The sequence below is a fragment of the Sciurus carolinensis genome, chromosome 6 (assembly GCF_902686445.1).
Source record: "Sciurus carolinensis chromosome 6, mSciCar1.2, whole genome shotgun sequence".
Classification (NCBI taxonomy): Eukaryota; Metazoa; Chordata; class Mammalia; order Rodentia; family Sciuridae; genus Sciurus; species Sciurus carolinensis.
The window spans coordinates 64,017,940-64,261,732 of record NC_062218.1 but is presented as its reverse complement, the minus strand read 5'-3'; the positions used below and the strand labels follow the sequence as shown (position 1 = coordinate 64,261,732).

The following is a 243,793-nucleotide window of genomic DNA, read 5'->3' as shown; positions in this document are numbered from 1 at the left end:
AGATATGGTGAAATGGCTTATGATAGCCATAGTAATTCTAAGCTATACATAGCAGGGGTAAAATGCCCAAAATATAATCAGTTCTTTAGATAAAGTCATGCTAAACATAGCTTTGAACAAAAAATATAAAGAATTAGATGTTAATGTCAGTGTTTTCAGAAAAAGATACAGCAATGAGTATAGAAGCATTATTATGTTATTATAGATGATTTACAGAAACAACTAACCTAACAATATAAATCCCTTTAAAATGCAAACCCTACATCATGTCAACATGAATTACAGAATAAGATATTTTTCTAGTAAATTGTGAAAATCGAAATTCATTTTTAGATAACACTCAGAAAATAAAAAGCACTATTCCTATTTTAATTCAGCATGTATTTCTCAAAATCACATACACCATGAACATGAGTTTAGATAATACTTTTACATCTTCTTTAGCTAACCAAGTGAAAAACCCAATACACATATAGGTATTTTGATCAGTACATAAAATAGCAATTTTAGAAAACAACACAATTAAAGCAATATAGTACTGGTACAGAGGCACCCATTTAACTCATAACGAAAAATGTGGGCCACAAATTAGTTTTCCATTTTGCATCTAACTTCTAGATAATCTGTATATTTTGACCTTACAGTGGTCAAAATATTTAGTATTAAAGTAAAGCTCATGTTCTACTACCTATAAAGGTCTAATGCAGGGCTGGGGTTGTGGCTCAGTGGTAGAGTGCTTGCCTAGCATGTATGAGGCACTGGATTCAATTCTCAGCACCATGTATTAATAAATAAAATAAAGTTACATTGACAACTAAAAAACAAAGGTCTAATGCAACAGGAAAAAAATGGCATTTTATGCTACTAACAATTTTTAACTAAATCTTTTGTATTATTCTGTTTAGCACATGAAAGATTATATACAGATTTTTAAAAGTCAAAAGTGAAATTTCTATATACATTAAACCTATAATTTCTGCCTTTGAATTGCTAATATAGTGTTTAAATTATGCAAACAAACATCCAGTAAACAGTATTTTATTTTATGACACTCTGCGTTAATACAATAAATATACAAAACTTCCAAACCACTTAAAACATGCAACATTAGAGGGACAGATGAAGGGCATTTATACAGAACCATGACAGTCACCATGATGGCAGCGCAGTATTACTACCTGACAAAATATACACACGTCCCTAGACAAAGAGTCCAAGTTCCAAACTACAAGTCACTGAGCAATGATTTTTCCAGTGTTTAAACTTTAGTTTGAAATAAAACAGCCATGATTTAATATTGCAAACTGAAAAATGACCTGGGTGCCTACTATGTGAAGACCATTTTAGGACTGGGATACTTGGCGATTTTTAGCATTAAATATAAAACACTAATAAATGCCAATCTTTTGCTGAGTGAAAATGGAATTGTTTACTGATTATTAACAGAATCTTGAATATAAGAATTTAAAGCTGTTTCATACCTGATCAAACTGTAGGCACTGCCATCATCTTAATGCAGTGTTTTCAAAACCATAATTTTCTCTCTTGAACGTGTATTAACCCCAAAAGTGGCTTTAAAATAGGATTTCCTCCACTTACTCACAAAATGATATTGTGGGTTATAATTATTCTTTGTCATTTAATAATGCTACCTGGGGATTTACATAAGAGAAACATTCCAATTCAGAAGGGAAGCATAACTATTTTCCAAAATTATCTGACAACTTTTATTTGTAGTTCAGAGACAAACAAATATGGACTTGGGATATAAGCTAATGGTGGCTCTAAGTGCTCTTGTATTCTGTGGTTAGTGTTTTGAACATCTGTAAAATCCACCCTCAATAAAAGCACACTGATGAAACATTTTCACTAAGATTATAGGCTCTAAAAAAATAGAACTGCTGAGTTGGCTGAAAATGTAGGTGAAGATTATCATTGATCAGAAATACTTATAAAAACAGCTTTAAATTCATACTCTGAATCTCATTTTCTTCAGAATAGAAGAAATATCTTCCAACTATATTATTACTCAATAAAGTACCAAATAAATCAAATGTAAACACCATCTGGATGTATCTGCATTACCTAGTATCACACAGAGTTTCTTCATAAATAGTAAGAACTTGGCATCCCATCCCCAGCAGGAAATTACTTTAATTCCAGATTTAGGAAAAGAATAAAAGTGATTTAACCATATATGCTTTTTTTTTAAAAAAAAGGGGGAATTTTCTATCTCAAATAACATAGTCCAATAGACCATCCTTACTTAAAATCAAGTTGAATAAATCATTACCTGTCATTCTAGAATCTAAAATTAGCTGAAGACTTTCAAAACACAGTAGCATCACTTACAAATGCTTTTGATTCATTTAATCTGTATTAAAAATGATTCAAAGTTTGAACCCATGTAATACCATAAGAATGAAGTTCTATGCTGCATAGTAACAATTTAAATGTGATTATGCTCACAATTAATGCATTGACTGTATTTGTATTACTTGTTTGGTGCAATGTTTTGTTTTTTTTCTATTGCTGAAATTTTTAAATGAATTCAGTCTGTCTCAAAAAGTGAAAGACTTAGGTGATTTAGGGATTCAAGTATATTAGAAATGCTAGGGTCTTTTTATTTTTAATGCCACTAGAAATAAGAGGCTAAAAGAAAAATCCCTTAAATACTGTATGTTCTTTTTAGACGAGGGTTAGGCTAGCCTTTTAATACCTCTGTCAAAAATCATACACACACACACACCCACACACACACACCCCAAAAATAAGCTGCCAAACACAATCTCAGTCCAATTAAAAAGAGTAGCCACAAGAATGTACTAAAGTCTCCATACAGTAAAACTTTACTATATGAACACTGAAAATTAAAAGATAAAATAAAAGGAATTATTGTCACTACATTCTATTGCATTAACTACCTTCTTTTTTGGATAATGCACTGCATAGTATTTTAAAGTCTCATATTGTATCCCAATAAATTTTTATGTAAAAGAAGCTATTACAGAAAATCATTTCTAGTATTCCATAAACAACCTTTGCTTCTACAACTATAAGCAGTACAGAACCCAAAATACTAATTCTTTTAATTTAAGAAACATAGTACCCATGCAAGATAAGAGACTGTTATCAAAATATCAACTACTCTCAAAAAATAAAATAAAAGGAAGATAAAATATACATTATCTACCACAAAGCACACAGGCTCTTCACTGGTGACTGAAACTAGTAACGAGCAAGCCAATTTAAAAATCCATAAGTCTCTGCTGGCCTGCTTCTTTCAATATAAATAGGGGAAAAAGAACAAAACATTGCTTTACTATACTGAGGTGTAATCCTTATCTCTAAAGATTCTTGAAAGAACTACAATTAGTGCTAAGTGCTTTTTTCATCGTAAGTACCATATTAATTTCAGTGTGTCACCACTGAAATAATTTGCTGAACATCATCCCCCAAAAAATATGGAGAATATTTATTTAGCATGTAATATTTTTTTTTCTGCAAGGGGCATTGAAATATTAAGAAACTATTAGGTAAAGTAATAAGACAAGGACATTTTTCTGAGTTTAGCCCATGCACGTGTGAACGGGAGCTATCCATGCTGTGTGTATTGTGTGTTTCCAACATAAAAATATTTGTAAATACAGTAGCTGGAGAGAAAAGTACAGTCAAAAGGTAACAGTGTATTGTGGGAGGTTCTCTAAATCTGGTTACCCTTGAAGGCATTCTGAGCTGCGCTCGTTGCTGCGGTGGAAGCTGCGTTTGCAGCTGCGGTCTGGACAGTTTTGTTGGACATCACACCTGTTGCAAACTCTTGTTGGGCCTTCTCAAAACTAGCACCTGTTGTGCGATACAGTCCATGTACCTACGGAGGCACAAAAAAGTGGAGAAGATGAGCAGCAATCTACACATTTCCAGCAGCCTTAAATTAATCTCAATGTTATTCAGAGATAAAGGACTAGATTCTAGTCAGGATTCCTAAGGTTGGGAACAATGCTGGCATGAATATTTAAATTTTTTCCTAAAACAGGATTTTCAATTTTTTCCCCAAGCAGAAGGCATGATGATGCCAATTTGAACCAAAAATAATTTAAAGAACAATTTCTTAACCAAGAATAAAAGCTATGTTTTCCTTTGTACTGGGTTAATTAAGATATTAACAACATCGGAACAGAATGGTTTCAACATAACAAGAGACAATCTGACCTTAATTTACTACCCCAGATGATGTTAAGAGAACAATACCTTATCTATTCCTGTTTTGGTCACATACACAGCACTATTATAATCTAATGAGACCATTTTATCATTTAGTGAACAAAGCACTATAAACACACTGATGCTATCCACTCTGTATCACTGAACATTTTGTGTATGGTCAAGTCCTAAAGGATTTATGAAGAAACGCTCTGGGGAATTGTCTGTCCATACTGATCCATTACTAAAATCTTGGAGTTTATTTTCATGAGCAGGGTTCAAAACTTTCCTATAATAATATGTTTTAAGCTGCATGATCAAACTACAAAGCCCATCAGTACATATCATGAACCACTTAACACAAATCTGAAAAAGAAACTAATAAAGTAAATTTAAAAAAGCATTCATTATATGCCTAAAATCTCTGGGGGTGAGCAATAAGTGAACCAGTAATTAAACTGCACTGTGACTGGACCTAAATTAGAAGGCTCCCCAAAATGCAGTCAAAGCAGGTTTTAGGGAAGGGCTAAGTACACCCAAGTGGATGCAGAATAAGAAAAAGTAGAATAAGTCCAAGACAGCTCAAGTCAACCACAGATACCAGGAAGTAGTTTCAAGAATTTAGAGCTCAGAGAGGATAGGTTGATTTGGGGGAAGGAAAATGATAAATTCTAAATATTCATTCATTCCACAAGTGTCTACTGAATGCCTACTTTAGGCCTACTACAGCAGGCGAGTGAAGATTAGGTTTGGAGCTCAGGAGAGGAATGGACTAAGGATATGAACTTAGAAACCACTGGCATATATTATGAACTGAAGATCTGTGTTCTCTCTTTCTGAATTCTTATACTGAAATCCCAATCCCCAATAGGATGGTAGCAGAAGGTAGTAGGTGTTTTGGGTGATGATTAGGTCATGAAGGTAAAGCCCTCATGAATGGATTAGTGCTCTATAAAAAAGACCCTGAGAATTCTCCTGTCCCTCCACCACATAAAGACACGGAAGAGGGTGATTTACGAACCAGGAAGCAGGCCTCAACCAGGCACTGAATCTCCTCTACTGTACTTTGATCTTATATTTCCCAGCCTCCAGAAAAGTGAGAATTTTTTTTTTTTTTTTTGTTGGAGTAGCCCGAAGGAACTAAGGAACCATATAAATGGTAGCTGAAATCTTGGTCTCCATGAAACTGTCTTTAGAGAACACAAAGTAGAAAGAAAAGAAAGTCAAATACAGAAACCTATTAAGATTTAAAAAACATCCAAAAAGTATTTAAAACACATCAAAAACAAGGAGGAATGACTAGAAGAGAAATGGAAATAACAGCCAGGTTCTTCTTATTACTACCAAGGGAAGAAACCATGCTAAAGAATGTAAATCTGTCTGGGTAAAAGATAAAAATACATAGATAGTCAGGCATGGTGGCACATGCCTATAATCCCAGAGACTCAGGAGGCTCAGGCAGGAGGATCACAAGTTCAAAGCCAGACTCAGCAACTTAGCAAGGCGCTAAGCAACTTAGCAAGACCCTGACTCAAAATAAAAAATATAAAGGGCTGGGGATGTGACTCAATGATAAAGTGCCTCTGGGTTCAATCCCCAGTACAAAAACACAAAAGCAAAAACAAAAGCACCAAGTACTTGTGATACAGTGGTGAAAGTGAATGCCATGTTATTATGGATCGAAGTATCAAACAGTCAGGGAGAGAAAGAGAGTACCAACAAATACATATACACTGGTAAAGGCTACAATGCCTTTTTTCTAGTACTTTAGCACTATCCTAAGTTTAGAAGGAATTACTTGCATTTCCTTTTCAAACCAAGTTTTCCATGGAAATTAAAGATACAGATAAATTACTACTCCTATGTGGGAGAAACAGATCACAGTGGATCCTAGAAAACACATGTATTAAAGAAATTTAATAAACCTTGTTGACATCTAAACCCAATCACACTGTAATATAAGTACAAGTCCACTGGCCTCTTACCCTCTTTCCCCAAGTCTGTGAACATGTAACAAATAAATGTTACTTCTAATTTGCTTTGCCATTATTTCCTTTCTCAAACTTGTATTAAATCAATCAGCTGATGTTATGTGTTCACAGGCATCAGATTTTAATTACTTAAAATGTAACCCATAGTCTGGCAGAGCAGAGAGGGAAAAGAAAGGTAGTAACACCACATACTTCTCAAGAGTCTATATCCATATAGACCCAGAGAGCCACCTAGAGGAAAAGGCCACATATGTGTTGTGTATAATGCTCAAATCCATTATACTCATGTAAAAAGGTGATTTCTTCATTCCAGGGCCAGTCGTGACCATCAACACCTGAAAAGGCTTATTTCCCTCCTATGTTTCAGATGGATATATAGGGACGATTCACATTCCTTAGGAAATCAGGGACAAAGCCTTAACATTACAGGACTTTAATTTTCATTTCATTTCATTTCATTTTCAGTACACGGGATTGAATCCTGGAACTCTCCTACTGAGCTATACCCCCAGCACTTTTTAGTTTTTATTTTGAGGCAGGGTCTTGCTAAGTTGCCCAGGTGGGCCTTGAACTTATACCCCTTCGGCTCAGCCTCCTGAGTCACTGGGATTACAGGTATACACCACCATGCCTGGCTAAAGGACTGTAATTTTTTAAAAATGAGGTTGTCTCAGCGGTACACACCTGTAATCCCAGCAACTTGTGGGGCTGAGCAGAAAGACCACAAGTTTGAGTCCAGTCTTAGCCACTTAGGGAGAATCTGTCTCAAACTAAAAAACAAACAGAGTAAGGATGTAGCTCAGTGGTAAAGTGCCCCTGGGTTCAAGTTCAATAACAAAAAATAAAACAAACAACCTAAATACTTGTAATCTTTTCTATTTATGAGAAATGTATTGACCTAAATATTTAGTTCTTTAACCATCACAGGAAGGAAACTAGATTTGGTATCTACTAATTCTAATTTCTAGCTGACTGGTCAGCATTTGAAATTTTACCTTTACATCCCATAAAACAATAATATGTGTTGTCCTATCTGCTCCTCAGAGTTTACCTATGGATCAAATCAGAATATATATATAAATAGGTTAACTAATATAGATTAATTCTTTAAAATATTTTTAGTCATTGATGAACCTTTATTCATTCATTTATTTATATGTGGTGTTGAGAATCAAACCCAGTGCTTCACACATGCTAGGCAAACACTCTACCACTGAGCCACAACCCCAGCCCCATAAATTAATTTTAAACTATCTGCAAAAGCATCACAGTCAAATGTAGATGCACGCACAGAAGAGAATCCTGTTTCTGTTCATGCACCTGTGTGCTCAATGTGGCTGTGTATGGCAACAAAAATCTGTACACTGCACAAAGTACAGAACTAGGGCCTTATGTGAAATAACCCAAACATATGTCTCCATTAAATGTCATTTTCAAGAAATGCCATTTAGCCAGGCGCAGTGGTACACACTTGTAATCCCAGTGACTCAGGAAGCTCATGAGTTCAAAGTCAGCCTCAGCAGTTTAGTGAGGCCCTAAGCAACTCAGAGAGACCCTGTCTGTAAATAAAATACAAAAAAGCACTGGGGATGTGGCTCAGTGGTTGAGTGCCCCAGGTTCAAGCCCTAGTACAAAAAATAAAAAATCACATTTCTATTAATATAAGATTCCTGTCATATCAAAGTTATTTTAACTTTTATAAAAGTTAGGAAAATAAAGTGAGCTTTTAAAATATTTTTTTCATTCTTGTTTTGAGTTTTTAAAAAGTACATGGATCTCTAAGTGTAAATTTTTTCAATTAAACATTTTCTAGAAACCCTCTCTGGACTCTCCTGCCCATAGACACGAGTCAGATATTCTTTTGATAACTCGGTTTCACCTGGTTGAAGCCCCACTTCTCCTTTGAGATCTCAGGACTGCTGCTCCTCCGCTGTGCCTGAGCTACCGTGCTCTCCCTTCTGTGAGCACTTCCAATCCTATGTGCATCTTAGGGAAGGTACACTATGTGTCTTATACTCACATATTTTTAGTTATCTGAGGGAAAAGGGTTATTTTTTATTTGCTGTTACACCCCCTATAAGACACAGCATGGTAACTTGCAGCATAAGCCACTGATTGACCTCACTATTAAAAATAAAATTTATCAAACAGGGGCGATACAGCTCTAACAGACTACCTGTGTTATAAGGTAAAATGCTTAGTTTGCAGTTACCTCAGAAGCTAAATGTTCTAAAAGTAAACATACTTTTTCCTACTAGGAAAAGCAGAAAATAACAAGTGTTGACAAGGATGTAGAAAAACTGCTGACTGGAATATAAAATGGGATAGGCACTGCAGAAAAGAGTTTGGAGGTTCTTCAAACACCTGAACAGAACATGTTACCACCATGTAATAATTCCACTTCTAGGTATATACCCAAAAGAAGTGAAAGCAAGGACTCAAACAGATCCTTCTATATCAACTTTTATAAGTTGCATTATTCATAGATGCCAATGGTAGGAAAACCCAAGTATCTGGGCTGGGATGTGGCTCAGTGGTAGAGCATTTGACTAGCATTGGAAAGGCCCTTTGATCCCAAGCACCACCAAATAAAAAAATGTATCCCACAGATGAATAAACAATGTGGTGTATATACATTTAATGGAATAATATTCAATATGCAATTATTCAAAGTTACAACATGGATTAACCTTGAAAACATTATACTAAATGAAATACATTAAGTACAAAAAACTATATGATTCCATTTATATGAAATATCTAGAACGGACAATTCACAGAGGCAGGAAATATATTAGAGATTATAAGGAGCTGAAAAGAGGGAGGACAGAATAATTGCTAATGATTGCAGTTTCCATTTGGAGTAATGAAAAATATGCAAATAGTGGTGATAGTTGTACAATAATGCAATTGCCATTGAATTGTACTCTTAAAAGGATTCAAGTGGCAATTTTTTTTCTTTCTTTTTAGATATACATGACAGTAGAGTGTATTTTGACATATTATAAATACATGGAGTATAACTTATTCTAATTAGGATCCCATTCTTGTGGTCATACATGTGGAGTTATACTGGCCACGTATTCATATATGAGCAAAGGAAAGCTATGTCCCATTCATTCTACTGTCTCACCCATCCCCATCCTCTATCCCTTCCCTTCAGTCTCTTTTGTCTAATCCAATAAATTTCTATTCTTCCTCTCCCCACCCTCCCTTGTTGGGGGTTAACATCCACATACCAGGGCGAACATTCAGGTTTTGGTGTTTTGGAATTGGCTTATTTCACTTAGCATGTTAGTCTCCAGTTCCATCCATTTACTGGTAAATGCCATAATTTCATTCTTCTTTATGGCTGAGTAATATTCCTCTGTGTGTGTGTGTGTGTGTGTGTGTGTGTGTGTGTGTGTGTATATTTTAATAATCCATTCATCTGTAGAAGGGTGCGTGCCTAGGTTGGTTCCATAACTTGGCTATTGTGAATTGAGCTGCTATAAACACTGACGTGATTACATCACTGTACTATGCTGATTTTAAGTCCTTTGGGTATAAACCAAGGAGTATAACTGGTTCAAATGGTGGTTCCATTCCAAGTTTTCTGAGGAATCTCCATACTACTCTTCAGAGTGGTTGCACCCATTTGCAGTCCCACCAGCAATGTATGAGTGTGCCTTTTCCCCCACATCCTTGCCAACACTTATTGTTACTTGAATTCTTGATAATTGCCACTCTAACTAGAGTGAGATGGAACCTCAGTGTAGTTTTAATTTGTGTTTCTCTAATTGCTAGAGATATTGAACATCAAATGGCAATTTTATGTTATATATATTTTTCCATGATTTTTAAAATGTAATATATCAAAACCACTGAACTGCACACTTTAAATGTGTGAATTGCATGATATGTGATTTATGTTTCAATAGAGTTGTTTAAAATGTATACCTAAAGATGATGTAGATGAAAGTATCATGTGACAGCATATAAATACTCAGTAAAATGTCAAATTTGAAGACGTCTAAGTAAAGATAATGTATAGATAGTAACATATTAACTTAGAGTCCATATCAACTATTTACTCAAAAAGATAAGAAAATAAAAGTTATGTGCTGGGATGTTGCTCAGGGGTAGAGTACTTGCCTAGCATATTTGAGGTTCTGGGTTCTATCACCAGCATAGCAAAATAAAAAGTTGGGGAGTTTAAGGTGAACATAGTAAGGACACCAACTGAGGATAGTATGAAAACAAAGTGCTCAGGAGGGCCATTTTATTTTCTATGAATTCAAAAAGTATTATTCTACCTACTCTGTGTCCTCTGCATGAAAATAAATATCTGGATTAGCATTTTAATGGGCAATGTGAATCATCTGGAATTGATTCCTAATCAGGAAAGGCTATAATGCTGCATCATTCTGAGAGAGAGAGAGGGAGAAAGAGAGAGAGAGAGAGAGAAAGGGAGAGAGAAGAATAGCATTCTGCATGTGACTCTAGAAAAACAGTAAAATTATTAGCTTTCTATCACAGGTCCAGAATAAACTAAAAGAAGTTGGGTGAGGACGAGCTTCTAGCACAATGCTTTCAAAGAAAGTAACAGGCCCTTTTAATCTAAGAAGACTGTCATTCTATATATAACAGAATATCTTCACAGAGCATTTACCTATGTAAAACACCAATTTTAATGAGTGAGTCTTTATTGTCATTATTCTGGATCATATGCCTAATTCCATACTCCTACACATATTAAAAGAAAATCTGCCGAATAGACATTTAAGTAAATGAAAAAGAACAAATTTAAAGCACTTAAACAAATCTGATTGTTAGAGAAGTGAAATAATATTTACCTAAAATTCTTTGCAATGCAAAAAAATCATTAAAAACTTTTATTAATGTGGACATGAAAATTCATAAATGTTTTAAAATTTCATGGGAAAGAAAATCAAAGTCATATTCCAAAAGAATACAAATTATTTTGTATCTATTAATCACTCCCATGTTTCTTTTACTAGTTAAAAGAAATTTTTTTGATTCCCCTGATAGTCTCCCGTGATGCATTTATTTATTGTTGGTGGACCCATTTACACTATCTTCTCCTTTGGCCCCAAACCATTATCCAATTCTTTCTAATAGTTTACTATAGAAATCGGGCCTTTAAAAAAAAGACTATTTAGAAATAATCTAAGAGAAAAACAGAAGAAATCTATTTGTGCAAAATAAGGGTTGAACTGTTTCCTTATCTATGAAGATGTTCAAGAGGCTTATATTCTTTCAGTACTTGAAATTTGAATTATAAGATGACACTGGGGAAGAAATACAGAGATGTTAGGCCCTCTATGTAACAATGATAACCTATTCCAATTATGCAAAACTTAGAATAACAACAAAATTCTCAATATTGCTTTCCTTTCCATTAAAAAAAACATATACAGAGCATATTTAGTTGGGGCTGGAGAAAGAAATAGGCTTATAAAACCCAAGAATTCCAGAACCAAAATAGTGTGCACAGGTAACTTTTCGAGGGCATTAACTATTCATGAAGAAAATGACCCCTAGTGGTTATAAACTATGCTACATGCCCCCATACGATTTTTGATTGTTATTAAATAGCCAATTTTGAGCAATTATGGAAGACAAAAGAAGAAATCAATTGTTTTTCTTGGATCTCAATTTCTATCATAGTAAGAGAAATGGCTGTCATTAAAATACTAAAGCTGCCTCAGATGATACTTAGCTTATATTATTCCCATTTCTTGTTCTTCATAAATTGAACAGAAAATCATCTCATCTAAACTCCTTGTTTCACAGGTAAAGAATATGAGATCCAGGGAAGCTCAAACATTGGTACAGCACCAACAGACAGTGCACATATAGAAAGAGGTAGCTGGTAACTTCTTTAACTCTGAGGTTAAAAAAAAATCCACCAAAATATCAGAGTGTGTAACATAATTCCCATATCAACATTTTTATTTGAGAAAGTCATATTTTTGAATGCCTGGCATATGAATATAAGCACAGCTCTACAACTACCCCTTCCGTGGTTTGAATCCTGAGAAATGGTGTGCCTGGAAAGTGGGGGAGAGGGGAACCCCAGGATAGAGTTCGGAGCACTGCACTCAGTAGATGTGACACAGCAGCTGCGGCGAGAACACTTCCTCCATGCTGACTCTGCGGATCATCTGTGCTACATCTTTCCCCTGCCACCTCTGCTAGTTGAAATTCTCTCCACACATCCCAGAGCAGACCCCTGTTGGCCGACATCCCCCTGTGGCCCTCTTCTCGCTCCATGCACTCTTGCTAGGCTTCACTTACCTGAGAAGCTGATACTTTCCAGTCCAGAAATCCAGTCTAAAGTTTTTTTTCCTTTGCTCCTTACTTTATATCCCAAAGCCTACCAAATACTTAGACTTGAATGTCACACAGTATTTTACACTCCCCATATAAAAAGCTGAAACCACCTTGATGTTCAAACCTGTTCTTATACCCTCTCTTCCTGAATGGCCCATCATCTAAAAACCTGGGGGTCATCCTTGAGTCTTCCTTTGTCCACTTTAACAAACAATCATTACCTGCTCACTTTCTATTGACTATATTTATTTCAGTTCAGCGTCATTACTAACTAGCTGCCTAGCTGTCTCCCAGCCTTGGTTTTTCCAAGTACTACAATCCTGCTCCCCAAATCCCAAATCTATTTCAGAATAATCCTTCTAAAACTCAAATCAGACCACCCTCGGTTACTCTCCTCCCTAGAACTCTTGTGTGGTTCACCACTACTTTTTGGAGACAATGCAAACTTCTTAACAAGGTTTCCTAGTATATAAGACTCTACAGAACAGAACAGCACTTCCATCTTCAACCTCAACCCCCCACCCTCCACCAACACCCCACATTCCTCCTTGCCTCAAGCCATGCATCATGTAAAACTTCCTTTCTGAGATACTTATACGTCCTTTGATTTGCCATGTTATATCCTGTGACTAGATATGAACTAGTATGCTCACTGTCTGGTACCTACTTACCCTCTTATCTTTAGTCCTTTACTTAGATAATTACAATCATGGATGGTCACCATCGTACCTCAGCTGAGACAATACTTAAACAGACTGCAGAGCTGGGTGCAGTGGCACATGCCTGTAATCAGGAGGCTGAGGCAGGAGGATGGCTTGCACCCAAGAGTTCAAGGCCAGCCTGGGTAGTACACTGAGATCTCATTTCAAACAACAGCAACAAAAAAATGGACTTAATTACTTAAGCAGACCTCCAAAATTTGGCTCGGTGCTCCTCTGCTCCCTCTCCTACATATGTGATGGCCATTAAATCACCGGATGGTGGTGCCATTCGTTTGTTTCTCTTCCCGGACTCACCTAACCAACTTTGTTTCTCTTCCCGGGATCACCTAACCAACCCTCACAATTAAGGAAGTCGACTACTTGCAATAACTCCCTTCATTCTGTTCTGTTTCTTGGATGGAACACTGACCAAGCAGCCTACTAAACAAAAGAAAATCCTAAACCAGAACCTGAATATAAAAGAGTAAAGCATGAGTCAAGAAGATCAAAAAGGAAAATTAATGGTAACTGTGGAGACACTGTGCTACACAATTTACATTCATTATTTCATTTCATCCTCACAAGAACCCTATAAAAGTAGTTATTCCACCTTCTTCTTTCATTCAATAAATATTTGAATGCCTGTCACATGCTAATCACTGCCTGTCATTGTTTCAGGTGTAAGGAATACAAGCTGAAAGCATAGAGACCAAGTCACTGTTTTCCGGCAGCTTGCAGTGCAAGTGAGGACACTGAACCTGAGTGGCTGTAAACTCCGGTCTCAGGTCACACAGCTGCTAAATGAAGGTATCTGAATTTCAGCCTGAGCTGTGTGGTTCCAAAGCAAAGCTCTTGCTCTCCTCCTTTAATTCCAATGCTAAAAGACAGGTTCTCCCTGGAGGGGTTTATCAACTGGGTACCCAGAATACAAGCTTTACGGGGCATTAAAAACTGGCTGATGTTCAGATCCCAGAGTGAGCAATACACAGAAAAGTTTCCCCAAGAAAATGGAGACTTGTGTTATCCCTAAGACAGGAGTAATGAGTAAGATTCTGCGGAGCAAGCATAACCTGAGCTGGGTCTCAAAAGAACACTAGCGAGTCTTTGAAGAGCAGAGAGGATGAAGTATTAGTTAAGAAGTAAGCTGAATGGCAATGGGGAGGAAGGGGAGTATGGATGGATCTGAGGAACGTGAACAGTACAGTTTGACTAGAGAAGAAAATGTGGATCCAGGAGTTGTGAAACATCGCCACCACCACAATCCCATTCCCAACCCTGAGTCCACATCAAAAATCCACAGAATGCTGGCTAATACAATAACTACATATAAAACGGACTGAAAGAAGCGGGCAGAGTGTGAGTGACCTATAAAAAATGTTCTGAAGGTATCCAAGAAAGTGACCAAAAAAATAAATAAATAAATAAAAATAAAAAAGGTAATGGAAGCATTGACAGAAGCAGTCACAGCACTATACAAAATCATAAAAAAAAAAATGCTTTGGTAGGTACTCAATAAATAATTTCTTTTTTAAAAAAGAACTTCATTGAGATAAAATTGTACTGTACAATTCACCCTTTTAAAATGTGCAACTTCAAGAAATAAAAGCAAGAATCAATAACTGGGATAGATTCAAACTAAAAAGCTTTCTCTCAGCAAAGGAAACTATCAGCAATGCGAAGAGAGAGCCTACAGAGTGGGAGAATATCTTTGCCACTCATACTTCAGATAGAGCACTAATTTCCAGAATATATAAAGAACTCAAAAAACTCTACACCAAGAATACAAATAACCCAACCAACAAATGGGCTAAGGAAATGAACACACACTTCACAGAAGCAGCTCTACAAGCAATCAACAAACATATGAAAAAATGTTCACCATCTTTAGTAATAAGAGAAATGCAAATCAAAACTACCCTAAGATTCCATCTCACCCCAATTAGAATGGCGATTATCAAGAATACAAGCAACAACAGGTGTTGGCGAGGATGTGGGGAAAAGGTACACTCATACATTGCTGGTGGGGCTGCAAATTAGTGCAGCCATTCTGGAAAGCAGTGTGAAGCTTCCTTAGAAAACTTGGAATGGAACCACCATTTGACCCAGCTGTCTCACTCCTTGGCCTATACCCAAAGGACTTAAAATCAGCATACTACAGATACAGCCCACATCAATGTTCATAGCTGCTCAATTCACAATAGCCAGATTGTGGAACCAACCTGGATGTCCTTCAATTGATGAGTGGATAAAAAAACTGTGATATATATATATATATATATATACACCATGGAATATTACTCAGCCATAAAGAATAATAAAATTATGGCATTTGCAGGTAAATGGATGAAATTGGAGAATATCATGCTAAGTGAGATAAGCCAATCTCAAAAAACCAAAGGACAAATGATCTCGCTGATAAGCGGATGATGACACAGAATGGGGGGTGGGAGGGGAGCAAGACTGGAGGAAGGAGGAACTCTATAGAGGGAAAAGAGGGTGGGAGGGGTAGGGGGGAAGGAAAAAAATAACAGAATGAATCAAACATCATTACCTTATGTAAATGTATGATTACGCAAATGGTATGCTGTTACTCCATGTACAAACAGAAACAACATGTATCCCATTTGTTTACAATAAAAATAAATCAAAATTTAAAAAAATAAAATAAAATAAAATAAAATAAAATGTGCAACTTGGCTGGGTGTGGTGGTGCATACCTGTAATCCCAGTGGCTAGGGAGGCAGAGGCAGGAGGATCATGAGTTCAAAGCCAGTCTCATCAACTTGGTGAGGCCCTAAGCAACTCAGTGAGACCCTGTCTCTAAATAAATATTAAAAAGGGCTGGGGATGTGGCTCAGTGATGGAGTGCCTCTGGTTTCAATCCCTAGTACCCAACCCCAAAATGTACAACTCAACAGTTTTAGTATATTCATAAAGTTGTGACTATAATACACAACTTAATTTTAGAACATTTTCATCACCCCAAGAAATTCCATAACCATTAGAAGTCACACCCTACCCACAGGCAACCAACCACTGATCTACTTTCTGTCTCTGTGGACTTAACTATTTAAGCATTTTATTTAAAGAGAATCACACAATATGTGATCTTAATAAATATTTCTTGAAGATGAATCAGAACATCTGGAAGGAGAGCCAGTGCTGAGAAGAAAGGGAAGCATTTATGATGCATCACTGTGAGAAGATGACACCAGTCAGCGGAAGATAAAAAGGAGCAGCTGAGATGCAGAAGGATTATCTCCTCCAAGCCCAAGATTTTAGGTCCTCCGGGTAGAAAGGACACAGAAACAATGATGGAGTATGAAAAAGAGTTTACAGCACAAAGTGCAGACAGCTGGCTGCATCTAAGACCTTTATTTATAAGTGGGATAAAGAAACAGGGGAGAAAGAGCAGCAGCAGTAGAATACAAATACAAATGCCTAGGAAGAGGGGCCCCCTGTGGTACAGAAAGCTGTAGTGGTCAAGGAGAAGCAAACATGAAAGGGGGGTGCTATAGGATTTAGTAACTTTAGCAAGCTGAGTTGCAATGTTCTATGTGTTTAATGCAGAAAGTAAAAGCGGAGGAAAAAAAGTCTCAAAATATTTACAGGAAGAACAGCCCAGGCTTCATAAGGGTTTGAGAAGGAGAAAAGTCAAATGCATAAGTAAAGTATTTCAAGAGTGCAAAGTAGTGTTAAATATATGACAGAATTGCTTTTATATGCATTACTATTTATTCTCAAGATACTAGACAGTAAAAATTTACCAAAAAAAATGTAAGAACTTTTTATTTAAAGTAAGACCCACCAAATAGTCCCTATCATTTTTAAACAAAGGTGTTAATTCCAGGGTCTCTATATCATGCTTGAACACATGGGGAATATCAAATATATATCCAATGAAACTTTAAATAAACAAAGAAAAATACTGACTTATCTTGTACCCTATAATGATTGTTTTTTAAGACAGTAAAAACAAACTTGGGAATTCTATAGGAAGAAGTATAGTTAAGATAATTAGGCAGTTATTAAAACAAAATTCATATCATAACCCAGCTTTTAGACTATCACCAGCTCATCTGATACTCTTAAATAATTTAGTATCTTTAAATTTTAAATATGGATAAAATACACATGCCACACAATTTTACTTCTACCTATTAAGAAGGCAAATAGGCTTCATCTTCAAAACAGAAATTAGAGTATGTAAAAGATCAAAATTTTTAAAATTTGGTTGACTCTCCAATTCATAAAAGCAGTCTTCAGCTAACAGGTCTTAAAAATGGAGGTTGAGTATCCTTATTCTAAATGCTTGGAAGCAAGAGTGCTTCAGATTTCAGAATACCTGCAAATACATAATGAGGTATCCCGGGGATAAAGCCAGGTTTATACATGAACTTTATTTATTTTTCATACATATCCTAAACCTGAGGGTATAGCCTGAGGGCAAATTTATACAATATTTATAATGTGTCTGCATTCAACAACAACCTGTCATGTGAGGTCAGGTGTGGAATTTTCTACTTGGGGCATTGTGAAAATGGTCAAAAGTTTCAAATTTTGAAGCATTTTAGATTTTGGATTAGGGATGTACAATCTGTATCCTTTTTTTATCTGGAAGATGCAAACATGACACAATTTTCTAAAATATGTTCTATGCATAACTTTTCATTGTAAAAGGTACTTCTCAGCAGCAAACTTGCACAAGAACAACAAAACAGCTTGAGGTTACACTGAATAGCAAAACGGGAGAAGGAAAACTCCCCATCAGGCTCACTAGAAAAATGACAGCCCGAAAGCCCCACTTACTTTTTTGAACATGACAAGTGAGATGACTGCTGATGCTGTGAAGAGAGCTGCTATGACTATCATCATGATTCCAACAGGAATGTTCTGGTTGAGACCAGTAAGGGATGAAATCCAACCACTACAAAATGACAAAAAGAAAGGTGTAGTTAGGCAAATAAGTTCATGCAGACATCTTTAATATAATAACTGACCTACGTTCAGCACTTATGAGGCAAGCAATGTTTAAATTCTTTATATGTATTAGCTCATTTAATTCTGACAAGATCACAATCTCATAAGAGAGGTGCTATTTTTACGCTCTATTTTGCAGATGAGAAACTGGGTCACAGAGATGCTCAGTGCCCAAGTTCACAGAGCTAATAAATAGCATAGTCTGAACTCAAAAGCAGATGAAACCCCTGAGCCTCAAGTGTTTACTACCACATTATTGCATTGTTTAAGCTTATGAGTTCATTGCCATTTTTAGATGCTCATTTTAAATTCTGCCAAATTATGGAAGGAAATATTTGCAAACCACATATTCAACACAGGATTAGCTTCGAGAATATAAAAATAACTTTAAAAGTTCAACAATACAAAAAAAATTATTTAGAAAATAGGCAAAACGCATGATGAGACAATTCACTAAGAGGACATAAAGATGGTAAATAAACAAATGAAAAGCTGTTCACTTTCATTAGTCATTAGGGTAATGCAAATTCAAACCACAATGAGATATCACGACACATCTATCAGGACAGCTAACATAGAAGATAGTGGCAACACCAAATGATGTGGAGGCTGAATCACTCATAACTGTTGGTGGGATTTTAAAAGAGTACAGCCATTCTGGAAAACAGTTTGTCACTTTCTTTAAAAAACAAACAAACAAAAAAGCACATGCAACTTTTCTACGACCCAACTGATTATACTCTCATCCCAGAGGAAAGAAAACTTACGTTCACACAAAAAACTGCTCATGAATGCTCACAGCAGCTTTATTGATAATAGCTTCAAACTGGAAACAATCCAGATGTTCCTCAACTGGTGAATGGTTAAACAACTGTGGTACATCCATACCATGGAATACCACTCAAGAACAAAAAGCAAGAAACTACTGATACACATAACAACTTGGATGACTCTCCAGAGGATTATGCTGGGTGTAAAAGCCAAGAGTTGTATACTGTATGATTCCCTTTAAATAACAATAAAATGACAGAATAACCAAAATGACAAACAGATTAGTGGTTGCTAGGGGTTAAGGAAGGATTGAGAACAGGACCGCTATGAGTGTGGCTATAAAAAAGTATTACATGCACATTTTATTAACAAGATAGAATGTGCTGTTTTATAAAATGGGAACATAATTTTCAGAGAGAGTGGTTTGTCCAAAGGCTATGTGTCTTGGGGAATTTTAAAATTGTGTTCCTTGCCATTTATCTTATTTGTTTGCTTCGGCTAATCTGACTTTTCTGTGTAAACCACATTAGGATACGAAAAATTATAAACAAACGTTAGATTAACAACTTAAAACTAATAAAGTAAATAAACTTACCAATTGCCCCAATTATGAAATCCTGCAGCCTGGAGTACATGCACAGCAAACTGACAAATATAGACGAAGAAGAATACAAAGAATCTGAAAGAACTGTCACTCCTTTGAAAAAGAGAGAGGGAAGGAGAGGAAAAAGAGGGGAAAGGTCATTTTTCTCATGAATTTTACATTCACATGCAGACTGGCATGCAAACCTTACAAAAAAGTGGCGACTACCGTAGGCTTAAAATTAAAATAGAAATATTATAATTTATTTGACCCTTTCATGTAAATATTCAATATTATTCCAATCTCATTGTCCTCTCAATTTCTAACTGCACCACAATCCATCTTGACAAATCTGCTTTTCTTTGTTTTTATTTGTTCTAGTTAGTTCTACATGACAGTAGAATGCATTTTGACACATCATACATAAATGGAGTATAACTTCCCATTCTTCTGCTTGTACATGATGTAGGTCATTAAGGTTGTGTAATCACATATGCACACAGGGTAATAATGTCCAATTCATTCTACTATCCTTCCTGCCCTCATATCCCCTCCCCTCCCTTAACTCACCTCTGTTTAAAGTACCTCTATTCTTCTTTAGCCCCCCTTATTCAACTTTCCTTTTTTAAATACACTTCACAGAATTACACTATACAATAAACTACAAATATTTAAAATATACAATTTAATAAATATTGAAATGTATTCACTATATACATGTTGAAGTATGTACATGCCTGGACTTTCCCCTATCAATACTATGAGCATATCCTGTTTTCTGTACCCCTGGATAATTCCTCCCTTTTTCTCTTCCCTACTTTACCAACAACTTTCTGTCATCATATTTGATCTATTTCAGAGCTTTATATACAGGGGATGGTAGAGTATAACCCTCTTTCTGGTCTGGATTCTTTCACTCAGCACTATTAGAATTAAGATTCAACCATGCTGTGGCATGTATCAGAAATTCATATCTTTTCATTGCTGAATAATGTTCCATTGCATAGATATGCGTCCATTTATCCATTCACTATTGATGAACATTTAGGTTGTTTAGTTTTGTTTAACTATTAAAGTTACGACAAACACTACTATATAAGACTTCACATGAACATATGTTTCCGTTCTCTTAGGTAAGTACCAACAGGTGGAAAGGTGGAAATACAGAAGTGTTTGTTAAATTTTTAAAAAACTGCAAAACTGTTTTATAAAGGGGTTGTTCCATTTTACATTCCCACAGGCAGGGTAAGAGTATTCCAGCTCCTCCACATCTTACTAACACTTGATAATGTCAGTCTTTGTAATGCTAGCTATCCCAATATATGTATAGTAGTATCTTATTTGTTTTTTTAAACTTTTTTTTATTTGTCGATGGAACTTTATTTTATTTATTTATATGTGGTGCTGAGAATCAAACCCAGTACCTCACACATTCAAGACAAGCGCTCTCCCACTGAGCTACAATCCCAGACCCCTTATTTGGTTTTAATTTTTATTTTCCTAATGAGTAACGTTGTTAAGTATCTTTGCATGTCATCCATAGATCTTCTTTGGTGAGTTATTTATTAAAATCTCTTTTTCTGATGTTTTAAATGTATTTTTCCCCTTATCCTTGAGTTTTTAGAGTTTTTCTAATATAGATTCTAGATATACAAATTCTTTACTAAATATATGATTGGCAGATATTTTCTCTCCAGCCTATGATTTGTCTTTTCAATTTATGTATATGTATGTATGTAAATATGTGTTTTTAAAGGGAAGAGCATCTTAAGAACACCTTTTGAAAAGAAGTTTTGCCTTTTCTGAATTTCACTTTACCTATTCATTATTTTATAGATCTTGCTTTTCTTATTATATCTAAAGAATCTGTGCCAAAGCTAAGGAAATAATTGTTCTCTTCTAGAAGATTGAATTTTTCAGCTTTACATTTTAGTCTATACTGTTTCAAATTAATTTTTAAAAAATATAACACAAGGTATGAATTAAAATTCTTTTTTTAATTTAATTTTATTGGTACCAGAAATTGAACCCAGGGGTGCTTAACCACTAAGCCACATCCCCAGTCCTTGTTATAAAATCTTTCATTTTGAGACAGGTCTCACTAAGTTGGTTAGGGCCTTGCTAAATTGCAGTGGCTGGTTTTGAACTTGGATCCTCCTGCCTCACTCAGCCTCCAGAGCCTCTGGGATTATAGGCATTCACCACTGCGCTCAGCAAGCATCATTTCTTAACTATGACTTCTCGGTACTGCTTTGGTGTTTTTATCTTTCTCAAAAATCATTCGTCTATGGGTGGATCTATGTTCATTTCTGGACACTCTATTCTGGGCCATTGTTCTCTTTGGCTACCTTTATGTCAACATTATACTATTTTGATTACTGAAGCATTCCAAGCTTCAAAGTCTTCAAATTAGGGACTGTTAATCAACTTTATTGTTCCTTTTCAGTTGTTCTATTTTAAGACTTACATGTTTTACATTTGCCTTTTAGAATCACCATGCCTTATTTCCTGAAAAGAGCCTGCTAGAATCTGTTTATATTTTCTACATAAATGATCATGAATCTATGAATAAAGATAGTTCTTCCTTTCTAACCTGGATACCTTTCTTTTTTCTTTTCCTTGCCTGATTATGCTGGCCAGAACTTGCAATACAATATTGAATAGAAGTGGTGACTGAATGAATGTCTGTTACGGTTTGGATACGTGACATCCCCCAAAAGCTCAGGTGTGAAACAATGCAAGAACAGTCAGACATAAAGTGAGTGGGTTATGAGGGTCTTAACCTAGTCCTTTGATGGATTAACTGGGTGGTAACAGGAGGCCGGCAGGGTGTGGCTGGAGGAGGTAGCTCACTGGGGGTGTGCTGTTGGAGTTCATGTTTTATTCCTGGTGAGCAGAGTTCTCTGCTTCCTGTCGCCATGTCCTCAGCTGCTTTCCTCCTCCATGTCCTTCCACTATGGTGTTCTGCTTCTCCTCAGGCCCAGAGCTATGGACTGAGACCTCTTAAACTGTGAGCCAAATAAACTTTTCCTCCTCTATGTTGTCCTTGTCAGGGTTTTTGGTCACAATTCTGACTAAAACAATGTCCTTATTGTTCCTGATCCAAGGCAGTTTTTATAGATGCCTTTATTGGGTTGAGAAAGTCCCTTTCTATTCCAAGTTGGCTCAAGAAAGGATGTTGTATTTAACCTAAAAGGATGTTGGATTTTGCCCTATGCATCAAGATAGACATATGTTTTTTAAACCATGTGACATGATGAATTGTGGCTACTTAATTTTCTAATGTTAAACCAACTTTAAATTCTTGGAAGAAGCTTCACCCACTTGATCATCACATAGTATCCTTTTAATACACTGTGGTTTGTCAGTTTGGCAACATTTTCAATTATCCTTAAGTTTTCCTATTTCTGTTCATCACAGTGATTATTCCTGGCCCTCCATGTTTCACTTAATTTCAGCATTAACTGTTCATCAAAGAGGAAAACAGAGGTCACTGGAATAAATTCCCACACCTTCCTACATCACAGATAAGGTCCTTCCTGCTTCTCTGTGAAAAGGCACTGTCTGTCCCCGCAAAGCTAACACTAGCGTAAGAAACCTTTAGCCTGTCCTCTCAGTGCCTCCCGAGAGCTCCACTTCACCAGTTACTTATTGTCTGCCCTGAAGAGTCTTTGCCTCTTCCACCGGGTTCTTCCCTTCAGAGCATATACACAAAGTTTTTTCAAAGAGCCCTCCTTTAACTCAGTCTTCCCCCAAAACTTCCACCTCTATCTTCCTCCTTCCCTTTAGTGACAAAAGTCTTGAAGGAACAATATACCAATGATTTCCTCAAACTTTCTCCTCTCATTGGTTTTTTAATCCTCTGTAACCTGGCTTCTCTACACATATTCCACCAGAAACACTTCAAAGTCATGAGACATCCATGAATTTCCAAATCAAATTTCTCAGTCTCTACTTTGTTACGCTTTCAACACTGAAAATCCTCACTCTTAGCCCCTGGCTTGTGTAATTTTACTCACTTCTATTTCTGTCGCTTCTCTGATCTAGACTGTGTCTCAGTTTTTTGTTGTTGTTGTTGTTGTTTTGTTTTTCTGTACCCATCTCCTCTATGTCCAACTGTGTTGACAGGAAAGCACCTGAAGCGATTCTTATATCTTCTAATGTTTGGGAATTATCTATCACAGGATAAAGTCCAAATAATGTGACAGTATATATACCTCTTCATAAAACATACCTACAGTCTCTGCTCCAGCTCCTCTTACCAGAAGGACAAGTCTTGCTACCTCAGTACCTTTATTTAAATACTCTGCCTGGAATGGCCAACACAGTTCTCTTTTCTGCCTGGCAGACATGCACCCGCCCTTTCAGATGACCCACACCCAAGGATGGGACAATCAGGCTTCGCTCTCTAAAGGGAATAAAGCCCAAATTTAGAATTTGAAATTCTTCTGTTCCTTCTCCCCAACCTATTTATTAATCATTTATTTCATAGCATGAACTCCATACATATATATTTTATTCTTTGGGTTAAAATCAGATACTATCATTATTTATCTGTTGTTCAAATTGTTCCAGCTTAAGCCTTTTAAAATCTGTTTAGTATTTGATGATCTGTACTCATTTTGAGTCTTCCCTGTTCATGAGCCACTATTTGAAGGTACAAAAGACTAATGTTTAATGGTTTGATAATAATGTTTTCTACTTTAGTCATTTAAATCAAATGGTCATTGATAATAATTCTATCAGTAATATGTTACAGCAAAGTTAGTATTAATTAATGATATATAGATTAGGAAAATTGCCAATGAAAACAATAAACCACAAAAACTACAAATAGAAACTCCATGTGTGTCTCATCTCTCTGGGCTCACTAAGTAATCAAAATATCACTAACTTAGTAATCAATTTTTTTTTTTTACTGTTTTGAAGAAGTCACTTTTGAAACATTCCTATTTCCCTAATCATTAGCAGAACATAAGAATACAACTTAATATTTTCTTATTTCTTGTTAAATATTTTACTTTTATTATTTGTGTATCAAGACACCAGAAGAACAATATTATATGGTTCTCTGATTAATCTCTAAAGGCTTCATAATTATTTCAGTTACCCAAGAGGGATCTTTTACTTCCAAATTCACAGATAAATTTTAGAAGTTGAAACTATTTCATTATAACTTTTAGTTAAGAAATTTTTTGAAGGGTACCAAGTATGTTTTTTAAAAAGTTAAGCAGTACTACTAAAAAATTACTTCTAAAATATTGTTTCCAAATACAAATGGCTTCCCTTTTTCTTTTGTATGTACAGTGAGTACACATGAATGTATAGGTAGCATGTAAAACTGATAAATTGGAAACCTCAAAAAATTTTGAACCCCATTTTGTCTACTTTTATTGTTTAAGAAGGCTATATAGGTTTCTTTTTCTTTTTCCCTCTGTGATACTGGAGATCAAACCCAGGGCCTCCCCAAATTATATCCCCCACCCATAAATAACTTTCTCAATAGTGTATTTACCTTATTTGTCTAACAAACTTTCTGTTTCTAACAATGTGACAATAAAATTCATTCCATTGCACAGTGATCATATGAATATTTATTTTTAAATACTTCAAAGTTCTCTAAAAAAAATACAAAACTGTATTCCAACACTTAACTATATGGACTCATTTTTAAGAAAGAGTAAAATCTTCCTGTACCTGATATGTCCAAATTATTGCAAAGGCAAAAATCAGTCAACTTTTTCAAACTTTGAAAAAGTTGCCTTGGTTTTCTAACTAGACAAGCAATCATTGAAAATATGATTAATTATATCAAAGTGATACTTAAAAAGTGAATTTGATGCCTATGAAAATTTATTATAAACCTGAGTTAGTCACACTGCTATAAAGCATACTAACTATAATTCCCAATATACTGAACTCTGTACAAAGTGTAGATTAACGAGCTAAAGCGATAGTACCATCACAGGAGGGTAAAGTTCATTCAAGATGCTTAGGGGAAAGGCAGGTAAAGATGAGGAACTCTGTAGACCCCCAGGAGTCTGACCTGAACTAGGATCAGAAAAGGACCAGAAGAAAAATCATAATTGGGGGTAGAAGGACTACAACTGGCCTTCATCACCAAAAGTAGTGGGTTTGCAGACAGGAAGAGATTAGGAAGCCAATCTCTGGGCTATTATTTAAACAATCCAGCTTGTACTTGGCAAAATTTTTTGCCCTGGGGATGCAACTCAGGCCCTTGCACATGCCAGGTAAGTGCTCTACCACCGAGCTACTTAACCATTTCAAACCACAGGGGGGAAAAGTAAAACCATAGTTAGAACAACAATATAAGTTAATTAAATTTAGTTGCTTTAAATTGTAATCTGCCTCAGTTTATAATGAAGTATTTGTGGCATCATGAATATTCATTCTTAATAAATCCACCTAGTAATATATTTCCTGATCCGAATGAATGAATGAATGAATGAATAAAAGCTTCCCACTACTTACATCCTGGCTTTTTCAGATCAAAGTCTACTAGAAAACTGAATTTTAAATAAACCAGTGGTTTGGGATTTAATGTGTTCTGCAAAGTTGAAGCATAGGCTTACAGAATATTTCTTCCCTAAGTTATCACAATAAGTCTCAGAAAATAGATTTATATGATCTCTACAAGATCATATAAATTTCATAAGCCAATCAGTATCAGAGAGATTAATTGTAACTACAGTTTGGGGGAGCAGGGAGGGACAAAGTATTTCATGATTTTAAAAGAATTAATAGAAACTCTATACATTAACTATTTTAAGGGAGCATAAGCTAACAAAAATACTATCACCTTTGCCTTTGGCAACTCAACACAGTGGTTAAGAGAATCCAGTTTCAGTGAGTGATATTGGGTTTGAATCCAACCCACTTAAAACTGTAACTTCAGGCAAAATGCTAAGCCTAAGGTGTTTTCATTTACAAATGGAATGATAGTAGAACCTAATTTTGTTCCCCAAAAATGATACATGTAAGGATGCATAGCACATAGGAAAAAACTACTAGTTGTTCCTTGTTAGTACCACTAAACACACTAATAAAATTCTGCACCGAAATAAACTGTTTTGCTCCCAGATGTGAGATTAGGTCGCTGATAAGATCTTGAAGGTTTATGGAACATGGACAACTTAATCGCTACTACTAGAACCAAGTAACATATGAAATCTTTGATGATGCAAAGGCATTAGAATAAAAATAAACCTAGGAAGTACAGCTGCTTTACTTGTTTTAGGGGCTTGGAATCTTGGAATCCAAGATTCTCTAAATCAGCTCCACTTTCCCTCTAATAACTGTTGAAATCGGTTCTTTCTCTAGAAGAGGGATTCCAAAAACAGACTTGAAAAGGTAGTACCATGAGCCCCGTCAAATCATGCAAAAAATTTGCCAATTTTTTTTCAAGGAAGAGAATTCAAAGATTTACAGTGGAGTCTATGGCTTTAAAACTATAAGAACCACTCACTACCTCAGCCCAGATAAAAACAGGATGGAAAAGATCCTGAACTCTGTCTTCTTCCCATCTGTGTTCTGCCAAAAGCAGGGAGACCTAATAAAATTTTCAACCTGGACAATCCTGAACCTAGACCACAACCTGGGCTCAAACTCTGGATCCTCTATACTTGACTATTTTAAAAAGCAGCTAACATGTTTTGATCATTATGTGCCACAGACCATGATAAACAAAGCATCATCCCGTGAGTCCTTAAAACACCCCATGAGGTAGGGACTAGTACTGATTCCATTTTACTCCAGGTAAAGAGATTAAATAATCCAAAAACATAGCTGTTAAACAAAAACAGTGAGACTTGTCTGCATATCTACAGCTAATGTTTTTAACCATGTGGTAAAATTATCTCTAAGATACTATTTCAATTCCATCTTCTATAAGAAATTTAATTATCAATAGAACATCACTAACTAAAATAAATTAACCCCATATGCTCAATGTAGTGTTTCTTATATAAAGGGATATGATAAAAGTTCTTTTCATTGCAATGATTTCATTTATTGAAAATTATCTTTTAAAGTCACAGAAGACACAATAGACAAAACAATATTTTGCAGCTAATGGGGGGGAAAAGACTAACTGGGCATGACGGCACACACCTGCAGTCCTAGCAACTCTGGAAGCTGAGGCAGGAGGATCACAAGTTGGAAACCAGCCTCAGTAACTTAGTAGACCCTGTTTTAAAAAATAAAAAGGGCTGGGGCTGGGGTTGTGGCTCAGTGGTAGAGCGCTTGCCGGGCATGTGTAAGGCACTGGGTTCAATCCTCGGCACCACATATAAATAAATAAATGAAATAAAGGTCCATCGACAACTAAATGAAATATTGTTTTAATTTATTAAAATAAATTAATAAAAATAAAACGGGCTGGGGATGTAGCTTAGTATCAGAGCACCATCCCCACCCTCCCCTAGGGTTCAATCCCCAGTATCACTAAATAAATAAAACTAAAACAAACACTGAAATTCCACAAAACTAGTACTTGATTGGTCAAAAATTTTCTTGAGACAACTAAAATCTCATGATTGTTTTACCATTCAATGTAGAATGCATAAACCAGTGCATAACCATTTTTAATTACCTTTGAACAACAAAACTAATAATTTAAAGGAAAACGGAAGTCAATATTGATTAGATTCTGGGTCAAAATTAAACTATTTTCAGGATGTTAAACAGGCTATGTTCTTTTAACCAGAAAACTCAAACATTTTTATACCAATATGCCATCTATTTCAATAAAGAACACTAAACAGACTTTGGGTTTTGACACATCTAGAATATTAAATCAGGAAGCTATTCAACATGTCTTTCTTTTTCTTATGTCACAAAGGACAGCTTAATATCAATTCTCTTACTTTATCATCCTATTACACTTACACTACAAGTTCCAATTTAATCATCTGCGTTGCAATATCCCTAAAGTCTTCCTGTGTTAATGTATCCTCAAATTCTAAATAAACTATCTTAAACTTACTGTGGGTGGAATTAGTAAATATGTCTCACTTCTTAAAGTAAAATGTCCTAGAGAAAAACAATATACCTCCTGGAATATTGCCCAAAACAAGTAACTTTCATTGAATAAACTAAAACTTGAACTTTATTACCAATATCAATGCATCTTGAATGACTAGAAGGATCATAATCCTCTATTTATGTTATGTTCATCTAAATCAACTTTACATCCATCTCAGACTAAACTGAAGAAAAAAATGGACAAAACCCTCCTGGTATCCTCTTCTAACCATATGCAATATATAGTTTCTTCTTGTTTACTGTTTCAAAAACTAAACATAACCTGCTTTCATTGTGTTAGCAGCTGAATGACATGCTAGTAGACAAAAGAGAAATAATCCTAAAGTCATCTATACCCATTATATAATACAATATAAATACATAAGCATATTAATATATTTTGATTTAATATGAACTATATAGTATTTTAATATAAATGTTACTTGAATTTTACATACATAAAATAGTATTTCATGTAGCTCTGTTCTACCCCTAAACTAGTCTTAGCTATACCTACATGTTTTTTTCATAACTACTTTCACTGTTTTAGTGTAATACTACTGCTTATTCATAGTTGCTTTTAACATCAGACATGTGCAAAATGACTAGCCAGCAGAACACACAAAATCTAGAATTGACTCATCAAAAAAATTTTTCTGATTTCATGTACCTAACATTATTTTTATACTTACTGAAAAATCTCAAATATTGTAACAGTTCTACTAGCATCTCCTTCTGCATCTCAGCTAGTCTTTAAGAGGGAAATATCTGACGGTACTGATTTACTCTGAAGTGTAAATGATCCCAGACAGCACAGTAAAATGTCTTCACAAACAGGTTTTATGTTTAAAAAGAATAGTGCATGGAAGAAACATTTTTTAAAAAATTATAGATAAAGGTGGGGGACAGGGAGGGAGGAGGGAAGTGCTGGGGAGTGATACTGACCAAATTTTATTGTTATATTTTGTGCATGAATGAATATGTAAACAACAAATCACATGATTATGTATAACTATAATGCATCAATAAAAAATGTGGGAAAAAATAAGATCAAAAAATTAAAAATGGTGAAAAGAAAACCAAAATGCTTTTAAAATCAAAAAAAAAAAAAGAAGGGCCGGGTCACCACACTCCAGAGACATGGCCTTTAAAACTGAAGCTGAGGGCTGGGGATATAGCTCAGTTGGTAGAGTGCTTGCCTCGAAAGCACAAGGCCCTGGGTTCAGTCTCCAGCACCGCAAAAACAACAACAATAAAGCTGAGGCTGAACCAGAACAAGAACCTCCTTCTCTTCTCAACCCCCTTTCTAACCAGGCTGACAACTTAGAAGGTTACAAGCAGCAGCAGATACTCCTTGAGGAAGAGAGGAAATGTAAAATGAGACCCACAGGCACAAAGGGAAGACCAAGTTAATGGAGCAGACATTAAAAAAAAAAGTAAAAGAAAAAAAAAAAGTCTCTGGAGAACCAGGCCTCACCTTAAACATAAATAACACAAAAGGACTCTGAAGTCTGTGGAGTACTGAGGGCAACCAAACACCCAAACTCAGCTCAGTTCCTGACTGTACTACTGCTTGAAACCTATCCACCCACCCACACCCATTAACTAGAAGCCCAGCCCAACAGAAAAGGCACAGCCTTTTCCAAGCACAACTCCTATTTATCTCAGTCTGTTGTTTTCAATATACGTTCAGCTTTCAACAAGAAATCATCAGGCATAAAAAGAAACAAGGGAAAAATATTTTCAAGAGACAAAACAATCAAGAAAAATAGACTCACACATAACTCAGAAGTTGGCCCTATCAGACAAGGAATTTAAAATAAGTATAATTAAAAGGTTCAAAATGCAAACCAAAAAAGGGAGCAACATGCATGGGGGTGGATCTCAATATAAGCTAAAGGCAATAAACAAAAGGAGATGGTAGAAATGAAAAATGCCATAATAGCAAGGAGAACATCTGTGAAAAGCTCATCAGTACACTCAACACAGCTAAAGGTGGCAAGAATCGGTGAATTTGAAAATAGAAATCACACAAACTGAAATGTAAAGATAAAAAAGGGGGGACAGAGAATTCAAGTATTGTAGGGTAATATCAAACAGTCTGATATATATGCAAAAAATTATAGAAAGATAATATCTGAAGAGACAACGACTGAGAATTTTCCAAAATTAAGCAATGATTCCAAATTTAAGATCTAAGAACCTTAGAGAACACTAAGAATGAACACCAAAACACACACATACACATGACACACACCACATTCACTGTAGAAAATCATATTCAAAAAGTCCAACATTAGAAATAAGGAAAAGATTGTGAAGGCAGCCAGAGATGATATAACATGCTACATGCAGAAAAACTAAGATAATTATAGCAGACTTCTCACCAGGTAGAACACATCAAAATGGTGTGTTTAAAGTATTGAAAGAATGAAAAACAACTCAAAAAATAACCCTGAAAACTAAGAATTTGAGTATTCATTGATAATACCATTCAAAAATGATGAAAAATAAACTTTTTCAGACAAAAAAAAAAAAAAAAAACCTCAGAATATTACCAGTATTATCAGAAGGCCTGTACTATAAGAAATATTAAAGGAAATTCTTCTAGCAAAACAATTATATAATAAAAAAAAGACTATATACTCACACAAATGAAAAGTTGTTGAAATGGCATTAATAAAGGTCAATGTAAAATTCATTTTTCCTTATTTTTAATTCTTCTAGAAACAATGACTGATTAAAGCAAAAGCAGTAGCAATGTACTATGTTTCTTGGAATATACAAAAATACAGAACAAAATTACATGAAGGATTTGGGGAAGAAGCAAAATCATCTTGTTGGGAGGTACTCGACAGTATGCATGAAAGGAAATACTACTATATGAATACAGACCATGATTAAAGATGTATATTATAAAAAAGAGGGCATCAAAGGAAAAAAAAGATCTGAACAGGCATATATAATGAAGAAATTCAGAAGAACACAGAATCATTAACAACTTACTGATCCAAAGGAAGGCAAAAGGATAGAAAAGAATGAATAGTTGTTTCTTTCAAATATAAAACAGTTTATTAAAGGGCAGATTTTAATCCAATCTGATTGTTAATTATATTAAATAAAATGGCATAAACACACTGCAGATAAGTAAAAATGCACCTAATATCCTAACCTACCAAACTTCACAGCTTAGCAACACAATACACTGTATTGGCTATTTACCCTCACAATCACATACACGCTGACTAGGAGTTATGGTCCTTTGATCTGCCCAGTATCACAAAAGAATATCGCACCACATTTCACTAGTTCAGAAAAGATCGAAATTCAAAATACACTTTCTCCTAAATGCATATCACTTTCACATCATCGAAAAGTAAAAACAAAAACAAAAAAATCTCAAGTCAAACCACTTAAGTCTGGGGCTATCTGTAACCAATGAGACTGCCAACTTGGAGGCAAAAGCAAGACCCAAATATGCTAATCCAAAGGAGTTACTTTCTAGTAGAGACCTTGATGGGTTAAAAGTAAAAGGACAGAACAAGTTAAACTATGCAAAGATGAATCAAAAGAAAGCTGGCATTACTGTAGCAATATCAGATAAAGTAGATTCCGGAAAAAAGCATTATCACCAGGAATAAAGAGGTACATTACATAACCAACAGCAGAATATGCATTCTTTCTCGTGTATGCAGAAGGTTTAGTTTCAGAGTTTTAAAATTCCTAGCCCTGCTGTATCTATATGGCTTCTTTTATCTGCTTCTGCATTCAATCTGTTATATTATTGTTTTGGTTGAGAATAAAGAAAACATCTTTCCAAAGAAAAATAGTTAGAAAAGGGGAGTCTTAAGCTCCCTGAAGGAAAGACCCCCCAAAGGTCCTTAGATCACACTTAGAAAAACTTTTATAAAATAACCTACATACAAAGTTAACAGATCATTTTTCTTCTCTACATTGTCAACACTGCGCTGGCACAAAACTTTGTAGTGAACACTGACTACTTTGGCTAAATAATTATTCGAGAAGTAAACATCACTAGTAAATCTTCTAACGTTAAATCTTAGAGAAAAACCTGGGTCCACTGCAAAATAAACAAACAAAAAGCAACCATAAATGTAATAAAGTACGAATCCACACATAGCTCTCAACTTGTAATGGTTAAAACCCAGCTCTGGATGATCTCCTCAAAAGACTGTAAAGAACTGGGTTGGGTGGCAATCCCAGGAACTCTGGAGGCTGAGGCAGGAGGATTGCAAGTTCAAAGCCAGTCTTGGGCCCTAAGCAACTTAGAGAGACAGTGTCTCAAAATAAAAAATAAAAAGGGTGGGGGATGTGGCTCAGTGGTTAAGCACACCAAAAAAAGGCTGTAAAGTTAAACAATATAAAGTACTGAACGTGACTTATAGTGACTTACAGACTCTAAAACACTATATATTCATATACACACATAGGAGAATATAAGCACTAGGTTCTTCTTGTGGGGGTAAAAAGAACATTATTTTTCCTTAGAAAGAGTTTTAGATTTCATTTTGAAATCCAAAAAGAAAAAATATCTTTTCATCCATATAGGGAATGAAGAGTAAATTATAAGATACCATTTTAATTTTCATTAAACTCATTCCAAAGACTGTCTAATTTAGACTGAAGAATGAAACTTTCTATTCCAAAACTCTGAATATGTTTTATGTTTATAATAAAAATCAATTAAGTACTTTTATGGAAAAAATTAAATTGATTTTTTGGTTTGAACTGTTTTTCAAGATAAAATGTCATAATCATTCATTTATATTTAGCTTCTAATTTCCATTAGAAATGCCAAATATTCCCATTGGTATGAAGTATGTTTTAAAGAAACCAAAAATGCTTTCTGCTGCTCAGAGACAGCCTGTCTTAAGAAGTATACCTGGATCTCCACTGAAACATACTAGGTTTAACATACTAGTTTACTTCTACTTCCTCTCAAAGTACCACAATGATAACAGTAAGTAATTGTGTTTTTCTTTCTTTCTTCTTTCTTCTTTTTTTTTTTTTTTTTTTTTTGGTGGGGTGTTGTGGGGGGCAAAATTCTCATTTGAAATACATTATAGTCATTTTGGGCTGCTCCAATGAAATACCAGAAAGACTATGTACCTTATAAACAGCAGAATTTCATTTGTGTACTTCTGGAAGCTAGAATGTCCAAGATCAAGTCTCCAGCATATATAGTGTCTGCGAGGAGCTGCTTCTTCATAGACAGTTCTAATTTGAAGGTGTGTGTCCCCTCAAGTACTTAGGTTTATCCTCTCCCTACCAAGGTGAGGTACTAAGGTAGGTCCTCGGGCAGGTGATGAGTTCATGAAGCTGGAGCGTTCATCAGCGGAATTAGTGCCTTTATGAACAAGGCCCCACAGTGGAGCTGTCCACTTTTGCCACTTGAGAACACAGCAAGAAGCTCCCTTCCATTAGGCATGTCCTCAGCAGACACTGAATCTCTTGGTGTCTTGATCTGCTACACTGTAAAAAATAAGTGTCTGTGGCTTATAAACCACTCAGTCTCATATAATTTGTTATAGCAGCTTCATCAAATTAAGGCAGTGAACCATCTGTCTGTGCCCTCACTGGGTGAGATGAGAGGTCCTTTGGGGGCTATTATTTACACAAAGGACAATAATTCCATTCATGTGGCTCCACACACATGACCTAATAACCTCCAGGGCCTCACTTCATATCATCACCTTGGGGGTTCAGATTTCAGCAAAGAGTTTTGAGAGAAAAAACATTCAGACCATAGTAAAAAGTGATGCCCTTTCTTTGCTAAGGGTATCACAAAAATGCCTAATGCACAGGCCTCAGTGCATCTTTCCCTGTACTTCCTGCATCCTTGAGGAGAAAGTCTATCTTCATATCTGATGGAGTGGATGGTAGACAAGTGCCCTGGGGTTTAGGACTCAGTGTGACAGCTGAGTGTTTATCAGCCCAAACTGGGAAGAATTTTAGGATTGTGGCTCAGGGATTAAGATCCGGCTCCCAAGGGGGTGACAGAAATGGCCAATAGAGGAGGTAAGTGAATCCATCTCACCTCTGGTCTTGGGATAACTGCCAAGTCAGGATGGCACAGGGACATGGAATCACATGTCGTGTTTTTTAGTTAAAAAAACCACAGCAACACTTAGCATACATGAGTCATTGGCTTCCACCCCAGGGCTACCAAAACAAAATTTTTTTTAAAGAAACAAGAAACTAAACGACCATAAGGACAAAAGGGAAGATGATAACAACAGAATTTTGTAAACTGCAAAGGAGCTGAATTTATAACAAAAACTGAAACTCAAGTCAGCAATGGAGGAAATGAAGAACTAAACTTGAATATCCTAACCTTAGAAACTCCCTAAACCTTAGAACAGTTCAAAAACTATAGACACACAAGTTATTTTGCGAGGCAAAGGCAGGCATGGGTAAAGACAGGAGGACTAGCTGAAAAACTAAGAAGCGGTCTGACGTCCAGATCCTTCTCTCTACCCTCCTGTAAGAAGACTGGTTGTGTGCTTTCTGGATAAATTGAACCAAAGGGATTCTGAAACAGCACCAGAACTAGCCATGAACAAGCATATCAAAAACAGAAAATAAATGAACATTCATACTCTGAATATTTAGATGATTCCCAGTCTTCTGCCTTGATATTAACCTCCAAAAAAACCAGCAGTTAAATTAATTTCACATGGGGGAGTAGAAAACATCAATCTGAAATATTTGTTTCTGAGGAAAATAAACCACTCCAACATGCAAGACCTAGTCACACAGGGATCATACTGATGAAGCAATCCCATAATATTACCCCATTTACTGAAGGCCAGTTGAAGGTCTTACCTACATGCAAAGAACCTCTGATTTGCTTCTCAGTATATATGTATGTGTGTGCAATCTCAGACCATATTTCAATAATAGATCTTTTATAAAATTGTGTGTGTAGTATTTGAAAGAGTCAATTCTACACAGCAGTTTTGAAAAACAGAAGTCTTCTAGCTCTCCTTACAGCTCTTTCATCCCAACTGCCATTCCCCAGAAATAACCACATTTAAATTTTAATTGATGATTAAATCTCTGAGTAGCATACTTATACTTCTTGATTTTTCATTTGAACATTAACTTACTATTATTGACTTACTATTGCAGAAAATAAGAGCTTGGCTTTCATTTACATTCTTCCCCACTTCTACTCTATCATGCACAAGGACACTTGCTGTTTTCCTCATCTTCCCAAAAGTTACATTGGTATAGTTTTAGTTAGATTAACAGCACTGCTTACTTATTATGACTCTGTCTTATTATTCACAGCTGAGATATGAAGGACCCTACATAACCAGGTTTCCTATTCTGCATAACCATTTGAAGTTCTCCACATTTGGCAATTGTCTTTTGTTGATATTTTTGTATATACCTATCAATAACTAACCAATAAATAATTTGTGTAAATAACTAACTAATAATAATTTGTGTAAATGTCTTCTTAACACATTCAAAATAATTTGGAATTCTACCAATTTCATCTTCCTGAAGTTGTTTCTCTTAAAACCTTCTGACATGCTCAGATCTGAACTGCTGGAATCCTAGACTGGCTGCCCACTTGCCATCTCAAGACCTCCGTCAACATTATCCTGAGAATGAAGGGGACCACTCTCTTTGGTTAGAACTCCTATTTCTGGATCCCGTATTTTCCTATTTCTTGGTTTATTCCCTCTTTTTGGTGGAAGATGAGCTCATCTTCTACTCTAGTAGCTTCCTAAGAAATGATACAGGAAAGATAAACTTTTTGAAATCTACAATATCTTTACCATTACACTTAATTTTGATAGTTTGAGCATCAAATTCTAGGTTAGAATTTGTATTTCTTTTGGATTGAAAGCACTGCTCCATTGTGTTCCAGCTTTCAGTTGTTACTATTAAAAAGACTGATGTCATTCTGATGCTTAGATACTAAATTCAGGAAATTTCCAATTAAATAGGAAAAAAAAAATGGAAAATACCAGAAAAATAGGAACATTCGATTTCCCAAGAGTTCCAATATCTTATTAGTAGTAGTTTAATAAAAAAAAGTAGAAAGAAACCAAAAAGTAATAATCAAAGAAATGATACAATTAATTTTCCCAGAGCTTATGGACCTAAGTCCACAGACTGCTCCAATTTCCTACACATCACCTGATCATCTTGACAGACTCAGAAAGCATCTGGAAAAATCCAACATCATTCACTATAAAAATTTTCAACAAACTAGAAACAGAAGAGCATCTACAAAAAAAATCTCCATCTAACATCATAGTTCATGGTGAATTTCCCCCTTAATATCAGGAAAAAGATATGGATATCACACTTTTCGCTTCTTTTCTACTATTCTAAAAATTGTAGCCAGTTTATAAAGCAAAAGGAAGAAAAAAGAAAAGTAGATTAATTAAAGATAAGTAGATTAATCTACTTTAACTTAATTAAAGTAAATTAATTAAAGAAATAAAAAAAATTTATACACAGATGACATTACCTATACATAAAGAATCCTAAGGAATCTGAGCATGTATGTGCATGCACAAAGACAACTAAAATTAATTGAGTTTAGCAAAATGGAAGAAACAAGATTAATATACCAAAGACAAATTTTATTTCTTATTACTAACAACAAACAATCCAAAGAAGAAATTAAGAAAATAATTACACCCAAAATAACATTAAAAAGATAAAGAACTGAGGAATAAACTTAATAAATGATATGTAAAATTTCAATTGAAGCTGAAGAAGACTGTTAAGGAAAATCAAAAATATCTAAATAAATGAAGACATCCATATTCATGGATTATAAAGTCATTGTTAAGTATCTATTCTTGTCAAACTGACCTACAAATTTAACTTAATCACTATCAAAATCACAGCAGGATATTTTTTAAAGAAATAAACAGGCTGATTTTAAAATTTAAACAACATGCAAAGGAACTTGAAGAGCCAAAACAATTATAGAAACAAAGAAAGGTGGAAGACAGGCTTACCATGAAGCAACATTAATCAAGAAGGGGCTATTTGTATAAATATAAGCATATTGTTTAACTGATGAAAATGGTATCCAAAAATACATCCTTATATTTATGGTTAATAGATATTCAACAAAGGTATACAAATGAATCAATGAGGAAAAGCCATAAACAGACCCATACATATATGGGGGCAAGTGTTTTTTCAATAAAATTACAAAAGTAACTTATTAAGATTATCTCTTTAACACACAGCGTTAGGATATATGAATATCCATAACAGAGAGATGAATTTAGACCCTTACACAATGTAAACACAAATTAACCCTTATAAGCAATAAACAAAAATTCAAAATGTATAACAGACCTAAATATAAGAGATAAAACTATAAACATCCAGAAGTAAATCATAGCAGGGCATAGTGGTACACACCTGTAATCTCAGCTACCCACAAAGCTGAGGCAGGAGGATTGCCTGACCCCAGCAGTCTGAGGCCAGCCTGAACAACAAAGCAAGACCCCAAGCCAAGGAAGCTATTCTTAGTCATGACACTAACAGAACCAGAAATTTTGTTTAAAAAAGATAAGTCGTACTATATTAAAATTGAACATTTTAATGTTTTATAGGGCATCACTAAGAAGCCAAAGACTGAGAGAAAATATATGTAAATCATAAAAAGGGCTTGTATCCAAAATATATAACTCTTGTTACAAAATATATAACAATACAAAATTAAAAGTAAAAAATCAATAACCTAACTAAAAAATGAACAAGAAACAGATATTTTACCAGAGATGATACACATATGGCTAATAAGCATGTACAAAGGTACTCAACATCATAAGTAACTAGGGATATGCAAATTAGAACCACAAAGAGAGACTACCACACCCCCACTAGAATGTAATTAAAAAAGACAAAAGACAAAATGTGTTAGTGAGAGTGTAGAGAAATTGAAATCTTCAGACATTTCCAGTAAGAATATAAAATAGTATAGAGCTAGAGATTAAAATGGCAACTCAAATCTTGAGTTGCAACTTAGCTTTTGTCTGCTAGAAGATAAGCAAGGCAGCAGGTGAACCCTCTCTGAAACAAATGAACATCATCAGAAGCCTCTACGAGTTTTTACTCACAGTTTCCAGATCTAATGAAGATTTGGTAAGTATGCTAAAAGGCAGCAACATATGATTGAAAACAAAGACAGTACAGATAGGCAGTACAGACAGACCCACAGAGAGATCCAGATACTGAAGTGTATATACAAAGAAATTTTTTGCCTACAAGAGATAAAAAAGCAATATTAAAAGAAATAATGTCAATCATTTTCCAAACAGTTTAAAAAACATTAATTCACAAATTAAAGAATCTCCACAAACTCCAAGAAGTAGGAATACAAAGAAAATCACTGAAAACCCCAAGCATAAAATCTTTATAATATCCTAAAGTGAAAGACATTTCCTTTAAAGAGTAATTCTAAGACTTACAACTGACTTCTCAACTGAAACAATGAAAGGTGGAAAACAATGAATAGCATCCTTAGAGTGCTATAAGGAATTCACTACAACAAAGAGTTTATATCATTAAACTTAAAAAATGAGCATGAAATGACAAAGTTTCCATCAAACAAAAACTGATAGAATTCAATGCCAACAGATCTGTAACAAAATAAATAAAAGAAACAGATGAAAGAATATAAAAATAGAATAAAATTTTATTAACCTAAAAGAAACTGAATATAAAAGATAAGTTTTATAGTAAAGAGTAAATATGATAAATAGATTTAAATCCATGTGTATATATGTAATTACATTAAATATAGTACAAAATCTTCAATTAAAAGACTAGATTATCACACTAGAATTATTAAAGTTCATTTTTATTTAGCAATACAATGAACATCTCATTATAAATTATACTTCCTCTTTGCTCAGACTGGAGCACAAGAGCACAATGGATTAAAAGAAGCAAAATATAATGCACAGCAACTGCAATCCACTTCTCAAAAAGAAATGATAAAAAGTAGAAAATTCCAGCTACCATTTGTTGATCAAAACCTTTTGCATATATTATCCCTAATCCTCTTATCAACTCTGCAGATATTATCCCATTTACACTAATAAATTGAGGTTCTAAAAGATTTTATACATTTGACCATAACAACATAGAACACAGATTTTGAAGTGGGGAAGCCAGGATTCTATATCTTTCTCAGTCTGCTTCCAGAAGTTATACTTTTTCAACAATAATACCCTCTCATTAATAACCACCAAATATGTTGAAGTATTTACATAATGATTAGTGATTTGTGAAAAACAAAACTATGATTTTTTTGAAAAATTTTAAAAATTTTTAGTTGTAGATGGACACACTACCTTTATTTTATTTATTTATGTGGTGCTGAGGATCAAACCTAGCACCTCATGCTTGCGAGGCAAATGCTTCTACCACTGAGCTACAACCCCAGCCCACAAAACTATAATTTTTTAAAATACACAAGTGACAAAATACAATGGCATGTTTAATTCATAATTAGTAAACTTAGCTTTTAAAAGAATACACTTGAAACTTCTGTCTATAATTCTCATTCAGATTTATGCAATGGGATTACCTTATGGAGGACAAAGTCCTTGAGTATATCAGTAAAAGGAAAGGCTGAATTTATACACTGATAAGGTACGCTAATGATATAAAGTACTTTAATTCAACTTCCTCCAAAAATTTTTTTCAGTTCTACTCTGCCCAGTGAAACCCAGATAATATTTTCATGATATACTCTAAAAGGCTGAGCTGCACCTAACAATATAGCCTAGGGATTGATAATGCCATAATTAAAAATATTCCATAAAACATTTTAATTTTAACTGACAAAGGAAAAAAAGGTAACACATGACTTCAAGTAATAAAGGCAAATGGTTGTCTTTTAGAGTTTATTTTGGCTACATAATTATAGAAGGTTTATCATCCAAAGTCTCTAATCTCAGATCATTAAAGAAAATTCTCATAAAGATATTCCTCCTTCCACCCACCAGCATCATTATAAACAATACACTGGTAACATGGAGGTAAGCAACCTTAGATGTTGAAAAAAAAAAAGGCTTTATAATACAGACTTACATAACAAAGAAAAAAGCAGCAATAACATTCTTCCCAGATGGTACAAGGAGTAAATAGGTTCTTATCATTCTTCTCCAACCCTCAGCTAGGGAGGAACTTCTCCCCATTTCTTGTCAACCAGTCTCCCATATTCCAATATATTCAATGGATATGTTCAAAGATTCTTTCTTCTTTTCCCTTCCCTTTATTTCTAACCAATAATTTACTTTCCTGTTGTTTGGTACCTTTATTTCTCCAAATTCCTTAATGTTCTCCTTCTTTCTTTCTTTTCTACCCGCCCCCCACTCTCCTGCATCACTTTAGACACCTAGGCTACATCTGGGTTAGGTTTCTCTCTTTCTCCCTCTCTCCTCTGTCTTTTAATATAGGGTCTTGGCTATGTTGCCCAGGCTGGCCTTGAACTCCTGGGCTCAAGGAATCTGCCCACGTTAGCCTCCTGAGTAACTGGAACTACAGGAGTGAGCCACTGCTCCTAGTTCCATTTTATTTTTTTCTCCCAGTCCTTGGGACTAAACCCAGGGCTTTGTGCATGCCAGGCAAGCATTCGACCACTGAGTTTCATTCCAGCCCTTTTATTTATTTTATTTTGACACAGGTTCTCGCCAAGTTGCTCAGTCTGGCCTTGAACTCCCAATTTTCCTGCTTCAGTCTCCCAAGTCCAATGTTTACTTCTTAAAGACAAAAATTCTACTCCACAGAAAAATAATGGTTTCATGGTCAAGTCACAAAGCACACCAAGCACTTAAGTAGTCCAAGAAATTCTGAAATAAAGGAACTTGTTCAATTTATTAACCAGCTACTCTCAAACCTATTAAACTAATAAACTCCTTTTCCCCCAACCTATTAATATCCCATAGAACATATACTTAGGAAATTTTAATCCTAACCATTGCAAAATACGCTATACAAAATATTATACTTCATCTTATAGCCTAAAGCTTATAAAATGTCACTGCCTTTGGAAAAACCAAAACAAATTTACACAGAAAATAATTACCAAGTTGCTGGGTGAAAACACCATATCACATGTATATTACCTTATCTATGTTCATTTAAAAATTAAGACTGTAATCACCAATTGTAATTTTGTGATTACAGAGACATGGGGGAAGGAGGGTGAAAAACAAATTTTCTTCAAGTCAACTAAACAATATGGAATAGAATATTTTACATATATTAAGATCTGAAACAGTTTATTTTTCCTTCATCAATTTTCATATTTGGTCTTTTTTTGCAAGGGGGATAAAATAATGAAATTTTATTAACTTTATGATTCAATGAATATAAAAGCATACCATGTTAGACCTTTCAGAAGGTTATAAAATAATTAAAAATCTTAATGGAAATATGTCAGTTCTCCCTTTAAGGTATACTACAAATTATTTACTTTACAGGTTTTAAAGAGCATATTTCAAAGTGCACAACATTTTACCTGAAAGCTCCGTAAAGTGGTCTGTACCAACAGACAAATGAACAAGGAGTAAAAAGCAAGAACCACAGGATACTCAATCCAAAATCAACCCCTCTTGCAGAATCAACAAAAAACCAAGCCAAGCATCCGAAGATATTTAGAAACAGTGTTACAGCGTGGACTGTGGAATCAGAAAACAAAATAGAAAAGAAATGTTTACATTCAATTTATTAATTCATTCAACAAAAATTGTAAATGAAAAAAAAAAAAAACTTCCTAAAAGCAAATGTATTCTATCCCATGTTTCCATTTACTATTTTTCAAAACACTGTTTCATACACGCTTGATTTAAAAACAGAGTACACACAGGGAAGTGAGTCCTAATATATGCACTGTTGAAAAAATTCTGTTGGCCTATCCTATTAGGACAGGAAATTACACTTCTAACCAAAAAAGCACCACATAAGGGTTTCCTCTGAAGCAATCACGTGGTGTGCCTCTGGATCCAAGGCCCAAGAATGAAAAGTGGTGCCTGCTGAGGAAAAAGCCAGGACTCAGGAGGAGAGAGATCCTGTACTCACAACTGTATTTTTAGATAATGGAGCTACAGACTAAAAAGTGTTCTAAAAATAAAAACAGAGTAGAAATTTCCAGGGACATCATAATTGATCTATAAGGATTATTAATTCATCTTCAGAGAGTTGTCCATTTTTTTAAGTCCTAAAAAAAACCTTTTATAGTAAAGGATTAAGGTTATTAAATACCCCACCCCAGGACCCCAATCTGCACACACAACATGATGCATTTTTGGCTGCTAAGGCAGGCCTTTCCCTTGGTTAATACACACAGACCTTGGCAAGCTCTTCCAATGCTGTTAATAAAGACTTTCTCTAACAGATTAAAAACAAAAAAATCTGAATAACATCTCACTGCACTATGATCCCAAGAACCATATTTGCCCATTACAATTAATAATTTTTTAAAGCATTCTTTAGCCAGGCATGGGGATGCTTGCCTAGTGACTTAGGAGACTGGGGCGGAGGGATCACAAATTCTAGGCTGGCATCAGCAACTTATGGAGAACTTGTCTCAAAATAAAAAATAAGCTTGGTCTGGTGGTGCATGCCTGTAATCCCAAGGTCTCAGCAGACTGAGGCAGGAGGATTGAAATTTCAAGGACAGCTTCAGCAATTTAGGAAGGCCCTTAGCAACTTAGTAAGATCCTGTCTCAAAACAAATAATTTTTTTGAAAAGGGATAGGAATATAGCTCAGTGGTAAGAAGTTCCTAGGTTTAATTCCCAGAACCAAAATTTATTTATTGAAGGATTCTTTAAAAATTTATTCACAGGTTGAATTATAGAAATAAATTCTCATGAAAACTAAAATACTATAAAATTTAAATTATCAATAAAAATATGCCAAATTATGACTTGAATAAAAATTAACAAATGAAAACCTTATTAAACCTAATAATAAAACAATATACATTAAAAATAAATTTTAAGATCTTTATGAAAAAAATCAGTAATTAATGCAACAGGATAAAACCACACATCCCAGGATGCTCTAGATTTGCTCTCATCTAATCACTAGATACATAAAACCCTCAAGTGAAAGAACTCCAGAAGAACAGTGAAGACCCCTAGGTTATACCCATTTGATATTAAGACAAGCACTTAACCTTTGTGAGCTTTAGTTTCTCAGTTAAAGAAATGGCATGAGCTCTTCCAGTTTCAAAATTTCATTCCCTGCTATCACACAAATGAAACTCTTACCAAGTACTCTATTCCCATTAGATTTTTAATTCTCATGAAAGTTAACTTACCAATAAATTTATTAAAAATTCTTTTCCTCAGAATAAAGGTAGTTATAAGGGTTTAAAAATAGAATTCAAAATTCTGTGAAATATTAAATTATTATTCTGTAGTATTAAATAATGTCTAGCCACCTAAAAAAGTTTCAAATGTTAAGAATATTCTAATTTTCAATCTTTACAAGAATAATTTTTAAAAGTTTATCTGCTAATCCATTTAAAGAAAATATATGTATATGCATGTTTTAAAGACTACTAAAATTCTTCAGTATAGATAAAATATCAATTTATTTTTGTGTGATTTACAGAAAATTTTTTGTAAACATTTTCCTAGTGACCAACAACCATGATCAATACGTCATTTACTTGTATCCCAGTAAAGACTAAAATGTCTATTTACTGAATGATCTGTCCACTTTTACAGAGATCAGAAAATATATAAGACAGGCAATGTAATGTGAAAAGCATGATCTATGTTGTTAATTTCAATCCAGTTTAAGGGAGCAATAAATCTATGCTGATTGACTCACAAATGTAGGTAGAACATTAAAGAAATCTTTAGGCTGCTTTGTTTATATGATTTGTAAGTTGAATAACTCTCTTTTACTTAAAATTTAACTTGCTTTATTAGGCAGTCCAATCTAGTATTAGTGGACCTAAATTTGCAACTATCACAATATTCTTCTTGGTAAATTCTGAATTACAGTATAGACATCTAACATAGTATATTACCTTCTTTGCTACATGGTCTTGAATATAGCTGGCCTGTTTTTTCCCTTTTCTTTGTTTAATTAAAAAAAAAAAAAAAAAAAAAAACACTTAAAAGGGTTAAGATTAATTTCATGGAGTTTTTTTTTTTTTTTTTTTTTTTTTTGCGGTGCTGGGGATTCAACCCAGGGCCTTGTGCTTGACAGGCAATCACTCTACCAACTGAGCTATATATCCCCAGGCCCATGATATTTCTTTTTTTGGGGCGGGGGGAAATACTACTGGAGATCCAAACCAGGGCTTCACACATGCTAGGCAAGCACTCTGCTGAAATACATCCTCATTCCTTTTATTTATTTTGAGATAGGGTCTCACCAAGTTGCCCAATCTGGACTTGACCTTGCTATTCTCCTCCCCAGCCTCAGGGGTAGCTGGGATTATAGGCATAAGCCTCACCATACTCAGCTCAGTGATATTGCTAGTTGATTTAGTTCATGTACAGGGTAAATTACTTGCCTAGGTCAGGTACCTTTGAAGACCTATCTTAATCATACTCATTTTGGGGGGGTTGGGGGGTAAACAAGGATTGAACTCAGGGGCACTCAACCACTGAGCCACATCCCCAGCCCTATTTTTTATTTTATTGAGAGACGGGGTCTCACTGGGTTGCTTGGCGACTCACTTTTGTTGAGGCTGGCTTTGAACTCACAATCTTCCTCTCTCAGCCTCCTGCGCCGCTGGGATTACAAGTATATGCCACCACAATATTTATTTTTAAATGTATATTATTTCTTTATTTTAGTACTTGCAAGTGATATAACATGGAAATCTAGACTCTGGGCACCAGTCTGACTATCCAACTCCAGCATTACTTGTGTAATGTTGGACAAGTGACTCAAATTCTCTAAGCTTAATTTCCCTACTTGAAAAAACAAATAACAGGCTGGGGGAATAGCTTGGTCGGTAGAGTGCTTGCCTTGCAAGCACAGGGCCCTGGGTTTGATCCCCAGCACCAGGAAACAAACAAACAAAAAATAACATAGTGCCTGCCTTACAATGTGGTTAGGACTTAAGAAGATAATGTATATAAGAGATTAGTACTATAATTGGCACAAAGCAAATCCACAAATGTTAGTTCTCTTTATAATTATTATTATTACAGTAGAAGCATTAGTCAACCCCCAAATCAATAATAGATACTTCTTGAAAATAACTTCCTGAAACAGCCTAAATTCTATAAAATTTAGGCATAGTATTAAGCTGGCATTAAACATTATTTTGTTCCAAGTAATGCATCTTCAAAACAGACTCCCACCTGGAACTTTTGAGTCCTCTCAAATACCGGTTAACAACAGATCTACCAACTGAACAGAATTGAGGGAAACTATACTCAATTACATTATTTATGAGAGACTCAGAACATTTTATATTTGAAGACAAAACACATCTATCAGCATTGAAACCATCAGTACTGGTAGTCAACTATTCAGCTAAAATTAACCATCTTCCCCACTCAATCTCTAGTCATTAAATACCTAGTATAATTTTCTTCAGACTTCTATCAACCTTCACCAAAAAAAAAAAAAAAAAAAAAAAAAAAAAAAAAAATCTTTTTGTTAAGTCAAAGAGCTTACAAAAGCTAGGCCAATTTCTGGCCATTAGAAAAAAAATACAGGCATAAGATATAAATGCAGCTATAATATAGATATATATATATTGATAAATAAAATGAGTTGATTAGCATGTGTATATATGTATATGAAAAACACACCTTTAATTTTAAAAAACATAATAGCAATATTGGCGATTCAGCAAAAGATATTAGAGAAAGAACAAAATGTCAACAAGAAACTAAGAATTAAAAAAGGATTATCCGAAGGAACTGCTTATCATATTCCAAAATGACTTCACCTATATGAAGAGTGCAACCTAAAAAGAATTTGAAGATTATCTAATCTATTAGGATGCAAAAAAGTCTCACTAATCATGAAATAAAACACAAATTTCCTTCTTTAAAGATGTACCCATCACCCCAATGTTATGCAGGTGAGAAGTCACAACTGCTAGCTTCCCTACTGACATAATGACATCAAGTGAGGTTGAGACTACTGTTGCAATAAAAATGAAACAGAGAGTAGTGGGAAGTCTGTGTAATCCAGCAAAACTGTTCACAGCTTGACACTTTATTTTAGTATTCCATGAGTTGTAATTACACTCGAGCAATGTGAGCTTCGGAGCCTTAAATGTCTGCTTACTGTTCTATCAATAATGAATGAACTGGATTGCTTAAGTACTTCAAGAATAAAGCAGTCACACCACTTGAAAATGAAAAGTAAACTGTTCAGAGCTATTTTTTAAATTATGTTTTATAATATTACAGTATTTTATGTCCCTTTGAAAAAGTTGCCATCATGCCTACTTTTAAAGAATTTAAATTGTCTTCCTCTGCATAAAAATATTATGCATAATTTTTCAAAGCAAATCATGTCTATGATTCTTTCCATGAAGGAAAAAGGAGTATTACAAATCCATCCATGTGCTAGAGAAGGTAACCTTTCCTCAGAAGCCAGTTCTCAGTTTAATAGGTTATCCTCAGCCAAGTGCTCATATTGCCACATACAGTATAATTTTTAAGTATATAAATATGATATTTTACTCTGAAAATTATGATTGTTAAGATCTATCTACAGAAAAAGACCAGTCTACTATCTATCCTCAATGTATCAATTCTGATATGATAGATTTTAATAACAAAAATATTAACTTTAAACAAATTAAAAAATTGGTTTTATACTCACACATCCACAAGTAGTACATAAGTTTTACTGTCTTTTGAAATTCTACAGGAATGTCTACAGAAAAATCCTGATAGAAACAAGGTCCCACAGGAAAATTATCAGGAAGAGGTGGCCAATTATTTTTTCTGCCTGTAAATTGAAAACAGAAAGTTACTTATATCAAATATGTTCCATTCTTATTTGTTTCAAAATAAAGAAACCTATTAACATATATTTTCAAATGTAAAACTACCTTTACATTCCTACAACTTTGAAAGCCAAGCTTTATATTTCTAAAATTTTTTTCAGAATATCATTTTTGAAAATAATAGATGGTAAAATAATTTTTCAGTGTCACATCATATCATGTTTAGCATGTACCATTTATGCTCAGGAGAAACCAGACACAAAAAAAGAACACAGATATATACACGGTGACCTGCCCTAAAATCTGGCTATCATGCATGGGAAGGCCAGCCAGTTTTGACTTCAGTTTCATCCTTAGCATCTTAAATCTTTCATTATAATTGTGCTAAAATTCCTAACCCTTGTGGAGAAGAAAGATCAGCTTCTGAATCTTAAGTTATCTACAGTTAACTATAAGAAATTAATATCAAAGAATCAAATTTGGAAATCTCACTCTGGATAAAATAACACCACCCAAAATACATATGTGAGAAAACCACAAAAGAGTGAGAAACATGAAAAATCACAAGAAAGAAGTGGGAAAATTATACCACCTTCAAAAACCTAGATAAAACAAATTGAACTATGAGGAGAGAAATGTGTCTATATAAAGAAATTAGATTAAAAATAAGATTTGAGAAATGGCAGGGGAAAAAATTAAAAAGCAGGAAGTCAAACATAAAAGTAGAAGGTAAAATAATCAACAAAAGACCACTCTCCAATTTTAAATAGTATATCCCATAACTTTTCAAAAAAATTAATTCATAAAGACATCCGTAGACCAGAAACATTTTCATAGTGGGAAAAAAACATGACCTATTTCTGATTTTCCCCAAGGTGTTCCCTGAGTTACAGTTATTATACTATTTGAGTTTCATACATTCAGACATTTCTCATAACAGACTATACTATCTGAGAAGCAGCAGAGAATGACAGTGAAGATCAGAGACTTGGGAACCACAAGTGCCTCACCATTTACTGGCTAGGCCGGTTTAGGCACCTTAACCTCTTGAAGTCTTAGTTTCTTCATCTGTGTAAAATGAGACAACCGTGCTGCTTCGCAGAATTGTACTGAGGATTAAAACATGAACCTAATAGATGAAAAAGTACTAACATACTGCAAATCTCTTTACCTCTTACTCTTTGTTACTTACTACCCTTACTAAAACCTCTCTCAGAAATAATTTTATAGACAGTGCTAAGAAAATAGGATGAATTTTAGTTAAAGTTATTTTAGAAACATTAATCCCATTAAACCTTTCATTTCTCCTTCTATCGATGCCATCTCTGATGTTGCAAGTTAGAAGATGGCCCAGATCTACAACATTGTGAGATAAGGAAGAAATAATTCTGTTCATTACTGTTGTCCTAGTCTTGGTTATTCCATTCCCATCCCAGGCATCCTAACAATGACTTTCCCCAGCTCCCTATCCCTCCTTGTCCAGAGACTGCTAGCTTTCCCTAAGACACTCCCTTCAAATGATTTTGGTAGTCACAGTCTGAAGAGATGTCACAGCAAATTTATTTCTTTGGCATCATATAAATACCCTGGGTTTCCTGGGGTCGCTAGAAACATATTTTGACAAAGATGGTGTACTTGTGAGAATTGGAGCAGATAATTTGAAACTAGTTTGAATATGTCAGGTAAGAATTAAATGTGGGGCACACTCAAATGTACTTACAAGGTTCAATAGACCCAGAGAGCCCAAGAGCAGAATCAAAGACTCCTGGGCTGAGAATGAACCAAAGGTATCAGATTTGCATTCTTTCTCTGTGATGAGGCCAACTTTGTTCTAATCTATCAAAAGACTTTGCAAATTAGCTAAGATCAGAGAGCTACAGAGTATCAAGTTGGCAAATCTGCTGTGTCTGATCTCCTTGCTAGAATAGGAAAATAGGGCAGGATCTTATCCACAAACCAAATGACCTAGAGCTGAGATAGACATTTTTATTTCAAACTTCTCTGCATACTACCATGTTGACTGAGGTTTTGCATTTCTCGTTCTCGACGATCTAATTCTGCAGCTTTTCTTTCTAATTCTTCTTGGCGCTTAAGAAGTTCAGCTTGAGCCAAGGCATGTTCCTAAACAAAAATTATCAATATGTGAATAGATTATCAGAAGTATAAGATATTCTAACATTTACAGGCTAGCTCCTTCTCTCTACCATCATAGAAATCTAATTCAACCAAGTACAGCGGCACACGCCTATAGTCCCAGCTCTTCAGGAGATTGAGGCAGGAGGACTCCAAACTCGAGGCCAGCCTTGGCAACTTAGGGAAACCCTGTCTCAAAAAATAAAAAGGCTGGAAAAGTATCTCAGAGGTAAAGTGCCCCCAGATTCACTATAAAAGAAAAAAAAAAACTAATTCAAATGTGCTTCCAAAATACAATCATAATCTTTAATAAAAGATTACATGGCTGGGGAGATAGCTCAGCTGGTAGAGTGCTTGCCTTGCAAGCACAAGGCCCTGAGTTCGATCCCCAGCACCGCAAAAATAAATAAATAAATAAATAAATAAATAAATAAATAAATAAATAAATAAATAAATAAAAGATTACAGTTTTAGAAAATACTATGGGGATCTGTGGCCCATTCTGTTCTTTGGGTTATAAAAATCCTCTTTGGGAATGTTGAGTCCATAGGACAGGAAAAAACCCTCTAGAAAGAGTAGTCACTCTTCAAGTAATCTGAAAAATGAAATTAAGGTGACCTTTGTGCTTAAATGAAAGTGAGAACAGAGGCAAAGGGGAACAACTAAAGAAATCTGACAAACAGAAGAAAAAACAAAGCAATTGATTTGGCTCTGATAAACTAGGTTAAATGACATTTAAGGTTCATAGTAATGTAGAAATATTTTATAATATCTTAAATATCATAAGACACTGAGGTGAAAGAACAATATGCTTAACAAGTCTGTCACCTCCATCTGCTTGTGGGTGATGCCTGGCAACTTATTCACCTCCATATTTCTAGGACTTTTGCTATCTTCCATCTCCTCCAGATGGCCCCTGCTAAGCCATTATAACTCTCCGTCTCAATAATATCTATTATACTATCATTGTTACCACAATGGCAACAATTATTTATATTTTTAGTTGTAGAGGACACAATACCTTTATTTTCCTTATTTATTTATATGTGGTGCTGGGGATTGAACCCAGTGCCTCACACGTGCTAGGCAAGCACCCACCACTGAGCTACAACCCCAGCCCAGCAACCATTTTAATGTATTAAAAATTGAGACCAAAGGCAAGAAAAATTTCACTATACAAATTGTGCACCAAGATGATATGTTAATAATCCCTAGTAATGGAATAAAGCAAATGCTGGAAGCTGAGCAAGAGGGAGTACTTACAGTGACAAGATGGCTAATCCAGTCTCAAAAGAATTAAAGTAAATGAGAGGGGGGAGGGGGCAGGGGTATGAAAGACGGTGGAATGAGACAGACATCGTTACCCTATGTACATGTATAATTACATAAATGGTATGAATCTACATTGTGCACAACCATAGAAACGAAATGATGTTCCCCATGTATGTACATTGAATCAAAATGCAGTCTGTAAAAATAAAAAAAAAATAAAAAAATAAGAAGTCAACAGTACAAAAAGTTTACTTTGCTCCGAAACAAATGTTATTGATACTATAATTTCTACTGTAAATTCACACAGCTATCATAAACTAACCTTTGCAATCTGTGTATAAGCTGGATGTTCCTCTGTTGGTTTCATTATTGCTGGCTGTGTGTTGGGTACATTAGGCATCTTCACACTGCCTGGTGGAGGCTAGGAAGATTGAGAAAAGGACAAATCATATAAGACAGAGATCCAACTTAAACTTCCTTCAAAAGTTATAATACTAATAGAAAAGCAAAACCCAAGACCTGCCTCTCTTTGGCCCCTGTCCTCTCAGCCTTGAGTGTATAGCAAAGACCTGCTTAAGTTCTCCATCTTCTCAAACTCATTCATTTCTCAATTCTACAATTTTCCTGCTACATTTAACACTGCACCACACATGCTCTCCTCCAGGATACCACATGATAAAAAAATCTTTCAAGGATTTCTTTATAGTAAAACACAGACAGCCTCAAACTAAAGAATAATACTGAGTGCAGGGTAAGGTGGTGAATACCTGTGGTCCCAGCTACTCAGGAGGCTGAGGCAAGATCACTTTAGCCCAGGAGTTTGGGGTCTGCCTGGGTTAACATAGATCCCATCTCTTTAAGAAATGATACTGAGGTTTGCAGTCAACTCTTTCCTTTTCAGAAAGCTACCTGCCAGTGTCTTGGAAAGTTTATAGGCGACATCTTGATAGAACTGCCCTAAGACCCCTTGAGAAGAATAAGGGGGAAAGCACAGGGAATCAAAAAATAAATGCTGAACCCCCACTTTGCCAACAAAGATGAGCTACATTTGAAAGCAGCTACAAGACCAAAAAGTACACAGATATCTATGACCCATGGGGAATTATCAAATTATGGTATATACCTGAAGTATAGAGATTGGGAAATAAATTAATAAATTATATTATATATATAATAAATTGGGAAACTATTGAATTATTATATATGTAGTACAGACATTGAGAAGAATAAGAGCTATAGAAGAATGACTTTTTAAATACTAAATGAAACAGGGCAAACTACAGAGAAGTATGCACATGATCTTTTTAAAAATAAACACAGATTTATACATAATCAGAAAATATCTGGAAGACCCAACAAACAATTATCAGAGATGTTCACTTCTTGTTTTATTATACTTCTCTAGTGTTTTTCTCTCTCAACATGCACCTCATGTACTTTTTTAAAATATATTTTTTAGTTGTCAATGGACCTTTATTTTTTATTTATATGGGATGCTGAGATTCCAACCCAGTGCCTCACACATGTTAGGCAAGTGCTGTACCACTGAGCTACAACCCCAGGCCCTGTATACTACTTTTTAAAGTTAAAAAAAAAAAAAAAACAAAAAAAAAAAACCCACATTTTAAAAGAACTTTTTAGAATGACCATAGGAAAAGAAAGGAGGACAGAAATATGAGAAGGCAGGACACCGAAAGGGAGAAGAAGGGAGGGAGAGAGAACAACAGGCAGGCAGGAGCGACAGAAGTTCAAAGGTCAGCACTATTAAAAATGACAACACCATTAATGTAACAGGATTTTCCCCCAACTCAGCAAAGAGCAGCCCTGAAAGCAAGTCAGACATAACCACAGTATGACTGATTCTAAAATACAAATGGAAAATAAAGACTAAGAACAGATCAAACAATTCTGAGGAAAAATAAGATAGGGAGACCTGTGATATCAAGGCTTACTACAAGACTACAGTAATCAAGAATGTGGTACAGATACAATATACCAACACACAAAACAGGCACAAAAACAAACCCATACAAATCTAGAAACTTGATACCCAACGGAGGTAACACTACTAAATAGTGGAGGAATAATGTTATTAATCAATACATAGTGCTGGGATAACTAAAAACTCACATAGAAAAATAAAACCTAGATTTCTTACTTCATACTATATACAAAAATAAATCCAATGTACCTTAGTGACCTAAAAGTAAAACAGTAAAACTTATACACGTTTAGGAGAAAAAAGGTGAATATTTTTATAAACTCCAGGGTAAAAGCTTCTTGAATGTGAACTCTAGAAGTTTTGTGTTTTGTTTATGGTATATCCCAAATGCCTCAAACAGAGCCCAGAGTACAGTAGATGCTCAATAATTACTCATCATTAATAAGACTAGCCAGGTACAGTGATACACTCTTGTTACTGCAGTGACTTGAGAAACTGAAGCAGGAGGATTGCAAGTTCAAGGTCAGCCCATGTGACTCAGCAAGACTCTGTCTCAAAATAAAAAATAAAAAAGAACTTGGGATATATGATAAAGCACCCCTGAAGTTCCATCCCCAGTACAAAAACAAGTAATCAGAAAACTAGAAAACACACAAACTATAAAGGACTGACAAATTCAATTATTTTGAAATTTAACAAGATCAAAAGGAAATCACAAACTAGGAAAAAATAGTTATAATAACTCTAATGTAAAATTGCTACCCAGAATATATAAAAATCCATACAAATACAAACTAATACAAAAATGGACAGAAGATCTGAACAGGTAATACAAAGAAAACAGGAGTAACCAATAAACATGAAAAGATGTCCAACCTTACTAGTATTCAAGAAGTACAAAGGGCAGGGATATGGGCTCAGTGGTTAGAGCTCTTGCCTAGCATGTGCCATGCCCTGGATTCAATCCCCAGCACCACACCAAAAAAAAAAAAAAAAAAGCAAGACAATGATATATTATTTCAAAATCATGAGATAGAAAATTGTAAATTCTAACAATACCAAAATCTGGAATATATAGTATATCCACAATGATGGTAATATATGAAAATTACATTAAAGCATTGACCAAGATAAACTCAAGTCAGTGGAAATAGAAAGGACTATCAAATAAACGGTATTGGGACAGTTCTTTAAATTGGGTGGGGGTTGTGAAATTCCTGTATCTCAGTAAAATGAATTCCAAATGGATTAAAAATCCAATGTTAAAAAAAAAAACAGTAGGAGTAGGCAAATTACATAGACTATTATAAACATTTCAAAGAGATGAAGGAAGAGAAATCACAATGAAAAGCTGGTTTTTCTTTAAACTTTTTAGCTGTAGATGGACACAATACCTTTATTTATTTTATTTTTTAAAATTTTTATGGGGTGCTGAGGATCCAACCCAGTGCTTCACACATGCTAGGCAAACACTCTACCACTGATCCACAACTCCAGCCCCATGAAAAGGTAAATGACTACATGAAAGTTTAGTACTTTGATGACACAAAGTATTTCACAACCAAGATTGAAGGGCAAAATCTAAATAATAAGCAATAAATACAACAGATAAAAAAATTAATAAGGAATAGATAAATATGTTATTGGAGGGAAATGCATTTTTAGAAACACCTTAACATGTAGATTATTAAATACAAAAAGAAAGTAAACATAAAATGCAACCTCATTAGTAATCTAAGGAGTGCAAATTTAACCTGATTACTTTTAAAATTATTCCTATAGAAGTACCACTACATTTTGGAAAAGATGTAATAAAATGAATATTCTGCTGAATGGATAGAAGTATAAACAAGCACATATAAAAATCCTGAAGCACAATTTGGCATTATATATCAAGAGCCCCAGAAATATTTATACCCATGTCCCATGAATAGCCAGTTTTTAAAAATATCTCAAGGAGATAATTGAAGATATTCACAAATAGGAGTATGCCGGCAATGCTAACTATAGCTTTATTTATAAAAGGAGAGTTAGAAACAATCCAAAAGCCCGACAATAGGGAAATTGTCCCATAAATTATGATTCAGTCATAGGGGAGTATATTATACAGCTACTTAAAAGCTCTAAAGGCAAACTGGGTATGTAGTTCAGTGGTAGATTGCTTGCCCAGCATGCACAAAGCCCTGGGTTCCATGCCTAGGACCACAAAAAGAAAATGTTCTGAAAGAATATTCAATAAAATGGGGAAGCTTGGGCAAATAATAAGTAATAAAAGCAAGTTATATATAAATAACTTTATATATAGCTAAATATATACTATAATTCCAACATTTAAAAATACAAAAGTAGATAAAAATATTAATAATGATTATTTCTTAATAGTGAGATTAATTGCTTTTTGTATTTTAATCTCCTTTATAATATTGCTACCAAAAGAATCATAAATTGTTTCAGCTGCCTGTTCTCCCCATCCCAATATCTCATATTAATAGACAAAAAAAGTTGAAGGTAATCAGTTCTCACTGTTCTCCAATTAGATAAAGCATGATCCTAAAGTCCTGCCCACGTGATTTAATAAGCAATGAAACACTGACTAAATAAAGTGCCTGATAAAGTCAATTTTGCAGCTTACCTCAGGGAAAACAGAGGAAATTACCCAAGAACTCACCCAGCAGAAACCTTACTGTTAGTGCTTTACTGTTTTAAATAACAAATGAGGTATTAAGTGAAATAAATCAGATAAGGAAGAAGGTGGGGTGTTTTAGTCAGCTTTTTTGGCTGCTGTGACAAAATGACCTGACCAGCACAACTGTAAGGTAGGAAAGGTTTATTTGAGGGCTCAGGGTTTTAGAGGTCTTAGTTCATAGAAGGCTGGCTCCATTCCTCAGGGCTCCAGGTGAAGCAGGACATCATTGTGGAAGAGCACAGCAGAGGGGAGCAGCTGAATCATCAGGAAGCAGAGAGGCTCCACTGCCAGATAAAAATATATATAACCTCATAGCCACGCCCAATTCCCACCTCCTCTAGCCACAGCCACACCCACCCTGCCTCCAGTTACCACTCAGTCAATCGCATCAGGGATTAGCTCACTGATTAGGCTAAGACTCTCAAAACCCAATCATTTCTCCTCTGAACTTTCTTACATTGTCTCACATGTGAGCTTTTGGGGGACACTTCACATCCAAACCATAGCAGTGAGGTTAGAGTTAGTAATTTGAGGGACTGGGGATATAGTTCAGTTGGTAGAGTGCTTGGTTCAATCCCCAGCATGGCAAAAAAAAGAAAAGAAAAAGAGTCATGAATTTGACACATTTGAAGTTATAACTGCTTGCAGGATAGCAATACTGAAGAACAAATCTCTAATAGTATTGATATTAATCAAACAGCTATTATTTTCATAATTTCTTTACACTTGTAGACATTAGCTAAATCTCTGTCCAGTCGAGACCCAGTATTTCCTTCAGCTACAACACACTTGATTAGCCACCTCAAACCAAGTTACAACTCTAGAGGAAGACTCTTGCCATAATTATTAAAGATGATGATAGCTCCCAATTCTTTTCCAAGGTTTCACTTCTGCACATGCGAGAATAAATGAATGAATAAAACAAACTAATTAAGCATGCCATTTCTGGCAACATGACAGACCACACATTTATAGAGACCCACAGTATATAATGTCTAAAAATAATGAATCAAATTTTATTTTAAAAATATTTTAAGTACATGAGTAAACCAACAAGAAATCCGCGGAGAACAGAAAGTAGGAGAAACTGTAAATCCAAGAAAGAAGGGCCTTGAAAGCACACCATTAAATAAATCACAAGGGTTTTAATAAGCTGGAGATGAAGAATGGGAGCTGATGGAAAGTAGAGACTTCAAGGTGCTTAAAAAAAAAACAATCCATCAATGACCAAGTCCAGGAACTGCTGACTCCACCCCCAAGCCTCACCTTGACTGATATATGACCTCAGCAGGGTGGCAATACCCCTAGGGTTTGCCATATCAAGTGCAAACCCAGGTACCACGGAGAGCAAAGATCTTGTGTACAGAAATCCTGAGATCATGTGCAACAGCTGACAGTGCACCTGAATGAGCCCACTCTTTTTGTCTATATAGTCCTCAGCAAGTAGTCCCAGGACCATACCCCATGTGCTATGCCCCTTGTGCTACAGCACAAGTCCCAAGCCCCAATAAAGCCTTGTTCAGATGGTACTGCTTGCATCTTTGTGATTTCTATCTCAAATTGAGCAAAAGAACTCTTGACAGTGGAATGAATCAGACATAACTTTTCTATGTACATATAATGAATACACCATAGTGAATCTCAACATCATGTACATCCACAAGACTGGGATCCTAATTAGGATAAAATATACTTGATGTTAGTATAAATATGTCAAAACAGACTCTACTATCATGTATAACTAAAAAGAACAAATTAAAACAATTTTTTAAAAACTACTGAATGAGCCAGTAACATTAAGAGCTGAAAGCTAGTAACACCAAAATGAGCTGCTAACATAAAAAAGAGCTGTGCTTTGCCTTTTGGTGATTTTTGTCCAGAACTGAGGGGAAAAAAATACTGATTGATATCAGTAAAAGATAAATCTGAGATTCTGCATAAAGCCAGAACTTCCTAATAAGCATTATTCTCATGAATGAGGGAGAAAAAAGCAAATGGTGAGAATATTTGTATCCCTTGTCTTTGAATTTGAATAATGAAGGAGAAGGAACAAAAGGGAATCTTTCCTAAGAATTCCTAATCATAAACCTACCAACTTGCATATTTGGGGCCAGAATTTCCACTATCCACATATTCCAAGCTTAAATTTTCATTACAAAGAATCCTGGTTTGTAAGAACCTTATGTACCTTGTAAAGGTAGAGGAACATATTTTAAAACCAGACTTTATCTCTTTTCTGGATAGAACCATAGAAGGTATAAAAAAGAAGAAAAATAAGATATCTGCTATACTAGAAACTCTATTGAAATGGCAAAGAAATTTTCGCAGAGCTGAAGATAAAACACCTGAGAATGAAGTGTGCCCGTGCTCTTGGAAAGGTGAGGAAGAAGCAAGAGTATCTATGAAAAAGCTACACACTACCACAAGAAATATAGGCAGATGTACAGAACTGAGATTCTAGTAGCTAGGATGTCAAGAAAAGATGGCAACTTCTGTGTACCTGAAGAACCCAAACTGGCATATATCTTCAGGATCAGCATATCAATAGTGTGAGCCCAAATGTTCATGGGTGTTCCAGCTTTTTCACCTTCACCAGATCTTCAATGGTACCTTTGTTAAGATCAACCAAACTTCAATTAGCATGCTGAAGATTGTGGAACCATATGTTGCATGGGAATACCACAACCTGAAGTCAGGAAATGAACTAACCTACAAGTGTGGTCGTGGCAAAATCAATAAGAAGCTATTGCCTTGACTGTACGACAAGTTAGCCGCACTTTGATCGCTCGATCTCTTGGCAAACATGGCATCATATGAATGAAGGATCCGATTCATAAGATTTATACTGTTGGAAAATGCTTCTAAAAAGCAAACAACTTCCTGTGACCCTTCAAACTGTCTTCTCCATGAGGTGGGATGAAGAAAAAACAACCATTTTATAGAAGGTGGAGATGCTACCAACGGAAATGACCAGGTCAACCGACTTATTAGAAGGATGAACTAAGGTATCTTGCATGGTATTTTTATAATCTAGTCATCAACCAGCAGTAACTACCCTCAAATTTAAAAAATAAACCAAAACATTATAGTAAAAATAAGAACAGGTTTCAAAGAATTCTTGTAAAGTCTAAGTAACTTTGACTCACAATTTAAACATACAAGAAACAAGCCACTTTGAGAAAGGGCCAATAGATGTTAACGAATTACAAAATAAGACCAGAATATACAGGAATTATCAAATATAAAATAGGTATGTTTAATAAATAAAAGATGGTAATAAAAGTTTGACTAAGCAACGAGATTCTCAAAATGATCCAATTTCAAATGAACAAATGGAACTTCTAAAAACAAAAACTATAATTAAAAGCATAAATTTAGTAAATAAGTTATACTGCAAACTATATAAAGATGAAGAGATAATAATGGGGAAAGATTTCAAGAAAACTACACAGAAAGCAGCATGAAGAAATTAAAAACTGGGAAATATCAGAACTTATGAGACAGGATCACAGAGTAACAGTATCTAGCCTACAATTCAGAATTCCAGAGGAAGGAAGAGAGAGAGAGAATGCAGAACCAATGTGCAAACAGGTTGTGAGGGCACTAATTCTCAGATTGAAAACTTCACACCCAAAGAAGATTTTTTTAAATGTAATACCAAAACACATCACAGTGAAATAACAAACCCTAAAAACAAGTGATCTTAAAATGGTAAGAGAAAAAAGAACATTTCACACATAGGAATATCAGTAAGACCAAGAGCTGGCTGCTCAATAGCTACGATGGAAGTCCAAGTAGAACATGTTAAACTAGAGAGGATAACTACTAACAGAGAACTCTAAATTCAGTCAGATGAACTTTTGAGAATTCTCGGGGCTCATGAACATGACACCTCAGTGTATAGCACCATGACGTGCTCAGTGTTCTGAACTAAAGGAAACTGGCCTCAGAAGCAAGGTCTCTGATCTCCCATCCTCCTCCTCCTCCAAACCAAGCTACAAAACCTAGATAGATCATTGTGTCCCTTTTCCACCCTCACACCAACAGGGTCCTGCCCCATACCCAGGAGGAAGGAAAGCTACACAGAGGGACCAAGAAGAACCTGAAGAGATAGGCCTCACTGAGTTTCCGGGTCTACCACCACTACTTCAAATCCCTTTGTCCAATCACAGTTCCACAAGACTGTCTATTCTTCCTCAAACTTAAGCACAAAAAGTTTCCCTAGGTCTTTGAGTCTTCATTTCTGAAGGATCCATAGTACACAAAACTTTGATTAAGTAAATCTGTAGAGCTTTTCTCTTCTCAACCTGTCTTTTATTTCAGGGGTGTCAGTCATGACAATTATGATGCAAGATGAACAAAATCACATCCTCCCCCTCAACAGAACCAAGGTGACAATAAGAATTATTAAACCCTCAGTGAAGGAACTTCTACTTTAGGAATAGGGAGGCAATTTTACTATAAGGAAAAATTGAGATGCAGGATGGAAGACCTCTCTGTCTCACTGGACACTGAATATCATCCTCATTTTATATTCATTAAAACTCCAGATATCAAAACAGACCTATCATTAGGAGGAAAGAGGACACTCTAGTACAACTGGATGTACCAGAATAAGAGAAGCCCTTCTCCTAACAAGCCTGGAGCCATGTTTGTCACTACTCTATCAATAGCCAGACAAACCTGTACTGAGAAAAGTAAATGGCACAGAGATAGAAACAAAGAACGAAACTGGGACAGATCAGGAAAAGGGTAGGAGAGCTGATTCTGGATGCAGAATGAAAAGCAGTCTGAAAGAGTAAAGCTGTATGTCCATCTCCCTTGGTGAATAAAATTTCACAAATTAGGATGAATTTGTATTTTAAAACATCTCTGGTAAAGTTAAGGGGTTATAATTCTTTATATTTTAATATGAATTACATTTATATGTTCTGTGCGGCTATACAGAATTCAACTAGGACCAATAGATAAAAATTACACAAAATATGTCTCAATAAAATTAAGAACTTTATAACGGTCACAGTTATACAATAGTGAGTGGACTGTTCTATAATGTAGCAAACTCTCTGCATTGGAAATTCCAAGATGTTTTATTTAAAAAAAAAAAAAAAAGGCTGAAAATTCAGGATCCCTTAAAGACATGGAAAGTCCATAATTGGTCTTTGTCATACATGAACAAACATAGGTATTCCTTTCTGGTTTTCTACCATATTCTGAACACATACAAGAAAACTTCTTGCATATACCTGCTTTTAATCCTAAGCATATCAGGGTCTACAGGAATGCTTCTTATATATTCATGGATCTCCTATACCAGAAACCCCATGCATTTACTGAAAATGCAGACTCTGGGTCCCACTGCAGAGAACTTTAGGGGTTGAAAAGAAGGAATTTGCATTTTTAATTAGTCAATGATTTTTTTAATTTTTAAAAAAAATTTTGTTTGTTCTTTTTAGCTATATATGGCAGTAGAATGTATTTTGACATATCATACATACATGGAGTATAACTTCCCATTTTCGTGTAGCCAACATGTTTAACAGCTCCCCCAAGTTATTCTTAGGCAACAAAGTGTCGAGAAGTTCCCCCTAAAATAGAGACTATAAACTGTTGTATTATTTTACCTAAAGAAACTATAAAAAGAATTCTGAAACCTATAGATTTTACTCTTTTACAATCTCTGAACTGTGGCTATGCTTAACACAGTTTCCCTTGGTTTTAAGGGTGATGACAATTATATATACTAATCTCAGAATCAGGACAAATAAAATGATTTTATTAGAATACGTAACCATTCTAAAACAAGGTTTTTAAAGAATAGAATAATTATTTGGAGGAGGTGTGCATAATAGGAAAACAAGAAGGGAAACACTGAATGGGAGATTCCTAGTAGAAAAAGACAAAGAAACACAAGCATAGGGCTGGAGTGTCACTCAGTGGCAGAGCGCTTGGTTAGCACATATGAGGCACTGAGTTTGATTCTCAGCACCACGTTAAAAAAAAATAAAGGTATTATGTCCATCTACAACTAAAAAAAGAAAAAGAAACACAAGCATGAGCACACACATTCATCTCTATGTCCATCGAGTATTCATAACTCATGATCAACTACAGTGGGCTACAAACAGATGCAGGAATGTGGGACATGTTAACAAATGAAAAGGCGAACACCCCTACTCTCATGGAGCTTATGTTCAGGTAGCAGAAATAAACAATTGGCATAATAAACAAATATATTGTATAGCATCTCAGAAATAACAAAAAATAATGGTAAATGCATCGTGAGTGCAAGCTGATTGGGGATAATTTTACAAAGGTGGTTGGGGACTATTTGAGCAGAGGCTTTAGGGAGATGAGGAAGAAAGTCTTGCGGATATTGGGAAAGACTGTTGTAACCAGAAGGAACACCAATACAAAGTCAGCCCACAACCAGGCACCTATGAGAAAGACCACTATGTCGGACAGGAAACACGCAAGCGAGAGGGTGTAAGGGATGAAGAGCAAAGAGATATCAGGGACCAGGTTAGAGACTATCGTATAGACTCATGGTTTACTCTAAGAAGAAAAATTAAAAGTTAGTAAAGGGGACTTTCAATTTCTAGTTCTACATATAATGAGTTTGTAATTTGTCACCCCAATTCAACAAGCAAAAAGGTGAACAAATTGAAAAATCAGCAACTCTTCTTGGATCCTTAAGGGAGGTGAGAACATGGGGCAAACTGCTGCAGCAAGATTGGAAAAACAGACAAGTGAATACAGGGAGAATGGTTTACCAGAGCAAAAACTCTAAGGAAACTGCAGGACGAAACAGAACTGGGGTAGGAAAGTCTGAACTGTAATTCATGAATTGCTGGAGGCTCAGTGGGGACGGCTCTTTGGTTGACCCAATCATAGGAGGACCCTCTACACACACTTTTGTTCTCACAGAAAAATTAGAAAAATCCCCTTGTACCTATCACAAGGGAAAGAGTAAAGTAAGGGTTCTGAAAAATACTAGAGCACTCTAGTGTTCTTAACAAACACCATCCTCAGAAGATACACTGTAACAAATGTGCTGGGGTTTTATTGGAGCCTAACTGACCTGGGGGAGTCTTCCCCTACTCCAACCATCCTGGCCCCTTTAAGGAGAAGAAGTAAAGACACTTTGAAGTTCATAGAACAGAGGCATAGACTCAATAAAAGACAGACCTAATCACAGGACTACAGAACCCTTCCCAACACCTTACCACCACATAACTGAAGATCTATTTACAGCAGTTCCTTTCATCTGGTACCTCATGTCTAGCTATCAGGAAAAAAATTATAAGGCATATGAAAAGACAATTTGAAGGAACATGGACATAAGTTGAAGAAACATCAGACCAGACAAAGCAGAGATGTTGAATTATTAGAACAGGAATTAAAGTAAATATGATTAATGTGCTAAGGGCTGTAAGAGATAAAATAGATACCATATGAGAATAGATGGATAATGTAAGCAAGGACATGGAAAACATAAGCAAGAACTAAAGAGGAAGGCCAGGATGAAAACCACTGTAGCAGAAATAAAGAATATCTTTGATGGACTTATTAGTAGACTGGATACAGATGAGGAGAGAATCCCTGAGGTTAAGGATATAACAATAGAAACTTCCCAAAGTGGAAAGCAAAAAAAAAAAAAAAAAAAAAAACAAAAGAAAAACAAAGATGATCTAAAGACTGTGGGACAAATGCAAAAAGTATAATATACAATGAGAATACCAGAAAGAGAATAAATATACAAAGGATGGGAAGAAATATCTGAAAAAAAATAATAATGACAGAATGTCTTCAAGTTAATGTCAGATATGAAACTACACATCCAGGAAGCTCAAAGAACAGAAGCAGAATAAATGCCAAGAAAAACTACACTGAGGCAGAAACTACAGAAAACAAAGTTAAAGAAAAACTCCAAAAGTCAGAAGGAACAAACACCTTACTCATAGAGTAACAGAGATAAGAATTGTACTTGACTTCTAAGAAACTAAGTAAGCAAGAAGAGATTGGAACAGAAAGCTTAAAGAAAAGGGTGGTGGGGGACCCCGCCAGCCTAGAATTCTATACTCTGTGAAATTAAGCTTCAAAACTGAAGGATATAAAGACTTTTCAAATGTACAAAAATTGAGGGAATTAACTGCTGATAGATCTGCCTTGCAAGAACTGTTAAAGCAGTTCTTTGGAGAAAAGAAAAATGACATAGATCAGAAACTTAGATATATGTAAAGATAGTAGAGCATCTGAGAAGGACGAGATGAAGGTAAAATAAAAATTTTCATACTTAATTGATCTAAGAGAAAAAAGTTGGTTCAAAATAATAGCAACAAAGTATTTGATTAGGTATTCTTATGTATGCATATGTAAAAATTGAAATGAATTACAGCAATGAGAAAGGGTAGGAGGGAAGAAATGGGTCATTTTGTTTCATTAGCTATTCATGAAGTGGTAGGCAGTTATCTGTATGTGGGTTTGGATTTGTTGCAAATGTATATTGCAAACTCTAGGACAACCAAAGTAAAAAAAAAAAAAAAAAAAAAAACCTAGAATGAGGAAAGTTTAAAAAAAAAACAATATGTATAACTGAAAGAAGGGAGAGAAAACAGAATCTCATAGTATGCTTAATCTAAAACACCAAGAATAGAAGGCAAAAAAAGGAACAAAAAACAAGGACAAGCAGAAAGTAACAAATATAGTAGATATTAATTCAACTACATAAATAATTACTTTGAACATCAGTAATCTACATGCACCAATTAAAACACGGAACTTTTCAGAATAGATCAAAAACACAACACCCATTTTTTCCCATCTTACAAGATGTAGAGTGAAAAAGCTGAAAATCTGGATACTAAAGAGAAGAAACCTCAAGCCAAGAAGGTCAATGCCAGTGGTAAAGTTAAAAAGGGTGACCTCCAGGCTAAAATGACAAGAATGGGAAGCTGCACTGCAGCTGAAACCTTGTCTTTAGAGGAATTGCCAGATATTCCCAATGTGCTAAGTATTCCAGAAAGGACATCTACAAAAGGAAGCACTCAACTGCTTAAATCCAGAAAAAGGAGAAATTTCTCTGTCACAAAACCTGTTGGTGGTGACAAGGATGGCAATACCTAGGTGATGAAGCTTTGCAAAATGCCTTCATATTAGCCTTCTGAAGATGTGCCTCCAAAGCTGTTGGGCCAAAGCCAAAACCCCTCAGTCAGCACACGAGAAAACTAGAAGATCACATCACTCCAGGTGCATCCTGCTGGGACCACAGAGACAGGACAGTGGTTTTCCTGAGCAGTTGAGTTGTGAATTGCTACTTGTAACTGGACTTCCCTCTCTCAATTGAATTCCTCTGCATAGAATACAACAGAAATTTGTCATTGCCACCTCCACAAAAAACGACAACAGTAACATGTAAATACCAAAACGCTTCACCGATGCTTACTTCAAGAAGCAGCATTTACAGAAGCTGAGATGCCAGGAAGGTGAGGTCTTTGAACACAGAGAAAGAGAAATATGAGCTTTATAGCAGTGCAAGGTTAATCAGAAAGCTGAAGACTCACAAATTTTACCAAAAATCAAAGCTACTCTTTGGCTCTAAAGCTATATGTTTTCACTCTAACAAATAAAATTTATACTCACAAATTGGAGTTTTAAATTTCCTACCAAGAACTGGATTAAACGATTGGCACACTTAAAAACAAAAGCAAGACCCAATCATAATGTTGTCTATAACAAACTCACTTTAAATACAAATACATAAATTAAAAGTTGATGAAGATGGTGGCTCATGCCTCTAATTCCAGTGACTCAGGAGGCTTAGACAGAAAGATTAGAAGTTCAAAGCCAGCCTAAGCCAGGTAAGGAGGCCCTATCTCAAACCAAAAAGGGATGAGGATGCAGCTCAATATTAGAATACTTTCCTAACATGCATGACATCCTGGGTTCAATCCCAGGTACCAACAAAAAAAATTTTTAAGTAGATAGAGAAAAATATACCATGCCAACACTAATCAAAAGAGTAGCTACATCAGTTTCAGAAAGAGCAGATCTCAAAGTAAAGAAAGTTATCAAAGATAAAAAAGGATATTACATAATGATAAATAGGTCAATTCTCCAATGAGACATAACAATCCTTAACATATATGTACCTAAATACAGAACATCAAGTTATAGGAAGCAATACTAACAGAACTAGCAAGGAGAATTAAATAAATCCACTAATGTGGTTGGAGACTTCGATATCCTAATCAGAAATGGAGAGAACCATCAACCAAAAAATCATTAGGGGGCTGGGGAGATAGCTCAGTTGGTAGAGTGCTTGCCTTGCAAGCACAAGGCCCTGGGTTCAATCCCCAGCACCACAAAAAAAAAAAAAAAATCATTAGGAACATACATGAACTCAATACTATCCATCAGCTGAATATAACTGATATCTATCAATTACTTCACCAAACAACAGTAGATTGCCCAAACTCACATGAAACACTAACCAAGGTAAACCACATTTTGTGACATAAAACATACCTTTACAAAGTAAAAGAAATCATGCAATGTCTGTTCTCAGATCACAAGTCAATTAAACTAGAAATCAATAACAGAAAGATAGCTAGAAAATCCTACAAAACATGGAGATTAAACAACACGCTTCTAAACAACACATGGGTAAAAAGGAATCTGAAGAAAAATTTTTAAATATTTTGAACCAAATGAAAGTAAAAACACAACTTATCAAAATGTGTCAGACACAATGATACAATACTTAGAGGGAAATATACAGTGCTGAATTCCTATACCAGTAAAAAAGGAAGATCTAAAATCAATAATATAAGTTCCCATCTTAGGAAACCTCAAAAGAAGAATAAATTAAACATAAAGTTAACAAAAGAAAAAAAGAGCAGAAATTCATGAAACTGAAAATACGAAATCAATAGAAAATCAAAACCTGACTCTTTAAAAAGATCAATAAAATTAAAAATCTTCTAGGTAAACTAAATAAGAATAAGAGAGGACACAAACCACTAGAATTAGAAATGAAAGAAAGAATATCATTAAGGTCCATCGGACAATCAAAGGATAATCAGAGAATAGTATGAACAACTCTATGCCCACAAATTTGATAACTTAGAAGAAATGGACCAATTCCCTGAAAGACACAATAAAAGAATTAGACAATCTGAATAGGCTCCTACCTAAGAGACTGAATAAACAATAAGCTTCAAAAGAGAAAACAACAAGCCCAGCCAGGTTCCCTGGCAAATTCTACCGATATGCTATAGTTTGGAACTGGAGTGTCGCCCAAAGGCCTAGGAGGCTTGATTGCCAGTTGTGCTTTCCCAAAGGCCTCTGTGTCAAAGGTGATGGAGCCTTTAGGAGGTGGGTCCAAGTGTAAGAAAGTTGGGATCATACCTTGAAGGAGATATTGGGACCCTGGACCCTCCTCTCCTCTCTGCTCCCTGACCACCATAAGGTAAACAGACTCCTTCACAATGCACTCTCCCCCTGCACCCCCACCCCGTGATATACTGCTTAAGGAACAGAGTCAAGTGACCATGAACTGAAATCTCTCAATCTCTGGCCCAAAACAAACCTTTTCTTTGTTGATCTTAGATATTTTGTCAAAGTGATAGAAATCTAACAAAAGACAGGACTCATTTTGAGTCCAGCATTACACAAACGTCAAATCAGACAGATACTATAAGACAAACTATAGAGTAATATCTCTAACATAACTGGAAAAGTCCCCAACAAAAAATTAGCAGCTTGTCCACCAATGTATTAAAAGAATTATACATACAATCAAGTGAGATTTATCCTAGGGATGCAACATTAACTCAACATTCAAAACCAATCAATATAATTCATTCAATCAAGAGGACAAAAATGAAAAAAATCATACAATAGCAACAACAGATGCAGAAAAAGCATTTTGGAAAATCTAAGACTCATTCATAATAAAAACTCTCAGCAAACTAAGAATATAAAAGAACTTCTTCGCCTTGATACAGAACATCTAAAAAAATAAAACAAAAACATTGCTAACCTCACTTAACAGTGAGGAAGTAGAAACTTTTCTGCTAAATTCAGGAAGGCAAGGATGTCTCCTCCCACCACTGCTTTCCAACACTATACTGGAATGCCTACCCAATTAATTATAAATAGAAAGAAAAATACATAAAAAGTTATAAAGATTAGGAAGAAACAAAGAAAAACATCCTTTCTTCACAGATTAACAAGACCATCTATGTAGAAAATCCAAAGGTTATAAACAAAAAAACTCATGGAACCAATAAGTGATTAAACCGGTAGTGTACTAGCAGAATCTGAAATTAAATACATAATACTATTTATATCAGCATCCCCCAAAATGAAATATTTGGATACAAATTCAACAAAATATCTGCAAGTACTGTATGAGGAAAACTACAAAACTCTGACAAAAGAAATCAAGAAGAACTAAGTAAGAGATGTTCCATGTTCATAGATAGAAAGAGTCAATGCTGCCTAAATGTCAGTTCTTCCTTGATCTATAGATTCAATTCAATCCCAATCCAAATTCCACCAAATTATTTTGTAGACATCAATGAACTGATGCTGAAATTTTTATGGAGAGCCCAAAGACTCAGTATAATCAACACAATCTTGAAACAGAAGAACAAATTTGGAGGACTGATGCTATTTGAGTTCAGGATTTATTATGAAGTTACAGTCATCCAGACAATATGGCATTGACAAAAGAAGAAATAGATCAATGTAAAAAAACAGTTTAGAAACAGAACTACATATGGGCAACTGATCTTTGACAAAAGAGCAAAGCACTATGATAGAACAAAGTCTGCAACAAATAATGCTGAACACACACCTACACACATACACAAATCTAGATATAAACCTTCAATCCTTCATAAAAATTAACTAAAATAGTTGGGGCTGGAGTTGTGGTCAGTGGTAGAGCACTTTTCTGGCATGTGTGAGGCCCTGGGTTCAATACTCCCCAACACATATAAATAAATAAAATAAAAAATCCATTAACTACTAAAAAGTATTTTTAAAAATTTAACTCAAAATAGGTCATAGACCTACAAGGAAATTGCAAAGCTACACAACTCCTAGAAGATAACACAAATGAAAACTTCAGTGACCTGTGGCATAGCACCTACATTTTAAGTATAATAGCAATGGCATGATTCACAAAAGAGATAATAAGCTGGGCTTCATTAAAATTTTGAAAACCTTTGTTCTGCAAAAGACAAGGTCAAGTGAATGAGAACACAAGTCAAACTGGAAAAATAACATTTGCAAAAGACCCATCTGACAAAGAACTATTACTCAAAATTCATAAAGAACTCTTAAAAATCAACTCTAAGAAAGCAAATAATCCAATTAATAAATGAGCAAAAGACCCAAACAGATACCTCATCAAGAGGAGACATATTAGAAGGCAAGAAAGCAAATAAAAAGTTGTTTTACATTACATGCCATCAGAAAAATACAAATTAAAACAGTACCATTCCACTATATACATTTTAGAATGGCCAAAATCCAAAACAATGACATCACTAAATGTTGGCGAGAATGTGGAGCAAAAGGAACTCTCATTCATTTCTGACTGAAATGGAAAATGACACCCACTTTGGAAGATACTTTGGCAGATTCTTACAAAACTAAACAAAGGCGACATCAGCAAGATGGCCAACTAGAAGCTCCTTGGGAAGAAGAAAAGCAATAAATAAACAACTACATTTCAACCACAATAATTAAAGGAGAGAACTGAAGAATAGCAAAGAAGTAGCAGAAATCCTGTAGAGTGCAGAAACTCAAAATGACCACAAAGAGAAGGGAAGAAAACACCTGTTTCCACTCTCCATTCACCCCATCAGGATCAGCATGAGAGTAGGATGGACTTCTTCCTGTGAGGAAAAGGTAAGAGGACTCCATCAGCCCAATCACCACTGTAGACTCACATAGTCTCATACTATTGGAGATTCCTGCAGTCCTCAGGTTTTGAACCCAGTTGAGGGCTCTCCCTGGAGTCCACAGGCTGACCTACTCCCACAAAAGGGGCTAACACTATTCCCACCACTCCAGTACTCACTCCATAGCCCATGCTGCTATTGCTCTGCATCATCTCGGAAACAGAGCCACTGCTAGAGTACATCTCACTTCAGGGGTGAGCAGCCATTGTAACTATCCATTCATGAGGCTCAGCTGCCACAGGTGCCATCCCAGTGCAGTACTGCTATTACAATCTACCTCTTAAGGCCAAGGTACTATACAGTCACTCCGTTTCTCTCATCAAAGTCATTGGTGCAACTACTTTTACAGCCAAGCTGAAGCAATGCCTTGTCCTCCCAACCAAGGTTATGCCTTGCACACTGGAGTACTTGTATCTCTACTGATATGGTGTCCCATCCACAGGAATCCAGAGGCTCTGCTAATTGTTACAGCTGCAAAGACCGGGGCCAAAAAGACATAGTACCTTGCATCCAAGGAAATCAGAGCCTTGGTTAAGCTATGCCATGCTGCCCACCAGACTAATCATACCAATCTACCTACCTAGAATTGAACTAGCCCTCCAAAGTCGAAACTGCTGAGGCACTCCAGCTTTACAAGCCTGGAGTAATCACTCTGTTGCTCCCTGTACTCCAATGTCCAAGCCACAGCAACATCTTGCATTCTGGGTCCCTGCTGCTGCTAAACCTAGCCTCACAAGCCTGAATTACTGTCCAACCATGGTGAGCCATGTCCTACCACCCCGGGGCCCAGAATCACCATGTGTGGCACCTTATCCCCTGGATCCCAAGTTGGCACTGTGACCTATTAGATCTAGGTCCCAAATTGCAACTCTGCCCTGTTTCCCAAGGCCTGAGAGTCTAGAGCACCTCTTCTTCCCTAGATCCATGGCAGTGCTAGGCCCTGCCCCTCATAGGTCAGAATCATAGCTATATCCTAGACCCTGGTCCAAGTTGCTGGAATAGCCTCAGAGCAACTGATTCTGACTTAGTGGAAGAACTGCTCTACTTTTGCCTTGGAGAATGAACCCATACCTCAAGTCACCAGTGCTACAACAGTTTTTCAAGACTCTGAGGTCAGAAACGCAACTCCACATCTGCTCTAAGGACCTTTGCTCTGGATCCCAGTGCCTCTGTAGCTGCCTATGAACCATGTCACACCCAACGCCAAGAGACAGTCCCTCAACTAAAAGTTCCACCAAGTAGCCACCATCACTGCCACAAACTTCTGGAGCAAAGACCACTAAGTAACCCATGGTAATTATTCACACTGATCACAACTGAAGAAACTGCACAGAGACTACACTACTGCTCCTACATGGAACCAGAGCCACTGCATTCTGACCAGCCAGCACTCTCAGGCCCCATATGCAGGTGAAAATCTTCCCCTACAAAAGCAACTCTGTATAGTCTGGAAGAGATGGCTGCCCCACCAATGCACAGATATCAATGCAGGAAGACAAGAAACATGAACAAGAAATGAAACATGACATTACCAAAGGAACACAAGAATTCTTCAATAATTGACCCCAAAGAAACAGAAATGGATGAACTGCATGAAAAGCAATTCAAAATGATGAGATTAAGGAAAATCAGCCAGAAACAAAAGAATATGGAAAGACTATTCAACAAAATCAGAAAAACAATTCAGAATCTCAATGAGAAATTCAACAAAGCTAGCTATCATAATAAACAAAAATTTTAGAGCTAAAGAATTCTATGAAATAAAAAATAAATTGAAAGCTTGACTAACTGTAGATCAAGCAGAAGAATTGACAAATTTGAAGAAAGGTCTTTTTGAAATGATGCAGAGGGAAAAAAGAATCAAGAAGAGTAAAGATAGCCTATAGGAAATAGGTATCATGATTACACAAATTTTCACATTCTAGGATCTCCTTGAAGGTAAAGTGTTTAAAAAAAATTACTTAATAAAATATTTGCTGAAAAGTTTCCAAGTTTTGAGAAAATTATGGACATCAGATCCATGAAGCTCAAATATGCCTAAATAGATCTAACTTAAAGATGTCCTCTTTAAGGCACATTATAATCAAACTGCCTAAAGTCAAAGACAAAGAGTGAATTTAAAAAGCAGCAAGAGAAAAGCATCAAGTTACATACAGGAAAATGTATGTTAGAGTATCAGCAAATTTCTTCTTGCAGGCCAAGAGAAAATAGGATGATACATTTCAAGAGCTAAAAGAAAGAAATGCTAGCCAAAAATATCCAGCAAAGCTGTCCTTCTGAAATGAAGAAGAAATAAAGTCTTTCACAAACATAATCTGAGGGAGTTCATTACCACCACACCTGCCTAGGAAAAGTTTAAGGGACTTCTTTAAATGAAAGGGCAATAATTACTATAATGAACATATAAGAAAGTATAAAACTCTGGTAGTGATAAAGACACAATCAAATTCACAATACTTCAAAATTGTTGGTAATCTGTAAATCACATGTATCTCTAGAATGAAGGTTAAAACTCAAAATGGTCAAATATGATTAAAGTTACAATAAGGTAAAGAGTATACAACATAAAAATGCAAATTGTGACATCAAAAACATTAATTGTGAAAGGGAAAGGTAAACGTCTAGAGTTTTTGTATGCCATCAGTTTAAAATGATAGATAAGACATTTTTATGCAAGTCTCACAGAAACCACCAAACAAAAAATTATAGCAGACATTTAAACAGTAAAGAAAAATGAATCAAAGCTTAGCACTGTAAAAAATTTGAAAAAAAAAACAGACAAGAGAGGAAAAAAGGAACAGAGCTACAAAACAACCAGAAAGCAAACAACAAAATGATAATATCAAGTCCCTACCTATCAATAATAACCTTCGGTGTAAATGTATTACATTCTCCAGTCAAGAGACACACAGTGGCTAAACAGATCTTAAAAAAAAAAAAAAAAAAAAAAGATGTGTATAAGAAACTCACTTAATCCATTAAGTTCCAAGTTTTCAATTCTGCAAATATTTACTTGAAATTGACACAGGTGCATTAATATATGTTGGAAATCATCATAATCTAGAGATTATGCATATAACTATATTAATATATAAATTTTAATGCACATTAAAATTAAAACTATATTAATTATATCATATTTACCATAATTATATTCTTATTATTATACAGTTATATATTATATAATTATATTATATACTACATTTCCACATCTGAGACAATGGGACAAAATGGGTTAAGCTTTAAGGACCACAGGCTGAAAGTGAAAGAAATGAATAAGATATTCCATGCAAATGAAAACCATGCAAGGATAACCAAAAGAACAAGAGTGACTATACTTATACCTGATAAAACAGACTTCAACTAAAAAACTGTCAAAGAGACAAAGAAGGTGTTAAGGTTTGGATATGAGATGTCTCTCAAAAGCTCCTGTTAATGCAGAGAAATTCAGAGGTAAATGATTAGATTATGAAAGTCATAACCTGAGTCCATCCTAGTTTGGCCTGACTGGATGGTAACTGTAGGCAGGTGGGGCATGGCTAGAAGAGGTGGGTTACTGGGGGTATTCCCTGGAAGGGTATATATTCCCTGTGGCCCCCTCCTCCCTTCCTCTCTATTTCCTGACCCCACAATGAGCTGAGCAGTTTTCCTCCACTGGGCTTTTAACCCATGATGTGCTGCCTCACCTTGGACACAGAGCAAGGGAGTCAGTTGATCACCTATGGACTGAGTCCTCTGAAATTATGGGCCCCAAATGAACTTTTCCTCCTCTAAGTTGTTCTTCTAAGCTTTTTGGTCACAGTGATGCAAAAGCTAACTAAAATAGGAGGTCGGGCATGATGGGGTATGCCTGTAATCCCAGTTACTAGGGAGAGTGAGGCAGGAGATTTCAAGTTCAAGACTAGACTGGGCAACTGAGTGAAGCCCTGTCTCAAAATAAAATATAAAAGAGGCCGGGGTGTAACTCAGTGCTTTCCTATCATGTGCAAGGCCCTGGGTTCAATCTCTAGCCCTACCCCCGCCCACACACACATACAGAAAAGAAAGAGACAAAGAAGGCTACTATTTAATGATAAGGAGATTGATTCATCAAAAAAATAACTATTGTAAATATGTACACAACCAACATAGGAGCACCTAAACATACAAACCAAACACAATTGAACATGAAGGGAGATATAGCAATACAGGTAGGGAGACAGGTGTGGTGGTGCATGCCTGTGGCCCCATCTACTTGGGAGGCTGAGGTGGGAGAATTGGAAGTTTAAAACCAGCCTGAGCAATTTAGTGAGATCCTGTCTTAAAATAATTTTTTAAAAAGGACTGAGGGGGATATAGCTCAGTTAGTAGAGTGCTTGCCTTGCATGTACAGGTCCTGGGTTCAATCCCCAGCACCTTCAAAAACAACAACAACAACAACAAAGGGTCGAGGATGTAGTTCAGTGGTAGAGTACCACTGAGTTCAATCCCCAGTACCACAAGAGAGAGAAAGAGAGACAGACACAGGGACTTTGACTTTCACTTAAAACAATAGATAGAGCAGACAGAAAATTAATGTGGAAAACTGAACTTGAATTGTACTCTTGATCAAATATACCTAACAGAAATAAATAGAACTTTCCATCCAATAGCAATAGGATACATTTTTTTTCCAGTGCCCTTAGAACTTTTTCCAGTATAAACCATATGTTAAATCATAAGTCTTAAAAATTTTTTAAAAACTGCAATCATATCTAGCATCATGTGAGAACACAATGTTATGAAACTGGAAATCAAGTTTCCAAGATTAAGTAGGAATCTTGGAAAATTCACAAATGTGGAAATACAACATTTTTCTGAACAACCATGGTTCAAGAAGAAATCAAAAAGGAGATTTAACAATATCTTGAGAAAAATGATAATAGAGACACAACACACCAAAGATCATGAATGTACCAAAAACAATTTTAAGAGGGAAGTTTATAGAAATAAATGCCTACACAAAGAAAGAAGGAATATCCCAAATATACAGTTTAATCTGAAAGAGCAAAAAAGGACCAAAGTAAGCCCACAATTAGCAAAAGGAAATAAAAATCAAAATGTAACTAAAACAAATACAAAATATAAATATCACATAAATAATTAAACTAAGAAAATCATCAACCTAGGGAAAGGAGAGATACTGAAGTAATTAAAATAAAAAATGAAAGCAAATAAATGATCGCAAATGACTCAAAAATAAAAAAGGATCATAGGAACTGTAAAGAACAATAATATTACAACAAACTTGGAGGAAATGGGTAAATTCCTAGAAAAATATGACCTACAAAGATTGAGTCAGTCTACATCATATACAACCAGAGAAATGGAAAGTTGTACTCCATTTGTGTACAATGAATCACAATGCATTCTGCTGCCATGTATAACTAAACAGAACAAATAATAAAAATGTGCACATAAGTTCAGAGAAAGCACTAAAAGCAATAATAAATAAATAAAGTGTTTAAATGCACACTGTCATGACATAGTGCTGCAGTCATCCCACTTGTAGAGGATCCTAACCTGCTCTCTTAGCCACTTGGCCATTGCTTTGGTGAACACCTGATAACTCTTAAAACAACCCTATGAGATAGGTTACTTCTATTATCCTTACTTTAGAGCTGAGGCACAGAGGTGTTAAGTAATTTGCCCAAGGGCCCACAACCAGTAAGGACAGTTTTACCAGTTAGAGAACGAGTATAGATCCCTTGATGTATTTGGAGAGTTGCCATAACAAAGAAAGAGAAAATATCTTTTCTGCCCACAGCTTCCTTCTCATGATTTGTGTTCATGTTTGGTAGGTTATTCAGGATCTCAAACCAAATCCCAATCTCAGAAATGCTGTTGTTGGTTAGGGACAGACTCTGGAGTAACCAGCTGGGAGGAGATCTTAATTTTGAGTAATCATATTGGGAATTAAAAAGTCTCATCAAAATAGTGCACCTCCTGTTTGAGGTCCATCTTTCTGGTTGTTCAATCCCTGTTTTCACAACTAATACAGAAAAATAAACTACAGAAAATACACACTTTCCCCTTTATCTGAAACTTAAAGATTTTATTCACACAGTGGTTAAGAAAACCCTTCTCAAATCCCAAAGATGAAGGATACAGTATTAGCCCAGAAAATTCTTTGATTACCAAGTGATGGTAGGTGTAAATTTTTAGTGATGACTAGGTTACCTCTGTGCCCTTGTTGGAATTTCAAAATAAACAAATGCTGTATTTTAGTTTCTGATTGGAAGGAAAAAATAAGATTGAGTTAAGAAGAAACAGAAAACCTGAAAGGAACAATAATATAGAGACTGAAGAAATCATCAAAACCTCCCAATAAAAAGAAGTCCAGAACCAAATGGCTTCAGAGTTGAATTCTACCAAACATTCAAATAAGTTGTACCAATATATCTTAAACTTTTCCTAAAAAAAAAAAAAAAAAGGATGAGATGGAATAATTTAAAAAACATTTTATGAGACTAACATCACTTTGAAACCTAAGACAAAGACATCACAAGAAAACAAAACTACAGGGCAATGTCTGTGATTAAAACTGATGCAAAAATCCTCAGTAAAATACTAGCTAATTGAATTCAACAACCCATATAAAATGATTACACAACATGAACAAGTGGAATTTATCCTTAGTCCACAAGACTGATTTTAAATTCACAAAACAATATGATACATCATATTAACAAAATAAATGATGAAAACCACATGACCATCTTGATATAGAAAAAACATTTGACAAAGCCTAATACATTTTCTTGGCAAAAACTCTCAACGGCTCAGGTACAGAAGGGAAATTCCTCATTATTATTAAGGACACAGCTGATATTATAATCAATGGGGGGAAACTGAAAGTTTTTCCATTAAAATCCAGTACAAGACAAGGATGTTCTCTCTTGCCACTTCTATTTAATACACAACTTCAAGTACTGGCAAGAGCGATAAGATAAGAAAAATAAATAAAACACATCCAAATCATAAATGAAGAAATAAAATTATCTCTATTTGCAGATAATACCCTACACATAAAAATGGCTCCAAAGAGTCCATAAAATTCCTACTAGAATTAATAAATGAATGCAGTAAAGTCACAGTACATAACATCAACATACTAAGTGAGTTTCATTTTTACACACAAGCAACCTAACTAAAAACTAAATCAAGAAAACAGTTTCATGTATGATAACATCAAAAAATAAAATACCTAGGAATAAATTTAATCAAAGGATAAAAGATCTGTACTATAGTTTGAATTTTCAGTGTTCCCCAAAGGGGCATTTATTTAAGGAATGTTCCTCAGGGAGGTACTATTGGGAAGTAGTGAAACCTTCAAGATGTGAGGTTTAGTAGGAAGTCTTTAGGTTATCAGGTGTGTGTTCTTGAAGGAGTTTATGGAACCCTAGTTTCTTTCCCCTTTGCCCCAACCCCCTGCCTTCCAGTCACAAAGTGAGTAGTTTTGCTCTACCACAAGCTCCCAACATAATGTCTCGCCACAGGCCCAAAGCAATGAAACCAACCAATCATGAACTGGAACCTCCAAAACTGTGAGCAAAATAAACCTTGTCTCTGTATAAGTTGATTATCTCAGGTATTAGTTATAGCGATGAAAAGCTAATATATAATCTCTACACTGAAAATTATAAAACATTGATAAAAGAAATTGAAGACAACACAAATAAATTGGAAGATATCCCACGTTCATGGATGAAAATAATTAATATTGTTAAAATGTCCACACTCCCCAAAGTATATACAGGTTCAATGCAATCCCTACAAAATCCTAATGATATTCTCCCCAGAAATAAAAAAAAAAATTCCTAAAATTCACATGAAATTATGAGAATTCCCCAAATAGTCAAAACATTATGAGAAAGAAAAAGTCAGAGGCATCGCACTTCCTGACTTAAAGTTATATTATAAGGCTATAGTAATCAAAACAGAGTGTACTAGTATAAAAACAGACTCTCAGACCATTGGAACAGAACAGACAGCAAAAGTTAAGAAATAAACCCAAATACATATAGTCAACTGATTTTTCATGAGTGCACCAAGAAGACAATAGGGAAAAGAGAGTCTCTTCAATAAATGGTGCTGGGAAAACTGATTTCCACATGCAAGAGAATGAAATTAGATTCTGATCATACACCATATACAAAACTCAACTCAAATGGACAAAACACTTAATATAAGAACAGAAACTATAAAACACCTAAAAGATAACATAATGGAAAGCTCCTAGATGTTGGCCTTGGTGATGATATTTTTGTATATCACATCAAAAGTTCAGGCCACAAAAGCAAAACAACAACAACAACAACAAAAAGTATATCAAACTGAAAATCTTCTGTACAACAAAGTCAACAATCAATAAAATGGAACAGCAGCCTACACACTGGGGAAAAATATTTTCAAATCGCCTACCTGATAAGAGGTAAATTTACAATTTAGAAAGAAGACATACAACTCAGTGGAAAAATGAATAATGCAATTTTAAAGTAGCAAAAGACCTGAATAAACATTTCTTCAAAGATGACAAAAAATAACCAATTGTACTGGAAAGATATTCAACATCATTCATCATAAGGCAAATGAAAATAAACCACTCTAAAAATACCCCTTGACACCTTTAGAATGGCTATTATCAAACAGTCAGACAATAATAAATGTTAACAAGCATAGTTTAGGTGGAGTGTTAAGAATCATCTCTTATTGAAATATCTATCAGGAGAAAGAACTGGGAAACATGCAAGTAAACTCCTTAGAAGAGGTTGGCAGCCATAGTGAGCAGAAAAAGATTTTTAGGGAAGAAGAGAGATAATGGGCTGGAAAAGGAAATGAGGTTCAGAAAAAGGCGTTGTTACAAAGTCATAGTAATAAAAACAGTATAGTACTGGCACAGACATACAGATCAATGGAACAGAATTGAGAGTCCAGAAATAAATGCTTACATTTATGGTCAATTGACTTTCAACAAGACTGTCAAGAAAATTCAATAGGAAAGAATAATCTTTTCAACAGAATGGTTTTGGAACAAATGGATATCAAATAAAATGAATTAAGTTGGACATCTACCCCATCATACAACCATACAGATACAAAATTTAACTGAAATGAATCATAGACTTAAATCTAAGCACTAAAATATATAACTCTTCAAAGAAAACAGGAGTAAGTAAATTTCATGACCTTGGATTGGCAATGTTTTTCTTAGCTATGATACCAAAAAATACAAGCACCTAGTGGTTAGAGATATAACTCAGGGGTAGAACACTAGCCCAGTATATGTGAAGCCCTGGATGTGATTCCCAGGCACGTGAGCGCACACACACACACACACACACACACACACACACACACATATACCTACAAGTGCCTAAAAAAACAAACAAGTTGAACATCAAAATTTAAAAATTTGATGCCTCAAAGAAAACTGTCTAGAAAAATGGGGGAAAACTTCCAACAGAATGGAAGAAAATATTGAAAATTCCACATTTGATAAGAGACTGTGCCCAGAATATATGACAAAATTCAACACTAAAGACAATTCAACCAATTTAAAATGGGCAAATGATCTGAATAAATGTTTTTCCAAAGAATATATACAAATGGTCAATAAGCAAGTGAAAAAAAAAGGTTCATTATCATTTAGCCATCAGGGAAATATAAATCAAAAGCTCAAGGAAATACCATCTACTAGGATGTCATAATCAAAGTCAGGCAGTAACAAGTATTGGCAAGTATTCAAAATAATTAGAGTCCTCAGATGCTTTTGATGGGGATATAAAATGGAGCAGCTACTTTGGAAGACAATTTGGCAGCTCTTTAAAAATTTGAAACAGAGTTTACCGTATGACCCCGCAAATCTACTCCCAGGTATACATATCCAAGAAAGTGAAAACATAGATCCATGCAAAAACTAGTACACAAAAGTTCTTAGCCACCAAAACAAAGAAACAACAGTTCCTATCAACTGATGAATGGGTAAATAAAATGAAATATATAAAAAAGAACAAAAAAAAGGCCAAGAAAGGTGGCACGCATCTATAATCCTAGTGCCTTGGGAGGCTAAGGCAGAAGGATTGCAAGTTCAAGGCCAGCCCCAGCAATTTAGCAAGGGCTCTAAACAACTTAGTAAGACCCTGTCTCAAAATGAAAAATAAAAAGGGCTGGATGCAGCTCAGTGATAAAGTACCCCTGGGTTCAATCACCAGTACAAAAAAAAAAAAAAAAAAAAAAGGAACCAAAAGAAATGAAATACAGACACTTGCCACAATATCATTGAGCCCTAAAAATATCATGCTAATTGAAAGACACTAGTCACAAAAGGTTACATATTATATGATTCCAATTATATGAAATGTCCAGAATAAGCAAATCTGTGTGGACAGGAAATAAATGAATAATTACCTGGGACTGCAGAGAAAGGGTAATATGCAGTTTCCTTTAGGATGGAGGGGACAAAAATATGGATAAATAAAATGTGATGATGGCTGCACAGGACTATACTAAAAACATTGCACTGTACACTTCAAATGAGTATACGATATATTAATTATATTTCAATCATGCCACTAAAACAATTTGTGATTTTTTTTCAACAATAGAGAACAGTAACATGTTTTATGGTGATATAAGGATATAACTGAAAGTGAAAAACCCAATGATGTAGGATAGAGACAATTTAGCAAAGTTCTTGAGACAAGAGTGAACAGGATCTAATGCAAAGAAGCAGATAGTCATCTATACATAAGGGACAGCCTAGGGATACAGATGCCAGTAGGCAGGTGGATAGAGTTGGGGGAGGTCTGCAGGTATTCTCTACTGATTGTTTATTCTCAGTGAAATAGGAACCCAAAGTAATCAACGGGGAGGGAGGATAGGGGAAGAGCTTTTGAAAATAAGAAGAGAGGAAGAGGAGGGTGAACAATTAAATGGACAAAGATATTCAGTATAATTCAGAGTTGGTTGGTCATGAACTGAAAGTGAGACCATTCAGCAGGTTGTGTGTGTGCCCCCAGCCATAGTTAGCCGTCAGAGCCAGAGCAGGGTGTGGACAGAGTTGTGTTTAACAAGCGCTTGGGTTTCACTGAAGGGATTATGGCAAAGCAAGGGGGAAGGGCAACAGCAGGAGAGCAGAGGATACATGCAGGGCAGTGACTCTAATGAAGAAATGTGGAATTTAAGCCGAGAGGACAGAACAAGAGATGGATAAAGAGCAGTGACCAAACGGTAGGATCAACCCCCCAAGAGGTGTTGGAGAACTTGAAGATGTGTTTAAAATTGAGAAACAAGAGGAAGGGCTATGAAGGAAGTAGGCAGTGGTCATACATGCATGAAATGGAGATTATAGGGGAGGAATGAGCCATTGGGACAACGGGGAAAAGCAAAAATCAACAAGAGGTCAAGGAATGAGACCGCAGGATGTTGGAAAGATCATCACCAATAACTCAAAATAGGAACAGGGTTAGGAAGAATCATGGTGAACCCAGAGCTACATTTTAAAATAAATAAACTAAAAAACAGAACAAGGGCTAGTAAATACAGGGATTAACAGATGACAGCCACAATGAGAGATATAATATGAGATTCAAATATTGGGATTTTTTTTTTTTACACAGAAGGAGTAATGTCTGAAAACAGAAAGAGAAACAAAAAGGCTATCTGCCCGCTTTTGTGCCTGGCAGTCTGAGACCTGTGAGAGAAAAAGCAGCTACTTTTGAGAAGTTGCAAAAGAAGCAATACACTATGCTCTGAAAGTCTGTGACACCCAAGATTCATATATTAAATCCTAATCCTCAATACAATAATTTTCAGAGATGAGACTTTCAGAAGGTGATCAGGTCACAAGAGGAAAGCTCACACGAATAGGATTAGTGGCCTATAAAAGAGTCCCAAGGGATCCTGTTTATCTCTTCTACTCAATGAGAACTTAGTAAGAAAGAGCCATGTATGAACCCAGAAGTGGGTCCTCACCACATATCATATCTGCCAGCACCCTGATCTTAAGATTTCCCAGCCTCTAGAACTATAAATAATAAACTTCTATTATTTATAAATTTGGCAGTATAAGTTACTTTCTTATAGCAGCCCAAATGACTAAGACACAGTATCTTCATAGAAGGAACAGTTAGTTTCCACAGAGCAAAAGACAAAACACTCAAGAGTATAAGGACATAGAGGATTTGAAAATTTTTGGAAAATTTTGGAAAAATTTGAGAATTAAGGAAAAATAAAAGGGAACAGGATATGATATATATATATAGAACACTCTAAGGATTAAAAATCAGGAGATGATGGGGCTGGGGTTGTAGTTCAGTGGTAGAGCTCTTGTCTAGCACATGTGAGGCACTGGGTTAGATCATCAATACCACATATAAATAAATAAAATAAAGGTATCGTGTCCATTCACAAGTAAAAATTTTTTAAAAAAAATTAAATCAGGAGATGAAAAGTACTTGGCTGTCTGAGGTTCTTATTGAGATTAACATAATAAGATAAATCCTAATAAATTTAGGACAGATGAATGTTGAATGTAGAGAAGAGTAGGTTTCACTTCACCCTTTTAAATGGGGGTGAAAAGATACAGAGAAACAGTTCTAACGTGGCATTTTATTCTCAGTGTGGTGTAAGACCCTATAATAAACCCTAATGTTTCTCTCCTCTTGGTGTTCACATCTTTGTAATAATACCCTTTCTGTGGGTGCATTAACCAACAGAACATGGTAAAAGTGATGGAATGTCACACCCATGGTTTGATGATATATGACTCCATCTTGGCAGACGAGAGCAAGAGACTCTGAAGGCTTGACGAAATGAGAGGTCATGTTTACAGACACCTGTGCGTGACGAGAAACTATGCCGCCTCTAGGAACTGCCCCAGGAACCTATGATCTGTGGGTAGCCTCCAACTGGTGTCATCAAAGAGCTGGGGCTCTCAGTCATGCAACCACAAGGATATAAATTCTGCCATTAACCTGAATGAACTTGGAAGCAGATCCCACCCCAGTGAGATCTCCAGATGAGAATGCATCAGGGATGACACCTTGATCATAGTCTTTTGAGACCCTAAGTAAAGGACCTAGTTATGTTGTGCCCGGACCCCTGACCCATATAAACTGAAATTAACTTGTGTTCTTTTAAGCAGTTAACTTTGTGGTGACTTGTTATACAACAATAGGAAATGAATACATCCAGTATGCAGTGTTCATTGAACCTGCTGAAGGGGGTGAGGACAGCCTGAGGAAACCAGGCATTAGGATCACACAGTGTTTCTGGACTCCATTCACTGACCAGTAGAAGGCCTAGTGGGGGAGGGGAGGGGGATACTCAAGAAGGTTGTGGACTTGTAAGTAGATGGCTTTGGCTACAGCAAATGGCACATGAGAGGATAAGACTAAATAGATAGTCTGGAGGGAGTAAACTGGGACCCTCCCTTCAATTCTTCTACAAGCCTAAAACCATTCTAAAAGGTTGCCAGGCATAGTGGCGCATGCCTGTAATTCCAGGGGCTCACACCTGTGATCCCAGTGGTTCAGGAGGCTGAGGCAGGAAGATCACGAGTTCAAAGTCAGCCTCAGCAAAAGGCAAGGTGCTAACCAACTCAGTGAGACCCTGTCTCTAAATAAAATACAAAATAGGCTGGGGATGTGGCTCAGTGGTTGAATGTCCCTGAGTTCAATCCCCAGTACCCCCTAAAAAAAATCTGTAGAAAAGTTAAAAGACAGGTTGAGGTCAAACTCTGCATGGTCCCACACACTAAAATACTAAGTAGGCAACACACAGTCATTTCTAAGGCAGGTTAATGACCTATTTTGACCTCTGCTTTAAAAAAACAATTCTAGTCATTCAACAGAAAAAAAAAAAAAGGGCGGGGGGGCGGTGTTGTGAAAGAAGAGAAAGACTGGACATAGTTAACTAGAAAGGCCATTGTATTGTTTCACATGAGTGCCTGAATTAGGACAGTTTGGGAGAAATGAAAACAACGGACAGGTAATATCTCTTGGAGGTGTAAGTGACAGGATGTGGCAACTGATTAGATATAGGAAAAGGGCTATTTGAGCCAAAGAGGATTCAGGTATTTGCAGTCAATGACACTAGGAGAATAGAAGGCAACAGTATCATTAAATGAAGACTGGAAAGAAAGATTGGTTCCAGAAGGGACAGGTAATGACCTCCAAGAATAATGAAATCGTGAGTACAGAGAGGAAAGGAAATGCACAGCAAGAGAAATAGAAACAGGTATTAAAGTGTAGAGCATGCTTCTGCAGTATTAAAAATAGGTAAGCTACCATTCAATTATATAGTCAATCACTAGAGCTAAATGCTTTATCCTCCATTTTCAAAAGAGACTGATATGAGAGATTATTTAACTCAATATTTTACTCTCTGCCTCCATTGTAATACATGAAAAAAAAATTCTAAAGAAATTAGATGGTTTGCCTGAAGTTACCAACTCATTAGTGGTAAAGTCTAGGTTAAATTCTGGTGTTCTAATGCTCAATCTATTTAATGTCCAGAGGCTGTTCTCTCTTACATAATCTGATTTTAATGTCAGAGGTGACTACCTAGTTAGATCAGAGGTGACTACCTGGACATATCCCTTCATACTATCAGTACTGAGAATTTTCTTCTTGTGGTTCTTTCTGCCAGAAGGTTCAGATCTTGCTGCTATGTGAAAGAAATCATACCTGGCAGCAACTAGCAGAACAGAAAAGGAACCAGGCATACCATTTCTAAACAGTGGAAGCCTGACAGTAAACCAGGGCCAAGAAATGTCTCAGGATTTTTTTTTTTAATTATTACTATTATTATTGGTTCTGGGGATTAAACCCAAAGGGTTTTGTTTTTGTTTTGTTTTGTTTTGTTTTACCACTGAGCTATATCCCCAACCCCTTTAATTTTTAGATTTTAAGACAGGGTTTCCCTAAGTTGCTGAGGCCTCCCTAAATTTCTGAAGCCTGCCTCAAATTTGTGATCCTCCTGCCTCAGCCTCCCAAGCCACCAGGATTACAGGCATGTACCACCATGTCCAGCCCTAAGGTTTTATATCAAAAGTGCTGCACTTGCCCCACATATAAGTGTCCTTATTCCTATCCTTCAATACTCACCAGAAGAAATCCCATCAAAAGCCATGAATGCCATTGACAGTGGCTGAAACTAGTGAGGATCAAGCTGCAATAGGTATTTAAATTAAGGCTGGGGATGTAGCTTAGTGCTAGAGCACTTGCATGTGCAAGGCCCTGGGTTTCGATCCCCAGTACCACAAAGCAAACAAATAATCTAATTAAACAGGAAAATGGTTCCCAGAAATATACATCAATTCTCAAGGAGATAATTCCTCTGGTAATTGATGCATTCAATTTTAGAGGGTAGACCCGGGAAACTACTCACCACATACAACATAATCTCAGTAGGGAAATGTATTTTAAATTCAAATGAAAGAATTATTTCATATCTTGAGACTCCTCTGCATTTATATAGCACATCTTGACTCAGACTAGCCTTATTTCAAGTGCTCAAAAGTGTTCCATGACACTGCTAACAGGCTGACTTCGCCTATATTCTAAGGTGTCCTATGACAACTCCTTTCTCTGAAATTATAATATAGAGTGAATTAATATGTAAATCATAAAATTACTCAAATTTTTTATTCTATAGTCTTTCTTAAATACCTTAAAGTTTTCTTTCAAACAGAAAATTAACTATAAAAGGCAATCTAATTTTTTAATTAATTAATTTTTAATTGATGAGTAGAAAGTGTATATTTGTGGTTGTATACCGTACATTTTGATACATGTGTAACTTTCCTTAAATTTTTAAATTTTTTTAATTAGTTATACATGACAGTAGTATGCACTTTGATACATCATATGTAATGGAGTATAATTTCTAATTTTCCTGGCTATACATGATGTAGAATCCCACTGGCTGTATAGTTATATACATACATAGGGTAATTATATCCAATTCATTCTACTATTCTTTCCCTCCCCATACCCCTGTTTTTTTAAAAAAGAAAACAAGAACAGGTGAGGAACTTTCTCCTCTTAGCCAGATTATACCTTCAGACATTCTGCTAGAGGATCTTCCCTATTGACTTCAAGTAACTAAACACATTCTTATGCAAAAATTTTTCACTAACATCTTTCTAAAACAAATATGAATATCACCAACCAACTAAAACAGTATTTGGACTGAGGTCTAACATATCACTTAAATCATTATCCGTGTTCCATCTGTTTCAGAGAATAGGAACAGCCACAAAAGTGGACTAATTTCTGAAATCACATTATTCAGGAAACAAAGGAATGTCTAAATTGTTTATTATTTCAACTGTATCTTTCATAAGTAAAAAGGGGAATAGAAAATGCACCAAATTATTCCATAACAATAATTATCCTGATCCTGAGATAGTACCACTGCTCATCACACCCAAGAGAAGTGTTTCATTATAAGCTGACTTCTCATTATTGCCCATCTCCCTACTCAAGACTATCCTCTTTCAGAAAACCTTTCCATGAATGCAGACGTAGCATTTAGAACCATGATTTACATTCTTGTTTCATTTGTCTGGATATATCTTCTTTGTGTCTATATGTAATTTTTAAATGCCATTTAGATGAGAAATTTTTATCTTCTACTACTTAGGCATCTTTTGCTGAATATAGCACTAGCAAAATGTAAAAGGCAAAAGCTTTACAGAAAACAAAGATAAGTTAATAACTCAGTTCTGCCACTTGCTAACTAGATATCTTGTGTCTCAGATTCTTTAAAAATAAAAATTTAAAATGCCCATTTTGAATGTTGTGACATTTCAATTCAGTATATAGGTAAAGTACATGGCATAAAGACAACTTGATAAAAAATACTACTACTATTGATAAGAATCATCTAAAGCTATTATATAAAAAATTAAACTTATTTCTTGCTATTAAAGTCTTTCAAACAAGTATATGAAAATCTCTTTTCATTTTTTATCAGCAAACTTTAAAAACAGTCTTGTTTTCAACTCCACTCCCCAGAAACCATATCAGAAGAACTTCAGGTAGTAGAATACAAGATGCTAGCTCTTCTTTCTCTCTCTTTCAGCAATTTACTGACAAATTATAATTCCACACATCCATAGCACTAATTTACTATAAGGTTTATCATATCGACCCATAATTTTTATGTCAAAACTAGTTTAAGTACTGGGCATTTCACATGTTCAACCTGTAACCTCCATGCTCAGTGAGCATTCAGTGATCCCAGCCTGGGACACCATTGCTACGCAGAACCAAGGACTGCCAAACAAGGGCTTTGAAATAAAGTGAAATTTAAAAGTTCATGTTAGTGCTTTTACTTTTAAGCTCCCCACCCAAGACACTTCTGACAGCCAAGTGTGGGGGGCTTCTCACACACACACACACACACACACACACACACACCAATTCTTCAGCACTTGGGTCACCAACCAAGTGTCCCACAATTCAGTTCAAATCTGACACTATCAGGACTAGCACAGATCCCCCTAGTTAAGGGCTCAGTACAAGGCAGTCCTCACTTCAGACCAGCGTAAGTTTCAGGTTGCCACCTGTACTTCACACCAACTGGGTAAGTTAAGGGTTTCCATGACCCCATCCTCAAGTTTGATCTTTTTTTAGAACTCACAGAACTCAGGAAAACAATTTACTTACTACCACCAGTTTGTTATAAAAGATACATTCAGAATCAGCCCAATGGAAGAGCTGAAAAGGCAAAGTATAGAGGGGAAGGAGGCCCAGAGTTTCCGAGTCCTTTCCTGCCCTGCCACCCTCCATTGATGTTTTCATTACATAGGCATGATTGACTAAATTATTGTCCACTAGAGAGTAATTCGATCTCCAGTCTCTCCCCTCTCCTCCCTTAAAAGGCAGGCTTAAAGTTCAAACCCTCTAGTCATGCTTGGAATTTCTGGGAAACAGCACCCATCCAGAAGCTATCTAGGGACCCAAACCTCCAGTCTTCTCATTAGCATATCAAAAACACTTATCACTCTGGAGGTTACAAGACTTTTTGGAAACATATGCCAGGAACTAGGGACAAAGATAAAATATTTATTTCTTACTCTCACCATTTTGCATAAATCTTCTCTTTACACTAAGGAGTTAATACAATGCATCTTGAAGAAATTTCTAAGCAAAAAATCTATATAATCTTTTGGAATTATTTGTTAGATTATGAAAAACATGTACAGAAAGAGGTGATCATCACCTAAGGATCATCATATTGACATTTAACTCTAAGCATACAAGTGAAGAAATTCAACACCTTTCAGAGGATGACTAGCATTTCAAAAGCCAGCAACAGTTGAAACTAGGGACCACTGAGAGTGATGTCTAAGATAAAGACACAAAAATAGAAGACAAAATTATTTGCCAGAGAAATTTTGAAAAGAATTCTCAATAGAATCTACCTCAATAGTTCTCAAATCTGGTTCACGATAAAACCATAAATACAGCATAAAAAAATATGCTCCAACTCTAAGAGCTTAAGACCCTAACAGGTAATCTAAGAATGCTCTTTAAGATTTTTTTCATAACCCAACATCTTACAAATCAAGACTATTTTGTGGGGAAGAATATGCTTTCCTAGACCAAGTAAAGTTCCAGAGGTTCTGGTCTACCACAGTCAGAAGGCTCATACTCTTCAGAATACCCTAACTCAAATGAAAATCATACAAACATTGTATATAGTTACATATATAATTTCCATTGTAACAAAGTATCACTCCACATTACCATGAAGACAATGTATATACAAAGAAACACTTTCTTACCTCCCCTTATGTCAAGTACTATAGAGAGTAATTCACTAGGACCAATATGGAAATTTTCAATTTTCAATTACTATTGACAGTCCTACTTGTTTAGAAAAATATATATCCTGACTTGCTAAATTCTAAACAAAAAATCCTGACTTGCTAAATTCTAAATAAAATATTAACTTCTTATTTTATATGTTTTACCAACTAACTAAAAAATAAAACCTAATTAAAATATAATTCCTACTTAATTTTCATTTAAACATTTAAAAATAGTCCAATTAAGAATAATCTTACTGTTCTAGAATCCGAGAATGGATTATATTCGTCAAGTCCTGGTGGAACATTTCTTGTCACCTGTGTAACTGATGGATCCTAGAATAAAATTTGAAGGAGAAAAAAAAAATTACTTATCCTTCAAGCTATAATTATATAATTTTTACATTTACATAACATTTGCTTTATCTGTACTTTTGATCACTCAACAAAGTGGAAAATAAAGATTATCAGATGCACTCAGTCCCATTTCGACAAAGTTGAAATTTAAATCCACAGATCTCACACTCTCAAAGAAAAACAAACAAAAAATGAGTTAGATGCAAATCAGCTGCTAGTTATTCTATAAAGATTGAAAGTAGACCGCCTCCTAATAGCTGTGGGGAGCTGACTGCAGGAGAGCATCTGAACAAATTTTGAGTAAAACCACCATTCTTTTTTGGTTTTGAGTAAAAACACCACAAAGAGTTCATGCTCTCCATTTCTGTAACATCTTCCTTCAGTTATCCCATCTGCAGATTTCAGTACCTTATTACAAATCAACATCATATACAGCAACATCTAGAGCACTCAAGATTAAGTACTTCTTGTTATTCTAAGCCAATATCTCTACTTGACTGTAGTTTATTTTTCCATGTGATCCTAGATGGTCTCCTAGGTATATTACCACATCGTACCAGCTTTCAAATCTTTTTACATTGGGCTTTCATAAAAATAGCTAATCACAAAATCCTAGACACATATTTTATCTCTTTTGATTATGAATATGAAAAATATAATGAACATCAATAAAATCAACTACATAATTCATGAGAAAATCATTTTACAAACTGTGATACTTGCCTTCCTGTCTCTAGTCTCAAACTGTAGCATGTATAAAGATCAAAGAAAATGCAGACTACTGCCTCCCACCCAAGTTTCTGATTCAGTAGGTCTAGGGTGGGGCCTGAATATCTGTACTTCTGACAAGTTCCTAGGTGATACTGTTCCTGCTAATCTGGAAACAACTACTCTCTACCAATACTGTACTTTCTCCAACTCATTTTCTTCAACAAAATCTTCAACGTTATCTTTGAGAAATGTAAAGCTAGCCATTGCCAACCTTTCACCTACGAACCACCCACCACCCAACATCCACCCACTAATCATCTGCCATTAGCCTGCAGATTGCCTGCAGACTGCCAGCAGATTGCCTGCTACCCACTGTTGCCTGGAAGTTCACTGTCACAGTACCCACAGGTGAGGTACTGGAAGCCTCAGAGACACTTTAAGTATACAGGGTAGAATCTGTACTGCCTCAGCTCTATACCGCTAGATGAGAAGACACACAAACAACACAAAAAAACAAGGGAACAAAGTGCCTCAAACAAACCAAGATGTTCCAACAAAAGAATCTATAGACAACACAGTAGAAGAAATATCAGAGAAGGAGTTTAGAAAATACATAGTTAGATTGATCTTCAAAATAAAGGATGGTATTGGAGAGAAAATACAGTAAATGAAAGGTCACTTCAATAAAGAGACAGAGATTATAAAAAAGAACAAAGCAGAAATCCTTAAAATGAAGGAAACAAAAAACCAAATTAAAAATTCAATTGAAAGTATCACCACACACTATAACACTTGGAAGACAGAACCTTAGACATATAAGACAAAATATGTACTCTTGAAAATAAAGTTGACCACACACAGAAGATGGTAAGAAACCATGAACAGAACCTCCAAGAATTATGGGATAACATGAAAAGACCAAATTTAAGATTCATTGGAACAGATGAAGGTGTGGAGATACAAACCAAAGGAATGCATAACCTTTTCAATGACATAATATCAGAAAACTTTCCAAATCTAAAGAATGAGATAGAAGATCAACTACAAGAGGCTTATAGGACTCCAAATGTACAAAATTACAGCAGACCCACACCAAGGCACATTATAATGAGAATGACTAACATACAGAATAAGGATAGAATTTTAAAGGTTGTGAGAGAAAAAAACAAATTACATATAGAGGGAAACCAATTTGGATCTCAGCTGATTTCTCAACCAAGATCCTCAATGCCAGGAGGTCCTGAAATAATATTTATCAAGCTCTGAAAGAAAATGGATGTCATCCGAGAACTTTATACCCAGCAAAATTAAGTTTCAGATTTAAGATGAAATAAATAAAAGTTAAAAGAATTCACAACTAGAAAGCCTGCACTACAGAACATTCTCAGCAAAATGAAAAAAAAAAAAAAATCAAAACAATCAAAACCAGCAAAGGAAGGAACTACACTAAAGGAAATTTCAATCAAAAGAGAAACTATGTCAAGTTAAAAACCAAAAGTAAACTAAAATGATGGGGAATATAAATCATATCTCAATAATAACCCTGGGGCTGGGGAGATAGCTCAGCTGGTAAAGTGCTTGTCTCGCAAGCACAAGGCCCTGAGTTTGATCCCCAGTACCGCAAAAAAAAAAAAAAAAAAAAATAATAATAATAATAATAATAACCCTGAATGTTAATGACCAAAACTCATCAATCAAAGGACATAAACTGGCAAACTGGCAGATCAGATTTTTTAAAAATACTCAACAATATGCTGTCTTCAAGAGACTCACCTCCTAGGAAAAGATATCCACAGACTGAAGGTGAAAGGTTGGGGGAAAACATATCACTCACATGGACTATGTAAACAAGCAGGGGTTTCCATCCTCATATCAGACAAAGTGGACGTCAAACAAAAATTAGTCAGAAGGGATAAAGAAGGACATTTCATACTGCTTAAGGAAATCACACAAAAAGAAGATATAACAATTGTAAATATATATATACCCCAAACCATGAAGCATCTACATAAATCAAACAAAACCTTCTCAATTTCAAGAATCAACTATACCACAATACAATAATACTGGGTGATTTTAACACACTTCTTTCACCACTGGATAGATATTTCAAACAAAAACTAAACAAAAAACTACAGAATTAAATAATATAATGATTTAGACTTAATGGACATATATAGAGTATTTCATCCATCACTGAGTGAATACACTTTCTTCTTGGCAGCACATGGATCTTTCTCTAAAATAGACCTTATATTATGCCACAAAGTAACTCTCAGCAAATACAAAAAAAATATATATATATAAATATATATACATATATATATAAATACTACCCTGCATTCTATCAGAATATAATGAAATGAAACTAGAAATCAAAGATAAAATAAAAAGTAGAAGCTACTCTAACACCTGGAGACTAAATAGCATGCTGTTGAATGATGAATGGATATAAGAAGAAATCAAGGAGGAAATAAAAAAATACTTAGAGGTAAATGAGAACACTAATACAACATATCAAAATCTCTGGGATGCTATGAAGGCAGGGCTAAGAGGAAAGTTCATTGCATTAAGCGCATACATTAAAAGAATAAAAGGTCAATAAATAAATGACCTAACATTACATCTCAAAGCCCTAGAAAAAGAAGAACAAATCAACACCAAAAGCAGCAGAAGACAGGAAATGATTAAAATCAGAGCTGAAATTGAAGAAATTGAAACAATTCAAAAAATTGACAAAACAAAAAGTTGGTTCTTAGAAAAAATAAATAAAATTGATAAACCCCTAGTCATGCCAATGGAGAAAAAAGGGAAAAACTCAAATTACTAAAATACATGATGAAAAAGGAAATAACACAACAGACACAACTGAAATACAGAAGATAATTAGAAACTATTTTGAAAATTTGTACTCCAATACTATAGAAAACCTTGAAGATATCAACAGATTTGTAGAGACATTTGACCTACCCAAACTGAATCAGGAGGACATACATGATTTAAACAGATCAATTACAAGTAATGGAATAGAAAACACCATCAAAAGCCTACCAACCAAGAAAGCACAGAACCAGACAGATTCTTAGCTGAGTTCTACAAGACCTTCAAAAAAGAATGAACACCAATACTCCTCAAATTATTCCATGAAACAGAAAAGGAGGGAACCCTTCCAAACTTATTCTATGAGACTATTACCACCCTGATGCCAAACCCAGACAAAGACACATCAAAGAAAGAAAACCTCAGACCATTAGTTCTCATGAATACAAATGCAAAAATTCTCAATAAAATTCTGGCAAATTGCACACAAAAACAAATTTAAAAGATAGTGTACCATAATCAAGTGGGGTTCATCCCTGGAATGCAAGACTGGTTCAACATAGGGAAATCAATAAATGAAGACAAGAATCATATGATTATCTCAATAGACGCAGAAAAACATTTGACAAAATACAGCACCCCTTCATGTTCAAAACACTAGAAAAACAAGGGATAGTAGGAACATACCTCAACATTATAAAAGCTATCTATGCTAAGCCCACAGCCAACATCATTCCAAATGGAGAAAAATTGAAAGCTTTCCCTCTAAGAACTGGAAGAAGACAGGGATGCCCTTTTTCACTACTTCTATTCAACATCACCTTGAGACTCTAGCCAGAGCAGTCAAACACATGAAAGAAATTAAAAGGATACAAATAGGAAAAGAAGAACTCAAACTATCACTATTTGCTGACAACATGATTCTATATTTCGAAGATGCAAAAAACTCCACTAGGAAGCTTTTAGAACTCATAAATGAATTCAGCAAAGTAGCAGGATATAAAATAAATACCCATAAATCAAATGCATTTCTATACAAAGCAACGAATCCACTGCAAGAGAAATTAGGAAAACTACCCCATTCACAATAGCCTCAAAAAAATAAAATACTGGGGAATCAATCTAACAAAAGAGGTGAAAGACCTCTATAATGCTACAGAACACTAGAGAAAGAAATTGAAGACCTTAGAAGATGGAAAGCTCTCCCACGCTCTTGGCAGAATTAATATTGTTGAAATGGCCATACCACCAAAAATGTTATACAGATTCAATGCAATTCCTATTAAAATCCCAAAAACATTCTTCAGACAAATAGAGAAAGCAATCATGAAATTCATTTGGAAAAATAAGAGACCCAGATTAGCCAAAGCAATCCATAGCAAGAAGAGTGAAGCAGGAGGCATCACAATACCAGAACTTAAACAATAGTACAGAGCAATAGTAACAAAAAGGGCATGATGTTAGCACCAAAATAGACTGGTAGACCAATGGTACAGAATAGAGGACACAGAGACAAATCCACATAAATACAATTATCTCATACTAGACAAAGGTGCCAAAAACAATGGAGAAATGATGGCCTCTTCAACAAATGGTGCTGGCAAAACTGGAAATCCATAAGCAGCAAAATGAAATTGAACCTCTATCTCTCACTCTGCACAAAACTCAATTCGAAATGGATCAAAGACTTAGGCACTAGAACAGAGACTCTGTGCCTAGTGAAAGACAAAGTAGGCCCAAACTTCGTCATGTTGGCTTAGGACCTGACTCCCTTAACAAGACTCCTAAAATGCAAGAAGTAAAATTAAGAATCAATAAATGGTATGGATTCAAACTAAAAAGCTTCTTCTCAGCAAAGAAAATAATCAATAACCTGAAGAGAGAACCTACAGAATGGGAAAAAAAATCTTTATCATACACACCTCAGATAGGGCACAAAACTTCAAGATATATAAAGAACTCAAAAAACACCAAAAAAACAAATAACCCAATCAATAAACAGACACTTCACAGAAGAAAAAATCAACAAACATATGAAAAAATGTTCATTATCTCTTTCAATTAGAGAAATACCAATCAAAACTACTCTATGATATCATCTCACTCCAGTCAGAATGGCAATTATCAAGAATACAAGAAATAATAAGTGTTGGCAGGGATGTGGGGGAAAAGGTACACTTATACATTGTTGGTGGGACTGAAGATTGGTGCAAATACTAATGGAAAGCAGTATGGAGATTCCTCAGAAAACTTGGAAATGGAGCCCCATTTGACCCAGCTAACACACTTCTTGGCCTACAGTGACACAGCCACATCAATGTTTATAGCAGCTCAATTCACAATAGCTAGATTGTGGAAACAATCTAGATGCCCTTCAACAGATGAACAGATAAAGAAAACGTGGTACATATACACAATGGAATATTATTCAGTCTTAAAGAAGAATGAAATCATGGCATTTACAGGTAAATGGATGGAAATGGAGAATATCATGCTAAGTGAAATAAGCCAATCCCAAAAAACCAAAGGCCAAATGTGTTCTCTGATAAGCAGATGCTGGTCCATAATGGAGGGTGGGTAGGGAAGAATGAAGGAATTTTGGATTGTGCAGAGGGGAGTGAGGGAAGGGGTAGTGGTAGGGATGGGAAGGTCTGTAGAACGAGACAGATACTATTACCCTGTATACATGTATGAAAAAAATTTTTAAATATTTATCACTGTCAAAAAAAAGATAATGAAAAAAATTTTCAATACCACATATTGCTTACTAAGATTACTCTGAAATGGCCAAATTTTTCCTGTACCCAAATGAAATTGATGTATACTTACCAAAAAATTTTTTTAAAAAAAGAATGCTTGGAAGAATGTGATCTTTTTTTAAAATTATTTATTTTGATTCATTGTAAACAAATGGAGTACAACTTGTTTCTCTGGTTGTACATGAAGTAGAGTCATACCATTTGTGTAATCATACATGTACATAGGGATTACATACATGTACATAGGGATTAAGGTTTGTCTCAGAATGTGATCTATCTTAAGAAAGTTTTCTATTGATATCTTAAAAAAAATGATTACTTGAAAATATAAATTCCAGACTATATATAAAAGTCAGCTATTAACTCCTTTCTAAAGGGCTCAAATCAAAATTTTATAGTATGTGATTTTATTTTTTGCTATATTTGTTGAATATATTTGTTGAGTTTTTGTTCTATATCCTTTATTTCAATAGCCAATATAGAAAATGACTTCTGTTGTTTCTTTGTATAAACTCACTATATTTGGTTATTTATTTTTAAATAAACCTTGACTTTGAAAAAAAGTCAACTAAAATTCTCACAGCTACATTTTACATTTTGAGAGCTATTTTCTGGATGAATTTAGTTGGAGAAAATCTGATATATGACCATGATAATACTTATTCTTTTATCTTCTGACACTTACAAATAATACCATAATAGTGTATTTTTACTTTAAAACTTTTTTCTTGGTTCAATGTGAAAAGGGGCAAACTATTAAAATGACACCTGGCACATCTTTTTCTGACCACTAAAGGGAAGGGCAGGAAGAAGGTGCCAGCAGCTCTGGGAGTCCCAGGGCTGGAAGGTACAGGAAGCCTCCTGTCCTAACCTGAGCATTTCTTACTTTTCCTGTGTACTTCCCTGTAAAAAATCCAGTGTCAATAGAACCCAAAGATAAGAGCGATTCCACATGGCTGCACTGTGCTTTTATGTAAGCAACATCCCTGAGATTTCACATCTCCTCTCCCCAAATCCCAAGTGCTCATCTTCAAGACCTTCAGTCAAGGAGGGGCTATTGGGTGGTGAGGCACCCAGCCCCTGCTGCAGGCAGGCCCACCCCTGCCACTGGCCCAGCCCTCAATTCCCTGCATATTGGGATTATGGAGATGAAGCCACAGAACACTCTGGAGTCTCCTGATGCCCTGCCAGAGGTGTCTTCTCCAACAGTTGCAACCCACCCTCCCCACACACTTCAGAGAGGGCCTGAAGACCAAGAAAAGTTTTCCTTATGGTCACAGCGACCAGCTCAAAGTGAATCAAGTCTACACTTGCTCAAGGGGAGCATCTCTGTCTATACTCCGTCCAGGGGAGCAAGACCCCATCTACACTGGCATAAGGCAAGTGAGTCCCCATCTACCCTGGCTCAAGGTGAGTGGGTGTATACAGTGAGCAGTAGAGGGAGGCGCAGTGGTCCAGGCCTTGGAGAGGACGGCTGCTGGGCTCCAGTCCTTTCCCTGAGGCCTCTCTCTTAAAAAATATTTAAATTTTTTTTAAAAACCTGCCTTTTTAAAATCTTTGAACATCAATTTTATTATACAATTTGTGAAAAGAAAAAAAAGGGGGGAAATTAAGAATAAATGTCTCCCAAAGCATGGGAGAAAGGACCAAGAGCAGGACGGGGGACTTGTCCCAGGGCAGTTTCTCCTGCGTTCCGCAGGCGGGGGCAGCAGAGGAGTCTCGTGGTGGATGCCGAGGCGCCACTGCCGGGAATCCGTGCGGAGAACCCACGCCATGGGCACACGCGCGCCCACAGCGTGAAGCCAGCGTCCGCACAGCTCAGGGTCTTCTGGCTGGCTGTGGGTTCTGTCGTCTGGGACGGGTACTTCCAGTAGACAGTAGCCGACGGAAGCATGGTAGGCAGCAGAGTTGCCGGTTGCATTTGGCGATCCTCCTCCTCACCCTCTTCCAACCCTGGCTGCTGTCTCGGGGTTGCCTGGTGGGGGTACCTGGGGGGGAGCGGCTGGGCACAGGGTCATGCTGGGAGGCTAGGCTGGGAGGGGGATGGCAGGCAGGCTGGCACTTCAGCAGCCTTCGGCTGGTACTGCTAGGCCTCCCGGGGCTGCTGCTGCTCACAGGGCAAGGAAGGGCAGGCTCACTGGAGCGCTTGTCGGGCACACCCTGGGAGGATCGCCAGGGCCAGGGCAACACTGGGACCTTACTTGGATCGCACAGGCCTCCCCCTGGGTTCTGTGGCTCTTGAGTAGGACTTAGGTCACCATCGTGTTCTTGAATTTGCAACTTGCCACAGACACCCAGGTATTGCAGTGGTTGTAACCCATGTTGATCATTGTCTTCAAACTTGTGAGATCCGGGAGTTTGGGGAGCGCCTTACTAGGAGGACTGGGTGAAGCGTCCTTGTCCCAGGTCAGCCATGGGTGCCCCATTACCTGGTCTATGGTGGGCCTCTGTATGGGGTCCACCATGAGTATCTCATGGAAGAAGCTCTATGTGCCCTGCGAGACATGCTGGGGAATGTTCCCTGCTTGATCAGCTTCTTCACCTCCCTATTTCAGCTGCTTGCTGAAAATGGACATCTCCCTGTGAGCATAGCATAGAGGAGGTCTCCTTGGCTCCAGAGTCTGCCAGTGGGGTGGGGGCTCCTATTCCTTCCCACAGGCGATTTCAGGAGCAATGTAGATGAGAGTGCCCCAGTACCTCTTCAGCTTCTTCCCAGCTGTGAGTCTGGTGCTCACTGGCTGTCCACCATGTTCTCCAGTTTCAGGTCAAGGTGAACGATCCCCTTTCAGTGGCAGTACTGCACAGCTGGCAAGATCTGCCTGAACAGTCTGAACAGGGCCTCCTCCTCCTTCTGCATGCCATCAGTTTCTGGGATGAGGCCCCATAGCTGTCCCTTGCCTGCATGCTCCATGATAAGGTGGATATAGTCAATGGTCTCAATGACCTGGAAGAGGGGGATCACATTTGGGTGGTCCAAGATCACCATATCTGGTTCAGATAGGAAGAAGAAGTTTGAGGCTACTTTTACCAAGAGCTTCACCCCAACTTCTGTCCCAGTGAGAAGATGGCGGGCAAGTTTCAACTGGGTGAAACCCATGACCCAATGTCATGCAGAACCATATAATGGTCCCCAAAGGCAGATTCATAGCAATAGCTCTGCCCCTGTAGCTCTACACTGCTCTCACTACTCTCATAGCTCATCCTAACAGGAACAAAGATGCTAGCTGCTAGCCACTAGCCAAAAAAAAAAAAAAAAAAAAAAAAAAAATCAAAACTCCAAAAAACAAAAGGGAAAAAAAAAACACCCAATATCCAAAGACCTACCACCAGCCATCAACCAGCAACCACCAAACACCACCAAACGCACTAACTATCTGGGAGTCTGATAGGTCACCACCAAGAGCTTCTTGTACTCATGGACAAAAAAAAAAAAAAAAAAAAAAAAAACCAGCTGTGGCCATTCACTTATATACTCACAGTTTGAAATTCCCTCAAAATGGCTCCTTGGGAGGTCAGAGCAAGAAATGATCCAGTCAAACCTGGGCATAACCCCCAGTAGTTATCTTATTTTGGGGCCTCCAGGACCTTTCCCACTTTCACAAGAATAAGACTTAAAATCAGCATACTACAGTGACACAGCCACATCAATGTTTACAGCAGCTCAATTCAAAATAGCTAGATTGTGGCACCAACCTAGACGCCCTTCAACAGATGAATAGATAAATTGTGGAATACACACACACACACACACACACACACACACACAAAATGGAATATTACTCAGCCATAAAGAAGAATAAAATTATGGCATTTGCAGGTTAACAGATGGAACTGGAGAGCTAAGTGGAATAAGCCAATCCAACAACAACAACAAAAAAGGCTGAATGTTTTCTCTGATAAGTGGATGCTGATACATAAGGGGACGGTAAGGGAAGAATGAACAAATGTTGGATTGTATAGAGGGAAATGAGGGGAGGGGAGGGGAGGAAGAGAAGGAAAGATGGTAGAATGAGACAAACATCATTACCCCGTCCATGTACATGTATGATTACATGAATGATGTGACTCTACATCATGTACAAGAGAAATGAAAAGTCATACTCCATGTGTGTACAATGAATCAAAATGCATTCTGCTGTCATGTATAACTAAATAGAACAAACAATTTAAAAAAAGAATAAGAGGACTCTGGAAGGTTTTTTGCTTTAGTGAGTTATGGAAACTGATGTTTACTTGATTAGAAATAAAATTTGTAGGATTAAAAAAACTGTAAAGCTAATCTTATTACTCCTCTTCCTGCAATCCCTTTCCTCTATCCTTCATCCATTTTGGGTTTTTAGAAGCTCTCCACTAACTGTGAGATAAAATATAAATCCCTCAAAATGAAAGACAAGGCTTCTGATCATCTAGCCTCACCCTTGCCTACTTTTCCAGCCTCATTAACTACCTCATAATCACCCTCACCTTGGCATATCCTTATCCCTATCAGATTAGCAAAATATCCAAGTCTGACATACTCTTGACAAAGCTGTAAGGAAACAGGAATCTCAAGCACTGCTAAGAGGAAAATAACTGTTAGAATCTCTACAGAGGAAGAGTTGGCAACATATAGCATTTATCCTTTAAACCACAATCTCACTTCTAGTAATCTATCCAAAGATATGCTGGCAAAATATTGTTTATAATAGCAAAAAGGATAGAAGCAACCTAAATGTGTATCAGTAGGGGAGTACATCTGCATGATAAAATAGTACTAGTACACAGCTGTGTGTTATATAGTTGTAAAATTGTATAAGGTGATATAAAAATTGCTATGTAATGAATGAAAAAAGATAAACAACAGTGTAAATAAGATCTTATCTTGTGTGTAAGAAAGAGGGTAAAGTGAATGTATTTATTATACTTTTTAAAAAAGAAAGATTACATCCAGAACTAGCAACAAATTATCTATGCAAGAGGAAGAGGGGAAGGAAACAGCAAAGAGAGGAAAGATTTGGAAGCTAGACTTCTCTGAACATGCCTGTTTTACAGCTCTTACTTTGGAACTACAAAAATATTTTTCATTATTACAGAACAAAAATAATTCAAAAAGAAAAAAGGGAAGAGGCAGAATTTGGGTCAGAAAGATACTATTATTCTGTAGATATGAGGTATCCCCCAAAAGTTCATGTGTGAGACAATGCAAGAATTTTCAGAGGTGAAATAATAGGGTATAGAACCTTAACCTAATCAGTGGATTAATTCACTGATATGGATTAACGGGGATGCAACTGTTGGAAGGTGGGATGTGACTGGAGGAGGTAGGTCACTGTGGGCATGATTTGGAGTTTATATTCTGTCCCTGGTGAGTGGCGCTCTCTCTGGGCTTCCAGATTGCCATGGCTGAGCTGCTTTCCTCCTCCATCCCCTTCCGCCATGCTGCCTTATGTTGGGCCAGAGCTATGGAATCATCTGACTATGGACTCAACCTCTGAAACGTTGAGCCAAAATTAACTTTTCCTCCTCTAACTGTTCTTGTCAGGTCTTCTGGTCACAGCAGTGCAAAAGCTGTCTAAAACAGATAATATGCAGCTTAACCATCGATATTGCTCTCTCAATGCCACAGAAATATAATGGGGCCCAACTCTCATTTTTCAAATACATGTACCCAGTTATCTCAAGTGTCCAAATTTACCTTTAATTCTAAAAAATAAAAAATAAAAAAAGGTAAAAGTTAGTACCCAAAAGACCCAAAATGAAATCATTCTTCATATGTTCTACTTTCAATGACTGTAACCAAACTGTACTTGTTTCTTTCTATATTAATCCAGGCTGAAAGGTAACTGGCAATTTGACAAAATCATTGTCTCAAGTGAACCGAGTTTATTTCTAATCCACTTGGAATCTCTCCTAATGCAGTATTAGATGACAAAGCAGTAGAGTCTATACAGGATATGCCAAGTTTGAGGATAGATTTAGGAAGGTACAGAACTAATATCTTTGAATTATCACACAGTTAATGTTTCAAGTTTGTTTCAATAAGTGTGAATAGTGTTGAAAAAGCCATAGCCTCTAAACTGGAAGGAGTCAATAGAACTGAAGAAGACTTAAATAATAATGAGTGATCTTTTTAACACCTATTTAGTATCCAATATTTACTAAAAGTATTTCTAATCCTTGTTGTGATCCTTCCTAGTTGATTATATAGTTTCATTTTCAGAGAAAGAAGCTGTGATCTTAAACAAGGTCAGGAAAACTTTCTTAAGGTCAATATGTCTCAGACAAAATACGAAACGAGGACTTTCTAATGCCTATATACATTTTTTCTACTGCATAAATAGAGTTCGCCACAATAACAACTTCAACAAGAAAAGACTATGGTTGAACAGATTATAAATGATTTCCTTTGGCAAGAAAATATTCCTTCTCCTCAACATAATCAAAATGAAATTATTTCAAATGATAAATTGATTTCTTCTAGGGCAGTGGTTCTCAAACTTCAGCATGCATTGGAATCACCTGGAGGACTTGAACTTCAGATTGGTGAGCCTCACTCTGAATGTACCTTTTAGTAAATTCAGAAGGTCTGGGATAGTGGCTGAGAATTTGCATTTCTACCAAGGAACTATTCTGAAATAGTCTTATTTTATTGGCTTGCAGGAACCAACTAAGCTCCTGTAATTTATTAACTTTTAAATAACAACCAAAGACATTCTGCATATACATTAAAGCTGTATCATTACTTCATTAGTTAAGTCAAAGCTAGTCTGCCAACACTTAAGTAATACCACTTAACATTGCCATCATAGTTCATTTAAAACCAGATGCATTATGAAAATGAGTATTTTTTCAAATAGGAAGAAAAATAAAAATTTTCCATCTAACATTGTTATGATTTGGATGTGAGATGTCCCCCAAAAGCTCACGTGTGAGACAATGCAGGAAGGTTCAGAGGAGAAACAATTGGGTTGTAAGAGTCTTAACCTAATCAGTGAATTAATCCCTGGTGGGATTAACTGAAGTGGTAGGGTGTGGCTGGAGGAGGTGGGAACTGGGGCATGGCTATGGGGTATATATTTTGCATCCGGCAAGTGGAGTCTCTCTGCTTCCTGATCGCATTATAAGAGCTGCTTTCCTCTGCCACCCTCTCCTGCCATGATGTTCAGCTTTACCTCAAGCCCCAAGGAATGGAGCTGGCCTTCTATGGACTAAGACCTCTGAAACCTCAAATAAAACTCTCCTCCTCTACAATTGTGCTGGTAGGACCATTTAGTCACAGTAATGAAAAAGCTGACTAAAAAAAGCATAATTAGCTTTTAAAAAAATCTTTAATCTCAATTCCTCAAACCCATCAGGGTCGTGTATTTTCACTGTATTATAAATGATCTCCTATACCATGCACTAAATTAGACATTTCTCAGTGTAACATATAACCTGAAAGATTCTAACCTGGCAGAGGGTACTTTTGCCTTCAGTCAGAAATGAGGAGATTGATTAACCACATGAATTTGTTTATTGAACCAAACTCAGGCTCCTGCTTATTTCTCTCTGTACATATACCATCTTTGAGTTAGGCAGCAGTTAGTACCATAAAAGCCTACACAGATTGTACACAGCCATATATCATCTATTCACTTATTATAATCTCTCTTAGCATATAATGTTTAGATTTCAAGGTTAGTATGAAAAACCTTGTAAGTCTTGGGTACTTTTTCTGTAGTAGAAAAAACACTAGTGGAGTTTCTAGTTTCTGATTCCTCCACTAGTGTTCTTTCTACTACAGAAAAAGTACCCAAGACTTACAAGGTTTTTCACTAACAGAGACTAGTGACCTTAGGCAAGTCACCTAAATTCTAATCTCACTTTTCTCATCTTTAAAACACATAATTTGATAATCACCCTGGTGAGCTGCAGCTCTGATATGTTGTGCTACAGACTATCATATTTGGAACGTTAACTGCCTGCATTCAAATCTCAGTTCCAATACCAAGATGTAAATTTTGAAAAAGCACTTCATATTTCACTGAACATCAGTTTTTTTAATCAGTAAAATGGATCACATGGCTGATGAGGCACTACATGTAAAGTGCTTAATACAGTTACTGTGCATGGAAAATACTTAATAACTGGGGCTGCTCTCATTATTACCACTTTAACTGAGAATTTAATAAAGAATAACACATATACGAACCAGCCAAAAACAATATCCACACTCATCTTCTAAGGAAAACATCTCAGAAGCAGTTCTTTGTTCAACTTTTTTGTCTTGTAACCCTAAAACCCCAGCTACAGATGAAAGGATGAGGAATTGACCTATGTACAGTCTTTAGAACTGAACATGAGGATGACTGACAGGCCCCAACAGAAGTTGGGACTAGAAGAAGAGAAGATTCTAGATTGGATAATGTCTAACCAATTCAATTAGATCTTATTTCTTGAGGAGACTGAATATGAGACATAAAGATTGCTAATTACTAACTAGAAGCTGACACCGCCAGTCATGGTAGAGAGACAGAAAGAAGTCATAAAAAGGTGATCAGAAAAGGAGCAGAGAACAGCAGGTACAGCATGAGAAGGGAACAGCGATTAGCAGAGCTGCCAATGAGTCACCAGAGCAAAGTCAGGGCCAATAAATTCAGTGACTGTTCTGCTGTTCCACTTGGTGAGGAATGGCAGTGTGAAAGCAGTTTCCACAAAGTCCGACAGCTCTTCAGAAGGACCTCAGAATGGAGGAGATAGGAGGAAATGTGAAAGGGGCAAAAGAGGAAAAGCAGGGTGGCAGAGATCAATCTTCACTTGAATTAGTGAAGCTCGACTTTTATGTTTTATAAATACTGATTTCATTTGAAAATGGCTTCCACTGCTTGGCAGGGAGGTGGTAAAGTGGGAAGAAAGTTGGGACTGAGCAAACACCCTGTAAACTCCCAGAGACACTTTCATTACACTTAGAGATGGACTGTGTTGGGCTTCTTTCCTTCCCCAGGAATCTTTACAATATACTTTCACCTCTTAAGGTATGTCTCCAAGCCTTAAAATCAGAACAGATGGAACCAATACTCTGTCATTTTGTATCTCATTAAAAAGCCATGCACAGGGCTGGGGTTGTGGCTCAGTGGTAGAGCACTTGCATAGCACATGTGAGGTTCTGGGTTCAATCCTCAGCACCACATAAAAATAAATTTTTTAGCAAAGGTATTGTATCCATCTACAACTAAAAATATATTTAAAAAAATATGTACAGAGTTTGCTGCCATCCTATATTTAAATTAAACCTGAGATAGATTTTAATAAGTATGAACATTTACTGATCCTAGTATACATACTGATCCCCAACATACTTATTGATTCACAACTGCTATTGATCACTGCTTAATTGAACTCTAGTTTCACCTTATTTTTATTCCCCTTCCAATTTTAAAGAGTACAAATATAACTTGAATCTTTATCCTTTATTTTGTTGATGTTAGATATTCCCTGCAGTTTAGGACTGGGGATGTAGCTCAGTGGTAGAGTGCTTGACTAGATATGCTCTGCAGTTCAAAAATTTATGCCACCCTGACAAAGCATATCTGCAAAATAACAAGAACAACAACAACAAATTCTCTTTGTATCTAAGTTTCATTTCTTGCCACCTTTTCTTAGGATTACCCTATCAAATGTCCTTTTATCTCATATGTTCAACTGCTTTAACAGAATACAACATCTCTATATTTCCAGTCTTCATCACTTTGAAAGATACACAAAGCAAAAAAACAAACAAACAAACAAACAAAAAAAAAAACATTACTTCAACCAAGTCACCCTCAGGCTACTATCAGCCACCTTTCTCACTTCCTTTCAGTCCACTTCTCCATTTCCCCCTCCTTCACCCTGGATCAAGCTGCCAGTATTTCTCACTTATAAACTGCAACAGACTTCTTATAAGTTTCTTCCCATGCTTGGACCCCTTCCCAGTCTATTTTTCATAATGAGCTCAAATGAGTCTTTCAAGATATAAGCCTATTCATGTCATACCTATGGATTTAATTAATGTTAAGTAGATATATTTTAGGCCTTTGAAAATTTAAAAATAATTGAGAATGGACAATGAACAATTGGTGAAATCATTTATGGGATGGAGATTGCAAAGATGGGTAAAGTCACATCATTTATATAAATGACATCTAAGGAATGTAGACAAACTTTAGATTGGAATAATTATTAATGTACTTTAATCACACATACTTTAGAGCTATTATATTTGATAAAAGAAAAATTTAAAGATATCCTAAAATTAATTATTTAATTACAAAGGCTGGAGGGTGAAGGGGGGGGGAAATCAATCAGTTAACAGTAATAGACCAAAGCAAAAATTTTTTAAAAATCTATTCCACATTCCTGAATGTCATTGAAACTCAATGGACATTCAAACCCCAGGCTGCTGAACCACCAGGCATCATCAAATCCTGTTTACAACCCCCAACCAATTCAGAAGCAACAAATACTTCTTATAGACCATTCTCCTATCTGAAAACGTTCCCCGTTTTGCATTATCCTGCCCTCTTATCTATTGCCAATGCTGTTCAATATAAATAATTTATGCTTTCCTTCTCCAAATTTTCATTATGAAAATCTTCCTGGCTTATGGGTCCAGTGGATATATTTCCAACTGCTATCTAACCTTTTTCCTTGCTAATGGTAGCTTCAGGAACTTGTCGTAGGATCAGTCCTTTTCTGGCTACCATCTTTCATTTCAGAGATCCCTCGGGCTCAATAATTTTGTTTTAACATAATATGTTTTATTCATCTAGACCTGTGCTAAACAACATGGTGGTCACTAGTTCTTAAAAGGTAACTAGTGCAATTGAGATATGCTGAAAATATAAAACATATCAGATTTTCTATTTCAAAGATTTAGCACTTATTAAAATGATCCCATGTAATAGTTCTGGTCCAAGTTCTGTCATTCCTGAGTAAACAGAAATATTACCCTGTGTCTGAATTTCTCTAACCATAAATGAGGGGTGAACCACCATAACACACATGCCACCTGCCTTAGATGCTGCATTTCCAGGGAACAGAGGCTACAAAATAAGCAATGCCTCTTTGTCCTTCAAGACAGCTTAGGCAGCACCTTCTCAGGAAGTTTTTCTCCTGCAATATGAAAAATGTGCTACTTTTTTCTTGACCATAAAAGCATTTATCATGCATTATGTTCCCAACTAAAGGGCGGATTCATTGACAACTAAAGGGCTTTCTCATCTTTGTACCTCTAGTGACTGTCAGAATCTGACTTTAGGAGCTCCACATATATTTGCTAAATGAATAACCTGATGGGTCCCACTGCGATGGTAACAAACTCCTGGAGACAACTGAACGTGGTCCTTTTTAATCTCTAGTGCAGTCACAATGATTACACAAAATTTTAAACAATTATGAAGACTTAAACTGGCAACTATCCACTTTAAGTATAATGATTTGTAAAAACTGAGAACATGCTTTGCTTGCATTGCCAGAATACAACATTAAGCCCATTCAAATCACATTAATGATGTAAGCAAAACAACAAAATTTGATGGTTTATTAGCAAATGTTAAGAGATCACTGAAGTAAAGAGGTCTTGCCTTTCAAATTTCACATTCTATGTTTCAGCACCATATCTGAGCTACATGAACTACATAAAGAAAGGATAATGTGTCTAAAGCCAGGCACAGTGGTACATACTTGTAGTCCTAGATACTCTGGAGGCTGTGGCAGGAGGATCACTTGACCCTACGAGTTTGAGGCCAGCCTGGGCAACACAACAAGACCATGTTGCAAACAAAAAGGAGGAAGAAGAAAAAATGAAAATATGTCTAAAGATAAAGTGGTGGCAAAAAAAATAATACTTCTTACAGAAACCAGTAAATGGGCAAAGTCTAGACACTTAGATATTATCAAAATGTCTTATATCTGTAGTAAATTCTTAAGAAATATTTTAAGAATAAATTAACTTTAAATACTTCTAACCACATAAAGAAATTAACTCAAAATGAATCAAAATCCTAACGTTTATTTTACAACCATAAAATACTTAGAAGAAAATATAGACATAAATCTTCATTACACTGGGTTAGGCAAGTTTCTTAGATATGGCATCAAAAGTACAAGCAACAAAAGAAAAAGGAGATCACTGGATTTCATCAAAATCAAAAGTTTTCATGCTGCAAATAATATCCCCAAAAAAGTAAAAGTACAATTCACAGAACTGAAGAAAATGTTTGTAAATCATGTGTCTAAGTGACTTGTATCTAGAATAAAGAACTGTTAACACAGTTTTCAAAAGGCAACACACTTTTAAAATGGGCAAAGGGTCTGAACAGACATTCTTTAAGAAAATAGAAAAATGGCCAGTAAGCACATGAAAAGATGCTCAAAATCATTAGCCATCAGGAAAGTATAAATCAAAACTGTAATGAAATATCACTTTATACCTAATCAGATGGCTTTAATAGGAAAGATGATGTTGGAAAGGATATGAAAAAAAAATAGAATTCTCATACTCTGCTGATGGTCATGTAACATGGTGGTAAAAACCATTTTGGAAAATAATGTGACAGTTACCATGTGACCTACCAATTCCTCTGCCAAATATGTATCAGAGAATGAAGGCATATGTCTACACAAAAACTTGTACAAAAATATTCACAGCAGCATTAACAATCCCCAAAGTGGAAACACAGATGTATGTTGCCTAGTGAGTAGACAAATAAAATTCAGTATTTCCACACAATGAAATTTATTTAGCAATGAAAAGAAATGAAGTCCTGCCACAATATGAATGAATCTTGAACAGATTATGTTAAGTGAAAGAAATCAGCCTAAAAGAGTATATATTGTGTGATTCCACTGGTAAGAAATGTCCAGAAAGCATACCAATGGTTGCCTAGGCCTAGAGGGATTGGGGGAAAATGTGGCTAAAGGGTATGGGAATTGTTTTGGGGGTAAAGAAAATATTCTCAAATTTATAGTAGCATTGATAGCACAACTGTAAATATATTTAAAACCACTGAAGTATATCCTCTAGATGGATGAACTGTATGGTTTATGAATTGTATCTTAGACAATCGGATGTAATATTTCTTGGAAGAAATATTGCCAAATAGCTATAAATCCATAAGTGTTCAAAATCTAAATACCAGATCACTCACTGCCTTCATTAACCAAATAGGTATGCTCCTTGGGAAGATGTCAGGAGCGAAGGGGGTGGAGGATCAGCAATCAGGGCCATACTGACACCACAGAGTAGAGGCTTTACCTTAGCATTCTCTTACGCAGAATCACCAAAATTTCTTCTGAAATTTGAGTAATTGGTTAGCTAATAGAGTTAGACGTCCCAATAATAATGCAGTGAAATCTACAGACATAAAAAGAAAAGGTTGGTCATGTAGAACAGGAAAATACTGGGTCATGTGTGTGTCACCTTTAATGGTCAGTATGCTTTGACAGGTAAAGAGACACTGAATTGATATCCTAAAAGTGGGAGAACAGCAGAGCCCTCCCACACAATATATATACTTTATGTTCAGTAAGCTGTCAAGAGATTTCTGCACCAGAAAAACTTGTTGCATCATACAAAAAGCCCATTTATCTTGCCTTTTAAGACATTTAAGTAGTGGAATACTGCACACATACCCCAAGTCCTCTGGGCCTAGGTGACCATCAGTATACTTTCTGGATGGTTCATATCAATGGAATCATGAAATATGTAGTGAAAGACTGGCTTTTTTCATTTAGCATAATGTTTTAAAGGTACCACTAAAAATGCAAAAGACATGAACAAAAGAAAAGTCATGAACAAATTTTAAAAGATCTTAACAGTTCACCTGTACTATAGGCACTCTACTTTTAAATTACATTTAAAAGTTTACTTACTAAGACAGTAAGTTCAAGTGCAAATGTTCATAATATGTTTTTCTATAAACTACTACTAAATGGTGACTAAGTTTTCAAGGTCAGTACTTAGAATTGTAGTACCACCCAACCCAAGCATTCTCTACAACAATGTACCCATGGTGGTGGTGGGGGGGGGGGGGACCATTCATTGTAAACCCAGGGATTTATCTTCTTCGAGCCTCTAACTTAAAAAATAATCACAGCTTCAAACACTATCAATTCAAATATAAAAGGAACACTGAATGATCTTTTAAAAAATCTCTAACATTAAGCAATGATGTGCAGAACTCTCCAACATTTCAGTGAAACCTGTATCACAAGGTGATTTGTCAAAAGATAAAATAAAATTAGTTATTCTCAGTTCAAGTTGTGATACATAATAGCTTTCTAAACTCCCTGAGCTTTGTAAGACAACTAGTAATTTGTATGGCTTGTTTTTGTTACTATTTCTGTTAATACCAAAAAGTTTAAAAGTTAATAAAAATTAGAGTCTGCCTTAGAAAATAAAGGCAATTTAAGTATGAAATAAAAAATAATCACATGTTACAACCAGAGAATTTTGCACTATTATTTATTTTCTTTTTCTGTTATTTTAAGAGACTCCCTTCCCCCCTACCCCAACATTTCTTATAGTTCTTTGGAATCAAGACAAATAACAAGTAAATACTAGAAATAGCAAAGGTACCAAATTAAGTAATTTGCCTAAGTAGCCTGGTTCCAGAGCTTACCTTCTTACCTACTAACTCCCTCTTCCAGAGAACAAATCTCATTTACACCTTTCTCTAATTCCCCATAACACTGGGCTAAGAACACAGAAATATTTGCTTGCAATGTGTACAGCTCACAGAACATTTTCTTATGAACTCAACTCTAAGTGGTTGTTAACCTATCCTGAGATTCAAATCTAAATATTACCATTAAAAATCAAACAAAAAGCATTTATTACACTTCTTTTATGCTTAGGGAATATGTAGCATGTTTATAATGCTTACAAATAAGCAATTCACTAAAATTTATGACTCAGATACCAACAGTTAGGTATATATAAAACCACAGGACTGACCCGTCAACCTAAAACAAACATCAACATGTCTACAAAAAAGTATCAAAAGTTCTAGAAAAAAAATGTCAAGCAATGGTAAAATTACATCTCGCATACTATCCCTTGGCCATATTCCTGATGCTTTTTTTCCCATCACTACCACTTTCCTCATATTCTAAATTACCATGTGAAGATTTTAATCACCATTAGAGGGTTTGCACAGGTAAAATGGCTGCAAAGTACACAGCTCCATCACTAATTATTTCTTTTGGAGAAAGTGGGAACTTTTAGTGCTTCCCATGTATATGTTCCACAACATACATTGTTTTCTGTGTTTGACGAGCAAAAACCTTGGTAGCCTGACATAGTGGACTGGAGGTGACTGATAGGAGAAGAAAACACAATTCATATATTTGAAAGCAAAAATGATTGAGAATATTCAGCAAGGTTTTTGTTTGTTGGTTTGTTTTGTTTTTGTGGTGTTGGGGACTGAACCCAGAGCTTCATGCTCTGATGCTGATTTACACCTCCAGTCCACTATCAGTCAAGTTAGAATTACCAGTATAAAACTATCGCAGATTCTTTATTTCTAGTTTTCTCTCTCCAATAGTCAATGCTTGATCTCACAAATACTCAAAATGTACAACACTTTGTGATATCCACTTGTTCTTTGATTTATGAGTTTGAGGTTCTGATCTTTTTGCTGACATATAAAAATATATTCTGTAATTTACCTGTATTTTGTAAAAATGAACAGAGTGTTTCTTTTTAAGGAAGTATTTAATAAAAAGGTTAAGTATCAAGTTAACATCGATAAGTTATTTACAATTACATTCTAAAATCAAGTGTAAGACATATTACATTAAGTTTTTTTTAAGTATTAATGTTTACAATGATTTAAAAGTGGTTGCAACACTAACTCTGGCAATGTCAGAGTCAGATAAATTAACATATACTCTGGTAATACCAAAATATCTAGTGAGTAATAAAAATTTCTTACAACTCAATTTTTAAAAAGCTAAATAGACCATTCTAAAACTACGCAAAAGTTCTCAATAGATATATTACTAAAGACATGAAAAGATCTTCAATATCATTAGCCATCAAGGAAATGAAAATCAGTATAATAAGATTCTACTCCACACTGACCTGGACAGTTAGAAAAACCAAATAACAATAAGATGTTGGCAAGGATGCAGAGAAATCTGCAACCTCATTCACTGCTAATGGGAATATATAATGCTGTAGTCACTTTGGAAAAGGGTCTCACTGTTCCTCAAATGATTAACCAGAGAATTACCATATGAACCATCAATTACATGTCAAGCATATGACCAAGAAACTTTGAAACAGGTACACAAATATCTATAGCAGCATTATTCATAACAGCCCCCCAAAATGAGAATAACCCCCCAAGTGTCCAGCAACTGATAAACTTTTTCCACCCTGTTCTGGAGACAGAACCAAGGCCTTACGTATGCTAAGCACAAGTTCTACCACTGAGCTATACCCTCAGCCTAACATTACCAACTCTAAAGAACCCAAAGGAAGCTAGCTGAAAATGCTACCTGGCTGCAAAGAAGGGTCATTAATTATAGGGAGAATAAAGGACCTCTCACATTATGAAGTCAAAAGCAGAAGAAAAATAACAGATGAGGGAACCATTTCTAGGTAACAGAACTGGGTCATAACCAAGGAACCTCACTGCCCCCAAAGTAGGGGACACTAACAATATGTGCCTGGCTAGACTTCACAACTTCTCTGGATCATCATTTGCTAAATGCCTTCCACTCCTCTATTTTAAGGGAAGTGTCTATAGAGGTTATCCTGTACCTGTATCACCATTCTATAGGGGGGGTCTACCTTTTCCGTTCATAGGTTTCTATCAATTTGTGCACAGCACTCCCTTCAAGAAGTGGCACCTAATCCTCCCCTTCCCTTTTTAAAATCTGAGATGACCTTGTGCTTTTTTTGACTAACAAAATGTAGAAGTGACATATGACTCAAGAAGACTTGTCAGCTCTTGTCCTCTTGGAACACTACTACCACTATGTAAAAAGCCCAGGCTATTCCCAGTGAAGAGGCCACATGAAAGAGAATCAATCTGCCCCACTGATGCCTCCAGATAATAAGTAGACACTTGAGGACATCTTAAACTATCCAGTGAAGCTGTCAGATGACTGAAGCCACTGGACTGACTCTAGGCAAAAGCATTTAAAACCTAATTGAAAAAAAAAAAAAAAATTCCAGCTAAAGTCTAGCTTAAATAACAAAATCATGAACCAATAACTTCTTTTAAATTAAACCAGATTTGAAACTTGTAAACCAACAGATAACTTACATGGTGATAAATAAAATAATCATGCATCTTAAAATGGGCAGCCTCTTAATTCTAATGCTCCCGATCTTCTGACTCAAAATTTTAAATGGATACAGAAGGAGCAACATCAACTTCATGTAAATGTCACTATATATGTAATAAAATAAAATGGATAATATCCTTGATGTTATAAAATAAAAACAAGTGGAGTTATAGTCTCAGTGTTATGTCCCCCAAAATTCATATGTTGAAAGCTAAACACCAAGGTGACAACATTAGAAGTGATTAAGCTTCCTAGAATGGCATTAATGCTCTTAAAAAGAAGTCTTAGAGAGCTGCCTTCCCCTTCTGCTATGTGAGGACACAAAGAAGGAACCATTTATGAAAATCAGGTCCATATCAACACTGAATCTACTGGCATCTGGATCTTGTACTTCCAGAACTGAGAACAATAAATTTCTGCTATTTATAAATTGCCTAGTATAAGGATTTTTATTATAGCAGCCTGAGCAGATTAAGACAAATGACTAGCAACCTTGAATTATGGGTCACTTTTTAATGGCAAGGTTTAAAATTTTTAACTTCAATTAAATTCTTAAAATGCCACTAAAATTACTATAACCTAAGACATAACATAATGAGAACAGTAAATTGCAGGCCATTTTTAAAAGACATCCTTAGGGGATATGTTCTAAGACACTGCAGATACCTGAAATAGAGTCATATATATGCAAACAAACCTATGATAATGTTTAATTTATAAATTAGGCACAGTAAAAAATTAATAACAATAACTAAAAAATAGAACAATCATACTATAAAAATCTTATTTAAAATTTATGAATTATTTAGTTCTGGAATTTTTTCTTTTAATATTTTCTAAAAGTGGTTGACCATGAATAACTGAAATAGGATAAGGGGGAATACTCTATTCAAAAAGTAGAATTACTTATTGAGGCCAAAACAAAATGGACATTGTGGACTGGGGTTGTAGCTCACTGGTAGAGTGCTTGCCTAGCATGTGTAAGGCACTTGGTTCGATTCTCTGCACCATGTATAAATAAATAAAGGTTCATTAACAACAAAAACAATTTTTAAAAAAAATGGACATTGTGCTAAATTTTAACATGAAATTCTTCTATTGGGGGGCTCCAAATAAAAAAAATAAGAATTCTGAAGTCAGAAATACAATAGAATAGACATTATGCCACCAGAAATGGACTAGTAATCAGGACACCTAGAATGTTTATGCCAACTCTATACTACCTACACATGGGTGAACAAACTGTACTCATTCTGTCCCTTAGTCATACATTTTTATGCTGACTTTTTGCAGAAACCAGTATAATTGACCTCTGCCGGTTATTGAACTCTCCTTTTATTTCCCTTTACAGGCTTGTTTGTCTTCATATTAGACTAATATCTATTAAGGATAGAGATATTTCTTTAAACCTGTTGAACGAATGAGCAACTGAACAAAAGAACAAGGAACATACAGCAATTGTTCATACATACTTACCATGTAGAAAATATTTTTTTTCTCTCAAGCTTTACAACTACATTTTAACAACTCCAGGATGGATTTTCAAACTTCCATATAATTACCTATTTAGTTTGGAATACTATAGTTTTTCAGTTACTTCAAATTTCTTAATGAACAATAAAAACCATTCAAAATTTCATAAAGTCATTTACTATGACTAGCATCACTGGAATAAAGCAGGTGATCAAAAAACAAGAGAATGAATTGAATCTAGGAAATAATTTTGCAACAGCCAATAAAATCAAGTAAACCCGGCTGGGGAGATAGCTCAGCTGGTAGAGTGCTTGCCTCACAAGCACAAGGCCCTGAGTTCGATCCCCAGTACCCCCCCCCAAAAAAAAAAAAAAATCAAGTAAGCCATTGTGGTTATATCACCGAAGACCATACTCAGATTGTGGTTATATCACCTAAGACCATACTCAGAAATCATTTTCATGACATGACTCAAATGAAGATGTTTACACAAGCATTCCTATCATAATGGTACAGCAAAAGAAATGTGAAAGAACAACAAAAAAAACAATGACTATCAAATATGATTTAATCAATAATTAGAATAGATAGCAAATGTGAAATATCAAACAAGATTTGAAAAGAAGGATGATCATAAGTAACACATATATGAGTCTAGGAAATATTTAGTTTTAAGTAGAAAATATCAAAAGTATTATTTCAAAAATCACTTTTACAGCTGGGTGCAGTGGTGCATGCCTGTAATCCCACTGGCTTGGGAGGCTGAGACATAAGGATCATGAGTTCAAAGCCAGCCTCAACAACTTATTGAGGCCCTAAGCAACTCAGCAAGAGCTTGTCTCTAAATAAAATATTAAAAAAGGATTGGAGATGTGGCTTAGTGGTGAAGTGCCCCTGGATTCAACCCCTGGTACAAAAAAAAAAAAAAATCACTTTTACATAGAAGCAGAAGAAAAAAAAGAATATACAACAGATACAAACTTTAAGGAGGGGCAACTTTATATAAATGAAAAGTTAGAATCAGTTACCCTGACAGTGCTGTAACAGGCACTAAAAAGAGAAAAACATCACTGGGAAAATGTGTACAACCAAATCTTTTTTAGACTAAATTATCCATTTCTTCAAGCATTTTATGGACTTTTATGGACATTGTCCCCTTAAAGAAAGCAAAGTTCATAATTTTATATCACACTGAATGTATACTTAAAACTGCTTTGGGGTTTAGAATTACTACAGCAACAATATGGGTATCGGAAGAGGAAAGTGTCATGGCAACATTAGATGTCACAAAAGAGCAGTCTGGGCTAAGAAGACAATATCTTGCCTAACAAGAGAAGTTAATAATGAAATGGATGACTAAATAGAAAATAAACAGTAATACTGTCAGATACTGAATAAATAGCACCAATGAAATAGCTGAATTAGGAAAAGCTAACAGGTTAATATTGTATCTTTAAAATATTTTAAAATAACACCCATTTGGAAAATTATGAAATATCTCTTTAGAAAGTCTATGATTTCAGAATAACTCATTTTTCCACAGTATGGAAGCAAGTCCAACACTAACTGCAACAAAACTTCTGGAGAGAAAAGTTCTCCTCAAAAATGCAACCAAATCATCTTTTAAAAAAGCTGAAAGTTACAGGCCAGTTGTACTGAATTTTTGCAAGAGACATCAGGGGCAATGGAATGGTGACTGAGTCTTTTATATTTCAGTAAAGTAAGTCAAGTTGTTAATTATAACTAGAATCATTTCATTAAAATAATCATTCATGAAATTATCAGGCCACCATCAAAATGGACATATTTTCTCTCTTCCAGGATTTTCAATAAGAAATAAAGCCAGGAGTAAAAAAAGAGATATAAAACATAAGTGCCACTTGTGTGATCACACATTAAAGTTACCATTTCATTTTGTGACTACAAATTAAAGCACATGGCCAGGGGAGATTAATAAACAACTTAACCAAGAGTTGGAAACATATTACACTTTCTAAGCTTTACGCTCATTAAGAAACTCAGAGTACTTTTCGAGAGGTAGTTTAGATTTTGCATTTATTTAAGCGCAGATAATGAACATTTTAGCTGCCTTTCTTTGCTGGTTTTTATGCCAAGTCCTTTTGAAGCTGGGGATGATTAGGTCGACTCCAAGAAGGAAAGCAGCTCTTGCGGGAAATGGTATCCTCAAACAGCCCAGAACACCGGTGACGCACTAGGAGCTTGGAAAATATCCCATTTACCTTGCTGGGAGCAGCCAGCTAGGTAGGAAGATGTCGTCCACGTGCACTATTGTTTTCCAGATACGTTTATTTCTTTTTAACTTCTGCTTTAATATCAGTTCCCTTAACCTCAATCTAATGGGGGCAGGGGGTATGGCAGCGCCGCTGGTGGTACCTGAGCGCAACACGAGTTTAAATAATAAACACACACATTTATTTATTTTTTAATTGCAGCATACTCAGTACCCTCACCTCTCTTCCACACTTCTGCCGTCACCCCACGCTGGTCTTCGCCACTGCCGCTTCCTTGGGTCCCCATGACAACCCCACCCCAGGGCGGGCCCCCTCGGCAGCCTCCTGGCCCCTGCCTGGGCCTGCCAGCCACACTTGCCCGGCAACTGACGGCTCCACCTGCCCTCCGCCGCCACCCTCCCAGCTCCTGAGAGCAGGGCGAGGACCCCTCCTGGCGCGCGGGCCCAATCCCGGGTGAGGGCAAGACCCTCATCGGCAGGTGACGTGGGGCGGGGCAGCCCGACGCGGAGCTGGGGAGGTTCCAACCCAAACCTCTAACGAGTGTCGTGGGGGCCAGGTACGACCCCCAAATGGGGTGCGGCCGCCCCGATCCCCTCTCTGGCTGAGGAGAGCTGAGGGACAGGCGCAGGGGGCGCGAAGGAACTCGTCTGTTGTCACAAACAACGACGCGTCGCGGCGGCAAGAGATGCTGGGGCCGATGCTCACCTTGAAGGGGTTGTTGATATCCGGATCCGCAAACGGGTTACTGTCAAAATCCGACATCTCTCTCGCGCTCGGCGTCACCCACCCGACCCAGGCGCAGAGAGAGAGACGAGGCGAGGCCGCCGCCCCCCTGCGCGCTCACGTCGCCGCCGCCGCCGAGCAGATCCGGGTGCAGCTCGCGGGGCCACCCAGCCGGCCGTGCCACTGAGCATGCCCGGTGCGACGGGCTCCGGGCCGGCAGCACCGCTCCCGCTCGCCGTCCCGTTCCTCCGGGCCTGGATCCCACGCTCCGGGCTTTTGCTAGGATCGAGTAGGGAGCAAGGGCGGAGGGAGCTGGGAGCCGAGGGGGAGCGAGGCTGACGCGTCCCACACTCCTAGGACCCGAGTGAGATGAGCGATTATGTCTGGCTGGATGCGATTATATTAGCATCGATTTAAAATTGGCTTCCTAGGACCCACCGTGCGTAACTTAGGGAAGAGGTGGTGTTTCGTGGGGAAGACGCACACCGATCCCACTTGTCAGGTTGGGGAGGCGATCTGGGATGCGGCCTGCACACCTGGGGAGCGAGTGGCCGTGGGAACACGCTTCTGGCACGCGGCTGCGGTGGCCAGGGAACTGAAGAAACCTCCGCAGCAGTCCCCAAAGAACGGCCGGGGGTCGCGGCCCTCGCTAATGAATTTTGCGCACGCCGGACCCAACCTGGGAATCCTAACCTCCCATTTTCCTGTCCCTCCGATTCTAGGTTGCTGCAAAATCATGGAGAACCATCTCGGTCCTGCCGATCCGAACTTGCTCCAAGGAGGGTTGGGAGAGAAAAGAAATGCAGTACCGGGTCTCAGTACTTCCCATCCACCCCCACCCGAGAAATGATGGGTGAGAGCTGGAGAAGGAAAGAAGAGAGCATGAGTCCCGAGATGAAGGCCTCCAAGTTAATAGGAGTGGAAGACAGAAGCCAGGTTTTTGTTTACGTTTAGTGCAAAATATACACCTCGTGATTTTTTGCCTATTCTTATCCCAACGTCAGGGATGAGATTATCATCTGCATGTATAAGGAATACATTTGTATCGTGCACTGAGCCACTCCTGAACTTTGTTGAGGGGATATCGTTTTCCCCACAATTGTCCTCCTTCCACGCTAACATAAAAGCATTCAGGTGAAGCTAGTGAGAGCCAGAATTAGTTTGTCTTTCTAGGTTTCTAAGAATTGGCAGTATCTAGATTTAATCTTTCTAGGCCTTTGGGGTGGGAGGGCTTTCACTATGCAAAGTCACCTAGGAAATGATACTTTCTCCTCAATGTGAAAACACAAGCTGGAGACAGAGAAAACACACTTGCTGTAATCTCTCTTTGATAGGACCCAGGTTGTCATGACAAAGCGAGGGCTTTTAGGCAGTGGAACTTAAAGTTTCAACACTCTGGTAAGTGACAACAGAAGAGAATAATCCCCTCAGAGCTATAAGAGTTCAAATAAGAAAAAGCAAGCAATCGATTATGCTTACAGTCATATACTCAGCAGCTGCCTGGTGCCTTGTTTATAACTTGGTGCTTCTAAATGTGTTGGGTTCAAATTCCAATTCTGATAGTACTTTGTGCTACTTCACCTCTCTGAGCCTCAAAAGGTTATTCAAGAATAAAACGAGATGATATATAAAAACGTGTTCTGTGTATATTTAGAGCCTAACAAATATTAAATGTATGAAAAGGTTCCTATGTGCTTTGCCTCATCCCTGCTGAATTTGACTTTACTCAACTTCTCACCACTATGCCACTCACTCTTTCCCCATCCTCCAAAGGACTCAAATAATTGGTAACTATTTACTATGCATCTATTATGTTCCAAGACAATAAGGATTAGTTGAGTCTGTCTTATGCTATTATTGCTAATAGTGTTAGCACCTAATGTAAAGATTTAAGACTTCATTGTTACAAAACCACTAGGAATGCTTATTAAAGATGCAGACACCCACCTCTCCATATCTCCTATTCCTAAGATTCTACTTAAAGGGTTCTAAAATAGGGACCCTGGATCTGCATTTTTATTTTATATTTGAAATGTCTTTATATTAATGTCATATATGGATTCATAGCATAGTACTGGGTTTTTTTTGTTGTTGTTGTTCTTCAAAGAAAATTGTTTATCTTCTCTCTTTCCCTATGATAACTATCTTGAATGTTTCAACAGTCTTACAGTATTATACATCCATAATCACATAGTATACCACTCACATAATCATAGTACATGATTATGTACTCTCATACTGAGTCTTGACATTGTGGAAAAAATAGGACCATATACATATTTTTCTGCAGCTTGTTTTTCTCACTAAATGGTAACTTATGGCAGAGTTTCTCAGCAACGTGTGCATTAGCAAAGAGACAATCAAAGGTTTCTTACTCCAGAATGCTACTTAATTTTGGGGGGGATTGGGGGGTGCAGGGGATTAAACCCAGGGACACTTAACCACTGAGCAACATCTCCAGCCCCTTTTATTTTTATTTTTCATCTTGAGACAGGGTCTCACTAAATTGCTGAGACTGGTTTTGAACTTGTGATTCTCCTGCCTCAGCCTCCCAAGCCTCTGGAATTACAGGTTTATACCACAGTGCCCAGCTTACCACATAAATATTATCACATCATATGAAGCAAAAAGAGTTGGGAAGCTTGGCCTAATGGAAATCCCCCCAAATCAACACTTGTACATGTGTTAGTCAGGTTTGGGTCCCTGTAACAAAAACTTGGAGATAAATACCTTAAAAGGAGAAAAGATTTATTTTGGCTTACAGTTTCAGAGGTTTCAGTTCATAGTTTGTTGGACCCATTATCACTTTGGGCCTGCGATGAGGCAGAATATCATGGTGCAGAGAACATGGTAGAACAAAGTGGCTCACTTCATGGCAGCTGGGAAGCAGAGAGAGAAAGCAAGAAAAGGGTCTGGGTCCTAATATACCCTTCAAGGGCATGGCCCAAGTGACCTATTTCCTCCAAATAGGCTCGACTTCTTAAAGGTTCCACTGCCTCCCAATAATGCCATCAGCTGGAAACCAAGATTTCAACACATGCTTCTGGGATACATTTAAAATTCAAATTATCAATTTCCACACATGTATGAGTTTTTCAGGATGAACCCAACTACTATATATAACCAACAAGCTCTAATAAAAATAAATAAAAATTATAACAATATATAAAATTATATAAAAATAAATAAAATTCATTTTTTAAATACTGTAAAATCAGCCTGTATAAAGGATCCCAGAAGATTCTGATAGTGGTGATGAGCTGACCACAGTTCAAGAAAACTGGTAGAAAGATATTGAGATAAAAGGTCCATGGGTGAGTATATTTATTCATTAACTTTCTTGAAACTAGAATTACAGGATATGAGATCTAAAAGAAGTCTCAGCCTCATGACAGGTGAAGAAACTGAGTTTGGGTGGGTTTAGTAATTTGTTTCAGTGACAGAGAAAGTGAACGGAATAGAATTCATGTCTTTTGATTGACATCTCAGACATTTAATTGATAGAGTCGGTTAGTAATAATTCCACGGAAGAAGAGGAGGTGCTACATACAAGGTAGAAAGTCAGCACACGGGAGACCATTTGGTCCAGGAGTTCATTTTCCAGGACCTGCCTCTTCAATTTGGTAAACTGAAGAATAAAAAATCAAAATTAGTTTCTAGGTCCAACTGTGCCACAAATCAGCTGTGTGACCTTGATTATATTAATTCACCTTCCTGGCCTGAGTTTCCACACTAGTCCATCAGTCAACAAGTATTTCTTTAGTACCTACTAAAGTGGTAAGCAATATTTCAGATGCTGGAGAGTAAGCAGTAAAACAGATACAAGGGTTAGACCTGTACCCAAGAAATCTCCTAAAAGACCTAAAACATGGTTAAACAGTACCTCATGTCCTTCAAATGGCTATAACAATATATTAACCTATGAGAGTGGCTCACTTCTTCCTAACCCTGTTTCTTTTTTCTCTCAGGGTATGCTGCCTTTCCTCAGCCTCATAAATGTAATTCGTACATCCATTGGGCAAGGGTTGTAGTCCAAATTCCATGTTTTCTATACTAGTAAATGCTGAGGAAATGCCAAGTTAGAAATTTACTTCTTTAACCACAAAAGGTTTGCTGGATTCTGGTTTCATTGATGGGTCAGATCTAAAATCTTTTATAATGGACTCAGTCTCCAGAAATACTGCTGCATCTGCTTCTACTGGTACCCATGTGACCCCAACAAGAACATATCTGGCCTCCTATTCTACCACTGATTCTGTTTCCCAGGAGAGGAGATGAAGGCAATGGGTGATAGGCCAAATAATAGCCCCCCAAAGATGTCCACACTCTAATCCCTGCAACCTATAGCTATGTTACCTTACATGGCAAAAGGACTTAGAAGATATAATTAATGATAAGGACCCTTGAAATGGGGAGATTATCCTGGATTATCTACATGGGTCTAATGAAATCATGTGAATCCTTAAAAGTAGAGTGGGAAGGCAGAAGTGTTGCTGACTTTGACGATGGAGAAAGGGGTTCATGAGCCAAGGCAAGACCTCCAGAAGCTGGAAAGAACCCTCAGCTGACAGCCAATAAGGAATCAGATTTATCAATCCCATAACCTCAAGGAACCAATTCTACAAATAACCTAAATGAGCAAGGAAATAGGTTCTTCCCTATAGTCTCCAGGAAGGAGCCCATCCCTACTGGCACCTTGATTTTACCTGGGGAGACCAATACTAGACTTCTGTCCTACAGAACTGTAAGATAGAAAGTTGTGTTGTTTTAAGCTGCTAAATGTGAATTAATCTGTTAGGGCCTCAAGAAAAAAAAAAGAAAAACTAATACATCACCGTAGGATATGAACTGTAAAGGAAGGAACAGGAGGGTCATGTTGCTCAGCTCCTTGATATCCAAGAACATTTCTAAACAGCAGATTGATTGTTCATATCAAGGAAAAAATGCAAATGGGGTTGAAGAAGAGAAAATGAATGCCACTTGACTTTTTCTGAGGGAAAACTCTCAGTTATGCCCAACTTTTAAGTATTCATTGAAGGAAATTTTGGAATTAAAGATCTATACCAACAACACAAAGACAAGTGTTGTGGCCTTCCTCTGTCTCCAAAGGACTGCCTCAGTTTTCCCACACAAGCACTTGGACAAACAGAGGGGCACTTGAACCTTGATGGCATGTTTCCACTGCTACCTTCTGATTAGTATGTGAACTGCCACTGTGTTAAAGTGCATCTCTGTGTTAAAGATCTGACATAAAACCTGAAATATAAAGATTTAGTCCCAGAGTGGAGAGAAAGATGAGGACAGGGAGGTTTCTAGAGCATAAATTTTAAGAAGTCACTCACTACAGAGTCAAGCAAGTACTGGCCCTACTTTCAATTTCTTCCCCACCTTCTAACCAAGATGGTAAAATGAGACAAGAAAGAGAAGCATCATGGATTGCATGTCTCATTTTTTTGGTGGTGCAGGGGCTACTAGGGCCTCACATGCTAGACAAGTGCTCTACCACTGAGCTACACTCCCAGCACTACCATGGTCTTTGAAGGAAGGTTGCATGGACTTAGCTTCCTGCTCTGTTGATGCTATGTTTTGGATATGGTTTGAGTGTGTCTCCCAAGGGTTCATGTGTTAAAGGCTTGGTCCCCATTGTGGTGATGTGAGAGGTGGTAGTACCTTTAGAAGGTAGAACCTAGTGAGATATGATCAGGTCACTGGAGACAGTCCCATCAGAGAGGATTAATGGAGTTCTAGTTACTCTGGCATCCCATCTTGCCTAATCAGCTATTCCACACATACTCCCGCCATCATGATTCCTCTACTTCGAGGCCCTTTGCCAAAGCTGAGAAGAGCCAGTGCAATGCTATCCCCGAACTGTGAACTAAAAAAACCTCTTTTCTTTACAAATGTCCAGCCTTGGGAATTTTCTTATAGCAATGGAAAATTGACTAATGCTGCTACCTTCTGGGTTGTGTGACTTCTGGCAAATTGCCCATTCTTCCTACACCTCAGGTTCCACTGCTCATCTCCATACCACCCTAACCGAGACTATCAGTCTCACCTGAATTGCTGCAATAGATTCTTAACCAGACTCTCTACTTCTGCCCTCATCTCTCTATAACTTATTGTGGACAAAGTGCCAAAATCATTCTTTTAAAACCTAAGTTAGATGATGTCATTCAGCCTCTGAAAGTCATCTCAACTGAAAGCTTCCCAACTGGATCAGAGTAAAAATTGACTTCCTTACAGTGAATCTTACAAAGCCCCATGGAATCTAGACCTTATTGCCATCCTAATTTCTTTCTATTGCTCTCCCTGACATTTTTCTTCTCAGTTACCCTGACCTCACAGTTCAACATCTATCTCAGGTATGCTCCCATCCCATAGGCTTTGTCCTCTTCCTTCTGCCTGGGATGCCTTCTGTTCCCTTCTGTGACCATGTATCTCCCTCAAACACCTCCTTCAGGTCTTTGTTCAAATGTTATTTTCTCAGAAGGTCTTTCCTGGCCATCCTTTCAAATATTTTAATTCTCTACTCTCTATCACTTCTTCCTCCGCTTCCTGCTCATTTTTCTCTGGAGAACTTTTTACCATTTGACATATTTTCTGCTGCCAGTGGAATGTAACTCCTCAAGCATAGGAATTTTGTCAGCTTTGTTCACAGAGGTATCTTCAATTCCAGACATAATAATAAGGGTCCATAACTGTGTGTTGAATTAACAATTTTATCAAATAGGTCAACTACTTTTACCTCCTAGGATTGTAAGAATTAAATCAGAGCATGTTCAATAAATGGTAGCTCTTATGACTAAAGAATAATCAATAACTCAAGAAATTAATTGAATAATTAACAACTCAAGAAGAAAGGTAAATTTAAAAATAAACAAACAAACCAGTTTAAGATAGGCAAAGACAATAGGGCAAATGTGGCAATCAGAGAGAAGAGGGGTGGCTATAGCCTGGAGTAGGCTGTGGAGGCTTCACAGAAAAGGAGGGACTCAACTTGGACCCAGAAGGTCTGGTGACAGGGGTATCAGCATGAGGCATGGAAAGGACAAAGGAACACAGCTATTTGGGGGAAAATCATGAGAAGAAGCACAAATGTGAGACAGCACAGATAGAAGAGCTTTCTCCATGCACATCCACTGTGGAAGATGTCCCAGGAGGTAGCAAGGGAGGAAGTACTCTTGCTTTCTCACCATATACTTTGGTAGATTAGTCTGTTATCCTCAACTCAATGGGTTGATCACTAGCAAGCCACAGATTCACACCACCACCCATTGTCCAGTTCATTGCCTCCATGCTCAGCACCTAAGCCAAGCCCAGCCCAACAGTGATCTGCAGCAACCACCATTTCCCATGTGGTTACAAGTCATTCAAGAGGCCAAAGGGTCTGTGTGTATACCAGATTATTACTTCACAGTGGCATTCTTTTATAATTCATAGTGCAAAAGTATTCAGTAGTATAAGAAGACAATGAACATAACAAAAATAAATGTATATTTTGAGTCTCAGTTTACCTACTCACACACATATAGTCCCTTATACCAAAAATCCTTCTCCCACTCAATTTCAAGTTCAGTAAATCCTTACTAGACAATTTCAAATAACATGTCTTATATCAATGCTTAGTAGACATCTCTAATTCAAAATCATCTTTCCTTTCTTTATAGCATATTAGAAAATTCCTTTCTTTGCTACAGAATTCATAATAGACCCATGTCTCATGGACATAAAGTTACTACTACACGTCCATGTATGCTAAGCTTTCCATTAATATTTGTGAGATTGAATACATCTGTAACTCTCTCCACAATATGAGCTTCTGGAGGCAGGAAAAAAAAATCTTCTTTATGTCCTTTCCTCACAGAACCTCACACAGCATATAGCTCATAATAAGTAATCAGCACATAATTGTGTTCAACTGTTAGAATTTCTTAGCTTATAAAAATTTCCCTAGCATTAAACAAACAAACAAAAGATATTGCCACTTAACATTTTCGGTCAGAGTATGTCCAAATATGAGATTAAAAGCAACCATTTTAGAAGTCAATACAAACAGAATTGTGCAGCAATTATTATGATAGTGTCTTCTGTAATAAAATTCTAACGTTTTCATAGAACACTATGGAAGCATTTTGCATGGTATGGGACATTCTTGGCACGGAATCATGCTTTACTGCCATCTACTCAGGAGGCAGAAATAGGAGAATTGCTTGAACTCAGGAGTTCAATAGGAGATCGTGCAACATATCAAGTCCCCATCTCAAAACAAAGGGTGGTAATGGGTTAATGAGATGCAAGAAATAACTCTTAGTTCACAAAATACTTTTCGTTGGGCAACTTATAAACATAAATTTACTGTTCATAGTTCTAGAGGCTGGAACTCCAAGATAAAGTCACTACAGATCAGTGTGTTTGCTGAAGGCTCCTTCTCTGCTTCACGGATGGCATCCTGTTGTTGCACTCTCATGTGATGTGTTAAATTGCACTGGTCTGTTTTTCTTTCAGCAGGTGGAATGAACAAACAAGCTCCCTTGGGCTTCTTTTATGAGGACACTAATCCCCTTCGTGAGGGCAGAACTCTCATAACCCAATTATCTCCTAACACCCTGTCTCTTGGAACAACTGCATTGGAAATTGTCTCACCATAGAATAATACTCAAACCATAGCACTAACTATAGAGCTCATTTCATTTCCAAGAATGGTCTGCATAAGAACCTTATAGTGAAAGTATCCTCACTTTGCAAAATAGAAAGACATACTAATGCGTGTGTGTGGCAGCGGCAGGGGTGTGTACGCATACATATCTAAATATTAGCAAGGCATTTATCAGTTACCATACTTACTATATTGTAAAATGTTACAGTCTTGGGATTATTTTGAATATTCAACTTGATCTACATGTGAAGAGTAAAAAAGAAGACTTATTTTTATCTAAGTATTTATATCTACATTATTATTCAGTTTCAGAAAACTGAATTTTGTTTTTATGAATCATAAATTATATAATCATACTTTTTTTTTTTTTTTTTTGTGGTGCTGGGAATCGAACCCGCGGCCTTATGCTTGCAAGGAAAGCACTTTACCAACTGAGGTATCTCCCAGCCCTCATACTTTATCTTATCTGATATCTCTGCAATTTTATAAAAACCTTCAAAGTTAGTATGATTTACAATTCTTAAATTGTAAATTAGACATAAATCTTCAGGGGACTCTAGTAGGCAAGAAAATAATCATAACAACCTAACCCATTTTCTAATTTCCCAAAAGAAATATCCTCTAATCTGATGATTTCTTTAAGAAAATGAAGGTTACTTGCAGATTCTCCTTTTCTCATATAATGCTAAGAATTTTTTAAAAATCAGACTTATTCAGAATGGCTGTTGTCTTCCCTATCTCATGTGAAGAAAGAGCAAAGACAGTTGAATTTTCTTGAATTACTGGTATATGTAAGCTCTAAAATGCTGGAACTTCAAAAACCACTCTTTTCTATAAGCACATGCATTGTGGGGAGGTATTATTGTCTCCATTTTACAAATGAGAAAATGGGAACACAGGAACATGAAGTAAATGTGAGAGTTATTTTGAGAATTATTATGAGAATAGAAATTTTGTGTATGAGGTTTATACTGCTTTTCCTTGCATTCTACATTAGGTTTTATTATATTGCCCAAATAGAAAATGCCATGTTGGTTTTTAATTTTTTTAGAGAAAATAATATAATCTTGTTTGTTCTTTAATTATACAGTTTTAACTCATGCTACCCCAATATCCAATTACCAGATAATGAGGAGAAACAGTGATAGGGATATGGATATCCATAGTGTCCTGGTCTCTCACCCAGCTCTACTGTGTTACCTCCCTTCATCTGACCAGTCTCTAGGGCAGCTGTCACTTGGTTTTCCTCCATTTTGACCTCAGGAATTTTTGTGGTTGGGCCTACCTCTTGACGTGGTTTTAGGCCTTCGATCTGAGTCTGGACGCTGTTCTCCCATTAACATTGTGGACCTGCTCAAACCTCATCATCTACAAAGGTCTTATTCAAGGCCTTATTCAAGGTTCTACTGAAAGATGGGCCTTCCACAGGGAAGTCTTCATTATTTTAGTGCTTTGATGAAATACAAACTTTCCATTCAACTCTCTCCTCAAATTTTCACATTTCTCATGGAATTTGGCACAAATTCTCTTGGGAGCTTGGTTAAAAGGGGTAGAAAAGCTGCCATTACCATGTTGCAAGCAGATTGTCCCTTCATTCCCTTGTCACTACAATTATCCCTAAACCACACCTGAAAACTTTGACATCTCCCACCTTAGAGCATTCTTCCTGGCTAAGGGATAGTTTCAGAAGTCAGAGTGTATATCTGTTTCTATTCTTTGTTCTAAAAACTATTCAGTCCTCGGATGGGGCATGAGCTCCATCTTGTCCCATCACTGACTCTTCCAGAAGACCCAGGAGTCCTCAGGCAAATATGACTCACCCAAATAATAGAATATATGTTATTAGCCAGGCACAGTGGCACACACCTGTAATTCCAGAGACTTAGGAGGCTGAGGCAGGAGGATCACAAGTTCAAAACCAGTCTCAGTAACTTAGTGAAACCCTAAGCAACTTAGTGAGACTCTGTCTCAAAATAAAAAGTAAAAGGGGCTGGAGATATGGCTAGTGTTTAAGCACCCCTGGGTTCAATCCCTAGTACCAAAAAATCAAAATCAAAAATAAAAAATGATATATGTAATTAGGCTTCTATCATCTGAGGACTATGTATCTCGTCTTGCTCTACAGTCTTTGTTAATAATAAGATCTTTCAACTCTCAATTTCTCCTTTTCTTTGTCCTCTGAAATTGGCCTATAGTCTATCCAGTTAACACCTATGCATGGAATTATTTTCTCCTTTTTCTTTAGAACCAGAGACCTGTTAATATCTTTATCATCTATAGAAATTATAACCTTGTATTGGTAATCCAAGAATTATGTTCTTTCAAAGGCAGGACTTGGGGTGCAACATGGTTACAAGTAATTTACCTGGGTGCTGTTCCTGGGAAGCCAGAGGGAGATGGAGAGAGAATGAGGTAAGGAAGGAAAATCAGTAAAAGGGGAATTATGAAGCAGGCTACAAGAATGGTTGAGACTCAATTTCAGTGAGAATCTGATGAAAAAAACATATACAATGTGCCTTAGACTTGTCCTTTGAAGGATGGTGACGGTGAACCAGGGTCATTTATCCACCAACTCTTATTCCCCATTGTTGAGATTTCTTCTCCAAGGGTGTTATTTACACACACACACACACACACACACACACACACAGACGGCAGTCAAATAGCTTCAGGGAAAGCCCTGAAGTAGAGAGACTGAGAAACTCAGGGGACACTATCAGTGAGAAACCATCAATGTGCACCATTGCTATCTACCACAGTCACTGTATGAGTCAGAGGCTGCTAAAAGAGTGTGATTTGGGACATCCAGATGTGTTTCCACCTCCTGACACATCTCTGTCCCCTTTCATTTTCACATCCTTGATACCTAGAATCTGACTAGATTGGTTGCACAGATGGATGAAAGTTTGGATGGATGGAATGAATTGAAACTAAAGAAAATTTCTTTCACATTAGGTTTGTACTCACCTAACAGCTCTTCTAATCCCTTTTTTATGAACATCTCTGCTAATTGTAGCTTTTACCACATGCTCTGAATTTTTACCATATAATGGTAATAAAGTACATTTATGTGCTATAGAACATAAAAGCCATAGTAAATGTTTCTTAAAAGATTTCTTAAGAATAATGATATTTATGTATAAAAAATAAAATTACAAAATAGATTGTCTTCTCTTTTCTTTCTTTCTTACTGACTTCTTACCATAAAGGGTCCCAAAAGATCAACAATCATAATTTAGAGCAGAAAACATTTACTTTATCGAGCAAGTTTCCAAAGAAATTAATCACATTTTCACAAGGGTATTAGACTGTTTTCCTGATTAAATTGTAATTTTGATACTCAAATGAATTTGAAAAATAAACTCAGTGGAGATTTAGTGATGTGAGATTCTAAAAATTAATGTTGCAAAAAATCAAGTTCAATAATTTCTAAATAAATGGAGTGAGAGTCCCAGAACATTAACCAAAGTTGAGAACTCAGACAGGTTTAAACATGTCAAAGGAGCCAGTAGACGGGCTCACCAGAGCACGACTTTAGGAGGGTTGGAGAGCATCATGGGAAGGGAGTGAGAGATGTGATGGCCAACCTCTGGGGAGGCTCTAGACTTGGAGCCACTGGGGAACAGAAACGCTTCCTTTATTCCCTCACAGGCATTGTACCTGGTCTGGAAAGATTTTGATCCCAGAAGAGAGAAGGGAAAACCCAGGCTTGTTCTATGGGCAGGAACTAAGATTCTGGAGGGAGGACAGTTCTGAATGCAATGTGATCTGCAACACTCACACTGGCTTCCCATACAGTCCTCAGAAACTCCTGCCAGATTCCTGGGGAGAGAAAAACTGCAATAGAGAGAAGACTGAATAAAGACCTAAGATCACTAGAAGCACAGTAAGAAACTGAGAAAGACAGCTCTACCTCAGGTAGGGAAAGAAATACTTCACTTCAGAACAGCTTTGCAGACATGCGGAGATTGGAGAAGAAGGGTTCTGCTGAACCAGTAGGGGCCATCTTGGGCACTTCTAGGTAGAAGAAGGTGGTCACAATGGAATTTACAGAGATAAGTGGTAACATCAAGAGGTGAAGGTGGGGGCATCCAGGCTACCAACTGGAAGGCAGAGCTGAGTTAAAACCATCCTTCATGGTTTCTGGGTAGCAGACTCCTGAAGGGCAACCTCTCATTTCTGAATCATGCAACTGCCCATTGCAGGCCAAGCCCGTTGGTTTCACTGCCTTACTGAACAACACTGAGTTTTGTTTCTTCCCCAAGGGCAAAGTTTCTGGAAACTTGATTCTACTAAACACACAAATGAAGCCAGGCAGGGTGGTGCAAGACTCTAATCCCAGCCACTTGGGAGGCTGAGGCAGGAGAATTGCTTGAGCCCAGAAGTTCAAGGCCAGTCTCAGCAACATAGCAAGCCTTCTTCTAAAAAATAAGACAAATAGGCAGGTGTGGGGGTGCATGCCTGTAATCCCAGTGGCTCAGGAGGCTGAGACAGGAGGATCACAATTCAAAGCCAGCCTCAACAATTTAGCGAGGTCCTAAGCACCTTAACAGGACCCTGTTACAAAATAAAATATAAAAAGGGCTGGAGATCTGTCTCATAAGTTAAGCACCCCTGGGTTCAATCCCCAGTACTTCAACTAACTGCTGCCAAGAAAACAAAAACAAAAACAAAAAAAAACCTGGACACCAAAGCTCAGGTGATAGTCCTGGTTAGTAATACGCCATATGCATTGTCACACTTTGACGCCAGGGGGTCATTGGGCCATGACTTCATGGAAAAGACAATAAAAACTTCACATTTGGAACCCTCCCAGACTGTCTTATTTGTCTCTTCTTTTGGATGATTTTAATCTGTATCATTTCCCTGAAATAAATGGTAACCATGAGTATAATAGCTTTCAAGAAGTTCTATAAAACCTAGCAAATTGTCAAACCTGATTCCTTGGTACTCTCCCAAACTTGCAGTTAGTGTCAGAGAGAGGGCAGTTTGAGGACTATGCCCTCACAATTTACAGTTTGACTAACTCCAGGCAAATAGGTAATGTGTAAATAAATGTGTGTGGCCAAATTTGACTCTCAGGCTATAATTTGCCAACCTGTTCTAGTCCATTAAAATAGCTGTGCGGTACCAATGTACACATAATTAGTTGTAATGTATGTGAAATTCCTGACTGTGCACAAGCTGCAAAATTCTACCAATCAAAATAGAATCTGAAATTGTCAAAATTTGCGAATGTTTTATATGTATACAGAGTAACTGAACTCCAACATTTTTTGACAAAGCGATGCTGGACACACACACGCACATGCACACTATATATTTATATGTGTACACTGTATATATTAGTATGTGTGCTCCTCTCTATTGCCCATCTCCATTTAGATTTTTTAAATGTCTTTGAAGAACTACAGTACTTTGTAAATCAACTTGAGTTTCCCACAGTGCTATTATAGTAAGAAAATAATCCCCACAGCCTGTGCTTAAGACTATTAAGCTGCATAACAGAAATCCTGAGATGCCAAAAAAAATCATAGAAAAGACTGGGTAATTAACAATCTTGTGTGCTCTAAAAATTTCCTAAGAAACAGGAAGAATTTGTACCTTTGACCCACAAACCAAAAGTCTCCAAACAATATCTGTTTTTAACATATATTTGTCTACCTGACCTGATGAATTGCATGTCCCTCCAATCTTGTTTTTAAAACATATAGCATTAAAAAAAAATCCTATTGATTTTCTTTTGAAGCAACACGGTTCACTTTTCCATTCCTGTCATATTCTTTCTCAACATTAGACATATGTGAGAAGGTAATAATCTTGTTATTTTATTATTAGTTATTAACCATGGATAATTTATTCTTTCAATTGAATTTTCTATGGTAGTTATAAAGTTCCACAAGCTATTACAATTTAATTGCCAAGTTATCCTAGCTGGCGTGAATGACTCTATGTGATTGACATACTCTAAAATATCTACTGGCTACAGAGTTATCTTAATTCTCTCTCTCTCTCTCTCTCTCTCTCATTGGGTATAATTCAGGGCTACTTTACCACTGAACTACATCCCCAGTGCTTTTATTTATTTTTTATTTTGAAAAAGAGTCTTGCTCTATCTAAAGTCAAGATTGGCCGTGATCTTGTGATCCTTCTGCTTCAACCTCCCTCACAGCTAGGATCACAGGCCTTCACTGCCACTTTCTATTACTAATAACACAACACCACAGACTGGGGAAGTTTTAAGGAGAAGAGGTATATTTTAGCTCACAATTCTAGAGGCTTACAACAATTGGGCTGCCCCATTGGTTCAGCATCTGGTGATGGCCTCCTTGCTGGCAGAGTTCCAAGGTGGCACAGGGCATCACATGGCAAAAGACAAGGAATACCCATTTGTATGAATATCTCTTCTGGTCCCTTTCACTCTTCTTACAAAGCCACCAGGATTCATTTGTGGGGACCCCAACCTAATGATTGTATCTAATCCTGGCCACCTACTAAAGGCCCTATCACTTAACACCAAAGTTGGATTAAGTTTTCACCTTTTCACTACCTCATAATGGGGATTCAATTTCAGCACATGAAGTCTTGGAGAATACACTCAAATACATATGGAAACTATAGCAACTGTCAATCCTATCTATATAATATCAGAATAGCTCCCCACCCCTTAACCAACCTCCTCTCTGAATATTGTGGGGAAACTCTTACCTTGGCAATAGTGTTCACTTGCACTTCAACTATTGTCTGGCATGTGGACACTCTCCAATCAGCAATAATGTCCACTCAACTTTGTGATAACCACTACCACGTTGACTCTATGGGAGAGGGCGGAGAGGGAGGAAACTCACACACCTGCTCTGTTATCTCTGAACCCACAGACCCATTCCTTAATTCCCCACAACATAAGTAACACTGACCTGTAGCACTTAACTTTTTACTGACAGCTTGAAAATGTCAAAGGGAAAGTAGAACATACAAAATGGAAATGCAGATGATCTCTGTCCTAGAGTCAATCAGTCATTGTCCAGTTCTGAGTTCCCCTGCAGACATTTCCCTCTTGAATCCTTAGTATGTCACAAATGATCAATATTATCTTCCACAATCATGTATCTCTCACACTTTTCTGACCCAGGCAAGTCTCACCAACAACCAGCACCAAGAGAGGGGATGAAGTCCTCCCTTCCCCTAGTCCAAGCCTTTCTCTTCCAGAAAATTGAAAACGGGTCCGCCATGTTCTTTAGAAGAGATTTCCCCAACCTCTCCCCATGGATCCGTTGGTCCCCGTAACCTATACCAGGGAAACCCTGTGGTTGGCGGTACACTTCCTACAATCACGCACGTTCTGTTATAAGTGGCATCGCGTGTGGGACATTAACTAGCCAGCCCACGGAAGGCTGCCACAATGCGGCACAGTTTCATTTCAGTCTTCCTTTCAGTGTACAGCGCAGAGGAAATTAGACCTGTGTGTCCCCTCTGGCATGGTCCTCATCTCATAATTTCCTGTGAGAAAATAACTGGATAAAAAGGCACTCATCCCTCAACAACAATTCTTTTTGAATTAGTAAAAAGATCCCCCCCCCCCTTAACTGTGTAGCAACTTCATTCTAGGAAGACATAATCCAATTTAAATTTTTAAAATTTAATAACTCAATTGGAAAAAAATCTTCATTTGGTTCAGGTTGTCCACGCAATGGGCCAGGACAACACCACAATTTTAAAAGTTCACCAAAGTAACCATACCCAGAAAAAAGGGAGGGGTAATAATTCTAGGTTCAAGGATAAATTCCAGCTTCCATAAGCTCTAAAACTCAGTTTCCCAAATGGTTTTCAATTTTCAACAGTTTCCTCAGGCATCAATTACACTAGGTGTGATTATATTCCTGCTGGAGTCTCCTCTGGTTGAATTCTCTGATGATTTAGTTGTCTAGAAGTTCAGTTAATTCTACAGAGTCCAAAGTCCAGAAACCTCAGTTAAAGTGAAAAATATTTAGGGTTTCCATTTCAAACAGTACATATTTCTTCCTAAAAATATTCAATTTAATCTACTTTGCAGTAGAAGTTCTCATAAATACACCTCTACCCTAGAGATGCTTGAAAAAATAGACACATTGATATGTGAATGAAGTAGAAATGTTACCAAGTGGAAACTATAGAATATTAAGCATCATTATATAAGGAGAGCAATTATAGTAGGGTGGACTGTGTAAGACCCTAGATGTGGCCTAGTTTGTCTATGAAAGAGTTACTTTGATCACAATATGTCTGTTTCATTAATCTTTATAAATAGCCATTGCCAAGACCAAAATTATAAAAAATAATTTTTTAAAAAGCACATTTTGGGGGCTGGGGCTGTAGCTCAGTAGTAGAGTGCTTGCCTAGCATGTATGAGAAACTGGATTCAATCCTTAGCACCACATAAAATAAATAAAATGATTTTTTTTTTAAAAAGCACATTTGGGGGTTTATAAATTATTTATCTCTTCTAATTCATTCATGTCTATAATTTCTATTAATTCTAAATTAAGTTTATTTTGTTATTTTCAGAGATTCTTAAAATGAATGCTTAGATATTAAAAAATCATTTAATAATAAAAACATTTATATCTAAGAATTGGCCTGTAAATATATGAACCACTCCCATGTGTTTTATCACATTATCATTAATGTCCAAATTTTCTATAATCTTCATTTAAATGTTCTTTTTTGATCCAGTAGTTATTTAGGAAAGTAGCTTTTTAAAAATAATTCCAAAATAGTTAGAAAAATGCATTTTGTGATTTAAGAATGTAGCCAATGAAAAGTATAACTTTTGCAACTTTGTACTTTTTATTTATGATCCATTTTAGGGGTAAATATTTCATGTCATTGTGAAAAGGGCAAATATTCAATGCTTATATAGTACTTATATATCAATTGTTAAAAATAAAAACACATGAATAATTTTTGATGAGCTCAATGGCAAATATGAGTTAGCAAAAGAATGAAGAATGAGTCAGTTCACTGAAATGACCCAGCTTAAGAAATAGGGGGAAAATGAGAATGAAGAAAAAGAAACAGATTCTAAGAGACATTTTGGACACCATCAAGCATACGACTATATACATAATGAGAGTTCTAGAGGAAAGAAAAACACAAACAAAAAGAAGTACCCCCCCCAAAAAAAAGGAAAGAGGGAAATAATAGCTAAAAATTAACTAAATTCCTGGTACTGTGAAAAAGTCACTGTTTTTTGTTTTGTTTTGTTTTGTTTTGTTTTTTTACAGAGATTGCATTGAATCTATAAATTACTTTGTGTAGTAGGACCATTTTAACAATATTAATCTCCCAACCTATGAACATGGGAAGTCTTTTCACCTGCTACTCTCTTCTTCAATTTCTTTCTTCAGTGTTTTGTAATTTTCACTGTAGAAAGTCTTCACATCCTTAGGGCTATTCCTAGACATTTTACTTTATTTTTATTAAAGCTATTGTGAATGGGATTTCTTTCCCAACTTCTTTCTCAGCAAGTTCATTATTGGTATATAGGAAAATGGCTAGATTTTGCATATTTGATTTTTTTTTCATTCTGCTGCTTTGCCAAATCTGTTTTTCAGTTCTAAAAGTCTTTTGGTGAGGTATATAGAATTGGTAAGTATAGGATAATTATCAACAGAGATAATTTTACTTCCTTCTTTCCTATTTGAATTCCTTTTACTTCTTTCTCTTCCCTAATGCTCTGTTTATAATTTCTAGTACTATATTGAATAAGAATGGGCACTCTTGTCTTGTCCCTGATCTTAGAGGAAATATTTTCAGTTTTTCCTTATTCAATGTGATGTTGTTTATGGGTTTGCCTTTTTATATAAAGATTTTATCCTTCTATAACTAATTCAGGGCTTTTATCATGAAGGGATGTCAAAGTTCATCAAAGCCCTTTTCTGTGTCTATTGAAATGATCATGTGATTTTTATCCTTGATTCTATTTATGTGCTGTATTGCCTTTATTGATTTGTGTATGTTGAACCATAGTTGAATACTTGGAATGAAACCAACTTGATCATAGTGTACTATCTTTTTAATGTGCTGTTAAATTCAATTTGTAGGTATTTTATTGAGGATTTTTGCATGTATGTTCATTAAGCATATTTGTTAATTGCTTTCTTCTTTGGTTGTAAATTACTTCAAACACATTATTCCATGCCCTCCTGCTGTGTGTCCCCTCCTGGTATTACAGCTTCTGCTGATAAATATGATATTATTTTATGGATTTTCCTTTAAATGTGATTTGGCACTGCTCTCTTGAGAATTGGAATATTCTTTCTTTGTTCTGTACTTTGGGCAATTTAACTATGTATGTTGTGGAGAGGTTCTTTTCTGGGCATGTCTGATTGAGGTTCTAAGTGCATTCTGTACCTGAATGTCCATGTCTCTCCCAAGATTTGTCAAATTTCCTGCTACCAGTTCACTGAATAGGTTATCTGTGACCTTGGCATGTAGCTCTTCTCCCTCCAGTATGCCAATTATGTAAATGTTTGATCTTTTAATGTTGTCCCAGAGATCTTGTGTGTTCTCTTCATTCTTTCGTATTTTTTTCTTTATTGATGTCCGATGTAATATATTGGCAGAGTTGTCTTCCAACTCCAATCTTCTTTCCTCTGCTTGATTTCATATGCTATTTAGGCCTTTAACTGAGGTTTTTATCTAACTTGCTGAGTTTTTCATTTCCAAGATTTCTAATAGGTTCTTTTTCAAAATCTCTTTACAACTTTATTGGAATGACTATTCATATCCTGAGTTGTACTCCTTAATTAATTCAACTGTTTATTTGTATTCTCTTGAATTTCATTGGACCTTATAAAATCATTATTTTGAATTCTTTGGCATTTCACTCATGTGGCTATCTTTACTATAGATATCTGTTACCATGGAGTTATGAACTTTTGGTGGTGTCATGTTACCTTGTTTTTTCATATTTTTTGTATTTTCATGTTATTTGTGTATATGTTGGGATGGACAGCTCTTCCATTTTTATGTGAGGGCCTTCTTTTTTTTTTTTTTTTTTTGCGGTGCTGGGGATTGAACCCAGGGCCTTGTGCTTGCAAGGCAAGCACCCTACCAACTGAGCTATCTCCCCAGCCCTAGGGCCTTCTTTTTAAAAAAAGTTTTTTTGTAGTTACAGATGGACAGAATGCTGTTGGGTGTCATTTGTGAACTATGGGCATTTATTTGAGTCATTAAGGCATGGAAGCTGCTTGTCTGGGAGCTCCTGGGTGAAACTCCCCAGTTCGAGAAAGCCCATATCACGTTGGCACTTTGACCTAGCTCACAGCTCCAAGTCCCAACACAGCCTCCCAGACATGGGCATAACCTGCAGGGACCGAAACAAGACCCCTCCCACTGAAACCTTTTCCCTATCTTTGATGTACTTCCCCTTAAATAAAGAATTGAGGCCTTTTTCATTTGTTCAGTTCCAGTTCCTATCAGGGCTATAGACCCATCAGGCACCCCATTTCCTAAGTCTAACCTCTGGCTTTGTCTTTATTTCTTACTGATTATTTCAGACTTTTTAATCTTCCCAGGTGGGCTCACCCCTCCTAGCAGGAACCTGCTCTGCTAGGGTGCTGGTTGTCCCATCAGATTGTCTGTATTTTATTTGTTTATTATTTTTTTTAAGGATCTAACTCAGTGCCTCACCCATGGTAGGCAAATGCTCTGCCACTGAGCTACAGCCCTAGCCTGCGAGGACCTTCTGAGTAAGCATCTTTCTCCTGATGATGTGTCTTGGAGTATTAGTTTATTATGTAGTAATTGATTTGATTCCAATTGGACTTCACAGTCTCCCTGAAGCTTCTTTGGCTATAATTAGTGTAGTTCATCAACAGAGCACTTACCCAATGCATGCAACATCCTGGGCTTGAACCATGTTGCTGGGGAACTCCCTGTGGTAAGTGAGGGCCAGCAGCAGCTGCATGCAGCTCAGTGCTCCTGCTCCTGCAGCACTGGGTGGGCAGGGGCACAAACAATCTAGATTGTTGTAAGTTATGATATTAATGAAATTATGCTTATCATTAGTCAACAGAAAAATACAAATCAAAACCACCATGAGATGCTACTTCAAACTCACTAGAATGGTTATAATTTAAAAGCAATAACAGTTTTGATAAGTACATAGAGAAACTAAAAGACTCATGCATTGTGGGTAAGGAGATGAAGTGATGCAGTCACTTTGGAAAATAGCTTGGCAGTTCCTCAAACAGCTAAACATAGAGTTACCATATCACTCAGCAATTCCACTCACAATACCCATGGCTATTGAAAATATATGTTCAAACCAAGATTTGTATACATAGGAAGCCGTTTCCTGCATTTTGCTTAATGTTCTCTATTTAAAAACTGTCCTCATAAAGTATTCCATCAATATCTTCCCTCTTACAAATAAAAGGTTTCACAATTGCACAGGTAGCCATATTCATTGCAGAAAAATTAGTATTGGGGAGGGTCCTGGGGATTGAACTCAGGGGCACTCAACCACTGAGTCATATCACTAGCCCTATTTTATATTTTATTTAGAGACGGAGTCTCATTGAGTTGCTTCGCACTTGCTTTTGCTGAGGCTGGCTCTGAACTCGAAATCCTTCTGCCTCAGCCTCCCAAGCCGCTGGGATTTTAGACATGTTCCACCATGCCCAGCTAGAAAAGTTTCGATGAGCCACAAAAACCTGAAAATATCACTTATAACCCCTCAGTCCAGAAAGGCCGAGTGTTAATATCTTTCCATGGTGCTTTTATATTTGTCAGCCAAGTACTACATGAATGTGTGCAAACTATTTAAAAAGATGTGAAATATAAAAGAGAATGTGCCTATTTTCCTTCCATCTCCCATTCCATAGAGATAACCTCTGTTAACTGTTTACTGTGAGTATTGAAACTTTGGCTGGCATTTGTAGACACATATGCATGTGTTTAGAAAACAGACAAGGTCATGCAACATGTATGTTTCTGTGACTTGGTTTTTTCACCTCATAATGCATCTTGGAGAACTTCTGTATCACTTTGATTATTCCTATTCTCTTTGAAAACTGGATAATATTCCAATGCATCAACAAGCTGCCCTGTGTATGCTCACTCTCATGTGAATGGGCACTGAGAACATCTCCAGTGATCACATGAAATGTGCATCTTTGCCCACTTATGCAAAGATTTTTGTAGGACAGTCTTAGAAGTGAAATTGTGGAGCCACTGTCATATGCTGCTTAAATTTTGATAGACTTGTCAAACTCCTCTCCAAAAAAGACTGTACAAAATTATCCTTCTTCTAACAGCTCTTGAAAAGATCTGATTACTCCATGCTCCTGCCAACACCAGAAATTATCAGTCTTTAATTTTGTGCATGCAACCGATTTCATGGATAAATGCAGAACCTCACCTTCCTCTGCATTTTCCTGATTGCTCTGAAGTTGGGCATCTTTCATACATTTATGGCCATCAACCTTCTCTCTACTATGTGCCCCGCTTCCTACCCTCAAGGATTCTGTGATCTGGTTAGTTTCCCTTTCTCTGTTACACACACATACATACACACACACACACATACACAGTCACACACACACACTCTGAGACAGAACAATTAATATTTCTAGAATTGAAAGAATGAAGAGAACTGGGTACAAAGGGGTGGTTGGGAGGACATCCTAGAGGCCGTGGCAGTTAAAGACTGCCTTACAGAAACAGAAACACTTCAATAGACAAGAAACATTCCAGTAATTGAAATTCTATTATCTATGCTGGTGGCATCCTGCTCAGGGGATTAATGATCCTTGTAATTAATTAATTTTTCCTGGATTCCAAACTCAATACCAGCTACTATGACTTCGGTAGCTTTCCTTCCCTTCCATACTTTGTGGACTCAGAGATCTTTTTATGTGTCTCTACAGGAAAACAAGCAGTGCCTCCCAACCATTGCCCGGATTGAGACCACAACAAAGGAGGGTAAACTCCCAGGTGGGAAAGCACCAGTCGCCCACCCCAGGGGCCACTATCTGGTCCTTGTTGGTGGAGGAATGAGCTCTCTGGTAAAGATTTCAAGGTGAATACTCATCCCAAAACTCATTATGATGAAATATTCAGCTTTTTATGTCAGTCATATCTCAATAAAGTTGTTTTTAAAAAATGAAGAAGAAAAAAAGATTTGTATACATAGTGACCCAAAACAAGGAAGCATTGAATGTAATTTACAGAATACTTTGATTACAAGCTATGGGTACTGCTTTATAGATGAAAGTATCAGACAGTCTTGTATACACCTTAAGAGGTTAGTAAGGAATTGAGAAGGTAAGAGAATATGGAAGAAGGCAGAACAAAGATGACTGAAAATTAGTTAGGGAAGGTGGGTAAGGAAACAAGATGCCCAGGTATTTCTCCATCATGATGTCTGTGCATCCCAGTCTTTTCTTCCCTTCATTAACACACACACACACACACACACACACACACACACACACACAGAGAGAGAGAGAGAGAGAGAGAGAGAGAGAGAGAGAGAGAGAAAGAGAGAGAGAGAGAGAGAGAGGGAGAGAGAGAAAGAGAGAGAGAGAGAGAAAGAGAGAGAGATTTTCATATATTAAAAAAAAAAAAAAAGAAGAAGAAGAAGAAAAGGATAAAATTAACTTTTTCAATGACTCCATGACAGTTCTTTGCCTGGTTACTTCATCATGTTAATTTTTATAATCTTCACTTTCAGACTTTTTGTTTTCTTAAGAAATCTAGCAGTCTGTAGGAGATGTGAAGAATCACTATCTTTCTACCTCATTGAGAAAGAACTTGATGCCCAGTTCTGGGTAGATAGTCTCTAGCTATGAGCTTTCCCCAGGAAGCCACTTTGTTCAAAGCCTCCCCTCTCCCTGGGCAGCACGTATCTGGTGGCTGTTTGAGGCAGGGGAGTGGTCTTGAGCACTTTAGGCTTCATTCTCTCAGAGTTCTGTGTCATGTCAGATAATTTTTGGTCCTGCACAGCAATTCCACTTCTCCCTCTATCCAGTCTGCTTCCTTCCTATTATTTTTTCACAAGTATTGATCTCCATAAAATTTCTCATTCCTGAAACTTTGCCTCACCCTCTGCTTCTAGAGAACTCAACCCATTACACAATCTTTTAACTTTCATACATAAAGAACAAGACAGGAGGTCAATGATCCTGTTCTGTTCTATGAAGAAAATTTACAAATATTTATGTTTTCCAGAAAGCAAGGATGTTGATTTCCATATTTATTCCAGGGTTACACATTATTAAGTAAGATAGACAGTTTACAACTTGTTAAGGGTGGCTTTCTCAAGCTATAGCGACAATCTCAGGTATCCAGATGTCTAATGGAAATTGCAGTTACTGGGGATCAGCAACCTACTGCCCAGACCAGTCTTCTGTTTTTATCAATAAAGACTTACTTGAACACAGCTACCTCATTTACTTACGTGTTATCTATATCTACTTCTCCCCTTCAACCGCAGAGTTGAGTAGTCACAACAGAATCCACACAACCTGCAAGACTAAAATGTTTTGCCTGGCTCTTTAAGAAAAAGGAGGTTCTTTGAAAAATCTTTTATAAAGACAATTTTATGATGCACAGATGGTTCTGCTTTTCTAGTGAAGAAAATGCAGGGAGAGGAAGCATTTAGAAGTGCCACCAGTTTTTAAAAGTCAAACCCTAGGATTCCATTAATTGGCACTGAGGAGAAAGAGGCAATTTCAGGAAGCCCAAAACAATATGACCAGAAAAGGGCTAAGAGGAATTAACAAATGAAATGAGAGGAAAAGTATTTTTAATTTACTCTGGTCGTAGGATAAAAATATGAAAGGGACTTTGGGTGTCTCAGGGCAAGTCTGAGAAGTTGGGATTAGGAATAGAATAACTATGGTTATTTTATCATAACTTTCATGAAAAAATTTAAAATGGAGTGAGAACATCATAAACAAGGGTATATTCCAGTGAGCAGAGCTTCTGGTGACTTCTGTTGGAAATAATAGGGTCCTGGACACTCCAACAAGAATAAGTGCTCGGAGACTAACCAGCTCTATCCACAGGGCAAGAATTTTACTTCTACACACAGAAAGGCGCACAGCAGTTAAAACCAAATCAGGTGTGCTGAGCAGGCAATATGCTCAACTTTTATGTCCGACACGAGGGTTCTTGGCCCTTGCCCATTGGTGGAAGCTGACCACAGAATCTTTGGCACCAACAAAGGAGGGAAAGGAACAGCTGCCCCTTATTGATAGGAGTCAATGGTCCTGTCTTCTATTTGGGTCACTTAAAGAAGCATACCTCTTGTTATCCCGGCTTCCCTTTGTTCTCCTCTGGTAGGAAAGTTCCCCTGGGTGGAGTGCCTTTTACCGCGTACACAATCTGTGAAGGGGTGGGGGCAAACCAGTCATCATAAGGAAATGGTACTCAGAAAATGAGTAGCTTATAACATGATTTCTAATTTAACAGAAAAGACTAGTGAACTTATTTCTCTTACATCTGATCTTCTTTGGGATGTGCCAAGGTGGAGGCACAAGGTGAAGAAGTCTTCCAGTCGATGAGGCATGACAAAGGAGCACTAGGGTGATCATGCCGGCAGAGCCGCGCCAATGCCAGGATACGGGTTACACTGCCCTGTGATTTTGCAACTCAGAAAGTTTTAGTTTGGGGCTGGGGAGATAGCTCAGTCGGTAGAGTGTTTGCCTTGTAAGCACAAGGCCCTGGGTTCGATCCCTAGCACCCCCCCCCCAAAAAAAAAGAAAATTTTAGTTGCCCAGGTACTTTTTGACTCCCTCACCACTCATACTATAGAATGTAAGAATTTTCAATGTACAGCCTATCAGGGTCTTTACCATGGCCGGGTTATCATGAAATGAGAACACCAGGCATCAGGGCATGGAGCACATATTGAAACCCCTCTCCCACGCTCTGCTTTTTCACTCAGTGGTTATTCTCTTCAGGTCCCCAAGGCCCCCCTGTCACCCTAGGACCTAATCAGGCTGCTTTCAACTGCTCTTTGCAGATATAGGCCAAAGAAATAGATGCATCACTCATTTATTCATTTCTTTCTCCAACTAATAGTTACTGCAGGCAAATTACAGCTTAAGTGACCCAAGGGCTTTAAAATATTTAAAACTCATACATCTAGTTGTCCCTACCAGTTTTCTTGTGCCTATGAGTAGCAACTAAGCTTTTAGTTTGAGCAAAACAGATTGCTAAATATGTCCTCGCTCTGTGTGTGTGTGTGTGTGTGTGTGTGTGTGTGTGCGTGTTCAATGAAGTAGTTAGAAAATATGTACAGGCATGGATTTGACATATGACACATTCTTATTCAGTCTTATGTCACATCTCCCTGGCATTGTTCCCTTTGGTTCTTTGGAAAAGTGCTTATCTACTATTTACAATGAGTCTACTTTTTAATGTTACACTTTCCTTTCTCAAACAGTATTTATATGCTGCTAAATCAATTCGTGCTAAGACATCACATTTTCATTCGATTCTGATCCTACATAATAATTTTCCATTTGAAACGACAATTATTTTATCAAAAAGAAACAGCTGCAAACAGAGCAATTCCACTGAACTACCATTAACTGAATGCTCCCTGCTGTCAAGCCAGATGTTTAGCCCTAAAAACTGAGTTTTCTGTTTACACACACAGGACGTAGGGAGATGAGCAGATGGCTGCTCTGCCCTGAGGTGGGTCTGGCCCCTCTGCTGTGTGCCCCAGCACTGGACAGAATGCTTTCCCTTCTCTCCCTGCCTTTGACCCTATTATCCCAGGTCCTTCTGCCCCCACTTCTTCAGTAAGGTCTCAGAAGCCAGTGGCATCATCCAAGTTCTACTGTCCATATCTATCATTCCAGAAAATTCTAGGGTTATAAAAAGTCACACAAGGTCAAAGTTGTTAGTATATGAGTGCTTGCAGTGTCTTTCCTGTCCCCATGAGCTCAGTAAAATCCTGGAGTTGTTGTCCTTGAGGTATTTTTCCACTTACCTTTCTGATGGACCTTAGGAGAAAGATGGGGAATGGAGAAGGAAGTCAAGAGACTGACGCTGGGTTGTAGCGGCAGCTTATGGTCACAGTTGACAGTGGGAGAGAAGGGACCTTTTAGGAGCAACTGCTTCCATGTAAAAAATACTGAGGATGTCAAAGGCATAGGTAGAGAGGATTGTTCAATGCATTATCTGTGCTTGCCAAAAATTATGATGATTATGATTATAAAATAAAAGGTGAACATTTTGAACTGGGCAGAAGAGGATGAAGAGATGGGCAGACATGTGAGGGTACTAATGTTCTCATCTGTCAAAGCAGACAGTCACTGACGATAAATAGAATTGGAATGTGTAGTTTTTTTTTTTTTTTTTCAACCACAGTGAATCCAGCCCTTTAACATTTTTAGCTTATTTATAATTCTTTAGGAAATAGTACATTTCATGGTTGAGAAATATTTACTTGAATTTTAAAAATTATTTTGTTCCTCTGCAATTTCTCTTTCTTCTATTCAATGTAAGTTTAATGTTAATGCTTATATAAATAGCATGACCCCATATTGACACCCAGTATTGCTATCATGCCCTCCTTCTATGTTAATATTTGTTTATTCCATGCAGTTTTATGAACATGATAATAAAGTAATAGGTTTTCACACTGAGCCTACCAACCAAGATGTTTTTTACATTACAAACATTTAAAAAGTACCATGGATCAAAATATTAGGTTATTTGTCTAAAATTTAACATAGAAAAATTTAAAGAAACAAAAACAATAATCCCTGTGTCTAGGTAAAAGGGAACTGGAATGTTAGGGGATTTCAAAACTCCCATGAAAATCACCCCCATAATCAAATAAAGGATAAGTAGATAAGTGAAAAAACAGAATCCAATAACTGGTAACGTGTACAAGTAAATTTCTTGTGCTTCAGGACTCTTCCATAAAGTAGGGATAATGATTTCTTTCTAGATTAAGTAACATCTGAAGGTGAGGAGAGTGCTACACAGTAAAACAGGTTCTCAAGAACAGGGTGTTATCAGTAACAGTCACTTTGGAGATTGTTATCACACATGTGGTTCAGAATATAGTCCTCCATGACTTAGAATTCTATATGTTTAATAAATTATTTTCAAATAAAATGTAAGCTTGGCATGGTGGTACATGCATATAATCCCAGAGACTCAGAAGGCTGAGGCAGGAGAATCCCAAATTCAAGGCCAGCCTGGACAAATTAGTGAGACCCTATCTCAAAATAAAGCATGAAGAAAAGGCTGGAGTTGTAGCTTAGTGGTAGAGTACTTGCCTAGCATGTGAGAGGCTCTGAAAACCCCCAAAACTGAAAACAAAAGTGGAAAAAAATGTATGCAAAAGACATAGAAGTAAATAAAGTGATACATGGGGAAAATCTTGGTTTTCTTTATATCCTCATCCAAACTTCATTTACTTTTTCTTTCTTTTGTTCGTTTAAAAAATTCTTCTCTTACTTTTTCACTATTTTTTCCTTGCAGATTCATTCAGTAGTAGGTTTTTTCTACTAGCATCTTCTCTCTCAAGTAAATGTGCAATCTCCCTTGATTTTCTTTTAAATACCCCTCTGTGTAGAAACCTCACTGAAATTACACATAACTAGTTTAAATAGAAACTACTGTGGAAAGCCATCCAAGTTTAGCAGAATCAGGCTTGGTTGAGCCATGGGATACTGAGGTCTGACTCCCAGAAACTGGCGGCAGTCATGAGAGACTGTTTCAGATAGCCGGGAGTAGGTGACCCTGTACAGAGGTGGCTCACCCCTGAGGAAATGCTAATTCTCTAAGTAAATGGCTTCCCTAACTCCACCCTATCCTGTGCCTCCCAGAAGAAGCCCCTCCGGGTGAAGGCCCCTCTACCTGTGGTACTATAAATAAAGGTGAAGGTGGGCTCCTCCATCTTGTTGGAGGCCAGATCTGGTAATGGCCCCATTCATCACACCCCCTTCCATCTGAAAAGATTATTGGTTCTTGTGTTTATTGATCAGATAAGTTTATTAGTATTCAATTGATCACCAGCACCACCGTCATCTGACAGAAACTCTTTCCCTTCATCCACACAGGACATGGAAAACCCCCCACACTCTGTACCATCATTTGCTAAAGCAGAAGTTTCCTGGGAAATGATTCACCCCAATATTCTGGAGGGAAACTGCCTCTCACATTGGCTTCCCACTTCCCCATTGTCCCAGACAACCCCCAGGAGGCAGCTTGGCCTCTTTCTTCCTAATTCCTCTCTTACAAGTATCCCTCCCTCACCTCCAGAGCCAATACTGCTGCTATCCATCAGGGAACCACTGCAATTCTCCCATTTACTCTTTTTTTTTTTTTTTTTTTTTTTGTGGTGCTGGGGATTGAACCCAGGGCCTTGTGCTTGCGAGGCAGGCACTCTACCAACTGAGCTATATCCCCAGCCCCCATTTACTCTTTTTTCCAGTTTCTGCTGTCTTTTCCCAAAGATGCAAGATTAATTTTTTCAAAAGCTTTTTGCAGCCTTGCTTTAAAATACTTGAATAACTCCCCATTTTCTATAGGGCAAAGTCTAAAGGGCTGGCACAGTAGGTTCTTTGTCATGTGACAACTGTCTACTTCTCTAAGCCTTGTTTTCCTTGAAATCACCCTCTCAACCCCTGCACTAAGCAATTTCAGTCCTCCTAAAATTCTGTGGTACTGTGCAAATAATACATCTATGACTTTACTCATACTTCTCCTTCTGCCAACCATAGATTCATCTTTTAAGATTAGTTTCAAAGGAATATATGAAAGATGCTTATTAAGCTCACCAAAAATCAGGAAAGAAGAAAATAGTATAGTGAGTTTTCCACTAACTGACAATCAAATGTTAATTGATTTACAATATTCTCACCTGCTAAATGTGTGGGGAAACAGGCATTCTTCTACTAAATTTGTATTTGTTTCAGTATTTATAACCATGAAAATTTGGGGGAAATGTCTAGATTTCTACCCACAGGAGATTGGTTAAAATATGGTAATCCCAGATTTTGAATTTTTATATTAAAAAAATACACTGAAGGGGCTGGAGAGATAGCTCAGTTGGTAGAGTGCTTGTCTTGTAAGCACAAGGCCCTGAGTTCAATCCCCAGCACCCAAAAAAAAAAAAAAAAAAAAATACACTGAAACACATGATTTCATTTATGACTTATTTTCATAAGCAAAAAACCAAATTGAAAAACAATTATTTATTTTATTACTTATGTATAATTATATATTTACATATGCACATATATGTACACATACATGCATGTATGCATATATACATATTTATATATATATATATTTGTATATATGTGTGAATGGACAAAAAATGTTCTGGAAATACACATACAAAGTGTTAAAAACACTACCTCTAAGTAGAAAAGTAATGGGATCAGGGTAAAGAAAGACTTCCAGATGGCGGGCCAAGATGGCGGACTAGAGGGCGGCTGCATTTCACGCTGCTCCAGGACGCAAGATTCAAAAGAGGAGATAGTGAGAGACTTGGGACCAACTCAAAGCTGCCGGGTGAGTCTCTCCTGTTGGGGAGGCGTCCCAGATGGGGCGGTAGCCCCGGAACGCAGGGAATTTGTGAAGTGGAGTTGCTCGGCGAGACGCCCCTCCCCCCACTGGAGCGGTAAACACGGACAACTGGGATCATCGTAGAGGAGGCGGCTCAGCATAGCGCTTGGACTCGAGCAGCCGCTGGGGCTCCGGGTGGCTGCCTGGGGAGGAGCTGCGTGGTGAGCTGTTTGGACCCAGAGTGACCGCTTCCGAACACCGGGGGGTTGCCCGGAGGAGGAGGAGAGGCCCGGCGGGTCGCTTGGGTCTAGGAGTGACTGCATCAGAGCCACGGGCGGTTGCCAGAGGAGGAGCTGCGTGGTGAGCTGTTTGAACTCAGAGTGGGCGCTCCTGAGCGCCGGGGGACTGCCCGGAGGAAGAGGAGGAGCGCGGCGGGACGCTTGGTCTGGGAGTGACTGCATCAGAACCACAGGCGGTTGCCAGAAGAGGAGCTGCGTGGTGAACTGTTTGAACTCAGAGCGAGCGCTCCTGAGTGCCGGGAGGTTGCCCGGAGGAGGAGGAGGAGCGCGGCGTGTTGCTTGACCTGGGAGTGGCTGCATCAGAGCTGCGGGCGGTTGCCAAAGGAGGAGTTGCGTGAGGAGCTGTTTGAACTTGGAGCAGCTGCTCCAGAACACTGGTGGCCTGCCTGGAGGAGGAGAGCGGTGGGACGCTTAGCCTGGGAGTGACTGCATCAGAACCACAGGCGGTTGCCAGAGGAGGAGGCGAGTGGTGAGCTGATTGGACTAAAAGCAACCGCTCCTGAACACCGGTGGCCTGCCTGGAGGAGGAGCGTGGTGAGTCACCTGGTCTCGGAGCCACCGTTCCTGAACACCTGGGGGGCTACCCCAAGGAGGAGGAGGAGGAACAGGGCGGGTCACTTGGACTTGGAGTGACTGCCTAGGGCTACGGGTAGTTGGCGGGAAGAGGAGACCCGAAGTGAGTTGTTTGGATTCCTAGTGACTGCGTCGGAAACCGGGCGGCTGTCCGGAGAAGGAGGTGTGTGGCAGGTCTCTGTGTCTCGGAGCTATTGTATGGGGCTCCAGGTGGTGGCTCAGGGGAGGGGTTGCATAGCCAGGCGATTGGTGCAGAGCAGGGTCCCAGGAGCTAGGTGGCTTCTTGCTGGAAGAGCCGCACAGAGACACGCCTAGGGGCGGAGCGAAGTTTCCAGGGCTGCGGGCAGATTCTCTGGGAGAGGCAGCCTAAGGAGACTCGCCTGCGAAGGGTGAGGCTCCCAGGCCCAGGACGTAGGTCCGGGCCCCTGGGATCGTTGCAGAAGAAGACAGCCCAGCCCAGGAGGTAGTTGTAGATTGAGGGGAACCTCTAGGAGGGCAACTGACTAGCGAGACGTCCCCACCGAGTGACTCTTCCTGGCTGGGGGAGGTTTTCCCACAGGGATGGTAAAGCCAGAGACATAGGCACAAACAGGCCTTGCCTCAGCCCACAGTCTACTTCCCCATTGGATGACCATTGGTCAACAAGTGGAGGCACCTCCGCCCACTAGCAGGGAATATACGCCACCTGAGGGTTACCACACCTAGAGAGGCAGCTTCTTCGTGGAGCTCTGCATTATCAACCTCCTCCAAGACTTCAGGCTACTGAAGGATAAGAGGGGATATACTAGCAATCTTCAGGGACATTATAAGTTGATAGAGGAAATCTGCAATATCTTAATGACCCACTGATCCCTGAACAATATGAGAAAACAAGGGAAGAAAATGCCCCAAACAAATCTAGATGTTACATCAATAAAATCCAACGACAGCATGGCAGAAGAAATGACAGAAAGGGAGTTCAGAATGTACATAATTAAAATGATTAGGGAAGCAAACGATGAGATGAAAGAGCAAATGCAGGCATTGAACGATCGCACCAATCGACAGTTAACAGAGCAAATTCAGGAAGCAAAAGATCATTTCAATAAAGAGTTAGAGATATTGAAAAAAAACCAAACAGAAATCCTTGAAATGAAGGAAACAATAAACCAAATTAAGAACTCCATAGAAAGCATAACCAATAGGATAGAACAGCTGGAAGACAGAACTTCAGATATTGAAGACAAAATATTTAACCTCGAAAACAAAGTTGAACAAACAGAGAAGATGGTGAGAAATCATGAACAGAATCTCCAAGAACTATGGGATATCATGAAAAGGCCAAATTTGAGAATTATTGGGATTGAGGAAGGCTTAGAGAAACAAACCAAAGGAATGAACAATCTATTTGAAGAAATAATATCAGAAAATTTCCCAAATCTGAAGAATGAAATGGAAAATCAAGTCCAAGAGGCTTATAGGACTCCAAATACACAAAATTACAACAGACCCACACCAAGGCACATTATAATGAAAATACCTAACATACAAAATAAAGACAGAATTTTAAAGGCTGTGAGAGAAAAGAACCAAATTACATTCAGGGGGAAGCCAATACGGATATCAGCAGATTTTTCAATCCAGACCCTAAAAGCTAGAAGGGCCTGGAACAACATTTTTCAAGCTCTGAAAGAAAATGGATGCCAACCAAGAATCTTATACCCAGCAAAACTTACCTTCAAATTTGACGATGAAATAAGATCATTCCACGATAAACAAAAGCTAAAAGAATTTACAAAAAGAAAGCCAGCATTACAGAACATTCTCAGCAAAATATTTCATGAGGAAGAGATAAAAAACAAAGAAGCAAATCAGCAAAGGGAGGAATTATCCTAAAGGAACTGTCAAATAAAGGAGGAACCAAGATGTGTCAAAAATTTTAAATATGAACCAAATGACTGGGAATACAAATCATATCTCAATAATAACCCTGAATGTTAATGGCCTGAATTCATCAATCAAAAGACATAGACTGGCAGATTGGATTAAAAAGAAAGATCCAACAATATGTTGCCTGCAAGAGACTCACCTCATAGAAAGAGATACCCATAGACTAAAGGTGAAAGGATGGGGAAAAACATACCATGCACATGGGCTCAGCAAAAAAGCTGGAGTATCCATCCTCATTTCAGATAATGTGGACTTCAAGCCAATGTTAGTTAGAAGGGATAAAGAAGGACATTTCATACTGCTTAAGGGAAGCATAAATCAGCAAGATATAACAATCATAAACATCTATGCCCCAAACAGTGGCTCATCCATGTATGTTAAACAAATCCTTCTCAATTTTAGAAACCAAATAGACCATAACACAATAATACTAGGTGATTTTAACATGCCTCTTTCACCACTGGACAGATCTTCCAAACAAAAATTGAACAAAGAAACCATAGATCTCAATAACACAATCAATAATTTAGACTTAACAGACATTTATAGAATATACCATCCAACCAAGAGTGAATACACTTTCTTCTCAGCAGCACATGGATCCTTCTCTAAAATAGACCATATATTATGCCACAAAGCTAATGTCAGAAAATACAAGAAGATAGAGACACTACCTTGTATTCTATCAGATCATAATGGATTGAAGTTACAAATTAATGAAAGAGTAAAAAACAGAAACTACTCCAACACCTGGAGATTAAACAATATGCTACTATATGATGAATGGATAACAGAAGATATTAGGAAGGAAATTAAAAAATTCTTAGAGGTAAACGAGAACAAAGAAACAACATATCAAAATCTCTGGGACACTATGAAAGCGGTACTTAGAGGAAGATTTATTTCATGGAGCGCATTTAATAAAAGAAGTAAAACTCAAAAAATAAATGACCTAACACTACAGCTCAAAGCCCTAGAAAAAGAAGAACAGACCAACACCAAAAGTAGTAGAAGACAGGAAATAGTTAAACTGAGAGCTGAAATCAACGAAATTGAAACGAAAGAAACAATACAAAAAATTGACAAAATAAATAGTTGGTTCTTCGAAAAAATAAACAAAATTGATAAACCTTTAGCCACACTAACAAAGAGAAGACGAGAGAAAACCCAAATCACTAAAATTCGGAATGAACAAGGAAATATCACAACAGACACGACCGAAATACAAAACATAATTAGAAGCTATTTTGAAAACCTATGCTCCAACAAAATAGAAAATTTCGAAGACATCAACAGGTTTCTAGAGACATATGAATTGCCTAAACTGAACGAGGAGGACATACACAATTTAAATAGACCAATTTCAAGTAATGAAATAGAAGAAGTCATCAAAAGCCTACCAACAAAGAAAAGTCCAGGACCAGATGGGTTCTCAGCCGAGTTCTACAAAACTTTTAAAGAAGAACTCATTCCAATACTTCTCAAAGTATTCCAGAAAATAGAAGAGGAGGGAACTCTCCCAAACTCATTCTATGAAGCCAATATTACCCTGATTCCTAAACCAGACAGAGACACATCGAGGAAAGAAAATTTCAGACCAATATCCTTAATGAACATCGACGCAAAAATTCTAAACAAAATTTTAGCAAATCGCATACAAAAACATATTAAAAAGATAGTGCACCATGATCAAGTGGGTTTCATCCCAGGGATGCAAGGTTGGTTCAACATCAGAAAATCAATAAATGTCATTCACCATATCAATAGACTTAAAGTCAAGAATCACATGATTATTTCGATAGATGCAGAAAAAGCATTTGATAAAATACAGCACTCCTTCATGCTCAAAACACTAGAAAAAATAGGGATAGTGGGAACATTCCTTAACATTGTAAAGGCCATCTACGCTAAACCCATTGCTAATATCATTCTAAATGGTGAAAAATTGAAAGCATTCCCTCTAAAAACTGGAACAAGGCAGGGATGCCCTCTTTCACCACTTCTATTCAATATCGTCCTTGAAACTCTAGCCAGAGCAATTAGACAGACCAAAGAAATTAAAGGGATACGAATAGGAAAAGAAGAACTCAAACTATCCCTGTTTGCTGATGACATGATTATATATTTAGAGGAACCTGGAAATTCCACCAGAAACCTTTTAGATCTCATAAGTGAATTCAGTAAAGTAGCGGGATATAAGATCAATGCACATAAATCGAAGGCATTTTTATATATAAGCGATGAATCTTCAGAAAGAGAAATTAGGAAAACTACCCCATTCACAATAGCTTCGAAAAAAATAAAGTATTTGGGAATCAATCTCACAAAAGAGGTGAAAGACCTCTACAATGAGAACTACAGAACACTAAAGAAAGAAATTCAAGAAAACCTTAGAAGATGGAAAGATCTCCCATGTTCTTGGATAGGAAGAATTAATATTGTCAAAATGGCCATACTACCAAAAGTGCTATACAGATTCAATGCAATTCCAATTAAAATCCCAATGATGTACCTTACAGAAATAGAGCAAGCAATTATGAAATTCATCTGGAAGAATAAAAAACCCAGAATAGCTAAAGCAATCCTTGGCAGAAAGAGTGAAGCAGGGGGTATCGCAATACCAGATCTTCAACTCTACTACAAAGCAATAGTAACAAAAACGGCATGGTATTGGTACCAAAATAGAAAGGTGGATCAATGGTACAGAATAGAGGACACGGACACAAACCCAAATAAATACAATTTTCTCATACTAGACAAAGGTTCCAACAATATGCAATGGAGAAAAGATAGCCTCTTCAACAAATGGTGCTGGGAGAATTGGAAATCCATATGCAACAGAATGAAACTAAACCCATATCTCTCACCATGCACGAAACTAAACTCAAAATGGATTAAGGATCTCGGAATCAGACCAGAGACCTTGCATCTTATAGAAGAAAAAGTAGGTCCAGAGCTTCAACATGTCGGCTTAGGACCAGACTTCCTCAACAGGACTCCCATAGCACAAGAAATAAAAGCAAGAATTAATAACTGGGATAGATTCAAACTAAAAAGCTTTCTCTCAGCAAAGGAAACTATCAGCAATGCAAAGAAAGAGCCTACAGAGTGGGAGAAAATCTTTGCCAATCATACTTCAGATAGAGCGCTAATCTCCAGAATCTATAAAGAACTCAAAAAACTCTACACTAAGAATGTAAATAATCCAATCGACAAATGGGCTAAGGAAATGAATAGACACTTCACAGAAGAAGATATACAAGCAATCAACAAACATATGGAAAAATGTTCAACATCTCTAGTAATAAGAGAAATGCAAATCAAAACCACCCTAAGATTCCATCTCACCCCAATTAGAATGGCAATTATCAAGAATACAACCAACAACAGGTGTTGGCGAGGATGTGGGGAGAAAGGTACACTCTTACATTGCTGGTGGGGCTGCAAATTAGTGCAGCCACTCTGGAAAGCAGTGTGGAGATTCCTTAGAAAACTTGGAATGGAACCACCATTTGACCCAGCTATCCCACTCCTTGGCCTATACCCAAAGGACTTAAAATCAGCATATTACAGAGATACAGCCACATCAATGTTCATAGCTGCTCAGTTCACAATAGCCAGATTGTGGAACCAACCTAGATGTCCTTCAATTGATGAATGGATAAAGAAAATGTGGTATATATATACAATGGAATATTACTCAGCCATAAAGAACGATAAAATTATGGCATTTGCAGGCAAATGGATGAAACTGGAGAATATCATGCTAAGTGAGATAAGCCAATCTCAAAAAACCAAAGGAAGAATGATATCGCTAATAAGTGGATGATGACACATAATGGGGAGTGGGAAGGGTTAGTGTTGGGGTTGGAGTTGGGTTTAGGGAGGGGGGCAGGAATGGAGGAAGGAAGGACTGTATAGATGGAGGGGAAGGGTGGGAGGGGAGGGGGGGAAGGGAAAAAATGGCAGAATGAATCAAACAACATTACCCTATGTAGATTTATGATTACACAAATGGTATGCCTTTACGCCATGTACAGACAGAGAAACAACATGTATCCCATTTGTTTACAATTTTATAATAAAAAAAAAAAAAAAATCGAAAAAAAAAAAAAAAAAGAAAGACTTCCACTACTTACACATTTTGTATTTCAGTATTTTAAAAAATTGAAATGCTTTCATGAATAACCATTGAAGACACTGCACACACAATTTTTAAAAGTATTGAGTAAGGGTTAGCCCAATGAAGAAGTAAGAGTAAGATATTGTAGAAAGAGGGAACAGAATGAAAAAGGGGTGACAAGAGGACAAATCTCTGGCATTTCCTCCTCTGTAGACCTTCCTCCCCTCTCCCCCTTTCACACTCCTCCATTGTGCCCGCCAAAGCCCCTGGTACTACTAACGCCAAAGCTGTAACAACTGATAGCACGTATTTGTTCACAAATGCCTCCTCCAACTAGACTGAAAGCTACTTGAAGACAGAGAGATCTTGTGCTGTTTGTTTTTATAACCCTAGCTTCTAGGTCAGTGCCCGGCAAAAAATAGGTGGGTATCAGGAGAATGAGCAAGTGGATGAATGGATAGATGGATGGACATAGACTGTCATTGGGAAAGTGTGATTAGGAAGGTACAAAATGACTCTAATATAAGTCACTGCCCCCCTTCTATTGGGGTAATGATCAAAAATTTGGAGGATGGGCAAAAATATTCGGTGCTGATTCAAACCTAATGTTCTATAATACTCAGACACACAAACTGAAAAGGAACAACACTTTAATGAAGATTCAAATATGACAGTAAACATGACCACCTGCTGGCATACTTAACAGAAAGTATGTCCTTATGAAATGCACAGTTTTTAACATGCTTTTTTACATCATTTATTGCAGTTTCCACCATTCCATTATATAGGGAGCTATCCTCTAAACTGTACTTTTAAGTTCTCAAAGCTATTCTGCAATTGTTTAATATTAAATATCTGAAATTTTATTTTCTAAAAGTATTTTTGTTTCACTTAATTATCTAACCAATAGAGTTAATTACCACTTGGCTTTCATTGTGATCTTGGTAATTATTGTCCTGGAGTTTTCCTCCTGGGGACATGGTTGTGCTGGTCTCATTATTCATTTCCAATAACCCTTGAGATAAAGTCACAAATGATTTACATCTAGAAATCTCTTATACACTCTGACAAGTAATGGTTTCCTAACCCCTACACCTCCAGTAAACTACCTGAGAAAGATCTTAACCGGCTGCTATGTTCTCTGCTTCTCCAGACCTTTCTGAGAGCTGTTGTCGCCATAATGGGGTAAGTTTATGTCCTATACTATTAAGGGAAGAAACAGACGTAGGATTTGCAACATTAAGATAGGGAAAAATGTAGAACATTTCTGCTTATTGTGAAAACTTCATGATTTGGAAAGATGAAATTTTAAGAAATGATGTAGTTGAGATGAGTTAGGTTGTTGAAGTTTATGGGACAACTATAAATTTAGGCAGTGGCTTGCTTTCTGCTAAGTAGTATTCTGGCAATGGCAAGACTGGATTCAAACTCTATGTTCACATGAGTATTACTTCTACTTGAAAACAGTGGTAGAGTGCTTGCACAGCATGTGTAAGGCCCTGGTTTGATCTGCAGTGCTGCAATAAATAAACAAATAAATAAATATTTAATGAATATTGGGTCAGATTGTCCCGGATGTTCAACATAGAGTAGTGGTTAGGAGTACCGTCAATGGAATCAGAAATTCTAGGTTGGAATCCTAACTTTGTTAATCAGCTGGGTGACCTTGGACAAGGTGTTTAACCTCCTATGCTTTGTTTTCTTCTTCTGTATACAGGGGAATAATTATAATCCATACTTCGTAAGCTGCTGTGCAAATTAAATGAATTAACATTCTTAAAGTTGTTAGAACAGAGCCTGTCACATAGTAAGTGCTCCAAAAATATAGCTTTCACTATTATTCCAGCTCTGTTGTTTTTATTATCTTGAAACAACCTCTCTAAGACTCAGAGGCTTAAGACCTCAGACCCGGGTAGGGAAAATGTCATTAGGAGGATGCTGGGTACAAAACACAACGAAACTATTAAGTTACATCTCCATTGAGAAATAAATTTAGTTGGTGGTACTCAAGAGAATAGATTCAAAATGTTTGTTTTGAAATTTTAGAGTCTAAAGTATTGCTGCTGAAAATTGGATGAACCATATGTTATTGGAAGACAGCCTTGCAATTGATCTCAACTTGGGAGTTCTCATCACAATCTGATTTTCCACCCAGAAAATGGGCATGTTTGTGATTCAAGTTATTATATAGATGGAAGATTAATCTTCAATGATGGAAAAAGCTATGCAAATAAATGTATTTAAAGAATGAATAGTATTTATAGGGTCTCTTTTTCTTGCTACAAGAAAAGAGCTCTATTAACTTAACCCTGGGGGGTAAAATCAGACATCAGGATTCAGAGATTATTGTGTAATCAGTAATTTGGAGAAGCTCTAGCCTTTTGTTTGGTTTTCAAAAGCTCAGATTCAAAGGCTAAAAATTCAACTTCTATTTTCTTTTTATGGCACTTGGTTCGTTTTCTGCAGAGGTTTAATTTGTTGCCAAAAAGACTCATTGCTAATTTGAATAATTATATACTGAGCTGTAGTGTAGAACTGAAATTGGGGTTGATTGAGAGGGCTGGAAACAGAGCAACTTCTTCCTGCCACAAGAATTACAGATTCCTATGTAACAAAACATGGCAGTACAGGCAAGCATTACCAGTGGATTAAATTTTGTAGGAATTAGGCAAAAAAAAAAAAAAAAAAAAAAAATAACAAACCAAACTCAATATTTTACTCACGAAAGAGCAGCAAATTAAAACTACACCAAGTTACCATTTTTTTTATTTATCAGTTTGACAAAATTCTAAAAGTTTGACAACACACACTGTATATTAGCAAGGGTGTGGGGTAAGAGTAACAACTCCTGTCATTCGTGTTATGGGGAGTATAAATTGGCACAAAATCTGAGCGAAATTCAGCAAAATCACAAATTAAAAGTGCATATGAGTGCTCCATTCGGCAGCACATATACTAAAATTGAAACGATACAGAGAAGATTAGCATGGCCCCTGCGCAAGGATGACACGCAAATTCGTGAAGCGTTCCATATTCAAAAAAAAAAAAAAAAAGTGCATATGAACCAGGCATGGTGGTGCATGCCGATAATCCCAGGAACTCAAGAGGTTCAGACAGGATAGCAAGTTCAAGGCCAGCCTGAGCAACTTAGCAAAACCCTATTTAAAAGAGATAGGTGGGGTGCTGGGGATGAATCAGTGATGGAGTGCCTCTGGGTTCAATCCCTAGAACAAAAAAAAAGAAGAGAAATAGAAGTGCATACATGTTCATTGAGCTATCAATCCTACTTCTGGGGTTTTATTCTCAAAAATGCCTGTACTCATACATGAAATGAAAAGTACCAAGTATTTTTTTTATTGAAGTACAATTCACATGGCATCAAATTCACCATTTTAAAGGGCACAATTCAGTGATTTCCAGTATAGTCACGAGTTTTTGCAACCATCACCATTATCCAATTCAAAATTTTTTAAAAAATTTGTAGAATATGTAGTGATGTTACCATTTGTTTGGTGTGACTCCAAGCCATGTCTGATCTGGAATACTGCCCCATGATATTTAATGTTAAGGGGGTACTATTTTAAGAGAGCATTTAAACTATAGTTTGCAGTTATAAATACAGTTTATGCAAAATAAAACTCAAAATTATTTAACCAAAAGCTTAGTCCATTAGAAAAATTTCTGATTTAAGAGAGCTAACAAAGTTTTGGAATATGGAGCATTAATGCTAGATGTCTGGGCGTATTTGCTAGTGGGTTCACTAAGTCAGTCTCTCTAGATTTGGAGTCCAGGATTCTGCATGTTAAAGTGTTCTTTTGCACACAAAAGTTTGAGAAACTTTGACCTGATGAAATAAACACATTTTTTAAAGTAATGGTTCTCTACTAATGGTTAGTTATAATATTTCCTGAAAAATTTCTCTGAAATAATTCTACAGGCTCATTTTCCATTTAAAAACATAAGTTTAGCACAGTATTGAGGAAAACTGCAGGGAAATAACTTCAGTGAAGAGATGAAGGCTCAGGAAAGTAAAGTGTTTAAATTAGAATTTGAAAACACTTATTTTGACTCTAATTCCTGTAATCTCTTGACAGTATCTTGCTACCTCTATTTACTCACAAACATGTGCCAACATACCCACTCTTGTGCTTCTTACCTATTGACTCACCAGCCAATTAGGTTTACTAGGCCAACTTTCATAATGTCTCACTTAATCTAATAGTTTTTGTACCACTAAAAATGGGTACTATCTACTAATATATCTACTGGTACACACACTCTCACACACACTTCTAAAATAGTTTAAAATGCTATTTATAAATATCTGGAAGAGCCCCCTCTTCATCTGAAACCCAGACAAATCATCATGGAAGACTGAGGGTGGAAACCCAGCCTGGGAAGCCAAATCAACCTTTGAGACTCAGGGAAATAGCCTTCATTTTTTAAAAAATTAATCAAATTATTTTATGTTTGAATGTGTTTGAAATTTACCCTTAGTAAAATGTCTCTTTAGAAGGAGACAATTATAATTATCTAGTAACAAATTTGAAATCAGTCATAGAGAAAATGGTGAACAGGGAAGGCTTTATAGACAAGTCAGAACTTATTTTAGGTTTTTGAAATGGAAAAGAATCAAAGTAACACCATTTTATTCTGACCTGACTCCATTGTATGCTTGCTTACCATGTTTTCCTTTCAGCCTCCTGGAGCTCTATCTGTGTGGACAGTACAGTAGAACCTTCCCACGTCCCTGACTATGGCCTTTATGTATAACAAAATGACTCTGAAATGTATAATCAAGTCAGTTCTCTCATGTAATCAAGATATCTGTCTCAACAGGTTCTTTCTGACCTACATGTGCCTCAGTTGTTCTTGTGGGTTTTGCCTTTATAAATCTGTACTGCCAAAATTAGGTGCTGGGAGTTCTTTGAGGCATTAGCCTGCTCCCAGCCACCATTTGCCTGGCATGCTCATTGAAGAACCCTTTATTACCTTTTAGTTTGGTTCAACATGCATGGTGGTTTGTAATTCTCATGCACTTGGTAACAGTTTTAAAGGATGAAGATTAGAAAAGAGGCATGAGAGTGTCAAGGAGGAAGAATCAAATTTAATTCCATGAAAAGATACTAAGCACAATGGATTATGTGCAACAGAAGCTGCCACATCTATTTCCTACCACTCCAACACTTGACATGGTTCTGTTGAAAGATCATCCTCCCTCTTGGGGGCCATAGGTGTGGCATGTCTCCAAGTGCAGTTGCTTTTAATACTAATAATCAATATATCCTTAGAATCAGATTATAGAGAATACTGGAGAGATTTTATGGTGCTGGGACACAAAATAACATAAAATAAAGTTTAATATTAGTACCTGGATGAAATCATAAATAAGCAATTATTATTTGCTCAAATCTGTGAGGAACCTGTGATTTCTTTAATATACAAATTCTCTAAAAGTTATATATAGGTATATGAGAATGTATTCCTCTGAACTTTGATGTGGTGTTTGGTCTTCATTTCATTCTTAGTGTTTATGATTAAGTTTAAGGTTATTTTTCCCACTTAATAAAAAATAAATAGGTTAATCATAAGTACAATTTGTATTCTTCCTATGTCTTGTTCTTTAAAGATCAAAATAGAGTTTAGTCTGCCATTGAGTACATGAAATAGAATAAATATTAACTATAAGCTGATTCCTCTATTCTGTGTTAGTAATAACAAAAACTTTCCACTGTTAATAACTAACATTAGAGTTCTTGGAAAGGGTATCTATAGAAACTTAATGATGTATTCTTTCAGGGGAATTAAAACTAAATGGAGCATGGTGTCCTCTACCTTGCTGGGAACCGGGTTTTGTTTTTTTTTTTTTTTTTAAGCTATCGTACAGTAAGACCATGTTTCTTGAATAAGATAATTAATTATACTCTTAAAGATTTTTTTACTTAAAATTTCCTTGTATTAACCATGAAATGATGTAATCAATACCAAAGAAAAAACATACAAAAAGATTCTGTGAACAATAAAGATTCAGATTCAGCCTCAGAACACTCTGTGTGCTGTTTCTCCACCACACCGACGCCTCCCATCCACCTAGGACCCCCCCCCCCCCCGCCCCCACCGCTGCTAGGACTAGCCCCAGGCAAGAAGCGAAGGCAGTTGACTGCAGAGAGATGGAAGATCATTTCTCAATCTTGTGAAGTTAAGTCTGGGGAAGGTGCAGTGGTGCAGGCCTCTAACCCCCACTACTCTGGAGGCTGAGGCAAGTCCAAGGCCAGTCTCGGCAACTTAGCCAGATCCTGTCTCAAAAATAAAAGGGATAGGAATATAGCTCAATGGCAGATTACTTTCTTAGCATGTGTGAGGCCAGGTTCAATCCCCAGTATGTAGGGCAAAAATGCATATAAAGACCCAGGCACAAAGGAGGTGCTCAGCGCAGCACTGTTAATTTACTTGTGATTTGTTAGAACTTTTGTGATTTTAAAAAGGATTTTCTCTGCCTGAAGAAGTTATCAAACTGTTGTATTAGAAAAAGAAAAATATACAACTGGTAAAAACTGATGAAATTACAAATTCAGTACTTTTACAGTTACATTAATGTACAAGTAATATGATGGTTAGAAATATTATCTTCAAATATAAAATGAAGCTGAACTTCATTGCAGTATTTATTTTTTCTGCAATACCTTTTATACAGTCTACAGAATTTTACAGGTGTTAAATCAAATCCCATTCCCTCTCAATTTACCTGCCCAAATAAAGTAGAAATAGACATATTCCCCATGAGTTTAAGAATGTGATTTCTAAGGTTTGGTCTTTTGAGAAACCATAAAATAAATCCTGAGAGATCACAACATTTTAGATTAAAATAAATGTGGAAAAGGAGGTGTCTCTAATTTATTTATTTTTTGATGGAAGTGAGGGCAAATAGTGGAGGTGCCAATAATATGAACTCAACTTTTTCTATTAAGAAGTTTAAAAGAAAGGAGAAACTGATATGTGTGAGAAATTCAGGTTGTAATGAGTTTTCACACTTGTCTCCACTTGACGAGTTTACTAGTCAAACTGCTTGCCTTTTCCATGGCGTTTTCACCTCTATTGCTCTCCTTTATAGATTTGCTTCATGTGAATTCATTTCTGAAAATGAAAGAGGACAGGGAAAAAAGTGAATGTTAAAGCAATGACAAAATTTTTGTATTTTCATTGGATTTAACTAATCATAAGCCAGATTTAATTTTCTCTACTGAGTTGCGATGACTCTCATGGTTATTTTTATTAAGGTAAGAATTAGATTCCCCAAACTAGAGTGGACTCAACTATTACATAGGCTGACTGTTCTTCTGATGCTTGAAATCATCTCTGTCTGATCATTCTCTCACCCCTTGCCCCGTCCCCAGTCCATGACCACCATACAAGTACCAGGGCATTCACTGTTTGTCAGGACAGCCTTTCCTGCTACAGTGATTAGTCATCTCTGAATCTATTGCATTCCTTCCCTAAACACTCACTCACCCTAATTCTCTCTCTTGTGGTCATGCAAAAATAGACTAATCCCTTTTTTACCTGGAAGCCTTTAACAATCTTTGAAGACATAACTATTACATCACCCAGTGCTTATGCCCTCACCCTACACATACCTAGCTCCTTTAATGGTGTTTCTAAATTCTACCTTGGAGTACTTTCCAGGTGACTTCTTCTTGCTTGAAGAATTGAACTTTCAACTGGACCCCTACCTCTTTCTCTGTCATTTAAAGTATCTCATTTAAACTCACTTTTCAATGCCATGTAGCAGTTCTATCATTTGTCCTGGTTTGATCATTATTTATTTGTCATCCAGGTTTTCATTATCCTCTTTTTTCCCCCTCTGCCTATCAGCCAACCTATGAGACAATCAGAAAGGTAGATTTGATCTTCCCAGCATAGTTCTTGTTTGGGAAATCTTCCATTTGTCTCTCCAGATAATCTGGACTATATCATTGGTTTTATGCTTTCTGGGTTTCTGTTGGGTGTGGCACATGAGTCCCCAGATGAGAAGGAGGAGGGGAAATTTAGGTCACAGTTTTGTTTCCCTGGCTCTAGGAGTTTGCCTTGGGATGACTGTTTCCTTAATTAACTGTATGTCACTCTTCATCTTGAGTCTGCATGAATCTCTCTTCTTCTAGGTTCTGGTTCTTACTCTCTTCTCTCATCCCTTTAGGTCAAAAATGATAGACTGTGTTGCTATTAGACTTGGGGTTCCTGCACTGTAGTTGAGTTTCCCTATAACCCAATCTCTTCTTTGCAAATAAACTCTCTAAGTTATTTTATCTCAGTGTGAGAGTGTATTTTCTTTCCTCTTGGATCTCTGTGATAGTCCTCTCTGAATTTCTTAGTTCTTTACATGGAACCATTCCTGTGAACTCACTTTCTTCTCCTGATATAATTTCTGGGTTTACACAGGCTCTTCTCCAAGTCACTCAATTGTATACCACCTACTTCTCCTGCAAGAAAACAATCTCCTTGCATAGGAGAAGGTTTTGTTGATTTTACCTTCTGTAGACTAATAGATCATGAGATTTCAGGATGAGTAGTGATTAAGAACCTATATCAGGTGCTAACCGGGAGTTCAAAGAGTTTGTAAGTTCGAGCCAAGAAAGAAGCTAGTCACAGAAGTCCTTTTGGAATCAGTGCTATCTAAGCTGAATTTGCATAGATAAGTAAGCAATAGTCATAAGTCAAGCAGGATGTAGAAGAAAGAGTTTTCCAGGTGGAGAAAAGAGCATTTTCAAAAGTCTAGAAAAAAATAAAGAGGAAAAGATTTCAAGTGTCTGGAGCGCAGACTAAATGTCTTTGCAGGATGGACTGGTAGAGGAATATCAAGAAGATGAGGTCACCATATTCATAACCATGTCCAACTAACATTCATGCTGAACAGCTGATCCTGTACTACTTAACCCAGAAAAAAACAACTGTGAGTGATCTCCATTTTCTGCTAAGTTGTATTTATAACTCACTAAGATATATACATATATATATAACTTACTCATCCTTCCCTTCAAAGTCAGTAAAATACGGTCTGCAGATCAAATCTGGCTCAACACCTCTTTTTGTAAATCAAATTTTATTGGAACACAGCCACAACTATTCAGTTCAGTATTGTCTATGGCTGCTTTCCACCACCAAAAGCAAACCTGAGTGGTTGCAACAAAAGCTATAGGACCTTCAAAGTCTAAAGCATTTACTCTTTGGCCCTTCACAGATGAAGTTTACTGACCCCTGGTCCAGATAAATAACCCAGATGATAGAGGTTGGCAAGTAGTATTTGAGTACTAGTGATACAGGGGAGAGAAGTGATCAAATTCCAGGCATACTTCACAAGTAGAGTCTACAGGAATCACTAATGGATTGTATATTAAACAAAATAAAGAGAGGGATAAAAATGACTCTGAGTTTTTAGGCTTGAACAACTAGAAGGATAGAGTTATCATTTACCAACATGGGGAAGACTGTAGGAAAAGTTGTTTGGGGTGGCAGATAATTCAATGTTTAGTTTTATATATGTTTGGACATGAGTTTGAAATGCCTATTAGACATTTAAGTGGAGAGGTCAAGTAGTCAGTTATGTTTACAAGGATGGATTTCAGAAATCCATCCTTTCCTGAGAAAAGGTCAGGGCTAGAAATAAAAATATGAGTGTTGTCAATATGTGGCATTTAAAACCATGTAATGGAATAAGATAATTTAGTAATGGACTATGGAGACAGAAGAGGAATGAAGAACGAGACTGAGGTACTTGAGTATTCAGATATTGGGGGTATGAGAAGAAGGAGCAGAGGAGACCAAGCAGCTGAGTGAGTTGGGTGGAAAAAAAGAGAATGGTGAGCCAGGAGATAAGTGAAGAAAATGTGTCAAAGAGGAAAGAGTGACAACCTCTCACAAAGTCTTATTGAAGGATGCAATAAAGGCATCATGGTCTACTTGGGATGATGGGTGAAGGGGCATGTTTCATACAGTCTGTGTTAGTCAGACTTTGTTGCTATGACCAAAATAGCCCACAAGAACAACTTAGAGGAGAAGAAGGTTTATTTTGGCTCATGGTTTCAGAGTTATAGTGCATGGTTGGTCAATTCCACTGCTCTGGGCCCAAGGTGAGGCAGAACATCATGACAGAAAGAAGTGACAGAGGAAAACTACTTACCTCACAGAGGCCAGGAAGCAGAGATAGAGAGATAGAGATATAGATAGAGAAAAAGAGAGAGAGAAGGGAGTAAGGGACCACAGGGAAGATAAACCCTTCCAGAGAGCAACCTCAGTGGTCCATCTTCTCCATCCACACCCTACCTACCTACAGTTACCACCCAGTTCATTCAAACTAGGATGTACTGATTATTGTAGCTCTGATAATCCAATCATTACATCTCCAAGCATTCCTAATTAACACAAGAGCTTTTGGATGATAGCTTACATCTAAACCACAACACAATCCCTGAAGTCATCCTGGGGCCAGTTAGTCAGGCAATGCCAAAAATGGTCTTGGTAACTTTCTTGTCTGCTTTCAGTTGCTATAACAGGATACCTAAGACTGGGAAATTTATAAGGCAGAGAGGTTCTTTTTGCTCACAGTTCTGGAGGCTGGGAAATCCAAGGTCTTGACTGTTGTCAGTGAGAACCTCATTCTGCTTCAACTCATGGCAGCAGGCAGAGGGGAAAGTGAGTGTGTGCAGATGAAACAGAAAACACTGGGCAGTCTCACTTTTTAAAGAATGAATCCTGTCCTGTGAGAGCAAGATCTCACTCTCTAATTCACTCCCATGACAAAGCACTAATTCTTCCCTGAGGGGGAAGCCTATACAGCCCAAATACGTCTAAAAGGCCCCCCACCATCACTTCTCAACAGCATTACCTTGGGGACCACACCTCAACATGCATTTTGGCTGTGACAAATCATAATCAAACCATATAGTTATCAAAGTACTTAAGAAGGGAGGCGATAAGTTCCAGATGGGCATGTCCCCTTCTCCCACAGAAAGCAGTACAACCAGAGGAAAACCATAGTGTGACTGTATTAGTCAGGGTTTTCTAGAGAAACAGAATTAACAGGAAGCATGATTATAAAAGGGGATTTATTAGGTTGGTTTACACAACAGAAGCTGGATGGTCCACAATGGCCATCTGCAGTTGGAGAGCTGAAAGAATCAGCAGCTGTGTGGTCCAAGAGGCAAAAGCCCCAGAACAAGAAAGATCAACAGTGCTACCTTAGTCTAAGACCACAGTTTCTGGAGAATCACTGGCAGAGCCCACTTTGGAAGAGTGAAGAAGTAAGAGTCCAATATCCTCAGACGATTGAAGGAGCCATCAAGAACGGGTTCAAGAAGAGTCAAGCTTACATCTGCATCTGCTTCCTTGTTCTTCCAACTTTTATTCCGTCCAAACCACCATCCTATTAGGTGGTGCTGCCCAGGTTTAGGGAGGGTCTCCACTTCAGTTCACTAGCCCATGTTCCAATCATTCTTAGACACGCCCTCACTGACACACCCAGAAGTCGCTTAATCATCAGCATCTCTTACTACTGTCAAGTTGTCAATTCAAATTAACCATGACAGTGGCCTTTCTTGTCCAAATCTAAGGTCAATACTCTGTTTGGGTCTTCCAGACTTTTTAGTTTATTCCATTGATTTCTTTTTTCTTTTCATATGCTAGTACCACACCATTTTAGTCATTATATGTATTTTAAGATTTGGGAGAACCAGACTTCTCTCATTATTCATCCTTTTTCAGAGCAATGACCTCTTAATTCCAAAATTTAATAGGTACTTTAACAATAACTAGTGTTTATTTTTAATAGCTATGTAGTTATTTCATTTAATTTTCCCAAGAATCCTAACCCATGTGTATTATAATTCTAATAATGAGAGCACTGAAGCTCAGTTAAATTAAACATTGTGTTAAAATCACCTATGTAGTAAATGGTAGATCTAAGATTTAAATTAAAATCAATCAGAATCCAGAGTCTGCGTGTTTTTATCACCATATGGGGATCCAAGGACATCTTTCTAGAGGTAGATTGTAGTGCAAGAAGGGAGAGCCTTCTTGGAAAGTGAAATGTACATTCAAGAAAAAGGGAGTGTGGGTGATTTCAGAGGGTGAGTTGCCCTCTCTAGATAGTAGCCAGAATGAGAGTAGGATGTTACTTGTCTTATTAGCAATAATATCACTGTATCAGACTTTCATACATCGTGACACTCAGTATTTGAGAGAAAAATCATGAGATACTATCCCTGTCTAGGAATGTATTATCTAGAGGAGAGGCAAGCTAGAGACACTTAACAATTTATAACATAAGGTAAACATTTTTGTTTAGTGAACAAGAGAAAAATGGAACATTATAATGTTATAAATAAAAAAATGATTAATCTGATAAATTAATGATATTGATAATAAGTGGTCCTTTCAGGATTTGGGAAAATCATAAAAGATTGAATGTGGGATTGGAATTTGATCTAAGTGTGAGGGATCAATAGGTCTGGTGCAAGCAGAGACATATTTCAATTGTACTCTAGCAGGGTGTATAATATAATATAAAACTGTTTCCCCGCCCTTTACACTGCAGTCATTTCTCTGCCTCCCAACTTACAACCTAGCTAGTCAGTCTGTGGACATCCTAGCTAGCTATTGGTTCATCAGTCAGCTTGCAAGTATCCTTCTCTGTTATTGGTCCTCTGTTAGCCCACGGAATTCAACTGCTTAAGGATAGCTCCCCTATCATCTTTTCTCATGCTTTCTCTCTCCTACTCACTTTCTTTCTCTCTCCTCCTCGCTTTTCACACTCTCTCTTATGCACACGCTCTCTCTCTTTTCCTCTCATTTTCTCTCTTACCCTGCAGGGAGACACTCTGCTTGTTTGCTTAATAAACTCTCTTATGTGATTTCCCATGTCCGGAGTGATTTCTGGGTTCTTACATTGGTGCCGTGACTCAGATGGGCTCTTCTACCATTGCTTAGGTGGGTGGAATCCCATCCATTGCCCCAGACCCCCAGATGTTGGTCTCACCTTCCATTCACCCGGACACTTTCCACATCCACCACCAGCCTTCATATTGGTGAGTTTTCCCCTAGGTCAGCTTAAACACTCCTCTGTTGACCTGAGACGCGACCACTGATGGTCCAGTACCCTCGAGGTAGTTGAGAAATGGGGGGTCCTCCATCCACGACTTTTGTAGTTATAGCTGGCCCCCTAGTTGACCTTATCTGATGGTGGGGTCCTGATCTTTATGGTAGAGATTCTCTCTCAGGGTTGAGGCTCCTCTTTGCTCTCACTCTCGAAATCCTAATGTCAGGTCCTCAACTCTCTTGGCTTTTGCCTGGCACACATTGATGCTTGTGTGACGACCCCCATCAATGTGCTGCCTTCTCATCTCCAGCCGACTAGTCTGTGGCCTCGGGACACCCTGGACACTGACTTGGCTATATCAGTCTTCACCATGGGATCTGGGTCCTCCATTCCAGCAGATTCACCCCTGGGGTGAATCCCTAGACTATTTTAAACCCCTTTACCTGACCCCCAGCCTAGGCAATCAATCCAAAATGACCACATAATGGCACACAGTTTCTGTGAGCAAGTGGGCAGATGGAAAGGGAATCCTTATCATCATGTCTTTTCTTTCTTGCACTTCTTTGCTCTTCCTGCAAACTCGAATGCCTCCTTTTGGCTTCTTCTCCCCCTCTTAATCCCTCATCCTCCTCCTGACTTTGACTCAGCTAACAAACCACCCTGATACCAGTCCGCTGCAGCACAGGCCCCTCTGGCCACTGCTTCTCCATCTCCTTTGCCCCATTCTGTTTCTGCTTCCGTTCTCCTGTCCAGCCCATCCAGTCCTCCTGCCACGAGGTCCCATGCACATATTCTAGCCTCCCATGGGAGGTGGCCAGTGTGGAGGAAGTAACCCTAACCAGCCCAACAGTCAGTGATATGTCACAGTACAGAGTATGACATAGCCCCATGCCTCAAAAGTATTCCCAACCACAAAAAAGTTTAAAAGCCCTAGGCAATTCCCCCTACCTAGCCTTGCTGAAACCTCCATTGGAATGTAGACTGCAGCTGGCTCAGCGAGGGACCAACCTGAGATTGAAGAAAAAAAGAAGTGTCCATTTTAAATTTCTCCTGGACTGCAACACAGAACGCTCTATCTCTCCCTCTCACCCCTTCTCTCTGCCCTTCTCTTTCTCACTCTCTCATGCTATAATTAATGGCCATTATCATTTTTCTTCTAGGACTCTTGTTTTTCTTAAATGCTATATTTTTTGAGCTCAAAATTTTGGTCCTACATACCTAGGTTAATGATTTTTGGTCAGTTCTTTTTATCCAACTGTAGAGTTATTTTTGAACATCTGTTACATTGCAATGGAGATAAACATTACAAGGCCTTTGCTGTTGTATTATGTGTTGTCTGTCTGTGTGCAACTAAATATAAGTGTGCATAAAATTAAAATTTTTAAAAATGGATCCAAATACTTTTAATTCACATGATTTAAAAAGGTTCAATTTAAGTTGGATAAGCTAATAAAAGTAAAATGTCTTTAAAATTAACTCACAAGTCTCCAGGTGGTCAAACTAATAAAATGTTGATGTTTATAAAATGTCTAACATCAATTTTTCTAGGACTTTTCTTCAACAGGAAAGAGATGGCAAATACTATTGGTACAATTGTCTGATATCTTGTTTTTTTACGATAAGATGAGTGAATTAGAGTTGACATGTATGGGATTACTCAAATGTGTTTGTTAGAGACATCTGATTAATTTACAAAGTTAAATTGCTAATTATTAAATAACATCAAGTACTCTCAACTCCTTAAATTCCATGGAGTAACATACTTAAACATTATTGGTGTTTTCATAGGTTGGTAAAATTTTGTCTGTTAAGTTCTTTTCTTTAAAACAACTAGTCTTAAAAATTGGGGTTTATACAATTATGGTTAAACAACAACTGTTAAAGTGTTATACTATATTAGAGTCTAAATTTTTCTTTAAAAACTAAATTTGGTAATAATTGTGGAATGGTCAATCTTTGTATATTAAATGTGTTCATATTTTCCAGGTATACAAGTCTTTAAAGCAGAAAATTTGTCAAGCTGCTATTCTCCAAATTTAACTTGTCTGTAATGGTAATTTTAAACTTAGAAGAAGAGTAAATGTTATTAGGGATTTATTTCTATCATTTAATGTTCTATTATAGGACCTGTCATCAATAGGGTATATGTAAAATTTGGTACTTTTTTACACTGAGATAAAAAAAAAATTTAAATGTAAATGTATTTCTAAAAGTTAGTGAGAGCCTGATTTGTTTAAAGGTTAGTATCGTGAAACATGAAAGCATTTTGCCACTTTGTCACACAAAAGGAAAGTTAAAAGCTCTCTCAGCCTTTCTTATTTCATATTTTAGATATAAAATTAAATTGTGTTAACTAATGTTCATATAGACTCAGGAATCAATATATGTAAACTTCTTAAAATGGCATTTAAGAAAGAAGCAAAGATAAACATCAGAATTAAAACACTTAAAATTTGTAAAGAGCCCTGCCTTACCTGAGATAAGACTCTGCCTCCCCTCCCACCTTACTGAATGTTAGAGTGGCTCCAAAATAAGCCAGACTCCAGCTTCTTCAAAGTTCTATTCAAAAGATTGGTTCTTGCTGTAAAACTACTGTGATTTCAAATGGGATGTAATGTAGAGTTCAGCCAAAAATTCAAGATAGCTATTATACAAGCTGAATGTATTTTTACTCTTGCTAATTTCATTTTGTAAAACTGTTACCTGTTTTGCAGAGGTACTGCTTCAAAACCTAGGTAACTTGTGATAATAAGCCATCACCTACAGAACAGAAAGTATATAATGATAACTTCCAGTACTAATACAGACTCTAGTTAAATAAAAGGGTAAATAACTATAAAGTTATAGACATTGAAGTTAAAGCCCAGCACTCTTACTTTATGACTGGTGAGACTGGCTTGCTGAATGGTTAAGATCAAACTTAGAGATTGAAATTAAATACAGACACCAAGAAAAACCAGTATCTTGCCCTCAGTGTCAGACAGAACCCAGGGAACAAGAGGACTTCTCTAAGGAACTTTGAAACTCTGGGTCACACGACCTCCCGATCAGGGAGGTTGATAAGACCACTAGAGGATAAAAAGCCAATCAGTGCACCTGCTGCAGAGGAGGGTCATTGGAAAAGGGAGACATCCCTGATGCTTCCAAGGGAAGCCACCTCACTGAGGAGACCCTGCCTAACAGATGGCACTAATGGAGCTAAGAAGCTGCTCTCAGCTTCTCAGGGGTCTGAGTGACCCCTGTGGAAACTCAGCTGACTCTTTAACAAGACAGGAACAGGTCAATTTGACTAGCTTGATCTTAGACACATAGGAAAATAGTTAAAACCAAAATATAGCCACTCTTGGGCATTTAAAAGAAATAACAGTTAAATGTAACTTAAAATATACACTTGTGTTAGCCCACTAGAATAAAGACTGGAAGCTACAAAATAGAGATTCTTAAGCAAATGTGCCTGATAACTATCAAGAGAAACTGCCAGAGTCAGAAGTTTTTAGTCAGTTTAAGGCCTATAGACACAGGTAGGCTTAATCTATGTTTGCTAGTAACAGAAATATAGAGATCTCTACTAAACACATACCAATAAAAGGATATTTTACAAAAATCAGATGACATTAAGTAGCTTAACTCTATTTTCTGGGGACATCAATGACATTAAGAGTTGAATGTTGGGTTTACATTCCTGATAACCTGGACAATGTTAAAGTTCCCAAATAAAGGCCTTGTCCTCTCTAGCCTTTGTTAGGCCTTGTTATGGGAACAATTTCTCAGTTCTTCCACCTCCTGGTGAGAGATTATTGACTTCTGTCATCTTCATGATATTTATTGACGTGTTCCAGATTCTGCAACATTTATTTTGTATTAATCTCATTTCAGTATTCATGTCCTTTTGTTCCTCTCTCACAGAAGCACCCACCCCCAGATGCATTTACAACCTGCTCTTCCCCAACCAGACTTCTACCATGGACCCCTTGATTGACCCGATTTCTAAAAGGGAACTCCAAACTGCTTGCCTCATGCTGTCCCCTTCCAGCTTGAAGAAGCCAGAGTGGTCATTGCCCCCTTTCCCTACAGCAGTAAGGAGTTCCTAAAACTAGTCAGGGGAATGAAGCCAGAATTGAGGACAGGCAGTTAGTGTAGATATAGGGGATCGGTCAAATCAAGGAAATGAAATCCATGAAAGCCATCTGCCTCTGGAAGTCTGGAAGTCAGAGACTGCCCCTGGGAGAATGGAATGTTAAGGATCTTTGGAGCCCATTGATTTTCAAATTTCCCTGCCCTTATCAAGGACTGTAAGCAAGGAGCTACTAATTAATGCCCTCTGGGCCCTTGCCTGGCTGAATTACTTTGGTTCTAGCCCTGCACCATCCACTTCTTACTTTTTACACCTCACCTGCAAAACCAGGCCTAGTCACATAGGCAGGAAGGAGAGATAAGGGGGGAGAGAACTGGAGAACAAAAGATCTTATAAAAACAATAATGGGGGAATATAATATAATATAAGTGTTGGGACTAATGACACATTAACTAACTCAGGCTGACTCCTTACTCCCTGGTGAGTGAGCAAGATCAAGACTCAACGGCGATTTCAAAGGTTAATGATGATAAATCGGACCACTGTCAGGGATTGGTTAACAACAGTTCCACGAATGTGATCAGCTTGTGCTTGCCATATAGTCCAATGGGACTCTCACCTGCCTGAACCCCCATGCCTTGCTGACCTTTAAGCTAATTGGTTCCCGCCTAGCCCCCACCCTACATAAAAGCTGTGTGATTTCCTCAATAAACGAGTTCCTGCTGTGACTGGTCTCCCTGATGTATCTGATTGTCCTCTGTCTGGAGGGCTGGGAGCGGGCGGTCAGTCGGCCCTAACTATCCCAGTCTGACCTTGTTGGGGAGTGTCCCCTTCCCTTGTCGCTGGTCGAGAAGAGCAAGGGGACTTAAGACCCTGACAATAAAGCTGCTCCCCCGCCCTTTATGCTGTAGTCATTTCCCTGCCTCCCAACTTACAACCTAGTTTGTTGGTCTGTGAACATCCTAGCTAGCTATTGGTTCATCAGTCAACTTGCAAGTATCCTTCTCCATTATTGGTCCCCTGTTAGCCCGTGGAATTAGACTGCTTAAGAATGGCTCCCCTGCCATTTTCACTCTCTCTCCTCCTTGCTTTCATGCTCCCTCCTTCTGGCTTTCACTCTCTCTTGAGCACGCTCTCTCTCTTTCTCTTTTCCTCTCATTTTCTCTCTTACCCTGCAGGGAGACACTCTGTCTGTTTGCTTAATAAACTCTCTTATGTGAGTTCCTGTGTCCATAGTGGTTTCTGGGTTCTTATAGGGAGAATGTCATAGGACAAAACAATAACGGTTGGAAGGCCCCACGTACTCCTGAGGAAGTGTCTAAAAGTACTTCCCATTTTTGACAGACTAAAATTTTGGGGGAAAATGCCTATAATAGATGATGAAGAGGGGCAGTTTGGAGGCAAGACTGGAAATGCTCTGCTTTGTGCCTAGTAGTGAAGGTACCCCATTCGTCAGATATCAAGCTCCTACTCTGACTAATGGATGATTCTCTTCCCCTTTCCATGGCGTATTTGATCTCTGTAGCATTTGTTACTACTGAACTCTTCCTTTGGAAACTTCTCTCCTAGTTCTCCTGATCTTGCTCTCCTCCTTCTCCTTGGGCAGTTTTCTTGCAGTTCCTTTCCTACTCCCTCTTCCCCTGCCTCTTCCCTAAACCTCTTTTATCTTTATACTTACCTTCTGGGTTGATCTCAACAATGTCCTTGACCTCGACTTTTTGGTTAGTGATTCCTGAATATCTACCCCCTCTCATACATCAGCCCAGGACTTCAGATTATTATATCCTACTGCTTTGGAGTCATTTTACCTAGATGTTCCACTAGAATTTCCAACTATTTTTTTTAATCAAATGGTTTTAGACATACAGCTTTTTAAAATGTCCTTATTTTATTCATTTATTTATATGTGGTGCTGAGAATGGAACCCAGTGCCTAAGCAAGAGCTCTACCACTGAGCCACGCCCCCAGCCCCTCACCTTTTTTTCTTAGTATTCATTATGTTTGTTTCTCATTTAAAAGTCAGTTCTGTTGGCATTAGTATTTTCCCTTTCACATAGCTACATAGATTTTAAACAATAATTTTAATTAACATGTAATTTGATAATCAAGTTGAAAAAGAATTAGTCTTTATAGGTATGCCCTTAATTTCAAGAGTGTTATATATGAACATACTCATTTTTTTTCCAATGGGCCAAGTGGAATTTTTTTTAATTGGTTCTTTTTAGTTATGGGTAACATTAGGATACATTTTGACATAATCACAAATGCATAGAACAGAATTTGCTCTAATTCAGTCCCCAGAACTTCCCCCCTCCCCTCCTCCCTTCCCCTGCTTCCCTCCTATTCTTTTGGCAATTCATTTATAGTTTTTTAAATTAGTGTCTTGTGGATATACTTGATGTTGGGATTCACTGTGGTATATTCATGTATGTACATATGAAAGTTCAGTCAGATTCTTTCCACTGTTCTTCCCTTTTCCTGTCTCTCCTTTCTCCCCAATCCCTTTAGTCTATTCTACTAATCTTTCCTTTATTTTGATGAAATTCCCTCTCCTTTTTTTTCCCCTTTCTCTAGTTTTTTCTCCCTGCCTTCTATTTTGGATTAGCCTCCATCTATCAGAGAAAACATTCCATCTTTGACTTTCTGAATCACTTAGTATGATGATCTCCAGCAAATGCTATAATTTCATTCTTCTTTATGACTGAGTAATACTCCATTGTGTATATATATATATATATCACATTTTGTGTATATATATATATCACATTTTCTTTATCCTTCATCTGTTGAAGAGCACCTAGTTGGTTCCATAGTTTGGTTATTGTGAATTATACTGCTATAAATTCAGTAAAAATATTGATAAGACTGCATCACTGTAGTATGCTGATTTTATATCTTTGGATATATATCTAATAGTGGGATGACTGGGTCATATGGTGGTACCATTCCTGGTTTTTTGAGGAATCTCCATACTGCCTTCCCGAGTGGCTGCACTAATTTTCAGTCCCACAACAATGTATGAGTATAACTTTTCCTCCACATCCTCATCAATATTTATTATTATTTCTCTCACCAATCTTGCTCCTCATCATGGATAACCTATCCTACTTAAGGGTAACTTCTGTTCTGTTTACCAAGTCACAAACAAGTGACCATTTGATGCATACGAAGAACTTAGAATAGTGCTCAGCATGGGGCAAACAGGTAACTCTGACTACTTTGCCATCACTATAGAATTGGTGACTAAATTCTGTTGCTTACATATCCTGTCTATCTTGCTAATCTGATCTCATCTTTATCTCATTACTATTGTCTTAACTAAGAATCAGTTATTTTCTCTTCTCTGGATATTTGAGTCTCCTATCTGGTTTTCTGCTTTAAGACTCTTCCAAATCGCCTGTACTTTCCAATTTTATCTTTTTAAGATAAAATCTGGTTATATTATCCTCTTTAAAACTCTTCATTGACTATCCTTTGCAGCAATGGCCTTAACATTTTTAAGATACACATAACATTTTTCCAGTTGAAATCATAAACTTGAATTCTCTTCCATGAGCATCTAACACACCAGAGAAAAGAATAAATCTACATTAATCTTTAAAATTATTTAAATGTATTACTTTCTTGTTATATAACAGTTTCTGTGATGAACACAGTAAATATAAACAATAATAGCAATAGCAAAATATTTACAGAGTGATTGCCCTGTGCCTACCACCATTAATTCTAAGTTTCTTTATTAATCAACTTTTTAAATCTTTATACCATCCCTATAAGCAGGAATAAGGCTGGTTCCATCTCTTAAGGAAATTTCTGTCTGTGTATGTGTATGTCTGTGTGTCTCTTGGTGTGTGTGTTTTGCTCTGATGACCAACATTTTGTTTCACTGATAACTCATCTAAGGAATCATAGAATTTTTGATGGTCATTGATCTCAGCTGCCTCCCAAGTTTATTGGAGCCTCAGAAAATTGATTAGCTTTTGGACCAGGAGCTTGCAACCAATGTTAATCTTCCCAAGGGCAATTTAAGCAAAAAGGAAATGCTGCAAAGTCATCTTAGTTAAAAGATAAGAAGATAGCCTGTCTCTATATTCCATCCTCAGCCTTGCCAAGAGAGCATTCTGAACTCTTTTGCAAAATATTGCTTGTCAATCAGACTTATCTAATGTCTTAGCAACACAAAAGGAACTCAAGAAGAGCCAAACATTGCAATTTAGTTGTTCATGATTTGATTGGTATCATGATTTAGTAAATTACTTTTTCTGAGGGTTCTTTTTTGGCTTGTTTAAAGCCAAGGACTAAATGTGGCAATAAAAATTTAAATTACCTTGGCTCTGGCCTGAAATGTTCAATATTCCAATCTCTGTTTCACAGTAGTGCCAGGGAGAAGGGCAGAAACAGTTGACAATGATTCTGCATTACTGATTCACTCTACTCATTAGATTATATTGAAATGTTACGACTTGCTGGGTTTAAAGAGTTACTTACTTTTCGCCTCCAGCCATTTCAAAGTAATTTTTTTTTTTTTTTTGCTACTAGAAAAATGCAAAATTAATTGGAGTAAGACTCTCTGATTGGAAATGAATGTTTTTAGGTAGGAAATTAAGTCCTTTACCAAATAATGTTAAATTATCATCAGAATTACATTTTCATGAATAAGTAATCAATACTACTTTCAGTTTGACTATTTTAGTATTATTGGACCCTAGAAGTTATTAGGTTTAATTGTATTCTTTGAGTTCAGCAGCTAAAATAAAATTAGATCATACTTTTCCAGTGTAGAATATTGTCCTCCTAGATAAAACCATTCACAATGAAAAAAAGGAAAGTATGCTTTTGTTAAACTTTCCAAAATATTAGAGTTATTTTAACAGTGAGTCAATTTTTGTAGAAGTCTTTTACTTTAATCAAAGTAAAGCAAATGTTTTCTTTGACATAGCCCTTGTGTTACATAAAGCCTTTGTGTATATTCCAGAGATTTTTTTCCACATTTATATTATTTATTTTTAACTAAGTGCATGATCAGTGTAATTAATAGACATTTTTTGGTTGAATTACTTATTTGTTTCCTCTGATTAAAGAGGCTAAAACAATGGACTATTCTTATTTATTTGCCTAGAGCTTCAAATATATGAAGATTGCATACACTCATGTCTACTTGATTGCAGAAAAATATTACAATGTATCATGGATAAGATAAAAACAAATACATCTTAGTTTAATAATGACCATCTCTTTGGCAATGTCTTAAAATGATTTTTACTCTAATTAATTAAAATTACCCTTTCTTTCTTAGGAATCTTACTCACTTTTCCATATGTCAGAAAAATGAAAGGTGTTGAATTACTATTAATATTCTTATTCCTGCTTTGGCTCTTAGGCTACCACCTAAATTATTTCTTTATCAATAGTTGCATGTTCTGCTATGTTCTATCTCCTATCAGCTGTTATGTTTTATCTCCTTTGCTATGTTATGTCTCCTATGTTTAGTTAGCAGTTGAATTTTATAAATGTAGGTTTATCAGTGAGAATAAGCTTTGGAGTATTGTGAGTCTCAGAGTGGTAGTAGAGATTGAGGAATGAGGGAACAGAGAACACAAATTAAATAGAAAAAATATTTTATATATACGTACAATATATATAACACATATGCTCTAATATAATGTATATATACACAATAATGTATATATAATATGTACTTTATATATAAATATGTATATATACACACATATCCATATTAATTGAGCATCTTAACCATGGCACTATCACTGGCCTGGTGTATCTTTGTCATATTCCTTTGTGGCCCAGAATGTCTAGATATTCCAAATGAGCAGACATGCTTCTGGGAGACCCTCAAAAAAAAAAAAAAAAAAACAATATTTATTGAGCACCTGTAGGTACCAGACACTTCAGAGATGGTCTCACATTCCACATCTCATTTGATCATCACTATATATTTTTTTAAATTTGTGTGATTATCTTTGTTTTGCTAGTGGAGATATTGAAGGTGAGAGTAGTTAAGTAACTAATCCAGAATGCCCTAGGATGGTCACCTGAGAGGATTTAGAATTAAATCATTTTCAGAGGTGAATTTTTCGGATTTATTATCTGCAGACTCTTGGTTTAAACCTCTTATGCTTGGATGGGCACTTGTTTATTTTTCCCATACCATCTTCCACAGCACATCATCATTATTCAATATCTGTTAAATTGAATTTAAAATCTTCTTACAGTAGCAATGAGAAACAGTCTTTTTATGCTATGGTTTAATTATAGTAGTGTCCACCCTGGGATATTTATGTTTGGCATAGTAATTGAGGACTCAATTAGAGAATTAAAAACAAAGTAAAAAAAAAAATTGATAGTGTTGACTCTGTAAAGCAAAACAAGCCTGCTAAAGAAAGGACAAAAGGAAAGAGGAAAGAAATTATGATACGAAGATAAATAACTTTTAAGATTTTAACATTTAAAATTAAAATTAGGAGAGACGATCAAATATGAGTAATTAGTAGTTCATGTTTTCTATGAAAACAACTACCTCTGCTGCCTACAGCTGGAATTACCACTTATATCAGACGAGAGCTGCTTTCACTAATTGGGTCAGATTATATTTTTAGTATAATTTTATTCTAATGAATGCCGTTAAGGTTATTCCATTAACCTTAACAGACAAGAAACATGAAACAACAGAATATGTCATTTGGGACTTCAAACTAACTGTATATGCTAATGTGACAGCAGTGACTGCTTGAGGACAATTTTATCATATTGATAGCAATTATGAAGGGAAAATAAAATCTTCTCAAGTGTTCTTCACTCCCTCTGAGTTAATTAAATTTTATAACCTTTGCTAAACCCTTCAAACAATAGAATTTTATTCAGGCAATATCAAAAAACTAAAGAATTTTATTACTCTTCCCAAAATTCTGTTGTATTGAATGAATGAACATTTTCCTTTATTTTCATTTTAAGAAATTATCATCAGTATCATCATTACTGTAAACATGATTACCAGTATCTTTTATTGAATCTGTACTAGGTAGAGAGCTATCAAGAGATTTAAGACATAGTTCTTGTCTTTGAAAAATTTATAATCTAAATGGAGACATTTAGATGGGTTAGTGTTGGCCCCACATAGTTCATTTGATCCTGTGATTTATTAGATTCACTTGGTGGGGATGCATGGGAATTAATTGGCATTAGATATGTTAAAATAAACCCTACATTTTTTGCTAAGAGAGACACACTTTTTAAAACATAATGTTGGTGGCATTAATGACCTTTTGGAATGTGGAATGAAATTCACTGATTATTAGAGGATAAAACAAATTCTCTGAGCACTTATTTGGGCAACTTGGGAGTTTCAAGTTCCATTTCTGCAACTAAATGATAGTGTGACTACAACTTGTAACACATTACTGTCGCAGCTACTGTGCTAAGGTACAGACTCTCAATGCCTTTGACTTGAAGAAATTCTACATGAACAAATAGGATGGTGTATTTGCATCACTAGACCACAAGAATCTCACCTTTCTCCTTCATAACTATAATGGTCAACAAATAATGATGAAATTGTAATGGATGCTATACCTCTGACAAACTTCATATCAGTCTTATATGTGGAAACATTTCTATGATGTAGATATGATACACCAAAAAAAAAACCTTTAACTTATGTACTATAAAATGATACTCATCATGTTAATATAAAGAAAGTTAATTACATAACATTTTTAGTTTGATTTTCAGTGCTAGTGTTGGAGAATTTTTCTTCTTCCAAATTAGGAATATGGATATAAATCATGAGAATAACTGGGCAAGTACATTTCCTGAAAATATGCTTAAACTGTATCTTCTTGGTTTCCTTTGTTTGCTTGGTAATCAGGTCTTATACAATCACTAAATTCCCTTTGTTATTACATTTGATTGAAAGTTAATAATCCATTTCCTTTATCAAAGGTTTCAGTACTTAGTTTTTATAAAATCATGGGCAGTCACACACATCAGCATTTCATGTGAGTGAATTAGATCATTTGAGGTTTTTCATATTCAAGTTGCAGGCTTTTATCAATAAGGAACACTGAAGAAATTGCTAGAACATTAAGAGCATTTATAGTCTTGATATTATAGATGAATATCATATGTGGTTTTTTGTTTTGAAAATAAATTTTCAAATGTATAGAAAAATTGAAAAAAGAAACCAATACATGTATACTCTTCACCTATATCTACCAAATATTAACATTTTGCCATAATTTTTCTTTCTTCCCACACATTTAAGGGAGACTTTAAATTCAATAATATCACCTAATATATAATCCACATCCACATTCCTCTAATTATTCTAAAGATAGTTCTCTTTTCTTTTTAAAAAAATATTTCTTAGTAGAAATTAATATATGCACACATTAGAAATGCAAAAAGTATAAAAGGATATCTCATAGAAATAAGTTCACACTCTACCTCTGAATGTCATCCATAGAACTAATACCGAGAATCATTTGATATGTATGGTTCTAGAAATTTTCTACAAATACACGAAATACAATTTTAGATGGATGGAAACATTCTATAGTAAAAAATATTTTCTTATAAACACAATATATTTTCATATTTCATAGAGTATTTTCACTGCTCTAAAAATTTTCTGTGCTCTACCTATTCATCCTTCCTTCCCTTCTAACTCCTGGAACCACTGATCCTTTTACTATGCCCATAGTTTTGTCTTTTATAGAATGTCAAACAGTTGGAATCATACCCTATGTAGGCTTTTCACATCAGCTTTTTTCACTTAGTAATATGTATTTAAGTTTCCTCCATGTCTTTATAGCTCATCTCTTTTGGCGCTAAGTAACATTCCATAGTTTGAATGTGCCAGAGTTTATCCATTCATCTATTGAAGGACTTCTTGGTTACTTCTAGGTTTTGATGGTAATGAATAAAGCTGCTATAAAAATCTGAATGTAGATCGTGTGGACACAAGTTTTCAACTTTCTGGGTAAATACCAAAGAGTCAAAGAGTGCATGTGCTAGATCATAGGATAAGAGTATGCTTCATTTTGTAACAAACTGCCAAACTGTCTTCCAAAAATATGTACCATTGTACATTCTAACAAGCAGTGAATGAGAGTTCTTGTCCCACATCCTTGCCAGCATTTAGTGTTGTCAATGTTTTGGATTTTGTACTTTTTAAAAGGTGTGTACTTGCATGTCATTATTATGTTAACTTTCATTTTCCTGATGATGTATGATGTGGAACATCTTTCCATATGTTCACTTGCCAATCATACATCTTGATTTGATGAGGTGCTGTTGTCCACCTATTAATCAGAGTGTTTTCTTCTTGTTGAGTTTTAAGGGTATATATACATATAAATATACATATATTTGGGTAATGGTCTTTTATTAGATAGGTCTTTTGCAAGTATTTTCTCACAGTGAAACTGTGTTCTCATTCTCTTGACATTGCCTTTCATAAAATATCAGTTTTAATTTTTAATTAAATCTATCCTAATGATTATTTCTTTCATGGATCATGCTATTGATGTTGGACCTAAAAATCATTTCCATATTGAAGATCAATTAGGTATATTTCTTTTTTTTTTCCCCCATAGTGGTACTCGGGATTGAACCCAGGGCCTTGTGCTTGGGAGGCAAGCACTCTACCAACTAAGCTATATCCCCAGCTGTATATTTCCTATCTTATAAAGTTGTTACGGTTTTACACTTCACATTTGGGTCTTTGATCTATTTTGAGTTAATTTTTGTGAAGACTATAAGGTCAATGTGTAGATTCATATTTTTGTATGTAAATTTCCAGCACCATTTATTGAAAAGATTATCTTTGTTCCATTGTATTATGATTGCTCTTTGTCAAAGATGAGTTGACTAAATATGTAATGGTCTTTTTCTGTGTGAAAGTGATTTATATGCTACCACTATAGTATTATTCTGAATTTGATTACTTGTTTACTTTTTTTTTCCTTTTTTTTTTTGGTACCAGGGATTGAACTCAGGAGCACTTTACCACTGAGCCACATCCCCAGCCCTATTTTGTATTTTATTTAGAGACAGAGTCTCACTGAGTGGCTTAGCACCTCACCATTGCTGAGGCTGGCTTTGAACTCGCAATCCTCCTGTCTCAGCCTCCCGAGCTGCTGGGATTACAGGTATGTGCCACCACGCCCAGCTTTGTTTACTTTTACAGTAAGTTTTATACTTCCATATTTTTTCATGTTGTTAGGGTCTTTTTATTTTACTTTGAAAAACTCTCCTTAGCATTTCTTCTAAGGTAAGTTTAGTGGTGATAATCTCCCACAGGTTTTTATTTCCACTGCATTTGTAAAGTACAAACTTGTTGGGTATAATATTCTTGGTTGGTAGTTTTTTTGTTTGTTTTTGTTTTTGTTTTTTTTTTAGCACTTTTAAATCCATCATTTCACTCTTTCTGGCCTATAAGGTTCTGCTGAGAAACCTATAATGGACTGGCACGTTCCCTGTGTATGAAACAGATTGGTTTTCTCTTGCTGTTTCCAAAAACCCATCTTTGACTTTTAAGAATTTGATTATAAGATGTTTTGGTGAAGATCTTGTTATATTTAATCTATTTATGGTGCTTTGGGCTTAGTAAATCTGGATGTATATTTGTTTCTCCGGATTTGTTTAGTTTTCTCTAAACAATTTGTTTAGTTTTCTTCATTATTTCTCTAAGTTCTCTGTCTCTTTCTCATTCTCTGTTCCTTCTGGAACTTCCATATGTACATATGTTGGTTTGCTTGATGGTGTCCCATAAATCCTATATGCTTTCTTTATTCTAGCCCACTCTTTTATTGTATGTTTGTCTGTCTGGGTAATTTAAAATAACCTCTCTTTAAGCTCTCTGGTTCTTCTGCTTCATTAAATCTGTCGTGGAACCTCACTGAAATTTTTCAGTTCAATCATTGTGTTCATTAGCTCTAGAATTTCTATTCAATTCTCTTTTATGGTTTCTATTTCTTGGCTGAACTTCTAATTTTGTTTATGTTTTGTTTTTCTGATTTCACTTAGTTGTCTGTGTTCTCTTCTAGCCCATTGAGCTTCTTTAAGATGATTGTTTTGAATTCTTTGTTAGGCAATTTATAGAGTCTTGTTTCTTTGGGATCAGTTACTGGTACTTTATTTGGTTCCTCTGATGGTAATGTATTTTGATTCTTTGGTTCCCTGATTACTAATGATTCTTGTGGTTTTTTTCTAGTGTCTGCACATTTGAAGATTTAAGCATCCATACCAGTCTTTACAGACTGATTTTGGCAGGGAATGCCTTTGATTATCAGACCATTCAGAGAGTCTGGTGTGAATCATCTGGTGAGTTTAGATTTTGGTATGTGGCCTTATTGCTGGGGTCCTCTGACATTCTGATTTGAAATCTGGATCACTGAATGGATGGGCCTGGTGCCTGGTTCTATTGGGACAAATCTATGATCTAGTCCTATAGGGCTAGACTGGTGGCCTATGTCTATGGGGGCTGACCTGGCAGTGGGGTGGGCCTGGAACCCACATCTGTGGAGGCTTAGTCTTGTCCTGTGTTCATGGGGACTGAACTTGGTGCCAGGATCACCTGAGGTGGGATTCTGTGACCACTAAAATGGACTTGGACACTGGGTCCACTGGAGCCTGGGGATAGAGGGAACGGTCTATCTCCTGGAGATGGTCTGGTGTTTGGTGTGCATAAAGTGTTGGGTTTGTGGGGCTGGTCTCTTGCCTGAGATCACAGAGACTAACCTGAAGCCTGAGTTTGTGGAGGCAGGCCTGTAGGTTGGGTCCAAGGAGCCAACTTGAGGACTATGTCCATGGGATTGGCCTGGAGTCTGGGGCCACAGGGACAAGCCTGCTGCTGGGACAGACCCAGAGTTTGGATATGTGGGGGTAGTCCTAAGTCTGGATTCATGGCCGCTGGTCCAGGACTATTTTCTACTAAAGTGAGCCTAGATGCTGCATCTGTTAGGGCATGCCTTTACTCTGTGTCTGCTAAAATGTGGGGTTCTAGGGGGTCAGCCTGAAGATTGGGTTTCAGAGGCCAACTGGGGCTTATAGACCTGGAAGTTTGGTTTGTGTGTACCGGCCCAGCCTGGGTCTGGAGTCTTTGTGGGTACCAGTGTGGGGTTATAGGGTCCAACTTGGTGCTAGATTTCACTGAAGTGACCCTGATGCTTGGATCCACAACAAAATCTGATTCTCACTTTACTCTTTTGCCCATGTGGAAGGTATCTTTTTGTGCTGTGGTGCTTGGCTTTTGGGATGGGGTAATACAGATAATATGAAACTGTCCTTTTTATCCTCTCCAATGTGTCTTTTCTTGTTTTTCTGATTCAGACAGGTACTTTAATTTCTCACCTGGATTGCTTAGCTCTTATAAAGATATTTTTGTGGATAGTTATTCAAATTAATATTTCTATAAGGATAATAGAAAGTCCTATTTCACCATCAGACTTGTTTCATTCTCCATCCAGACTGTCTTTAGGTTGGTATTAGCATGGTATATTTTTATTCATCACTTTACTTTAAAAAAATTTTTTTAGTTGTAGATGGACACAATACCTTTATTTTTATGTGATGCTGAGAATCGAACTCAGTGCCTCACATGTGCTAGGTAAGCACTCTACCATAAACTACAACCCCATCCCTTTATTTTAATCTACATGTTTCCTTATACTTAAAATGGGTTTCTTGTAGATATCATATAACTGGATCTTATTTTTGATCCACTTGGAGTATCAATCTCTTTTGATTGGTGTATTTAGACCATTGACAAGATAAAGTTACTATAAATATAGTTAGATCGATATCTGCCATATTTGCTATGTTTCCTATTAGTTTTGCCAATTATTTGTTCCTATTTTTATCTTTAATACTTTTTCTGACTTTTGGGTTTTAATTGAGTATCTTATTTTATTTTCTCCCCCTTTTCAGCATAATTATGCTACTTCAAAAAAAAGAACGTTTTAGTGATTGTCCTAGAGTTTGCAATATACATTTACAATGAATCCAGATCCACTTCAAAATGATACTATACTGCCTTGTAGGTAATGTGAGTATGCAATAATAATGAAATATTTTTAATTCCTTCCTCCCGATACTTTATCTTTGCTATCATTCATTTTACTTATATAAGCAACCATAATCAAATACATAGTTGCTATTATTCTGAACAAAAGGTTATTAAAAATAACAAAAATGAAAGTTTTTATTTTACCAATACTTTATTCCTTCTCTGATACTCTGCCTTCCTTTACATAGACCCATGTTTCTGATGTAAATTATTTTCCTTCTCTCTGAAAAACTTGTAAGGCAGGTCCACTGATGACAAATATTCTCCATTTTGTTTGATAAAGTTTTTTTATTGAATATATATTTTTTATTTGTTCCTATTAGTTATACATATTAGAGCAAGAGCCTGCCCTATCCCAAACCCCCCCCCCCAAAACAAGCTCTGTCCCAGCTGTAGACAATGGGGACACAGGAAAATGGACAGTCCCCAGGGAAGGATCCCCCCTCTCAGTATGACCTGCTTCCCAAGCCTCATACACTGTGTTACTGGAATGAGGGGGCCCGGACTCCACTGCCCCTATCACCTCATGTGATATATCCAAAGAGCCCCAGGTTACAGATGGTGAACAGCCAAGTGGTTTCTTTTGTGGTCAACACTGGGGCAAGTCTTCTGATGCAGTGGCTGGACCTACTTCCAAAGCAAATATCCCTATCATGGGAGTCTCTGGAACTCCTATATATTCACCAAAGACACCTGCTCTCTTTTGCATGTTTGGATCCCTCTTACTATTCCATTCTTTTATTGTCATGCCGCATTGTCCTGTCCCCCTATTGAACCAAGATCTCCTCTACAAATTCAAAGCCTCCATCATCATTCCTCCTTTAAGATCTACTACCATTTTCTTAATATATTCCAGCCTGGACCTGGTCTCTGCACCCCTTAAGCTTCCTGATCATTCCTTACTCACTGGAATTGACCCCACAGTCTGGGATACCTCTCAACCCCACATTGATAAACACCATCCCCCTATTCAAATCCAACTAAAAGACCCCACTCACTATGTTACCCTTCCCCAATATCCTCTAACTTCCTCAACTTTCAAGGGCTTAAAGTCTATTATCTCTCATTAATTACAGGCTCATCTTCTCACAACAACCCATGCCCCCTATCCCCCATTCTTGGATAAAAAATCTCAATGACTAATTCTGGCTAGTATAAGACCTCAGAAAAATTAATGAGGCAATTATCCCCACCTACCCTGTAGTACCCAATCCCTACACCCTTCTATCTCCTATCCCTTCCTCTACCACCCATTTTTCAGTGCTAGACTTGAAGAATGCCTTCTTTACTATTCCTCTCCATTCCACCTCAGGCCCATTTTTGCCTTTATCTAGACTAATCCGGACACTAATTCCTCTCAACAACTTACCCGGACTGTTTTCCTGAAAGGCTTCCAAGGTAGTCCACTCTCCAGCTTGACCTCACCACCCTGAATTTTTCCCTCAGTCATCTCATACAGCAGGTAGATGATCTGCTCTGTAACGCCTGAATAGAACCTTCCAAACACCACTCTACAATCCTCCTCAATTCTCTGGCCTCTTGGCGGAACCTGGTCTCTCAATCTAAAGACTACTCTTCTCCTGGTAAAAAACCCTCTGGCCCTATGGTATCTCACTCCTGTCCTGACACCCTTGACTTCTTAATGAATCCCATTTCACATCTAACTGATCAACCACTCCCTGGCTCCCCAGACTGGTTCATAGATGGTAGCTCCCCCAGACAGCCTCCTTACCTATAACTATGCTATAATCTGAGGTAAAACTACTGCAGAATCTTCCTTCATCCTAACCCAAATAATTGAAGCCTCCCCTCTCCCCCCCAGGCACAGCCTCCTAACAGGCTGAACTATTATCCCTTACTCTGGTCTTATCGCTAGCCAGGGACAAATCAGTCAACATCTTTACTGATTCCAAATATACCTATGCTATTATTCACTCTAACATCTTAATTTGGAGAGAACAAGGTTTCCTCACTCAGACAGGAATACCCATCTTCAATATTAGCTATATAAAAATTTTACTAGAGGTACTCTCTTACCCTGCCAGGCAGCCATCCTCCACTGTAGAGGACATCAAGCCCATAAACAATAACATTTCCTTAGGAAATAATGAAGTTGACCAACTGACCAGACAAATTGCTCTCTGACCACCATTTTCAATCATCACAAACTCCTAATCCATTCTTATACTCTAGTCCCTCAAAACTCCAACTTCCCCCAATGAAACTAAAGCTCTGTTATCCTACCCTCACAATCTGTTCCATCCTGATCTTCACTCCCTTTAACTACTCCTATAGAATTCCCTAAACCTGTCCTCTTCAGATTTACTGTACCTCCAAAAATTTCTCAGTCTTCCACCACCTGTCTCAAGGCTAATCCCAACTTCAATGTGAGACTACCCCAATTCCCCAAGCTAGGGGAGCCCTTTCTGCCATGGACTGGTAACTTGACTTCACCCCCTAAAAGAAAAACTAAATACCCCCTGCTCCTGGGAGATACTTTTACTGGGTGGGTTGAAGCCTTTCCAACTATCAACAAAAGGGCTTCTGTGGTTGCAACCCTTCTTTCTGAAGAAATAATCTCACATTTTGGTCTACCTGCCTCCCTCCTCTCTGACAAGGGCCCCAAATTCACCTCCTCTGTTACACAAAAATTGGTTAAATTTTTGCATATAAAATGGGTCTTTCCCATTCCCTATCATCCACAGTCCTTGCTAAAAGTTGAGAGGATAAATAGGACAGGACATTAAAGGCAACCTTAACCAAACTATATATAGAAACCTACTTGGATTGAATTAAATGCCTTCCTTTGACCTGTCTCCAAACTTGAGCTCTCCCCAGGAAGTCGCTCATGATTAGCCCATTTTAACTCCTCTATGGATGACCCCTTGTCCCACCCACCATTCAACTTCAATCACCAAACATTCCTCCTGATGTCCTGAATCCCCTCCTAGCCCACCTCAGGGCTGCCCTCTGGAAATATGCCCACTCCTATCTTCCCCAGCCTCAATCTTCAGGAGGCCCCCCTCCTATTTCCATTGGGAACATGGTATACCTCCACTCCCAACCTTTGGCCCCCTTACAAAGAAAATGGAAGGACCCCTTCAGAGTTATTCTGACCATCCCAACTGCAGCCAAACTAGAAGGCAACCCCTCTTGGGTCCATTTGAGCAACTTGCTTCTGCTAGTCAATCTGTTCCCACAGGCCCTACCTGACTCTGCATTACCCACCTTGCAATTATTTCTGAGGAAAAAAACTTCTCCTCATGCCTAAACCTCCTAATGTCTTTTTATCAGATATCTTTCCACACTTTCTTAAAAACTCTCAGAGATAAATTATATTTATCATATCTACTATGCCTTTGTCTTTCTTCTTCTCAAACACTAGGGGAACTCTGGCTTCAAGGACATTCATTGACCTGACCCTCACCCAAATCTCCTTCTTCTCCTTATACTTTCCATATATTGTCCTTGACTTCACAAGCAGTGGCACTGGACATCAGGAAAATCTACATGCCTAAAGTAATATGACCACGGTCTAGCTCTTCACAGGGGAGATCTTGCTCAAATTCACCATTGTTCTGCTAGGAGATCCATCATGCATTAATTGCATTTCCAAACAAGAAAACATAGAAGTATTCATATCTCACACCTATCAACAACAAAACTGTTATACAGGCACCTACACACCCACTCTGCTCTCATAAAAACAAGTGTTACTGGTTGGGCCAGAGCAAGGGAAACAACACAGGATACACATGTAACAGCTGCCCAGGTCAATGGGTATGTAGGACTTATCCAACCCACCTCTGTATGTCCAGTGGGGGTGGGGTCCAGGATCAGGCCTTAACAAACTGTTCTTAGGCAAAACTGCAGGGCCTAGATCCCCTCGCTGCCAATGCAGTGATGTTTGTATCTTCCTTGGGAAAGAATGCTCTCTCCCTTCCTTCCTTCCTTCCTTCCTTCCTTCCTTCCTTCCTCCCTTCCTTCCTTCCTTCCTTCCTCCCTTCCTTCCTTTCTTTCTAACTTCTATTTTTTTATTTGTTCTTTTTAGTTACACATGATAGCAGAAAGCATTTTGACATATCATATAATACATACATGGAGTATAACTTTCCATTCTTGTGGTAAGAATGCTGTTTCTTTATTACCAGTTGAGATTGGTAAGAGACAAGGTTAAACAACCCAGGACTGCCTGGAACAGTGGAGAAGAGAACTAGTTGATTCCTTGTTGGCCTCACTGGGGGAATCTAAAATGATGGATTTCCTGGTTACTCCCCCTTATGTCCCTCTTAATATTCACATTTCTCATAGTAAGCTTTCTTCCTTGTATTCTTAATTTTATACAGAAATAGCTTCTTAGTAAAGTGACCTGTTTAGCTCAAACTGCCTCCCGGGAGTAAGTGAAAGCCATTTTCTTCCTATGCTCACAATCTGATTCTCTGAAACCACAAAAAGGTGAATTCACCTATGATGACCTTGAGGCTCCTTCTCTATACACCTCTCTTCTGCCTCAAATCCAGGACCTACGTATTCTTTCCCAGAACACTGAAAGGGGAGGGCCCCCTACTTCACCCCTTTTCAGCAGGAAGCAGACAGGCATGATTCAGTGCCCCTATTCATAATCCCCTTTCAGAGTCTGGAATGAAGTATATGGAAAATAACAATCCCCAGGGAGAAAAGGAAAACAATGGGCTCTGGACTTTCACAGTTCCCATATCTGCAGCTGTTCCCCTAACTGCCCAATCTACATTCTGCTATGACTTGGTCTCATTGAGCCCTATTAAACCCAGACTCCTATTGTAATCAGTTGCTATTTTTTTCTCTCTCTCTCTCTTTTTTTTTGGGGGGGGGTGCTGGGGATCGAACCCAGGGCCTTGTGCTTACAAGGCAAGCACTCTACCGACTGAGCTAACTCTCCAGCCCCCTTTTTCTCTTGAAAATGTGCCTCTCCACTACTTAATAAAACATCACTGATCTGTTGAGGTCTGTTTGTTTCTTTTTCTTTCTCTTTCATTTGCTTTCAGTAGTTATATTGTTTTGTAAAGACATTGATTTAGACATTCTCTTTTTTTTCAATCTTTTTTCTCTTTAATTTTCAGTTTTGGAGATTTCTATTGCCAATTTTGGAAATTTCTCACGCTCAGAGATTCCTTCATTTGTGTGTAATCTAATGAGCCTATCAAAGACACTTTTAATTTCTTTTACAGTGTTTTTGGATTTCTAGCATTCTTTGTGATTCTTATAATTTATATTACTCTGCTTAATTATCCATTTGCTCTTGCATATTGTCTACTTTTTCTTTAAAGCCCTTAGTATAGAAATCATAGATTTTTAAAATTCTTGTTCTGATAATTTCATTTTTCTTCTATATCAGGTTGTCTTGTTTTGTTTTATTTTTGTGGTTTTAATGCTTATTTTAGTCTCTTCAAATTGCCTTTTTTATTTTTCAGTATGTACTGAAATTTTTCATTGAAAGGTAGACATGAAGTACTACTTCAAAGAACTTAAAAGGCCTTTATAAATGTAGTGGGAAGATGATGGGGGAGGGAACATGTCTATGGCCCTGTGATTAGGTCTGTCCTTAGGTTAGCTGGTACTCAAGGTCTGTGAAGTTCATCAGTGCTTCTGATACTGGTCTTGAAAATTAGGATCAGGTCCTTGGTCCCCCAGTGTTGAAGATTAAACACCAAAGAAACACTGAGGCAAGGGTAGAAAGCAAGTTTTATTTAAGAGACAGGAAAGAGAAAGAGAAACTCCTTCAGAGAGGAGCTTGGGACCCAGAGCTGGTGCCTGTGGAGTGAGTGAGTGTGTGTGTGTGTGTGTATGTGTGTGTGTGTGTTGTATTTTTATAGATCTCAGGTTTCTTCCTATCCTGCTTATGTGAACAAAAGGCAGAAAAAGAGCTATCCAGGGGTGCTCATTAGCAATACCTTGTGTTGGGAGGAGTGACTCCCTGGAGGTTGGTACTGGTAACCTGTTGAGAGAGGGAAGTGCTCTGGAGCTGTTAGCTCCCATCTTTCTGATATATCATTCATTATCTCCTGCTGACTATCTGTCCTTTGCCCAGTCTCCCTTCCTCAGGTTTTTCTTTCCTCCCTTTAAATGGAATAGAATGGTTCAAGCAGATTATAGTTATGTGTTTTTTCTTCCCTCAGATAGACTGACTTTTAAATACACCCAGCAGAGTAAGCTTTGGCAAATCGTTACTCTTGAGGGCAGGCCTTATTAGGAACAGAATGCTCTGGCATATTTCAAAATGCTTTCTTTTCCTTTCCCTCCAAGAAGCATGAGGGAATTTTTCTCTAATACTCATGTAAGAACAAAGTTGGGTTCTTGGAAATAAAACTCACAGAAGTGTGGGGTCCCCTGATGATTTGGTCTCCCTAGTGTTTTTAAATCTCAGGCTTATTTACACCTAATTGTTCATCAGTTTATCAATTACAGTTCAGGTTTTCCTACCCTGGCACCAGTTCCTTGAGCAGTTTGTGCTTAAATGTTTCTTCCCTGGTAAATTGTGATTCTCTATATTTATCTGTCTGGATCTCCAGTTTTTGGTATGGAAGTTTGCCTTGTGACCTTACTTCTGTGATGTATACAAGAAGAGTTGTTGATTCTTCAGTTTAGCTTTTTACTTCTTGTTAGGTAACAACAGCAAATTCTAATATCTTTATTCACTGGACTGAAAACTGAAAGTCTTTTTTTTTTTTTTTTAACCCAGGATCCAGGCAAGATAAACATATTACATTGGGTTTTTATGTCTCTTTAATTCCTTTTATCCCAAATGAGTTTCTCTATCTATTTTTAATGATAACAGATTTTTTTTTTTTTTTTTGAAGAATTCAGGTCTGTGTGTTCCTTAAAAAAAAAAAAAAAGAAAAGAAAAACTAAATTTTTTTCTAGTTGTGATAGTGCACACTTGTAATCCTAGCTACTTGGGAGACTGAGGAGGGTCACAAGTTTGAGGTCAGCCTCAGGTACTTAGGCAGACCTTATCTCCAAAAGAAAAAGAAAATGGGCTAGGGGATGTAGCCCAGTGGAAGAGCATTTGCATAGCATCCTTAAGGCTCTGGGTTCAATTTCGTGAGGGAGAGGGGTGAGAAAATAAATTGAATAATAGACCATGTTAATCTTCTCTGTTGTCAATGCATTAGAAAAAGCCTGTTGGGCCTCAAAGTCTTTTAAACTGGAATTAGGACACATTTTATACCAAAGATGTTGAGAGAGAGAGAGAGAGAGAGAGAGAGAGAGAGAGAGAAGAGAGATCCTATAGTGTATCCATGATAGCAAGGAATGCTAGGATTTAAAACTAGTCACAAACACCTAGAACATGAAAAACTTGATTAACTTTTTCTTGAGTTGTCTTGACCACCCAAGATAGTGAGGCAATTTTGAACTGTAAGAATCTCAGAGGCAGGTTAACTACTTGATTCTTTTTACCCAGTGTGGAAACTGACCTCCAAGAACTAACTAGCCCAGTCACATTGGCAGTTAATTGACATTATGGGCGTAGAAATAAGGTGTCTCGACTTACAAAATCTTGTGTCTTAACTTTTATGTCTTATTCTTTCCCATCACCTTCCATTCCTTTAATTTCCTTTCTTTTCCATTTTCACTACTCCTATTTTACTGAGTAAACAACAGAATTTTCTTAAGGAAGTCAACTCACATCTGTAACCTACCTGCCAGGGGTTCTCAATAGCAGTATAATTGATACTTTGGGTTAGATAATTCTTTGTTTAAAAGGAGTTATCCTGTATATTTTAGGCTGCTTAGCAGTACAACTGACTGTATCCTCACCCATTTGTGACACTGAAAATGTCTCCTGACACTGCCAGATGCTTGTGTTGGAGGCAAAATCACCCCTGATAGAGAACCACTAACAACAGTTTTTATTTTGACCATGGTTCCTCTTTGACTCATTAGCTTTCCTTTGACTCCAGGTCGACATAAATTCAAACTTTAATGTAGTTGTAATCATTGCATAGCTAGAATTTCTATTTTTACTTAAAATCTTATAAGAAGTATTTTCAGTGCTGCCATATGACCTAGACATCTGTTATTTTTGTCTCTCTAGCATCACAGCCTCCCCTTTCAGTAACACCACCCCTTTGCCTTGAGGAACTGTGTTTCCTTTACCCTAATTAATTTGAAGATACTTCTCTCTGCTGAAGGTGCAGGCAAGTGACCCAGGCCTGACTGGGCATAATCTACTCCACAGGCACAATGATTAGTCTGAGTGGTAGGCCCATGACCCAAGTTGGGCCAATCAGAGCTTCTTCCTGGGAATTTGCTAGGAATGCTTTACTTCATTTGGGTTGCTAAATTGGGATATTATAAGATCACACCCCCCTCCACACACACAGCTATACAGCTGTATCTTAGCTTATCTGCAGCTCAAAAAGGAAAAAAAATAAAAGAAGTCAACATAGTATAAAGCAGATATGAGAGACAGAAAGGAAATCCTCATGGCATCATTTGCTTCTTTAGGTCCATAACCCTTGTCTCTTAGTTATGAAATAAAGCTCTTCTCCCACATTTTTTTCATATATTATTTGCTAAATTGGTTGGCAGTTTTCTTTTGCTTTTTGCAACAGAGTCTTGATTAATAAAATAGTACTCATGTTTGTAATATTTAATGATTCATTGTCGCTCCCGCCAGCAAGAACGACCCGGAGACGTGATGGGTGGCAAACTTCCCTATTAACAGCTGATTCTTCTTTTTATTTCTTCCTCTTTTAGGGAAGTTATTGTCACTTATATAGGTTATATCAACTAATTAGAATATTCATGATATGTGGGGAGAAGATAGACGTATATGGGTATAACTTGAAGCACCTAAGAATCACGCAAGAATCATGCAGAGGCCCTGACCAATTACTGAGACTTCCTCAAGGTGAAGTTAGTTGTATACGTGCAGAATAGCAGTTTTTCAACCTCACTGGCAGCTTGCCAGACGCCATCTTGGCCAGGCTCCACCTAGGGCCAGGGGTCCGGCCGAAACCCCTACAGTTCCCCCTTTTTTCTTTTAAAAGAAAAGCTCGGGACCAAGCCTGTCTTAGGCGGAGTGGTCAACTACCGTCCTTACCCGTCATCGGATAACTGTAGAGCATGCTACAGCTCCTGTCTTAGGTTGGTACGGCGTTACCTACTACCTTACCCGTCTGGTCAATGGTCCAGCCTCGCGAGCCACACTTGTGGGGAGCTGCCGGCCTCTAGGGCAGCCATGGCCTGATGGAAGATGATACGATCTCTCGCTTGACTCTGGCGCACACGCATGATAGTGCGTGAGAGGAAGATAACAGCAATGATCATAAGTATGCATAATGCTCCCATACCAGCCCACTGCTTAATAAAACTGAAAGAGGAGGATAACCAATTTAGCACTTCAGACATTGGAGCTACATCAACTCTAGTAGCATTAAGGCTAACAATTTGAGATCTAAGAATAACTGTAAGATTATCAAATTCATAAGACCAGTTGGAACGTAGCTGAACAGACAAGATTCTAGACAAATTTGCTGCATAGCTGAAGTTATGATAAGCTATGGGTGTAACACAAAGTCCTCTTAGGTGATAAATGCATCCTACGCTTAACAGTTCCTGCAAAATGTCCATTTGTTCCTGGAGTAAGTCCACCCTCTGGTTCACCAAGAGAATTCCCGCTTTCATGTGTTGATCTACTGTTTGTTGAGTAGACAGAGCAGTAGCTGTCTGCTGGACCACTTCATTAAGCTTAGTTGCTGACTGTACTGATGTCGTCAAGGCTACAGCTGCTGCGGCTGCTGATGCAACTATGGTGGTAATGACTGCTGCGGTGATTCCAAAGTCTCTCTTGTTTCTAGAAAGCAATACTGGCAATTCATCATCTGTAACATAGACTGGGACTGGTAGGAAGGTAGGAACACACATTAAGTCTGCCAGCAGGAACCTAGAAGCATTTTAACATTGAGAGATAGCACAAATCTGAAGTACAATTGAGAGAAGCAGTTGTTTTGTTACATAGTTGAACTGTTCCTCCTAAGAGACTAAAAAGAGGTAGTAAATTAGTTTATTCCGTGGAAACACACAAACTGAGCCGCAGCTCCAGTAAAGCACCGAGTTACCCTTATTACCCAGAGTTAAAAAAAAAAACCCAAACAAAGAGACAAAGAAAAAGTTTATCTTTAGGGGACCTGAAGGTCTCCTCTATTCCCCCTTTTTGTTTATAAAGAACATTTTTGAGGGTGAGATGTGTATGTTCAACAATACCTTGTTTTTGTGGGTTATAAGGTACATCTGTGGTTAGAGTTATTTTAATTTTAGTGAGGAATTGGTTCTTACCAATTTTAGTTTTTAAAGAAAAATTTAGACTTTATAACGTAGTACAATCTTTGACAGTTGCTTAACCATAATTGTATAAACCCCTATTTTTAAGACAATTGTTCTAAAGAATAAAACTTAAGAGACACAAAGTTAAGAATGAATTGGTGTTTCTAAGAAATCCTTGTCATTTTACCATGTCATTTTACCATATAGATTAAACTTTGGCTTATATCAGAACATTAGTATTTCACCTTAGGAAAAACCTTAAATAGCTTTAGCTGATTTACATACATACAACCAACTTAGTTACACATAGACTTGTTGAAACTTGTCCTTTATTACACACAGACTTTCTTATCCAGAAACATTTTCTTTTCCTTTTTATTAAATACATTTTTAAACCCAGAACCTTTTATTTTTTCTTTTTTATCTGTCGACCCCTTTTTGTTCACATTCTGAAGCAACTCTTATGAAATTTTTGAATTTAGATAAATCACCCTATTTTAATAAGATTAAATATTTTGTTGTTTATAGTACCCTTAATTGAAACACAGTTGAAACTTTTGGGACCCTTTATATGTAGAATTCCACTTGTTAGGACATAACTCTTAGTAACCTTGTTTCTAGTTTAGTGAGGACATAAAGTAATTGTAAACCCTTTTATTTACCAACCTATGAAAACACCAATAATGTTTAAGTATGATACCCCATGGAATTTGAGGAGTTAAAAGTACTTGATGTTATTTAACAATTAGCATTTCAACTTTGTAAATTAACCAGATGTCTCTACAAACACATTTGAGTAATCCCATACATGTTAACTCCAATTTATTTATTTTATAAAAACCAAGATATCAGACAAGTGTCCTGAACAGGATCTGCTGCCTCTTTCCTGTTGAAGAAAAGTCCTAGAAGCAATTGATATTAGACATTGTTTAACATTAACATTTCATTAGTTTGACCACCTGGAAACTTGCAAGTTATTTTTAAAAATATTTTACTTTTATTAGTTTACCCAATTTAAATTGAACCCTTTTAAATCACGTGAATAAAAGTATTTGGATCCATTTTTAAATTTTAATTTTAAGAGCTCTCAGTTTTGATGCAGATAAGACATAACACCAGACAGTACGACATACAAATAACACAAAATCAAAGGCCTTGTAATTTATAGGTAAATGTTCATTGCAATGAAACAGCTGTTTAAAAAACTTCAGTTGAATAAAAAATAGAACTGATCAAAAATAAAATCATTAACCTAGGTATGTAGGATTAAAATTATGAGCTCAAAAATACAGCATTAAAGAAAAAAAAAACAAAACAAAACAAGAATCCTGAAGAATAAGTCAGTTTTATGCAGCGGCCCAGGAATTTAAAATGGACACTTTTTTTCTTCTTTTCTTCTTATCTTTAGGTTACCCCCCTTTTCTCCTTGAGACACTGTAGTCACATTCCAATGTGGCAGGGGGAGGGAGGATCACCCAGGACTTTACTTTTTAACCCCTTTTTTACCTGGTTGAGAAATCAGGTTAGGTTTGAATGCAGAAAATCACAAAACATTATTTTTTACTACTTTTAAGGAATGGAGCTGCTGAGCTCTCTGCCTAGAGGGACCCTCCCCTAAACTGATTTTTCTCTTTGTGCTCTGTTTGTGGTTTTATTTGTACTTTCTCCTTTTTTTTTTTTTTTTCACTGCGCCACTGCATATTTTTGTAAGCTCAACTCTTTTGAGTAACTCTTTTTTTTGTAACGCCTTTTTTTTGTCTTCTAGCTGCTGCCCTCCAATTCCCTTAATGCCTGTTGACTAATTGAACCAGCTTGAGAACACTTTGTTTCTTCACTAATTTTATTTAACTCCATTTCTGAGAGTCCCTCTTCGCTCTCATCAGAATCTGACTGAGTGCTAACAGAGCCCTTTTGTGACTCTTCTTTTACCTTTTCTAACACTTCCTCTCCCTGCGCAACTGCCTTTTGTAAAGCCTCCCGAGGGGAACACAAACAAGTTCTGACTAATGACCAAACTGCTAACGTCCCTGGGAGCGTTACCGGACAGCGCTTTAAATCTTCCCCCGGGTGTTCCCACTGTGGGATAGTTAACAATCCTTCTTCCAGAAACCAAGGTGAAATCTCCTCTACCTGCTTTAAAAATGCCCAAGCAGTTTGTCTTTAAGGAAGTGCCGTTAGCTTTAAGAATTTCTTTCAAGGGACCTTCCATTCTACATCTAGCAACCTCGTTCCCCATTTTTTGAGGAAACTTTCACCTCTCGTTCCTAGGAACTTTATCACAATCACAATATTATCGTCTCTAGGAAACCTCCCTGTCCACTGACAGATCTGGGTGCACACTTTCACCGATCCGTTGCTCACCTCACTCACCTCTCCGTGGCACGTAAGATTCCCGGGTTTCGGCACCACTTGTCGCTCCCGCCAGCAAGAACAACCCGGAGACGTGATGGGTGGCAAACTTCCCTATTAACAGCTGATTCTTCTTTTTATTTCTTCCTCTTTTAGGGAAGTTATTGTCACTTATATAGGTTATATCAACTAATTAGAATATTCATGATATGTGGGGAGAAGATAGACGTATATGGGTATAACTTGAAGCACCTAAGAATCACGCAAGAATCATGCAGAGGCCCTGACCAATTACTGAGACTTCCTCAAGGTGAAGTTAGTTGTATACGTGCAGAATAGCAGTTTTTCAACCTCACTGGCAGCTTGCCAGACGCCATCTTGGCCAGGCTCCACCTAGGGCCAGGGGTCCGGCCGAAACCCCGACAATTCATATTTCCTAAAGTTGTAGTGCCACAGTTTAACTGTTCTGCTAACATGCATTGAAGTTCAAGATGATTTGAAATATTTTTCCATTATAAAATCAGTGTTCTTTTTCAGTGCCTTCTAAATGACTTCTACAAAATTTTCCAGTAGTTTCCTCAAACATAGGCCCTTTGGTTTGAATTCAGAACTACAAGATTTAAAATGAAATGATTTACCACCTAATTTAAGGCCATTTAGTTTTGCTTTATCCCCTTTTGCTTTTATACTTCCATTATAATCCTTCCATCTGTGATTATACCGACTGTTGTGGCAAGTCTGCTCCAGCTGCATGGACACAACTTAATATATTAGTGTGCTCTGTCAGTGGTTTAGGAAATTTTTTATGGTACCATGAAGATTTATTTCTAACTCTTATAGGACCTGTTTTATGATTTTTAAAAACTAGTAACCTCAAAACAGTATGGTTCAATTTTAAGCCTTCAGACCTGCACATTCACCTAAGATACGTGATAATGCTTGTATTCTAATATCTGTGAAAAATATTTCTGGTTGCTTCATTACTATGAGATCTATATGTACTTCATCTACCTGTATAAATTACTTTCTCCATATTTTAAGACCTAACTCAAATGTTACTGCCTTCTATGTGATTTCTATTTCTTTCTTTAGTCACACAATTTCAATCAAGTTAATGTTAAGCAATAAAAGTGCAGTTACATGAAAAGTCTCATATTTTAAATGTTTAAATTATCTCATTGGCCAGACATGGTGGCACACACCTGTAGTCCCATTACTCAGGGAATCTCGAGATGATCACTTGAACCCAGGAGTTTGAGCAACATAGAAAGAACCTGGTTTTAAAATAAAACATAAGACAACAACAAAAAGGCCTTTTTCATTGTCTTCACTTGTAAAGTATCAAAAGTTAGGATTCATTCTTAAATCTTTCTAGTTGTGGGATAAGATACATTTTGTTCAGGAGTGCCACTGATGTTGAACTTATGGTTTCCCAAGGGAATTTATGAGTAGTAGGTTGTTTTATTGAAGGAACATTAGTTATTTAATGAAGCAGGCGAAGTCAGTTGTGGGTACCCTGTTTCTATACACTTCCCAGAATGTGTTTTTGCCATTCATTTCAGTAGTGTTTAAAACCCATCGGTAACAGCCAAGAAGCCATTGGCTTCTGCCCTGCCCCACCTACTATGAATGTAGCAACCCTTATATTATTTGCCCTAAAGAAAATTAATAGATAGCCACAGAGGCCTCCCACTAACCAGGTACAGCCCATGAACTCCATCTGGTCCCACATTATTTATTTTATCACTTTGCTCAGTTTATTCTTACCATTCTCATTAGAGTTAGTAAATCTAGTTCTCATCCATGAGAAGTGAGGCAGTCAGGAGAATACTGTCATTTTAGTATCTTAAAAAACATTACCCTTAAGTTATTGTGATAGCACAGTTAGTAACAGGAAAAGATGAGAAATAAGTTACAGGTTAAACATTAAGTGCTATTGTAATGAATTCTGATGCCACCCTAAAATGGAATATCATGCAGCCATAAAAAGGAACAAATAAGTTTTGTATTTATTGATACGGTACTATCTTCAAGTTATATTATTAAGAGGTAGGAATAAAGGACTAATTAAAAGTATGGGCTGCCTCCACACTTGGAGGCTCCCTCCATGGTTTCTAAGACCATCTCTGCTCCTTATTAGCTGTGTATACTTGGACAAGTTTTTTTTTCCCCTGTAGAAAAATCTTTATTGATTTCCATAGTCACTTCCTTAGGATGAATTCCCATGAGGGAAGTTGTTGGACCAGAACTCTATCTATGCCATACACACATCCAGAGTCCCTCCAGGAATGTGACCAAGTACAGTTCCATCAGCACCCAAGACAGAGGACCTTATTGACAGCTCCTTACTTAAAATGGCATTCAAAATAGCATTTATAAAGCACCCAAAACAACAACAACAAAAACTATAAATAAATAGAAGGAAGACAAGTAGAGAAAGGGAACCTAGAAGAGGGACAAAATTTTAAGTTTCTCAGGTTTTTTCACCTGTGAAATAGTTAATTATCTCATTGGGTTATTAAAAGGATCAACTGAGTTAATATTTACAAAGCACTTAGATGAGGTTCTGGCACATAGCAAAATAATTGAATGATGGAATGTGAATGAATGATTTTTGAATCATGTAACATTATTTATGAAAAATGCTTTTGAGAGTATTGCTGTTAAATATTCCCACCATCGCTGTCTCCTGTTGCGGTATTGTGCACATTCCTGCATAGGGCTATCTCCCTGTTATTATCCTCTATTACCATAACCTGTCAGAAGGCAAGGCCTCAGTTTTCCTCAAAGTTGTGCCCTGAATGATCTCCAACATGTATCACATATAGGATAAGCATAAAATGTATTTGTTGACTGAATTAATAATTCAGATTCCTGTCTGTGCATATATACGATTTTAGAGCTTTGACATTTAGAGAGTAATTTTGGAAGCTATCTATGAGGTCTGAGCCAATAGTCTCAGCAATTAGCAGGCACGTCCAGAGATTTTTATTAACCTAGAAATAAAATGTTTATTTCTACCTGGAGCAATATTCTGAAAGTATTATTTTCTTTACCAAGAGTTTGATTTTGAAATGAAGAAGGACAAATAATTTCCTCGAATCCCTGAGTCTCAGAAAGTTTAAGAATTTGACTTCCTTTATACAAACAGCAAATGATGCAGAGTCAAAGGTCAGACCTGAGTCTTGCTGATTGTTCTTTCTGCTACAGAAGAGAGATGGAAAGGAAAGTTATGTCCACTGACTTTGTAAGTGAGCCTCAGAGAAATGACATAAAGGCAGAGATTTTGGGCAGACCAATGCATCCGTGGCACTTCCCTACGTTCCCTGGGTTTTACATTTTTTCAAAATCTTAGGACTGAATAAAAAATTCAGTGCATTAGGGGAATATGAGGAAAAGTATGACAGCGAGATCATAACTTAAGCCTTTACCTCTGAGATTAAGGTCATCTAAAGTTCTAAAATGAAACAAGAGAATTATAAGTGGCCTAAAATGTTTCCTTTGTGATATTTAGTGATAAAGTCTCTCTACATTTCTAAAACATCATTTAAAGTATTAGTCATTACCTAATATGGAGTGGACTACATTGCCTTTTTCTTGATCAATTTCTTTATAAAATAACGAAGTTGTGACATTTTCAGAGTGCAAGTTTGTAGGATCTCCCATTTCAGCAAATCTGAAGTATGAAAATCCCCAAATGCTTGGTAAATGAGAAGATCACATACATTAAATTACAGAGAATTCTTCATATTGCAAAATAATAAATCATGAAGTTTCTTTAGATAGGAGCACATGACATTTTATGTTTATGGCAAATTAAACTTCATATTCTATCTGTAAAAATCAACCTTATTAATCCAATCCAATGCTTCTGGGTTATATCAGAGAGTGAAGCAAGACTTGTTACACAGATCAGTGGTCTAGGAACATTGGGATGGGGATGGAAAGAGGTGGCACATTAGATTGGGTACTAAGGAAAGGTTTTTCTGGAGAGATGATATTTGAGTTAATGCCTGACTAGAATAAAACTTGAAGAAAGCTAAGGGAGCTGCTTTTTAAAGACCCATTCAAAGAATGTCCCTGGTAGAGTTCAACATCTAAGTTCTGTCAGGTTGGAGTAAGCTTGGTGGGTGAGAAACAGAAAGGCCAGACTCCAGGAGTGTAAACTAGAGGAAGAGGTTCACAATGGAGTCAAGAAATCAAGGATTGACAGTTCAAGCAGGTCTATGGTAAGTGCAGGAGAATTACCATATTTGAAACATTTTAAGAACTCAGGGAAACTCAGTTCTTAGAGATTAGATTATCTTTTCTCCAACTTTCATAATTTAAATGTTTTTAAAATTAGGAGTAACTTTATTCCTTATTATAAATTCAAATTACCACTTAGAAAATACATATGAAATTTGAACCTCATGTCTTCACTAATCCTATAAATTTTAAATTCTAATTAAATATAGAAGAAAGGACTTTCAGAATTGTAAAGGCACTAAAACTGGGTGTTTATATAGAACACATTGTGTTACAAATATTTGTTTATTGTTTCTAATCTAGAATTAGAAACCAATTCACACCAATTCTCAATCATGAGACAATCACAATCAGGAAATTCTTTTCCTAAAATTCAAACAATTTTTGTAGTTTATTTTTAATCAATCTGGAATTTATTTTTAGCATTCTGTGAGTTAAGATGATGGTAGGGAATAATGACCTCCAACCAGATTCTAATTCTCGGAAAATGTAAATGTTACCTTATGTGAATGTGGATGTAACTGCAGATGTTATTGAATTAAGGCTTTTGAGATGAGGAAATTATCCCAGATTATCTGAATGGAATTTATGTGCCATCATAAGGGGGCTGGGGTGGTGGCTCAGTGGTAGAATGCTTGCCTAGCCTGTGCGAGGCACTGGGTTCGGATCTCAGTACTACATATAAATAAGTAAAATAAAGTTTCATCAACAACTTAAAAATATTTTTTTAAAAAGTGTCATCGTAAGTGTTCTTTAAAAAATATTTTTAGTTGTAGATGGACACAACACCCTTATTCTATTTATTCATTTTTATTTGGTGCTGAGGATCAAACCCAACGCCCCACACGCACTAGGCAAGCGCTCCACCACTGAGCCCCAGCCCCAGTGCCGCAGGTGTTCTTATTATTAGGAAAGCAAGGCGAGATCTGACGCAGAAGAGGAGGCCAGTGAGGACAGCAGAGACAGATGAAAATATTATGCTGCTATCCTGAAGATGGACGAAGGAGCCAAAAGCAAAGGAGTACAAGGAATACTGCTCTGAAGAATAGAAAAGGAAAATAGGGCTTCTCTCCCTTGAGCCTCTGCAGGGAACTGAAATTCCCTTAAATTGGATACCTTGATTCTGATTTTTTGGACTCTAGATTTGTAAGAGAGTCGGTTTATGTGTTAAGCCACTGAGTTTTTAGTAGTTTGTTATAGGACTCATAAGAAATGAATGTAGAGATTAACTTTATTTTATATCTTGTAGCCAATTATTTGCTGCAGTACCATTTATGGTACCTTATATTGTTTCTAAGTGATCTAGATGTTAACTTTATCACAATGTCAATACCTACATGTAGCTGAGTGTTTCTATTCTGTTCTACCAATCAATTTGTTTACTCCTAGGTCATTAACAAACTTTACAGTATATTTAAATGAGTTGTAGGGTAAGTCATCATTCTCTCTCTTTTTTTTTTTCCAAAAAAATTTCTTGCTGTCAGCTCTATTTATTCATTCAGACGAACATTAGAATCAATTTACCTAGTCAATAATTCGAATTTTGATTGAAGCTGAATTTGACTGAAAATTGAAAATTAACTTTTCTTTTTTGAGATGAGGTCTTGCTATGTTGTCCAAGCTGGTTTCAAAGTGATGGACTCAAGTGATCCTCCAACCTCAGACTCCTGATTAGCTGGGACTACAGGTTTGAAACACTAAATTTTTAAATTGATAAATAAATATATTCATTTGACTATTTCTGTTCAGAAATATAGACTTCCTTTTCAGGTCTTTTCCCTGCTCTTCACCCTTTGGTAAAATTTTATAGTTTTTCTTCCCTTAGATCTTACATACTTTGTAAGGCTGATTTCTTAAAGATTCTTTATTGCTATGTGGAATAGGTCTTTTTAAAATTAGATTTCTAATTAGATTCTGTTGCTGTGTAGGAATGCTGTTATGAATTTGGTCACTTTGCTAAATACTTTTAAAGTCTAAGAGTTTTCTCTGAGATAATAATATCATTTATAAATATGATAATTTCTTCTACTCTTTATTTTTTAATTTCTTTTTCTTGTCTGATTGCATTAGCTGGAAGTATAGAACAATATTAAATGGTAATGGTGTCAATAGGCATTTTGGTCCTTTTTCAGACTTTAGTTGGAATGTCTTTGATGTTTCACAACAAACTTGATAAAATATGTTGTGCATTTTACGTTGGGTATTTTGTGGCAGTATTGTCACATAATCCATTCATCTACCTGTTTATATATACATAATAATGGTAAGAATATAATTGTCCCTTCAAATCCATGGGTTCCAGATCTCCATATTAAATCAACCATAAACAGAAAATATTCAAAGAAAAATATTTGTCTGTAGTGAACATGTTTACTTTTCTCTTGTCCTTTTTCTATAAACAAGATAGTATAACAACTATTTATTTAACATTTAACATGTATTAAGTATCATATGTAATTTAGAGATGATTTAAAGCATATGGGAGGATATACATAGCTTCTATGCAAATATTGTGCCATTTTATGTAAGGAACTTGAGCAATAGCAAATATTGATATCCTTGAGAGTCCTGGAACAATAACCCAAGGATCCTGAGGGATTGTTATATTTACTTTTCTTTCTACATTTTTATTTTTTAAAATCAGAAGTGCTGGTAAAATATTAATAAACACATTTTCAATTTCTATTTTATAGGTATTGTGGATTTCTTTTTCTTTTCTTTCTTTTTTAATTTTTTGGTACTGGGGATTGAACCCAGGGGCATTTAACCACTGAGCCACATCCCCAACCCATTTTAGATATGTTTATTTAGAGAGAGGGTCTCACTAAGTTGCTTAGGACCTTGCTTTGAACTTGCAATCCTTCTGCCTCAGCCATCTGAGCCACTGGGATTACAGACTTGTGCCATGGTGCCCAGCTTGTGGGTTTCTTAATGTTAAAAAATCATTTTATCATATAATAAAACTTATTGGGTTATTGTGTTTTCCAATTAATATTAGTTTAGAATTTAGATAGTATATTCTTTTTTGAATTAAAAAACTTAGTACATCAGTAATGCTAATCTTGGAAAATATATTGGGCAGTACTTGTCTTTTTCTTCTTAAAAAATTCAGTAGTAGTTTAAAACAAGAAAAATAGAAAACTGATTAAAGATCCTGTAGAACTGTATCAGTCTATTACCTTTTTGATGGTAGATTTTTTTTACTTTTCCAATTACTTTCTATAGTTATTTAATCTTTTTGATTTCCTCTTACCTTCTCTGCCCACCCTATTACCAGAGACGGAGTCCAGGGGAGCTCTGTTACTAAACTACATCCTTAGCCCTTTATATTTTTTCTTTTAAGACAGGTTCTCTAAATAAAATAAAAATAAAAATAGAAGTTGCTGAGGCTGCTTCCAACTTGTAATCCTCATATCTTAGCCTCTGGAGTAGTTGCATTCAACTGCATGGCACAGTGCCTGGGTTTCCACTACTTTTTTTCACTGGGGATTGAGTTTAGGGGGACTCAACCACTGAACCACATCCCCACCCCTATTTTGTATTTTATTTAGAGATAGGGTCTCATTGAGTTGTTTAGCACCTCACTGTTGCTGAGGCTGACTTTGAACTTGTGATCCTCCTGCCTTAGCCTCAAATCAATTTTTTTAAAACTTATTCTCTCCTGGAAAATAATATAGTTAACATTTACTCTCTGTAAAGTGCCCACACAAAAGATAAATTATCCACTTAAAAATAAGTGAATGCCAAGTTCGCATAATTAATAAAAGAAAAAATCAGATGGTCATTTAATATATGCTTATTTTAACTCCAATATGTAATGTATAAAGCTGCCCCCACTCCCATCAGGTACATCCATTTTGCCCGCCTCTCAACCACTTGTCAATCTGCGCTCCACCCGCCTCTTACATTATAGGAATTTCCGGCTTACGCTGTCACCATTTTCCTGCTTCCCACGTTAGGTCCTAACATGCTATTGGTTCATCAGTCAGCTTGCAAGAATTCTCCTCCGCTATTGGTTCCTTCTAACCCGCGAGATTCCAATATCTGGGAGAAGCCACACGCCATCTTTCTCTTTTTCCCCTTCTTTTCGACCTGAGTGGACATGTTAATCGTCCGCATAAATAAAGTCTCCTGTGTGAGACCTCGTGTCTGTGGAGCATTTTTTCTGGGAGCTATTGGTGAGCCACAACTGAGACAAGCCAGCGAGCAGGATCCCGCAGCGGCGGCTACCGCCGTGGGTCCCAAGTTGAGCTGCATTTTTTCCCCTTACACAACATATTTAGGTTAACCATATATCTCTGTTTCCCTGGGAAAGTTCTAGTTTATATAGTTTGCATATGTTTCTCAGAAAATTTACCACCAGTGTCACCTGTTAGTCTCAAAATTTTCCTATTTAAACAAATGAATTGTATTGTCTGCCTGTTATAATGAGATGCAAGTTTAAACAATAATGAAAATGATGAAGATTTCATTATTGTTTTTCCCAAACAAATTAGCGAACAAGAAAAGGATTTATAATATACATTGCAGGAAAGAGTATGGTGAGACAAAGGAATATTGGGCACATAATTGGTATACTGTTTCTAGGTTAGAAATTTGGCAGTATCTGTCAAAAAAGAACAATTGTTTTTTGAAATGAGGTTTATCTATGTTGCCAAGGTTGGCCTCTAACTCCTGAGGTCAAGGATCCTGAGTATCTGGGACTAGAAGCATGTGTCCTGGCCTAACTTTTATCAAAATATTTAAGTGTACATGTGATTCTATCTAGCTGTTGGACTTCTGGGATTATAATTTATGAAAACTTTGATGTGAGGGTACAACGATATGCACTGGTAAAATTGTTATAATAATCCAAAATTGGGAATAATCTCTAATAGTTTGTTGATAGGCTATTGAATAAATAAAGTGCACTTATAAATAAAGAAAACCAGAGGCATATAAAAGTAAAAGTGATGTAGAAAACTTTTATGCAGTACTATTGTAATGGGGAGAAAAAAATCCTAATATGGGGGTCCATTCTGAATACACCAGACATTTATAGTCAAGGAGCAGGGGGTTAGTGTTTAAAAATTGCCAAAGGGAGACATTAAGTCTAGGAATGAAATCTGGCTGAACCAACCTAACAGGATTCCTGCTGATGGCATGACAGTATGATCAGATACCAAAACTGGGGAGTGAAAACATTTTATCAGATATTGATTAAATGGAGGTATGAAGGATTCTTGCTAAATCCCTTGGCAATAGCATTTAATGATTCCTTGTACAACTGGATTCTACAAGGAAGTGCACACATGGGCTTAGGAGAAGGCTCAAAATCTTCACTAAAGTTTTACCAAGCAAAGCATCTTTGTCACTATAAAATGAAATCCTATATAGATTTTAAAAACAATGAAGTAACCATATTCTTTTTGTTGTTGGTGGTGGGGGAGGGGGAAGGTGGGATTGGGGACTGAACTCAGGGTCACTGTATCACTGCGCTACATCCACAGTACTTTTTATTTTATTTTGAGACAGGTCTTGCTAAGTTGCCGAGGCTGACCTCAAACTTGCAATCCTCCTGCCTCAGTCTCTTGAGTGCTTGGTGGAGGCAAGTATTGAAGCCAGAATTGGGGACAGGCAGTTAGTGTAGAAATAGGGGATCAGGTCAGATGGAGGAAATGGGGGCCAGGAAAGCCATCTGCCTCTGGAAGTTGGAGACCACCCTGGGAGAATGGAATGTCAAGGACCTGCAGAGTCCATTGATAACCAAATTTACCTGCCCTTGTCAGGGACTACAGACAAGGAGATGCTAATTAATGCCCCCTGGGCCCTTACCTGCCTGAATCACCTTGGCCCTCCCCCTGCCCATTGCTTCTCACTTTATGCAAAACTGGGCCTTTGGGTCCCCTTCTTCCACCCAGAAGTCTGCTTTTACTTTTCTTTAATAAAGCTTCTTACTTTCTACACTACACGAGCTTCTCTGGCGTTATGCTTCAACACCTGAGGAAGCAGGACTCGTCACCTTAAACTGTGGTATTGAAAGATAGAGGGAGCCCGCACCTGTATAAACCCAGACTTCCCCAAACTGCCCCCAGCCTCCTGAAAGTGGTAAAGAATTTTCCGTCTCTCATCTTATCTGTGAAGGCCAGGGGGGCTGACCCAAGAGCAAACCTTGCTAACGACAACCCTCCTCTCGGAGGTCAGGGTGACTCAGAACTTAAGATAACATGCTTTACAATTGTATATGTTAGCCAATTAGGAAGAACACTGTATAACTGCTTGCCTTTCATTATATAAACCCTGCTAACGAGGGCTTGGGGCCTCTTAGCGTCACCGGTTTTCGAGGATGCAGAGGACCAGGTTCGAGCTTGCTAATAAATGACTCTTTGTTGCTTGCATTGATCGTGGTCTCTGGTGGTCTTTGCGGGGTCTCGAGCCTTTGGGCACAACATATGGGGGCTCGCCTGGGATGCCCCAAGCCCACCCAGACACCTGATCATAGAGTCATAAGTGACACCTTCGGCCAGTGAGTAAGGCATTGCCGTGCGTTTTCTGGTCTGGATTGCCTGCAGGTTCTGGTTCTGGGCTGGCATAGTCCTGGCGGACGGATGCGCTATAGGACCCCAGCAGGGTCTTGGGAGACGTCCCCTCGACCCATCGGGCGACTCTGTCGTATCTGGTGACTCTGTCACATCTGGGCAGCATCTGTGCTGCATCTGGGCGACTCTGTCGCATCTGGATAATTCTTTGTCCCATCTGGGTAATTCTTTGTCCCATCTGGGCATTGTGTTGCATCTGGGCAACTCTTTGTCACAATCGGAAATTGTTTGTTTTTGTTGACAAAATACCAGCTAGTCAATTTCTGATTTAGCGCGCTATATGTCTGTCTGTCTGTGTATTGTACCATATGGTCATTACTCTTGTCTCATATTAAATTCTTCATTGTGTTAATCCGATCTTAGGCTTAGGGATACTCATTGCAGGGTACTTTACAGTCCTTCTCCTTGTTCCTGAGAGATTTGTTTACTCCAATCCCCCTAGGCAGAGAGCTAAGCAGCTCCATTCCTCAAAAGTAGTAAGAAATAATGTTTTGTGATTTTCTGCATTCAAACCTAACCTGATTTCTCAACCAGGAAGAAAAAGGGTTAAAAAGTCCTAGGTGATCCCCCCTCCTCCCTGCCTGGCCTTGCTGAAGCCTGCATTGGAATGTAAACTGCAGCAGTCTCAGCGGGAAAGGGGGGTAACCTGAAGAAAAGAAAAAAAAAAAAGGTGTCCGTTTTAAATTCCTGGGCTGCTACACAGAACTAACTCATTCTCTAGGATTCTTGTTTTGTTTTGTTTTTCTCTAATGCTGTATTTTTGAGCTCATAATTTTGATCCTGCATACCTAGGTTAATGATTTTTTTCTTTTTGATCAGTTCTATTTTTTATTCAACTAGATTTTTTGAACATCTGTTACATTGCAATGGAGATTCACCTATAAAGTTACAAGGCCTTTGATTTTGTATTATTTATATGTCATGCTAATGTCATGTTTTGTCTGTATCAAAACTGAGCGCTCCTAAAATTAAAATTTAAAAATGGATCCAAATACTTTTATTCACGTGATTTAAAAGGGTTCGATTTAAATTGGGTAAACTAATAAAAGTAAAATGTCTTTAGAAATAACTCACAAGTCTCTAGGTGGTCAGGCTAATGGAATGTTGATGTTAAACAATGTCTAATATCAATTGTTTCTAGGACTTTTCTTCAACAGGAAAGAGACAGCAAATACTGTTCAGGACACTTGTCTGATATCTTGGTTTTTACAGAATAAGTGAATTAGAGTTAACATGTATGGGATTACTCAAATGTGTTTGTTAGTGACATCTGATTAATTTGCAAAGTTAAAATGCTAGTTGTTAAATGACATCAAGTACTTTTAACTCCTTAAATTCCATGGAGTAACATACTTAAACATTATTGGTGGTTTCATAGGTTGGTAAATTAAAAAGTGTTTAAAATCGCTTTGTGTCATTACTAAAAACAAGGTTATTAAGAGTTATGTTCTAACAGATAAAACCTCAAGCCAGAGGGTGAGCATTCCATCTGCTCCCTTACCACTTCCCCCTGCTCCCCCTTCAGTTCTGCAAAGCTCCAAGGAGCTCTTAGATTTGGATTTAGAGTTACCATCTCCCCTTTCACTGTGTTTCAGTTAGAGTACTATAAACCACAAAGTATTTTATCTTGTTAAATTGGAGTAATTTGTCTAAATTCAAAAATTTCATAAGAGTTGTTTCAGAATGTGGACAAAAAGGGGTCAACAGATAGGAAGAGAAAATAAAAGGTTCTGGGTATGGAAATATATTTAATAAAAAGGAAAAGAAAATATTTCTGGGTAAGAAAGTGCTTGTGTGATGGAATACATGAGGGTCTAAGTAAGTGCTAAGAAAGTCTGTGTGTAAGTAAAGGGCAAGTTTCAACAAGTCTGTGTGTAACTAAGTTGGTTGTATGTATGTGAGACAGCTAAAGCTATTTAAGGTTTTTCCTAAGGTGAAATACTAATGTTCTGATATAAGCCAAAGTTTAATCTATATGGTAAAATGACATGGTAAAATAACAAGGATTTCTTAGAAACACTAATTTACTCTTAACTTTGTGTCTATTAAGTTTTATTCTTTAAAACAATTAGTCTTAAAAATTGGGGTTTATACAATTATGGTTAAACAACTGTTAAGAGTATTGCACTATGTTACAGAGTCTAAATTTTTCTTTAAAAACTGAATTTAGTAAGATTAAAGTGTCAAGGTAATTGTGAAATGGTCACTCCTTGTATTTTAAATGTATTCATATTTTCCAGGTATACAAGTTTTTAAAGCAGGAAATTTGTCAAGCTGCTATTCTCCAGAATAAACTTGTCTGTACTGGTAATATTAAACTTAAAGAGTACATTTTATTGGGGATTTATTTCTATCATTTAATATTCTATTATGGGACATATTATCAGTAAGGTATATATGTAAAATTGGTTACTTATTTCACTGAGATAAAAATTTAAATGTAAATGTATATCTAAGAGTTAGCGACAGCCTGATTTGTTTAAAGGTTCATATTGTAGAAGGTGAAAGCATTTTGCTACACAAAAGAAAAGTTAAAAGTTCTCTCAGCCTTTCTTTGATTGATTCCTGTTTTGGATATAATGTTAGACTGTGTTAACTAATGTTCATATGGACTCAGGAATCAATATGTGTAAATTTCTTAAAATGACATTTAAGAAAGAGTGTAATGCGCAATAGCAAAAATGGAACAACAATGACTGAGATTGGGGTCCCTGACTTCATGACTATAGCATGCCTGGTGCCTGGGAGTGTTCCTGTGTAGGAGCACAAGATGCCTAACTGCTGTGGCAGTAGCCTCCCTGGGGAGGCTCTGTACAGGAGTCCTATCAGCTCTTACATTGATCTCAGGCACATAGCTCTTGGACAGAAAGAAATTGTTTTGCTAGATAACCAGTGTTTCATCAGTTCCCTTCTCTAGTTCCTGCCCACCTTACAGTAACTTTGGACAGTGGACTTCTTTGAGAGCTACACAGAATTCCTAACATTGCACTTTGCAGTTGTGGGAAAAAGTTATGTAGATGTTCTAGTCTCTGTAACTCTCCGAAAACAAAGAATAATGCGTACATAGTCTTTAACCTAATAATAAGACATGTATAAAGATTGCTAACATAACTGTTTAGGTCTGCATTTCCATCAGAGAACAGAGCTCCATCTGATCTCAGCTTAATTTTCAAAATCTGTGTTTATAAACCTTTATTTTCTAATACTCCTTTGACCCCCACTGAACTTGAAAATTTGGTCATGCTGGTCATGGCAAAAGGGGCAAAAATTAGCTTTAGGATTAGAACATTTTACTTAAGATTTGTGAAGAGCCCTGCCTTACCTGAGATAAGGCTCTGCCTCACCCTGCTACATGTTAGAATGACTCCAAAGTAAGCCAGACTTTAACTCATTTAAAGTTGTGCTCAAAAGTTTGATGTTTGTTGTAAAGATTACTGTGATCTCAAACAGGGTATATAATGTAGAACTCAGCCAAAATTCAAGATAACTATTATACAAGTTAATATGTTTTTACTCTCGCTAATTTCATTTTGTAAAACTGTTGCCTTTTACTGTTTTGCAGAAGTAGCTGCTTCCAGAACATACAACCAAGGTAACTTGTGATAATAGGCCATCACCTTCAAAACAAATAGTATGTGGTAGTACTTTAATAAAAGGGTAAATGACTGTAAAGTTATGGACATTAAAGTTAAAGCCCAGTACTCTTACTTTATGACTGGTGAGACTGGCTTGCTGGATGATTAAGATCAAACTTAGAAATTGGAATTAAATATAGAGGCCAAGAGAAAAACAAAACAAAACAAAACAAAAACAGTATCTTGCCCTCAAAGTCAGCCTGAACCCAGGGAATAAGAGAACTTCTCTAAGGAGCGCTGCAACTCTGGGTCACACAACCTCCTGATCAAGGAGATTGTTGAGACTAGAGGATGAAAATCACTCAGTGCATCTGCTGCAGAGGAGGGTCATGGAAAAAGGGAGACACCCCTAATGCTTTCAAGGAAAGCCACCTCATCGAGAAGACCCTGCCTAACCAATGGCACTAATGGAGCTAAGAAACTGCTCTTAAGTTCTCTATGAGTGACCCCTGTGGAAACTCAGCTGACTCTTTAACAAGACAGGAACCAGGTCAATTTGACCAGCTTGATCTTGGACACCCAGCAAAACAGTTAAAACCAAAATATAGCCATTCTTGGGCATTTAAAAGAAATAATAGTTAAAAGTAACTTAAGATATATCCTTGTGTTAACCCCCTAAAATTAAGAGTGGAAGCTACAAAAGAAAGATTCTTAGGCAAATGTGCCTGATAACTATCAAAGGAAACTGCCAGAGATTTTAGTCAGTTTAAGGCCTACAGTCACAGGTAGGCTTTACCTATGTTTGCTAGTATGATTATCTAGCCCTAAGTAACAGAAATATAGAGATCTCTACTTAACACAGGCTATACCAATAAAGGGATATTGTATAAAAATCAGATGACATTAAGTAGCTTAACTATATTTTCTGGGGACCTCAATGACATTAAGAGTTAAATATTGTGTTTACATTCCTGATAACCTGGACAATGTTAAAGTCCCCAAATAAAGGCCTTGTCCCCTCCAGCCTTTGCTAGGCCTTGTTATGGGAACAACTTCTCAGTTCTTCCAACCCCTGGTGAGGAATTATTGACTTATGTCATCTTTCTGATATTCATTGGCATGTTCCAGATTCCACAACATTTATATTGTATCAATCTCATTTCATTACTCATGTCTTTTTGTTCTTCTCTCATAGAAGCACCCAACCCCAGATGCCTTTACAGCCTGCTCTTCCCCAACCAGACTTCTACCTTGGACCCCTCAGTTGACCCGATTTCTAAAAAGGGAACTCCAAACTGCTTGCCCCACGCTGCCCACTTCCAGCTCGAAGAAGCCAGATTGGTCATTGCCCATTTTCCCTACAGCAGTGAAGGAGTTCCTAGTATTAGAGGGGTAAATGAAGTAAGAATTGGGGACAGGCAGTTAGTATAGAAATATGGAATCGGGTCAAATTGAGGAAATGAAGGCCATGAAGGCCATCTGCCTCTGGAAGTTGGAGACTGCCCCGGGAGAATAAAATGTTAAGGATCTCCTAAGCTCATTAATTACCAAATTTACCTGCCTTTAAAGACTGTAAGCAAGGAGGTCTATGTGCAACCCTGGGAGAAAAATGTTAGTTTTATGCTAATCATTCTGGAGTAGTGAGGGAATACATGGCAAAAGTCAGAGAAGGACTAGCAAACAGAAAGAAAGAACAGGAAGCTAGTCAGAGCTGGTTTGAATCCTGGTTCAATTTTTCCCCTTGGTTAACTACTCTGGTGTCCCCTATAGTGGGACCCATATTATTGTTGCTACTAGCTTAACTAGAGGACCTTGTATAATCAATAAGTTAATTGCTTTTGTTAAGGATAGAATAAATACAGTACAGCTAATGGTGCTAAGGGCCCAATATCAGTCCGTGAAGCAGCAGCGAGAGTTAAAACAATAGAGACCCAAGATTGGCTCTCTAAATGCTCTTGGAGAGGGGGGAATGAAAGATAGAGGGAGCCCGCACCTGTATAAACCCAGACTTCCCCAAACTGCCTCCAGCCTCCTGAAAGTGGTAAAGAATTTTCCGTCTCTCATCTTATCTGTGAAAGCCAGGGGGGCTGACCCAAGAGCAAACCTTGCTAACGACAACCCTCCTCTCGGAGGTCAGGGTGACTCAGAACTTAAGATAACATGCTTTACAATTGTATATGTTAACCAATTAGGAAGAACACTGTATAACTGCTTGCCTTTCATTATATAAACCCTGCTAAGGAGGGCTCGGGGCCTCAGCGTCACCAGTTTTCGAGGACGCAGAGGACCAGGTTCGAGCTTGCTAATAAATGACTCTTTGTTGCTTGCATTGATCGTGGTCTCTGGTGGTCTTTGCGGGGTCTCGAGCCTTTGGGCACAACAGTATCAGTACCACCAAGTCTGGCTATGAGGTAACCATATATTGATATGGAAAGAGTTTCACAGTATATTAAGATAAAAAAGTAAGAGGAAGAATGGTATTAAAATTTTAACTGATACTCAGAAAAATACACACACACATAATTTGAATTTTTATGCTTAGAAAAAAAGTTCAAAAATATGTATTCCAAACTTAATACTTATTGTCATGATGGTTTAGAAGAACAGAAACTGAAATCAGAAAATTCAATGAAGGTCTCGTTAAGTGCTAGGAAAACAATCCTTAGCAGGAAAAGTGAAGCAGGGGGTATCACAATACCAGAACTTCAACAAAGCAATAGTAACAAAAACGGCATGGTATTGGCACCAAAATAGACATGTAGATCAACGGTACAGAATAGAGGACATGGACACAAACCCAAATAAATACAATTTTATTATACTAGAAAAAGGTGCCAAAATATGCAATGGAGAAAGATAGCCTCTTCATCAAATGTGCTGGGAAAACTGGAAATCCATATGCAACAGAATGAAACCAAACCCCTATCTCTCACCCCGCACAAAACTCAACTCAAAATGGATCAAGGACCTTGAAATCAGACCAGAGACCCTGCATCTTATAGAAGAAAAAGTAGGTCCAAATCTTCAACACTTCAGCTTAGGATCAGATTTCCTTAACAGGACTCCCATAGCACAAGAAATAAAAGCAAGAATCAATAACTGGAATAGATTCAAACTAAATAGCTTTCTCTCAGCAAAGGAAACTATCAGCAATGTGACGAGAGAGCCTACAGAGTGGGAGAAAATCTTTGTCACTCATACTTCAGATAGAGTACTAATTTCCCGAAGATATAAAGAACTCAAAAAACTCTACTCCAAGAATACAAATAACCTAATCAACAAATGGGCTAAGGAAATGAACAGACACTTCACAGAAGATCTACAAGCAATCAACAGATACATGAAAAAATGTTCAACATCTTTAGTAATAAGAGAAATGCAAATCAAAACTACCCTAAGATTCCATCTCACCCCAATTAGAATGGTGATTATCAAGAATACAAGCAACAATAGGTGTTGGCGAGGATGTGGGGAAAAAGGTACACTCATACATTGCTGGTGGGGTTGCAAATTAGTGCAGCCACTCTGGAAAGCAGTATGGAGATTCCTTAGAAAACTTGGAATGGACCCACCATTTGACCCAGCTATCCCACTCCTTGGCCTATACCCAAAGGACTTAAAATCAGCATACTACAGAGATACAGCCACAACAATGTTCATAGCTGCTCAGTTCACAATAGCCAGATTGTGGAACCACCTAGATGCCCTTCCACGGATGAATGGATAAAGAAATTGTGGTTTATATATACAATGGACTATTACTTAGCTATAAAGAATGATAAAATTATGGCATTTGCAGGCAAATGGATGAAATTGGAGAATATCATGCTAAGTGAGCTAAGTCAATCTCAAAATACCAAAGGACAAATGATCTCGCTGATAAGCAGATGATGACACATAATGGGGGGTAAGAGGGGGGCAAGAATGGAGGAAGGAGGGACTCTATAGAGGGATAAGAGGGGTGGGAGGGGTGGGAGGGAAGAAAAAATAGCAGAATGAATCGAAAACTATTACCCTATGTAAATGTATGATTACACAAATGGTATGCCTCTACTTCATGTACAAACAGAGAAACAAGATGTATCCCATTTGTTTACAATAAAAATGAATTAAAAAAAAGTGCTAGGAAAAAATATCTTTTTTTTGAAAAGATGTAGTTCATTTGACAATAATCAGGAGAAACTATACATCTGGTAGGAAACAGAAAAATGTGGTTTTAACCTGGTGAGAGGTATGGAGTAGTAAGTAGTCCTTTGGTTCTTTTAGAACTAATGTTTCTTCTGGTTGTAAACACTGCTTTTTTAATTTTTATTTTTATTTTTTTTCCGTCCTAAAGCTTTATGGATATACAACAGATTTTTAAATTCTGGAGAGATGGGAATACTACACCTCAGTACATGGAGTTACTTTTTTGGGTGACTGGAGGTTGAACCCAGGAGGACTTTACCCCTGAGTTGCATCCTCAGGCCTTTATATTTTATATATTATATATATTACATCTAACACATATATAATATATAGTTATCTGTCATTATCATCATCAATCAGCCGTAGGTGAAATTCTATAAAATTGTCAATATCATCCATATGGACAAAGTATTTTAACAACTGATTTAAAATAAAAAATGCGCAAAACTTTGACCAGACTGTAGAGTTTGGAGGACGTTCCCTCCTCTTCCACCTACAGCCACAATGGTGCCGAAGTTCCCCAGTAGCAGCGTCCGCCTTCTGCAGAACTGAGGACCACACTCTGCTCTAGAACACCCCCCACAGCCTCCCCGACGCACCCGGCCACAGGCAAAGGAGAAGGGGGCACGAGCTGAAATCCACCGGAAGGCTGGGAGCAAGCACATCTGCAAATTTGCTTCTTCAGGAGCCGGTCCCCAAGGGAAGGCAGCTCCGGGTAGAGCAACCATTCCCGCGGGGCTCCCTAGACAGAGGCGCCCCGAGGACAGGAGCTACTCCGGGAGTGAGAGGTGGCTCTGTTAATTCTTGGTAGCTTGAAGCTGGTAGGACGCACCCTGTGAGTTCCCGATGGGAATTGCTTGTGCCAGGATTCTCGTGTCAAAGCTTTCACCCGGATGGTGGCTTCTCTGCGGAGCCTTGAAGCCACGGTCGGGAGGGGTCTCCTTAAAGTCTAGCCTAAAGGTTGCGCGGGGCGTGTGTGACAGGGAGGCAACTCTGGCTAGAGGGAGAGGCACCAAAAGGAAAAGTAACCGTGATGGGTTTAGGAAAGTTGATCTGGTGTTTCAGGAGAAATCTGAAAGCAATTGGTGTAGGGCAGCAGTCAAGCAAAGAGCCGTGCAGACTCGGGATCTCCATATTCAATAAAACTTACTTAAGAGCCGCTAGTCAAGCCGGCCTGGCCGAAACCCGGACCCAGCCTCTCGGCTACCTCTAAAACCCGGGAAAGGAAGTCCCGGCAGGCCCGGAGCGGCCCGCGGTGGGCTCTGGCCGGCTCGCACTCTGGGCATGCGCAGGGGGTGGACCGCCCGGCGGCTCCCGGTGCCGTGACGAGCCCGGAAGCGCCTGCGCGCGCCCCTCCGCGCGAGAACTAGTTTTGTTCCGTGTCCTCGGGACTGGAGCCCTTCGGAGAGAACCCCCGGCAGGACCAACCCGACCCCCGCCAGCACCGCGGCAATGTCCAGCAACAGTTTTGCGTACACTGAGCAGTCCGGAGGAGGGGAAACGGCGGAGCTGGGTCAGGAGGCGACCTCGACCATTTCCCCCTCCGGCGCCTTTGGCCTCTTTAGCAGCGATTTGAAGAAGTGAGGAGAAAGGTTTGGGTAGAGGGGAAGGGTGGAGGAGCCCAGGACCCTGGAGGAGCGGGCGCCTGGCCCTGGCTGCCAGGAGAGAGCCGGGGTCTCCCCGAGTCTGGGTCGGGATTGTTTCCTGTTGGTGGGTGGGGTTGGGTCAGTTGGGGTGGTGGGAGATGTTGGGGCGATTGGGGTGCGTGGGTATAGGCGTCTCTGCTAGTTTTCAAACTTCAGTGAAGAAAGAACCAGTTGGTGAGCGTAGGTCACACCCCTAGAACCGCTGAGTTGGTCCTCTCTGGGTCATGAGTCTGAATTTTGAACATACACTTCTAGTTAATTTAATGTCTGTAGGATCTGAGATGGAGAAAAATCGCTTATTTAGGGCGAAGAGAGTGTTTGGGTGACTGAGAGTGTGAGTGTGAGTATTGCTTATGAGAAACTATTCCGTGACCCTGGAATGTAAGGGGCAAAGAGGTGGTTTTAGGCTCTTTATGAATGTACAAACTGATTAAGGCCTCCGTTCGTATTCTTAGGTAATATCTTTTGCACTACAAATGAAAAACTCTAATCCAGAACAAAATAAGATTATGAGTAGAGGATGATTAAAAAGACTGTTATAATGAACACATCGTAAATTAAAAAATGTAAATTTTGCGAAAGAACACTAAACAGTGTTCACTTAGTTCTGTAAAAATTTAGTTAAGAGTTTATTTTAAGCACCACCCAGAAGTGAACCTCCCTTCCCCATTTTTAAATTTAGGAACGGAGTGGGTTTAAACTTTCAAAATCCTAAATTTGTTTAGATCTTATTGTAATCACTCTTACTTTTTTCTTATTTTTAATCTCTCAGTACTCAACAATATGGTCACATAGTCGGTTGTCACTGGAATGCTAAATTAAGGTAAAGCAGCTGTGCTGGTAGCTTTGCAGGCGGCAGAAGGGTATAATTAAAATTTAACTTAAATTTTAACTAAAGGTACTCTGGGAAGTGCTGGCAATTGAAACTGGAATTAAATTTTGACTGCATTAAGATGATTGAAATCTTATTATGCAAGTATGTAAAATTCAGTCTTTTTCTTTACATTATTCCTAGTTTAGAAAAGTTTAAAAGTAATAAAACTCATTTCATTTTTCTTTCTGTGCATTTAGATGATTGATTAGCAATTAATCTAACAGGGAGCTTATTATAAGTCTATATTTCTAGTAACAAAATGTTTTAGCTGTTGAATTAGCCTATCAATCTGCATTGATCTATTTTGCATGTGATTTGCTTATAATTTATTTACTTTTGTGGTTTGTCAACATCTCAGATGTTTTTCTTTTAGATTTTATCAGATTTGGGCCTGATTTGAAAAGATGCATGGCTTTGACCAGGGTTCTTGAGGTTAGATTTGAAATAAAAAGAGCTGACATTTATTGAGTGCTTGTTGTGCACACCTCTGAACATTTATTATCATATTCAATCTTTTTTCTTTTGTGGTGCTGGATATTGAATCCAGGGACTTGCACATGCATGTGCCCTGCCACTGAGCTACATCCTAGCTCTTCAATCTTTTTAACAACCTATGAGTGGTTACCAGATACTTCTCTCATTTCACTTTATACGTGAGGAAATTGGAGCACAATGGTTAATTTGTCCAAGATCACAGAGCTTCCTGAATTTGAACACAGACATTCTAATCTAAGTCTATTCTCTAAAGTGCTTGGAGATGCTACTAACTACTTGAAATTTATGGAATGCATATAATCTCTAAAGGTTTAAAACTTACCATAGCTGTATAACCTTAATCTTCCAGGAATTAGAAACATTTTGACCATTGAGCTGCAATCTAATGGAGTTGTACAAGAAACAAGAAGATTCCTGTTCTGGAAGTGATTCTTTATCTCTCTTGAATATACATACCCTCATTTATAAAATTATGATACTACTTCCCTTTCAAAAATCAAATGACAGAACATATAAGAAAAACTGCTTTATTTGTTCTAATTTTTAATGTATTACATTGAAATAGTTTCAAGTTTTTAAAAAAGTTGCAACTGTAGTACTGGAAAACTACCCTTCAAGGAGATTCACCAGATTTTAAAAGGTTGCTACACTGCTTTCAATTTCTCCCTTCCTTCCTCTCTTTTTCCCAGTACATGCATACAAACACTTACATTCTTATTATTGTCTTCTGAATCATTGCAGAGTTGTATTTCATGTCTCTTTACCATTAGAACTTTACAATGTATTTTTTTAAGAACAAAAATATTCTCACACACCCATGGTACTAATATATTCGGGAAATTTAACATTGGTTTACAAACTGTACTATGTAATCCAATTTTGTCATTTCTCCCAATAGCTTTTTTTTCCCTTTGGTATAGGATCCAGTCCAGAATCATATACCATCTCATTCGTTGTCAAGCTCTTAATCTCCCTTAATGTGGACTATTTCCTTAGCCTTTCTGTGTCTCTCATGATCTTGACATGTTTAAAGAATACAAGCCTATTATTTTATAGCATGCGAATCAATTTGGGTTTGCTGGTGCTTCCTCATGTTTAGATTTGGGTTGTATGCCTCTGGCTGAAATTCTACCACAGGTGGTTTGTCTTCAAACTACTACAGCTGAAGACAGAGGATACCTATCTTCATGTTGTTAATTTTCCCAGTCAAGGACTTATCCAATGTTTCTACTGTATCATTACTATTTTTCCCCAAGTCTCCTTATGGGAAGATATTTTGAGACCATACAGATGTCTTGCTTCTTATTAAATTCATCTCTCCTGTGTTCAGCCACCATTGTTGAATGTTCTGAACAAGGCTTTTCCACAATGGCTGCAATATATGGATGTTCCCACTCCCCAATTCCCTCCATTGCTGTGCTCTTTGACCTCATGTCCTTGAGCGCTGTATTCTGTTCCTTCGCTAATCATGTCAACCATACCTGGTCACTTCCTAGTCACAGTATTACTGATTTCTTTTTTGGGGGAGGGGGTGGGGCGGTGGGTGGGTACCAAGGATTGTACCTGGGGTGCTTAACTACTGAGCCACATCCTCAGCCCTTTTTAAAATTTTTTATTTGGAGACAGGGTCTTGCCAAGTTACTTAGGGCCTTGCTGAGTTGCTAAGTCTGGCTTTGAACTTGCAATCCTCCTGCCTCAGCCTCCTGAGATGCTGGGTTTTACAGGCATGTGTCACTGTGCCCAGCTGACTTTTGTTTTCTGGATTTATCAGTTTTATTTATCTTCTCCCACCTTAAAAAAAAAACAGAATTAGGGAGAATTAAATGATTTTATGAAAGTGGATCCCATACATCATTTATTGGTTAGTCAATTCCATGTAATAGTAAATAATAATCTTATTGGTTTATTTCATCATTTTAAATGTGTTAGGCTATTGGCTTCAGGTTTTTAAATTTCTTCAATTTAAATGTGATGAACTTACTTTTCATATTCCTTTCTTTTTAGAATGTTCTAAACTTTTATTCCTTTTAGTTTTTCCTAAGTTATTTTCCTTCTCTGTCTTAAAAAAGAACCTCTTATCTTAAGCCATTTGGGGTATGTGTATAATTTAAAAAATAATTTTAATTCTTTGTGAATTAAACATTTAATTAGGAAATAATTTCTGGAAAGAAACAGATTAGTTTTTTTAGCAATAATAAAATTATTGAATTTCTCTTTTTTATTTAACTCATTTTTAAAGTTCATTATTTAAAAATTTTTGATTAATATGTAATAATTTACATATGGGGTACAGTGTGATATTTCAACACATTATGTACTGATCACATCAGTTAATTAGCACTTCCATCTCCTTATCATTTTTTTATGTTTAGAGTCATCAAGCTTCTCTCTTCTAGTTATTCATAAATTATATAATAGTTTATTGTGAACTGTAATCAGCTCACCATGCTGTGGAACACTAGAATTTATACCGCTTACCTGCTGTGTTTTGGTACTCATTATCCAGCTTTCCTCTGCCCCTCAATTCAACAGGAAAATACAATGAATATAAATGTGTAATGCACCTAATGCCATTGTGTCCAATTTTATAAATTTTATTGTAATAAATCTTTTCTTTTGAGAGCATCTTGTTGTAGTAGGGTACTGGAACTAGAGTCAGAAGGCCTCGATTTAAGTTAATGTTTTCTACTTGTAGTAGTGTTTCCTTGTTCAGTTTGCTTCATTTCCTCAGGCTAGTTTCCTTGTTTCTAGAAAGGGTCTGATAATACTTACCTATTTAGTGAAGTTCTTGTAAGATGGTGCACTTGGAGATGATTTCTAAACTAGAATATTAACTAACTATGAAAAAATTGGGGAAAGTTTCACTGAGGGTGATATTTTAGATACTAAAGCTAAGAAGACTTTTTCACATGGAGGAAAATAATGTTGAAATTAGGAGAGTTGCAAAAGAAAGTGCAAGTTCAAATGAAATGGAGATTTAGATCTTGAAATTTAGGATAGCAGGTGAAAATTAAAGCATGGAATGGATGGACTCACCAGGGAGAACTTGCTAGAAGGTAAAATAGTCTAGATAAAACCCGTGTAACTTGAATGGAAGAACTAGGAAAGAGCCAGTACTCAGGGTTAGGAAGTTAAAAGAAGGCATTTAAAAAAAAAAAAAAAAAAGGAAAAAAGAAAAAGGAAAAAAAGAAGCTAAATGGTCAGTTGTGTCAGGAGTTGTAAAATGAAGGTAAATAGAATGAAGGGTAAAAGGGCTCTTGGGTTTAACAATAAAAAGATTAGCAAACAGTTATTTAGCAGTGCAGTACCTCTGAAACTCCTTAAAAAGTAGCATTTTTATTTCATGCTGAAATTGGAACGGATTTTTCTGTTGTTGTTGTTGTTTTTGTGGTGCTGGGGATTGACCATAGGGCCTTGTGCATGCGAGGCAAGCACTCTACCAACTGAGCTATATAGCCCCAGCTGGATTTTTTATTTGTTTTGATATACAGATCTGGTTTAGACACAAAGGGCTGTATGCTTTTCTAGATATATCAGTATATTTTCATTGCAATAATAAAATCTAACATTTTTAAATTGAAATTTTATTTATTATCAACTTTACAATATCAGCCTTGAAAATTCCTTCATTACCATTAGCCTTTAGTACCACTATTTCTCAGTGGAGTCCAATAGAAAGATTCCATGTATTTGTGGTTTATGCAATTACAGCAACTCTAACTTTATTACTTTATCTCTCAAGAAAGTATATAGGGTCTGGGGTTGTAGTTCAGTGGTAGAGCGCTTGCCTAGCATGTGTGAGGAACTGGGTTCAATCCTCAGTACCACATAAAAATAAATAAACTAAAGGTAGTATGTCCATCTGCACCTAAAAAAAAAAAAAAAAAAAAAAAAAAAGATTAAAAAAAAAAAGAAGGCATATAGAAGTGCAGCTAAGTGACATTAGCCCATTTAGAGGATGTTCTTGAATATTCTTTATTTACAAGAAAGATAAAATAGGTTCAGGTTATCTGTACTTTATTAATAGTAATACATTATTTTTGACATACTTCAAAGAGTCATTGTGTTTCTTGAGGTTCTAAACTTTTTTGTGTGATTGTTCCCATTTTAATTGATTTTTAATTTTAATTAGGATCCATATCATGTTATTTTTTCATTTGACATTTCTTTGTGGTTTCAGGTTGTTCAGTTTGCTTTATTTTCTTTTTATCTCAGTGTTTCTCATTGATGCCTTCACCTATTGAGTTATTCTGTTTCCTTAAGGTTGGCTAATTAATGAAAATTTGCTGAATATTCATGTAGAGAAATATCTTTTTCACACATTCTCTTAATACTAATGGTGTAGTATATGTGAAGGTGACTAGGAAAGTATTTGGCTTATAATTTTGCTTGATTTTTAGGTCCTTTTACTTCATTTATATTCCAGCACATTTACTGTCTAGGCCAATGTTGTTAAAAATTGAAAGTTGGGGTTATAGTTCAGTGGAAGAGCTTGTGGTTAGCATGCACAAGGTCCTGGTTTTAATCCCCATTATCTCCAGAAGTTAAAAAACAAACAAAGGGGGGCTGGGGAGATAGCTCAGTTGGTAGAGTGCTTGCCTTGTAAGCACAAGGCCCTGAGTTCGATCCCCAGCACCCAAAAAAGAAAAAAAAAAAAAACAAACAAACGAAAACCAAAGCAATACTGATTCAATGGAAGTAAACCTGTCTGGTACAGAAGGAAAACCTAGTCTGATATCCTGTTGTATAATATTATACCACCACCTTGCAGTTAATTATATACAGGTCCAGAAGTTATAAGTGTGCTCTAAAGAAGCACAAGTTCCTTTTAATTGTGATCAGCTGTCCAGGGTTGCAGGTATGAAAATACATGCCACCATTGATTTCTGTAGATACTGTTGTATGTGTGATCATCTTTAAATTTCAAAGATTTAAATCCCTTGAGTTCTAGTAACTTCAGTTTTGGTAACTGGTCTGTCTTATTAATTGTTTAACTATTTGAAATTTATGTTTACTAGATCTAGATCTGGATATCATATTTGCTTGCTGTATTTTTAGTTGGATCCAACCTTTTTATTTACAAAGGTGTCATTTTATATTAAGCAATTTTAATGTTTACTTGATCTTTTGCTAAGTAAATGTTAACATTTGTTCCAAGAAAGCTGTTAACAAAAGAAATACCTGTATTCTGATATCTGTAGTACATTCCTAAGTAGGTGATTTAGGATTGTCATTTCAGTAATACACTAGGATTCCATTTATAAGATGATTCTATCCTTGAAATATACTTCAAATTAAATAAGATTTGACTATTTATTTGATGAAATATGCCTGTAAGCAGAGTTCTGTTTTTCAGAATGTTTCATTTTATTTTGCTTTCCTTGCATTTCTTATTTGAGGAGAGTCAGTTCTTACTTTACATTTTGTTTAAATAAATATTCTGCCAAGAAAATATTCATCTCTGATGTATGATATTTTTAAGATCACTGAAATATCTGGAAATTTGAAATGCTTAAGTTTCCAGCCTTGAAATTAAATCACAAGATGTGAGATACTATGTTATTTTAAAAAATTTAGAATTTAGAGCAATATTACTACAACTGAATGATTAAAGTAAAAAAGCAGACAGATGGTTTGTTGAAATGTTTTTTTTTTACTGCAGGAAAGTTGCAAACTCTCATAGGATAACAAATGTATTACAGTGAAATAATTTGACAGTATTACATTTGGGAATATAAATGAACTACTGACAAAAACAAATTGCCTGCAGTCCAGATTCAAAATTTAAAGTGAAGACACCAAAGTAGGATAATCAGGAAGGAAATAATTTTCCTGTATTTCATATTATGAATAATATTGGTTGTGCACTTAGGGAAGACTTTAGCATATCAGCTGGAAATAGTTCATAGATCTATGAAAAGGAACAATTTATAGTCAGTGTCTGCTCATTTATGGACTGACTATTTGTATTACTGATAGTAGCCAATGCCCTAATTGAAGGCCAGTATCTAATCCTTTAGTCAAGTGAACTGGCTTGGCAACTGGACAAGAGACTTGAGAATTTGGCTGGTTCCACAATCCTGGGTTGGCAGAATATGTATGCATCACCTAGTTTTCCTCTTTAATGGACTTTCTCCAAGTTTCTTAAAACCTAGATTAAGAATATAGTCATGAAGGATGGGGAGGAAATTAGAATGTGAGGGCAAAGAGGTCAGGAGCAGAGAGGAAGGTGGAGGCCAGATTATGTATTGCCTTGTAAGGATTTTTGATTTTACTCTGAGAAGTGAAGCCGTTGGAGAGTTTTAAGCAATGGGCATTTAAAATGTGATCAGTAACTATTAAGTTCCAGTTGTATGCCATACATATTTCAAGAACTTTATATATTATACAAGTAATTGATTCACCAAAGGGGAATGCCTCCTACATGGTAGGCACTGTCTCTCACTCACCTTCCATCCTCCCTCCCAATACTGGGGATTAAACCCAGGATCATGTTCATGTTTGGCAAGCATGCTACTGCTGAGCTACATCCTGCAGCCCTTTTCATTTTATTTTGAGGGAGGGTTTGGCTGTGTTGCCCAGGCTGTCCTGGAACATGTGGTTCTCCTACCTCAGCCTCCTGAGTAGCTGGGATTACAGGTGTGCGCACCACTGTGCCTGGTTTAGGCACTTTTCTTAATGGTGGGGACTAAGTAGTGGAAAGCTGTTTTCTTGGAGTTTATATTCTAGTGTGATGGAGACACGCAATAAAAAAAGTCAGTATGTGGTCCTTCAATGATAAGGAATGCTATTGAGAAAAATAAAGTGCAGGAGATGGGGTGGGGAAGGGGAAGAAGTAAGATAGGCATCAGGGTGGAGATTGGGTTGGAGTTTGCAATAGCAGCATCAGGGAAATATTCTTGAGAGGTTGCTAGTGGCTCACATACCTGAAGGAGATAAGGGAGTGACCTGCAAATGTCTGGGGAAGAGTGTTCATTCAAGAGGAATAACAAGTGCTTAAGGAGGCAGGAGAATTTCTGACCTGTATGAGGATCACCAAAGACACCAGTGTGGCTGGAGTAAACAAAGAGTGGGACATCAATATAAAATGAGGTCAGAGAGGTAGGGGAGGGGTAGAAGGTAGGGGCCAGATTGTGCAGGCCTTATACATCAGTGTAAGGACTTTGATTTTACCCTTAGTGGGAAGGGGTACCATTGGAGAGTTTGAGAAGTGTGTGACCCAATTTACCTTTTAAAAGGACCACTTAGCTTCCTGAACTAGGAGTAGACTGTAGACCTGAGGCAGAGAGACCAGCAAAGAGACTATTGAAGTAGCATAGACCAGAAGATATTGACTAGACTGTATTGATGGTACTGGAGAGAAGTGATTGAGCTTTAGGTATGTATTGAAGGTAGAACCAACAAGATTTACTGATGATTTGGATGTGATGTATGTGTAAGAGAATAAGATATCAAGAATGGACACAGTCTTTTCCTATATAGCTGGAAGTTTGGAATTACTGTTTACTAAAATGAAGAAGATTGTACAAAGAGAAAGCTTTTAAAGGGAGAAGGGGGTCAGAAGCTTGGGCATGTTAAATTTGAGATGGTTTTAGGCAGCCAATTGGAGATTTAAATAGGCAGTAGGATATATGGGTCTGGAGCTTATGGGAGGAGTTAGGTTAGAGATAATAAATTTGGAAATCATCAGGTTATAGATGGTAGTAAATACCATGAGATGGGATGAGATACTAAGAGAGAATGTAGAAAGAGAAGTACTCAGAGTATTAAGCTCTGGGGCATTCCTGGAGTGATTGGGTCAGATAAGATGATTATTGAGAAGTGAATTAGAATTTGTCAATGTGGAAGACTTGGTAACCTTGACAGGTATTTTAGGTGTAGTGTGGGGCTGAAATCCTGATGAGTGGATTCAAGAAAGAAAGGTTAAAAAAAAAAAAAAGGAATTGGGAGCAAAGAAATGGAACTGTAACTGGAGCGGAATGTTAATGTCAGATGATTTTTTTTCAGTTGGGAGAAATTATATTAACCAACTGATATAGAGGAAGAAAAATTGATGCAACAGAGAGCGAAGGAGAATCACTGGAATAATACCTTCTTTCCTTATAGAATATTTAGCAAATACAAATCAGTCAAAAAATAACCGTCTGAGAGGGAATCTGTTAACATGATAGAGCTTTTCATCTTTTTTTCATGTATAGTCATAAATTACTTAATGATGGGGTTGTGTTCTGAGAAATATACTTGATGTGCAAACATCATAGGATGTACTTAAACTAAGACACTATGACATCACTGGGCAATATATTCTTATGGATCATTGTTATACAAGGTCCATCATCATTGACTGAAATGTCATTACACAGCACATGACTGATCTATACAGTACATATATGTTTTTTTTTTTTTTTAAAGCAAAGGTGTTTTTTGTAGTGTAATATGACATCATAATTTGTTTTTTTTCATTTACTGATTTATGTCACCTCTTCATTTCTTAAAGTGGTAGTCCTTTTAGGAAAAATTATAATTAAGCTACTATCTTGGGAGAAACACTAAACTATGAGGAAAGTTAAATAACTATGGTATACAAATGAGGTTTTAGCTAAAGGTTTTAAATAATGTATGTAATGAAACCTTATTAATTATGAAGTACATAAATAAGGGGAATACAAAAAAAGAATAAATACTACTGATGTTAGATGGTAACTCTAATGAGTACTTTCCACACATATCTGTCTGTACCTGGCAGAGGGAATAACACATACAAAGGTTTGGAGCTGTCCTATTTCAGTACAGTAGCCAGTAGCCAAATGTAACTATTGAAATTAAATTTGATTAAAATAAAAAATTCATCTTCTCAGTCAGATTAGTTACATTTCATGGGTTTAGTGTAACTAGCAGTTACTCTATTGAATGGTGTAGATGAAGAATCTTTCCGCTAACACAGAACATTCTGTTGGATATTGCTGATTTATAGGGAAGGATTTAGGACTTATTTGGGGAACAGGAAAAAGTTCAGAGCAGAGTTAGAAGAAGTGAGGGACTGGTGAAAGATGGCTAAGAGTAATCAGGGTCTGTATTCTGAATGGACTTGCATACTATGCTAAGAAATTTGGACTCTGTCATGAAGGTTTGCAAAGTAAGGAGCTACCCAAGGATTTTGAGTATGGAGCACCGTAGTAAAGTTCATGTTTTAGAAAGATTTTTCTGGCAGTACCTAGGTTTTGGGTTGGATAAAAATTTTGAATTGGACAAAATAGAAGTATGAGGTGGTAGGATTCTGTGATATTGAAAAAACAAGGTATAGCAAGTTTGGTGTGAGGAAGGAAAGTATTGTGTTCTGTTTTGGATGTGTTAATTGAATTGATGGTTGGGCATCCATAGAGCAGTGAAATTGATAGATGTAGTACTCAGGAGAGAGACCTACTATGCTGGTGGTACAGATTTGAGAGTCATCATCTGATAGGTGATATTGGAATTCATTGAACAAAGAGTATGTGGTTTGTGAGGAGAAGGCCATTGAAGAATCTTAGTGAAGTCAACATTGAGGGAAGTGGAGAATTGGAGCTCACTTAGAAGACTGAGAAGAGAGTGCAGTTTGGGGAAACCATGAAAGTTGACTGTACAGTTTTTGCGTTATATTTAAGATTTGGGAAAGGGTGCAACCTGTTTCTTATATCATTAGGAGGAAGATGGCAGATAAGTAAATGGTTTATTGTGGTTTGTTGAAGCCATATGGCATGATGGTTAGGCACACCTACTCTGGAGCTCTCTGCCTGAGAGTGAAAATTTGTCACAGATTTATTAATAGCCTGTGGCCATTCTCTGCCCTTGGTTTCTATATCTGTAAATTGGGGATAAGGATGATAATAGTACTGACACTCACTGAATAATGGTGAGGATTAAAAGATTTAATACACGTAAACAGTTACTAGTGTCTGATACTTAACACAGTATTTGTTATTACCATTGTAAAACCATTAAGACCAGTTGAAGTCTTTTAAAATTGGTTTTGCTTTTAGTACAATGTATATTTTCAGCTATTATGATTTTAGAATCATTGCTAATTTTCACATTAACCATTGCTTTATATTTTTAATTTTCAAATTGTTAAATTTTATGTTTGTTTTTCTGAACCATATTTCACAAGCATTTGAAACAACTAAATTATATAAAATATATTTTTATGTGACTACATAAAAATAATTGTAGTTAATGGAACTAAATGTATTCTGTGTGGTGATCGAGGATTTGGGAACAGGGATTATAGTACAAGGCAGTAACAAGTTGTATCTGTTTTTAACTTTTTATTTAACTTTCAGCCTTGCTTGTGAGCTATTCTATTGCTTTGAAGCAGTCTATTTAATTTAATTTTTTTCCATTGAGCATATTCATTTGGATTTTTTAAAATTTGTTTTTAGGTTACATGACAGTATAGTATACTTTGACATATCATGCATATATGGAATATAACATTCTAATTAGGATCCCATTCTTGTGGTTGTACATAATGTGGAGTTTCACTGGTTGTTTATTCATATATAAGAAAGTTATGTCTGATTCTTTCTACTGTTTTTTCTATTCCCTTCCTCTTCCCTTCCCTTCATTCCCCTTTGTCTAATCCAGTGAACTTCTATTCTTCCCTCCCTCCACCCCCAGTCTATTTTATTTTATTTCTTGGGTAATGGGGATTGAATCCAGGTTCTCACACATACTAGGCAAGCACTCTGCCACTGAAGCTGTCAATTCTTGGTGAAGGAGCTAATTTCTCATTTTCCCCAAAAGAACAGGAACTTATGTTGCTTTAACAGAAATCAAAAGAGAGTTTCTGGAAGGAGTTAAGTGGTCAGCAGTGCCAACTCCTGATAAGTAATCGAGTAATATAAGATTAGAGGAAGTGTTTATTGGATTTAGTGACAAGGCAATTGTTGGTGACCCTGGTTGTGGTGACAGCAGTGGCAGAGAATATTAAATTTGGAAATCAGATTGCAATGGATTGATACATGGGCAAGAAGTGAGTAAAAGAAGATGACTTATCCAAAGAACTTTGACTTTCAGGAGGAGAAAGGATGGTAATTATAGGGAGATTGAGAGTCTTAAGAAGTCTCCCCTTACCCATGGATTTAAGTTAAGTTGACATCCTTTTTAAAATAGTTAATTTATTTTTATTGGTGTTTTATAATTATGCATAATAGTGGGATTCATTATGCCATATTCATATATGTACATAACAGTTGGATCACTCATTCCCCAGTGCCTTCCCTCTCTCTCTCCTCCCCTGCTTTAATTGCATTTCTCTGCTCATCTCCCTTCTATTACTAGGAAGCTATTTTTTTGAGGAATGGAAAGTGTTGATAATGCTTAAGTGTTGATTGGAAGAAGGCAGTAAAGAAGGGTGTGGAAAATACAGGAGAAGGTGATTCAGGGCACACAGTAAAAGAGGAAAGGATGCATTTGAAGGCTTGGTAATTTATCGTCTGCAAATGAGAGGGGAAAACAGTTAGAGCATCTCTTGAGAGTGGGAGAGGGAAGTGACTGGGATAAAAGTTTGAGAAGTTTAAAGTAGCTGCTAAGACAATTGGAGGTCCTGTTGACAAAACCAGGAAGAATTGGATGATCTTGAGGGCTTGCCTAGTTGAGATCACAGACTGCTGATTTCTGTTGTCAACAATCTAATCTTTTTTTTCTAGGAGTGTTTAGCAATCCTGCACAGATGTGAAGAAAATGGTCAGTTTGTGATAGGGGACTTAGGTTTTGATAGGTGGGTGCTGTGAATGACAGTTTAGCAAAGAGTTTTGGGATATTGGTAAGAAAGATGTCGAACTAATTAAACATGGTATCCAAGCTTGAGTGAGAAAAAAGTAAAGTAGTAGGAAATTTACTGGGGAAAAAAAAAATAGGGGACCAGAAGTCTCTCAGAAGCCAAAGGAGCAGCAGCAGTAGTTGGAGTGATTGAGTGAGAGACAAGACACAGTGACAGAAAAAGTCATATGAGTTTAGTATTTTAGGATTGAGTAATTTTGGGTGTTTACAAGGTTTAGGGTATAACTGGGAGTGAACAACTGAAAGTTGCTTTTAAGAGAGAATCAAGCTGATTAGGTCAAGGAACTTAGAAATCAGGGTTCTAATTATTTCTTTTGACATAACTCATCCGTCCACTTTTTGTCTTTTTTTTTTAGAGTAGCAGAGATTGAACCCAGGGACATGCTACCACTGACCTTACTTATTTGGTTTTATTTTTGAGACAGTGTCCAAATAAGTTTCCGAGGCTGGTCTTGAAACTGCATTCCTCCTGCCTCAGCCTCCCACGTTACTGGGATTACAGGCATGCACCTCCACTCCTGGTGGTATTTTTATTTTCATTGTTTTTCTGTCTTTCCTCTCATATGCCTCAAGAACTCATAGTGTTACAGCAACAAGTTAGTTCTGTTTTCTGTCCTTCCTTCTGAACTTTGGTGGGAGAATCAAGGGTAAATTTTGTCTGTTTAAATCCACTATTGTTCCTAGACTTGAGCCTCTTTTCTCCTTTCCTTAAACCTCACTATCCCCAATCCCTGTGGTGCTAGGGATTGAACCTGGGACTTTATGCATGCTAGGCAAGCACTTTATAACTGCCTACATCCTCAATGAGAAACATTCTCAGTCAGATATCACTCTTTAACGATCTCTAGGTCTCACTTAACCCAGCCTATGTCAGCTTAGTTTGCACCAAATATTTTTCTGTTCACTTTTGTTATGAATATGAACTCCAGTTATTCAACCAGAAATGAGTCATATTAGCTCTAAATATCTTTTTATATGGGTGGCCTCTTCATCCCATCTAATACCATATCTTATTGCTTTCCCATCCAAATCTCTCAGGTTCATTCTTTATGGATCCTACTTCAACTTTTATAGGGCTCCATGCGTACATACTTTTTTTTTAAGTACTTAATATGATCCAAAGTGTACGGTTGCCTAGAGGGTCTCTTTTAAAATAGAGAAGTTGTCTGAATTCATGGAGGCTGTTTCTTCATGCTTTCCTGGCTTTGGAATTCTAAGGCTTTTATATTTGTTCTTTGAAAAGAGTCATATTTTCACAGATCAATTTGCAGAACATATTCATGTACTTTCTCAGTTGAGATTAACAGTGTCAAATGGAGTAAGGGGTACTACAACATTTGGAAGAAGGAAGTTGTCACTGAAAGCTGGAGGTGCTAGGGAAGTTGGACTTTGATTTAGACCTTGACGTAAAAAGATTAGGAAAGGCTGAAGGGTTTTCTTGGTGGGAAAAAAACAAGGCTGAAGGTAAAATATTCTGCAACAGTGAATAACTAGTTTGGATAAAGAAGAGAGTTCTTAGAAAGGAGCAGTGGAACCTGAGATTCAAGAGGTAGTTATTAAAGTCTGAAGAAAATTGAACTTTAACTTCCATTCTAAGAGTAGGAATTGATGATTACAAATGATTATTGCAGTGATATTTTGGAAAGACTAATTAGATATTGAATGGGGGAAAGATTTGAGAAAAGAGATTGGAGAGAGCATAACTACAAAGAAGAATGTTAGAAAAAACTATCAGGTAACATGATAATGGTTTGTATTCTCTTTTTTTTGTATTTTTATTTTTTTTATTGTAAACAAATGGGATACATGTTGTTTCTGTTTGTACATGCAGTAACAGCATACCATTTGTGTAATCATACGTTTACATAGGGTAATGATGTTTGAATCATTGTTTTTTCTTCCACCCCCACCCCTCCCACCTCTCTTTTCCCACTATACAGTCCCTCCTTCCTCCATTCTTGCACCCCTCCCACCCCCCATTATGTGTCATCATCTGCTTATCAGTGAGATCATTTGTCCTTTGGATTTTTGAGATTAGCTTATCTCACAGCATGATGTTCTCCAATTTCATCCATTTACCTGCAAATGCCATAATTTTATTATTCTTTATAGCTGAGTAATATTCCATATATATATACACACACCACAGTTTCTTTATCCATTCATCAATTGAAGGACATCTAGGTTGGTTCCACAGTCTGGCTATTGTGAATTGAGCAGCTATGAACATTGATGTGGCTGTATCTCTGAAGTATGCTGATTTTAAGTCCTTTGGGTATAGGCCAAGGAGTGGGATAGCTGGGTCAAATGGTGTTTCCATTCCAAGTTTTCTAAGGAGTCTCCACACTGCTTTCCAGAGTGGCTGCACTAATTTGCAGCCCCACCAGCAATGTATGAGTGTACCTTTTTCCCCACATCCTCTCCAACACCTATTGTATTCTTTTTTTAAGTGGATGTGATGAGGAAGGAAAGTGAGCAGCATTTCAAAAGAGGATCTGTAGATCTTAATTACTCCAGATTTGGGTGAGGGACACTAGAAATGAATCAAGGCTTCAGGGCTTTAAGCCTAACTGGAAGAGTGTTAGTACTGTGGGCCAAGAGGGTATTTGGGAAGGTAGGAACACATTTTGGTTGGTGATGTTGGACTGTAGTTAAGAGAGCAGGTCTGTGGGTATATATTTGAAAATGAATTGAGATGAGAGAGCAATATATAGTTGTCTGTGACTAAGTAATTGGACTTTTCATTATATTTAATCATTCTGTCAAAAGTCAGTTCTTGAGATATGTTTGTGGCTATTGAAAAAGTCAGTTTAAATATACCTGGGAATAGAGGACAAAAAAAAAGCAAGAACCACATAGCATTTAAGTACATTAGCCCAAAATTGCATGAGCAATCTGTTTACTAGAGAAGGAATACAAGAGGATATTTTTTGTTACAGTTTTATTTGGCAAAGTAAAAGGTGGGTAACCCTATGTTATTAGCTAAAATTGGAAATTTTACCTAGTCCTTGAAATCCAAAAGTCTGGGACATTTGTGAAGATTTGAACTTACCAAACCTTCAAGGGCAGTAAAAATTATTTTACAGATACTTTTGTGTACTTAAGATCAAAATAAGTGACTCATATTTAACATTATATATGTTGTAGAATTGCTAATACTAATGAAAAGTAAATTACAGTTAAAAACACATAGTTCTTAGTTTGTTTATCTGACAATGTCAACAATTATAAAATAATGCATTGGGGCTAGGGTTGTAGCTCAGTGACTATTGCTTGCCTAGTACACGTGAGGCACTGGGTTCCATCCACATTAAAATAAATAAAATAAAGATATTGTATCCATCTATAACTAAAAATATATTTAAAAATAATACATTGGTTTTCCCAAAGTCAGTGGATACTTAAATCTTTCTTTAACATGTGGTTAAATGCCTGGATGTCAGAGGTAATTTAAACATTTTTAAAGTTTGAACGTTCTTAGAGTTCATTGGAATTAACTATATTAACAGTGTTGTTCATCAAATCTCTAGAACTTTTTCATCTTGCAACATTGCCATGTGACTTTAAAAACTGAATTTTTTACTAAATTTTTAAGTACTTCAGGGACAAGGCTTATCTAAGATAGAGATTGCATGTTGGTTTCCTCAATTCCCTACACAGAAGGCTGATCCAAACTCATCAGATAGAAGACTTACCTTCTGTGGCCTTGGAAAGCTTCTTTCTTCCTTTTTTTTTTTTTTTAAAGAATTTAAAAAATTAATCTAGCTTTCAGTTGGTGTAACTTATTAACAGTTATAGAAAACTTACATTTATTCCACTATAGTTTATGAATTTCTTGGAGGAAAATCTAATACTGATACTCAAACTTGATACACAAACTGACTCTTTGGCACGTCTTTGTTTATGCCCATCTGTTCCTGTGGCACCATGCCCATTATTATGGTGGTGTGCCAATAGCAGTGAGGCATGTGAGCCAACAAAGATGAATTGTTTGGATGGAATACTCTATTCTGTAATACTAATTAATTTTGAGCTGATGAATCTACATGAGATAATGTTAACCAAATACAGTCAAAATAATGTCAGTGAAAGTAAAATTTATTTTGACTTATGCAGGAGTGTACCACAGATGTTTTAGACTTCCATTGAGAATAATTAGAATCAGTGTTTACTATAGTTCCAGTGATCAGTTTTCTTTACATAAAAATTTCAGGTTTAAAAGAAAAAAATTTTTTGATGGAGTGTAGATTAGTGAGGAAGTGGGTGACACTAAGTTGTAGTTTTTACATTTCTTATAAGGTGTTCACAGATCTTAAAATATATTTTTAACATATTCAAGCTTCTAGCAAAAATTGACCCCAGAGTGCTAAATGGAAGTGTGTTAGATTTCAAAATAAGACCCTTGTTTAATTCCTTGCTTTGCTGTTTCTTAGATCTATGATGATGTACTTAAAAATTGTATGATTTTAGAATTGTTAAAAATATTTTATAGTTTTTCTACTTATATGTTGCCCTCATATTTTTCTGTGCCTCAGTTTCCTTATCTATCAAATGGGAATAATTGTAGCTACACATATTTCATAAAGACTTTGTTTCTCTATGAATAGAAAGCAGTAAAAAAATGAGAGTGCTGTAAGTTCTGGAAAACAATATCCTATTGAGTGGCTAAGTAACTTACTGACATAAACTCAAGACATGTTTGTGGTAAATATAGAAAGGATATAACTACCATTCCCATATCCTCAGAGATAACTAAATTGACTGTATTGTTATACTGTGTATTCTTACACAAAAATTGTTTTAAAATCAAAGTGTTCTTATACCCCCACATACCCATACACCATTTATGTTTTTGCTTTTTACTGAATTTATCTTGAAGATGTTTTCTTTTTTTTTTTTCTTGTGGTGCTGGGGATTGAACCCAGGGCCTTGTGCTTGTGAGGTGAGCACTTTACCAACTGAGCTATCTCCCCAGCCCTTGAAGATCTTTTCATACCATTGTATGAAACTATTTCAGTCTTTTAAACTACTGTATTTTCCTTTTATTCCTTTAATTTGTTCCACTTTTGAAGGGTATTTGATTTCAGTTTTTGTTAAGTATAAGCAACACTGCAACATATATTTTTGCATATTTGTGTGCATTTATGTATTTGTAGGAAAAATTTCTCAAGGTAGAATTGTAAGTCAAAGGTTATTGCATTTAAAATTATGATAGATATTGCTGAATCACCTTTCAGATATATTACACCCGGTTTCTCCCAGCAATCAGTACTAAAGTTTGTTTTCCTTTGCTTTTTACTGGTCCCATCAAATCCAATGTTATTTGTCAAAATTATAGGTACAAAATGCTGTTATACGGAATCCTTATTATTATGAATGAATTTAAGTGATCTTTTTATATATTTTGACTTATTTTAGGTGAAATACTTAAAAAATATCATTTATTTCCCTATAGATCAGTTCTTACTGATTAGTTAAGGGCATTTTGTATTTTGAATAATTTGCATTTTTATCTGATGAGTCCCCAAATAAATCTGTCTTTTGACTTCATTTATGGCAATTTTTTTGTATGCAAAAATTTTAAGAATTTCTGTGTTTATATTTCCCTATTTTTCCTTTTATTGCTTCTAAGACTTCCCTATTCTTTTAGTCTCATATATAAGTGGCATTTTTGCTTTATAGTGCTATTAAATAGTGAAAAAGAACTTTTTACCTCTTCCAAACAGTTTTTCTGTCTCAGCTTATATCAACTCAACTACATCAGTGGCTCTATGAGATTGCCTTTAAATCTTTAAGGTTATGTAGTCACATTATAGAAGACACTCCTAATTTCCTCAGCCGAAGTAGAACCTAGTTCCAGCTGCCTAGCAAGAGACCAAGTAGTTAAGGGCATTGATAAAGGGTTTGGCACCTGTGGAGACTTGCTGTGATATATGCATGCCATGTTGGTTTTTAATATGTGTACATAGAGGGTGCATGCCTGATTTTTAACCTTTTCCAGGGTCACGAATGCTTTTGAGAACCCAGTGGAAGTTAAAAGAGTTCTGTATCCCTGTGAGGAAGTATAGTATATAGCTAGCATTCATTTATTCTTTCAACTATTTATTGTGTATCTATTAGGAACCTGTAAAAAATTTATTGGGTCCTCATACAGAGCTTCGTAGAGGTCTTTTGTGATCACTCTATTGTCTTTTCTATTTTAATTCTTTGCATATTTCCTATCTGATATGTTTTCCATCTTCTTTCCTTCCTTTGTCCTTTTTCCTCTGTCTTTCCCTTTATCTCGTCCACCCCCAGTTTATTCTTAGAATGTAAGTTTCAAGTGGTCAGGGATACCAGTACTCAGAACAGTTCCTGGAACATAGGTATATTTAGTAAACAAACTATAACTAAGTCCAGTGATAATTGCTTTATGATCTTCATAACACCCTAATTGACACCAACTTCTTAGTTTTGTTGACTTTTTTTCTGTTGTAGTTTGCTTTCTATTTTACTGGATTCTTGTCTTTATTGTTCCCTTATCTGCATTGCTAACTCCCTCACTTGCAAATTCCCTCACTAGGACATTGTTCTGATGTCCCTCTATTTGGCCTACTCTGACCACCTTATTTAAAATTGCTTCCTCCTTTCTCGTCTGCATTCTCTCTCCCCCTCTGTTTTATCTTCTTCCCATATCACCTCATGACTGATAGTTTCCTTATTTATTATGTTGTGTCTTTTACTTACTAGAATGAAATCTATGAGGGCAAGTTTTTTCCCTAATTTTTCTTTTTTGGTGTGCCACAGATTGCACGTGGAGAATCAGATGAGAATAGAGTTACAGAATCTAAGGAAAGAAGGGGTTTTAGGATTAGAAGAGCAGTGGTCAATTATATTAGTATCCATGAGATTTTATATTGGATTTTTAAATTAAGAGGCTATTTGTTGTCTTGTGTGAGAGAAATTTTAATGGAGGAATAAGGGAGAAAAGGAAGATTATGGAGGGTTGAGGAAATGGCTATAACATTACAGACTTCTAAATCTTGTAAACAGTATAGTAGGAAATGTTCATAATTACCTGGATAATTTATGGTTCATCCTTTTAGAGAGTTAAGAGATGGATGAGTATGTATTTTGTTTTTATTTTCTTTTTCACTTGTTAAGAGAATACATTGTGCCCAAAGTTATACTTGGTTTTGGGGGTCATCCATGGGAAGTATAGGCCTTAAGCAAACTGAAAGCATTATTAAATCTTAATGTTGTACACATAAACTCACCATGAAGACCAATTCCTTTGGTTATGTAGCATGGGAAATAGGTAAATTCTGACTTCTTCTAGCTTTGTTTTTTTTGTTTTTGTTTTTTCCTTTTTGCATATTCACTCATGTTTGCAAAGTACCATCTGGAGTAGTATGAACTTTTGTTTGAGTGGTTCAAGCATAAAGAGGTGCCCAAGTTACAGAATTTGGGGGCAAGGCTTAGTAAATATTCAACCCTTCCCTCTTTGTAGATTTTGATATATTCTTTTTGGGGATGCACCTCCAATTGGAAGTGATTATTCCTTATCACTTTCCCCACTCCATCATTTTTGAATTTAAGTTTCAGGTATTGCGTTCTGTGATACACAACTTTTGGTAACTGAAAAAAAGAAGGTAATTGGGTAGAGTGACTAGATAAACAGTAATGTTCTGGCTATTTCAAAAATCCAGAAGAAAGGATTTTGAATGATTTTATCACAAAAAAATGATAAATGTTTAAAGAGATAGATATGCTAGATATGCTTACCCTGATTTGAACAGTATAGAATGTTACATGTATTGAAACATCACATGGTACCCCATAAATATATATAGCTTTTAGATAGATTTTATGTCAATTAAAAAATATAAAAATTATGCATAGAAACTTCATTCATGGTAACAAAAGAATGGAGGGAAACCAAATATACATTCATTATTGCATAGATAAATAAACTTTGTCAGAGTGATATAATTTAATTAAAAAGGATGGAGTTAACAGTTAGGTGTAGCAGCCTAAATGCATACTTATGCTAGGTGAAAGAAGATAAATACAACATACCAAATGTTGTGTGATCTCATTTATATAAAATTCTAGAGTAGACAAAGTATAATGATAGAAAGTTGATCCAGTGGTACTTGAGGTAGATAGGGAATACCAAAGAGAGCAACTGTAAATGGGCATGAATAAATTTTTTGAGATGAAAATGTACCACACTAAGGTTGTGTAGTGATTATATGACTTTGTACATATTTTAAAACTCACTATATTGTACCCTTAAAAATGATAACTTTTATTGTAATACCTAAATAAAACCAACACCTCACCCTCCCCTGCCAAAGAAGGAAAAAATAAAATGATTATGTAGTGCAGTGCTCTCAGACTGGTGAAGGGCCTTTTTTTCCTTTAATAGTTTCAGTTTATCATGTATGACTACTTCTATAAAATACAATAAAAACAAATTACTAGAAAAATAAAAGGAAAAAAGCATATGAAAATAAAAGCTCCAATTTTTTTTTGTATTAGAGTCAGTGAACATAAACTTGTACTGTTAAATTGTTCTGTCAGGTTTCTGAATGTGCATACTCTGAATTTCTGTATATTTTTCTTAAAAGGTCAGTAGTAGAAATTTGTGGATTGGCAAACCAAAAACTTGGTTCTCTGACCAAACTTCCTCAGATAATGCTTTGAGTAGCACTGATAACAGCAACAGTGTGACATAATTTTAATTTTTCCTTTGATTTACATTGTCTTTAGGAAGAGTGGAAGGGTTTAATGACTTGTGGATTTTAGATGTATAAAAAAGATAATTTATACTGTGTAAAGACCCTAATACCTCTTAAATTCTTTTATGTAACTAGTAAAATTTTGCTTTTTATAGTTAGTTATTCTGGTGTTAGAATCAAGAGTGACTTTCCTGGTAATAATAAGTGCTTTAATTTTTCACTTAATATATTTTCTGTTCCTTGAAACATAAAACAGGCTTTTTTTTTTTTTTTTTGCCCATGAAAGGAAGTTATACCATTTAACACCACAAGATGTCACTTATGTAAAAATAAAGTCGGTATCCTAATACTCAAAGCCAGACAGCTGCAGGTAACTAGGTAAATGAAACACTAAGTAAATTTAAAAAAACAAACAACTTTTGTTTTTTGAAGCAATTATTTGTTTTCAGCAGAGAGTTTATGAAAATATTGCTAATTTAACATATTTTGAATCAGCTATCTTGTCATTTGGCAAAAAGAATTTCTTAATTTCTAAGATGTTTGTAGTAATACATATTAATGGATCATTTTTTAATTCACATATGAAACAGGTAGACTTAAAACAATAGGAGTGAATATATTTTGAGGGTAAATGAAGTATTGTGGTACTAACTCTCCCACATCTTTATTATTTTGATGACAACAAGAGAGAAAGTTGGAGAGAAATGTGTAATTAAGCATCAGAATTTTTAGTAGGTCTTAATGACAGACATTTTGAGAAGATGAACATCAGTGAAACAGAGCCTAGGGTTTTCTCTTCTTGTTTCTCACTTATTAACTCTGCCTGTGTTAACACAAAAGACATTTGTTTTTTCTTAATATTTATTCATTTTTAAATTTATTTTTTAAAATGTGATGCTAAGGATTAAACCCAGTGCCCATACATGCTAGGCAAGCACTGTGCCACTCAGCCTCAAGACATTTGTTTTTGCTGTTGGAGACTCTCTTCTGTTAAATGAGAAGAGCAAAACCTTTGGCTTTAATACCGGGATCCTGTTTTCTTGTTTTTATTTTGAGAGAGCAGGTCAGGACCAAAGGTGTTTGGGTAGGGGACTCTGGCATCTTGGGCTTACGAGGAACAAACTAGGTTTCCATTAGGGCATGAATAAGATTATGTGTGGGGTGAGAGGTTGGGATGTCCTAAAAATTGATGTTTCATTCTTCTTCATTGCTCACTTCTGTCTCCAGATCACATTGATAGAGGAGAATGATGGCATACTCGTGGGCAAAAGGAAAGGGGAACAGGCAGGAGAAAATTGTCTTCTTCCTTTTTGGTGTGTAAAAGTGTGATCACATATACCACCCCATATATCTTTTCAGTTTAGTGCCTGTCCAGTTGCTTCCTTGTTAGTTTATTTACTTGCTTTCTTAACTTCTAATATTTTCAAGGTTTCTTTTAGGTTTGGGATTTTTACTTACAAAATTATACACAGTCATTAGATAATAGGGAAAAATAGCAAAATTAGAGGATAAGGAAATAAAATTGTTTTCATTAACTTTTCTCCCTTTTCTGTTGCCTGTGCAGTGTGAAAGAGCCTGAGAAGTTTTAAGAAGGGATTCAAAATTCATTACAGTGAACAGTTATATATTGCCTTTTAATAGTTAATAGTTGTATATCCTCAGAGACAGTGTTTTTAAAATATTGTTTGAATCTATTATATATTTTCTAGTTGCATTTTTAGGGAAAAATAGATGTCTTAATTATTTTATTTAGTTATTTTTTATTTCCCTCAAATGGTCACCACTGCATTTAAGTTTATGAGCTGTTTGGAAAGTTAAGAGTAATTTTTTTCAAAATAAATTTCATTGCTTTTATTTTTTATCTTATTTTGTGGTACCGGGAACACTCTATCACTGAGCCACATCCCTAGGCCTTTTTGTATTTTTATTTTGAGACAGGGTCTTACTAAGTTGCTGATACTGGCCTCAAACTTGTTATCCTCCTACCTCATTCTCGAGTAGTTGAGATCATGGTGTGTGCCATTGAGTCTGGCTTCATTGCCTTTATTCTTTTTAGAAAAAATGTTCATGTTTTTTAAAAAATTTTTGCTGCAATGAGAATTTTTAATATTTAACCATTATATTAGTTTGCCAAGGCTGCCATAATAAAATGCCACAGATGGGATGGTTGAATCAATAGATATTTATTTTCTCACAATTTTATTTCTCACAATTCTGAAGACTGAAAGATTGAGTTGTTGGCAACTTTGACTTCTGAAGCTCTTTCTGCCTTATAGATGGCCATCTTCTTGCTGTGTCCCTGTGTGTCTGTGTCCTAATTTCCTCTTCTTATAAGAACACTAGTCATATTGGATTAGGATCTACCCATAGATCCCTATTTTAGGTAAATTACTTCTTTAAATGCTCTGTCTTCAAATATAGTTTCTGTATTAAGAGGTTAGGAGTTCAACATACAGATTTGGTGTTGGAAGGACATAATTTAGCCCATAACAACTCCTGGATCAATCATTTATTTAAGGAAAAATATTTGGATTATTATTATTTAACCCTGGGTCTTAAACATATGCTAGACAAATGTTTTATCACTGAGCTATACCCCCAGACCTTATCATTTAATACTTAGTGATTACTGTCTGTGTTAGGGCTAAAGTTGCAAAATGTTTAAGGTTAAAGTAAGGATTTTTTTTTTTTGTTTGTTTGTTTGTTAGTCTGTTAAGGCTATGTATTTGGAGTAAAGAAGTTTTTCTGACCTGTATTTAAGCTTCAGTTGAGAAGGAAGTTCTGACAACTTTTATTTGGTGGTTTATATTACTATAAGCTTAGCTTCCTGGCAGTTTTCTTGCAATAATTACTTTTCGTTTGGGGTACTAAAATAAGATTCACTAATTTAAATTCTTGAGGAAGCATGAATTTTATACTCTTAATTTAAGAGTGATGGCATATTTGGTCCCTAATATACTTCCCAAATATAGATATATTCTTTTAGGGAACTAAATATCTTACTCACAAATGTGACCAAAATACTATAAAACTTTTTAATATCAACTCTATGGTGATATGGTTTGCATACAATAAATTATCCACTTAAATGTTAGAATTGGAAGAGTTTTGAAAAGTGTCTATATCTGTGAAATCACTACCACAATTGAGATACAGAACATTTACATCATCTTGTGAAGTCCCCTGCAGCCCCGCTACTGGGGATGGAACCACTGAGCTACATCCCCACCTCTCTTATTTTTTGAGACAGGGTCTCACTAAGTTGCTAAGGCTGACCTTGAATTTGAGATCCCCCTGCCTCAGCCATCTGAGTAGCTTGGATTATAGGCATGGTGCCACCAGTCCTATCCCTGCTTTCTGCCACTAAAAGAGTAGTAGAGTGTTATATGAATTAAGTCAGGTCCTTTGTGTCTGACTTCTTTGACTCAGGTAATGATTTTGAGAATTCATCCATCTTGTTGCAGGTATCAATAGTTAATTCTTTTTCATTGATGAGTAGTTTTCCAGGGCATGGATAAATCACATTTGGTGAAGAGCATTTAGATTGTTTCAAGTTGTTTACTATTACGAGTAAAGCTATGAATATTGTGTAAGTCTTCATGTGGATATATATTATTCTTTCTCTTAAAGGAGGAATGGTGAGTCGCATGGCAGGTATATGTTTAAATTTGAAATACTTAATTTTCTAAAGTGGTTGTACCATTTTATAGTCACACTAACAATGTGAGAATTCTATTTGCTTCATGTACTTGCTAACTTTATTGTCACTTTTTAATTTAAGCTATTATAATAGAGTATATAGTGCTATCTCATTAAATTTGCATTTTCCTAATGATTGATAATATCAAGTATCTTCTCGTGTATGTTGGCATTTGTACATTTTCTTCCGTGAAATGTTTGCTTAAATTTCTATGTTTTTTTGGCTTGTTAATAACTGAATTGTAATTGTTATAGAACTGCTTTTTAAGTTAAATTTTTATTTTGAGATTAATTATAGATTAACATGTAATTAAAAGAAATAATACAGAGAATACCTATGTACTTTTTGCCATTTTCTTCAGTGATAATGTCTTGCCAAAACTATAATACAGCATCACAATCAGGATGTTGAAATTGATATAATCTACTGGTCTCATTCAGATTTGTCTGACTTTACTTTCATTTACTTGTCTTGTAAGTGTGATTAGTTCTGTTAAGTTTTATTGTAGGTTCATGGGCCACCACGACAGTATAAATATAGAACAGTTCCATTATCATAAGGGTCCCTTTTATATCCACCCTCCTCTCTCTCTTTCCTTCACCCCCAGCAACCACTAATCATTTCATTTCTATAACTTTATTATTCCAAGAATGTTAGATAAATGAGTCATGCAGCATAAAACCTTTTAGGATTGACATTTCTCATTCCTTGAATGAGAAATTCAGCATACTTTTTCTATTGCTTGCCTCAATAGTTCATTTCTATTACTGTATTCCATGGGATGGATATACCACAGTTTGTTCATTCATTAAGGACATTTGAGTTGTTTGTTTGGGCTACTACTAATAATACTTGTTTACAGGGTTTTGTGTGAGAGTAAATTTTCATTTCTAATGGGTAAATGCAAGAGCATTTGTTAGGTTGAATGGAAATTGCAGGTTTTCTTCTATAACTATTTTAATGCTAATTCAAGGATTTTTCATATTTTTTTCTGATGATCGTGTCAAAGAAAATCTGGGATGAGAGAATCAATATGCCTGTTTTGCATTGATATTTAAATGTTAAATGCAACACTGAAGAACAGGGGTTTTTTGTTTTGTTTTGTTTCATTGGTGGGTT

General features: G+C 36.8%; 2 protein-coding genes, 1 non-coding gene and 1 pseudogene across 5 annotated transcripts in view; 3 read left to right on the top strand and 1 right to left on the bottom strand.

Moving 5' to 3' along the window:
* Positions 1–1,022: 1,022 nt before the first annotated feature.
* Positions 1,023–116,979, bottom strand: Scamp1 (secretory carrier membrane protein 1). Of its 2 annotated transcripts, XM_047556503.1 has the most exons (9): positions 116,796–116,979; positions 88,679–88,756; positions 51,298–51,396; positions 49,583–49,691; positions 47,444–47,572; positions 42,145–42,304; positions 19,575–19,676; positions 18,038–18,155; positions 1,023–3,868 (listed from the first exon to the last, which is right to left on the bottom strand). In XM_047556503.1, the coding sequence occupies exons 1-9, from the start codon at positions 116,850–116,852 to the stop codon at positions 3,704–3,706; spliced, it is 1,017 nt and encodes a 338-aa protein (XP_047412459.1). In that variant the 5' UTR covers positions 116,853–116,979; the 3' UTR covers positions 1,023–3,703. The 2 variants fall into 2 exon arrangements, with proteins under 2 accessions (XP_047412459.1, XP_047412460.1); XM_047556504.1 differs by lacking the exon at positions 88,679–88,756.
* On the top strand, positions 58,043–58,607 carry LOC124987324 (60S ribosomal protein L7-like; annotated as a pseudogene).
* Positions 116,980–156,852: 39,873 nt separating the features above from the next.
* LOC124987778 (U6 spliceosomal RNA) lies at positions 156,853–156,959 on the top strand. The gene has a single exon (XR_007109287.1). It is a non-coding gene; the product is annotated as a U6 spliceosomal RNA (small nuclear RNA).
* Positions 156,960–216,715: 59,756 nt separating this feature from the next.
* The window catches only part of Ap3b1 (adaptor related protein complex 3 subunit beta 1), a 246,636-nt gene continuing 219,558 nt past the window's right edge, over positions 216,716–243,793 (top strand). Inside the window, exon 1 of one of the 2 annotated variants that reach the window (XM_047555618.1) lies at positions 216,716–216,996. In XM_047555618.1, coding sequence (XP_047411574.1) covers positions 216,869–216,996 — 128 coding nt within the window. In that variant the 5' untranslated portion in view covers positions 216,716–216,868. The remainder of the gene's footprint in view (positions 216,997–243,793) is intronic. The other variant, XM_047555616.1, reaches the window with a different exon arrangement.

What these genes read in the sequence shown, in the direction of transcription:
- Scamp1 (XM_047556503.1), bottom strand. Translation starts at nt 116,852, where the DNA reads ATGTCGGATTTTGACAGTAACCCGTTTGCGGATCCGGATATCAACAAC. An exon ending in ATATCAACAACCCCTTCAAG is followed by an intron (nt 88,757 to 116,795) that starts GTGAGCATCGGC and finishes ATTTTATTCTAG; the next exon opens with GATCCATCAGTTACACAGGT. An exon ending in CACTTGTCATGTTCAAAAAA is followed by an intron (nt 3,869 to 18,037) that starts GTAAGTGGGGCT and finishes GTGCCTCCGTAG; the next exon opens with GTACATGGACTGTATCGCAC.